The following is a 251,056-nucleotide window of genomic DNA, read 5'->3' on the forward strand; positions in this document are numbered from 1 at the left end:
TTATTCCTGGTTAGAAAATGTAGAATCAATTTCTTCTGTGATCTTTCCCACACATCGGCATGTCCATATTTGTGCCATGTAGTTTTGATTGCTAAGGCACAATGACCTTGTAGTTGTATTTATAAACAGTGCATTATTTCAGCAAAAAAACTGGATATGGGGCATGTTCTGGTTCGAGTCTTAGTGCTTCATAAAGTATACAGACTTCATAAAGTGTCCTGCACACCCCTTCAGAAGCCAACAGGACTTTGTGTGTCTGTGGCACCCTCCACCCAAAATTAAAGCATGCCATGTTTTCACCCGTTTACCTGCACAAGAATATTTCCTAGGTAACCACATCTGGGTTACAGGAACATGAGTGTTTTAAGTGGCCATTGCTGTGCTGGTGCACATCTCTGGGGAGGCTGTCCCAGCTTCTCCTGTCCCTGTGTTAGCTGGGTTTGTAAGGCACCTTCTCTATTCTTTCCCTCCCATGTTTAGTCTGCAGGAGGAACAGACAAATCCCTTAGAAACCTGCACATGCTTGAGCTTAGGAAGAGTTAAGTCAAGGTTAATATTTCCTCTGAAAAGCCTCCTTTGCTTTCTACAGGAGCAGGCTCACAAATAGTAAAAGCAAACCAAGCTTGTCTGGTTTAAACTCTACAAGTTCCAAATGTCATTTGGAGGTGGTTAGGATTTGGTTCCTATTTATACACTTATTTTCAGAAGAGAAAGACTGCATTTTACTGGGCCAAAACTAGCAGAGTCATTGTCACTTCAGTTTAGTAAGGCTTCTCTTTGAGCAGAGCCTAAGCCACTAGAGGTCAGGGGAGGGATGGACAGGGAGAGCTTCTGAAAAATGGAGGTGGGAATAGCATTTGCCAGGGAATGTATTATCATCCATGCCTGTATCACCTAGGTGAATTTTTATAGCATTCATTTTTAGATAGTCCCCTGAGGAAAACACAGGAGTGTCACTGGTATTTGACATCTTTATTCAGTCCTTGGCTGTGTTACAGACTTACAGTGACACCTTTAGGATGTCATCTAATTGCTCTGTGCCACAGCCCCCATCTGCCATGTGAGGATTCCCACTGCACCTTGTGTTTTCTCAGTTCACACAGGGCCACATGTGGCAGTGATAGTTTTTAGGTTTTTATTGTGTGTGTGTGAAGAATGGGACTCCACCATCCAGCAGGGCTGACTGAAATGCAGATAACTCGGCACCTCTTTTATCTCCAAGCATTTCCTTCACCTAGAAGGAATATTTGTAAACTAACCTGGCCTGGTTGAACTGCAGGGTGAGGGCTATCTGTTTTTGATGGAAGATTTACTATGCACTGTCTTCTAATTTTTTCCTGTTTTTGCTTTTTGTCTGGAGATTGTTGGTTATATGCAGAGAAGTCAGTCTGTGCTTGTCAGATGAACTCCCATGGGATTGGGAAATTTGGTCCTTATGGAATTGTATCCATAGGTGAGCTGGAGATGCAGGTAACCCTTCACCAGGAGAGGGGGCTGCCTGCCCTCAGAAGGAGCTGGCACCATGGCGTGCTTATACAGGAATGCAGGAGCTGCCTGTGCCCTGTCCCTGTCCCACCACTCCCTGCTGAAGGTCACTCTGTCACCTGAGCCTTCAGAGGCTGGAAGGAGGCAAAGAAGGGAAGCAGAGAATATGAACGGGTCTTGCATTGGCCTTTCTCAAGGCCAGATAGGTGTTTGTGCCCACAATGTTCCTTAGAGACAATGAGGCTGGAATGGAAGTGACTGATACTCTCTTTGCCTGCCTAGTTGGGATGGCCACACAAAATCAGTGGGTGCAGAAAACTGCAGGTATTAGCTTTGGGAACCCAGTAGGCATGGGAAAGGAATGCCAGCCTTCACCAAGACATGCATTTCAATTGCTGTGACTGAGCTGGTGTAATAGGGCTTCACTATACAAATACTTCCAAATTTCTTTGTGTATTTCCACCCTTGTGTTTTTTCTGACAGAAGAAACTTGGGCTGATCCAGGAAAACCTTATTTGTGTTGCAGGCTGAGCAGAGCCATGAGGGCAGTGCAGGGCTACACCCAGTGGAACATTCCCCATGCAGGTGTGCTCTGCACCTGCTGCTGCCCTCCCAGGCTGAGCACACCGCTCCTGGATCGTGCACAGGACACGTGCTCTCAGCCTCCGGAGCTGCCAAACAAAAGGTGAGGAAGCATCCAGGGGATGTGACATTTGTGGCTTCTCATGCATCTGCTTGCTCACACTGTTGTGCAAGAAACAGAGCATTTCCTTTGTCCTATGAGGTGGTTTGATTAAAACACTCAAAGCCTTCTCCCCTTCTTTCTCTTGCTTCATGCTGATAGACTGTGACCTGTCCCCTGGGGGTGCAGGAAAATACTTCACATATTTTTCCTCATCACTGCTCCTGTGTTGTAACTCTGAGCCCTGGTCTCTATGAGCTCATGTCAGCAAGGAGCCTCTTCCAAGTGACCAGGGAGCACTTGTGAGCAGTGCTTTCTGGATTGCTGAGCCTCTTGTAGTACTGATGGTAAGCACACTTTTCTGTGCTGAAAGTAGTGATTGCTACTCAGAGGAGTATTAGGCATGTGTGAATGATTGCACCCACAGCTCAGCATTAGTGCTGCTCATTCTCCATCTGCTCCGTGGAAGATCTAGGAAAGATGCCAGGAAAATAGAGTGGTAAATAATGTTTCTATTGCACCTGCTATCAGAAACATGCAAAGTGTTTTGCAAGCTATGCCAAAGTCCTGCTGCCACTAGGAAATGGGAGCACGTTCTTGTGCTTTCTTGTAATGTGCTTGAGGAGAGGTGTGAGGAGAAGATTTAACCCCGGGCAGCACAGACCTGGTGGAGTCTAGCTCTGTTTCCAGACTTGCAGTATGAACTCGGTTATGAGAAAAGCATAAAAAATTAGTTGGATGCCTCACGGCAGTTTGAAGGATCTGGAAGTGCTACCAGACTGCTCACTGAGGTAAAAATGCTGCAATGACAGAAATATTTGTGCTCCTGGGCTTGTTCTACCTCAAACACCCACGGGGCAGGACCTTGCCCCTTCCTCTGCATGCCAGGATGATGGCACTCCTCCTCTGGGAGCCTGGAGCAGCTCTCATGGACCATTTCCTGAGGGGATACTGCTTCATCCAAAACACTGTGTGATTCTCCTGCAATTTCTTTTATTAAGCATTCAAATATTTTAACTGACACTCCTGTCTACTTCTTTGCTCCTGCATATAAATCTGTAGCTATAAAATGTTTCATCCTTGCAACAAGTCCCATGGAAGTAGCTTGCTTTGATTCATTCCAGAGTTTTGCCTCCTCCCAGAGCAGACCATGCCCTTGGAGTTGTAGGTGTGTGTTTGAGGCCTGACACTTGATGAGTAGATACATTCCCATTGCAGAACACCTGAGCTGAAGCTCTTTCCCACTCTCAAGGACCAGAAGGACAAGTCAGGTTGCTGGTATGCCCTTTCTGAAGGGATCCCTTCTTTCTGCATCTACAAACCTAGATGATGATTCTGGAAGTAATTATCCCCTAGCCTTGGATTTCCTGTGTAAGGAATTAAAATCCCACTGGGATGCCTCCATAGACACCCTTCAGTATTTATGGCAACTCCTGTTGTGTCTGTTTGTGGGGGGAGCTTTCCTGGTCACTTGTTTTCCAGCTGCTCAGACTCCTTGGAGCCCAGCAGAGTAACCCACTGCCCACCTGGACTCACACTGGGACTGACTGGATGCTTGAGCATTTCTGCATCACTTTAAAGATGATTACAGACATTGAGTTCCCTTTGGAAATGCTCACAGATAAGCTGGAGATTGTCAGCAGAGAAAGTTGTACAGGTATAACCTGCAGATGTTTGTTGGAGCTGTAGATATTTGACTGGACCTTGAAAGGGACACTATTAATTTATTTTTTAAGTACCTGTGAACAAGAGAGCCTTCCAGTGAGTTTATCTGTGCAAAGCCTTGCCCTCATTTGGCCTCATTTTTTGACTTGTTTCCACCAAAATAGTAATTCTGATCTCTTCAAGGACACCTTGCCTACTGAATGCAGGAACAAAGGAAGTGAAGCAGCTCATCCAGGGTCAGGAATGGAATCTGTCAGAACTGCATTTATTTATCTGGTATAATTTTCCCCAATGCTGTGCCAAAACCACACCTCTCTGGGGAGCTGGTTAGATGGAGCAGAGCATTCTTACAGCCTGGAGTCAGCTCAGGTTTTCCCTCCTATAAAACTAGTTTTTCTCACCCTCTTGCTGATAACTGACAAAAGTAAATCAGCTCCTACCTGTGATACCCAACCAAACAAGCTGTAAATCAGCTCTACCATGTCTGTGTGGCAGGAGGATGTTTCCAGGTGATTGGGAGGAAAGCTGCTGTTTAAGTTGGTTATTAGTGATGTTGTTTTGTGGCACACTTCTACCTGGGCTGGATGCAGAGGGCAGAGCTGTTCCCATGGTGCTCAGAGATGTGAGAAAGTTTTCATTCCACCTCCTATTCCTCAGGAGGTGCAGTCCACCAAAAATCAGGGAAAACCAAATGCCAAAAATACTTGTATGCAAGAGAAAAGCCACAACACATTCATGTGGTATCAAGGGCCAGCTGCTCTGTGGTGATGAAAGTGCTGTGGCTTGTGTATTGTGAAGGACCTGACAGTTCTTCAGAGAGAAAGATGTGCATAATTTTTTAATACTAGTATTTCCAAGCCCTTGGTTTTGCTTTTATAAGCAAAAGATGGAGATTCGGATTCAAGAGTATCACTGAGACTATTTTTTCATAATGACAGAAAAATGTTTTGTGAATGAATAATAAAAACAGCTTTCCCAGCTATTCCCTTCTGGCTGAGGCACAATCTAACACTTGTGCAATCAGAACTAATGGCAGGTGCCCTGTTATTTGTTTGGTCTTAGCAGAAAAGGTTGACTCTGTGGTGAGGTTTCAAACTTCTCAATCTTTCTTGTAATCCAGATTTTGTCTAAATTACTTCTCTGAAATCCATCTGTATTATCCAGCAAATTCCAAACATGACAACTGGTCCTCTTTCTGGTAAAGACCATGAAGGACTGCATGGATAAAATGTTCTGCCTGTTGGTGCTAGAAAGCTTCTCTCTTTTGTCAGAATGATATCTGGGTAAAACCTTTGTGGTGTTATTAAAAAGCCATCTATTCCTGGGGACTATTGCACAAAGACAAACCTTCCAGATAATAGACTGGAGAGCAAATGCTCATCACTGTGAGGTCAGATAGCCCTGGATAACATCTAATAGATCTTCCTCATCAAAATATGCCTGAATCAACAAGGGATAATATGACTTCAAATATGATTCTTCCAAGTGTAAATGATATGATAAAGAGGTTGCTGAAAACCATCCTAGCTGGGGTGATTCATAGAGTGATTCTATTTAAATTAACTGTAAGGATAAACAAAAGTAGGTTTGCTATTCAGATTTTCTGTTTCAAAGGAAGAACTGATTAGGGAAACCAACATGAATATGGATCAAGGTTTAGAATTTCTTTGTCAGCTGTTGTACAATTACTACCAGGATCTTACCCAAGCATAGGGCTTTTCATTCCAGCATTCTGAAAGAATTGGAATCTAGCAGCAAAAAGGGTTTGAACAGACTTGTCCTCTGAGACTAGAACCATACAGGTGGAGGAGACAAACCAGGCAGCATGGAGAGGAGGTGAGGGTACAGAGTAATGATGTTCCTAACAATACATGGGACATTATTTAGTATTTGTACTGGTTTATTTCATGGAGAATTTTAAAATGTAATGGAGTTGAAGTGGATGCAGTTCAACAAGACAAAATGTGATTATGAGTCCACAGATCAAGAGAGATTTCTGCTGTACATGCAGGTGAGTGTGAGCAGATGGGGGAGAAGGATGGGAGTCTGGTCAAAGTCTGGACCTGGCCTGCCAGCTTGGAAAAACGCAATTGCAGCCCTGGAAATTGGGGAAGGATGAGGGGTTATGAATGCACTGTACAAAGCAGGAATAAAGTTGTAACTAGCTTTGCAGGTACTTAGCTCTGAAACAAGTGCAGAAAAACTAATTAATTAATTTCCCAGTAGCCCTAGAAACCCCCTTGATGAGAGAAGGAAAGAGTCTACCATCTATAAATACACTACAGGAATGAACAGGAAGTGAAACATATTTAAACCAAAGAATAGCATTAGTCAAAGAGCAAAAGGGGCCAGGCATATACTTGATCTTGAAACAAGATAAATACCTATAACCCTCAGAACAGGGAGACTTTTTTTAAAAGAGTCTCCAAACTGGTGCTGTGGAGAGAAGAAACTTATTCTAGTAAATGGAGGTCTGGAAGGTCTTTCCAGCCCCATGTTTAATGGAAAGGATAATGCAGAGACAGCTGAAAAAATTGACATTAAAAGCACCAGGTGCCATCAGGAGATAATAGTTTTGTTCTAGGTGGCAGGAAACGGAACTGTTTTTTAGGAGTGGCATTCAGATGGAGTCTGGGTACCTCCACCAATGTTTGCCAAAGGCCATTCACCTCTGTTTTTTGGGACAACAGGGCAAGTTTCAGGCCAATAAACATTTTCTACAACACTCAGACCTGCCTGGGAACCAATGTTGAACTTATGTATTTTTAAAGAACACGTGCCTACATCATCATGCCCTTGGAGTAGAGAATTCTTCCTGATTCTACAACCTGGCTCTGATGGCAGTTTGTGCAGTTTATGAGTGGAAGGAAAACATGAGCTACAGTTGCATTGAACCAGATCCTCCATTGCAAGACATGGACCTTGTTTTCAAAGGTTTTCTTTTTAAGGTTCTTTACAACTATCCTGAGGAATGTGTGGAATTTGTAAAATAAGCCATAGGATACATCTGTGTGAGTACTGCTGCTTGAGTCACTGTAGGAAATGATGCAGGTTGGAAACTTGACAATATTCTTCCTGCCCAAGTGGGTGTTTCCCAACACACAGCCCAGCCCTCTTTCCAGTGAAGCTGTGTGCCAGCCAATGCCCAGTAGTGACCTGCAGTGTGGCAAGAAGTGATCTGTCAGAGGCTGCATTAACTGTGTTTGGGATCTGGTGCTGTGAAGGGAAGGAGGGTTCTTGCAGCATTTCAGGCAGATGTCCTGTGCAGTGACAGTTTCCAGTGCTACATGTGCAGATATCATTTACCTTGATCCTTTCACCTGGCCTGCATGCTGGTGTGACTGGTCTTGCTGCAGGTTGCATTCCAGGATGAGGTTTGAGCTGCTCCAGCAGCTCAAATGAGCAGTAGCTACACTGATATACTCCTTACAAGAATTAGCTGCTAAAAAGAGCTAGTTAGAAACAGCAATCCTGAGAAGTTTGTTCTATTCTTGAGAATTAAGCACTTAAGCAATGCCCTCTAGCTTTGTTCTGACTTAGTAATTCTCTGTAATTTAGCAAAGCTTACAAACCTTGCCCTCTTGCCACACATCAATTGTGGTTCATTAGGCTTTGCAGAATGAGCATACAAACAGACAAGTGATAAGAAGAGTTGGCATTTATGCTCTTCAGTAGCACCACTTGCCACTGCAGTTAAAGCCATTTTTTCCATCTTTGCACTTGCTCAGAAAGAAAAAAGCAATTGAACAAACAGAAACACTTGCCCTAAGATTTATTCTTATTTTATACATATATGTGTGTGTATGGACATATACATATATATGCATATGTATTTATATATTTGAATTTGACTCTATTTAAAAACAGATTATCAGAGCAGATGAGACCATTTCTGCCTATTTAATCTAAAACCCTCTATGTTTTAGCTGTAGACTTCTGTAACTTTTGTTCCTGTTTGAGCTACATAGGTTTTCAGAAAAATATCTAATTTTGACTTGAATAATTTTTGGCAAAGTAGGATTGCTACAATTGCTGGTGAATTACTCCAGCTAATTATTCTCATTACTAATAAACATGTGCCTTGTTTGCTGTTTGTATCCAGCTGGTCAGGGCTTTTTTACAGTTTTGTCACATAGATAACTGTTGGAATTCAGAATACAAGAAATTCTCCAAACATTGGGCCTGTAAATTAAAGCCTAGAAAATAACACAGGATTTGAACTGAGGTCTTGGGAAAAGCTTCCAAGTTTAGGTGTTAGAAGTAAGAATATAGATTTAAAGCTTAAAGTAGAGATATGTTAAGTAGAAAAAAGTTTAACTATAAAGTTTAAGATATAGAAAGAATAAAGTAGGTAAAAGGTGACAGGATAGCTTTAGAATAAATCTACATGTTAGAACAGGATTGGCTGAGAAAGTTTACACTGTAATTAGATGAAAATTCTTAGTATTGGATTAGAAACATAAATATCTTTGCTGGCAGTGTTTTATTGGTTGATAAACCCTTAAAAGACGTTGTAACCATAAGTCTCATGACTTCTGAGCCATGCTGTGAACATCTGTAAGACGAACTTACCCTTTCTGCCTGTGTAGCAGATAAGAAAGATAAACTGCACTTTGTAAAAGGACTCAGAAGCCCCACCTCTGCTTCTCGGAAAGGGAAAGAATCCCCACAAGAAGATGCAACATGAGAACAATGAACTCCCAGATAACTGTAACAATTGAATTTGCTTCTTACACACATGCACAAAACCCTGTGTGAATCAGCCGTTGGGCTAAAAATTCAAACCCATGCTTGCTTCTTGAATCTGTTGTTATCAAACATCATTCCCAGCCCCTTCATCTTTCTTGCAGCTGTTTCCTGAGTGCTCTTCTGTTTATCAACAGCCTTCCTGAGTGGCAGTCAACAAAGCTGCACTTGCTGTGTCTGGGGTAGATGTGCCACTGCCATTGCACAGGGACAGCACTCGCTGCCTGCTCAGTGCTGAGCCCATTTCCCTACAGCTCTGGGCTGGCAGCTCCTCAACTTTGGGCTTCTTGCTGTCAGCCTCATCACCTTTCCAAAGGGACTGCTTTCCAAAGCAGGATCCTTTGGCTGTAAGACTCACATCTATGTTCTCAGACACTAAAACATTCCAACATGCCAGCAACCCACAGCATTCCAGCAGTGGGCTCTGCTGTCCTCATTTGCTAAAAGCAATAGCTTTAGGATGTGGTTGTTGATTGTGTCCTCCCTTGTTGCTAACTATATATTAAAGAAAACAGAGCTGAAATTCCTGAGGAACTCCCTCAGAATTATATTTAGTAAACCCCCCCACTTTTATTGTGTGACTTGTTGTATAGCCAGGTTTAATTAATTTAATGTGTCATGGTAAATCTCAGCTGCCATAGTTCTCTGATCAGCATAATATCAAGAGAGGTGTGGAAGAGTCCAGCCCAGTGACACTGATACCTGTCAGCAGGCAAGGAAACTTTTGATCCCTTTAAAATAAAAAATCAAATTCATTTGGCAAGTTCTACCTTCTGATAAACACTTGTTTGTTGGTACTAATTACATGAGTCCCCTGTTTTCCTATTAATCATGTCAACTGTTATGCTATTTTACTCAGGACTGATGCCTGAGAATTCTGTTTAAAACATAAGCACAACGTGAGCATCCTTCCAGGCTCCTGGAAGTTCTCTCTGTGAGCAGTTATCAGCAAGTCTTGTGTGAGCAGATCACAGCACACTCATCCAGCTTTTTTTACAACCTGTGAAGTTCTGTCTAGGCTCCATGGCTTCAGCCTGCAGCCTGGTCTGCTGCTGACAGCTCTACCCCATGAGCTAATGAGGAGGCAGGATGCTGTCAGCACTGCTCTTGGGTTAAAACAGACTGGAAAACAGAAATATTATTACAGAATAGCTGTGTCCTTTTGCTTTGTTATCAACTTGTTTTAAATTTTATATTCCAAGTTATCAAAATGTGTCCTTTCTATGGTAATGGTATGTTTTTTATAGCCTCTTTCTCAGTGACTTTCTAAACTGTTACTATTCACTAACCCTTCTCTTGACTGACTGGGCTCATAATTGTTCAGTTTTGTGAAACAGCCCCTGTTAAAACACCAAGCACTCAGTGGCTACATTCTGTTTGCATACAAGAAAGATGACCCAAGTAAAATTACACCTACACAAATCACAACCACCATTTAGGTATGTGGTCAGTTCCCTCTGGTGTCAAAAATGAAGCCTAATTTAAAGCTTCTCTTATTAGGATACAGGATTATTGCACTAAGAAATAGAAACTGCTAATAATGTCCAGACCAGGTAACTCTGTAATTGGCAGCACACATCCCTTTACTTACTATGTAGCTAATTATTTTTCTGTCCCTTATCTCTCCATTCTGTAAGATTTAAGTTCAAGTGTACCTGTCCCTTACCCCATACTACTTTACCTAGGCAGTGGATTGAGAGCCTCATTCTTTCTCTTTCCTTTTAAGGCACAAATGATCTGAGAATAATTTGGATGTTCTTTCTCAAATTGCTCTTAAATTCCCTGATCCTGACTACATTCAAACTGTAATCCCTTCAAAGCATCTCAGTAGTACCTGCAACCACTGCTACCTTGAGTAGAAACCTAGCTCGTCTTTCTAAATTTGGAGCAGCACTTTGGCTTTGAAGGACTGCCTTTGTTTCCCTTTCCTTTTTAATTTTAATGCTCATGGTATAGAATTTGCTATGATACACAAAGAGCTCTTTGACAGACGTTCTTGGTCTCTCTACATGCTGGGCAGGGCAACCCACCAGTGAAGTAAGCCCTGAGTGTTCTGTTCTGTTTGATCAAGATAATCAGTCACCAGTGTGGACTTCAGAGCTTGAAACTGTTAAACTAAGTGTTGGTTCTTCCATCCTATCTACCTGGTTGTCAAACCCTGTCCCACAGCACTGTAGGCAACCATTCATTCTCAGGATGTAATTGCTGGTAGTTTAGATGCTGCATTCCCAATATCCTATTGTAAACCAAATGGCTTCACTGTAAATGCTGAAAAGGCATGAAAATTACTAAGTGTGAAATCAAATAATCCCCTGTACAGAAATCCCAGACTGACCCTTTGGGTGATGAGGTTGTAGCTATATTTAGTTTAACTGAAAATGCTTCAGTCTGGTTAAAGCCTATAAATTCAAGTGATTGATGATGTACTAACATAAAGCACATGATGTTATGAACTGAACTTGCAATTTTCATGACAATGGCTGGGGCAATGAATGCTCAGTCCTAATTAGACCTGCTGGTATTAATCCAGAATTTTCAAAGTTGCTTGAGGAAATTTGGTCCTGAGATAACTCAACTCCATTGAGTAAACCACAGAGTTAGAGCTGAACAGTTCCAGCCTGTTCCACTCTGTGTCACTACATCTTTTACTGTCCTCGTGTGGGCAAAGCAAAGCAGTGGAACCATCTCTGTTGATGTTTTTGCAAGAATCCCTTCTCATGGCTTGAGCCCTTTTGTAAGATGCCAGGAAGCTGTTTAAGAATTATGTTTATGAATTGGTAACTACTGGGTCTGTCCTTATTGTTTTAGGATTCCTCTGCTCCCACATGGATCTGGCAGTCTCTTCCTAAAATGCTGGGGTAGTGCAAGAATGCTATTTCTGTAGCTATCCATTCCACACTGGGTTCTTAAATGCTAGTTAATCAGACCTCAAGTATTTGGCTGTTCTGAGAAGTGGGACTAAAGGCAAAGATGCATCTTATCATCTGCACAATCTGACTCCTCCAGAAGTTCAGAGTCTACATCCTTCATTCAAACGGAACAAAACTTGCCAAAAATGTGGCACACTAGTAATTGTAGTCCCTGCTGGGACTTGAGGTGACACCACAAACTCCATTTATTTGGAGCATTAAGATTCCTCTGAGTAAAATGAAGGCCAGGACTTCTAGAGATGGATCATGGCATTCAACAGACCTGAACATCAAAGGCCATTTGTTAAGAAAACATAAAGGACAGTGGCAGTGTTTGCCTCCTGTACCAACTGCCTCTGGGAGTGGAGAGAACAGGGTTGTTTGGAATGCTTGGGGTTTTTTTGGTGTGGGGCTTTTTTGGGTTTTTTCCCTTTAATTTGGTTTTGGTTGGCATGAGCTATTGTATGCAAGGCAGCCTGGAACACTACACAAATGTTGTAACTGAAAAATTCACAAACAAATATTCCAGCATTTATGTAGGATTGTAGTGGAGGGTGAGAGCAGCTGCTTCTATTGTTGCAAAAGCTAAATGTTTTCATGGAAATACAGCTTCTTCTGCATCCAATTTATCTTTTCAAGCACAACAGTGTGAGGATCAGAAAAGAACTGGGCCTGGGGATGCCAGCTTCTGTTCATAGATTTTTCTTTTTATTCACTGTGTTTGTCTCCATCATGTTTCTGTTGAATTCAACGAATTGCTACACTTTCAATATTAAGTCTGATTTGGCTTCTGAGAGGTTTTAAAACTTCTGTACATCTTGGGGCACTGTTTGTATCTTCTTTGCTTAATGAAATTGTTCTAGAGGTGCCATGGTCAGAGCTCTCCTGAGTGAGACGAGCCACATGTGAATATGGAGGGAAATGGATGATGACCAGAAAGTTATTCACATCAATGAGCATTGAATGCATTAAACAAGATCCAGAGGGTGATCTCCAGAGGTAGTTTAGAGTAGAGAGCCTGTCTGAGAGAGTGACTGCTGGAAAACAAGGACATCTGTGCTAATGTATCTCCCCCTTCCCTGCTTTGGGAGAGCTGTTTGATCCCTCCCTGGTACAGCATCTCTCACAAGACACCTCTGAGCTGGATCAGCTTGTAAATGCTACTGTGTAGCATCAAGTGTCAGTAACACAGGTTAATTCAGCTGAGAAATTTGTGAAGAAAAAATTAGTCATGAGATAACCATGAGAACAATGGGAATGTAGGTGTGTAATTGCAGGGTTGTGATTCTCGTTCTGCAGAACTGCAATGTTTGAAGCCCAAGAATGCACAGGGCTAGAGACAGTTGTGTCATTGTCCTGTGTTTTGCCCTCACAGCCTTGATGACCACCTGATGATAGGACTTTTCATGGAATTTGGACAGTTTAAGACTCAGATCTGCATAACCCAAAATTTGGGGTTTGAGATCCTGTAGTGTGGTATTCTGTGTAGCTCTGTTTTTGTTAAGTGAGAAGCTGTGTCTGTCTCTGTCTGTGTTTGAATCCTGATTTTGAACCAGATAAAGCAAAACACAGGAAAGGACAATAATAGCATTGAGTCACAATTATTTACAGGTGAACATGTTAGACTGTTATATGCAGTTACTGCTCCTGATAATGGTAGTGGCTACACTGGTGTACATTTTGGCAAAGCTTTACTTCAGGGAGACTCCAGCCCTTTGATAGTTCTCATTTACAGATTGTTGTGACTTTCTGAAGAAAAAATGTGGGGGTTTTTGTTTGTTTGTTTTGTTTTTTGTGTTTGTTTGGTTGGTTTGGTTTGGTTTTGGTTTTTTTGTTTTGTTTTTTGTGGTTGTTTTTTTTTTTTTTTGGTTGGTTTGGTTTTTTTCCTCCCAATAATCTAAAAAAGAAAACTGTATTTGAAACAAGATAGATTAATTTCCATTATTTCCAAAAGGGCAATGTCATGTTCTCTTGATGGTCCAGTTCCTCAGCCTTTAGTAACTGCTTAAACTAGGTAAGGTCCAGTCTGGTTATCAACAGAGATCACAACTGGGTTTTGCCTTCCACAGGTGATCTCCAAGTCCCCATTCTTCTCTGCAAACAGCCAGGAACAGCCCCTGGATCAGCTACTGGACTATGTCACTGAAGTTAATACTGCTGCACTGGCAAATGGGGGATTGTTTCCCCAAAGATAAGTTCTGTTGTCAAACAGAAGCACTTCTGCTCATACTGACCCCCTCTAGAACTCTGGAGATGAGGAAAAATCAGTAAGTGCTGACTAGGATAAAACAAACATTTTCAAGCTTTTAAGATACTAACAAAATACTGAAAGGAAGAAAATAACCCTAAAGGCATGCACTCTGTTGACTGCCCTGGGAGAGAGCAGGGCTACTAACAAGTGAGTCTGTTCTTTCCTCACTGAAGATGCAGCCTCAGCACAGGACTAGTGCCTGGTTTGCTCTGGTCTCAGCAATGTGTTTGTGGCCACTGGCACCAGCCAGTGATGGGGTATGTGCTGAGGGGCTTTCAGAGACCAGGAAGGTCTCTAATTCACTAATTCTCTCAGTCCTACTAATGCCTGTTGCCTAGATTCTGCAGGAACTGGCCAGGGCTCACTCTGGAGCAGGCATGATGTGCATCATGTGGAAGAAGCAGGAGGATGAGCTAGCCGAGTTCAGAGTTGCTTTTCAATGTATCCACATAACTCTTGGTAGTGATTGCAGTCTGAAGGAGGTTCCTAGCTTTTACACAAACATGGTATCCCCATACCTAGGAGGATGCTGTCCATCTTTATCACCTGGGCTTTGTGGACACTCCTGTTTTCAGTCACCATTTCAAGACTTGGTTGTTGTCATGTGCTTTCCTAGGGGCTACTCTCAGATCAATCTAATGCAGAAAATCTGTGCCTGGTAAGCAGAGTAAGAGCTGGTATCTTCTGGGCTAGGACTTGATGATACCTCCTGTATCATCAAATAACAGCCCATTCTCTCTGCAGGGAGTACAACAGCTCAGGTTGAATTCAAGGATGCTCTTTCTAGAAAGGCAATCAAACCTGGATTGGGGGACATAAAGTGATACAGAATACACTCCTTCTTTGGTATTTTATTCCAGAGGATAATCACTCTGTAACAAATGTGAAGCAGATGATTCATTAGAATTCTTCTAACTCCAGCTCTCAGCATTGTTCTGGTTCTTGCTATGCCTTTCCCCCCTTGATTAGAGCTTTTAAAACTGGCATTTTTCTCCCCATGTTAGAACTTGCACAGTGTAATCAACCTGCCTCTCAACACCCTGGAACAGCCAAGCCCAGCAATGTCTCTGAGCTGAGCTAGAATCTGTGCTGCTGCTCTTAAAAGCAGCTCGGTTATATGATTCATCCTGCCAGTAAAGACCATTTTATTACACTTTTTCCAGTTCCCTGTGCTTTCCCTTTGCATAAATCTCGTGACATGGATGCACTGGCATCTTCTGTGTTTGCCTTGAGTTTTCCATGCACAGTTGGAGGTGTTAGACCCTGTGTGTCCACATAACTCACTGCCCAACCAATGTCCTTGTGCTGTATCTGTGCTTGTCTCTGAGCTGAAACTTTTCTCTGGATCAGAAATAAAAGGATGCTCTTGCATGCTCCTTCAGCTTGGTCCTGCATTGCTCCATGTTCAATGGCCATCAGAAGTCTGCCTGAACTTTGGATCATATATGTTGACCTTTAATAGTAAATTGGTGTTTGGGATTATTTTTTCTTTTCTTGGGGATTTGCTGGATTGAGAAGATTTGGAGAAGTCACTCCCTAGTCTTTTTAGGCAGTTATTCTAATGTGCACTAAGCCACCATGGCTCCAGTGTTAGCTGTGTTTGTGTGCTTGATGCTGGTTAAATGAAAAGAAAAAATGAAATTAAACACCTGTTCCTTAAGAAAACTGTGCTTTCTTAGCTGAACCATCTGACTCAAATTACTAAAGTCTTTATTTTTACCCTACTTCTTAATCTCATTGACATCTTCTGAACAATATTTTCTGGGTTAGAGCCTGGGTTAGACCAAGCAGTGAGAAAGTAGACTGTGAGAGAGTGGAATAGACTGTGGAGCAGACCATTTGTATCTGAGGGCTTCTGGACACTTTGGCTGCTCTCTGTGGAACTTATTGAACCTGCAGTGCAGCTGTGTTTAGTTCTGGATAGGTTAAAAACCCATGAGTTTTGCCTCCACAGCTGGGCAAGCCAAATGGTCCTTGTGAAGCCATTTCACTTATTTTTTCTTTCTCTTATTTTCTTCCTTTCCTTTTTTCTTTCCTTTTCCTCTTTTCAGTTCTACCATTTTCTGTTGGGTTTGGTTGGTTAGTTTTTTTGTTTGGTTGGTTTGTTTTTTGTGTTTCCTTTTGGCTATATAACATATTAGCACTGTCACTTAACCAAATTAAGTACACCACTAGAATTCTGAAATGAGTGGGAACATGAATAAGCACTTTTGTCAATATAACTGTTGCCACATAGTCACACCTGAACTGCAGATGCTGCTATGGGGCAAAAAAATGATCTCTTAGACTTCAATAAGTCAGCCTGAACATTATCATTAAACCAGATATGTTGTTTCTGTCACTGAAATGAACTCAGGAACATCTGTGCAGACCCATTCCCAAAGTTAAAATGTCACCTGTCACGATGTGGGAGTGCCACCTATCACTGGAATGGTGTTTGCTCCTTTCCTCAGCGGTGTTGCACAAACAGCCCTGAATTGCAGCTGACTCACCTGAAAGTGCCCTTTTCTCTGGTAGCATCCTCAGGGTTCCCTTGGTGGTATCTCACAGATTTCTGGCATAGTCTGACACTGGTGTCACTGGTGGGCAGGGTGTGACACAGCCAGGTATGCTGAGCACACACACGTGGGCTGTGCTGCAAGCAGCTCTGCGTTCCTCAGAGAAAGGCAGTGGGGATTTGTTTAAATACCCGAGAGACAAAGGCTTTAATCACAACACATTTTCTTAGGTAAGAGCAACAAACTGAGAGAAATCTGAAATTGTAACATGCTGTTCTTGGACATGCGTTGGCTCTCCAGCAGTCTTTTAATTTCTCTGGTTTTAGTTAGCTTTTGTAGTTTTATGACAGGTATGACAGGCTGGAGCCACTCCGGTTGTGAACACTTTTATCTCTTTGAAGATTCTCTTTTTGAAATGAAATGTTTCTTGGCCGTTCTTAGCTCAAAGGTGGAACTTTATAGGGAGCGGGATGGAACTGTTTGCAGTGGGGGGAACTCCAGAGCAATTTTACTTCCTTTGAAGATGTGTGTTGTTCCTGAAGCAACTTCAGTGCAGTAGGAAAATCATCTGGGGCCAAGCAGGAAGTTGTGAGGTCAGTGGCGCATCCCAGCGAGCCCTCACCCTGCATCACACCGTCCCTTCCCTGCCAGCCTGTGTGACTGGAGACAGCTCTGGGTACTCGGGACAGGCAAGGAGAACTTTTGTATGGATTTATTCCTAAAAAACCCAACATCTGGGGGTGCACCTGCACAGCCACATGGCCTTCATTATTGGGTACAATGGTAGTGCTGGAACCATTGGTTTGTTAGGTGGGCTTTTTTCCAGCCACCTCCACACTTCCACCCACCCGTGTGTTTGAAGCTCGTTGTGCAGTGCTGAAGAATAATAAAGGTAGATAAAGAAAATTCATGACATGTCCCACTCCACTGGTGATGCTGGGACCCGGCCTCTCCCACACTGAGGGTGCAGCTGAGGGAGCTGAGGGGGAACCTTGTCATGGCAGGGCTGAGCTGAGGGCAAATCCCCTCACAGCCGGGCTGAGGAGACCCCCTGAGGGCCAAGCTGAGTCGGGCAGAGGGAAAAACTCCTCAGGCTGGGCTGGGTTATGGGGGATCCCCTCAGGGCCGAGCTGAGCTTTCTGAGGAGCCGCCTACCATGGCCGGGCTGAGGCGGCTGAGGGAGAACCCGCTCCTGAGGGAATCCTCAGGCACCTGGGGCTGCTGGAGGGACACCCTCAGGGCCACGCTGAAAACAGATGAGGTGCGGATCTGAAGCGGCTGACGGGATCTCGGGCCGGTCTGAGGAGGGATGAGGAGGCGCCCTGAGGGGACACCCTTACGGGCTGGTCCGTGGATGGCTGAAGGGCGGGTGCAGAGCACGGCTGAGGGGACACCGTAAGGGCTGGTTCAAGGGTGGCTGAGGGGACACCGTAAAGGCCGGTTCAAGGGCGGCTGAGGGGACACCGTAAGAGCCGGTGCAGCGCACGGCTGAGGGGACACCGTAAGAGCCGGTTCGAGGGCGGCTGAGGCGCAGACCCACTGCATCGCCCGGGCAGGGCTCACGGAGCCCTCGGGCTGCTGGGGCGGGGCGCGCAGGGCCGGCGGAGCGGGGCGGGGCGGGGCGCGGACAGGGGCGGAGCCTCTCCGAGCCCCGCCCCGCCGGCCCGGCCCCGCTCGGCTGTCACAGCCGGCCTGTCCCGGGCAGGCTCGGGGGCACCGCGGGATGCGGCGGTAGGAGCGCTCCGCTCGCTTTTCCGTCTGCCTGTTGTCCGTCCGTCGGCCTCCCCGCCCGGGCTCCCGCACGCCGAGATTCCCTCCCGCAGCCCATGATGTGCCTGGAAAGCGACGGCTCCTCCGGCAGCAGCCCGGGCTGCGGCGGGCGGCTCCGAGCCGGCGACGAAGAGGAGGAGGAGGACGGCGAGCGGGGCTGCTGCGGCCGGGGTGCCGAGGGCGAGGTGCAGACGCTGTCGGGCAGGATGAACCCCCCGGCGGCCGGCAAGCACCCCGACCGCCCCGCCGCGCTCCGCAAGGCGCCGACCCTCGGCCGGGCCCGGGTAGCGGCCGCGGGCATCCTCAGCGTGGGCAACGTGCTCAACTACCTGGACCGGTACACCGTGGCAGGTGAGCGCACCCCGCGGCCCTGAGGGCAGCCCCCGCTGCCGGGCACAGCCCCTCCCGGGCACGGTGCATCCGCCGCCGTCCCCAGGGCTGTCCCGGGCTGGGTGAGCGCGGCTCGCCCGCCGCGCCGGGGCTGGAGAGGAGGGATGGCGTGAAGGATGAGGCACGGCCGGTGCCCATTGTGCGGCCCCTCCGGTATTGTTCTCTAGTTTGTCTGAATTTTATGGGAAATAAGAGGAGCGCCCTTTGTTTGTGTGGATGGCGGAACGGGTGCTCGGCGGGGTTCGGGAGGGAGCGGTGGGTGCAGCGCGGCCGGAGCGGAGGGCGCTCGGCGGGGCTGGGTGATGGCAGACGCGTTATCGATCCCGCAAGGGGAAGCGCTGCGGGCGACAGGTGCAGCTGCGGCCGGGAGACAGAGCTGCCTACGGGGGGAGCAGGCAGCGAGCGCGGGCTGTCCTTGGGTGAAAATCGCAGCGAAGCAAATCCCCTTTGCTTTGTTTCTGCGGAGAGCGTCCAGCCTGCGACGCCCTGCTGCCCTTCAGCCCTGTGCCAAGGAGGGTCCCTTCCCTGCAGACCTCCCGAGCAGGTGACAGCAGAGCTGGCAGGAGCGGGCGCGGGAGCAGCAGCGAGGCAGCTGCAGTGCACTTTGCAAAGCTCGGTTTTCTTGAGGCAAACACTTAAAATCATGCACTGGTGGATGTGTGACCAGCCGTACTGTGTGAACCACTATGCTCCTCAGTGCCTACTACTATTGTGAAGCTCAGCTCCAAAGCAGATGTCTGTTTGGATGTTTACTGTGCCATCCCTAGAGAGAACTCCTTGTTTATTCTTGTCAGGCAATAACAGCAGGGAAGATCATCGCTGAACTTTTTCTAATTAGAAATGAAGTAGGCTTGTTGGTAATCAACTGTCTCATGTCATTAGAATATAATACATATTCCTGTTTGGCAATACTGATAATTTTATCTTCAGAGCTTACAAAGGGGTTTGTGCATGTATAAATCTTTTCTCTATGCATATATATGTTTTAATCACTAGGACTCAATGTGTTGTTAAGCAAATCCGATATTTGTTTATACTACATTAAAATAATATATGTTTGTAGGGCAGTGATAGAGAGCAAGGAACATGAATCTAAGTCACTGTTGTCAGAATAAGTTGGCCAGGCTGTATTTATGTTGTCTGGAGTAGGGAGATGGGGAGGATTAAAAGGAAAATTTAGCTGGCACCGTTGTGGTTTCTTTGCTTTTCTTTTTAGATGTGGCTTCTTCCTTCAGGAAGTGTAAAGGCCAGTATTGGGAGATATTGAGTACTCGGCTGGTAGTCAGTCTGTTACAGAAGGAAGCTTGAAGATACAAGGTTAACCTGTTCCTATTGAAGGAAATTGTAGTGTGCTCCCTTGGCCTCAAATAGGGACCTCTCTAAGTAGAGTTTTACTACAAACCACCTTTAATGCACGGAAAGTTTCCTTTTTAGGGAGCCCTCCCCTCCCTCATTGCATTCTTTGAAAAAAAAAATCACATCTAGTTCACTTATTTGCTCTAGCACTTCCACGGAGACCTTTGCCATCTGACTGCAAGAACTGAAAGCATCTTCTTTTCTGGAAAGGCTGGAAGGTGTCTGACCAAGCAGAAGACAAAAATGCCTGCCTATTGTAATGTGGCATTGCCAAAGCCAGTGCTGGGATTGCTGGCATTTCTAGGACAAGCTCTAGTATTACTGTGCTCAATAACTGCCCTGTGGAACTTATCTATTAACATTCAGCTTGATATCAAAGGTTTAAGATCTCAGACATCAGACTTGCCTTTGGGGGCAGAATCAAACTTTGCATGGGCTTTTTGTCTTCTGTCAATTGGTATTTACTTTTCAAACTGGTGTTATATAAAGTGCTAATCTAAAACATGAAATAATTTAAATCCAGTGTAATGGAAGAGTTGTGGTAATAAAAATTATATGTTTTGAGCTCAAAACCAACTTGATTATAAAGTCTTCTCTAAAAGTAATCTTTACTTTTGTATTTTGAGTCTTAGTGCATACCACAGGCTTATGTGATGTGCACTTGCAGATGAATCAAGCTAGCACTTTGAATATTCAGCTCATGTCTCAAGACAGGTAATAATTAGTAAATACAACTCTCCAGACCTTCAAAGTACATTTCAAATATGAATTGTTGCAGCAACATAATAAGGGATTTTAACATCAGCCACGTTTATGGCAGGGGAAGTAGCATCAGAAGTTATGATTTACCTAAGGCCAGTGGACTGTTGTGAGAACTGGAATTAATTTCTGGTTCCAGCTCTATTTGAAACAAGTGTTAGAAGAGCAGCAGTACCAATGAAAACTGGTTCCTGAGGATTTGTCTCTAGGGTGATCCCTGCTGTGGCTTCTCTGATGTCAAATAATAGTTGACCTTTGTCATTAGCCTTTCTCTTCATGTCTTATAAGACTCTTGCATCTACCCAACCATTTTTTTTTTTAAATGAGTGTTGGGAGCTTTGGGATTTCTTCCTGCTGTCAAATTTAGTCAAAGGCAGGTCAGTGGCCTCAAAAGCAATTAGCAGGCAGCAGACAGACAGACATCAGCAAACAGAGTATCCAGCTGTATGGGCACAATACTCTAAGTACATCTTCTGTCTTACTTGAGAACTTGGTCACAATCATTTTGGTCTTCCAAAAAGTGTAAGAAAAAACAAGTATACATTTAGTGTGTGTGTGTGTATATATATATATATATATATATATATGTGTATATATATGTATGTGTATATATATATATAAAAACATGTATATGCAAGTATGTACTATTTTTTTACTAGGGGAAAAATCACATACAGATTTATTTCCAGATATAAGTTCCACTATTTTCTGACATATCCTCACAGAAGCTGTAAGTTTGTATCCAGTCAGTGCAAGAACATCTTATGTAATAGAAAGAAGGAGGCTGACCTGTCCTATAGCACATCTCACCCTTAAAAGCAAAAGCTTTTGCATTGCTACAAAGCAAACAGCAAATGTGTTATTTGTTAGTGTTTACACTCTGGACACATAAACATTATGTATAATGAGTTGGTTTTGGGTAATCTTTTTTTCAAGTGCAGCACACAAGGAAGTAGCTGCCTGTTTTCCTGGTTTTGGTTTAATGATTTCCCAGTATGGACTAAATGAGTTTATGATGGGATTATGCCTTTTTGGTATCTGGGACAGAGCTTGAGAGCAGTTTCCAAGATACAGGGCATACACAGCTTCACACCTGACACTAAGTTTGCAGCTTTTTTGGGAATATATGATAAAAATGAGGACTGGCCCGTTTCTTGAGGTTTGAGTTTCTTCCAGTACTTAAAAATAAAGAGTCTGCACACTAGTGGTGGGTATTTCAAGAAGGACCTTATGTTTGCAAGGAATTGGAAATTTCCCATGTGTGGAGTTTGTTGGAATATACTGAAGTATGTTGGAATATACTGATATTTGGGAGAAGCTGTCCCAGACAAAAAGTGCAAGTGCCTCCACTGTGGCTCTTGTAAAGAAAAGATGGGAAACTCAATCAGTGCTGAGCATTTCCAACTTTAAAGGAAATGATCCTCTGCAATTTTCTTAATAGGTCTTTGATCATGCTGAAAACAGTTGCCTGTGGAAAAAGCATTCTTTCAAAAGCTGTGATATTTCACTGCTATTAAGGTAGCAAACAAGTAAAACAAAAGTAATGAAACCATTGTAGTTTTCCTGTGAAACTGCAGGATTTCAGCCATCCCATGATGCTGGGACATATCTTCTTCCTTTATGAAGTTTTGGGAAAAGTCATCTTGCCTTCAGAAGCTTGGAATGTGGTTTCACAATTATACCATGGGTGACCTTTTACTGTGCCTGCTGTTGACGATGAAAAGAGTCTTGCTTCATTTAGGGTGTCACCTCCACCTTCTAATTCAGATGCTACTTCCTGGCATTTCTGTAGTGCTTTAATTTAAAGGTAATGATTTAATTAAGCTGCAGAACTACCCAGCAAAGTAAATGAGCCTTGCTATCCCACTACAGAAGGGGAAACCAAGGTGCAGAATGTTGGTGATTTGCCTGTGGAAATGGAGTTAGTGGCAGAGCCTTGGTTGGTATCAGTTCATCCCTGAGGTTCTCCATCCATCCAGCATGTCACAGACTTTGGTCTGCTGGTTTTGTCCTTTAAATGTCTGCAACTTGCTAATAACTGTATTTGTGTTAATTAGCCTCTCATTATAACACATAGTTGCAAATCAAATGCCATTCTTTGAAGATACATACATGCAAATGATCACTGAAAGTTGAAAGTCAAGTTTACAACTATGTAGCACAGACTGCAGCTGAAGGGTTAGGAAAGGTTCAGCACTAACTCCCAAGTGCAAAGACATTCAAGAGGTTGTGAGCCACAACTGCTTCATTTTACTTGTGAGCTCACATTTCTGATAGTAACACAGTGCCCCATTGAGTGATTTTTAGTGACTGGAGTCAGAGAACTCACATGGAATGGGATAAAAGAGCTCCTTCTCCCCTTGTATGGACACTATGCTCAGTGCTTACAGCTTCAGGAGGGCAAGTATTGAGGCAGTTTAAGCACCCAGGACACAGCTCTGGAAGGACTGTAATGCTGGAAAATATTAGAAAATAACCCTGACAGAATGCACTTGAGCCAGCAGTGCTGCCAGCTCACACATGTGAGAGTTTGTGAAAGGATGACAGTGTTTTACTTGGGCAGCAGGGACCTGCTACTGACTCAAAATTCAACAAGTCCTGCTTTGGGAGCACAAGTTAGACTTGAACCTCATGCAGGGCAAAAACAGGAGACAGAAAATGCTGTGCAGCACAATGACAGTGCCATAGCATCTTGTTCTCTAGTGTTGTGTCTTCCCTGTGTGAAGGGCTTTATTGCAAAGGCTGCTGCTTCCTGTTTGCTGATTCTTATGCAGGTTGGCAGGATTTGTTCCAGAGTATTTTACATTTCAAGTGAAATCTTGTTATGTTTAATCATAGTGTTTTTTTCTTCCTTGTGCTGTAGGTTTGCCAGATACTAACTATCTTTGTTATTATGTGCAGATTTTCCTGTTTTACTCTAAGATCCTCTTTCATGCATGTTGATTAATTTTATCCCCAAAACATTCAAGTCATCACAGCCAGAGAATGTGGCCTTTATTACATGGAGTTAATACACTCATAAATATTGAGTGTGTTCTAAAGAACAATGTAATGATGTTATTAGTTCCCTGATCTCTGTGACTGTCAATATCAGAAGTTTTGTGATAAAGCTGCTCTGGTCAAAAGTGTAGGAAATCTGTAATCATTCCTTCAGACCTTTCAAATACCATACCAAGCTGCAGTAAGGTTAAATTCTATCACTCAACTTGTATAATAAATGGGAATAACTGAGAACATTTACTCTTCTTTTTTTTTTCTGTTACACTGTGCATGAGAAGCAAATAAGCTGCTGATGACGTAGCATGCTGGATTATAAATTTTAACAGATATAGTTAAAAATTGGTGACTTTTCCTGTAATACAAAATCCCATAGCTCTTGCTTGGTATTTCAATTGCTGAGGAACTTGTGGTTGAAAGGATTATAATGTATCACCTACATCAAATTAGGTTATAAAGGCCTTGAGGTTCCTTATAACTATCAGGAAAAGCTCCTGGTACCTCTTCAGCAGATTCAATGGGAAACTATGATTTTATTTGACAGATAAAAATTAGGAACTCCAGAGTTCAGAACTCTTCTGAGTTGCTTGTTTACATCATCATTGCTTGATGTTATTATAGACCAGGACATTGTTGTGCAGCTTCAATGGAATAGGGTGGTGCACCCAAAGTACTTAAAATCCACATCTCCTTATCTGCAAGATATATCAGAGAGCTGTAGGCCAAGGATGGAGAGTCAGAGGGACAGAGGAGACAGCACTGGTCACTGGGAGGGACCCAGGAAGATGAGCAGATGTGGCTTTTTGGTGGGGAGTGTAGCCAAGGGGTGAGGAGGGATTTGAAGGAAGAAAAGGGCAGCTTTCAACAAGAGTTTACAAACAACATCTTCCAGACATGATGAGCATCACAGAAAAAAAGATGAAGATGTCTGTTGGAAATGGATAAAGGAGGATGATGCCCTTCTGGCTGAGAGAGTTTTGTGGAAAATAGCACTGTGGATGTAGGGTGATGAGTTTTCTAGAAGAAATAATGTGTGTGCTAAATGAGTTCTGCAAAGAACCTGTGAGGTGCCTAAGGGGCCACGGAAGTTAATGGGATCTGAGGAAAATGGGCTTGGGCTCAGAGCCCAGAGAGGTGTAAGTGAGGTAACACCACCTCATGGTTTCCAGAGAAGTTGGAGTACAGATCTTGGCATGGACCTCTCCTGTAAATTGCATTTTTGGTGAACTGGTCTGAAATTCTTGTCTGAAAATCAAGAGGCAAATCAAGGAGCAAAATAAGAGAAACCCCCAAACAACCCAAACCAAACAACAATTCCCCCAGTCATTACTGCTGAGTTTTTAACTACTAGATGCCCCCTTTGATTTTGGTGCTGTAAAACTTCTCACCCTGCAATTCATTGACTGGTGAGTGCCCTACCTAGAACTGCTGAACTGCTGAGCACAGCAGGATCTCATACATGGCTTTTCTTTTCTTGAAACATCTGTTTTCATTGTTATTTTGTGTGTGTTTTTCTCTGATGTAACCCAGCTATTTCTGTAGGGTTGCAGGGAAAGGAAGTGAAAGGGATGAAGTACAAATATCCATGCTCATGGTTTTACAATAGTATATAAAAAAACAGAGAATGTAAGGGATCCTGGCTGACTGAAGGGATGTAGAATCCTTCCTACTTGTGTTCATGACTTTGGACCTATCACCAGTCAGGAGTGGATGAAGGTTTCTTCTGGAAGGCTCTTAAATGAGCTGTTCAGGGTGCCCTGGTGGCTCTTTCCACTCTTGATGGTGCTGTGTGTTTCATGGAAGCTCTGCACAAGGCATGGCTGCAACCACCACGTTATCTCTCACTGTAATAAAACGACAGAATTCTGTTGTCAGGCTGAACCTTGCAGACAGAATGGAGCATGTTGTGAGAGCAACAAAGCTGCTCCCACCTCTTCTGTACTTCAGGTTTTGAGCGGATAAGAATCAATCCTCCTTCTCCAGAACTGATCTCCTGCCACAACTGAAATCACAGAGCAATTTTAGCTTTCAAGAAGGGAGAGAAATACAGAAGAAAAACTAGGCTTTATGCCTTGCCTGTCCTAAGTTGAGGCTTGAGCAATATGAAATACAGAGTTATGCTGTTGGTAAGCAATATTATCTCCTGTAGAGATTTTTTGTCTTTTAAAAAATACATTTCTTATGCTTCTGCTGGTGGCCAGCAGCTGCAGTAGCTGAACAGAAGAGCAGGGAGAAAAGATCAGTGTTTATCTGGAGAATAGCTGCAGTAACAGCTTGGAGCTTGGCTGGCAGAGTGAGAGAACCCCATTCTGGAATGAAAATCCTTTCAGCCTTGGCATGTGATGATTTTTTTTGTTTAATTTCTTTATTTTTAAGGTTACATTGAACCAAAACTGCAGTAATCCATCTTACTCCTTGTTCAGGCTTCTGCCAATAATTATGTAAATAACAGATTACAGTTAATTATTTGTTTCATAGCTTCCTATTTTCTCTATTTGTATTAGTAACATGTCATTATTGTCTTAGAATACAGCTCTGTGTTCTTGGCAACATGTAAAACAACAAAAATGGATGAACTGACAGTGGCAACAGGACTCATGTCTGTGTGAAGTCTGCAGGGCCTGAATTCAACCTGCCTGAAGGTTGACTCTGATTCCCAAGGCTGTCCTGGGATTTGCTGATCTGTGCTCTCTGCATATTCTCATTTCAGAGAAGTGATCCTTCAGGCGGGTTTGCCAGCAAAGCAAAGTATGGATCAGAGAGGGGAGGGGGTGGGGGTCTTGCCCTGTTGTTGATTTGCAATTTTTGCTTCTCTCTGCCTGTCACGTTTGCATTTCATGATTTGTGCCAGTGTGGTGATGATGGCCTTGGAAGTTTTGCTTTTGATCCTGGCTTAGGCAGCTGCTTTAGTGCAGCTTTCCTACAGGTGGGCAGTTTGGGAAGTTCACAGATCACTGTGTGCTCTTGCTCTGTTCCTCTTCAGTGAGACTTTTCATTTGAAAATGAGACTCTATGACAGGATTTCCCTTCTAATAATTTTGTATAAGAGAGTGTATTCTCATTTTCATGTTGCCTTCAGTGTTGGGTGGTTTTTTCCAAGAGACTGGTGCTTGTAAACTTTGCCCTAGCCAGACCCAGTGGGGCTTGGCTGTCCCAAGCTGTAGGATGTAAATAATTTGATGTGACATCAGCTGACCAAGTGCCACTGCTGCCCAGTCCCTGAGCAGGTTGCTGGATGAAATGTTGCTTATGGGATGCTGAATCAGAGCTGCTTAAGCACTTTGGGCCAGGCACTAATTTTGTGCAGTTTCAGGCGTGTTCTCAGTGCTAAATAATAATTAATACAGAATTGCAACACTATTAATAAATACCAACTGTGCAAACTATGCAATAAGGAGAAATTATTTCTATTGCACCAGTGTGGCTCATAAAGAGGGGTCATTGCCTGTGCTGGTGTGCTGAGCCATTAGAACTCAAATTCTGCTGCAGTTATAGCAGTGTTAAAACATTTCTAATAGTCTTGTTATTTCCGTCTAGCAGCCAGAGATGCTGAGTAACTTTCAGGATAACAATCTTTTATATATTCAGGAAACAAAATACCCAAGGGCCACTGGTGACTGACAGCTAAGTGCTCTGATTAAAACTGACAGTTCCTGATCAGCTCCATCTTGGATGTGTTAGTTCCTTTTCTCATGGGGAAGAGAAGACAGAGAACAAAAAAATTATTTAATGTAATAGTATTAGGATATGAAACTTTTTTTTTTCCTTTGCAAGTTTTCAGGAATTTGTAACTCAGAAATACCAAACAAAGTACCTGAGTAATAGTGCTTGGAAGGGCAAACATTAATCTCTCCATGATGACTTTCCTATAACAAGGTACAGAAAATGCCAAGTGTTGGCTTCTAATCATTGATTTTTGACTGTAAAACAAAGTGCTGAGGTTCCTGAGCTTCTGATGATCAGTTAATATGTGGTGCTTGCCTGTTTTATTCCCAACTGGTATTAAGACAAGGAAGATTTTTTTCTCCTCTAATTGAGAGGAATCATGGTGCTTTTGCTCATCTGCACTTACATACAGACTGCACAAGAAATGACTCAATCCCTAATGAAAAACCTTGGCTCACTGGTCAGAGCATGAGGTTCTTGTGGTGCCCCACACCCGAGAGTATCTCCTGCTCTTCTCCTTGCCCTTCTCTCCAACAGCATTTCTTAATCATTGAGCAAATAACCAACCTCATTTCCTTTACTCCTGTGTTTATTTCATCTCTTCTTACACATGTAAGATTCTGGATGCTCAGGAGCTGTTAGCAGCACCTCCCCAGCACGTGTTGCTGTGTGCTTTTCTGCTCTGGGCTGTACCTTGAACTGTACAGAAGTGCTGCAAAAGGAGTAAAACTAATGAGTTTTCTTGCCTACTTCATTATAGCAGGGTCTTGGCAGATCTGCTAAAGTTTAGGGTCACTTGCTATTTCCTTCATGAAACATATATTTTTAAGTAGTCAAAATTTTCACCTCTTGCATCTTGGCAATTCCAGCTGGGCATAAATGAATGTTGCTCAGTTACTTTATAAGCTGGGACCAGTTTTGGAAGGTTGTGCACTGTTTTATATGTGCTTTAGCACCCCTGAAGGCAGACCTGCCATGACTTAAGTTTTGGGTCAGGCTCTTAAACTGCTGGAGTTGGGGGCATTGGAGAAGTGGCACTCCTAGAAGCTAAAACCCCTTTTCAAGTCAAGTTAAAATTATGTTTGTTCTTAAAGATATATTGAGATGCATGTGGTATTAAGGCACATTTTTGTCAGCTATTTAAGGTGAAGTGGGAGTACTTTATGTTACTACATACTTTATGCTACTACAAAGCTACCAACATTTTCAAGTTTTTGAGCTGAGTCAAGAGAGTTGCAAAAGTTGCTGGAGGAAATAGAGGTAAATCACTTTTGGTCTGCATTTCACAGTGCTTTTTAAACTTCTGTCTGGAAGTGGCCAAAATTAGTAATGCTTCTGTACTCATATTATGTTCAAAAATATGTAATGGTTTAAATGTCAAACTGCACCTTATATTTGCCTCTCAAGTGTGTATTTAAATCACTTGCATTGCTGAAAGCCACTTAACAAGAATAAATTGGAAGTGGAGCTGATGTTTGAATAAAACCAGAAGTTATGTGAGTGGCTGGAGAAAGGTCTCTGTCTGTAAGCACATGCAATAAAATCTGAATCAGGATTTAACATTTTTGATTTAAATATTTAGTCAAGCTCTATTATACCATCCCATCCCATTTTCTACGTGAATGGGAAATACATTCATCACCATTTAGAAATTACTGGGCTTTGTACCCTGATGATGTTTGGTTTGATTCACTCATTCTTGTGCAATTGAAGCACAAACCACTTCAGTCCTGAGTGGGAGAGGTTTCCTGGGCCACTGCTACCTGCAGCAGAGCTTTGTGTGCACAGCATGAGCCTAGCAGTGGGGGAGCTGGGATTGTCCAGGCACTCAGAGATGTTCTGCCTGTGGTCTCTGTCCAGAGACTGCCAGGAAACAGCAGGCAGGCTCAGCCACGGTGTGGACACCACTAGTTAGATTTGTATCACTGATCTGATAATTAAGATGTTTGTAAATTCTATTAATCACCCATTTGGCTGGCAAGACCTCTATTTTTCAATGTTCCAGTTCTCTTTGTAGATTAAAAACAAATGTGTAAAAGTTTTTGCTTTAATGAAGGAAGCAGCTAAGAAGAAAATTTATTATTATTATTTTATTTTATTTCTCCACGTTTTCAAGTGTTTCTTTTATTCTGCAGGGGCAAAGTTTTGGTGGTTTTTTTGATCAATGCCTTTGACATAATATTGAAAATCTCTGTTTGCAGCTTCTATTCAAACATGTGGACTCTAGTTGCCTCTGCTAGTATTGAGTCATCAAGACAGGAGAACTAAAATACAGATCTTACAGTTATGCAGGAAGTTTCTATTTAAAAAAAAAAAGGTTTTTAAGTATGGTGTTTCTAAAATATATTGGCTCCTTTGTAATTACACACTTTAGATATTAATACATGTAATTATGAAAGTATAATTAGACTCTGGTAGGTAGTGTCATGACAATTTTAAGGTAGATTTTAAAATATCTTGTATCTAAATATCCCAACAAGAGCAATTTTTCTTCTTTAGTGATATTCTTGGGCTTAGGCTACAGGACCTGATCCCAGACTCTGTTGGGGTTTTTTTGCTTTGTTTTTTTTCCCTTTTAGCCCAGAATTCAGTAGAGACTGAATTGTTCTGTCTTTTAAAGGAACAGTCCCAGAGTTCTTCTGTAAGATTTCAGGGCTAGAGGGAAGCAAGAGCACACTTTGCATAATTTTAGGTTAAGATTATCTTACAAAAGAGTCTCTTGGCAGTTCTTAAAAAGCCAGGTAGTGAAAGATTTGCTTGGTGGAAAGCTGGGAGAATGAAGCACATACAAGTGTTAGGGACCAAGTGTCAGTGTGAAGGATCTCACACAGTGACTCCAGACCCTCCTGCTCTGTGACCTGTTTCTTTTATCAGATTCATTTCCCTTTAAATCCAGAATAGCATCTTTCCAGTCCAAATTGCTATGCAGCATGTGGTTTGCTGAGGGGAAGGCAAGGCATTTTTTGTCTCCCAGAGGCTCGTGCCGTGTCAGCTGTCTGGTGCCCCTGTCATTTCTGGGGATCCTGCTCAGAGCCCTGTGCTCAGACCCCAGCTGTGGGTACCCAGTACCTTCCCCATGGCTGCCCACAGGGTCCTGGCTCCTGCCTGTGCTCCCCTTCCCTCCCTCCCTCCCCCTGGCTCTCACTTTGGGTAATCAAATGAGGCAGCAGCAGCAGCCACAGCAGAGAAGAGCAGCTCTGTTTAAAGCTGTCCCTCCAGAATGTGCACACAGATTTCATTGCTTGCACCTGCCATGTCTGGCTGCTGCTGTGACCTCCTGTGCCAGCAGCCTGTGCTGATGAGTGTTCCCTGTTCCTTCCATCCCAATTAATAGTTTTAACTTAATTCCTTCCAGCCTTCTAAAGCTTGTCTTTGTCCATGAACACTCTGCATTATTTTTGGAAGGGTGCAGTGGAAGAGTGCTTTCAGATCATGTAATGAAAGCCAGAGCAGGCAGTGTTAGGAGGTTTGTGTTAAACACATAAAGGCAGCACTTGCAGGGCACTGATAACTGTGTGAGGATGCTGTGTCATTTGAGCTGGAGCAGTCACTCATGCAACACTGCAGACTTCTCTTTGAAGCCCTTTGTAGGTCGGTAAAGCCTTTCTTGCTGTGTCTATTGAGATCCTTGGGCCTTGTGCCTTCCCTGGAGTACAAGACTGCTGCCCTTTCCCTGTGCAGGACCCTGTGCCAGCCACAGCAGCTGCTGTCTGGGCAGGGTGGAGATGCAGCAGCACAAGTGTGGAGCAGGCAGCAGGCTGTGAGACTTGCCAGGGCTGCACAAGTCCTTCCTCTGTGCTCCTCACTGCCTGATGAACTCCTTGGAGTCAAACCAGTCCAAAACCTCTGCCTCCATCACTACCTACAGGATATTTCCTTATGTCACAAAGCCATCTCATTGAAATATTTTATGTTTCAAAGTACTGGCTTGTTTCAATCCAGAATTCTTTGGTTCCATAGAGATGTGTATCCACTCCCTTTCCACCAGTGAAGACCAGTGAGACAGGATGGGCACAGGGGATGTTTATAAGAGCCCTGCTTAGACTAAGCACTAAATGGTGTGTTTGGCTTTCTTTGGAGTTTATTGCTGCAGCTCTCCTCTAAGGATAACTTTTCATGTGATGGATGATTTTCATTTGTGCAGCAGCTGATGCACATCCCTGTGAGTTACAGGTAACAGTACCCATGGAAGGGTGGCTCTCTGCTGGACTGGGAGAACATGAGTGGGACTGAACAGTGCAGCCTCCCTTGTCGATTCTGCTGTTGCATTGTTAAAAACATGATAATCTTTTTTAGCTGCTCAGTCTCTCCCATTGGTAGTTGCTAAATGTAGTTGCTTGTGTACAAGCAAGCTCAAACAATGGAAAATATATGAAATATGAACCCTTTCTTTGTGCTGGGGTGGGAACATTTATCTGCTGTAGTGAGGAATGTTCACCTCACATTTCCGAACATTGTGTTCAGCAGATGAGCTGTTTCCTCCTTCTCCTTCAGGTTTTGGTCTCTCCATTGGGGACAAGGCTGGGGCCATGCTTAGATGGGCTGTTAGAGTAATTATCCAAGTGAACAGGCATGGCTTTAAAGATGCTGTTGTGTGATTTTATTGTTATTGAGTGGAATGGGTGGAAATTGGCTTGGTTCTTGTTTTGTTGTTCCATAGTTCAGTCTATTGACATGCAGATGAGTGAGAGTCACATTGGGAAAGAGCTTTTGACTCTAGTTGTGTCCCCAGCTGGGAGAAGACTGAAGAATGCAAGGGAACATAAAAAATGAAAAAGTCCTAGAGCTGACAGCCTCCAGTCAAACAGCATGTTTGCAAAGACGATGGAAATTTTCATGTGGCTTCTGAATTTTATCTCTGCTGGGTGACTCTGTCACTGTTAAATGGCTGAGAGAAACCTCCTTGTGCAGGCATGGGCATAATTTTGCACATGCTAAGATAAAGAGAGTAAATGATGGAGAAACATTGTTCTTAAACAGTCTCAGCCCAATTTCATGGAAACTCTAACAACAAAATAAATACAAACCCTCTTTTTATTTAAAAAAAAAAAAAAGCTCTTAAAATAGAGATGAGGTTAAAAGGAGACTGTGTCTAATTTTGTTAGCCTTGTGGTCCTAATTTGTTGCTTCTGGTGACTTGAATTCCTCACAAATTGCTGGTTTGCCTGCAGATCTGTAATTCCCGCATGCTGCAATTTCGCCTTTAGAAATGTTGGCCATGGGCAGCTCTCTCTTTCTGAGCTGGAATTCTGAACACTTTAAACTCTTCAGCATGGATTTTCTGTGTTTGGTGGAGGTGGAGGCTCGTGCCTTGCAGGGAGGATGAGCAGCTCAGGGTTTGCTGGGACAGAAGCCCTGGGAAGGCAGAGAAGAGCAGGGGTGCAGGAGGTGCCTGCTGTGAGTGTGGAGGCAGCAGCTGGGTTGTGTGCTAGCTGTAAAGTTTGTACCCTTTGGAAAGCAGTGCAACCATCCAGCAGAAGGGTGGGCTGGAGAAACAGGCTGTCCTCTTCTGCAACACTTCAATATGTGAGATCAAGATACTTTGGGAACAATTCTGAGGCATTTGTTATGGTAAATCCAAAAATTTTCCAAATGATGTGCCTTGCTCTTTAATTCCTGTCAGCTGCTGTAAGGATCATCTATTGCTATGAGCCTTTGGCTGGTTTGAAATCATTAGCTACATGCTTTGAGGTTCAGCTAGCACCCAGTCTCTTCATTTTATGCCATATGTTTAACTGTTATGTCATAAACTGAAAGAATAAAATGAAAGAATCATTTTTTATCAAATCTCAGAACTTGAAATGCTGAGATGAAAGGAGAGATGGATGTGAGTTGCACTTTGATCTGGTTTTCATCGTTTCTGTTGGGTTTCATCTTGGTTTTGTTGGGGTTTTTTTGTTGGGTTTGGGGTTTTTTTTAGGAATCCAAAGAAATTTAACCTTACTCTTTGTTTGCTTTTTGCATCAGTTTTATCCTCTTGGCATCTCCTGTTGTTATGACTATTACTACTCTCATAGCCTTAGTATGGATCTCTCAGTAAGAGGACATGACAATTAAATGCAATTACCCAACTATTCAGATCTTCAGGGGCTTGTGAAGTAACTGAAGCTGTGGATGGAGCTCAGTCTCAAAATACAAAGATACTTCCAGCTCTTGGTATTTTTACTTTTCTGCTCAGCTGTAAAATTTACTGAAGTCTTGATGCTTACTGAAGTAATCATGGATGTGTCTTGAATCTGAAATGCCTGGGGAAGGCTTTGGTTATACAGTAATCATGTACTGTTTGCATCCACACTTAGGAACTGCAGTCAAGGGCTGGTTGTGTCAGGGGGCTGCAGCTCTGTCAGCACACAGATCACCTGTGCCATGGCTCTAGGCATGGATTCCTTCTCTGGCTTTTCCTTCCCTCAGTCTCTCTGCCCTTGGCAGCCCTCAGTGATAAGGCTGAACATCTTTATCTGCTCCTCCACAAATTAATGGGTTTTATGTTGATTTAAATGAAGCAGAATATGGGCCTGCAGTGTTCTCTTCTTCCAGGGATAGAGAGAAGGCAAAACCACAGGCTGGAATTTCATGAAAGAAGAGTGTGTAATTTAAGCAAAATGCTTTACTTGATAGGCTGAAAGCATCTATTTTTCAAATGTGCTGTGAAATGTTGGTGGTGGGTTTCTATAAAGACATTTAACTGTGAAAGAGGAATGGTTATTTTGGGTCAGAAAGTTTCAGAAAGGAAATGATATCTTGATCAAAGTTGAGTAATGTCCAGTTTGTAAAGAAAATAGCTGGGCTCGAGTCTCTTCACGTTAGTGTGAATACAGGGCAGTAGCACAGTGTTTATATTGTACAACTGAGATCTAGATTTTACTACTTTATTTGCTTGTATTAGGATGAATTGATGAAGGGACAGAGAGCTCAAGCTTGGTTTTGTGCACTGCCATCAGTGTTGCTGTTTGTATTCCCAGAGAGCCCACAGGGGAAAATCCCATTGCAGAAGTCTCTGCTCTTCAGCTGCTGCATCCTGGCAGTGGTGCTGGCAGCAGGACAGCAAGGATGAAAAGGAGAGAGGGGAGGCTCAGTCACATCAGGGTCCTTCAGCAGGCACACGTGGAACACACAGGGGGCCCTTCTTCCAGGGACACCCTTCTTCAGGCCTGCTCCATGCCCTGGGATAACAGGCACATCCTCTCTGCCTCTGCTTTCCCACCCAGCACAGCAAGGCACATAAAAACTCCTCCCAAATAATCAGTACTCACAGTAGTTAGTTAGTTAGTTAGTTGTTTATCATTAATACTGTAGTAATGGTAATTATGCCAGTGTCTCCTTGTGCTTGGAAACTAGGAACAGCAACCAGGAGGAGTTGATGCTGAAATGGCCTCTCAGAGAAATGGAGGGATCTGTCACCTACCTGCTCCAGTTGTTTCCAGGCTGCTAGAGAAGCACTGCTGCTCACCTCCTGTTATTTGGCAGGGCCTTCCAGTGCTCCTGCAAATATATAGGCACTTCATTTGTGAATGACTTGCATGACTAATTTCCTTTCACACCTCTTGTTTGCAACTGATGGAAGTGTGCATTAAAACAGGAAGCTTTCCCTGCTTAGTCTGAATGTGTGTGTGTGTGAGAGAGAGAGAGAGAGGGCTGTAAGTAAAACTATGCTGATGGAGGGCTTTTAAACACCTGTACTGTGGCAGAAATTGATGTATTTGAGAACATACCAGTTGGTGTAAAGGAGTTGAAGAGGAAATTGATACAACTCAGAGCACTCTAGGAGGCTCTGGAACCAGCCTGTATCAAGCTGGAGCAATGGAGGTGAGGATTAGGACTTGCTTCAGCTGGAATAATGTATTTGGTCATTTCTGAAGGCTTTCTGCACTGCAGTATGTAATATAAGGCAAATCAGTAATTGTTTTCTGCAGGGAGGGGAAAGTAATGCAATAACATCCACCCCCCTTTCTCTTCCCTTTCCCTGCCAGGTGATTTTGCTCCCTCTGCTCTGGGCATGGCCACACAAGTAGTTACTTTGGCAGGTGAATTGGGGAGCAGCAGTAAGAGGATCAGGGCAGGGCAGGTTTCTGGGAATAAGCAGCTGATAAACAAAGTACTGGGACATTGTGCTGATGGGATAAGAAAGATTAGGCAATTAAATTTCTGTAGGGGCAAATCCCCAGACAACATCCTTAAGGCATGGTAGTATTTTGTTAACAAAGCAAAAGGCAGAGGATTTTATTCACTTGCAGCTCTATGGATGCAGAGTTTGTTTTGCAGCAGTTATATTATAAAAAAGAGCCTTGAGTTGATCAGCATAGAATCATAATTCCTATAGTTTGGGAAAAATCTCCAACCATTCCCCCAGCACTGCCAAGGCCAGCCCTGACTCATGCCCCAAGTGCTTTATCCTCACATCTGTTAAACCCCTCCAGGGGTGGTGACTCCAGCACTGCCCTGGGCAGCTGTGCCAGGGCTGGACAACACTTTCAGTCAAGACATTTCCTGATATCCAACCTAAACCTCTGGATACTTGTCAGAAAGACAGAAATCATGCATTGCTTTCTTGCATTCCCCTTTCATTTCTGTCTCTATTAATCTGTTTTGTTTTATGTCTGAGCGAGATTTTTGTGTCAGGAATCATCATTTTTATGTTTGCAAAAAAAGAAAAGCTATGGTGCTGATGTCTGACAGAAATTTACACCCTAGAGATAATAATTGCCACAACTGTGGCCACTAAAATGGGTAGACCTTTCAATTTTGCTGTGAAACTTAGAGATAAATAGCTTTGGATGTGACAGAGTTGTATTCTGGATTTGGAACCTGGTTTTTTTTCTGTTTGGGGGATTTTTTGTACAACCATGTGGGTTTGTAGAGCTTAGTCTTAAGCATTCAGTAACAGCTGTTTTAAAGAGAATGCCAAATCTCACAGGAGATGGCATTTCTTAAATCCTACTTCTCTAAAAATTTGGGCTGATTCTGTAAGTGTTTCCTTGGAAAGCCATGGCATGAGGCAGAGCGTGTGCTGCTGTCAGATGGAAACTAAAACACAACAAATGTTTGTTGGTGACTCAGGAAAGATTTGCCTTAGGTGGAACTTCTGTAAAGCTTCTGCTTTCCTTGCTGAAGTGGGGAGATTTCTCAGGAAATCATAGAATTGTTTAGATTGGAAAAGACCTTTCAGATCTAACAGTATTCCCAGCACTGCCAAGGTCACCATGTCCCCAAGTCCCATATCTACACATTACTCCATCTACCTTTGTTAACCTCCTTCCTCCAGTTCTACTTTCAAACTCATCTTACATGAGTTAGCTCATTTTCCTAAAATTTGCTGTAAAAATAAGTACTTAAAAATTATATAAGCATGAAGTTTACTAGAAAATATGTAGCAGGGAATCAAGAAATCCTTTGCATATGTTTAAATAGTGCTTGCAGTGGGACTGCTATTAGGCTTAGACTATTTTGTTGATGCTGTTGCTCCACCACGGCAGAAATCTCATTCCAGCTGTGTATGTGAAGGGTGTAAATATCAGAACTAGCAATTTTCCTCAAGCATTTTCTTTGCATTTGAATGGAGTGTAGAAAAAAAGCATCCGATCTGACAAGCAAACCTGATGATAGCTCCAGGAAAGCAGTTTTTTGTTTTTGTTTTCAAAGCAATTTCTGTAGTTTTTCCTCCACTTCTCTATTGCACCATTTAGCTGAATGGTGATATATTCTGCCTCCAGCACACAGCAGGAACCTTATGTCTATAGATGTTTTATGCAGTCTTTTCTTTTTGCACTATCCTAGGGTGGTGTGCTTGAAGGGAATAGTTTTTCCTTCTCTCTCCCCAAAAATGGCATTAATAACAATATAAAAAGGAGGAAATTATACAAAACAGAAGGTAAGAGTAGGATGGAGTGTGTCTGCATTTGATAAATGTCTTTGTCATTTCTAACACTTGAATTTTTAATATCTAATGTCTATTGTCTCTCAATATCTGCAGTCCTCCTCTGGGCCCTTAGCATATCAGCAGAGAGGGAAGAGCAGTTTGTGACCCCACATGTGAGGAGATGAATTAATGGTGCTCTCTGAAATTATAGGCCATTTAAAATGCAGTAATTGCAAGAGATTTCTCAGTCTCTGCCATTGAAGATATCAAGCTGTATTTTCTTACCTGTAGCAGACACTGATAGGGACACAGCAAAGTCAAGAAAGAAACTGAAAGTCAGTTCCAGGCTGGAAAAGGTTGTGTGTGTGTTTTTAAATAATGCCCATATGAAAGTCAAACTGCTGATCATGGTTCTGAACACAGAAGGAAAACCTTGCTCTGTTTGGTTTCAGTTTCAGTGTGAAGGAGCAGCTCTGATTCCTCAGTGTCAGTTCCATCACAAAGTGGGAGCAAAATGAGCAGGAGACAAAACAAAAATGAAATCCATTCCATGGGAATTTGAGTTGACATGAAAATCAAGTTTCTTCATTTTGGGAGGAGCGGCCCAGATTCCTATAGCAGGGAAAGAAAAAAGTTAAACTGATTTAGGGTATACTTTTTCTGAATATATAATATATATCCTGCAGTCCTAGTAAATATAGGATTTTAGGATTTGCTTATACTTACATGTAGAAATTTCTCTTGGTCAAAACAGTGTCTGGAGGAAAGATGAATGGTGACTCTTTCTAGCCCAAATTCTGAACTGAATAAATGGGTGACAGTGATCCTTCTGGCTACTAGCAGTTCTGTATATTAGGGGGCTGATAATTTTCCATGTGTTTGCTACATCTAGGATTTCATGCAGTAAGTGCAGCACTGTGATATGTATTTAAAAGCAGTAGATGCATGTTGGCACTCCTCCAACCATTTTTGTTCTCTGTCCAACTTTTCCAGATCAACCAGCTATATGACAGGTCCTCCAAACTGCATCAGTTTCCTTGAGTCACCAGGTGCCCTCCAAGCATGCCATGGGTATTTCAAGTGAGGTGTTAATAAGAATAATTTCCTAGGCAGATTGCTGTTCCATGTTTATATATATGCATTAGCACAAATTATTTTCCCCTTGGTAACTTCTAGTTTTCTATACATATTTTTTGATCCTTATTAAATATAAGTCCGTGGCTGGGGATTGCAGGAGTCTGAAGAAGTATGAACAAGACTTTCAAGGTGATCTACTTGTGAGTTTGTGTTCCTTATTACCATTGCTGTAATGAAGGAACAGGTGCCTCATAGAATGAGAAATAGCACAAAGAGCAGTTTTTCATTTTTCTAAGATTGCATGGCAGATAAAGAAAGCTATTGGTTTGTTTCCTTTCCCAAACCACTTGCATTTGGTCCTTCCTCACTTCCACTTTCTCTTCCCTGCCAAACCAGGTGGAGCACAGGGAATGTGCAGCTTCTCAGTCATGCACAAAGCACTTCCAGGCTTGCCAGAGAGAGGAAGAAATTGGATGACATAGATGGAATTCTCTTTTGTTTGATTTCCTTCCTCTCATTGCTGCTGTCATGAACATGTGAAAATTACCTCTAGCAAAACACTTAAGCTGAGATATAATCTGCCAAGGGAATTTGGGCATACAGTATCTGCTTAAAATAACAATAAATTAGACAGTTGGATGCCTTATTCTCAGAGCAGCTTTGAAAGTCTTTGGCTTTAAGTATAATTACAAATAAGATTTAAACAATGTCATTATTTATACAAGCTCGCTATGAGTCATGAATTACATCTTTCTAAATTAATAAAAAGATTAATTTTCTCTTGTTTTCATTTCCATCATCCCCAATACCTTGGGGGGGAGAGCTTACAGAATAAACTGCTTCTGGGGCCCGGCTGCAAACCATTGCAGTGCGGAGGCTGCTGAGGAATGCTGCAGCTCCCTTGGTGGAGTGCATCCTTCCTGGGGGCACCTGCTGCCTGTTCAGACCTGCACACCTATCTGCTGGCTTGCCTTGGACTGACTTGAAAGCAGCCTCACTAGCTTGGCTTTGGCCTGTTTGAAAGCAGCTTTTTGTGCTGGGCCAGCTCACCTGTCTATCTTGTCAGGTCCTCGTGGATTTTCCTGCCGCCCATATATGCTCTAACATGTTCAGTGGGACCTGTAGCTGCACCATGCTGTGCTCTGCCCTCCTCTCCTCTCCACAGCAAGCTCCTCACTCACCACAGAGGGACTGATGTGAGCAGTGGTCAGCAGGTGCTCTACAGCCCAGCAAACTTGGAGCCAGGCCTGACCAGCCAGTGTCAGGAGCAGGATGAAGTCTGTGGGACATGGCACACTTAGGCAAGATCTGAAGCCTGCTCTCCACCTCCAACATGCATGCCCCACAGCAGAATGCTTGACACAGAGTTTCTTATATCCAACAATCACTTCATCTGATGGTGCCAATCTCAGTGATCAGAGTTTGCAGGACTTCCTGAATCCTCATTTACTGTAACTTTACTGACCACAAAGCCTTTTGCAATACTGTGCATTGCCTTCACTACCCAAACAGCACTGAGGCTGGTTTTCCCTTTCAGACTGGCACTGTTGTATTTCCTCCTCTCTATATGATGCAGCATTCTAATGGGCATACAACTCAGATGCTTTATTTTCTGCTTAATGTCTAACTCAAGAATTAATGAACAAAAGGATTGATGTGTTTCCTGGATGAAGTGCCTTTGATACCAGTGACTGACGTGCAGGACCCAGTGTGGATTACTGAGTGTCCAGATTTAGGACTGAGTTACCTTTTACTTTTGAAATGGATCTTTTATTTTTCTTGGTGAGAAAGAATGTTCACAGTACACCAACATGCTTCTTCATCATAGCTCTGCCTTTTGTGTTCTATGTGGTGGCTAAGCATATTCCGCCTGACCCCATCTCTTCAGCTGTTTAGGTGTTTCTGTGCAAAAGAAAGTTGTGTAGGCAGGGTAAGGGTTTTTTTGCTTTATTTCAGTGTTAGTCCCTTGTGTGCAGCACCTCTGACTGATCTTGATTATCTCAGAAGATTTAACAACTTTCTGCTTCTTACATAACACCCTGAGATAAGGAATGGGAGTTAGGGACTACCCCAAAAGCCAACCACCACCAAAGTTCTGTGGTGATTAACAGAAGAGAGAGTGGTAAGAGACAAGGGATAGTGCACACATTTCCAAGTTTATAGATGCAGTGGAATAATACTGCCTCTGTATGGAGAGGAGGAGCTGCTGTGGCTGACTCGGGACCTGTAATGCAGATGGCTGTTCTGAAACAGGAAAGTCACTATGGGAAAGAATGTGGAAGAGAAAATAAAAGAACTTCAGCAATTTCAATACATGGAGACATGGATTGCAATGGAAGCAGCTTCCTTAAAACAGAGAGTATTTTGTAAATTGGTCTTTCTCTGGATTACTCATTATTCTCCTCCTCCCTGTTTTAATCCATTGGCAATTTTGACCACACTTGAAGGAATACAATACTGCTGGAGGTTTCATGGACATTTGGAGCCAGGGAAAGGAGGGAATCCCTGTAACATGACCTTAATGTTTGAGATGTGAGAGAAACCACAAAGGCAAAAGATTTTGAATATCCACCACCTCTGAAAAAGCTTGGAGGTTGCTGTCTCAAACATAAAGCCAGAGAAAAACAGGGATCATTAGCTCCACTTTTAGGAAATAACCATTTGCTATAAACTTGCTGTGAACTGGCTTGTGGGATCTTGCCAAGGCTTTCTTTGAAAAAGATGTGGGCTTCTCTGAGCCCTGTGCTGTGGTTAACTCCTGATCTAGTGATTAGCTGTCCTGACTCCAAGGTGCACCTGTCATTAAGGAATTAATGCACATTTCATGAGCAGAAGCTGAACAAATTAGAGCCTTTTGCTGTTTATAGTTGAGGGGTGAATCTCCTTTAGCTGTATTGCAGTGTCTCCTGAAACAAGTAGAGGCTATGTCCTTTATTTCTTCTACTGCATTGTTAATTATCACAAATTAAGGTGTAGGTGACTTGCTGACAGCAATTTTCAAAAACTTGTCTCTTGAGAAATGAAGGGCTCAATACCACCCTATTTTTTTTAAAGCCTAAAAACTTTCTATGCAAGGTGAAAGCAAGGAGTTTGTGTGCCCTGGAAAGAACATGCAATTATTAATTTTTTCCTGTACTCACCTATTTTTTAAGCAATTCATTACTGAATACCCCAAGGGATATTTCATGAAATCTGATATCAAAATGAAGTTAGAGTTGGAGCTGTATCTGTCACTGGATCATGTTGAATTTAAGTTTGGCGTTCATTGAGGAGCTGCAGCATATCCAGAGAGGAGCAACAGAGCTGGGGAAGGGTCTGGAGGGTGAATCTTGTGAGGAATGGCTGAGAGAGCTGGGAAAGGGCTCAGCCTGGAGAAAAGGAGGTTCAGGGGGACCTTGTGGCTCTGCACAACTCCCTGACAGGAGGGGACAGCCGGGGGAGGGTGGGGCTCTGTTCCTGGGGAGCAGGGACAGGAGCAGAGGGAACGGCCTCAAGCACCAGGGGAGGTCTGGGCTGGACATCAGGAGGAATTTCCCCATGGAAAGGGTGGTCAGGTGTTGGAAGATGATTGAGTCCCCATCCCTGAAGTGTCCAAGCTGACTCAGTGCTCTGGGCTGGGTGACAAGGTGGGACTCAGGCACAGGTTGGATTCCATGATCTGGGACGCTGCAGGAGGAACAAGGTTTGATCTCTGGCAGAGCAGGAAGGCAGCTCCAGGGGGGAGCAGCCCAGGCTGAGGCTTGGGGAAATGCTTGGGTCTCTTTCTGGGCTGTGCTGCTCACTGTTCCTTTCCCTGTGTCCCTTCCCCCATGTTGGAACAGGCAGAGATACTAACCTAAATGAGAAATACTGGTACTTCTGAGACAAAATCAATGTAGAAAAGATGTTTCCATTTGCACATTTTTTTGTTAAATACCCAAGTACTTGTTAGTATAATTTTGATGTAATGTTTCCCACTATGACTGTGCTCACTATGGTGTATTTAGCCACAGGAAATGTTTCCTTTTCTTCAATCCTGGTAGTTCCTTCAGAGTGGCAGTAAACTTTTGGTTCCTTGTTTTGCTTCACAACAGTAAAAACACAGGCAGGCCTGTCATATCACAGACAGTGGTTACTGTGAAATCAGACCTTCAATCAAAGGCCTTTATGTCTGCAGTATCAGAAGCTCAGCAGCCTTTATCACCCACCCGCCATCTACAAATAAAATTTGAACGTTGAAAGAGGTTAAAGTGGGTCTGCTTTACCAACAGAGAAATAAAAGCTGGCCTAAATCAGACAGACTCTTCACTAATCACAACAACAACAATGTTCCTGTCTGGTTTTTATTTGGGATGCACATCTTATAATTAATCTTCCTTCTCCTAATTTCCCTTTCATCTGGGGCTCTTCCAAGCACTTCATGAGAACATCATAACCAAGCCCAACTGTATCTGTGACACACATGATTATTGTTATTATCTTCATTAGGCTAATGCAGACTCTGAAATTCTGCATGATCTAGTAGCATACCCAAGGTTAAATAGTGATGTAGTGTCAGGATTGAGAACAGAGCAGCCCTGTCTCCTAATTCAGGGTTGAATTCAGGTTTTGCTCTGTCATCTAGGAGTGTGCATCACTGTCCTGTTACCACAGCCCTTCTCATGGAGGTCCTGTGGCATTGCAGCTTGGCAAAATCAAAAACCCTGCTGTGAAGGGTGTTTTATCTCCAGAAATTGCTGCAGCTTGCACTGAATAAAGCACTCTATTAAAAAACCAGGACAAGCCCTGTTTGTGCTGTGTGGATTTCCTGGTCTCACTGTAGCCACACCACTGACTCCTTGCAGTTCTGGAGAAACTCTTGCTGTCATGCTTATTTTAGTGTCCCCATGTCTCATCTGAGTACACACTCTCATGCAGGTATAAGGTTTTATCCACAATTTTTTGCTAAATCAGCTGTGGACCTATTGTAGAATATAGTAAATTATTTTCTAGAGCATTTTTAGAAGCTAGACCAATGCATTTAAATATCTCCTGTGATAACTCCAAAGCTGGTTTCTTTTCTCTAATAGTGCTGTGGGTAAGCTGTGGGTTCCTTAACAAGCTTTTGTGCCCTACACAGATCTTTGAATGCCTGTGTGCTCTTACTAATTACCTGTACAAAGCCACTTGCTCTGCCAGTGAGATGGATTTAAAGACACTTTGCTTCAAATAACTAATGGACAGTTGGGCACCATACTTAGTGGTGACCTGGCACAGCTTGACCAGCACCCAGAATGAAATAAAAACACTCAATGTGTTTCACAGTGTGTGAAATACTCAGTGTTTCTGTGGAAGGTAAGTGCATGTGAGGAGTGTCACATTGCTTTGTGCTCAGGGAAAGGTGTTTTAATCTGTGGGAGATGTTGGAGTGGGCAGTGACAGGAGGGCATTTCCACTCATACATACATAATTTACACAAATTAAAAATGCTCATGGTTAGAGCTCTGAGTGGCTGCTTTAAACACTTGGGACAGAAAGCTTAAGGTGGTTCCAGGAACCAACATGAACAGTGTGTAGGACTGTACCTCCATTCAGCCTCAGCTGTGGGAAAAACATCTCCCTCAGAGCATGTGAGGATAAAAGAGGACCTTCAGATTTCTTTACAACGTGCAGATAGTAGGATTATTGCAGATCACTGCACTTGTGAAGGGAAAAGTTCCTCAGCTGAGTACCAGGATGGAGAGAAGGAGTAGGAGGAAAGGAATGTGTGTTGGTTAGAAGCTGCTGTAGGGATCACAGTGGGTGAGGGGACCCCAAAAGCCATAATGGTGGTGCTCTAGAGAGAAAAGAGGTGGATGAAACGAAGCATTATTGTAATGGTGGCCTTGGAGCAGCTTTGTCCTCCCTTCTCATCCTCCCTCTTATGAACACAGGCTGAGAGAGCTGGGCTTGTTCAGCCTGAAGAAGAGCAGGCTCAGGGGAGACCTCAGAGCCCAAGGGGGCTCCAGCAGAGCTGGAGAGGGACTGGGGACAAGGGATGGAGTGGTAGAACAAGGGGGAATGGCTTCCCACTGCCAGAGGGCAGGGCTAGATGGGATATTGGGAGGGAATTCCTGGCTGGGAGGGTGGGCAGGCCCTGGCACAGGGTGCCCAGAGCAGCTGTGACTGCCCCTGGATCCCTGTAAGTGCCCAAGGCCAGGCTGGACAGGGCTTGGAGCATCCTGGGCTAGTGGAAGGTGTCCCTGCCATGGCAGTGGTTTGGAACAAGATGAGCTTTAACATCCATTCCAACCTAAACCATTCCATTCTTTATGCAGGATGACAGATTCATGAACCTACCTGTCATGTTCAGCAGCAGAGTCTCAGAGATGTTTAAAGCATATGTCTAAGAGTAAAGGCTATTCTGGGATTACTAAAGTTAGGGTAAGTATTTTTAGCTGAGTCCAAAAGCTTCTTCATCTGGAATTTTAAACACAGTTTAGGTAACTACTTGAAACAGTGGGGTTTTGGGTTCTTTTACAGATTTCCTGTTGCCTTAAAAGTGAGTGGCAGCACCAAGTTTGTACCACAGTTTTATCCAGGTTTTAATCTGTGGAGGAGATGCTGTAGACAATTCCAGCTTTTCCTATTTGTGCACTTAAAGCTTCATGAGCCTGTCCAGATTTAGGTCACAGAGGGAGATTTGTGTAGTGGACTTCAACATTGCACAGCCACTTGTGAAAATCAGTGTACAGGAGCACTGAAGATGTGCTCTTACACCCCTGTACTGGCATGAAGTTGATGGCAGGAGCTCCTTGTTAGCCCAGGACCATGACAGTGGATGTTTTGTTTGACTGAGAAATCTGAGCCTGCAGTGCAGAACTGCCTGCAATGTGCCTGCCATTCCCTGATGGGAAATGCTGCTTTGCTCCTGGCTGCTGCCCTTCTGCACACTGCTCTGTACCAGGTACCCCTGCATCTGGCATCTCCCTTGCATTTTGTAAAACGTTCTTTGTGGTAAAAAAAGAATAGGAAGCTCCTTAAAATTACATATAATATACCAGTGTGCCCTGGACAGCTTGTGATGTTCCAAAATAGCTCTGAGGCATTGCCAAGCAGAAACAAAATGCAAATGAGAGATGAGATGCAGTCACTTGGAAGTATGTCCAATCTGAGTGCACATTTCTACAGATTTGATAGAAATCTTTTTAACTGGAGAAATTAGCTGTCATCTGGTGTAAATCATCAGTCACTAATTACCCCAGTTGTTCATTCAGTCTCTTGTGTCACAGAAGTGTGTACGGCTGTAGGAGAAAAGGCAGTGGGTAAAAAACCCCTCACTTGCTAGAGTGTGGAACTAGAAAACATTAACTAGAAAACATTTCACCTTTTTTGCTTTCTTTTGTGTCTCTGATTATTTTTTTAGTTTAACAGTTTGAATTTAATTTTATTATTATGAAATAATACCAATGAGCTCCAGAGACACAGCTGCTTGTACACAGAAGAGCACAGAACAGCCCAGGCTTTTTGGTGGGATTTGTGTTCCCAGCCTGCCAGAAAACCTCAAATCCTACAGGTGGTGTGTCAGAAGGTGTAACAGAGCAAGTTCTGTCTGAGTGAGGTGGCAGCAAAGTGCTTGTGCTTGCACTGACTTGGGTTTGGAACTGTTACCCTCATGCCATGCACACAATTAGTTCTCAGTTTAGTGCTGCTAAAATATTTGCATGTGCTTTGACTTTAAGTAATTAATACCCACCTATTTACTTGATAAGGTAGCCTCAAGCATTCAGTTGAATAGGGTAAAATGCTTAAAATATATTTGGTTAAAATATATACTTTTATGAAATAAAGGCATCAAACTGGTTGTGAGAACAAGAGCCCAGTCATTCTGTATTATCTCTAGAACTCAAAAATGCCTCTTTCCTTTCTTGATTTTATCTAGTCAGAAAACCAGGAGGTTAGAACTGTGAGGTCCACAACCACATCCATACAAAGCCAGCAAAAATCTCCAAAATCTCTCCAAAAAAGAGATTTTGTAGATACTTATTTTAATTTCCTTGCAATTTGTGGCTCATGCCAGTTCCCTGACTCATCATCACCCTGGCATGGTGATAAGCCAAGATTTCCAATAAGGAAAACAAGGGAGCAGTGAGTCACTGACTGAATTCATATGCACTTGATTTGCTCTATCATTATCCATACTGGTTTTATTTATTTTAATTAGTTCATATACAAAGTCTCTGAGATATGTTTCACTGCATGAATTAGCTCAACTTGTTAGTCTTGTCTAAAGATTAGAAAGGCAGAAGACAAGTAGAGCTTTTACTGGCAGGCCCAATTTTTTCTGCTACAGAGTCCATGAAGAGAATGTGAATTGGGGGAGTATCTGAATTTTCTGAGATTTGAATAATTGAAATAATAACATTATTTTTGAGGCTCTCCTCTTTGATGTGAAAATCTGGTCAGTCTGCTGCTTAGATCTAAAATGTCCCAAGAGTAGTTTTTTTCCTCTGGTAAAGACTGTGTTTCACTCTGTGTTTGCATGAGATAAAAAACCCAGAAATTGAGTCTAAACTGAGTCCTGAGCTAGAGATGCTGGGTGTGAGAGAAAGCTCTGGCCAGCATTGTCTGAAAGCTGTTAATGATTCCTGTCCTTTCAGGTGACTAAAATAAACCTCAGCTACTCCTTCAGTTTCTGTTGGTTTTTCAGAATTGTAAGAGTTTCTGATTTTTCACATTCCACATAAGGGAACTGCTCCAAATGTCAATGAATAAGTTTGGTTTTAAGTTCAGGTCTAGGTGCCAATTCATATTAGTCTGTCCTTTGAGCCAAATCCTGTCACTTATCTCTAATTGAAGTCTTCCCTGGGCTTGCAGGAGCTGCCAGGCTGATTGAGATAGGCTAAGCAGGAGTCTGCAAGTGAGATGAGGCAGGGGTGAATTCAGGGATCTCCTTGCAGGGAGCTGTGTCCCAGGTGGAGAGGAGAGTGCAGTGACACTCTGAGCTTCTCCTCAGATTTGGCCCATGTCATTTTAAAGTCTTACTGCTGAGAGCTGTTGTTGCAATGGGTCATGAATGGAAAATCATCCATGTTTTGGAATTGGTTTAAGCTCTTGGTTTCATGCTGGCCAAGCATCCCCTGCTCCCTATTTGACAAGGACATCCTTCCCAGCCACAGTCCTGGGAACAGACATACACTGTAATTAAGGAGATGAAGGATTTGATTAGGGTGTGGGTTTACCAATGAGGCACCCAGCATTTGGCAGCCATGGTTGCACTCAAACTCTTATTTATTTTGTTTTGGTTTGTTTTTTTTAATCCCAACAGGACTGGCTGTCCTGTGCTGCCTTCCCTAGACGCCCTGACCCTGTGTTAATGATGCCTTGTGCTAATCGATTCTACACCTGATGAACTTTTTTTATCTCCTCCCAGTCTTGCAGGCAATTCTGTGCTCAGACTTTGCATACCACATTACAGTGGAGTTTGAGCTGTGTGAGAGAAACCATCATTTATTACTGCCACAGTGAGAAGTTGCTTTTTTAATATACTTCTTCTCCATGTTCTTGATTAATCACATTCCTTTTTTTTTTTTTTTCCCCTGATGCTTAATTACTTGTTACATGCTATGCAAGTAAGCCAGTAGTAGCCTTTGGGAATGAATGAATAAATGAACAGCTCAGATACTTCCCTACTGATACTATAATAATGACAAAAACATTGAATGGAAAAAGTGGGTGTGGCAGGTGGTGTGAGTCTCTGAGGCTGACATTGGTTTTGATTCAGAATAGGAATGTCAGACAGGCATTTCTGTTTCATTTCCCAAACAGTAGTGTGTGCTTTGCAGAGCTCACAGCACCTGTCCTTCCAAAACCCCACTGCAAATGCTGCTTGGAGTGAACAGCAGTTCCTCTGCTGTGTCCTGGCAGCCCAACACCATCCTCTGAGACAAGCCTCCCCCTCATCACCTTCTCCAGGCACTGGGAGGCTCTCAGTGCCAGTGAAGGCTTTGGACTCTCACACTTCTCTGGGGCTTTGTTAGGAAATGGCTGGAGCTTTGTCAGGGGAGGTTTATACTGGATATCAAGAGAACCTTTTTCCCCCAGGGGGTGCTGGGCACTGCCCAGGGTCCCCAGGGAATGGTCATGGCCCCAAGGCTGCCAGAGCCCCAGGAGCATTTGGACAATGGGATTGTTGGGGGGTCTGTGCAGGGCCAGGAGCTGGACTCGATGACCCCTCTGGGTTCCTCCCAGCTCAGGATATTCTCTGATTCTATTCTCTGATTTTTAAGCGGCTGTTTCATGTCCTGTGAATGACATCAGGACCCTGGCTCACTCTGAGCAGCTCAAGCTGCTAGGATTGTCTCTTCCCAACACTATTACTCAGGGAAACCCCTTCCTAAGGACGCTGCTGTGGGTGTTGGCAGTTGCTTTTCAGTGCTTTCTAGGTCACAAGTTTCATACATTCCAGTGTGAGCAGATCTTAGGAAACCCTTGTTTTGATTTGTCTAATTGCTGGGTTTGTTTTGTTTGTTTCTTTTTAATCCTGCAGCATTATTTCAAAACCAAAGACTGTTTTGCCAGTGTGTATTGTCATGTCATGCAACAGTGGAAACTAGTTTTGCAGAAAGAAAGTCGGTGTTTATGTCCTAAGGAAGCTCCTGTCAATGTTTTCAAGCCAGATGTCACCAGGCATTTATCAGTACTTGAAGAGCAGGCAGGGAATGCTTTCATGGCAATCCAAAGAAGGTAGTACTGCATTTATATTCTAGACTTGCTAGTTCTGGCAGCAGTGGGAATTTATCTTGAGGTACAAATATCAGTAGGGCTACCATGGTGGTTTTCTGCAGCTGAATATTTAAATAGAGCTCGAATTGTGACGCTGGTGTTTAATAGCTGGTGGGTGGCTGAGCTGAAGCAGCTTGTTTGAAGCTCAGGGATCAGTGTGTGAACTGCTGCTACACCTTGGGGTTGCACTGAAGATATAATCACAGAGACTTCAGAATAAACTTCTCTCCACCTAATCTTTTCACATGTCTCTGAAGAGACAGGTGTGTTGCACCACTCCTCTGCCTCCTTAATGCTTTATTTGAAGAAGGTTGAATATGGCTGCAGGCACGAGGAAGAGCCTGATGGGAGGAAGGTGGTTTGTGTCTTTAATGGATAGAAGGCCAGGGCTTGGCTATCCCTCCTTAGCTACCTCCTCCTGAGCAAGCTGGTCCTGGAAGAACCAGGGACCACAGTCTGGGAAGAAAATGTCTTTATAAGGAACAAACACTGCTGTCAGTACAGAGTCTGTGCTGGCTCTCAGGGAGTTCAGAGTGTGAATCTGGGGTCCCTAAATAGAGATCCAGACCTGCAGTGGGGCAGGAGGGAGGGTGCTGGGGCACACATCCTGTATCCTGTGAAAAACCATGGTTCCTTTCAAGGACCATAATTTTTCCCCTTTAAAAAATACCTTTAAAAATGAACATGCTCTCTTAAGTAAGTAGTTATGTTGGCCAGTGGTGTTGCAGCACACACACAATATTTAAAGCTCTGAACCTGTGCCTTTACTTCTGTGGCTCTGCACTCTGTGCACAGGACAACTCTACATTTTGCACCTGCCTTGGAAGCAGTTTGGAAGCAAATCATGATGTTTTGTTTTGGTGACTGGAAAATGGGGCTGTTCCAGGGAAGCTCTAATGTTTGAAATTATCATTTCACTGTGGTTTAGCTTATGGACACTGTTTCTTATTGTGGTAATGTTTACAGGCAGCAGTATTTGATGAAGAGCCCATGTAGAATCCTGCAGCTTTTGTTTTGTTGTAGCTCAGATCAGGGACACTAAACTTTTCTAGGTAAACAGCTTGCCTCATGCCTCATCTGTACCACCTACCTCCCTGCTTGAAGTGTGAACTTCATGCTTCCAGGAAAATTTGGCTTTCCCAAAGGATTTCCCCTAAAACAAGAGATAACCTGGGCCATTAAATGTAGATTTGCATTCCAAAAGCCTCACAATCAGGTCATTTACAATCACTGTTTGTGAAATGGTCATTAAAGATATCAGCAGTACCCTAGAAGCCCTCTAACTGTGAGTGGATGAGGTCAGGCCTGGCCCTCTCTCTCTGCAGCACTCCATGACCTTTTGCCCTCCAGATTGCTCCTGAAAGTCTTCATGCCCAGTGCCCTCAAAAGCCTGATAACTGCCTTGGTGTCTGTCAGGTGCTCAGGCATTAACCTGGTCGAAGTCCCTGGAGATGGCTGCAGTAACCAGTCTCTGCTCTCCTGTCTGGGTTCCCCAGTGACCCAGTTTCCTGGGTGTCCCTGGGCCCATCTTGATAAGCACTCCTGCCTGGGTGCTGTCTGGGTTTCATCTCATCCAGTTCCAAATCTACATCAGCATTAACAGCATCTGGTTCAGCACTGAGCTGCTGTGGGAGATTGGCACTATGTTTTCTGTATGTTTGCTCAGTCCTGAAAATACAGAATGTGTTCAAAAAATACCAGCTGGGAGCACACAAGGTGCCATGTAATCACACAGACATCCCAAATGGCCAGCAGCCCTCCAGAGAGGTTCTAGGAAGACTGGTACTGCTGGCTGCTCTTGGCTATTTGGAGATCCTCCTGGGTCATAAGATGAGCTTTAATCCAAGAAACACCTTGCCAGCCACATGTGATGGCTTCACCTCTTGGATTGCATCAGGTGCTGTGAGACACAGCACTGCAAGCAATATGGCAGCCTGGCTCCAGCTCCCTCCCTTCCCAGCATCTAGCAGCAGAAGGCAAAAGTCAAGGGCTCTATCATTCTCCTGTATTCTCCCCTGGTCTATCATTGCTTAATTGTATCCCTAAATCTTATTAAATTCTGGGGTGAGTCACTGCCACAGTGAGGTGAAAACAGAGCTGAGTGAATTTAAGAGAGGAGGAGTGTCTTCCCAGGTGAGTGGCTGAGCAGGAAAACTCCCACAGCAGAGAACTACTATCACTCCATAGGTGTGTTGCATCATCTGCCTGCTGCTGCCTCTAATTTAATGCTCTAAACCCAAATCAAAACACCTGGAGTCCAAAGAGAATATAAAATAACTTAGAGTAGGAAATCCATGCCAATTAGACATGCAGATCTCTCTTAATCGTCTGAGACCTTCTTCCCAGGTCACACAGGACTTGTAATTGTGGTTCTACATTGTCCTGTTGCACTGACTCTCCACAGAACCCACTTTCTTCTCCACCAGCAGGATAAAATTGTAGGATTAATCCAAGTGTCTGCATGTCTGTGTCCAAAATGTATTTCATTTGTGGCTACAGGAGTTCAAGCTTGTAAATCTCATTATGGTCTGTAGGACTGCAAAACTGTCACTGGACAAATAACTTGTCACTCTCCTCTGCTTTTTTCTGTAGGCACAATTATATTCCCCTCAACTTTCTGTTCTAGTTTCTGATGCAAATCCATAAAAGTCTGTTTTCCATCACATCCCAGGCTCCTGCTTCTCATAATTTTTAGAAGTTTAATGTGCCTCTTTGGCATTCTGTCATGGCTGGGAATATGTTACTGAAGGCAGTAGAGCCACCTTTCAGGGTGCTGTATGGAGCTCTCCACATTTGTGTGTATTCCCTCATTCCATCTGGTCCAACCCCCTGCTCAGCTACAAGCACTGAGTGGGATATTTAAATTCTGTGCAGCATGATTGAGTGATGATAGGAGAACATGAGAAAATATTGTTATCTGTGTTTCCTCCCTTCTTCCACATTGTTCTTGAGGATGTTGATGAGTTTATTGTCCCTAAAATTGGGATTATAGTGCCCAGGAGTTGTTTTGGTTTGTTGAGCTTTGCCTGATGTGGGACCAAGCAGTACTGGAGCACAAAGTGCCCAGAGCTGGTTAAGCTCAGTGAGGTTTCTCAGTTGGGTTGCATGAGAAACATTTTTTTTTATGGAAAGGTGGAACACCAAGGGGAGCAGGTAAGTCAGCTGTGCCACAGAGGGGATTGCTAGGCAAATGCAAATTTAATTTTGTTTATCAGTTGCTGCCTGGATAATGGTATCTCAGTTGTTGATGGAGCAAACCAGGGAAGCACAGTCAAGAAATCCCAGGGCACTTTGTAAATGGAGTTAAATCTGCCATCCAAGAGGAAGCAAAGAAATTCCTCTTGAAATTGTAGTAAACAGCAATGTTCCAAAGGAAAAGAAAGGCCCAGGGAACATTGTGTAAGGATGGATGTAATCAGGCACTTAATACTTCAGAAAGTTATAGAATCACAGAATAATTGAGGTCAGTAGTGACCTCTGGAGATCATCTAATCCAAACCCCCTGCTAAAAGCAGGGCCAACTAGAGCAGGTTGCCCAGGCCTGTATTTTGGTGGGTTTTGAATATCTTCTGGGATGGGAATCCCACAACTTCTCTGAACAGCCATGCTTGAACTTCCTCACAGTAAAAATTCATTTTCTTATGTTTAAATGGAATTTCTCAGATTTCAGTTGTTGCCCTTTGCCTCTTTAACTGGGCACCAGTGTGAAGCTCTGCATCTACCCTCCTTTATCAGTAATGACAGACATTCATTAGGTTCACACCCTTCCCCAGCCTTCTTGTTTGGGGCTAAATAGTCTGATGGGACAGCAGGGAAGAAGGGGAGTTATTGCAGGAGGTTGAACTAATGTTTTTGGGCAGATGCTGAGGCCCAAAGCCCACCTGATTGCTGTCCTGAGGAAATGGTGATGTACCAGTAGTACAGAATAGCTCAAATGAACTTTCTTGCTTTTTTCCCCCTTCTCTCCATCCTCTTCTTTTCCTTTAGTATCTTTAATTTATGGCTGTTCCCTTGGCATTGTCCCACATGTCTTCTGGGAATAGTTATCTCTGGGTCTTTTATCTCTCTGTGTTTGTCACTTAGTGTGATCTTGGCAGTCCCAAGAGCTAGGACATTTATGGTGAGTGATTCAGGTTGGTGCTCAGGTGATTTCTCTAACCTGCAGAGATGTGAAAAATTATTTTGGATAAAGCCTTAGATCAGAATTTGAGCTTGAGGTGAATTTCTGTGAATACTCAGTATAGTTAGAGAATGGTTTTCTTGTTTTTAAAAAAGAAACTTGCATATCCTCAGGTTTGGGGAAGACAGTAATCTAAATAAGAAAGTCCCAGATCTAGAGAGAGCACCAGCCTCTATTCCAGACCCAGAAAGTCAAGTGCTGGTTATTTAGAACACTGACAAATATTCAGACCTATGGATCTGCATCTGAGACCACTGGACCATGTATAGCTTGGCAAACCTGTGTGCCCCCAAATGAGTTATTACAGCTCTGCTGTGGGTTTTCCTGTTGGTTACAAAATCATGGCTGTCTCATATACCTGATGTTACATGTGTCAAAATGTTTGGTACAAAAATGTTAAATCTAGTTAAATGTATAAATACTTCACAACCTGTTAATTTTACTTGTGCCAATTAATATATTGAGATTCAAGGAAGACATAAGATTTGGTTTGGTTCTGTTTGTAGTTGCTTTAAATCTGAGTGTCTGGTCACTTTACTAAGGTTTTTAAAATATGTTTGTTATATTTGCTTTGAAAGTAAAAACTCCCCAGAACTAGTTAAATATGAAACCTTTCATCATTGTTATCAATCTGTCACATCTCCTCCCAGCAGAGATTTGTTAAAACTTGTCTTGGATTCAATCTGTCTTGTCAAACCATTTGAAGCACCTTAGGTGCAGAATCAGTTTCTCTGTATTTCTGTGAAATTGCAGAAGTAAGAGGTCTGGATTATGAAAAAAATAAACAACACACACACAAAAAGAAAAGCCTGATCTTATTCAAGTAGAAAGGAAAAGTTTGCATTCATCAGGATTTAATTCCCATTCATGATGTTGTATCTGCCCACCTCTGCTTTTATTGCAGTAGCCCAAAATTACTGAGTGTGCATGTACAGGGAAAAAAAAATGCAACCTTTGGAAGTTATGTGTTTAAACTGGAATTTGAAGCTTTGCTGATGAGTCACAAAAGGTTTGAGTTGAATGCTTTTCAAAGGCTGAGCATATTCTGTGCTTTTTTTGTAGGTGTGTTACTGGACATCCAGCAGCACTTTGGAGTTAAAGACAGCGGGGCTGGCTTGTTGCAGACAGGTAAGAAAAGGTGTTTCTTCTCTCACTGGTCTTTTTAACATTCTCTTTGTCCCAATGGGTGCCTACAGATTTCTTCATTATGATGCATGGGAATTACTGGTTGTGAAATCTACTCTTAGAAAGGTGAATAAACACACTCTGACTGGGAAGCTAAATGAACATAAGGGTTTTTTCCCCTTGATTTGCTGTTGGGCAGGAGATTGGGTCTCAGAATGACTTGAGTATAGAATGGACCAAAAGCAAATGAACCTAATGATTTTATTTACAAGACCTAAATTCAGACAGGAGATGGTTACTTCCCCTAGATTAGAAAACTCACAATAAACCAACAGCAGGATGCTGTTCACTTCTTTAGGTTGGTAATAAGTGTGATGTATTTTGCCCTTCAAGTGCTTGAAGAATCTGCTGAATGGACAGTCCCTGGGAGCATGGTGTGGCATGAAAATGTAAAACTCACTGGGGCAAGAACCTGAGGATGAAAGCTGTAGACAAAGCTAACAACCACTGCACCCATGAGAAGTCATGGATTAACAATAGCCCTCGAATTTTGGTGCTGTGAGCTGCTCACATTTCTGTTCTTGTGTAAGGAAGGATTATTACAATTCTGATGTCCTTTTAATGCGACAGGAATTTTCCTGTCTCACACATCTGGGGGAACCCCAGCTTCTCTGGCTGTAGTCCCTGGGCTGCAGGGATGACAGTGAGTGCCAGTCTCATGTAGATATGACAGATGTTTGATCCTCATGGAGAGTTGAAAGTTTTTAAGAAATTCAACATTTTAAGAAAACAGTCCAGTTTGAAAACCTCCTACAGAACTATTAATTAGAGTCACAGATTTGTAGTGCTGTGGCTGTCTTGTCACTGTCATCTGTCTGAGGGACCCACACTGGAACAACTGCATCTGTGAAAAAGTGAGAATTTAGGTTTTGAAATAGTGTGCCAGCAAGACATGTTTTCCCATGCTATCACAGTGGATATCAAACACCTGTCAGGAGCTTGTCTGTGAAACTGTGCCCAACACTGAATTGTATAAAATCATTCATTCTGTATGATCACACTAAAGGTGTGACTATTCTGGAGCTCCATCAATTGATCTTTGATTTCAAACTTTGTGAACCACTGCAAAATCCCCTTCTTTTTTACTTCCTGAAGTCCATGGCACAGCAGGGTCCTCATCTGTGGTTGCAGCTTCTTGGTAATGTTGTAATGCAAACAATTTGTATTAAATGTTTTAAAAATGCTGCCCTTGTGGGACAGCAGAGCTCAGCTCAGCAGCATGTGTCCAGAACAGAAGGTTTCAGCTTTACAAGTGTCACTGATTATAAGTAGCATCAATCAATTATGCCCAAATTGGCACTGGTTGTCTGTCAGATTCTTTTCTACAGCAATTATTTGTATTTATTTATTGCACTCAGAGGAACAGGTCCTCAATGTATCATTAGACACAAAGTGCTTTTAAGAAAATATACTGGTGGAAAAGGACACTTGCCAAAGCGTGTATTTAATCTTCATTCCCCTCAGTGGATGGAATCCTTCTGAAGATTATTCACTGACAGCAAGTAAAAGCTAACTTCAACAGGATATTCATTTGCTAATTGCAAGATATGTTATTTATTTCTCTATCAAACACACAGAGCATCTGAAAACACATCAGTGAGATATTGCAGCATTGCTCTTGAGTGTGTTAGGTTTTCTAACAGGTAATTGTTGCTTTAGGAAAAGCAGTGTTTTCTCTTGGGGTTTTTTGCTGATCTGAAAACTGAGGGCTAGAGTTTGCTCCTGCAATATAGATAATAATGTACTAATCACAGTGCTATCAGAGGAAAAGAGTGCTCAGAAAATAAAACACCATCTCATGTAAATAAGGGTAGAGACACACAACTGAAAGCTGATTAAGTCTGTTACTCCAACTTACCAAGTTTCTGTGTTGGCAGGTGGCACATGGCCCAGATATCCCTAATCCTGGTTAAACATGAGATGATGCTCTAAACCACCTCAAACATTGCTTCTAATCTTTTGTCCTTTCTCTAAATCTGACCTCCTCGATGTTAAAACGAGGGGGAATGGTGCAGAGTGTAAAACCACTTGCCCAGGGATGCAGAAGGAGTCTGGAGCAAAGCTGGGGCCAGGCCGGGTGTGTCCCACTCTTCTGCCTTAACCCTGAGCAGTTCCTTTGCCAGCAGAGACACTAATATTGTTTGCTTCCCATGAGGTGGTCCTGCTAACTCTGAGTGATGTGAGACAAAAGACTGTTCCTGATTATGTCCTCTGAATAAAGAGTGAATAAACACACTCAGGTTGTTAATCCTACATCTAAATCAGTCCTAAATTTATTTACAACATTTAATGAGGGGGAGTGAAATGTAGTGTTTGCTGGCAGTTCATATCATCCATCAGAAAGGCAATAAAATAAAAACTACTTAAAAAAATTTTAAAAGCCTTGTAACTGAGAAACAAGGTTGCACAAATTTTTAGGAGGAAATGGTTCTGAAAATCAAAACGAAGTGGGGAAAAGAAATCCTCCAAAGGTAATGCTTGCCCCTGTCTTCATCCCACACCCCACTCTTTGCAGGCACAGCTGCTCTGGTACCTCTCTCCCTCTGATCACTGGCAAGCCAATCCATATTTTCAGCTTTTGATGTCGTCTGGAAAGCAAAGGTTACTTGTTCCTTAGGAGTTGCAGACACAAATAGAATTTTTGTCTTCTTTTATATTAATCCTGACAGACAAGCTGCTATTTAACCAGGAGATAATGTAAACTGGTTAGAGGGACATTGTAACTCCCTGTACAGAAAAATCACAGGACAGTCCAGCCTCATCCATAATGGAAAGAAGCAGACCATGGTAGTCTCTACAGCAAAGATCCTGTGACAGCAGAGGACACAGTGACAGATGGAGCACAACTGCTGCTTGCTCAGTAGCATTCTAGAGTAACACATAAAACTGTGGTGATTTGAGCCTCACTTACCTCCAGATGATGCTGTAATCGTGTGCTGATCTTCCTTTTTAAAGCACTGCATATGCAGTTGTGTAAATATTGGTTTAGGTCTGCATCCAAGTATTCATGTGCTTTTCAGTTCTCACTGGCTGCTTTTCCCAGCTAGAGAAAGGATAAACCTGGCTCAACTCAGAGGGTGTAGAGCATCTCTGTGCCTACTTGAGCTGTAGTCAGTCAATGCATTTATAAACCAAACCATAGAAAAAGTCTTAATTGTGTGTGCAGTTAGGTGGGAGCAGCTACAGAACTATAGGCCGCTGGGAACACAAAGACTAAGAAGGTGGCCAACTGCATTTGTAGAGCTCTTCAAAAGAGTGTTATCCTTCCATATACATTATACTATAGGAGTAATGCCCCACTGCTCTACTCTTCTTTGGACTAGATTATTTTCCCTTCTTTCTACAGTTTTTGTGCTTTATTGCTCTGTCTGCTCTCTGCAGCCTTGAATTTATTTTGCTTTTGTGTCTCTGTAGCACACAAGAGCTCTAATAATAGCAGTAACTGGCTCATGATACAGTTTGTTGTCCAAAGATCTCAGGATATTTTATACCAGGAGGGCTTATAAGGCTGGATGGGGAAACCAAGAAAGCCAGATGGGAAAAATTACCTGCCCAAAGTGACACAGCAGGTCTGAGGCAGAGCCAGGGTGAGAATTACAGTCCAGTTCCTGAACAGGCAGCATTAGTGTTATGAATTAATTAATTAACAAGGTTAGTGCTTAGACCCAGAGATTTGGTCTTTTTACTGGGCACCTGAATCCTCCAAACCAGAAAATTCCAGCTCAGGGACTTCTGCAGGTGGAAACTGAGAGGTATCAAATGGAGGTTATTGCAGGGATTCCGTGGAAATGCAGAGGGAGAAGTGTCTGTCTGCAGGAAGAGCTCAGAGATGTCACTAGAGGACAGCCCTGCTGGTGTAGAGTGTAAGGTCACCAGCCAGGAAATGTGAGGAGGTGAGAGATCTGCAAGACTCATTAGAGGTGAATAATCACAGATAACTGGGGCTCTGAAGGAACTTGTCTTTCCTCATGTGCAGGGAGATGGGCATTCCCCCAGATGCCTTGCAGCCCCAGCTTTCCCAGAAAGCCAAGCAATGCCAGGTACTTTTTCACAAGTCTTGTTATGAGCTCACTTTTCCTGTAAGGGTCAGTTCCAGCTACAATCTCTGATCATTTGAAAAGGGGAACTTTTATCTACCTGTGTTGCCCTACCTCTTGAGCTGAGGTAGTGTGACCTTGCAGGAGGTTACAACCTTGCAAATACACCATCAGCTCTGGTGTGCTGTGGTTCTTCCCACCAAGTTACAGACACATGCACTGAGAAGGGATCTCCATGAAGTGAGTGCAGCACAATGGTGGGATAAATCAGACTTGATGAATTCAGTTCCCTTTGACTCCCATCTTCTTGTCATTGGCTTATGGTGGCAGCTGTACCTCTCTAACATTTTTATTTATTCCATGCAGACACCACATTCTCCAGGTGCTACCCTGAGTATGTGCATATTACACGAGTTGAAGGTGCTGCTTATTTCTTTTCTACCATTTGCTTCTCCCCAGATAGATGCTTTCTCTTCAGCTGTGCTCTGCAGAACTGAGCTACATCTTTACCTTTTGCTTCCTACTGCACCTGCTTAACTGTTCTTGCTAGAACAGAGAAAATCACACTCTAAACACTTTCTGTTTTCTGTTTCAAGTCCATGGGCTTTCCTTTTGGGTGAATGGCTTCCTGCACCTGAGCACTTCCAAAGGAGGTGGTTCCTCAGGTGTCCAAGAGATAGAATGCTTATGGAATGCTTTGTGCTTGCTCTTCTTATGACTGCAAATGGTTTGGTCCATCATGTCCTACCCACTGCCTTCTCCTCTGCTTCCAACAACACTGAGCATTATTAAATCCAGCTTACTTCTCTGGCAATCTGGTGCTCAAAATAGCAGGACAAGGTGGAGTTCTCTTTCTGCCAGGAGATCTCTAAGTTCTTTCAACAATGAGCAAAACCTTTCTTCCCATTTCCCCCTCCATACCTGACTTTGTGTTCTTTTTTCTGACATTTTTCCACCTTCTGTAGGATGCTGCTGATGTAGGGATTAAGCAAGGTCAGTTTAAGCAATGAAGAGGAGAAAGCAGGGCTCTTTCAATATGCCTTGATTAATGTTGGGACAGGGGTTGGTCTTATTTTACTGGATTGAGTTGACATAGTCCAGGGCTTGATTATTTCCCATCTAAATCCTTTACAAGTTCAGACAGACCTTTTTCCTGTGTGCTAGAATGCTGTTTGACATCCTGAGAAGTCATGGCAGTCTGAGGGTCTGATTCATGAAAGCAGTTAAACCTATTTGGAAATGCCGCTGCAATCAAGAATGAAAGTATTGTCTTGAATCAGTGAGCAGGTCAGAGAAAAAATGTGTTTGTGCCCTGGCCCAGTCCCCACACACCAAGGACCAAACTATAAAAATGCCATTTACAGCCTGTGTTCTCACTGGACAGCTCTGCAAAGTAAATATTCTTTGGAGAGGGTAAAATGGTCAGGGAAGGGAAGGGAAGGTGTCCTTGCTTCCTGCTGAGAGGAGGGAAGTGCTTCAGCTGGTGCTGTATTTTGTCTTTCTGTTGCTCATGTCAGCAGATGAGTGCAGGCTACTAGAACAGGGAAACTCTCCAGACTGCCTTGTCTTCATTAATATCTCCACTTTATGGTAGTGCATGGCCAGTAGCACAAAGTAACAATTCATTTCCCCATCCTGTCTTTCTACTTTGCACAAGGAAAGTTTGTCCTGACTATTGGCCTTTCAGGTACTTGGGCTGGGTGTTGTGAGGGGAACTTGCACTTGTGCTGCTGTTGCACATCTCTTCTATCACTAGAAATTGGCCTATTTTCCCTCAGGCTGCAGTTCAGGCACCTCTTGCCAAGGTTGTCTTCACTTCTGTAATTTATTATAATAATGAGGGGAAAGATTTCCCACAGATTTTAGAGAAGTAGCTATTATTCCATCCAAAGTCCCCACATCTTTTAACACAGCCTGTCCATCCCCCACATATATTCCTCGGATCTCAGAATTGGATTCAAGCACTGTATAGTGGAAAACAGGATTTTTGTTGCTATTGTGTAATACTTGCAAACAACATTTTCCTCTTAGTACCAGCAGTGCAGTCTCATGTAACTGATGTCTGCACTGTTTTGTGCACAAATAGTTCAGAAGGGCTGGTCTGGCTCCCTTGACTTTTTTCATTCCCACTGTAGCTGTAATTATGAGAGAAGGAGATGAACATTTATATTATCAGTTATTATGTATTTAATGGCTACCAGTTGGTGGAAGGGAACTGTGGACTTATATTCAAAAACCTTAAAAATAGGTTACTTTCTTCCTCCCCTTCTTCAGTGGCACTAATAGCTTTTGGTAGTAAATCTTTAAATCTTGCTTTCACTGTGCCTATAAGTTTAATTTTCAAGTGTGGAGTGTTTGTGCATGATCTCAGTATGGTATCAGTTGCTGTTGGTACATCTTGGGCCCAATGTAAAGGTGTTAGCACAGAAGGGAAGAGGTTTTTTGCCTTACCTTAAGTGAAGGGGATCTTCTATGAGCTGGGAGTGAGAGAATAGACCTATTTTTTATAGCACATTTTATATATTTATAGTACATTTTATATATTTAACATGCTTCATCCCAGGGGAGCCTCAAGTGCTCTCTCTGAAAAGATTTATTTTAAGGTTGTTTTGGTTTTGTCTTGTCTCCCACACATGGAGAACTCTGGGTTTTTTTAGAGCACAGAGCTGCAGTTCTGCAGGGTGCAGTGGGAATGAGCAGGGTGAGATCAGGTGATGAAGAGGTCAGGCTTGGTCTGTGTGCCCTGGGAGATCCCCAGGGTGATACAGCACTGTTGGAAGCATTGCTGTGGGAGGTGGTGTTGATTTGAGGTATCACTTGGATAACCCAAACAGTGTTGACAGAGTGTGAGGACTGAGCACTGAAGGTGCTGTTTGGGAATGGAGAGCACAGGTTGGTGCTGTAACACAGCATCCAGAAGACTCTGGAAGTGCAGGGCTGTGTTTGCAGTAGTGGCAATGTTGGGGTCCTGGACCAGTCCATGCAGTTGTTTTGTTTCTCTGATGTCCTATCTGGAGTTGCTGGTGACTTTTCCTCCAAACCAGTGCTTCTTAAACCTTTTGGGCTGTGTACCAGAACACTCTGCATCCTTACAATCAAGTTTGTATAGTGATTTATTCCCACTCTAAAAGTAGCATTGCTGCATGTCTGGCTGGAAGAACTTGTTGTTATGTTGTGGGCCACAGTTTTGGGAACTGTAGCCATGGCAGAAGCAGGGACAGGTCAGCAGGGCTGCAGTGATTCCCATATAAAAACCCACATGCACCTGAGGAGGAATGACTCACTCACAGACACTTGTGGCTTTGAAAATGAATTCCAGGGCATCACTTACGTAAAAAGTGAACATTCTTCATGGTATTGGGTAGTGTTAGCAGCCTGCAGAACTGGATTCCAATTAACACAAGTAATCCTGACTTGCATGAATGGTGTATTGTTGTATCAATCTCCCAATGCTCTCCCCTTGCCCCCAGCACATGCACATATTTGGGGATGTTTCCTGTATGCTGATGTAGGATTATAGAGACACATTTTCTGCTTAAATTATATGGGGAGCCCAGTTTTGGAGAGAAAATATTATTGATCATAATCCATTACTTTCCCTAATTCACTGTACAGTCATGTAAATTCACTTTACAGTCATGTAAATGTATATAAACATGTTTTGCTAAAACTCTCTCCAGTTGTTTTCAAGGTAGTCAAATGACTGTGGAAGGCTTAGGTTTTTCAATCACGGGTGAAAAACCAACAGTGCTTTGATGGGATGACTTAGGAGGAGGAGGGGTTCACACACATTCTTGTGGTCATTGCTGCTGCAAACAGGGAAGTGCTTTGGTTTCAGTGGAAAGGATATTTCTAGGGAAAGTTCAGTTCTGATGCCTTTTATTCCCTCACTCAGTTATACATTAGGTTATTAATAATTAAACATTTGAACAATTTTAACCATTTGCTCCTTTCAAACTTTTCATTCACTAATGTTTACAGATGACTTACTTCACATATTCTCCTTCTGCATCATTCTCCTTGTTCTTTGTAGGTGAGCTGAACTGGAGATGAGGTACCTCTAATTTATTTCCTTGTGGGACAGTGGTGTTGAAGTGAGAACATTAATAGTAATACACCTTTCCTGCAAAGAGTTGCCCTAAAGACCTAAGGAGTTGCAATAGCTTGCTTATTTGGAGCTGCACAAACTTTAAATGGATGGTTACAATAAATTTCTGTTGGGCTGGACTTGGAAGTGAATTAGGGAGACAGTAAGGGTAAAACAGTTTGAGCTTTGAGTTCTCTGTTGTAAATTCTGAGTTCATAGAGTCATTGAGGGTTCTGAGTTGGCAGGGACCCACAAGGATCATGAAGTCCAACTCCTGGCCCTGCACAGGACTCCCCAGCAGTCAGTGGTGGCCAAGGTGCTCTCTTCTCTGTGTCCTTTCCTGTCTCCTTCTTTGTCTGGATCATCAGGAGGCAGGATGATCCCCTGTCAGCCTCTGATGAATGCCTGTTGAAACCAACCTTGCTAAGAGTTACACAGTGAAATTTTCAGCAGAGGATTTGTCTGTCTGGGATTGAATTGGATTTGTTTTGTTTTCCTTGAAAGGTGTTTGAAATACACTCTGAATTCTATGTTTTTAATTCTGCCTTATTCACTGTTACTGCATTTTTCCTTGGCTCTGCCTCACCCTGGGATGTGAGTGGTCCTGGTCACCTCAGCAGTTGATGGTATCAGTTGTCAGCACTGTCTTTGTGTCTTCAGCATCCTGTGGTTTTGTCCAGCCTTCCTGGCAGTCTAAGTAACAATAAAATTCTCTTAGTGTCCTTGGTCACACCTCTTGAGCACTAGAAATCATTGACAAAATTTGACAAAGAAAGGTACTGTTTCCTGAGAGCCTTTGTGATAGAATGAGTCATGTTAAGAAAGATGGGTGAGTTAAAGAATAACTTTGCCACCAATTAAAAAAACAGGAAAGAAGAAAATAAAAAGAAAATCTTTACTGAGTTCCATTCAATTTAAGCACTTGGGCTTGTTTTGAAAAGCAACTTTCCATCTTACAGGTGTAGTTTAGGACATATGAATGCTTAACTTATTAATTCTACCTGCAAATCAAAGTGAAGTGTCACTAATTCCACCAGAAAAATTGCTCCCAGGGTAAATTAAAAGCTCAAAATTAGTGATTGAGCTAAGAATCTTTTAAAAGCCTGACACTAAAAATAGGTATTAGTTCAGAAGGGCTGATGTAAACAGTTGTTATGGTGAGATCCATGCAATATTTCACTAGATAAATCCATCTCCTTTATCTTTCTTCTTGAACGTAAAATTACAGAACAGGAGGATGAAAATGTCTCATAATTTTTGCTGTTTAGTTCTCACCATCCAAGAGAATGTACTGAATTGATTTTCAAACTGGCATTTCCCACCATCACAGTGCTGCCCACGATTCACAGGGCAGGGGCTCACAGGAGCACCCCTGGGGTGCCACTGCTGTTACAGCTCTGGGAGCTCAGACTGCCTCTGTGCCTGAGTCCTGTGGCCTGGAAAGAGGGGCTGTCTCTAAGGGTTGCATTTCTCAGAAAATTCTTACATTCTTATAAAAGGATGGATTCATTCCTGCTTTACCCACCCAGAGCCTTCAGGTAGTTCCAGCTTTTGGCTGATGTAGCAGTCATGCTGCCTGCCAACTGCTTTGAAACCCATGGATGTGATGCTGGGGAAAATTATTAGTGAGTGTGACAGCAAATATGTCATATTGAGGGGGAGGGTGGAAAAACAAAGAGAAAATATTAAAAAAAAAAATCTCTAGGAAAAACAAGTGTGAAGAGAGCAAACATTTTCCTGAAAAGCAAATTGTCCAAAGTTGTCTTTGTTCTCATAGAGGAGGTTTTATGGCAGGAGAGGTTTAATAAAGGATATTATACAATGGATATTGAATTTTCACTAAAAGCTCCCCAGTGAGATATTCCTAGCAGCTGCTAATGTTACACCTCCCAGAGACTTGGACAGTATATGACACACTGAGCAGAGAAAATATTTGCATTGTATATAAAAGATGTGATAATTTTCCTTCTTTGTACTTACTAAACTTATTCTTTCTGGATTCATAGTTCAGAAACTGGTTTCTTGTCTAGTCACCAGGCAAATAAACTTCTGGCAGCAGCATGGCAAGCCCAAGGTTCAGTTCCAGCTGAATAGGACAGTGACAGCAGAGCTCAGCTGGCACCTCGGGCATTTCTGCTCTCCTGGGAGGGGACTGGAACAGGCACTGAGCACAAACCAACACCAGATGGGCCACTGGTCACTCATCAGCCTCACCTTCTCCATTTTTAGACCTAATTGAAATGGGCTTCTTTAATACCTTGACAATCCCTGGATTTAGCAAGTATTGCCTTTCCTTTTTTCCATTAATATAATTGATGATGCATGAAGGAATTGCATTTGCAAACCTTGCGCATTGCAGTATTTGTTTCAGGATGGGTTTTGTTCCAGTGGTGCTTGTTCTCCCAGAAACATACAGGTCCAAAGAAATCTAAACTGAGGGATTATTTAAAACAGGGTCCAGTCACACTCCCTGGATACTGAAACTGTGATTATCCCTGGAGTGTTCTACAGATGTCATGTTCTTTTATCCATAGGAGCAAGTTCAGTTGCAAAGCTCACTCCTGGAACTGCTCAGTCTGGCATTAGAGTATTTTTCCAAGTCAGGAATGACACATGGGTGATAATCTCAGAAATAACAACTGTAAAACAGAGATTCATTCTCCAGTGTAGCTGTAATCCCTTTCCAAACCATGGCAAGTTAAACACTGGGATATGCCAGTATTTCAACAATTTCCTTAAACTAATTTGTCCCTTTTTGAAGACCCCCCAGGCACTGTGAAACACTTGCTCTTTGTCTGAATTGCCATTTATAACAGCAAGGGGCAGGAGCTTCTCTAAATACTGCAAGCAACATTGAATTGGCAAATAATTCTGTCAAACACCACTTAGAATGGTGTGAGAGGCTTCTCCACATCCTGTGATATCTCTTCACAGTGGGATGAAGGCTGCTCATCACTGTTGGTGTTTATTTGTGGCCTGATGGTCATTCAGCTCCTGTCCTAGTCCTCCATATACAGTTCCAAATAGCAGTCAGTGATGATGTTTCTTTGCATTTACTTTGTGATGCAAAAGTTACTGGCATCTGGAAAAACAGATGGGTCAGCCCATGGCTCAGTCCCTTGGCAGGGAGTTATTCATGTGCTGATGGGCATGGTGTGGCATTGGATAGGAGGCAGAACATATTCATGGTCCCTGAGCTGTTCTCAGACCACTTGAATGATGGTGAGACTCTCTCTAAAGCTTGCTGGACATACAAAACTGTGGGAGATGAGGCTGTTCTGGATGTCCTAAAGTCATCTTCAAAATGCCTCTGGCTTGCTTGTGGATCTTGTTACGTGGGGTTTGGTGGTTGTCTGGGAAGCCTGTAGCATTTTAAAATAAATATCTGTCTTTATTTATACACCTAGATAGATAAATCAGCAGCTAGTTTTTTATATCTATATCTGTGTTGTAGTTTAGGTGCCAGACTCTCAGAGGAGAATAGATTGAGTTACCTGGTGTGCTTTCACAGGAGAAAGCAGCTTTACACCTGCTGAGGCCTGGAGTCTTGTTTAGCCAAAGGTAGATCTTGTCTGGTGCTCAGACTCCTCCCTGACCCTCACAGGGCTGTTAATCAGACTAGGAAGTGGTTCAGCATTTTATTCTTGCAGCTGTGGTGATTGTGTCCGAGCACTGTGTCCGTTGCTGTGTGTGTTTAATGATGGGTAATAAATGAGAATCAGCTCAAGGTTCTTGTAAATGAGAGCAAATGGTTCCTTCCTTGCCTTGTAGAGGGTTTGTGATTGATAATGAAACCAGACAGCAAGTGCATTTACACACAAACCACACTTTGTGCCAGCATGTCTGGTCCAGACCAGCTAGCCCCAGACCAGCTAGCCCCAGCCCCTTCTGCACTCACACCCTCTCATGCACACCCTCCACTTCCTTCTCACAGGAGAAGTTTCAAAAAGTATTAGTTTTAATTTGCTTCTCCTCAAAAATAAGAGGGGGGTAATGCAAAATCACTTAACATAATGAATGCCCTGAAAAGGATGTGGGGTGTTGTTTTTCTGATTTTTTTTTTCTTCACAATGCAGAAACAATCAGTAGGGGTCAGTTTGCTGGAAAGCATTCCAAAAACTTATCAGGGAAGAGAGGAAAGCTTGTGGAAATGAATGTCATGAGGAATATGGTCAGGACCTGAGCTGAAAAGATCAGATCTTTATGTGGATAACACATTATAATTGTTGGGAGGGCTGAAGCCAGCCTCTGAGTAATTCAACTGCCTGTGTAGGAATTCTGTGTACTTTCCTTGGAAAGAGCTGATTGCTGTCCCTGTCACAGACAGGATGCAAGGCTGCACGGTTTTCTGATCTGTTGTCATTGTTCTTGTGTTCTTATGAAGTGGTCTCCTGAGATTACATGAAAGATATTTTACTGGGGGACTTATTTATTCACTGGCAATGCCTTAGGCTGAAAGATGGACATGGCTGTTAGGGAGATTCCACAGAGAGATGATTTTTTTTTTTCTATTTCTGTGTTGGTGCTGAGAATTGAAACACAGCACTAGAGAAATTTCCCCTGTAAAGTTACTGGGATTTTGGGCCAGTGACTAATGGGTGGTAGCTTATATAGAGAGCTGTCATTGCACAAGACACTTTGTATTTTCCAGGCAACTCTAAAAAAAGCAGGTAATTGAGCAGGAGAAAATACAGAATTTCCCTCTGTGACCAGCAAACAGCTTTTCAGAAGTAAGGATTGGCTGGGCAGTGTTATGAAATGTGTGTGTTTCCTCTGCAAATAAAGGTGAAGCTATCAATAGCACTTAGGGCCCTGGGAGGAGGGAAATGTTTGAGGAAAATAAGACAATTCTGGGTTTTTGGATCAGCATCAAACCAAAGCAATTACCTGCAATGGCTTTTATATCTATATCTTCTGTGAATTTTAGCAAATTCCTATTCCACAGTGACTTCTATTCCTAAAAAAAGTAAATTAGCATAAGGCTCCAGATGGCAGGATTTTAAGAGCAGTACCCCTTGCTGACACTGTCTGCATCTTAGAGCAAATGAATAAAAATCAGATATTTTAGATGTCCTCTTGAAGTTTTCATGATGAGAAATAATATATTTTCATCCCTTAGAATTCAATTTGACAAACGTTTGCCTTCCTCCAGATATCTAGAGGCAGGCAGTGTGAGAGCAGGGTGGTCAATGTGTTTAGAAATTCAGAAAGATGCACACTGACCCCTGTGAAAAAGTCAGCTGTAGTACAGAGATGAATCTGTATTTTTTCCCTTCAGATTGATAATTTCCATATTAAGTTCTTGAGTTTTATTGATTTTAAAAGATGGCATTTTACTGATCTGCTAAAAGTGCTCTTGAAGATGTATGGCTTGAGTTGGAAAGGGAACAGTTTTGCAAAAAATGGTGTGGAAGGAGTTTGCTACCAAACTCTGACTTTTATCTGCACATGCACAAACACACACTGTGAATCACAATCACTGTGAATGTGATTCCTTGTCCTTCCCTGTCCAGACATCAGTGCTTTGCTCCTGTGCCTTGGTGATAACCTTCAGACAAGATCTAGGGTGCCCTGGCTGTCTCTCATTCACGCCAGCTCCTTTCCTGCCCATTTGCCTGTGCTTACATGCTTTCCTGAGCAATTTCTGGAGCTCATAATATGCAGAAATATCTTCAGGTTTATCTCTAAGTTGGAGAACTTTGGTGGGTGCCAATGATAGACATTAAAATTGAGAGCAAAGTCTCATTTCATCCCCGTGTCCTGCCAGGTTAGATGCTGTCCCAAGGCTGTTGGTGCTGTGGTGGTTGACAGCCAATTCCATCATTAAAATGAGATTTTGGCCATTTTCTCTTCCAAAGAGGGAGCATGTGTTTTGCCAAGCCCACTATAGATGGTACAACAGCCCCCTAAAGAACTGTAAAGAGAATTAAAATAAATCAATCAGTCCCAGTGCCAGCCTGGGGAGAATGTCAGCAAAGAGCTGGGTCCCCCTCTCCATTCCCCATTTCAAGGCTTTGATGTAGCTTCTCCTTCTCTCAGCATTCACTTGGCTCCCAGCAGTGCAGCCATCAGGATTGGTAGCTCCAAAATCCCCCTGGGTTTGTGGCCCTGGTGGGAGGCAATGGCTGAGGGTCTCTTTCTGGCCAAGACTGCTGGCAAAAGCAGCATCCCTGATTTACCAAAATATGAGTATTGGTCTAATACTGATACTCAACAGTGACGGACAAAAGACTCTCTAACAATTTAAAGTTACAAAGGGTGTGTTTATTCAGGGCTGGGCAGCAGCGTGGGGTAACCCCCTAATACCCACTGCAAAATTACAGGTGGTCACAGAGCCTATTTATTGACAAAAGGTTCAAACAAATACATATTCATAATACCATCCCTGCTTCCCATGGTAATTAGCTGTAATGGCTATTAAGCAGCGTGGTTGGCTTCTTGAATGAAGTCTGGGGTCGTTTTTGTGGGGAGGGGTCTTAGAAGGAGGAAGTACAGTAAATTCACGAATACAAGCCGCACTGAGTATAAGCCACATGGCCGGCTGTTGGCAAACATTTCGTTCTTTGTCCATAAATAAGCCGCACCCGAGTATAAGCCGCTCTGTTGTTTGCAGGGAGGACCCACGTGCAACAAAGTTGCCAAATAGTAACCGAATCGCGGCAGGGCGGGGTTTACTGGCTCGATTCGGGCCATGAGGGCTCTGGGCTGCCGACAGGGCTGGGTGGCCCAGCTCGGCGCTGCCGCTCGGCGGGGCTGCTCGGGGCCGGCCGCCGCCACCACTGGGCTCGGTCACCACGGCCCGGCGCTGCCCCACGGCGGCAGGGGGGGCACAGAGCCCGCCGGCACCCGCAGCGGCGATGGGAGCCGGGGATGGAGCCTGCCTGCTCCTGCGGCGGCGGCACGTGGGGATGGGAGCCCCCCGAGCCGCGGGGCCAGCAGGAGAGAGCTGCCCGCCTTCCCCCAAGCCGCGGGGCCAAGCGGAGAGAGCTGCCCCTGCCTCATCCGAGCCACGGGGCCAGCAGGAGGGAGCTGCCCCGCCTTCCCCACCCCCTGTGCTGCCCGCACAGAGCAGCTCCACCTGCCGCGCAACAGAGTAACCAATTTGTAACAACCGCGTAAATGCCGGGTTTTACTGGCAGGGGCTCGACTTTGCAGTTTGCACTGACTTGGTTTGCACTCCCAGGGTTGAAAATGTCAGAAAATTATTCACATATTGGCCGCACCTGAATATTAGCTGCATTCCCGGTATGGGAGCAAAATTTTGGTCAAAACAGTGCGACTTGTATTCGTGAAATTACTGTAAGGTGAGTCTTCCTCACCCTGACCTTTTCTATCAATGACAATACAAATGGCTTTTGGGGCAACTCCAGTTTTGCAAAGAATGAGTTTCTGGTTGCAATTGTTTGTGTTCTTTGGACCTAACTACCAGTTTCATCCTTTCCCATTGCAAGCACAGCTAAGCAAACATAAATTGACAGGAATCAATTATTTAAGTTTCAGGTAACTATCTCAAGCCCAGTTTCTTCTAACTTTTAACTAAAATCCTAATTTCTTTAAGATTAGTGTTTCATCCCTGCTCCAGCCTTCCCCAAATCCCTCTCTCTGGGATGGACCAGTGAGTGAGCTGTCCTGTGTCCCAGCTGCCTGTGGCACATCTGGGAAGTGAAGGTTTGGCTACTGCAGTTTCTAACTCTGTAAATGCAACCAGCAGATACTGAGAGCTGTGTCTAGAGGTCAGCAAGACATTCTCACTGTGGAATTATAATTTTTTTAGGATTTTAATTTTAAAAACAAACCCAAACAAACCTTAAGTCTGAAAGCTGTGGGATGAGAATATATCAGATGATCTCCCTCAGTTGTGACAAATACATGAGGAGCTCTTGATTCCGCTCTGAAGAGAAGGGGAAGCACTTCCTATTGCCTTGTTTTTCTTTTCTTTTTTCTTAGGAAACTGCTGTTGTTGATAAATAACATGTAGCAAGGAATTTATTAGTAACACCCAGTACAAGTGTCTCATCTCTATCCTGTTCTCTATTGCTGAAGGAAGTAGGTTTTGACATTGAGACAGAATAATTCCTACTGCATCCTAGTTAATTATTTGAAATTAAAATGTTAGTTCAGGAAGGATGCAGGATTAGTAGTGCTGTTGTTAAGAAGGATGTCAAAGCTCATTTTAGGATGAAAACAGTCTTCCCTCTCTATCTCAAATTGGGAACCAGGAACATTCTTTCTCTTTATACCGATACAAATGAAGCATCATTGTATTATGAGTGTAACAGATTTAAAGTATTTTATTGCTACTTAAATCTAATTCATGGTACTCAATGCAGATTTCAAGGATCAAGAGATTTAGATTATCCTGCATTACCAGCTTTAGGCTGTCATTTCTTGGTGTGTTCAAATATCTGCTGTGCTTGAAAAGGCTTTGAGGACAAAGGTGCACATCCCTATCCCTGCCCCAAGGGACTCGCTGTAGTTCTAGCCACCAGCTCATGCTGCCTCTCTTGGATCAGGGAACTTGCCAGAAAAGACACAAGATTAGTTTTCAGCCCTCAGCAGCCCCAGATTTTGCTCTCCAGATGGTCACACGAGCTTTGTACTGGCACAAGGGAAAGTCTGACCAGTTCCTTGAGGAGATCTCACCTTTGCTCCTGCAGATGTGGCTCTGAGTGTGTGCCTGGAGTCATAATTGCAGTGGGAAAAGAAAAAACTCTTCAAGTAGAGGAAGGGAACAGAACAAAATAAAGCTCCTTTGGGGTTTGTGGTTATTTAAATGCTTTTTAAAGGCACCTTTCTCTGGCTTTGAGCCCTGGGTATAGGTGTTTCGTCCTCCTGGCAAATAGGAGCAGCCTCTTCCAGCTGGAGGGTTATTTGTGACTGTGGCTCTCAGAGGGATGGCAAGTGGGCAGAATATCCTGGAAAAATGCATGGAAAGGGCAAAGCAAAACTGCTGTTTGTTCAGTTGCAGACTTTAAGAGTGCTAGGAGTGATTGCTCCTGTATCTGTCACAGCAGCCAGGACTGGTTTAGGTGTATTTTAGTCGTGTTGTTGCTGTGTCACTCACAATGCTGCAGTGCTGCACAGCTATTGACCAGTCTGCACCTCTGGGATCTCATGTCTAATTCAGGATTGACCAGAATGGATACAAATCCATCCTAATTGGCTAACTAAGTTAATGAACTTTCCCTGCAACGGATTGCACAAGAGCAGACCGACCCTGTCACGCACTGTGTGAGCAGCACAGCCAGGCAGGGCTGGCACGTCCTGCTGCTCTGTGCAACCAGAAAGTTCTCAAACTCTTAGAGCTGGGTGAGTCAAATGGAGGAGAAACTGCAAGAGGACAAAGCTCTGACTGGGAAGTTCATAACTGCACCTTGTGTATGTACAAGGTCAGAGTGAGTTGTGGTGTCAGAAATGTAACTGTGAACCACGTTCCAGCTTTTAGAAATAATTTAGGAGCAGGTCAGGGATATTTTAATAAATTATTACCTGATCAAGCTGGTGAAAATGATGCAGATGCAGTTTTGTCTTCCTAACTTTTTTTTTTTTTCAGAATACTGTGGGAATAGTTGTAATTTCCAGACCTGTGTCCTTTCGAGATGTGAGCCAGTCTTTGGCTGTGATCACCTGTATAGGGAAGAAAAAGAAGAACAGGACAAGATTATGGTTCTAGTTCCTGGGTATACCAGATCAACTGGCTAGCTGAGGACATCCTGAGCAAGAGGAGCTACCTTTAGCAGCCTTCCCATTAGTATTCCTACAGGATTTTGTCCAATCTTGTTTTGTAAAAACATAAACTCTTAGCTCCTAGGGCATCCTGTGATAAAATTCCAATGTTTAGTTTAGTTTTGTAATGGAAGATCTCCTTTGATTTGCACTTTTCAGCTGCCAGTCTTATTTGATGCTACCTGGCTGGTAATGACAGGAAATGATTCAGTTTTTCCCTCGCTACTCAGGGTGTTAGATCTCCTCCATATCCCACACTGGTTGTTCCTTTTCCAGATATTTAATGTTTTACTGTAAAAGGACTTGTTTTGTCCTTTTGGCAATTCTTTTTGATGCCCACTGTGCTTTTCCCAGTAATAACCTTTAATATTACAGGCATGCAGTAAACTTAGTAGTACAGAAGTGTTTTTATTGGCAAAGAGGTTCTGATCTCTGCTGCCCTTAGCAGTCATAAGCAGTTCTATCTCAACAAAATTCTCAGCTGTAATGTCCACTGAATCAAGGAGTCCTTCCATCAGCTTTGGTCAGGAGTCTAAATGAAACCACACTGAAAGCATTTTGCAGGAAAACAACTCAAAGTGGAAGTGGCTGTAAAACAGAATTGGCCTTGGCTTATTTAATCCATCACTTCTGAATGGTAAGAAATGCAAAAGCAGAGTTTAAACTCTGTCAGAAAAGGGAGTTTTCTGGGATCTGCTAGCAAATGCCAGACATTTATGCTGTTTTAGGCAATAATCTGTGTCGATTTGTGTGGTACTGCCATGGAAACCCAACTGTGCCACAGCCTCCTCTTCCCTCTTCATGGAATGAACCAGATTGTGGAACTGACCCTGATGTGAATATTAATTTTTTAGTTGATGAGGAGGGGTAGTGTCTGCTTCTCCTCAAGGGCTTTCATAGCCACAGAAGAGATTCTGCTACTGTTATTTCATTGGAAAAGCTGCTCCTCAGGGCTGGATGGCTGCAGCTCTCCCAGGGACAGGCACCAGCTCAGGAACAAGGAAAGTCATGGACTGGGAGCTGGACACTGGAACTGTTCCTTGGGGTTGCTGCTTTGTCTTACAGAGCACATCTCTAGGAACATGGCAATGGTTTTATTGATGTTCGAGTTGTCCAAATCCCTTTAATGTGCTAATGTGATCACTGTAATTCCCACAATGAAAAGCAGAAGTAGGCGATTTCCTCTTTTCTATTTAAATGTTGTCTGGTCAAAATTTAGTCTTGTAGCAAGTTAGCTCCTGCTCCAAGTAAATTTGCTGCACATTCAGAGAGATAAAACAGTACAGTAGAATTCTGGCTTTTCCACTGTACACTTAGGTGAAATAATTTGAAGTACAGCAGGATGGAATTGAACCTCAGATGTATAAAAGGGTTGTGAATTGATAACTGTGAGTTACTATCTCCTTGTGACTTCAGCAGTAAGGAAGATATGAGGGGCTGAATCCTTAAGTGCAGCTTCAATGGATGTAACATAGGAAATTAATAAAAACGCAGTTAAAAAATGGAGTGCTGGGTTTCTGTATATTCTTATCTAATTTTCTGTTTCCAAAGAGTGGATTTCCCAGCAATTCCCACTGAAGCAATTATTCTTGTTAGTTAAGGTGAACAAAGCAAGCTTCAGGATATCCTTTGCTGGGAATATAAGCACTAACCCTTGGAAGAACCTGGTTTCTGCAGGGAGGAAAAGGGGAGGGATTATCAGTACTGAACTCTTCCTAGAACTGCATCTTGTGTATTACTGTGTGAATTGTGAACTTGCCAGGCAAGCTGTGTTCAGGCCTTGTCTGGCTTCATTAGTGGTGATTTTGTAACCAGGTTCTGACCCTGTCTCAGCAAATGGAGCTGAGTGGTATTGTACAACAGCCTCCTTCTCTGTGTAAATGTGTGTGTCAGCTGTGTGTGCACATACTCATCCTAAACATGTTGTTTACATTTTGCATCAGTTTGTGCTAAGGAAAAAACTGGCACTCATGGTGCAATGTGCTCCCTATGGAGAAGACAAGATTGGAGCTTGAATACTGATGAGTGGTGTCTGCAGTGAGGGAAACACAATCTAGTGTCCCGTGAAACAAAAACACACACTGGAAAGCACAGACTGTGTCAGTAGTTAGGGCCACACCTTTAAAACATTTATGCTCCTCTCTTTCCAGCTTTTGACCCATTCCCACCTTGTCACCCAGCCCAGAGTACTGAGTGCCACATCCAGTTGATCCTTGAACATCTACAGGGATGGGGACTCCTCCACCTCCCTGAGAAGCCCCTTCCAATGTCTGACCACCCTTTCAGTGAAGAAATTCCTCCTGAAGTCCAGCCTGAGTCTTCCCTGGCACAGCTTGGGGCTGTTCTTGATGTCCTGTCCCTTGTTTCCCTGGGAGCAGAGTCTGACCTCCCTGGCTGCCCCCTCCTGTCAGGGAGTTGTGGAGAACCAGAAGGTCCCCCCTGAACCTCCTTTTCTCCAGGCTGAGCTCTCCCCCAGCTCCCTCAGCTGCTTCTTACCATCCTTGTGCCCCAGACCCTTCCCCAGCTCTGCTGCCCTTCTCTGGGCACATCCAGCCCCTCAGTGTTGTTCTGGAGTGAGTGGCCCAGAACTGGATGCAGCACTCAAGGTATGGCCTCACCCATGGCCAGTATGGGGGGACAGTGTCCCTGGTCCTGCTGGCCACACTGTGACAGGCTGCCACTGGCCTCTTGGCCACCTGAGCACACCTGGGCTCATGTTCAGCCCCTGTTGACCAGCACACCCAGATCCTTTCCCACTGGGCAGCTTTCTGACCACTCTGTCCCCAGCCTGTAGGCAGATCTTGGGCTGTGACTGAAGTGCAGGACTGTTCACTTTGCCTTATGGAACCTCAGCTTGCTGAGTGCACAAGCACAGGGACACAATGAGGCATTTATAAATTCTCCATTTTGTCCTGTGGTCTGTTCTGACCACATCCAACCCAAACCTTCATATACCTTACTCCAATTGATTTGCTGCATTCTCAAGCAATTTTTTTTTTATGCTCCCGTGTTTGACATTGTCAGCATGTGACAGCTTTGCATGACATATGGAACTGATGGTGTTTCAAAGCTCCTCACACTTGTCAGAAGCTTCTTGTCTGCATGAGAGTCTGGAACCTGGTGATCTCGTGTTTGCACCAGCAAAGAGCAGTAACAGGATCCATCTGCTGGCTGTTGAATTGGCAATGAAGTACAACAAAGCCCGTGTGCAGAGTGATGCAACAGAGACCTACAGCAAAATCTGTGACAGGGATGGTTTTCAGGGTGATATTTCCTAAAATCAATTGTATTGTATTAGTTCATCCTCCTTCAAAGGATGAATGCCTTAAATCATGTTGCTGTGTTCCTGGGGCCTTGGACTGCCCCAGCACTGGTATCAGTTTTACCTTGGTCATGTCATACAGTCACTAGGGTTGAAGACCTCTAAGATCATCAGGTCCATCCATTCATCCAGCACTGCCAACCCCACCACCAATCCATGCCCCTCAGTGCCACAACCTGACAGTTTTTGAACACATCCAGGGATGGTGATTCCACTGCTGCCCTGGGCAACCTGTTCCAAAGCTTGACCATCACCACATTGTGCCTGAACTGTGGCACAGTTCAGGTTCAATGGTTAAGTAGATTAAAGGATCTTTATTCTTTTTTGGCTTGAATGGTGCTGTAAGAAAAAAAAAATCACTTTAAATTGTGATTGTAGACCTTCAGAAATCCCTCAGCATAGAGATGATCCTATAAACAGGACACTGCTGAAGCTGGAAGAGCTGTGTGGGTTCCAGATGTCTGTAGTTCATCATTGCAGCTCACTTTCCTGTGTCTTAATTTCCTTAGCCCTAAAGTAGAAATAAATGTTTCACTTTCTTTCTAAATTGTCCCATGCCTCACTGTGATTAAATGTGCTGTGTTGTATGTGCTGAGTGGTATTATTATAGCATAAAACTACAGAGAAAATGAAAATTAGAAGAGGGAAGCATTGCAAAAACATGTCTTTGGAACAGAGGAGCTGGTTGGGCTGTTGGAGAGTCTTTATTTATTCACTATTGCTGGTAGATGATACCTGGTGTCACAGCAGCTTGAGAAACAAGTCCACTCATGACTGAAAGTCCCTGGGGTAGAAGTGGCTTGACCAAATCCCAGGGTTGTACTTAAACACACCCATAAAATATCCCATCCAGGGCAAGCTGCCTGTTTAGGTGTTCTCATTGTTTGGAAATTTGTTGTTGGGAAGATGTTATCAACCTCTCAGCACACAGTTCTCAGCAGTGTCTCAGTGGATGCCAGTCCCTTGAGGCAGAGGCTGTCTGGGTTTGCCTTCCACAGAGCCAAGCTCACTGTCAGCACTCAATTAGATGTGCACACACGATTTGTGCTGACTCAAAGCTCAAAGATACCCACTAGGGTTTTCTTTTTGTTGAGCATCTTTGTGTAGAGAAAGCTATTTTCACCTGACCCTGAACCTTTCTAGTGTTATTCCTGATAAGAAAAAATAAGCCCTGTGTGCTCTAAGTCAAAACCAAAAGAAGGGACCTTTTTTCAGAGGTGCCTGTGATCCACTCAACCCTGCAGGAACTGAGCAACAGCAGCCTCTGTGTCTGCCTCTGTCACTGCCTCTCTTCCTTCTTGATTCCACTCTGTGGATGACCTGGTGGCAGGAAAAGCCCCTCTCTGAGGTTATCTCTGGGTTGGTAAGTCCACTAAACAAAAGTCCACTAAAGAAAAGAGCAAATGAGGTGGAGTCTTTGGAACCACAGGGTGGAGACTTGTCAGGTCAGAACCTTTTCAGGGAGCAGCTGTAGAGTCAAGCTGGTAAATTTTTGTTTGGAGAGAAAGAGGAGAAAAATAAGAGTGATGGCATCTAGTTCCAGGAGGCAGGAGCTTTTTTGTGGCTGTTAAAGTCTACAATTCCTTTCTGTTCTCTCATCTCCCCCACTGTTGGGGGCTTTACTTTTCCCTGGGTACACAGGCAGCTCTTGAGAGGGGAAGCATGGTTTGAATAGCAGCTCCCTGGCCATATCCTGAAACAGGAGTATGCAGTACTGCAGCAGCAGTAGAGGCTTGGGAGGATGATATCTGTGTCTGGTGGGTGTTTGGGTGGGACGTGTAAGATTTTTTTATGCTGCACATTGTTGTAATTCCAACCATGCACAGGAAAAGCAGGGCAGTGCTGGCTGAGAAAGTGCTCATGCACCTGTACAGGGTGGGACAGGCATCCAGAGGCAGAAATAGCCACCAAGCCATCCAGTTTGGGCAATTACACTCTTCCTGCCTTCTCACCACAGCCAGCATTTCAGTGGCTAAGCCACAAAGGGAGGAATAAAGACAAATGGGTTCTCCTTTTGAAAATACCTGTACTTAAAAGAACCTCCCTCCTTGATGGCATTCACTATGTGTCTGTTTATTCATCCTTTGCTCACATGATAATTTACTCCTGCAGAAATGTACCTCAGCTCCACCCTGTGCTGGGACTGAGCCACTTTTGCTGGCACTGCTGGAGGTCATTTACCAGGAGAAATGAGCTGTACACATCTCTGATGGGACTGCCAGAGCTATACCTGCCCACAGCTGCTCCCAATGCCACCACTGCCTTCACAGCAGCTCATCTTAAATCCCAGTGGGTTTCTAACTCTGCCCTGACTTGCTCTCTTCAAGAGTTGGTAATATTCTGAGATGTCTCTAAGTGAAAATGGGAAGAGGAGCTGTTGATTAGGAAGAGGAAAGTGCAATGCCAACCTCTGTCCCACTGCTGCCCTAATAGAAAAGATTTGTGGCTGTGGTTGAGCTGAAGCAGCAGCTGCTGTGGTGTCACTTCAATTTTATTAATTTGGGAGTAGGTGAGTGCAAGGAACAGAAAATGCTGTGGAAGAAGGGAGAGAAGCCAGAGAGGAAGAGGCTGGCACAAGTTCAGCTCTCTTGCCTGCAAATCAAACCTGTTTCTGCTGCCCCTCTCTCCAACTAAACGTGCTGAAGTTAGGTGTCTTCTGCATGAGGTCTCTCCTTTGTGGTGTTTGGCTGTCACAGAACCTCAGTTCCTGTTCTAGAGCAACTCAGTTTCCATCCCACCTGGGAATGTGCCCTAGTTTTGTTCACCTCTGTTCTGCCAGCCCAGGCTGGGTTCAGGAGTCTCGGCTGTCACTGGCAGGAGTAATTGCAAAAATTGATTCATGGGAAATGCCTGTAACAGGCAAATCCTCTTGACAGACCACACAGCCATCATACTCTGCATTTATTTGAGTCAATCAATGCTCTGATGCATATTTGGGTCATAAATACGCTGATATAAATTGCATTTATTCTTGTGACAGCTGTGTTCCATTACCTGTTATTTATTTGGCTCTGTTGTCCTTTCGTTTTACACCTTGTGGAGCTGTCAAGTCAGCTGCTTACCACAGACAAAGCTCACAGCTCACAGTCTTCCAAAAATAAATCCTCCAAAGGGATTTGAGCAGCAGAAGGATGTATGTTATTGGAAAGTCATTGGACAATCTCTTTTTTGGTTTGTTTTATTTGAAAGAGGAGCTTTGTGCATTTTGCCCAAATTCCAGAATTAGACTTTTCCTTTATGATCCAGAGGTCATTGAAGCTAATAATCCCACTGATTAGTGTGAGTTTTGGATCACACCCTGCATGTCTCAAAGCCTGACATTTTATTAACCATGTTATTTGATATTTGAAGTGGTAGGATGCTAACTTGGATGTTTCTAATTTTCCCTTGGAAGCTTTTTCAGTTTTGTGTCTTTTTACATCATAAAAATGGCAGAATATGGGATTCTGAGATGAATGAATTGTAGTGTCCTTCCAAGAGAAAGATCAAATTGCAGTGGTCACACTGGTCTGGACGAGTCACAGTCATTTTTCTGCTCCTCATTCCCAATGAACAGCCACTATCCTTCGTGCCAGGTTGTTGCACCAGCTTTGCAAGGTGCCAAGCCTTTGGTGTTAATTCAGGAAAGCACTTAATCATGGAATTGATGACTCTGAAGTGCCTAATATAAGCATGTGCTTAAGTGCCTTGTTGGAGTGAGGCCAGTGCCAGATGTGCCCTTGCTGAGCAGAGATCTGTGAGCCACTTCTGGTCTAGTTTCTCTGTAAAATAGAAATGAAAACACTGCTTGTAGTTTTATTGGTAGGTTTTGTTTGCAGAAGGATTTTGGGATAGATGCAGGGACTCAGTTCTATCAGCAGGGTTTATGTGTGAGCTAAACAGCACAACTGTCCATAGCATTACTGTTGAAGTAGGTGTGATGTGTTGCATGTGCTGCATTTCAGGCCTTAACATTTCTCTATTAGCTTGATTTATTTTACTCTAAATGTAAAAAGAGTAATCCTGTAATTTAGTTCAAATACCACAGTGCAAAATACATACACACTCACATGGGTCACAAAACACAGATGCAAATGGGAATGTGTTATTTAGAAAACAGCTTTGACATCTTAATATACTAAAAAGAAAAGACATTTAGTCATTCTACACATTTTTGAACTATCACGTATTATTTTGGGTCTTAACCATTTGAATTTTATATGCACATTCCACCCAAAAGGGGTGTGTCCTCTTGTCTTTTTTTTTTTTTTTTAATTTTATTTTATTTTTTACCTATTCTATCCCCTCACCCCATTTTATATAGTGAAAAATAGACAGCTGAGGTTAGGCTATGCCAAAAACCCACAGTCACCTGCAAGACCTGCCTGGTACCAAATGAGTGTCAGGATTGTGTGAGAGACCTCTAGGTATTCTGGTGTCCATCTAAATCCTACTGGATTTGCTAAATCCAAGACAGCCACTTATAGTCAGAGTTCGTACTACACACCAATAAAATCCATGTAATTGCCCTTCTCCAGTTCTCTAATGTGGACAGACAAAAGCCAGGTACAAATCAGCTTAAAATCCAAATGAATCAGGAGCATGGTGTGAGTGCCCCATTTCAGGTGATCTCAGGGGGTTCACAGGCCAGATTTTGAGATGGGCACAGGAGTGAACTCTGAATTGAGGTGATTTTGCAGAAGTTACTCTGTCAAGAGCCTCATTCCTATATGACAGGAGGTGTTAGGTTAATGCTTTGGGGGTTTTGGAGGGTACAAAGGGTGACATCTTTCAGATGAGGACAATCCTGGCCTGCTTGGACTTTGTGGGTTAAAACTCTGTTCTAGTGAAGCTGTTGCTCAGTGATGGGTTCAAATCCAAGTTCAGTGATGGTGAAAGGACCTAGAGAGGAGACAGGGATGTCAGTGGGATGATGGTGGTGTTTACTGGTTATCCTCACTGTTTCATAATTCCTTTAAAACAGGAAGGATGAAAGAACCTTTGTGGCCCATTTCTCTCAGGTCTCTGCTGCAAGAGCCAACAAGGAGCCCTTGGCTTGTTTTCTGTTTGCTTGAGACTCCTTCCAACTTCCACCTTCTCAGTAACATTTAAGCAGAAGCTCTTAATTTATTCAGTCCTGGTTTTGCCCATCCCCAGATCTGAGCTCAGCTGACTGTGAGGGGCTGGTGCTTTCAAGTAAAATGAGTTCGCTGGGCTGAAGTTTCTCTGGGAATGAAAAATCTGTTTGATTAAGGAAACACTGACTTCAGAAAGCCTATTGGCCTGCACAGCTCTGCAAGGCAGCACTGCAGAATGTCTAATTATTTGGAACTGTTCTCCAGAGGATTTGGCTTGCAGAAAATTTGGTCTGATGTTTATGAAACGTTTCTTTCCTTTTTCTGTCCTTTGCAGTTTTTATCTGTAGTTTCATGGTCGCAGCGCCGATCTTTGGTTACCTTGGTGACCGGTTCAACAGAAAGATCATTCTCAGCTGTGGGATCTTCTTTTGGTCAGCTGTCACTTTTTCCAGCTCCTTCATCACTGAACAGGTAAGATCTTTGCAAAGACACTTTGCAGGGTGTCCTGAAAAGATAGACAATGTATTCCTAAATGACTCCCCATGGCAGTGTACTCAAAGGGAACATATCCCTCTGTGTGCAGTTAACATTTAGCATGTTGTGTTATGTGACCTTTTGTGGGAGAAGTGTGCTCTGTGGAGCTGTGTTTGCTTAACTGGGAAAGCTGTCACCCTTTGATCGTGCATATTCATAAAAAGCAGCACATGAAGCATATCTAAGCAAGAGTTTCTGTTGACATAAGGGCTTTGTTTTGAGGGAGATCCTAAAGAAGCTTTAAAAGGCTTTAGAAAAGCCTTGGGAAAATGAATCCATGGCTACACAGTGGTTCTCTTGTCTTCTGATATGTAACTGAAGCCATTGGATTTTGTTGGGAAGCCTGCCTGTGGTATCTGGAATAACAAATGCATCCAGCAGTGGTTTTACACTTTGGCTCTGTCCACCAAGGCAGAGGAACTGGAAAATAACATGGAAATCAGACACAGTTTCAGCTCCTTTAACACTTGTTGATGGATTTGTCTGGGGAAACTGGTGATGGAGTTGTCAGGCTCACTTAATTTTGTGAAGCTCTGCATCCCTCTCCTGCTCCCAGGACAGCTGCAGTGCCCCATTCTGAGGACTCCTCACTGCATTAATTTTCTGTCAGAGGCATTTGGAGGAAACAATCTGGCAGTTTCTGGGGGGAAATATTCTCTTGTTTAAATCACATTATAGCAGAGATTTAATTGCTGCAGGGGGCTACTTTCCTGAAGAGACAAATCCCGGCTCCTGGCATCATCAGACTGATTTCCCCAAGGGGGGCAGGGCCATTCCTCATCCTTTCTGTCCAGCTGCGTTCCAGAGATCGCAGCATTGTGGTCACACCTAAAAAATGACAACCAGGGACTAAACCTCTCCACCCTTCTCCATCCTGCCCACCCACATGCTCTTCAGTTTTTAAAAAAAGACAGTTTCCACTTAAAGCAGGCAGTGGCACTCAGGTTAGTCTGGCTTTCACCAGGATTGGTTGTTACTGCATTTCTAAAGCAAAATGCATATGGCCAAATGTGGAAGCCTTTAACTCAGTAAATTGTTCTGGGTTACCCTTGGCCAGGAAGCACCTTTTCCAGAAAAAGAATGTCTCTCATCTAAAATAAAGAAGGATTTTTTGGTTTGCTCTTTAATTTTTTTTTCCTTTCTAAAAGTTTCTCATAACATTCTGCAAAAGCAGCTTTGATCAGAGCCCAAAGAGAGAAGCATTTTAGAAAGAAACAGTGACCTTCTGATAAACACTTCTTGTGTTGCAGACATTATTTATGCTTAGGTTCTCACTGACCTCCCTGCAGTGAACTGGGTCCCACAGCTGGAAGCAGGGGAACACTGGAACTGGACTGGTGTTTTCAGAGCTGAATTTCAGTTTAAGGATTTGGGGCTTATTAGCTAAAGTAGTTCAGGGATTAATATATATGGTTATTTGTACACAGGGGCTCAGAGTGGTAGTAGCCTATGTTTGGAATCCAAACCCCAATGATTTGGAGGTCATAAAAGAGACAAGATCAGAACAGCCAGACCTGTGTTAGGGCATCCTGGATATGCATCAGTATTAACTCTGGGCCTCAAACACCATCTTGACAACAACCACCCTAAGACTTAGAAAAATCCCTTGTCCTGATTTTCTTGTGATCCTCAACTCCACCAGAAGACTTAACTATAAATGCAGCGTTCTCCTGCTCACCTCCTGTTACTGACCCTGGGAGGTAATGCAAAATGCTCCAGCTGCTGGAAGGATGTTCTCTACCCAGTGGCTGCAGCAGCTGAGCAATGTCCCAAGATTAATCCAAATTCCCATCTTCCCATGGTGGGGGCCTGATCTGTAATTGGGAAGACATGCCACACTGAACAAGGTGAATTCCTGACATGCTAAAAGGGTCAGATAACAGATAAAAGCTTTTTTTTCTTCTTCTTTTAATTTTTTCCTGATCTTTGTTGTCTAGGATTCATTTGAGAGGTAAAATGTTGCCCTTTCTCTCAACATTTTTTTTCCCTTTTAACACAGTGCATGTATTTGTTGGGAAGGAGGACAGGGGGCTGAAATATCAAAAACTCTTTGCTGGCACAAATAAAAGCAGTAGTAGAGCTACTGTGAGTAGAGAAGTTCTCACTTCCAAGCTGACATGAGCACCCAGGGCTGGAAGGAGTGAGTTGACACAGGCTGAGCGCATTGGAGAGCTCCTTTATGTGGCAGCACCAAAAATCCTGAATTAGGTGAGAAACAGGAGCCATTCAGCAGAATTAGCAGGGATTGCCTTTCTTTAAATTTTGACAGTGTCTAGTGCCTCATGCATCCTGTCACTGTGCAATTCAATAGAATACACAGCTGAAATTTGGAGTGCAAATGGAAAGAGGCAGCTGAACAAAGGCCAAAAGCAGCTACAGGTGAACTCTGAAGGCACCCAGTTTGTAAAGCTCTTTGGTAGTGTGTCAGCTCCTGGCTAAAATTTGAACATCTAAAGGAAGCCATGAAAAATGCTTCATGTTGTTTGAGTCAATGACCAGATTATTGTGCAAACAAATTTACAGCAAGAGACATGTTCATTTTTATCTGTCTTCCCACAAGTGCATGTGCTGAGCATGATGCCCTGTGCTCTGGGCTGTCCCTGGGCTTAGCTGTGTCCCCATTTCCCTGTGTCCCCCAGCCCTTCACTGGGGGGTGAGGACAGAAAAGACCTTGACTCTGTACAAGCACTTGCTGAGCAGTAATGAAAACATCCCTGTTAGCAGCTCTGTTCTCAGCACAAATCTAAAACATGGCCCCTACCAGCTACTGGAAAGAAAATTAACTGTGTCCCAGCCAAAACCAGCACAAAAGGATGGAGTACAGCAAACAGCTCATCTGAGATACTGTCTAAATGCTATTTTGTTCAGCTTGGGTTTAAATAGGTGACTGAAATTCGGCAGATAAATCAGGAATTGGATACATGTGCCATGCAGAGAGTTACTAGACAGCTCTGCCTTTTTAAAATATCATTGGTTATTTTTTATCAAGTATCTCTGGGTTCCTAACATGGAATAATGACTGTCATATAAATGAATAATTAATCTCTTATCTGCTGGTAGCTACTAAATAGGTAGATAATAATCACTCACAATGAAAATCAGGCCAAAATCTGGGGATAGTTCCAGTGCATATGGGCAGGGATAGAAAACAGCAATGCATGAATTCCACACATAGAAAATACAAACAGGACAACTCATGCTTAAAAGTTTGCTTACTGTTTGTGAGATCTTAAATTAATTTTGAAATAAATCATAGTAAGAAACCAAATAAATGCTGTATCACAGAGTGATTCCTAAATACACCTGTTTCCATGGATAAAAATAGCTAATGATAAATTTAACTAAAGAAAATCATCAGAAGTACTAAGACTGAGATAATATTGATAAGCTCACTTTTTAATCTGGTTTGATAATTTATGTTAGTACAGAATCTCTCTATAGAAAAATAAGGCATGAGGCTCCTCTGCTTTGGTACTTGCACATTTCTGCCCTATAACACTGTTTAGCACTTCCTACAATAAAAGTTCCATTAAGAAATCATTAACAAACTTGTTCAATAATCTAAAATTAGGTTAGGTGAGTATTTAGACATATCTCTAGATTAACTCCATTTATAGAAGTTTCAATAAATAATGTATATCTCTTAATTTTTATTTTCTAAGTACAAACCTGCTTGGAGATTTTTTCCCTTTAAGCCTGACTTTAGATCAGGTCTGCACCTACCAGCACACCTTTTGGCACCTTCACTTGCAAAACCCTTTCTTGTGTTGTTTTTGCCTTTGGGGAAAACACTTGCTGGTTATTGGTTCATGAACTGTAATAAATCAAGGAAAAAATCAGTAGGCTTCTGTGTGGTATAGTCATATCCCAAAGTAATGAACCAAGTGCACAATCTTCATGGAGTTTCTTTACCCAGCTGTGTTTCCAACCACACAAAAAGCTAAATACACATTTGTCTTCCTCTATATCAATATAAACTCTGATTTAATAAGTAGCCAGTTTATTTCCCTAGGTAGCATTTTCATGAGCACAGTGCCTGCTTGCATGTGGTGGCTGATCACCTTGAGGTGGTTTATATTCCAAGATGTCCTTGGAAAGGATCTGTATTCCCAATTGCACCATTTCTGTCTTTCTGAATTTGAACCAACCTGGTTATCAGGAGTGATCATGCCACGTGCTGAGAGTTTGTTTCTGATTTATTTGCTTAGATATCCACATCTATTAGTCAAGCTAAATGTTCTCAGCTGGGGTGTTTGAGCAGCAGGTTGTCTTAGATGAACCCTGGGGTTTGTTGCTTCCCTTCCTGCCCCTCTCAGCACAACCTTCTGGGGCATCAGGAACCCTCTCCCTCATGGGCAGACAAAGCAAGAAGGAGCTTTTAAATATCCATGTCAGTATCTTGAACAAAGCATATTTCTGTGTAAAAGGCTGGCTTACAAATGAGCAAAGGCTTCTGCTCCACCAGGCTGGGAGACCAAGAGTACCCAATAATACCAGAGGAGGCTGTGGTAATGTGGGTGGGCTGGGAGACACCAGAGCTGCACAGGCTAGAAAGTTGGGAAATGGAAAAGGAAATAATTGACAAGGAAACCCAGGTTCTTGGTAAATATTTCTGTTCAGATTTTGATATAGCAACCATGATAAAACCTTTTTGCTCCCACTGCAATTTACCTCTGGATAGGTATTCCTCTTAGTGTTGTTTTCTTTTCCTTTTATTTTGATTTATCTCTGGAAGAGGAAGAAAATTGTCCATGGTGTCGTTCCAGTTAGTCTACAGTGCTTGCTCAAGTCCTGCCAAATGTGTTTTTATTTCCAAAGCTTGTCTTTCAAGGAGTTTCTAAAAGAGAAGCAACAAATTGTGTGCAGCATGGAACAAATGGTTAGTTGGGTTAATTTAAAAAAACATAAACATAATCCAACCACCCCCCACACATGATGATTCATTATAGGGGGAAAAAAAAATACCACCTTTAGTCTTAAGTGCTCTGGCAGAAGTTGTAATATAAAACATACAGCTCCTGTGCCTGTGGTTCCACTGTGCAAAATAAATACACAGCTTGAAAAACATAAACAAACAAAACTAAAATCCCCAAGCCATCATTTTGCATGTAAGGAGGAGACTGAGTGTTGTCTTTGAAGTCACCATGAGTTACTGGAATGTTTATATCCTACTGTTCCGGCCTGTTATTTTTGAGCAGAACTCTCTGGTAGAAAAAAGGCAGAAGGGATTCTCCCAGCAGCTTTGGGAAGTCAGCTGCATGTGCATTCAGGCAATTCCCTGGGGCTGTCCCAGAGCTGGTGCTGGAGCTGACTGCAGGGGTTCATGGCCAGAGCTCTGGGCTGGCTCTGCTGTGTGTTCCAGCTCTGATGTGGCACAGGAGCCCTGCAGACGGGCACGTGCTGTTGACATTTGGATTTTGTACACTTGGCCTTTCCTAGACTGCTCAGGAAAAATATTACCTGCTGTGGACTCTTATCAGAAGGAGGTCAGGTGAGTGCTGGTGCTCTCTGTGTGTGTGATGTCAGATCCCAAATCACTCTGAGCTGCAGTTCTGGCCCTTTGTGCTGCCCCCTGCACCACAAGATACCTGCAGCCTCCTGCCCTGCCTCTGCTCTCCAAAGAGAGATGTGGCAATCTGTGCATCTCCTCTCCTTCCGGCTGTCAGAGCTCCCTCTGTGCTGCTGTGCCAGGGGCACTGGGATCGGTGGGTGCCAGGAGAAGGAGCTGCTGTGCTGGGCTGAGGTGGCTCAGAAGTTCCAGCAAGAGAGGGAAAAGATCAGGGCTCTCACCCTTTCCACTGCAGAGTGGAATTCTGTATGGACATCACTGTCCCTCTCTTGTATGTCTGAAAGGAGGTGATTTAAAGAGAGAGAGTTCCCACAGCCCCTTTTAGAGTTATGGATTTGTTAAGGCTGGAAAAGGCCTCTAAGATCATTGAGTCCAACCATTAACCCAGCATCACCACCGTGTGGAAATTGAAAGGCACCATTTGTCTGGCCATTCACCTGCAAGAAGGCACCTGCTGTTCCTTCCAAGTGCTGTTCTCAGTGCTCTTGGAAGTTTTACTATCTCACATCTTTTCATATTGATTATATGGGGTGTACTGTAGGAAAAAATTGCTTATTTCTTTAATAATGGAGAACTGACTGAGATGGTCTTAAGGCATTCTGGGTATCAGTCAAGTCTGCTATCATCTTCAGCACAGCTGATTCCAAATATTGTATGGAAAATGTTTTTCTGTAAAAACATCTTCTTTTGCACAGACAAGTGCAATGATTTGAACTCTTGAATCTTGGGTCCTCACCAAGGATGGAAGCATGGTGAAAAGATTTATATAAATGAAATAGTTGTAGAGTGCAGAATTACTGTCAAGGGTTTGTCTCCTGGTTGTTTTATGTTCCTACCTTGTTCCTTTGTACCTGTCACTCTTCCAAGGGAAACTATAAATGAAAACCAGATTAAAGTGTTCTCAGAGCATCAGACCCAAAAAAAGCCAATATATGAGAGGAGGCAGCTTTTCAAAGGTGTTATCAGAAATTGAAGTGTATTTTCTGCTCAATGTTGGTTTTTTTCCATCCAGTATCTGTGTCCATGTATCTGTGAAGTATTTGGGAAGAGTTATTGAAAACACAGCTGGTGATGGCTGCCAGGAGACAGACACAGCACAGTTCCAGAGCTTACTTGGAAAGCTTATTCTGTGATGAGAGAAATGAACTTCAATAACTATCATAAGGAATATCTCTACCACACATTGCGTTTCCCATCTGCATGGTGTCTGGAACAGGAATAGCTTTGCTCTCCCTCCTGGGACCTGGGAGCCATCAAGATTCACCCCCCACATCCCACCTTGCCCAGGTGGGGTCAGGCTGGCACCATGTCCTGTTCAAATTTCTCAAATCACCCCAGCTATGTGCAGCTGTGTGTCCATAAATGTGCCTCCTGCACCCTGCCACTTCCTTTTAGGTCATTAATTGGTCTGAAATCACACAGTATCTGAATCAGACACTGTGGACACTGAAAGAAGAGATGTTTCCATTGCTTGGCTTCAGAACTCAGCTGCATTCCTGTGTGCTGCTGCAGAGGCTGTGATTCCTGCTCAGTGCCATGAGGGCACTGAAATGTCAGAGCTGCCCCTCAGAGCTCAGGCATTTTCTAGAGCAGGGGTTGGTGCTGGGAGAGCATCCAGGCTCCCAGCTCAGTGCTCATTTGCACAGGCTCTCAGCAAGGGCCCCAGTAATTGCCTGCCCTGTTTCAGAGCACTGTTTGCTATCTGGGTTACTGGAAGGTGTTGAAACTGTTCTCACAGGGTCTGTGATTGTGGTTCTGATTCAGCTCCTTCTTTGGAAGTCTGTGGGAACCTTTTGTGTGTCTGTGGCAATTGAGTCAGACCTTACATCAACACACATTGGGTGCAGTTTCACTGGATCATGGAAATGCTTAGAGACAACAGCATGGTGCATGAAAGATTTTTGCAGGCCAAAGACTTTTATAGGTTTGTCCCATTTTTTTTTTTTTTCAGAAAGCTGAATTTATAGTCTGTAGGCTGAAGAGTAGGAAAGTGAATCTGCTGTGTCAGTTAATGGATGGTGTGGAAGCAGTGCCTGCCTGTAACATTCCACCTGTCCTGCTTTTGTTGTGCCTGAGCAGGAAATCTCACCTGGGCCAGTGATTTGCTGAGGAGGCAGAGGAAAGAAGGCATGGTTGTTTTATTTCCAGGCTGTGTGTGTCTTGGAAACATCCCTTCTTCTTGTGTTGTCTGATAAAATGTATATTCTGCTTGTCATGCTGCAGCACAGGCCTAACCCCAGGGCATGCTGATGGAACACAAATAATGTCTTATTTCTTAACTCTGTATAAGTGGAAGTCTCTATAATGCTTTAGCATTATGTTTTATAAATAATTATGACAGTATCTTAAGCTCAGCCTTGTTCAAAACATTGAAGGAATGGAAGAAAGGGAAAATATTCCTTAAATAGACTGGGGTTTAATCAGTTGGTGTGAAGAAAAATAAAGAAAAAAATAGTAGTGCTGCATGCAAGTTTCCAAGCAAATGTTAAAATAGAAAGGAATTGTAAAATTTCCTGTCAGCCTTAGAGGATCCTTGCAGGCCTGGGGGACACAAGTCATTCCTGATCTGGGGTCTCTGGGTGTGTGTGGGATGTGTGGCTTGGTCAAACGAGCTCAGAAGGCAAAGCAAGTCACTGCTGCAGTGCCTGGGTGGTCCTGTGATTTGAGGAGTTTACTTCCCAACTGGCTGTGTATTGAGGGTACAGAGAGGGTGCCAAGCTGGTGGTGTAGGATGTGTGCCTTCATGATCCACTGAGATGGTCAGTTATGGGTCTGGAGAAATGTTCCCATTTTTGCAGGCTGTAAACTGATGTGTGTTCAGCATGGATATAAGTGAGGCAGATCATGGATGGTGTTCTTGAAGCCTGGGAGGAAGCACAAAGCTTTAGCAGTTTGGTTAATGATCCTCACAAAGAAAACAATCCATTCATCCCAGGTTTAGGCTCATTAGGAGGCCTGGAAACAAATCTATTAGCAGAGTGGTTCTTGAAGGTTGTGCATATTGTCTGAAAAACAGGATGCAGGAGAGAGAGAATGTGTTATTCAGGCTCTGGCTTCTGTTCAGATGCAAAAGTATGGATTTGAGCCTTTTTTTTGGTTGAGCTCCTGGTTGCCTGCTGATCCAAATGCATCAGTCACTCCTTGGGAAGTGTAAGTGCTTCCTCAATGGCCACACAGCCCTTGGCCTCCTGGGTTGTGCATAAAGGCTGGGAAAAGGACCATTATGTTCTAAGTCATGTGCAAATAGTGGGAAGAAGGGAAAAGTGGTACAGTACCAGGTGCTAAATTAGTCTTTTGAAGTGTTGACATTTCTTTTAAATGTATAAAGTTCCCAGGCTACACAAAACACTGCATTTGCAATTCAGATAAGTCAAATTAGAGTACTAATCTCAACCCTATTTAATAGATTTTGAGCTGGAAATCCCTGGGAGTGGTGCTGATCATCAAGTCTGAAAATATGAGTGATGAAGCCTCATGAGAAGATAGTCACAAAACATCCCAAAGTGTTTAGTGTGGTTTAATAGATTGTCATTTTGTCAGACAGGCTGGATCTAAAGAATGAAATTTAGCTACAGCACGACAAAACCTTGTCAATTAATAACACTTCAAAAAGGAACATGACAAGTGTTCAAGGATGATCATGAATAAGAAGCAACTCCTAAGTAGAAGGAATTGGTAGCTGCACCACTTTCTCTCTGGAATTCTGATGCTAAAAGTGAGGCATCTCTCAGATATGGGCCAAATATTCTGCAAGATCAGCCTTCTGCACAGTTCTTGGAGGCCTCTGGGTCTTGATTGAGTCAGCAAGCCAGGGAAGCATGAAAACACAAAGCAGGAACAAAAATCAGAGTTTGGAATGATTTAAATGGCTCTTCAGCAAAGTTGCCTGCAAGAGCTGACCTGCTGGTGTACTTGATTTTTTAGCATACACAAAGCAAAATATTCCAAGAATCAGCAGAACCAACAGAATGGGAAAAGCTGCAGGGACTGTAACTTTGTGCTAATTTCATTTATACCTTGAAGGATTCCCTTAAAATGTGTCTTTTGTGCACTCTCAAAACTTGTTCTGCATCCTAGTGAGGGCAAAGTGTTCACACCTGGGTGTCTCAGTCAGTGGGCTCAAGCTTTTTTCAGAGGATGATGAGAAATCACAATTTCTGTAATGGTTTCAGGGATAGGGACATGGGGTTGTGCTCTCCAAGAATCTCCAATCCAACCTGTCTGATGGATTTGATCAAATTTTTGCTTAAGAGTTGGTGCAAACCAAAGAGTTTGAGCCAAGACAGCCCATCATGTTAAAGAGGTTGGATCTCACACAGTTCTGCAGACATCACTGCAGGTGGGGATGTTGTTAGTGCTAGGTATCAATGCCTGTAAATGTTTGTTCTGAAAAATCTGACATCTCTTTATTGCTTGCATTTAGGTTTTTCTTGGCTCCTTGTGGCTGGGACACAGCAGCCCATTATTACCTGGGAATATCATTTGGTTCAGGGAATGCCACCCCACATTCCAGCTGCATTTGGGAACCTGTGTGTGTCAAGAACCTTGCAGTGTTTCCACACTTGAAAAACACATTGTATTTCTTCCAATCCTATTTTAGTGATTATGGCTGCACATCTCAGGAAGGAAACTGTGATAGTGCCTAATGCCAGAGATATTTGAGGCAAGTGCTGGTAAGTGTGTCCCACCTGACAGATCTGGAACAAAAAGCAACAATTTGCTTCCGACCCAGAACTCTCAGTGTTCTTAGGGGAACAGTTTTGGAAGATACATTCTGGTGTAATGGCTTTGTAACAGGGATAAATAACCACTATTCCAGCCATGTGAAGGGCCATGGACTCCTCTGGGCCTTACACCAGAGCCAAGGATGAAAAGAAGTGTTTTAACTCTGTTTTCTACCAGGCACTGGGAACATGGGGCTCTTTATGATCCCTGTGATTTATTTGAACATCAGCCTTTTTCTTTAAGGTCTGTTTTACAGCAATGATGCATCTGCTGGATGGAGTTTGGTTAGTGAGCAACCTGGTACCTGCCTCCCAATTGCATCCCAGGTCCCTGTCATTAAACCAATATTAATGACCAAGAAACTAAACTGAGGAATATGTCAATCCCACCATTTACATGTCATAGTATTTTCTACCATGGGCAGGTCAATCAAATGAAAAGCCCTGCAATTAGGGAGCTGAAATGCTGCTTTAACTCAGTTTATTAGGACCTGGTGGTGCTGCTTCATCACCCAGTGTCTTGTAATTAGACTGCCTAATGGGATGGAGAATGGGAATTGGGCTGGCACTTTTTTTTTTTTGCTGCCCAAAAGTGACTGAAAAGCAGCAGAGGATTCCCTCTGGACTGCCACAGCTTTGAAGGGAGGAGAGTGATGGAAACCTGGATTTCAGACACTGCAATTTTAGTGCTGAAAGGGAATTTCACATTCAACATTTGCAAATAGCTCAGATAGCCTTGCCACGGATTTTTGTCCCTCTGAAGCACAAAGCAGCTCTGTGGAAGGAGTGCTGTGGGAGTCTTGCTACTTCCAGGGTGGTTTGGGTTTGTTTTTTATCTCCAGAGCACTTAATTAGGTGTTTCACTTTAGAGCCTCCCTGTAGGTATGCAGTTGTTAAACACTTTAGTTGCTGATTGAAGAGTGTGATGAGTGAAAAAGGAGTATCTTACAGTCTGTATTGGCTATTTTTATATACTAATTAATAATATAAATCTCATCAAATAAGGATGTTTTAATCAACCAGAATCTTAAGTGCATTCCCAAATAAAACTTTCACATTCAATTAAGTGTGCCTGAACAGGCTACCTGGGAGAACTGAAGCCATTAACAAATACTAGAGACAATCAAAGGAAAGGTGAGTGGACTTTGCTTCATCTCCCTTGCTCATTTTTATATTTAAATATGCATTTTGGTCTCTTTCTGCTTTCTGTAGTCTCTTTTCTCCTTGTAGGGCTCTGAGTAGCAGCTGAATTTTCCCGAAAGGGAATTGTTCAGAGGTGAGGTGTTTAGAGCTGAGAATCAGTGGGACACTTAATGCATCCAAATGAGCTGAAGTTTGGAAGTGTTTGACAAAGTGTAAATGGATGCTGCAGAGGAATCAGACCTGCTTTAGAAGCTGTTGTGTAAGTCCATCCTAAATGCAAAGGGTTTCAATTGATTAATAAAGTGCACTAAGGCCTCAGTAAGTCAGTAGCTTGCTGTTAAATCTTGGTGTGGTGTAGCAGACTCGTCTGTAACTCGGTTATAACCTCCAGCCAGCATATGTAGAACAAGTACATGTGAATAAAACCAAAATGAATGTGTGAATAAAACCTGTGAACACTTGAAGGAACAAGGCCTGGAGCATTTGCACTTGAATTTTAGTGACCTGCTTGTCAGAGTTGAGGGGAGGATCTTTGGCTAAGAGAAGCATCCTTTGCCAGACATAAATATTTAAACTAGTGTAATTTCTATGCCAAGCAGGCTTAAGGGAAAAGGAGTGAAGAAAAACCTGGTTAGCATGAATGTGGCAGAGACACAGCAAGTGTGAGGTGGTGTCTGCCATATGGATTTAACTGAATTTAAATACTTCACCTTTGCCAAAGTGGCATCCTCACTCTAGAACCGCTTCTGTCCCATAGAGCCCCTAGTGCTGCTTTGGTGTGTGTTGATACCTGATTGGGAGTGTAAAAATGGAGCCAGACTGTTCTCAAAGGTCCCCAGTGAAAAGATGAGGCAAGGGGCACAAACTGAAATACTGGAAATTTCACTACAACATAAGAAGAAACCATTTTACTTTGAGGATGGTCCAATACTGCATCAGGCTGTCCAGCATGGCTGTGGCTCAAAACTCAGTTGGACATTATCCTGGTCAGCCTGTTGTAGTTGATCCTGCAGAGACCAGGGGACATGGACCAGACTGTTTCCAAAACTCCTTCCAGTCTCAGGTATTCTCTTATTCTGTGAGTGCTTGCAAAGGAGAAGAGCAGCTTAAAAATGGTGATGGAAGACAGACTTAGCATCAAGAGTTCAATTTGAAGGGAGGGAAGTGTAGAACTTAAATAGAATCCAGTCTGATGGAAGTTCTGGGAAATGTTGTGTGCAGTAGTGACTTACAAGTAGTTGTGGTGGTAGAGATGGGGAGTGAGAAGTAGGCATGGGTGAGTGACAGCACACACAGTGAGGGAAGAAAAGAGGAATTCAAACCCAATCACTTCCCTGCAGTGGGACAAATGGCAGCAGCAGCAGCTGCACTGCATCTGCCCTGGGCTGCCCTGCCTGCAGGACTCAGGGCTGATGAGGGCAGAACTCTTGGTGGAGGTGAGAAGGGTGGTTCATAATTACATTTATCTGACAGGTAACTCTAGCATGAACTTCTAAGTGTGCTTGTATCTCTACAGCAAACAGATAAACACTGATAGCTCCCAGCATTGTCTCAGAGCTGATAACCCATCAGTCTGTCTCCAGCTAGTCTCCACCTGAGCATTTGCCCTGCTGGTCCCTTTGTGCCACCCAGAGAATGAGCATAACCCACTCTCTTTGGTTGTAGGAAATCCTGAAACCAGTGCTTAGCCAGCCTCCAAACAGGGGAGAAAAGTACTGATCAGCAAAACATCTCAGTGCACAGTTCTGCCCCCGTGCTGGTTTGTGTTTTGTTCTCTTGGCTGGCAATTCCCATGAGGGATTAAGTAAGATTACTTGTCAATAAAGATAAAGGTATTCATCTTCCATTGTTCCTGCTCAAAGATCTCCCAGATGGTAAGAAATCAAATGGCCAAAATGTGGAGTGAATATTCAGTTACTTAAAATTCTGGGCTGGACTTGACAGGAAGACATGCTCTTCAGGATTGCCATGGAACAATTCTCCAGTACTCTGTAGCCCCTCTCTGCTCTTTACAATATTTATTCTGCTTTTATTAGAGAAGAGTTAGAACCATTGATGTTTGAGAAGGTGAGGCATGTAACTTTGAGCTTCATATCTAGATTTGACATAGCATTCCCATCAAGTATTTGGGCCCAGGACTTGTATCCAGCAATGGAAGCCAGGTGCCTTGGTTATATATATACAAAATTCATAAAGCTTTAGGGGTGCACAGTTTTGGAAGATATATTTAGGCTTATCTGTTCTGCTGTTGCCTTTGTCATCCATCCAGACACAGAATGGAATCTGAAACATCAACCTCATTGTTTAATGTCACTTGTCTCTCGTGCTATGACAGTGTCCTTGTTTGACTTGGAAACTTTCAGATTCTTCAAGGTGAGCCCTCATTCCTGGGAGGGCTGAGAGAATTGGAGCATTTAGTGTTTAAACAAATATGTAATGTCATTGCAGTGCTCAGCTCTTCAGTGACTCCCAGCTAATGAGCTGGAATTTGAGCTGTGACTGTGCAGGAGTCAATGCTCTTCGTCACCACCCCGATACTCAGAGCAGGTTCCTGCTTTGCCTTACCTCATAGCTAATGGTGCATCTTTTGGCAAAAAGTGTGGTGTGTCATCATTAACCACTGAAATCCTGCAAAGTGCTGGGCAAACCTACTGGAGCAGAGGAGGAACTGGTTTTTGCCTGGCCAGAAAATACAAGGAGGGCAAATTCTTGCATGTGATGGCAGCTGTCAAAGGGAACCACGTTCTGCAGCCCTTGAATTGATATTTGAGCCTGTGGAGTTTACTTTGTTCACCTGGTTCCAACTGATCTCTTGTGACTGCTGTGCTACCCTGGCTGCCTAGTGCAAAGCTCAGCCAGCTGGAGAAATACAGGAGTGTAACCCAGGGAAATTAGGTCAATCTCAATGCTTTCTCCTTAGTGTATTGTCATTTCACCACATTTTAGGCTCTGTGTGGCAATCCCTGCTGCCCATGGTAGGAATGACTTAATGCACATCTTCTTTCAGAAGATGCAAACCCTGATTCTATATTCTTGATTTTTGCATAATGTTTATTTAATAGTAAGAGGAAAATATGGCAAAACTCAGCTCAAAGAGGAATTTAATGGTACTGAGTCCTCTTCTACATCAGCTAAATGCATTATCCTCAGGAATTTAAGCCAGCATCCTCACACAGGGAAGGGTACAGGTGCAGGTGCTGTAGCAGTATAAAAGATCCTTCTTTTAGACCAGCAACAGCAGTTTTTAAACTGGTTTTGAATGGTTTGCATTGGTGCTGTGCACACACAGGAATTCATGACTCTGGAGTGACTCTGTGGGATCTCCTCAGTCCATGTGTCCCTCATCTGAAAGCAGCATGTGTTCAGCTTCTTTTGAGACCCTTACAAGCTATTCCACATTCAAATGTAAATACTTAATAACCAAAGCTTAAGGATCATATGATTCTTTAGACAGTAAATCTTGTGGTTCAGAGTTGTACACATATTTGGCAGATAATAGGTTTACCACTGGCAGATAATCTTCTAAAGAACAGTGGCTTTACTCCTTTTGTTAACTAATTAAAAAAGGAGAAAGAAATTCAAGCTGTAATTAGACCTTTTAAAACACATATTACTCCCTAAATGGTCTGTACAACTAGGATAAATGTATAATTAGGAGGTTTCACCAAACATGATTAAAGCCTGTCATGTATCCTAGGACATCAGACATTTATGTGTGCAGGAGACTGAGAGTAAAGTCAGTATGAAGGTGTGGATAGAAACCACATCATGTATTTTATCTGTTGGACCTGATGTTCTTAGAGGTCTTTTCTAACCTAAACAATTCAATAGTTCTGTATTATAAATACTTAACTCCAACTATGAAAGTTTTTTTTTCAGATGTAAATTCTGGAAGGATTGTCACATCCATGGCTTCTAGTGTTTGGTGACACTGGTGACAGGAATGAGACTCAGTCCCTAGACCCCATGATCTGTCACACTTGTTGTCTATGGTTTGCTGATAGTTTAAGGAATGGAGAGTTGATAGGCAGAGTTTTCTATTCCTTATTGGCACATCCCCAAGGATCTGTATCCCTTCTGAAATGCACTTCTATTTGGAGGAATTGGGTTTCTTTTGCTTTATGGCTAGAGGGTGTTTTTCCTTCTATGTATTTATGAGATGGGAAGAAGAGAGCATGTCCATTGATCCTTGGCACCTCCCATTCATAGGTGTGAGTGCTTCCTCCATGCATTAATTTCTGGTGGTGTCATCTCTTGAAGGGAAATTCCCAGGAAGGCTGTGGCAGTTCTGGGTCTCTGCAGCCACCATTCTTTCCATCTTTTGGTGGTTTATTGTGTACTGGAATCTTCCCTGGCTTGTGTCCCACCAGCCATACAAGCTGGATAAAGGGGCTGGAAGCTCTTTTGCATCCTGAATTGCCCCTGGAACTTGTATCAGTCAGGTTGTGTGGCTCAGGTGTCCCTTCCCAGTGGCACATCCAGGCTGGTGCCTTGGCACAGAGCTGCTCCATGGCTGTGGAATCTTGGCTAGGAGGGGGATTGAGGCTGTGCACTCATTCCAAAAACCCCAGTGCATGTCTCCAAACCAGGAGATGTTGGCAGCTCTCATGGAGGTGCAGACAGCCTCTGATATGACTGCTTTCCAAAACTGAAGACAAATTAGTTTGTCCTAACAGTGCCTTGTTTCAAAAAATCTTCAGTTTCAAGCATTTCATTTTAGGAAAACACTGTTGATAAGTGTTGAAGTTGCTGGGTTTAACCTATGGGGAAGGAATTAGTTCAGGTCCTGAAAGCTGACTCAGATATTTTCAATTTTCCTGCCAGAAACCTACTTGCACAGATGAACAAATTACAGCAGAGTTACCAAGTCATATAGAAAGGAATGAGCTTCTTCAATATATATCAATTTCTGCTTGGGGAACAGTGAAATTCAGTTAGAGTCTGAGCTGCCTGTTCTGCTTTTGAGCACCAACAGAATTGAGCTGGTGTCAGCCCTTTTTCTCTCATTAAACTCCTGAGAACCTTGAGGCAGGACATAAATGGAAAAGCAGTGGGGGGAAAATCCAGTGCAGAGGAAATGGCAGAGGTGTCCTGCTACAGCTGTGGAGGAGAACAGAATTTTCCTCAGCATGTGGAATATCTGACTTTGCCATGTGTTTGTGCAGGTTGTCATGTCCACATGCACTTGGAGAGGAAATGGGATGTTCCTATGTGTGTAGAAATGTACACAAAAAATAGCAGTTGTCTGTATTGCATATGGAGTGGTTTTGGGACCAGTTTGTGAGTGGTTCATGGAATGCCTGTGGTCCAAATGAGCAGCAGCATAAGAATTTTGGAGTTGTGCTGTTGTTTGTATTTTTTTCTTATATGAAAAACAAAAAGACAAGGCCTGTCATGGATGGAACCACTTTTTGTCTTGGGGAGCTCCCCAGCTGTGCCTCTTCAGAGACAACTAAAACATAAGTTTTTGAGTGACTGATTAGGGATGGAAGATGGGGGGTCCCAGCTCATTTTAACAAATTAATTTTATCATATGAGTTCCAACAGGGTGTATGCTAGCCAAAGAGCCCAAAGAACTGGTAAGAACAGGAATTAGCTCTTTAATCCTAGATATAGAGCTCCAAAACCAGGCACAGTATAGAACCAACTAGAAATAATTCCCAGAATTGTTTTAGATTTTTGTATGTTTAATCTTGTTGTCACAACTTAATGGCTGCATGATCCATAGTCTTGAATATCTGATCTCAGGAGGGCAATACTATTCAGGTCTTTATGTGGATTATGCTTTTTAAGACTGCTTTTATTCCCAGATGAAGTCAAAATCTCCTTACTTAAGTTTGAATACCACTGCGTCAAAGAACATAGTTTAAATATTAAACAGATATTTGGAGTGTGTCAGCATGGGATAAGCCAGGGAGGAGGATTTGAGGAGGAACTGAGAGAGAAGAGTGAATGCTGCAGATAATTTCATTGTATTGGGAACCTGATTCTGTGGTATTGATGAAACTGAGTCACTCTACCACAAAAGGAATACTTGGTATCGTTTCCCTGCTTTGCTCAAGGGAAAAAAAGGAATCTTCCAGCAACATTGTTTGGAGGAAATTCCTACCCAGTGCATTCACTGGGAGTGATACCAGCTGGTGTGCACAAAATTGTGTCATTTTCTGGAGGTATTTCAAATTTAAGGAACATCCACTGCATTTACAAACTTGTCATTCTTCAGGTGCAAGTAACATTGTCCATGCTCATCCCAGGCAGGTGACTACTTTGCCTGTCACCCTCTCTGTGATCCACATCTAAACTTCATCAGAAACCACAGCCAGCCTCCAGCTCCCTGCTTTCTAATTCTGCATGACTCAGCCTTTCAGCACGTTATAAATACTGTTGCTCTTTCAAAATACATGGGTTACCTGTGCACCAGAGACTGCCAGCATATTTCTGCAGTGGAGTGGCTGAGCATTGGGAAATTGCCATCAATTAAATCACTTGAGTCACAGTGCTGCCCTTTCTGCTCACACCCACGTGTGTGAGTTATGTGCACGCAGCTTTTGGGAGATGTATGAATGTGAGCAGCACTGCACACACCCTGCCAGCAAACAAGGAACTTGTATTCCTGCAGAAAAGGGGTATTGCACCAGAATTCACACCAAAATATGAGGAAGTAAAGAGTACACAAAAGTATTCTGGTTTTGTGGCTATTGGAACCCTCAAAATACTCTTCAACCAGGGATTACAGTGAGGAGAACAATGCAAACACGTCAGTGGTAGATTTTTGTCTGCTGATGGATATATTTATGACTGAGGCACGTGGCTTGGAGTCTGCATGGCATTTTCCATGTTTGTGAATGAGACTTGTGCTTGGCTTTGCTGTAGGGCACAAAATCAGCCTTGACTTTTTCCTATCTGAAGAAGAAGAATTGGTAATCGCTCATTTTTCCCAGAGCACTTTCACAGTTAAAGACATATCATAAGTATAGAATCACAGAGTGGTTTGGGTGGGGAAGGAACTTAAGGCCCATCCCATTCCACCCCCTTCCATGGGCAGGGACACCTTCTACTACCCTAGGTTCCTCCAAGCCCTGTCCAGCCTGGCCTTGAACACTCCCAGGATGGGGCATCCACAGCTTCTCTGGGCACCCTGTGCCAGGGCTTCACCACCCTCACAGGAAAGAATTTCTTCCTAATATCTAATTTAAACCTGCCTTCCTTCAGTTTAAATCCCTGCTGTTTTTCTCACAAATGATCTATAGAATAATGACAGTAAATTGAGGATTTGTAGAGGTTGCACTTGTAGAAATAGATTTTTCTGTGCTTACAACTTTCTGCATTGACTGGTTCATTTCTGCCCCTGCAATTATTTCTGGGTGTAGCTCAAGCTGATTAGATGGCTGAGAGTTTGCTTGTGCTCATGTATCAGGTATTCAGGCATCAAAGCATTGTGTCTTAACCTGCACTCAGCAGCACCCAGAAAACTGCAGGGACAGTGAAAGAGCTCAGGTTGAAAATCAGGTCCTTGCAGTTCACAAAAGTGTTGCTTGAAATGGGTCATTGAGAAAATTCTGTTCGATAAACAATTCCTTTTTCCATTGTGTGGTGCTGCATGTGAAATATGCCCTCATTCTGTGGGATTGCCTTTGCCCAGAAAGGCAGGTATTTCCCTGGGCTGCTGGATGCCTCTCCATGCCCCTGCCCTGTATGGCTCCAAGTCATTCCCTGCAGGTCCTGTTCATAGAGCACACGGATGTTCCTGGGGCTCCCAGTAAAGCTCAGGTCTCCTCTGAGAGTTTTGGGGAGCTGTCTGCTGTGCTCAAGGCAAGCGGAGTGAGATAGGTGCTCAGCTCCTTTGAAAGATTCTCTTATTCCATAGCTTTTAATGAAGGAAGACATTTAGTTTGGGGGATTGCAGGTTCAACTCTTTCCCAGCTTTGAAGAGCCTTTAGGATTTCACAGTCAGAACCTGTCCTTGGCATGCTGGGGAGGATGGGTTGTGCTTGGCAGGAGTTGCTGCTTCTGGATCCCAGAGCAGGGTTTGTTACACTCACCCTCCTCCCCAGCCCTTCCCAGTTCAGCAAGAGTGAGCTGGGATCTGGAAACAACTGGGTGTCTTCTGCCTCTTCTAGAATATATTCTTGAATGTCACTGAATAAATGTTTTGTTATTACTTTTCTTTCGTAGCTATCAATCTTCACAAAAATGTAGTCCTTTTCTTCTGGGCAAAAGAGAAATGAAACAACTCTGAAATTCTAAAAATAAGTACAGGAGGATCATTTTGCAGTCACATGAATTTGTATTTCCCTGACTGTTGTCCATCTTGAATTTAAAAAGCCAAGGGGGCACCTGCTAATGTTTCTGTTTCTTTTCTCAGTATTTCTGGCTCCTTGTGCTCTCGCGGGGCTTGGTTGGCATTGGTGAGGCGAGTTATTCCACTATTGCACCAACCATCATTGGAGACCTGTTCACCAAGAACACCAGGACCCTCATGCTGTCTGTGTTCTACTTTGCAATTCCTCTGGGCAGGTGAGTGACACCAAGATTCTTCAATCTACTTTTGGCTTTTCTCTTATATAAACTCACACAGATCTGAAATTGCTAATGATGGTAGCTCTTGACTTTGGCTGGAATGGTTTAGACAGGAAAATATTGTGAGCAGTGACTAATTAGTTGCAGGAATTAGATTCTTTTTTTGGCCTGGTTCATATGTGACTTTTGGGAACTAATGGGAAGTTTACTGTTGGTTTATTTAGTTTTTTTCCTACTTTTTTACGGCAATGTGATGGAAATGGAATAAAAATATTTTAGCTGACTTTTTATTTCAGTAGAGTTTCTTTATCAGCCCAACATAGTATCTGATTGTTGGGACAGGAGGGAATCTGTCATTGTTTTTATTTTTATTTTTATTTTTTATAATAATGGCTGAGCCTCTATTGTGAGATTGTCAGCAAGCTGGCTTTGCATAGTTTGCATACCAGTTCCCAGAGCCAGACAAGATCCTGGGCAAAAGGGCATTATGGGCACATTTCCAGCAGGGAATACAGGGACAACATGTTCCAAACTCAGAGAAAAACTTCTGGTGGGGCATTTTACAAGTTGGAACACTTACCTGAGACATAAAACTCACAAACATCCTTTTGCTCTTGAGGAAAAAGAGAGAAACGAATCCTTAACAGGTAAAAAGAATATTTTACTAAGAGGACCAAGGATTCCAAGTATTCACATAGAAAATTCAGTGAACTAGAAAGAAATTACAAATATTCATCCTGTTGAGCCTGATTCTGGGACTTTGTTATCTCAATATCCAGCAGCAGCATGGATTGCAAGGCCATGGAGGATAGGACAAGGGCTATAAACTGAAAGAAGTTTTGATTGGATATTAGGAAGAAATTCTTCCCCATGAAGGGGGTGAGGCACAGATTCCCAGAGCAGCTGTGGCTGCCCCATCCCTGGAAGTGTCCCAGGCCAGCCTGGATGGGGCTGGGAGCAGCCTGGGGGAGTGGAAGGTGTCCAGGGGGTAGAACTGGATGGATTTTGAGGTCTCTTACAACCCAAACCAGTCTGTGATGATTCATGGTTTGATTTTGGGGCCTGGCTGGGTAAAATGTTCAGTTTTAGGGAGGTTGTAGCTGACAAGCTCCAAAGCTTAGCAGACTCTTCAATAAGGGGGGGGTGGGTCTGAGGAGGGGGGCTCACAGTTGCCCCACTGCAATCCTGGCAACTTTAGCCAAGGCAATCTGAGCAACAAATGCAGCAGTTTTGGAAGAGGATATTTACCCTCAGTTCATGCTGAGAGAAACAGGGCTACATTCACCTTTAGTCTCCTGTGACTTTATGTCTTACATGTGGCTGAAGGTCTCCCATCAAACTTCTTGCATGTACTTCTTGGTCTTTCTTCGAAGCTAATAGAAAATAGTTTCTTCCTGCATAATTAGAACCAAGTGCTATTTAGTGGCAAGGAAAAAAATCTAATGATGGAATATGGTGTGTCCTTGAAAGGCACTTTTTAACTGAAAGTTTGAACATAAAATTGTTTAATATTCCTATTAGCTCAGAGAAAGCCCTGATGTAGAAATGAAATAAATGATTTTTAAGTCTTTGTTTCTTAGATTGAAAGGTCAGCTATAAATTTCCTAATTTCCATCAGATCTGAATATTTTTAGATCAGCAGTGCTGGGCACAGTCACATACCAGCCACCATCTGCTTCAATCCCCATATTTCTTCCTGTAGGACAAGAGAGCTGAGGACACACAGTTGGTTGTGCCTCTCTTTGCCTTTGTCTAAGAACAGCTGTGACTGTGGCACTCTCAAAGCTCTGACCAGCTCTCACCTTGGCCTTTCTTGCAGTGGCTTGGGATACATCACTGGCTCCAGTGTGAAGCAGGTTGCTGGAGACTGGCACTGGGCACTGCGGGTAAGTCCCTCCTAATGACACATCCTGATGAGAGCTGGTGAGTTGATTAGAGTTCCATCACACAATGGCTCAACCTGTTATTATATCTGAGAGGTGAAGGATTGGAAATTACATCTGTGCATCTTAAATGCATGGCAGATGCACTCTCTAAGCAAAGATATGTGGGCTTGGCTTGTGGGACTTGGTGTTTTCCCTGCTTGGGGGCAAGAATTTTCCAATCACTTTGTTATCAATCAATCAATCCTGACTTCTTGATGGGGACAGGAAGACGAGGCATTGCCCTTAAATCAACTCCACAGTCTTTCAGTCTCCTGCTGTCAAGAAACTCTGAGAATGGCTTCCGGCTTTGAGGAAAAAACACTTTGTTCCAGTTTCCGCTTGTTTTTCTGCCCTGAGACAGTCAGTTTCCTTCTATTTTAACCTCTTGGGACCCTGATAAATGGGCTGAAAAGATAATCCACTCCAATCACATACTCACAAACAGCTTGTGCACACAAAGATGTCTTGAAAGAGCTGGGAGGAAGTGGCCCAGCAGAGCTGGTTTCTGACCTTTGGTACTGTGGGTGGCATGTGAGGTGCATTCCCTGGCTCTGGCACTTCAGGGAGACCATGAACCTCAGGAGCTCAGGCCAGCACTGTTTGTAACAGCAGGTGATGAAATACAGGGGTTCCCATCTGAAGCAAATATGCCCTCTGTGACACAGGCCATACCCAGGGTAAGTAAACCAGGAGCATCACCATGAACAGTTCATCTGGAGCTGGGAGAGTGAAGGAATTTCCAGCTGTGCGCCTGGAGTGGAAAGCAGAGAAGCCTAAATCTTCCAATCTCATTAGCAGAAATACTGAAGAGTAACATGAACTTTTGAGCAGAAACCAACACAAGGAGTAAAAACCTCAAAGACCATCCTCTGATCAGTGGGCTTTGACTGGAGCACTCTTGGAAAACCCAAATCTGTCTGTAAAACCCAAATGGTTTATCTGTGAAAAGAGATCATCACTAGGACTTTTCAGATGGTGTAGTCAGAGTTATCCTGAGAAATCCAGGCTGTCTGCAACACTGGACCCCTTACAGGTCATTATTTCCACTATAAATGACCCATTGGTGCAGGATTCCCCAAAATTTGGGGAATCTGGTGAGGTGCACACATCTGTGGTGGTTGCTTTGGACACCATTGCTCAGTCTTTGTAGTCACACAGCACTTACAGAAAGCATCCAGTGTAAAGCAGCTTCCATCCCTGTGGCAATTACTGCACTCTTGCAAGGTGGAAATGATTCCCCAAGATGATGCTTCCCTCTGTGATCTCCTGTGGGCTCCAAATACAGAAGAGGCTGGAAAAGACAGAAGGGCACATGGACAAGTGGCAGCTTTGTCTCTAACAATAAAGTGAGTGTTTCACTGCAGCATTACTGAGTGTTCATGGCTATTGTCCTGGTAGGTACTTAAGCTTTTAGATAAAAATAAGAGACTTACAAGCATCTGGCTGTAGAAAAAACAGAATTTCCAGTATTTTTTTACCAGTGCTGTGTCTTCTCTTCAGCTGTCATAAGGATACTTCATAAGGATTCAATGTATTCCTGGATGAGTGATTTTCCTGACTTTTAAACTCTGAAATACTTTTGTCTTTCCTTCTCTGGAAGGATTGTGAGTTTGTCATCTTTGGACATGAAACACTGCTCCATATTTTCTCAGGTTAATAATGGAAGCTTTTTTTTTTAAGCAGGAATTTATTTTTTGCCTAGATGAGATGATGCTTCAGTGAAATCCACATTCCTATTTTTCTCATGGAGCTATTTTCCATTCTGACAACAATGGAATTTCAGTGTCAAAACAAGAATAATTTTTATAGCTTGCAAAACACTGTGGGATCTTTGTATTTTTGCCTAGTGCTTAGGGAAAGGATTGGATACTGGGAAACCAAGCCCTTGAATGAGTTGTTTTCTTATCTTCCAGCCTGAATTTTCCATGTTTCTTGGTGTGTTGTACTGAGGTAACCTGAGGAAGATGCCTGAAAACAGGAAGCCATTGTGGGTTAGCTGGAAGAGGGATGTATGTCCAGCAGGGGTTTTCAAAGCCAGCCTACATCCAGAAACCTTTCAGCTGGTCTAATTGCCTTTGAAAGGCTTCTGCACTCACCCAGAAAGCAGCTGGTCTCTCAGCCCAGCTGGGAGTAGGTTTCCAGAGAGTTAAACATCACTGAAGAATCATGTTTAGATGAATCTTGGTACTTATTAACACAATGGACTGCCTTACTCGGAGTATTTTCAGAGCTGCATGTTTCCAGAGTGAGGTGAGAGAGTCCAGGGAATGACATGGAGGGAGGAAAGGAGCAGACACCCCCGTGCTCACAGGTTCTGACCGGCTGTGAGGAGCAGTCCCTGAAACCAAGGGATGGATTCTGCTTCTTCCTGACCAAAGCAAACCCTCCTGACTCCTGTGCTAATCCCCTGCTCCTTTCTTGCAGGTATCTCCACTCCTAGGAATGATAACAGGGACACTCATCTTGATATTTGTGCCTGCTGCTAAAAGAGGAAATGCTGAACAACTTGGGGGGCAGCTGAAGGCTCGGAGTTCATGGCTGAGAGACATGAAAGCACTGATTAGAAAGTAAGAGCACGAGTAAAAACCATCTTTTCCTCTAATGCTTAGTTAGAACATCCAGTGGCCTGGGTTTAACATGGTGAGACTGGAAAGTGATGACATGCAGGGAGTTGCAGGAAGTTTAGTCTGTGGACCTAGGAAAGAAAATCACAACTACATGAGGCATCGACTGCTGTGGCAATGCAGGATTCCAAGTTTTGCTCTAACCTTTCCAAGATTGTCATCTAAGAAAAAGTCTGCTTTGTTTGGCTCATACTTCACACAGATCAGGGCTTTTGAAGTGTAAAAATTGCTGTGTTCCTGTATTAATTGTTGTGCCACTGTTGTTCTCATACTTAGATCTTTTTTCTTCTTTAAAAGATCTATTCTGCTGAGGGGGAAAGAAGAGTTTTAGCAATTTAAGTTAAAAAAACACACAGAAGCTTGCACTGTGGCAACTTTAAATATGTGTGAACAACCATGAGACTGAATCCATGATAACTGAATGTGCTTGTGTGCATAAAGGTTCACATGCTCACCAGTCTTCAAGCAGCTGCACTTCCAAAAAGCTGGACTGTGAATGTGCAAATACTTTCACTTGTGATTTCAGGGTTACCTTGTCATTCTGATGGGAAACTTGTAATGTCCTTCATTTTTAGAACTACTGGCTAGAATATCTTCCTGGTATTGTTCTCCAGTGCCAAAGGACTATGAAAAGTGATGTTAGATGATTTATCATTATAGTGTCACTGCTTTTGGTAGTTTATGTAAGTAGTAAACATATGGTGGCATGGATGGGGAGGGAGAAGTGAAACTGCTCATCCACGTACACAGGTGACATTTAGGGTGAAAGCCCTGTAATTCACATATCATGTCCTAGTCACCAAGTACTGACTTCTCACACAATCCCATGGAGTCCTGTGAAGCATCTCTGATGAGTTCAGTGTATTATTAATCACATGTGAATATTCCATGCTTCCATTCCTTGTGTTCCCTCTTCCCCTCAGCAAAGGGAGGTGGTAAGTGAGGAGGAGCACTGGGCTTTGTCCCTGCAGCACTGGCTCCTGTGTGGGGTCCTGCTTCTTCCCTTTCCCCACTAAACCTTCTCTTGGTTTTGTCTCCACAGCCGCAGCTATGTGTTCTCATCCCTGGCCACCTCAGCTGTCTCCTTTGCCACAGGGGCCCTGGGGATGTGGATCCCTCTGTATCTTCACAGAGCACAGGTTGTGCAGAAGACAGCAGAGACCTGCAGCTCCCAGCCCTGTGGCACCAAAGATAGGTGAGAGGCAGAGTCAGCTGCTGTACAGAGGGGGAGAGGGGGTGGGGGCTTATTTACCAGAGGAAACAGGCAAGTCCCACAGAGACAAGGTACTAGAATGTCTGCAATTTCCTCTAGGCCCTTGCAACAATGATAGGAAATGCTGGGATTGTAAACTAGGCTTTAGTTCTCTTCTTCATTGCATGAAGTCAAACCAAGAGAGAAGCAATGACCTCAGCTCTGTCTCAGTTCCCAGGCTGCAGTGCAGAGGAGAACAGAGAAAAGAGAAATCCTCTAAGGAGGATGTTTGGAGAGCTGAGAATTTGGGCTCCTAAGACCCATCTGTGATAGCAGCAGAATGAGCTGGCAGGTTAGGAAGCCCCAGTGGTGCCTGTAATTCAGAGATTGGAATAGCCCCCCTAAAACTGCAGGGACTAATCCTGTAGGCTTTTGTTTCTGTGTGAGGCAGGACCTCCCTGTTTTATTGCTCTGTAAACTGCTGTGTGTGCTGAGTTTTGCTGAAGAATGTCCCAGAGATCTGGGACACTGTGGGCTGGAGTGTTTGATGTTATACAGTGGTTTGGGTTTTCAGTCCTGCTTATGGAATATCACTTGCAACACATAAGCTATGAAAAGTAATTTTTCTTTTTTGTGATTTACAATGGTGGCACAAACCAGAAAATGCTATAAAAGCATTCCTCCAGGTAAATAAAAGATACTAGAAAAGCCTTTGTCAGATCTTTTGCTTTTTAGCTCAGGAGGGGAAATAATATTAGGAAAACCTTCTTGCCAACAGACATAATCCCATTTTAATTAAAGAGTAATTTCACGATTACAAGCTGCACCATTTCAACTAAAATTTTGGTCCAAACCTGAAGTGCAGCTTATAATCAGGTGTGGCTTATATATGGACAAAGAAGGAAAAGTTGCTGTTTTAGTTTGGAGGACAGGTGTCTGCTGAGAAAGGCAGGAGCTTCACTTTGAAATGGAGAATGTAAACCCCCTCCCTCCAAATTATTATAATTTTGAAATCAAGGGGCTCTCAGGCAAAGATATGGGAATTAGGAATAACAGTTCTTTACTAGGAAATTAAAATAGAAATACAGTACTACAAAGAAACAAACTCCAAACCCTGACAAAGCCAGAGTACAACCTGACACCCCGTCAGGCAGGGTGTTGGCAGCAGTCCCATTCCATGGTGGCTGCATCCTCCTGCAGTGACAGATGTGGCTCAGTTGGAGCAGTGCTCCTGTACAAGGTGCAGTTTCCCTCCGGAGCTCCAGTGGGGATGTGGAGAAATCCGGTTTTCCTCTGGAGTCCAGTGGAGAAAGGGACTCCCTTAGTGTCCCAAAACCTCTGTTTTTATCTTGGTAAGAAATGTTGGGCTCTTCCCCCTGGCTGGAGCAACTCCCAATGGGATGCAGTAATTTTATCAGTCCCACAGTGGGACTCAATGGCCATGAGCAGAAAATGACTGGCTGGAGGAAGGATGGGTTGTGAAAAGATAAAGAACAATGCCCTGCCTGGTTTCAATGGATGGCCCATTAGCAGAATATCTCATGTGGAGATAAGGATCACTGCCCCCACCCTCAACAGATGGTGATAGAACAGATACCTTTTATCACACCCTGTATTGTAATGTGTGGCTCATAATCAGGTGTGGTTTATAATCGTGAAATTACTTAGCTAGTGGTGTGGAGTCCCATCAACCAGAGTGTCAGCAGGCAATCTCAGGCTGTTGCACAAAAATGCAGTGAGTGAAACACACAGCTCCAGCCTGCCTGCCCATCTGCTGTTCACAAAGAGAAGCTCCCCCTCCTTGATGACACCTCCATTTTGAACTGTCCTCAAGCTAGGTTTCCTTGCCCTCAAGCTTCCTGGTACCTGTCTATGATTTCCCCTTACATAACCAATGTACAGGTTATTAATTAGTTTTGTGTATACATAATTAGCTGTTCAGGGCACTTTGTAGGAATCCCAATTGAACCCATGGAAGCAGTGTGAGCCCTTTGCACCCCTTTGCCCATAGATCAAAGCCTGTGTACAATGATAAAATTCATATGCTGTGTTTTTCTTAACTGCAGGAGAAGAGGGCTGAAATCATGAGCATTTATTTTATTTAAAATTTGCAAAACCATTGCAACCTTTCTCTTATTTTCTCTTTCTTTCCTTTGTTGTTTTTTTTTTTTTTTTTTTAAATAGTTTGATCTTTGGAGCAATCACTTGCTTCACTGGATTCCTGGGTGTAATCACAGGGGCAGGAGCCACCAAATGGTGCCGGTCCAAGACACAGCGAGCGGATCCTCTCGTGTGTGCTGTGGGAATGCTGGGCTCTGCCATCTTCATCTGCCTGATCTTCGTGGCTGCCAAGAGCAGCATTGTGGGAGCCTATGTAAGTGCAATTCTTTCCCTGTGCCAGCCCCACCAAACTCCTGCTGACTCTGTGTGCACTGTGCCCTGCAGAAAGCCTGGGGTGTTTTCTTGCCTTTGCCCTGCTGAATGTCCTTCTTTTTGCCTCTTGGCATTCTGGCACTATCTAAGTGTGCCTGAAGTCTCAACTGTTTATCCCTGCTGCCATGAGAATTCAGAGCTCCATGGAAACCCACAGCCTTTGGGCTGTTCTATCTGCACCTCAATCTACACCTTTATTGCTCCTGCCTAATGTTTTGGTAGAGGAAACTTGAGCACTTCCCTTGCAGTGAGGGTATTGCAGTGGTACCAGATGACAATTACAGTGTAATTTGTCTGTGGGCAAGCTTTTGGCTCCCTTTCAGTACCATTCATTGCCATAACTAGGTGGATTGCACCAGGCCAGTATTAATTACCCAGCAATTTCAATTTGTTATCTGTATTACCATAGCCCAGGAACCTACAGTACTTAGTGCTGCACAAATGCAGATTAAAATACAGCCCCTCCCTGAGTGCTTAAAATTGGATTATATAAAAAGATATCAAATAGATCCAGATAAATAGAATGGTTTGGGTTGGAAGGGACTTTTGAAGGTCGTGTAATCCAACCCCCCTGCACTGTGCAGGAACACTTTCCACTCGACCTTGCTGCTGAGAGCCCCCTCCAATCCGGCCTTGAATGTTTCCAGGAATGAGGCATCCACCATCTCCTGGCCACCCTGTGCCAATGCTTTACCACCTTTGTAAAACACTCCTTCCTTACATCTCATCTAAACCAACTCTCTTTTAGTTAGACTGAAGGGAAAAGGAAAAGCTCAACTATAGTAATCCAGCCTCAGGCTAGAATCTTGCTTTCAGTAGGAGTAAAACTCCACTCTCTGAACAAGCCTCTGGTTCCCTTTTAATGTCAGAGTGAGAGAAGCCTGGGAGAAGTTTATGAGGGAAAGTATGAGATGCCTGGAGTAGTGGGATCCCTTCTGAAAGCCCACCCTTCATTTCCACACAGCAGCACATGCTCAGCCAGCAAGGAGAATTCCTTTACAAGTAACCAGCCAACTGCTGTTCCTCATTTCTCTGTATTTTGAGCTCTGGCCTGGCCATGTTTATTTGCTGAGTCTTTCAGCAGCTGCCACAGTTTTGGGGAAGCACAACCAGAAAGAGTGGAAGTTCAAAATCATCGACAGAGCCAAGAATAACTCCTCTGGCTATTTAAGATTCAGGACTCTGGTTTGTGACCATGAACTGACATTTGAACTGGCAGAAAAATTATCACCTCAGACAACCTGTGAGAGGGTGTTACTGGCTGGTGAATCATTCAATCCTTTCATTGATCTATCACACCCCTCACCTGCTCCTTCCACCTCTTTGTGCAGACAGAGCTGGGATTTTCTCCTTTCTCAGACCCAGTGACAGATGTGTTCATTTGTGGTGTTCAGTCTCCTTATAAAGAAACCTCTCCCTTTCTAGGCTGGAAATACTTTTTTCAAAAATTGTGCAGCAGGAGGTGGCTATTAGTCTCATTTTTATATTTTTTCTATTTTTTTTGATAGCCATATAACTATTCTGCATTGTTTAAGTATATAAATAGAGATGGTATAATTTAAACAATCCTAGAAACAATTTATTTTATTATGGATGAGCAGTAAATCTAATAAAGAGTCAATGATTTGTAAAGGAATTTAGAGCTGCACATGGAGGGGGTATCAGGAATGTGAGCCTGTTTGTGATGCTGTTAGGCTGCAGCAAGAAGCACTGCCTCTCCATAGCCCCAAATACTCTGCTGCTGGAAACCTGATGCCCACAAAGAGAGGGTAGGTCTGGCTTTGTGTAAAGGTGGTATCTGCACCATCTAATTAGTGGCTTGTCTTCATTTTCTTCTGTCTTCACTCAGAGTCAGATTAAAAACACAAAGGACATTAATTTTCTCATGTTCAGGCTTGGTTATTAAGTCTTATCTAAAGTACAGAAAGTTCTGTAACACTTCTAGGTACCAGCTAAAAGCCAGCAAAATGGAGATGAACCCAGCTAGTTACAAGGTTTTTTAAAGCTAAACAGTACAATAGAGAACTAGCACCTGTATTATTTATATTATTGACCCAATAACCAAACTGCTGTGACCTGCAGTGCAGCACTGACTGTCCAACCAAAAACTGTTGCCTGAAATCATGAAGAAGGAAGAAGACAGAAAGAGACAATGACCAAAAACCTTCATCTTGTCCCATAACTATTACTATATTCTAAAACCTTCAAATTCAAAACCCATCACCATGTGAAATCACACACTTCCATTTAACTACACAGCCATGATTTTAACTCCATCACTCAAATTTGGAGCCTTCTCCAAGGCCTCAGGTCACAAGCAGTGTTCTCCAGGGTATCAGTGTCAGAAAGCACAGAAAGCTCAAAAACCAAAGGTTTCCAACAGGTTTGAGCTATCATAGCTCAGGGTATTATTGTGGCAGTGCCATACTGAATTGACTTCCCAAGGCAAGTCTCTAACACAAACTCATGTTTTCCCATGCCATTCAAAGAGCTGTTGCAATCTTGCAGACTTCCAGGGTGTTTGATTCCCTTGTATTTCAAGGAGAACAGGAGTAGGAGACCAGGTTGCATGGTGCAGCAGTTTCTCATTGCTCTTTGTTTTAAATCTCATTGGTCCATAATGAAGGGGAGAGTGTTCTGTGGCTGCTGGACAGAATGATGGGCTAGGTCACCTTCCTGATCTCAAAATCCATGATTAAATCTCCTTCTGGAAACAATACAGTAACATTTATGGGGTGATTTTCTTGTCTCTGATAGCTTCCTTGACAGCTTGTCCTGGCTCACATCCTTGAGTTCTGTGTCTGTGAAAGGAAAGGCAATGTCTGTCCCACAGCATGGTGGCATTTGCCAACCTTCTGTACTGTGACTGTCCTTAGGCTCCTGTCATGGATCACACCATGCAAAAATTGACAATGAATATTTTTGGAACCCTCATTGGCTCAGAGCCTTAAAATTCTCACTTCCAAGCAATTAGGTGGGTCCCCAAGAGATATTCTCTGTAACTGTGAGAGAGCTGTGGCCACCAGACCACCATCTCCCTCGCTGCTGTAGTTAACACTCGAGAGCTTTGATGCTGACTGATCCAGGCATCAGCTTCAATGAAGTGTTCAGCACTCCAGCAAGAGCCTGCAGAGCCCTTGCTTTTTAATTTATTGGTTTTATAGGTTTTGGTTTTTTTTTTTAAAAGACCTGCGTTTCCATTAACACAATCACCCTGCCCCTTACATGTTTTGTAGTTTGCTCTCTCCCTCCCCTGAACACATGGACTGTTTTCTCTTCTGCTCAGTCCTTCCTTGCAGGTGATTTTGGTCTCTGGGGCAGTTGCTATTCCCATTCTGCAGCAGCCACTCCCATCTGAGGCAGGTAGACAGATTACTTTTTTCTAGCCAGTCTTTTCATACTGATCTAGTAAATTATTGCAGTGGTAAAGTGGCTGGCAAGGTGGACTAAAACAACAATTCTGTATCATTTAGCTACCCAGACACCTGTATTTCTCTCTTCTACTATCTTGCTTGGCTGTATAGTCCAATCACTTCTTACTCAGTTTTCCTTGCAGTGTGTGCATTTCTGCTGTAATCCAGCTCCTTAAAGCACCAATTTGCATATCTGTAGGTCCCACTTTTTCTGAAATATAAACTCTTTGAAACTTGGTTTTCAAACCAGTCTCTGGAAGCCCATTATATGTGTGGCATCATCATCTCACACTGCTCAGACATTTCAAGTGCAGATTTTACACTTGTTTAAATCTCCAAGTGACTGGAGAGAGATGCTCTGCTTTGCTTTCCTTTGACACTGTTCCAAATTCCTCAATTTCAACATCTATTTCAATTCCTCAAAGACATTTTATGATCTTGCAGAATCAGCAAATCTCAGGGTAAAACCTTGCCAGAGAGCTTTTAGAGCATTTTAGACTCAACCCCAGGGACTTTCTTGTTGGTGACCTGCCTACTTGTGAGGCATCAATATTGCCCAGAACTGAGCTGGAGTTAGAATTGCTCCAGGTTCAGGAGTACATGAGGGTGTGTTACCCACCATTTCAGAGAGAAATACAAATAATGAAGGTATTGACAGATACACCCTTTGCAAACTTAATTTATCATTTTAGGGAGCCAGAATTGACTAAACTGATCATTTAAACAGAAAAGCACAGATGAGCAATCAGACACCAAATGGCCATGGTGAGATGTTACACAGCACAGCTGGAGTCAGGAACAGATGTATATATAGAGGTGAAGTCTCAGTGTAAAATGAGGCTTCAAAAAGTGTGTGAGGAGTCACAACCGTGAGCATTTCAGGAGCAATTACCTATTATCTGCTCTGGGGCTGCCCTATTTGCTGTTAGCTTCCCCAGAGTCTCCCTTGTGCAGAAATGCCACATATCCTCACATGCCCTTTGCAGTGGGTGAACTCATTTTTATAAACCCCCAGCAGCAGGTGAAGGACAGACATTTTTTAATGTCAGTGTCTTTTATCCTACTTTTTGATCTTCCTCTTGTTCCTCTTTTCCTTTTGCCAGTACCCACCTATTAATCTCATGTTTCATGGATTGGTTGAAATGCACATTCATCAGCTTAGAACTGGTGTGCTCTGATATTTGTAGCATTTCAGTGATTTATTTAAAGGTCTTGTGCTAAATTCCTGCACAAGGAAGTTCTTGCTGCCTGTAGCAATTTAAAAGTGTGCAGTTCCTATCAGCTCAAGGCAAGCAGTTGCCTGTTTGCAGTGCTGGGGGCAGGCAGGGCCTGTTGATGCTGCATTCAGAAGTGTGATTCCGTCATTCCCAGGCTCAGTTTAGTCTCTCCAGCCACAGAACCCCAGCAACAGCAGCTGCAAAGGTGTAGCAGGACAGATTTCAAAGCAGGTCTGAGTGTGTATCCTGTACCCATGGGGCACATGGCTTCAACTCCTGACAGCACCTTGTTTTATTGAATGGGTTCTCTCCTTGGCAGTTGTCATTTCCAGTGAGAGCCAATCTCAAGGCAGACCAGTGGGCAGTGGGAAAATGGAAATAGAGATTTCCTAACTGACCAGCTGGGCTGAATGACTGGCTCTGACACCATCACAGAGGAAGCAGATCCAGTCACAGAAAAAGAGAAAAGGGAGAGAAAATATTTGAGAAACAAAGACAATTTTAGAAACAAATAGAGGAAGCTTCTGTAGATCAGTGCATAAGACTTGCTAAATAAAGAAAATTATTCCTGGCAGTGACAGGGTGGTCTGAGGGGTTTAAGCAACCTCAACTGGTGTGTGGGAAAGACAGTGGCAGTGGTCACATCATGTCACAGCTGCCACTCTTGCAGTTCTGTGGCTTTTAATGTCTCTTGCTGACCATCTCCATAGAATTAAGGATTGTATTTCACCACAAGACACTGCTGTTGCAAAGCCCATATTTAATTCCAGTCTTGACTGGACAGATATTACCCCTGTAATGCTGCTGGGGAGAGAAGGGATCCTCCACAGTTCTCTACACAGAGCTGAACACATAACTTGGTTCCCAGCAATGGAAGTGGCTGTGCTTTGGGGAGTTGTGGCTTCCTTCTCTTTTCTAACTGGCTTTTTGGAATAGAATAGTGCAAGTTTGACTTGGTGATCCTTAAAGGGCTTTTCCAACCTCAACAATTCTATGGTTCTAAGTATGCAAGCCTGGGGCTGTCTCTTCATGCTGGTTTTTCATGTTCTGCTAAAATCAAAAGTGTCAGCCTTTAATTTAGCTGCTCTGTAGATCATAAACTTAGTTTACCATAACAATATTTCAGGCCAGCCCTCTAGAGCTCTGATACAAGTCTATGGTTTGCTAATAGTCAGGATAAACCACAACAGCAACAAGGAGTGTGCTGTGTAGGTATGAGAAAAATAAGCAACAAAAGAAAGTTTGTGACAGCTTATTTTTCCTCTGAATGTCAAGTGAATAAATCTTCTCCTTTCTGTGTGTTTTGTTACAACAGATTTGCATTTTTATCGGAGAAACTCTTCTGTTTTCAAACTGGGCTATCACAGCAGACATACTAATGGTGAGTGCACTTTGGAACAGCATCTTCCTGTGTTCAGAGAAGTTTGTCAACTTGCAAGAGCAGCCTGAAGTTCACAATTTCTTCCAGCTCCTAGTCCTTACTTCAGCCTATTCTGGTTTTTATTATTATTATTTTTGCTTACTGAAAAGTGTCACAAGGAGAGAGGAAAAAAATCCTTTTTCTCCTTTGTTCTGAGCACCAGGGAGAGATGTCCAGAAAGCATGAGATTTCTGAATTCAAATAATTTCCCAAAATTTTAAGTGCTTGTGCAAAACCCCAAATGCACAGAATTCAGGCAGCATTTCCTAACAGGCAGCACATTTGTGGGCTTTGTTATCAATAACTCAGCTTTGTTCTGCTATAGGAAATCCTTCCCTCCATCCCCTCCCTCCCTCCTCTGACCACAAAGGCCGCCCATCTACCTACCATTCATCACATACACAATAGAAACCCACCTCTGGGAGAGCAGAGAGGAAAAGAAAGTATAAAGAATTTTTGGACTGTGTCCACCTTTTCCAAGAGGAAAGTGTCAAGGACTTTTCAACTCATGTCCTTCATTTTCCATTCTTTCTCCACCACAGAGCTTTTTAAGTCTTTCAAATCAGCAGGCTGACCTCAGCAGTCCCATTTTCACATGAAATAGTCTGGACTTTTGTTCAAGAGCTCTGCATATTTTGTAGAGGTTTCCATCAGAGTCCATCAAACACAATATTGCAGCCCTGTTGTGAAGGAGGTGTTGCTAATTGTATGAAAAGAAAGGCACTAAGGCACAGAACCATTGCAGGACTTTCCTGAGGTCTTTTGTCAGCTTGTTGACAGAACTAAAAATGTAATCAGTCTGGCATCAACAGAAAACTCCCTTGACTTGTGTTTGTTGGTTATGCAAACATCAGTGAGGAAACAATCAGGCTCAGTATTCTTAGATGTAAAGATAATGGTGTTGATATATTGATTCAGCAGAGAACTTCAAGCCTCTGCTTAAGTTCTGTTTATGTTGAAGTTCAAGGTTGTGTTTATATTTTAAAGTAGCTCTGCAGTTGCATTCCTGATGAACTTTCCATCTTTCACTCATCTGTGCAGGGAGGGCTTTGAGAGGTGGAGTGGTTAAATCCACTCCTCAGTGTGGGTGAAGCACAGAGGAACAAAGGCTGGCAGTGTACTCTGGTAGCATTGGATGGCTTCTGATTCCTCCTGCCAGGTCAGCTGTGTTGGGACAGAGCTCTGTGGGGCTTCCCTGGCACTTGCATGGCCTTTTGCAGCTTGTGCTGACTTCAAGGCTGCTGTGACCATTCATAGTGTGGTATCTCAACACTTGCACAGATGTGCAGCCTGGAGACAGCTGTGCTGAGGAAGAAATTCCAGTGCAGTGTGTGTAGCTGCTCATTCCTGCCAGAGCTCCCTGTCCCATCCTGCCTCTGGCTGTGGTGTTCCTAGGAGCAATCCCAGTTCTCTCCACTCAGAATTGGTGGAGAGGATTAAACAGCAGCTGTTTTATACCCTCCTGAACATTGGCTGGCACAGGTATGGGCTCAGCTGAGGTGGTCCCAGCTGTCAGACATGTTCAAGGTCCTCCAGAAAATAATACTTGACCTGTGTTGTCTCAAGGTAACCCCAAAAGATATTTTCAACCAACTGCTCTGTTATATCAAGGATATTAGGGCTGCCATCATTGTTCCATTTAATTACAGAGATTTTTTTGTGTTGATTTCAATGTGACTTCAATATCCTGTAGCTTTTGAACAGCTTTTATAGGATTTGCCATCTGTCTTACCAGCATCCTATAGGCAGTTGCATTTTGTAGGGATGCATTTACAGTGATTTATGTCGCTTTAGTGCAAAAGAGTTCCATAAGAAATGATTGGAAATAATAGTTCAATTTTCCAAAACTAGGAAAGAAACTAAAAACATGTTAAAAAATGGATTTTGGTAATTGCTGGCAACTTTTCAGCTCACTGTCCTCTGGTCTATTTAGGAAAATGAACTGAGTGTTGTCTATAATGCCCAGCTTGATGCATTAACAGCATGAGTGGACGTGTGAAAGTTTTAAAGAAATAAATGCAAACATCACTTTTGATGTTTACATTTGATGTGTCCTCAGCACAGGTGAGGACAGGGCTGGAAGCAGCCAGGCTGAAGTGCAGACAGATCACCCAGGGGATGAGAGGGGGCTCAGGCTGTCATAGGTGAGAGCCAAGGCTACAGCCACGTTTGACAGGCAGCTGGGTGGGAAGGCATTGCCAGAGAAAGATGTGGAAATGCTTTAGCTGATGCACTTTTTATGTTTAGCAAATTAATGTTAGTGATTACTATTTATTTGGTGTAATCAGAAGTGTGTCTGTTCTTGCCTGAGGCTGGGAAGGAGTTTAAAAGCATTATTAGCGTAAGCTTAACAACACTTTCATCCTATACATAAATATTACCCTGTTTTCATGGATAAAAGCTCTCAACACTGCCTGAACACTGTTCTTAATGATTTCATTATGCCAGGAGTGAGGCTTTTTGGAAATTGCATCCCAGGTGATTTCTCACAGCTTTCCCAAGATTTACAGATCCCGTGACTGCTGAAGAATCCTATCGGGCAAGTTAAGGACCTCCAGGGGTTTTTCAAATTTAATTTCTGTAGCAAAACATGGATGTGTGCTTATTATCTTCCAGTTTAATAGTTGGCTCTTCCTGCTCTGTGCTTGCATTGCATCCAGTGCTCCTCCTGCAGAAGGGTCAGAGCCCAGCTCCTCAGCCTTCCTGCAGTGCAAGGTGCCAAGTGCTGGCTCTGATAAACTGTCAGGGCTGCAGTTCTGCACTGCCTGACATTCTGAAAGGCTGAGATTTGTTCCAAATGCAAATTTGTACAAAACAGGTTTTATTCTCCTGAGCACAACTCTCCATATCTCCTCCCAGGCACATGCTCAGATGGTGCTTGGGGAAAGGAGGGATGCTTTGTATGGAGCTTGCTAATTATGAAACAGATTTCATCAGCCATCTTTGCAAATTGGCCTTAAAATTACCAGAAGCCCAAAGTAGCATTAAAACTGCCTCATAACAGCAGAATGAATGAGCTCCAGTGCAGCAGGCAAGTGGGTAACTCAGATATGTGCAGTGTGTGGGGCTTTGTGGGAGGCTGGTACTAATAGTGGGGGTTTCCTCCATACCACATCTCAAAAGCAGAAATGATGGACAGGGGCTTGGAATTTTTGTGTAAGAGCCACAAAGCAATCTCAAGTGCCTCTATTTCAATCACAGTCTCTTTAGGTCTTTGCTGAGAAAAGCCATCCTCCAGTTTATGCATAGTCCTGACATTCATGCAAAAAAATTGCTATGCATATTTCTGTTTTCTTTTAAAACATTAGTTCTTTCTAAATGGTCATGACCTGCCATGAAGGAGCTGCTTTGATGTTTTGTTGTAAAGTCAAAGTCTTCCTTTAGGCTTGAAACAGGCACAGACTGGTGCTCAGCTGTGCCATAGGCATGTAGGAATGTTGCTTTTATTCTGATTACCTTCCCTAAAAATAAAACCCAGTTATTTATTTAGTACAAAATGCTGCCCTATTTTTACAGCCAAAGATAAATTGCATTTTCAGAGGTTCTTGTTGCTTCTCTGAGTGCCTCCACACAATACTGCAAGTGCTGCAGGTTAGATTTGAAAGGCAAGGTGAGGAATGCCTGAGAATGAGGGAACAGAGCCCACTCCAAACCCTACAAGAGCATCCAAGGGCTGCAGGTGGAGGTGTTCTGCTCCATGATGTGCTGGGATCTGGGAATCACAGCAGCCTCCTCTCACTTCATTTAGGAGAACTTTTATAGGCAGTGTCTTTGTGGAGGGTCTCTCTGGATCCCAGCCTTGCCCTTTCCTGAGCAGCAGGGACAGCTGTGCTATTTCCAGTTCTGTCAGTGGCTGGAACAGTGTTAGTGCATGTTTTCTTTGTCTTTGGTGCTTCTGTCCTGACCCAGAAAAGGCAGCAGAAAGCTTGAGAGTGGAGTTTCTGCTAAAGCTTGGACATAAACATCAGAACTTACCTCTGGCACGTGGCCTTTTCCTGGGAGAAGGGGGATCTCTCCCCATTAACTTCTTCCAGACCAGCTCCTGCTGGTTCTATCACAGGAAGGAGATGTCAGCAGTAATCCCTGGCCTTTGTGAACCTCTCTTTAAAGAGCAGAGGTTTCCAGAGCTGCTTGGTCAGCCCCCTGCCATCCTCTGTGCTGCCTGCCTCTGAAGCTGGGATCAGGGATGAGCCAGGACAATCCCACAGGCTTCCTCCCTGGCTGCTGTGGCTCCTCCACCTCCAGTTTCTGTGGGATGACCAAACCAGGCCATGCATGGTTTGAATTTAGGTCTATTTTAGTATTGAAGTGCCCATTTAGAGTTGTAATTTACTTCTGTCTTCCAAGAACAGTGGATGTTTGCTTCCAGCTGCTTCCTGTCCATCAGAACAAAATGTTTTTAAAGTAGGGATGGAGTGGAGTTTTTTGTTGTTTTTTGGAGGTGCTGGTTTAAATTTTTTTTCCTTTCCAATATGTTTTTCAAGGAGGTCATGTTCATTTGCTTGCTACATGTTGGGTTTTTGCTTTGAGGGGGGTGTTTGTCTCTTGAATTCCAGACTAAATATACCAAGTTTTAGCCCTTCATGGTGTTTCAGCCATCAATAACTTCTTCAGTTAAACTGGAAATCTTGCTTGCAAAACTGTGTTTGCATAATATAGCTATACATGCAAAATTATGTCTAATATATGTGTGTATATTCATGTGTATAAATATTTATATATGCATGCACACATGATACAGGTATCATTAAGATTTCTTCCTCTAATTAGCATCAATTCACTGTCCCTCCCTGAAAGTGGTACATTTTAATAAATGTGCCATTTCTTTTGTCCTTTTGCTACAAAAATGAATAGAATACAGAACCAGGCAGGTTTTTTTCTCCAGATTGGTTAACATAAACTCTACAGAAAGAAAAAGCATTTTAGGTTTTAAATTTCGTGTTTCACAACTCTTGAATCAGGTAGAATTTCATTTTATCTACTCAGATGCCCTTTCCCAAAGAGATCTTGTAGAATGCCTCTCCACTGCCCCTCTGTGAACTGGGCCAGGTGGGAAGAGCAAAAATAACTCACTCTTCATTTTTCTTTTCTTCTGTCTGGTCTATCCAGGTTGCATCCATTCTCTGCCTCTTTGGGGAGTGGGAATGAATTGTGGGGCTCTGCTGCTGTTCACATCCTGACCTTCAGCACGTTTCAGTGTCTCTAATGAGGTTTAGAGCTAATTTTCCTCTTGGGATTTCTTTCTTCAAGTCGTGTTCTGAGCTCCTGGATGCAGCAGGAGGGCAGGGCCTGACATCCACAGCTGGGCAGCTGCTCTGGATCTGAACACATCTTGCTCTTCTGTTGTGCAACAGAAGTTGAACAGGGTGTCTGCTTAATACATGGCATGAAAGTGCATTAGCAGTGTGCATTTGCAGCTTTGTCAAAGCAGGGATGAAAGAACTGGCAGGTCATCTGAACACACATGGTAAACCCTGAGGAAAAGCATTTAATCTAATTTTACCCATAATTCAGAATTGTCTGTGCTTGGAATGAGATAATAATTTTAAATAGGCATCAGTTCTCTTTTAGTGTGGATTTTCTCAATGCTCTTTGTTTTGTTTCTGGCTTTTATGGTAATTATTTCCACTGCAGACAGGGCAACTCCCCTTCCCTGTGAGGAGCAGTTCAAGCACTGCAATGTACTTTAGTCCTGTGCCCTGAGAGAGTCCTCCCTACCAGTCAGTTCAGGTGAAGGATCTCTGCATCTCTGGCTGGGATGGGCCATCCTGAAATGTCACATTTAATTAATAAATTACTTTGGGAAAGGATTGCAAGGATGCTGGCAAGGCAGGACTTGTAAAGAAAGACTGAAGGCAGCCCATCAGAGAGAAAGTGGATAAATAAAACAGATCATGGTCTCCAAAGAGCTGAACAAGAGTCATTCCTGTCAGAGCCACAGGAAAGGCACAGTGAGGTTCAGTGCTTACAGGCAGAAACAATGCTCACTTGGATTTAGAGACCTATTGAACTCTTCATTACTTCCAGCCTTTAAATCAAGACAGGATCAATTCATAAACTGGGATATGTGGACTTGATGCAGATGTCCTTAGCCAGCATCTTTAACAATTTATGCAAGAGACAATTACTTCCTTCTGCCTCTAAAAAGTGTATTATAAAATTAAGGTCATTCCACAGGACAAGGGGTTGCTAGGTTTTTTTATTTTTTAATTTTTTATCCACTTTCATGGTTAAAGCTCTATTATCTCTGAGCTCTAGTCCCTTCATGGGGAAGTAATTTGTGTTTTCCACTGTTCCTGTGTAATCTGACTGATTCTGCATGACCTGGCTAAGGGTGTCATGTCCTATTAGAGGAGAGGAGACCAAAATACTGTATCTTGGCTATGGAAAATTTTCCTAACGTGACTTTGTCACTTTTCACAATTGGAATCACAAATTTTTGAGAAAAATGTAAAGTGGCTAGAGATGGACTGGGAAGGGAGGATGGGTGACTGTGACCTTTCATACAGATGTGGATTGCTGATGGTTTAGGAAACAAATGGAATAAACCAAATATCCCAGTTTCAGCACAATCCTAGATTGGAAGGCTGATGGTGTTGAGCAACTTTAAATTTCATTCTCCCCTCCAGCAAAACAAAATACAGTCTGAGGAGCAACAGCAAAGTATCTTGTGGGCAAAGCTGATAGTCCAAGCAGTGCTGAGAATGGAGCAGGTGGGCAGAGCTTCCTTCCCTCAGCACCTGCCAGCAGGAAAACTCCAGAGCAGGAAGGGTGTCTGAGTTTGCCTGAGCCAGCCATGGATGGCCAGTACCTCTGTTGGGGTGGCTGCTTTGTTTTGTGCTGCCCTGAGCATAAACTGAGCAGCACAAGAGAGATGGGCAGGTTCTTATTTCAGCTTCTTCACCTGTTTTTGTTTCTTTCCCCTTTGCAGTACGTGGTCATCCCAACTCGCCGTGCAACCGCAGTGGCCTTGCAGAGCTTCACTTCACACCTCCTGGGAGATGCTGGCAGTCCTTATCTCATTGGATTTGTAAGTGCTCACAGCAGGCTCTGGCAGGGTTTGCTTTTGTTTCTGAGCTGCTCATCTGAAATGCCAAGTTAGACCCTGCTGGGAAGGAAGGCCTGTGTTTGTCAGCAGAATGGGGAGTGCTGCAGAGCAGTGCAGCTTCTGTTGCCTGGTTGGGTTGAGTTGTGAGCTGCACTTCAAACCAGCAGTCCAGGGTCTGCTAAATAATCTTCCACATCTTTTTAACCTGAGGTGTTTATGAAGCCCACAGACAGCTCTGAAAAGAGGGAGTGTCCTTGCTGTGGTGTGGACATGGGGCCGATAGAAATGAGGTTGGAAGAGTCATTTGTGTGTTTAGCTGTTAACTGACCTCAGAAACCAAATACCTGTTTGTGGGCAGCAACACACAGCTGCACCTGGTTTGTGTGATAGTAAATCATAGAACCACAGGTTTTTCTGGGCTGGAGAGCATGGACAAGCATCATCCGGTCCAGCTCCTGGCCCTGCACAGTCACACCAACAGTCCCACCCTGTTCCTGAGAGCATTGTCCAAATGCTCCTGGAGCTCTGGCAGCCCTGGGGCCATGGCCATTCCCTGGGGAGCCTGGGCAGTTCCCTACCAGGGGTTTTTATTAGTATTTTTATTAGCTTTATTAAATTTTATTTTATTTGTATTAGTATTCCTTCCTGGGGTGTTCACTTTGGGTTCCTTTCTGTGACTGCTTCAGCAGCTGGCCTTGGTCAGACTGGGGATGTCCCTTCCTATGCCACCATTATCCTACTGCAGAACAGAACAAGGGACCCAGCTCCAAAATCTGGCAGTCAGAGAATATTCACAGTTGAAAATAAAAGGCCTGGGAAATGTAATGAGGAAAAGGAATCTGGATACACTGGGGAAATGTCTTTTTCCTTCAGTGGAGTTTGATGCATGGAGTTTCAGAGATCACAAATCATCATTTATAAAATATAGTAGCTTCCACAGAAATCCCTCAGTGACCCTGCTCCTGATGTGTTGAAAGTGCTGCTATCCAGGGGTGTAACTGGGATCTTCACTGGTCCCAGCAGCTGAGAGACAGGACTTTGATGTGCTCCTCCAGCTCAGACACAGCTGCTGGGTGCTGTGGGGCTTTTTTATTTTTTACAACCATCATTGCTCATCTATTCATCCTATAGACATCAGTGTGTGTAGCTACATATACTTATTTTTCTACACTTAATTTTGTGAGTATATCTGTTTAATTATACATAAATGTTTACTTTTGAGGGGCAATGCTATGGCTGCTCTGTAGCCCTCTGAAGCACACAGGAAAAGGCAGCTAGAGATAAGACTGAGAAGACCAAAGAAATGAGAAATCTCTCAAGAGAATATAACTGCATACTTTAGCTTAATTCCTTGTTTACTTCAATGTTCTGGGTACCTGGGAAAAATGATCTTATTTTAGAAGTTATTTGAAGGTGGCAGGAACAAAGGAATTGCAGGAGAGGCTGCTGCAGGCAGGGCAGGTGGGGAATGTGGGAGAGGAGAAGGGAATAGGCAGGACAGGGGCTGGAGATGAGGCAGGGCTGGGGCTGCCTCAGTGACTGCTGCATGTTCATCCTTTCCTTAGAGGAGAGGGATGTCCAGGAGGAATACCTAGGGCCCTGAATGATTGCAATTATTCTTGAAAGTTGCCTGGGGCTCTTCAATGTCATATATTAAAAATAGAAGGTCTTTGGTTGTAGAAATAATGTGCCTTGCCCTCCTGGTATTCAGAGATCAAGCAAGTTGTGAGTTACTTAAGGATTCTTGGCTGAAATATGTATAGTCCCAATTTAATAGCTGCATTAGGCTTTCTTTAGACTGAGAAAATATTTGTTATTATTTTGAATGATCCTTTTCTAATGCTGTAATTGTTGGGCAGTTGTGATTTGGGAGGAGGTGATGCAGTCCAAGGCTCTGTGCAGAGGAGGAGGAGTGAAGCACTCATGTCATGAAAGGAGCCAGCATCCCTCTGTGCAGCCTCTTCTCTGGCTGGGCTGATTCATCCTTCCTCTGCTACCAGGACTGAAAGGTCAACTACAGCTCCACATAACACAGGCAAACAAATGCTATTTCAAGTGAAAGGACAGCCAACTTCAGCACCAGAGCTAAGGCAAGCACTGAACCTGGGTATTAAAAGCCACAGGAATTGTCCAGCTGCAGAGCAGGATGGAGACCTTCATGCAGCATTGAAACCCCACCTGGGCAGGTTGCAGGAGGAGCTCAGATTCCAACCAGATTTTCCAGGCAGTCAGTGAGGGCTGAGTAACCTACTCCTGCTGGATTTAAAGGAAATTTGGGAACCTGATTCCCTGATTCCTTCTGGGAATCCCCACCCTGAGAACATCAACTCCCACTGCTGTGAGTCCAGACTCTGCACCAGGAGAGCAAGAGCAGGGGTAGGTTTTGAAGGAGAGCAGCAGGAGGCCCTGGAGGTGTCCAAGGAATGACTGGACATGGCACTCGGTGCTCTGATCTGATTTACAAGGTGATATTCAGTCACAGGTTGGACTTGATGCTCTCAGAGGTCTTTTCCAACCTTAATGATTCTGTGATTCTGTGAGCTGCAGTAACAGGCAGGCTCAGAAGGTGAAACAGCCTCCTGGTCACTTGGGTTCACCTGGGATCCTGGAGCTCTGCTGTGTCTTCCAACTGCTTACAGAATTCCCTGAAGTCCCCTCACTAAATGATCAGTGCTTTGATCAAACATGGCTGGAATCCTACATGGTTTTGGTGAGTTTATAGTGAGATTCCCTCTAGCAATGCTCTTAAAGAAGAACTGGTGACCTTGTCCTTGTAGCACCGAGCTGTGGCAGGCAGTTGTCTCTGCTGGATACCAGTAAATGTTGTATTGATCTTAAAATGCCTGTGTGGAACACAGAAGGTGCTGATCAGCCCCAGCCTCAGGTGTGCAATTGCTGCCCTGCTCTGTGGTGTGTCCTGAGAGCTCAAGGTCACACTCAGACTTTCTGTAACTTCTGCACTGCAGCTCCTTAAACCACCCAAAGGAGCAAATACACACTAGTGATTAAAAGCTAAGTGGCAGGGAGCACATATGTGTGGCTATTTTTCATGTCTCTTTAAATATTGGTAACTTTTATCATGGTAAAAAGCCTCAAGATTGACTTACAAAGGAGTTATGCAAATGCAGCTTTAGGGTGGCAGCTGTAATTTGCATAAAGCTTTGCTACATGGCAAGCTCTGAGATCAATTACTGTAAATCAGCACTGCCTGCTCATTTCCAAATGAGAATAGGCATTGCTGCAGTATTTAGTAGATGGAGCTTTTATTCCTAGAGAGCTGAAACTTTTTTCAAGATCTTTATGATAACCAACCTGTGGAGTTTAAATAACTCCTTTTTAACAACTCCAGTGTCACTCCATGCTTTATTCTTGAGGAAATTGGTGAGAAATCTCACCTGCTGAGTGCATTACACCCAAATATGTGCAGTACTTTTCTGTCTTTGACCACTCCCGCTATGCAGACACGATTGCTGCAGCACAGAAGTGTTAAGAGAAATGCCCCAAAACCCACCATTAATGTTGAGTATCAGATAAAGGTCTTCACCTGCTGCCCTAGACAGCATTTCAGACTCAGGAGAGCAAGGGGATGGAGGTGGCAACAACATGGGCAGCATGAAATAGTTAATTCTTCTCAGGCTGCATCACAATTCCAGCTCTTTGTATCACTAATTCTGGTTTGATCTTTAAAATAACTTCAAGTCCTGCTCCTGTGTCCATCTGTGCACAGGCATGAACCTGTTTTCCCTCTCAGGGTTTACAGCATCCTTCTTGTTGTGTCCCCCTCCACTTCCTGACTGCTCTTCTCATTCTGGAAGTCTGAATACAGGCAAAAGGGTTTTGTTTTTTTTTCAAGGCTGTGGCTTTGGACTTTTTCTTTCCTTCCTCCAAGTTTGTAATTTTCTTTCTACCTGAGCATTTTTCCATCCTGTCCTTGCCAGCAGGACCTTCTGCAGACCCTGCTGTCCCTCCAGGTGCTGCTGTAGGCACACACTGTCCTCACTGAGCTGTGCTGCCTGCTCTCCTGTCTGCTTAAACTCTCTCTCATCTTCTCTGTGCAGCTCTTCATGAGCTCTGAGGATGAAAACCAGTCTGTATCTCCTGGTCACACCTGTGAGGAGGATGTTCTAAACTGCCAGAGATGGCTCTCCTCCACGAGCACCTTTGGATGGGCTAAAACCTTCCCTGGACTCCTCTGGTGGTGGTTCCCCTCCTCCCTGCCCTCCTGGGCTGTTCCAGTTGTACTGGAGGGACACCACCTCCAGCCCCTCCATGCCAGCTGGGCTGTGGGAGCCTTGGCACCCTTCACTTTTCTCCCTTCCCCAGCTTTCCTGTCAGCAGGTTGATAAATCTAATGAGCTATTTAAGCAGCAAGAATACAAATTACCTTCCTTTAGCAAGTAGTTAGCAGAGCACTGTTAATTATCCCTGGTGCAGAATATCAGGGCAGGCAGATCAGCATTTCATTAGGGGCAAGGCAAGAAAAACTACTAAATGTAGCAATTAAGATACTTTTAATGAAAGGTATAACTGGAGGTGAAGATTTCACAGCATCTTGGCCCAGTTTGAAACAGCCTTTGTGTTGATTTGGTTGAAGGTGTTTACCTAACCAAGTATATCTGTATTGAAAGTAGCTCTATGTGTGAAGACTTGCCTGCCTGAGACAGCAGAATTCATGTATTATAGTTCAAAATTCATATTTTATGGTTTAAAATGTTATGGCTGCTTCAGAGTAGGACATGCTTACCCTGGAAGAACACTTTTTCCAGTTCAGTTTGCTAGACTAAAACTCCCATTGGGATTCAAATCCACTTCTGACTGACTTAAAAGCAGCTTATTGCAGTAAAGTGGATCATTGGGATGTGGTGCTGCAGTCTGGGTGTTCTGTCCCTGTCTGACCCAAGTAGCCATTCTTCAAATATGGCCCTTGCTGGTGGTGGCACTGTCCTGTCTCCTGCCAAAGCAGGGGGAGAGATGAACACCAGGTCAAAAAGGCAGTAATGTCCTGTAATAAAAATGTGCAAAATACTCTCCTGGCATCACTCTGTTTCATGGAGCATCAGGAGATATTCCACTGCTCTTGTGGGGTTGAGGAGGGAACAGAGGGCTCTGTCTTGTTGCCTTCTGCAGCATGTTCTAATACAGTGCACATGAGTTTGTGTAACAGCATCTCCCATCACCTGGTAGAGTTGGTAGATGAAATGTGATACACATTCATGGTTTTTATTGTTCTTTCTTCACCAAGTCCCAGCTGCTTGGCAGGTGTGGTGTAACTCTGATGGCATCACTCCCCCTTTGCCCACATTCATGCCTGTGTATGACCCACAGTGGGTAAAATGGAACGTGGCCTTGCCAGTCTGAGCATCGCTGTGCTCCTCTTATTACCTGTTTCTTCAAGCAGGAACTTTAAGTTGAGGATTTCTCTGGTCCTGAGTAATTAAAAGCTTTTTTCATAGTGCACTGAGAGGCCAAATCTTTAACATAACTGTCAGCTGCAAAATAAGAGGAGAATTAACCACCTGGAGACCAGTCCTGAAGGGATTGATCTCCTCATTGCAACGAGCTAACAAACTTCCCACTTCTGATGACTCAGGAACAGATAAGATTTAAGTCTGCCAATAAAATACCAAATGACTTCCCATCTCTAAAATGCTCTATGCAAGGAATTCACAGCCTGCTTTGGTGTTTTTTCAGAGTTCTGTGCATCTGTCATGTTCATGATTTTGTTAGATGTACAGGTTCTCAGTATTTTTGATAAATGTTTAATGTGGGTGAAAGTATCTCATTAGAGAAATCCCACAAATCCAAAGCAGGTCATTGTTGCACTGGAGTATTTCAAGCTTTGTCTCATTACTCTGTCACTCCTCTGTGCACCAAAAACCCCTTAAATAAATGTTTTCTTCCTCTGAGCTGCCAAGGATCCTGCACGCTCCCAGGATGGACAGTTTTCATGGTGCTGAGCACCTCTCAGAATGAGTCCAGATTCTCTTCATCACAAGGAATCACTTTGTTTTCATGGGATTTGCAGCCAGGGAAGGGGCCCATGCTGCCAGGAGAGGTGGGGACAGGGCTGCTGCTGCTGGCCCTGTGCCACAGCCCTGTCCTACATGGCAATGGGCACCCCCATCCCTGCCTGTTCATGTGCCTGGGCCCTGTCATGGCCCTTCTGCACATTCCCTTGGCATAAGGCATCTCTCTCTGGGAGCAGAGGAAGTCCAGTCTTACCTCAGAAAATCCCTGGGCAGACCAGAAAGGTAATTAATGACTTCAAGAAAAGAGACTTTCAACCCTTTCCAGGGGAAATGGGGCAGATACTGCTCTGATGTACCAAGTCCATGTCCTGGCATAGCAAGCAGCATCCCTATGGAGCATCTTAATTTACTGTAGCCCTTTTCAAGGCAGCAGCAAGTATTTAATGCAGCCTGGTCATCCTAGGAGGGGGATAATATCATTAAAAAAACATGTTTGCTTCCTCTTATTATACAGTGTTCCTCATGCCATTTAGCACAGTGTAAATTCTTCTGCTCCCCCCCAGGCCCAGCAAATTCTTTACTTTATAAAATCCCTCATTTTTGCTTTCTCATCTTCATTTGCATTCAGATGCCCTTTTTTTTTTTTTTTTTAGAAAATTTAAGAAATCTTTCACACTTATACTCACTTTAGAGTGGGTGGATCCCAAACCATTGTGGGGGTGCAGGGAATACTGTGTTAAGGAACTGTACTGAAGTGATCAGGGAGAACCTGGCTTGTATCAAGCTGGTAATCATACAAATAAGATCTTTGTGCCAGAAATACTCTTTTATGTAGCAGGATTTGTGCCCAAGTGGCAATGTCAGAAATTTAGAGAAGCCAATTGGAGAGGAATTGAGATACTGACTCAGCAACAAGAGAGAGGAAATGAAAGGGTGATTTTAGAGATGTTACCTGTTCAGGCACCATTTGTTGTATTGTCTTGGAGAGCTGTTAAGATGGTTGCACTGTGTAATTAATAAATCAGTTAATTTAGCTGCCCAGACTGTTCAGGAGAGACAGAACATGGAATCCAGATCCCTTCTTTGGGCTTCAGCCCACCTTGGCACCTACTGAATGCACAGCCTGTCCTGTTCCAAAACACACACCGTGTACTTCCCAAGAAAATAATGAAGTTTCCCTTTGTTCCTCTGCTGTCTCCTGCACTCAGATGGAGACTCAGCTGGGATTTGGGGTTGGGATGGTGCCCATTGCTGCTGCACTGTTGGTTGTGTGGAAAGCAGGAGCTGTCTCCAGCTGGACTCCATCCAAGCTGCTGCCAGCGGCTGAGCACACGCCGGCCGTGCTCTGCTCTAAAAACACCTCCAGCTGAGCTTTATTCAGCAAAGTCATTCCTCTTGGTCTGAGCTCTGTGCTCAGTGAGGGGGGAGATGTGAACTTTCACAGTCAGGTTGGTATCAAAGACTTGTGATTAGACTGCAGAGCAGCAACAGGACTTCCTTTGGATTTTCCACCCCCACATTCTGCATACACGTTCGGAAGATTTTGCCACTTGCCAGCTGGAGGAACAAAGGAAGGAATCCCACACACGACTCCATGCTGCAGAGCTGGCACCAGCCACACACAGCCCCCACAGTTTGTTACTCATGTCAGAGAGAAGACACCAAAATTATGCTTTATTGGCTCTTGCCAAATCTCAGTTGGCCAGCTCAGGATGCTGGCATTGCAAGGAGTCTGGAAAGCCCAAAATTGGCAATACAGAGAGACCATTTGGCAAATGGTGTGTCATTCTTGGAGCCTAGGTCTGTAATTATGTCCTGTGTCCTCTTGAGAGGAGATGCCAAAGTTCCAGCCTTAGCAGGTGGTTTGTAACCAAATGGAACAAAACAACAGAGAACTGTGACTGTTAACAGCAAAAACATATATGTGGACTCTGATAAAATTCTTGAGTTAAGAGATGAAGACACTGGGGAGAGAATTATATGGAACCTCATGAGGATGCCCAGCAGGCTTGGTGGAAAGAATTGCACCTTGAAAGAGAGGAAAGGCATTTTTTTCTAAACTGTACATTTACAGAATGTGTTTGGTTAAAAATGAAAAAATACAGCACATTTAATAATAACATGATTTGTTGCTATAAAAGGTCAACACAATGCATTAGAAAGGAAGGTGTGGGACAAGCTGCATTAGGAGATTTGTTTGCTGGAGATTTTTACACTTTCAAAGCTGGTTTTTAGCCTAGAATGTCATGTCATGCACGGAGAAAGCAATCAGGAGCACAAGCATGGCTTTTCATTCTCTGCTGCTGACTTACTGTGTCAATTTGTCAAGTGATTTATGGTCTGGTCCTTTTAGAGAATAATTGTATCCATTCCCAAAAATGAAAAGTGCTTTAGAATGTCTAGATTTCTGTTTTAGAATATCCTCAATTCTGGCTATTGCAGCCTGACACAGACATTGACTCGATGCCAAATTGTGGTTCATAATGAAGAGTAAGGGAAATGTTTGGAATTAAGGTGTCTGGATACAAAAGGGAATTAATGACCAACTGATGTCCCTGTGTCCTGGGTGCAGAGCACATTCTGCTGCAGTCCTGTGGGTGCATTCTTTCCACATTCAAGTTTTGTTTCTGTTTTTTAATAAATCTCTCAGACGAATGGTTACTTTATTTGCATTCAATCTCACATGAGAATTGTTTGCAACACTCTTGTTTTTCTTCATGTGTTTTACTTTGTGAATAAAGTTCTTTTTGAGAGGACTAGAACTCTTCTATATCCCAAGCGCTGAAATTTTCTCCTCATCCTTTCTAGGGCAGGGAACAAAACAGAAATCAGGTTAAACTCTTCCAGTGTTAATTCACTCCCCCTTATCTGAGAGGGCTCCATCCTGTAGGACAATCCAGCATGTGCAGTAGTGTCACCTCCAGCACTGGGCTGGCAGCTCCTCCTTCCCATCCCTCCACAAAGCAGGCTGAGCTGTGAGAGGGACATGAACACACTGAGACCCCAGAGTCCCTGCTCAAAATCAAGTTCTTTTGAGTCCCCATGAGCATCATCCTTCTGGGACCTTGTGTTGTGCTTGGCACCTCCTCACACACATTTACCTTCCAGGTCTCTGCAGAGAGTGAATTGACTTCTCCTGCATGTGACAGTTCTTTTCACTGTCAAGATTTAAGCCTTGAATGTCAGAAGTTGCTTGTAGGTTGTGTTTGACTCCAGCTTTTCCATTTCCAGTTCTGTGGCAGTTTAGAAGTTGCTGCACAAGCTTTGAGTATTTCTGGAGCTGATTTGTGTGTGTGCACAGCAGCAGGATTTTATGTTGCAAATTCCCTGCAGTCTTTTGGTATAAACTAGTGATTCTCCCCCAACAAAAGGTCATGGATGAAAACAGAGCTGGACATTTAAATACCCAATGCCTTGGGACCCACCCCAACTGCTGCTACTTCTCTGTTAGATTTATGGAGAGTGAAGTTGTTTGCTGGGCAGTAAATATTAAAATGTGGTAGTTTTAGCTACAGATGTGCATTACAGTTTACTGAGTTCTAGGAAAAGCTTTTCATAACAAACTAAATAGTACTGTTGCATGTTTCTGCTCCTTTGTGTAGGTGTAAATAATTTGTGTTTACTTTCATGTAATGATGTTTTTTGGTTGTCAGAAGGTGCAGATTGCCTTAATCCATAAATTTGGTGGTGTGCAGTGTGAGCACAGCCCTGTGTCTGAGCCTGGGACAGAGTCTTGCACACAAATACACTTCAAGCTTGGGGGGTTGGAAGAAGGAATGAGCCCCATACCTCAGACATGGGCATAAACCCCCCACATTCAAATTCTGTTCCCCCAAATCAGATGGGATCTCTGGTTTTTTGTTCTTTGGAAAACATTTCCCCCCTTCCCACTCAGTACACAGAAATGGAATTGAATGCCTCCCTTTGCTGAGGGGTAGCTCAGGTGTGGGAGTAAGCAGGACTTGATAGCTTGATAGCAATTGCAGAAGATTGATCACTCACTCACCAGCATGGCCCTGCTGGCTCCCCAGGGTGTTTGGGCAGCACAGCAAGGTCAGACACCCACAGATGCTGTCACTGACACAACCTGGGAGAACATGGAGATAATAAAATAATGGTATTAGATCAGGCCAGAAGAGTGAAGCGAGAGGAGAAGCCCTGCCAAGGCTCAGAGCATGCAGTGCCCAGGCTCCTGTGGGGAAGGCTCAAGGGTGTGAGGGACACTCAGCTTCTACTGAACATTCTGTTCCATTTTGAACCTCACACATGTTGGGTGGGTGGTTTCAGGAATCCTGTTCCCTTCACTGTTTTGGTGTCTGTTTTCCATCCAAGTGACGAATTTTTTGCCCCTCTCTCTTAGATCTCCGACCTGATCCGACAAAGCACAAAGGAGTCTCCAGTGTGGGAGTTCCTCAGCCTGGGCTATGCCCTCATGCTCTGCCCATTTGTCGTTGTCCTGGGAGGGATGTTCTTCCTGGCCACAGCCCTCTTCTTCCTCAGTGACCGAGCCAAAGCTGAGCAACAGTGAGTAGCCTGGCCGTGGGGAGCGGGGAGGCACAGCCTGTTTGCTCTCTTGAACGTTGTGCTTGTACTCTTGCCCTGGCTTTGGCCCTTCCAGGTAAAGGATGTTGGGTTGTGTGTTAAGAACCTGGGCTCAGCAGAGTGCATGAGGCTGCACGAAGCACAGGGGCTTGGGTCATGCTGGCTGGGCATCCTTTACACGCTTCTGCTCTGGTGGATCTCACCTGTTGGCCACACGGCTCAGAGGAGAGCACAGGCCCCTTACACCCTTGCCTGAGCATGTCACAGCCCAGGCTGTCCATGGTGAGGGGCTGCTGTGTGCTGGAATTGGAGGAGTGCAAGGTGAGGAGCAGGAGGTGCCTCCCAGAGCTTGGTGGTCAAGGCTGCACCCACCCACCTCCATCCCCGGAGCCCGCTGACACCTCTGGCAGTCAAGAACATGAGGCAAGGAGGAAGCAAGCTGTGTGTGGGAACATGTGCACTCAAGGGTTGCTATGATAAAGAGTCTTTCCCAGTCCCTTCTTGCAGCTTCATGAAAAAAAAGCTACTGTTTTTCAGTAAAGAAACCGATTCGGATCATCTCACGGTTGGCAACTACAGTAATTCAGAAGACGCTTCCACATGACATACAAACTTCTGGGGTTAGTCTCTTTCTCATAATTGTTGAAAAATAAGAGTTCCTATGTGTAATGTCATACTCCATATGTGGGTAGGTGACTAGTCTGGTGTTGACTGTAAGTTGCCTTTGCTTTTCCTCCTCTGGAGGATGGCAGCCTTGATTTACCCCAAGGAGAAGGGCCCTGGGATATCACCCTGGGTATAGTACATGTAGAAGGGAAATTGGGTGTTTAGAGTTGACATAGGTGTGTGAACTGTTTGGGTGATATTTTCTGGCTCACACTGTCTTACCACATGGATGAAAGAGATTTGGAAGCAGTGCCACAGATGGTGCTGTGGCCCTGTAAGTGCAGTTCCACCTTCCTTTTACTAGGATACATAAATATCAAGGAAAGGAGAAGTTCCTCTATAATGAGATGTTTAAACATTGTGGAAAAACAAGACCTCATGTCCTAAGGATGGGAAGTCTTACAGAGTGGAACTTCAGTGTGGCTTTGGGGATGTGACGTGTGTGCCTGGTTTGTTATCTGCGTAGAAGGGTCTGAAGTGGCAGGAAGGGAAGTTGGAGATTAGGAAGGACTTCCTAAGAGAAAAAAGAGGTAAATCTTACAGCAGATTATTTGGGGAAGACATGAAAGCTTGTTTCTGATGGCCTCCCTGGCATGGCATGAGGCAGGAAGGTGGGACCTGCTCTCCAGCTTGTGTTCTCTCTCCAGCCCATGGATCTGCTCTCCAGCCCTGTTTGGTGCTGTGTTTGTGCACATCAGCTGTGCATGCCAGCCCAGGCAGTGACCACCTGGAGACACAGCAAGATGAACATAAATTTCTGGGTGCTCAGGGTGGCTTTTTTACTGCAAGGAGCCAAAAGTCCTATTTGTTGTCAGTGCAGCAGATGAAACCCCTCTCTAGCATTTTCCTTTACTCACCTGATTGTGGGAAAGCTTCAGGGCTTGTCTTTCCTGTGTTCAAAGGATAGTGTGTTCAGGGGAGAGTGCTTGTTCCAGTTCTAACTGTGGTGATTTGTGTCCCTTTGCATCACAGTGTGGCATGGTAGCACCTCAGGTGGTGAAGAAGGGGCTCAGGATTCAGATAGTGATGAGTTCCAGGTCACTCCCATTTTTTCAGCATGTCAAACCCACCTGGACCTTTATGCTGAGCAGGGCACTGTGGTATCCAGCTGTTCTCAGCTCCAGTGGAGATCTCAGGGAAGATGGTTTTGGTTCACTCAGGAGACACCACAGGTCACAGCTGGGTGACTCTGCTTGGCTGTCAGCACTGGTGTGTCTTACTCAGTTGTTTTACCAAAGCCCCAGTTTTGCAGCAGTGTTAATGTGGGGGGAGATCACATCCACACCTCTAATTGTTCCTGCACAAAAGGGAATATTCCTCTGTTGCTGTTCTGGTTGCAGCTCTGGTTGTACTCTACCCACATCCAGAGCAACCAGCCTCCCAAACAGCCACTGCTCCATTCCTAGAAGAAAAACATTCAGGTGTCAAACCTGGTTTTGTTTCTCTTTGTCTTTTAGCATCATTCCCTTTGCTGACTCACATTTGTTGATGAATCTTGTATTAGTCAGTCATAGATATTTTGTGTTGAAAACTGTGGAGAACAATTGTCATAAGTAATGGTTAAGAAAATAATTTCTCTCAAGTGAGTCCTAGGAAGGGTTTGTTCTTTCTGGGGTGTGCCCACTCCTATGTTAAAAATACATTGGCATGCTGCAGTGAGATTCCTGGAGTGCAGCCTCACTCAAGTTGCTGAGGAGGGAGAGTGAAGTAAGAGAGAATTAAGGCTGGAGGCTGTGGAGGGACCCATGTGCAGCAGGGTCTGTGCTGCCCAGCAGGTCCTGTCTGCCCCCCTTGGCAGCTTCAATGGCTCCTCAGAATTTGTGGGGCAGGATTTATTTGTTAGTACCTCCATGCTTGCCTGTGAGAGGAAAGGTAACAGAGCATTTTGCTATTAGCAGATAAAAACTCCTTGCTGGACCCCAGCTCCATGTCCAGCTCCCACCTGCCAGGCCATCTGCACTTGGCATCACACACCTTTGGCAGAGGCTGTTTGCTGCCCAGCCAGTCCTCCCTTCCATCCTACCTATTGCTTGCTGGCTACAGAGGAATTTCTATTTCAGGATGCCTTGTTTTCCCTCTGCAGTCAGTCCTGCTGCTCAGACACCAGGAGTTGGAAAGAGGCTTTGCCAAAAGAAATCAATTAACCTGCGGGAATCACGAGCGCCGGTGTCACACGCCAGAGATTAAAGCCATCCATCAGTGCCAGGGTCAGGGCACAGGGCAGCTGTCAGCCACCCCTCCAGTGAGCTCATATGGGAGCAGAGAAGTGGAACACTGCTCCCACAGCCTGTGGAAGCTGAGCTGTCCCTGCTTTAGTTCCCACACTTCTCTGAAATGTAGTTCAGGGATTTATTGCTGGGATTTCTGTGTTTGTTTGGTTCTTTGTGTAACCGTCTCTGGGCATTTCCTTAGAAATAATTTCTTCTTGCAGGAGGGCAGATACCAGGATAGCAACTCTTTCCTGTAAAGCTTCCTCCAGTTTCCACCACACTTCCTTTCGAAAAAGAATTTCCAGGCTTTCACACTACTTTTATCATTGCCACAATTCCTGGCATATTTTGGAGTTTTTTAGCACAGGAATTCCAGTCAACAAGGCTGCTCACAAAACACTAATGAAAAAAATTCTTTCTATAGCAATTTTTTTTTAAACACAATTCTTTTATTACCATTTTCATGCTGCTTCAGAAGTCTGATAGCTTAAAGAGGCTTTTAGAAAATGCAGTACTAGCAGAGAACAGGATAGAGTACATCTCTCTGTGCTGATAATCCAATCATTTTGGGGACTAGTTCTATAAAACAAATTTAATCCCACAATTCCAAAGTGATAAGAGAGAGAAAACAGTTAAGAATGGGTACTGTAAGAGGTCTTAGACATTAGTAATGATAGATTCTGTAATTGCTCTTTAAACCACTCAATTACAATTCCTTCTGTGATATCACTTGACTAGGTTGCTGTTTCTTCCCTGCTCTGCACCTCTGCAGAGGAGGGTTAAAGCAGTTTTATTTCCAAACATCAGCACTCTGACCTGTAATTCTCTTACCTGCTTGAGGAATATTGGTGAAACCCAAGCTAGACTTTAGACTGTCTGGAAAACAATACAGTCTTGCCATGGCAGAGCCCTCTGAAGTGGATCAGAAATCTGATAATTGCATTTTATCCTCAAGCCCATCCCAGGTACCTGTGCAGCCCTGCCAAGGAGCTGTTTCCAAGGCTGGGAGCAGTCCAGGTTCTTCACTCCATGGAGGTAAAAGCTCAGCACTGCTGAGAGTTGTGTGTGTGGTTTGTGTTCCCCCCTCCTCACTCACAGTGCAGAGGACTGGGACAAGCAAAGCCTCACCCTGCAGGGCTGCAGAAGAAAAGCCTGCCTTTGGTACTTGCTAGAAGCTCCATCAATAATTAGGAAAAATGTGCTTTTTTTATTATGAAAAGGGATTCAAAAAAGTCCTTTTCCCAAGCTGTGACAACTTTTGAGTACCTGGGATGTAAATCACTGTAGTTGTGTGTATCAGGATCCTTTCCTGGGCAGTGAGTGCAGTGATCCTGCCCTGTCCCCAGCCATGGGCACTCCTAGCTGCTGCTGAGAATCCAAATTCACCTGGATTCTTCCTGAAAAACCACCCTGTGCAGGTGTGGGATACTCTGCTCCTCAAAGGTTTTTGTTGCTTTAACTCGGTGGTTTGGGGGTATTTTGTTTGCTTGTTTGTTTGGGGTTTTTTGGGTTGTTTTTTTGTTTGTTTGTTGTTGTTGTTGTTTTTTGTGGTTTTTTGTTGGTTTGGTTGGTTTTTGTTTTTGTTTTTGTTTTTTACTTAATCCCTGGTTTTACACCTGGAAACATTAAATTTTCTAGTTTTTCCCAGCAGCATGACAAGATGTTTAGGATGGATGTCCAGGTTTTGTAGTGGCTCAGTCCCTCTCTGCATGATAGAGGCTGGATATTTTCACCAAGGATACAGCAATGCAGATCAGGCAGCAGGGTGCAGCTGCAGTGTGGATCCCTGGTGCAGCCAGAGCAGGAACAAACAGCTGAGCTGCACTGATGCAGCTTTCAGAACAAAAGAATTTCAGTCTTTAACCAGTGACCACTCAGCACCTGAGAGCCTGCAAACCTCAATGGTTCACCCTTTGTTTGCATAGTAAGAATCAGGTTATTTAAACAACTCAAGCAGGTTTAATCTTATTAAATTAAACATTTAATAAGAAAAAAATTTACTCTTTACACTTTTGATCAGATGTGGAAGTTCTTGCTGAGTAGAAGTGCTGGTGGACATTTCATTTTAAAAGTGGTGTGTACAAACACTAGAAAAAAAAATACTCTTTACAGAGGAGATAGAAAAATCCACAAAAAGAACCATCCCTAGTCCAGACATTTCTGCTGTCTTAAACATGGCACATCTTCAAATTGCATTACAGGAAAAATGAGAATAATCCATTTTCAGGCTCTTTCTTCTGCCTTATATCAGGCTTATTTTTAGCCTTTTGCAGAACTGGATATAAAATTACCTCCCAGTTCTCCTATTGCAGCAATTTGAAAGTGTCTGACCTTATTTTTGCTTTGCAGATTCTATTATGTGGGGCAGGAGAAGGACTTAGAGAGTTGTCAGCCCTTCCTTTCTCTCATTTTCCTATGGCAGCAGTTGGGACAGAAAGGACCCAGCAGGTGACCTGATGTTGTTACCATCAAAGCCCAGAGTCCCCTCCATTAACCATTCCCAGGAATTGCAGCTGACTGATGCTGAGTGTGCTCCATTCTGGTAGTTTGCATTGCCAGAAAGAACATTCCTTCTCTGAAATAGCTGGAGCTGTGGGGTTTGAAGAGGCTGGACACTTATTTTAGAGCTCTGTGTCAGTGCTGCATTGAGGCAGAGTTTGGATTTGAGGATTTCAGGAGCTGCATGTGGATTTTAACAACTCCCAAAAAGGGATATTTGAGAACAGTTTGCTCACTGTTGATACTCAGCTGCTTATGGGCAGGAATATCATTGCTTCACTTGTTTTGACTTTACAAAAGAAAAATAATGTAAAATTTCCTACAGTAGTAGAAACTCACAATGCTTTTTTAGCCCAGATAAGATATCCTTGGTCTTTGAAGCCACATGGATTTACAGCAAAAAGCCCAGGTTAAGATACAGAGGAGCTGTGGTGATGGAAGGAGAGAGGCAAGGAGGGAGTTTTGGTATCTGAGAGTGGCATGATAAAAACTCACAGACTGCAGATGGAACAGGATTAGACTATTAGATGGTTTATATGGAATCTGTGTTAAGAATATGAAGGGGAGAGGTGGTGAAAATGTCAGCAGTTCTATTATTGGTTGAAAAAGCTCCTTGTGGAGCTGTTGGTTTTCTCACCTGTTTACTGGCCATGTTTGTAATTCCATGAAGAAAGCTTGCAAAACCAAGAATGTAACAACTTGGGACTTGAATTTTAAATGCTGGTTTGCTGCTGCAGTTGGGAGCTGCTGGTGTCATGCAGATGGAAAATAGTGTCATCCAGAACAATTGCTGATTTGTGGTGTCACTTTAGTCAGCCTGCAGATTTCCTGCAGGTCAGGTGGGGAGGTGTCCAAGGTCAGTGTGGCTGTTCACAGGCAGTTTGAGCTCAGCTGTGGTCCTTACACAGTGTCTGAAATGTGCTGTTGGCAGAGGAGCTTTCTTTAATCCAGGCAGAAGGATGGGGGCAGCTGGTGCTGGCACAGGGGGCTGCAGGCAGAGCTCTGGGTTCTCCAGAACCACCCATTCCCAAATTGATCCCCTGTGCCACAGAAAAAGGAAAGCAATATTCCTACTCTATTCCTAGCTACTCAGTGCTCTCCCACAGCAAGAATGGAACTTTCCCATGTGCCTTATGCTGTAGGAAAACCAAAGCTCACTTTTCCAAGAGCTCCTGAGCAAGAGCTACTTGGGAGTCATCCTGCTGTCCTGGCTGCTGACTGTCTGCTGTGAGCCCCAAGAAATCAGATGTTGTCCCTAAAATGCTGTAAAACAGGATTGAAGGCACTTTCCCACAAGGTACAAGGGGCACTGAAATCATCTGCTACCAATGGACTCAGTATGTCAATTGGTGTTGGCATTGCAAAGGAGAATTCTTGGCATAGAGGGACTGTGCCATGCAGGAGGAGATTTTAAATTCTTACTGAGACAGATTCTTTGCTAAGGCTGGCCTGGCACAGAGACAAAATCTGATCAGGTCCCACACAGGTGACTGGAGCACTGAGCAGAAGGCAGCAGCCTTCCAAGCAAGAAACAATCTCTGACACAAGGAAATAGAAGAATTCATGAAAAATTCAGCTCTGCTCTTTCCTGATGTCAGAGCATTTTGCAAAGGTATTGGCTTTTATGAGCAGCAGTGACCTCTCCTTGTGCAGCAATCTGCAAGGCAGATACTGTGACTGTGGCTGTGTTAGAGCAATTTACTTGTGGCTGGGTCCTAGACCTGGGCCAGGCTTTAACCCCAAGTCCCTCCCAGCCACTTGCTCCCTGCCCCACCAGCACACTGGGGAGAATTGGAAGGGTAAAAGCTGAAAAACTTGTGGGTTGAGTACAGTTCAATAGGGAAAGCACAAGCTGCACCACAAACAAAGCAAAACAAAGCAAAGAATTAATTCCCCACTTGCCATGGCAGGTGGGTGTTCAGCCATCCCCCAGGAGAGCAGGGCTCCTTTACACACAGGTCACATGCAAGGACAAACACCTTTACTCCAAACATGCTCCCTTCCTCATTCTTCCCTCACTTAATGTACTGAGCACAGCATCATAAGGTGTGGAATATTGCTTTGGGTCTCCTGTCCTGGCTGTATCTCCTCCCAGCTTCCATGCACACCCAATTCCTCACCAGCATGGCAGGAGCAGAAAATGCCTTGGCTCTGTGCAAGCCCTGTTCAGGAATAACAGAAACATCTCTGTATTATCACCCATGTTCAGCACAAACCCAAAACACATCCCTACTCCAGACAATGGCAGAAAATTCAATTAAATCTACTCCAGCCAAACCCAGCACAGCCTGAATAATATCTTTCAGAGAAACAGGGACAAACTGTTTGAGTATTTCCTCCAGTGCTCCTGTAAGGAGTGTCTTAAGTGCTCTGGTTTGGTCATTCCCAAAGTTTCTGCCAGACCTCTCCAAGCCAGATGGGGATTGCCAGGATTGTAACAGTGCAGTGAAATGGATGGATGGGTGGGTGGATGGATGGATGGATGGATGGATGGATGGATGGATGGATGGATGATGGATGGATGGATGGATGGATGGATGATGGATGGATGGATGGATGGATGATGGATGGATGGATGGATGGATGATGGATGGATGCATGCATGCATGTGTGGATGTTTCCTTGAGGCTCCAGGCCAGGCTGGACAGGGCTTGGAGCAGCTACTGGAATGTGTCTCTGCCATGGCAAGGGGTTAGAGTGAGATGGTCTTCAAGGTCCCTTCCAACCCAACGCCTTCCATGGTTCTATTATTATCCACACCTGGTAACTCAGAGGTTGGTGAAAGCATGAGGCAGTTATTTTGGAGGATAAGAAGTATGTTTTTAATCAAGTGCCATCAGGAAGTTCTACAGGATTTTCTATTTTAAGATTTAATTCGTTCTTATCTGCTTTTTATGTCATGTTTTCTCCCCCTTGCCATCCAGTCATTCAATCAAAAGTGAGGCAGTCTGCTGCCTCTTTTCTCCATTATTTCAGTGGATGTAAGTGCATGTTGTTACACACATACACATTCTGTGGCACTAAAAATCCCTCCACATCAATACTGAGCCCATCAATATCTGGCAGAATTATACTTACAGAGACAGACCGAGGCACAAAGTTTAGAGATCTGCATCATCACAGAGTTCAGTGGTCCATGTCAGACTACCCCACAGATTGGTGAGCTCTGGAGCTCATTTCCATCCAGGTCCTTGGGACCCTGACTGGTGCTGTTAACTGCTCATCTTCACATCTGTTCTGCTGCAGCTGCCTGGGAAAATAGCAAGAAAGCTTATTGATTTTTCCTTTATGCCAGTTTTCTCCTCAGTAAAGATGTGTGAAAGAGAAAAAAGTGAAGCTGACCTATGTTTCTGCCTCTGGAGACAAATCAGCACCTGGATTAAATGAACAGATGGAAAATACTCACAATCTGTGCAGCTTTAAGGGGCTGAACCAAATAGAGAGGAAAATATATTTGCTGTGCATGATTATCATATTTTGTTTGCTAAACCCACTGACATGCAGGAAGAAAAGGGGATTTGAGCCAATTCATTTCTCCAGTGCAGCTGGAGGAGCCTGTCCCCACCAGAGAGCTTCAGTGCACACTGACAGAGCAATGCAGAGGGAAGGGAGCTCTGGGGAAGGGCTGTGCACACCCAGCTCCTGTGTGAGCCTGGGGAAGGGCTGTGCACACCTAGCTCCTGTGTGAGCCTGGGGAAGGGCTGTGCACACCCAGCTCATGTGTGAGCTCTGGGGAAGGGCTGTGCACACCCAGCTCCTGTGTGAGCTCTGTGGAAGGGCTGTGCACACCCAGCTCATGTGTGAGCTCTGGGGAAGGGCTGTGCACACCCAGCTCATGTGTGAGCTCTGTGGAAGGGCTGTGCACACCCAGCTCATGTGTGAGCCTGGGGAAGGGAGCTCTGGGGAAGGGCTGTGCACACCCAGCTCCTGTGTGAGCTGTGTGGAAGGGCTGTGCACACCCAGCTCATGTGTGAGCCTGGGGAAGGGCTGTGCACACCCAGCTCCTGTGTGAGCTCTGGGGAAGGGCTGTGCACACCCAGCTCCTGTGTGAGCCTGGGGAAGGGAGCTCTGGGGAAGGGCTGTGCACACCCAGCTCCTCTGTGAGCCTGGGGAAGGGCTGTGCACACCCAGCTCCTGTGTGAGCCTGGGGAAGGGCTGTGCACACCCAGCTCCTGTGTGAGCCTGGGGAAGGGCTGTGCACACCCAGCTCATGTGTGAGCTGTGTGGAAGGGCTGTGCACACCCAGCTCCTGTGTGAGCCTGGGGATGGAGAGCTGCAGGTGCACAAAGTCCCTGGCTAGGAATGAGAGCACAGGCAGGCAGCAGCCACATGAGCACAATTCCTCCCCCAAAGCAAACTCCTCCTGTGCCAGATTATTGGTTGAATTTGGTTAGAGTTCTCTTAGCATCCTTTTCCTTCAGCAAACTGACCTCAGCTCCATCAACAGCCCGTTCCTGCAGGCTGCATAACCTGTCAGATGCATCAGGAGGCTCAGTGCTTGGACTATTTTTAACTGTGCCATCCTTGTGCCACTCACTTGGAGCTCTCTAGGCTGATGTATCACTGTTGCTCTCCTTGCCTTTCAGTCACTGTTTCCAGCTGCAGCCTGCTTGGAGTCTGAAGTTCTGCAGGAATTCATGTTATCAGTCACGACTTGTCCCAGAATTACTGACTTCACCATCAAAACAGCTTGAGGTCAGTCAGAGCAGGAGCTGCTCTCTGGGATCAATCCTTGATTCCACTGTTCTTACTGCAGGTAACAGGTTGTAGTGAGGGTTAAGGTTCTGCAGCCTTTTTTTGGGGAGGACTTGGAGGCTGTGGCAGCTTGTTCAGCATCCCAGGAGAACTGCTGTGGAGCAGGGAACCAAAGGCATCTCCTTGCAGCTGCAGGTGAAAATGGGAACTATGCTTAGCTAGTGCAGGGCAGGGATGGCTAACCCAGTTACCTGCTGCACTGTTGATCAAAAACTGTATAATGAAGGTACACGCGTGAACTGGAGAGTCCAGCCTGCTGGGTTTGCTCCTCCTGAGGTGTCTGGTGAAAGGTGGTGCAGGACTGGGAGCAGAGTTTGCACTCAGGGTGTGGCAGAGTCCAGCTGAGAGGTCTCTGGTTTGTTTGGGCTTCTGCAGTGAGCAAAACAGTGAAAGAACAGCTATGGCTTTGATTTGTTACAGGGGCTGCTCCAGCTCTCTACTCCATAACTCTGTGTTCATGGATCAGTTGATAAAATTCACTCTTACAGCTGAAGTCATGCAGGTGTGGAGCTGCAAATGACCATCCTTAGCCTCTGTTTTCCTTGTCCAATCTCAGGCAGCAATATCAGCTTTGAATGCTGCTGTTTCAGCTGGAATTTCAGACTGCTGCATCTGGCTGGGCTGCTCATCATCCCTGAGACACAGGTGGAGGAGAATGTTGTTGCTCTGATGCCAAAAGAACACCTTTTAACTGGCTGTATTTGAAAAGAGATTTGTTTCTCATAGATTAAGGCCATAAAGTTTCATTACCTTTCAAGGATGTCTGGCCATGAACTTTTCACACCTAAAATTTCAGGTTTCAGTGTGTTTACAAGGCCTTTTGGAGATGTTTTTAACCTCCCAATGTCTGAGGAAGTTCAGACAGGAGGAATCTGCTGGGGGGTGCCATTAGTGACTGGTCCCTTGTCCCTTCCTAAAGCACTCCTTCAAACAGGCATTTGATGGCACATTGCATTAGAAACACAGAATTCTCTCCTATGAAATTAAGGAGAAGGATCTTTAATGACTGGCAGGAATTCCTGCTAAGTCCAGTGGTCCAGCTGCCCCTGCAGCCCCAGTACTTCTGCCTGCTGACACAAAAACTCAATACTAAAACACTCCTGCTCAATAACTCAAAAAATGAGTTCTTTTCAGGCTAGAAGGACCCTACTGAAGCATTCAGTACAACATTCAGTTGTAAAAATTAAATTATGTTAAGTACAGCAGGCTGTAAAAACCAGGACATAATTTCCTAATGTGCTTCTCAGTTACAAAAGCCAGAGTCTGGCTTGTTTAGATAGCAAGAAAACTGGGCTTTGGGAAAGCTGCAGGATGCTGAAATACAGGTGGTGTTTAACTTAGGCATGAAACTTGGCATAAACTGAGCTGGCAGCATTCCCAAATGAGCACAGCCTCTCTTGGAGCCTGGGGCACAGCAGTGCTCACACCCTGAGGTGTGTCCTCCCTGCTGCCATCCTGCTCCTGGCTGGAGCTCAGGGACAGAGGGGACACATCCCTGGAGCCCAGCAGGACACACATCCCACCAGTGCTCCTCAGAGCTGGAGCAGACAGAGCTCCAGCTGAGAAGGGGATCTGGGTTCTCCCCTTGCTGGCCCAGGGTGGAGCAGAAGGTTTTTGCACTGGATGTGGGCAGCAGGAATTCTTTCAAATCCCTGGGACTGCCCAGCAGTGCTGGCTGCACTACAACCTGTAATCTCCATTAGCTGCTGGCAAGGCTGGAAGGGACAGAGCATTTGGGGAATAATCCTGCCCAGTTCCTGAAATAGAGCATAGCTGACCTGTAAAAGATCCTGGCCAGTCATCTGTTATCTTAAATTGGCTGTCTTGTCCTCATGCAGGTCTCTAACCGGCCGAGGTGCAGTGGAATTAGATCCATTTCACATAGCATAAATATTTAACAGCTCTAGAGCATGTAGTTTAATATTAAACAGACAGTCTTATAAATACTTCAGAATTATAGATGCTGTCACAGTACATGGAAATGACTTGATAGGATCTTGGAGAAATATTTAGGTTTGACAGGAGAGGAAGTGATGGAGCTAGAAAGCATCAGCCACATTTTTAACTGCTAGAGGAGTCCCTAAAAAAACCAAAAAGTTGTATAGCTTCTGTTCTTAAAAGGCAATTTGGGTGAGTTTCCTCCTCCTCCAGAAATAACAGACTGGTTCCCACCCTACTCTCTTCAAGGAATAAAAACATTCACAATCTTAAAAAAACACTGCAAAGAAAACAGAGCAGTTTAGGAGCCAATGTTCAGTGATCCATTCAGTGTGGGATTATCGTTTTTAGAAAGGCAAGTGGTGCTTAATGAGGGATTTAGATGCTCTTGAGCCTTGTTATTGTAAGCCCTACATTTTGCCACCTAACAGAGTTCAAAATTTATTATTTGTAGGTTTGCTTTAAAAAAAGTAAACAAAATCCCACCTGACCCATAATTTGAGCCCCACTGCCGTTGGTGGCAGTGAGCACTGTCTGCACAGGGCTTCAGAGGGTCTGGGGAGGCACTGTCCCAAATTTGGGCACTATTTCAGCTCTCTCTCGTGCCCACCAGCTTCCTGTGTGATCCCTGAAAGTCATTTCTCTCCCCAGCAGGCTCACAAGTCATGTGCAGTCTAATTTCCCAGCAAATCTTCTGCAAGCTTGTCAGGATTAGCCCCTCCAGGCTTCTGTTCCCATCTGTGAAACAGATACAGCAGGACTTGAGAGAAATGTGTTAAAGTGAAAGGGTGGTGCATTTTATCCCATAGGAGGCTGAGCTGTTACACAAGCAGGAAAGTTGTGTCTATTTGCAGTTGTGTCAGCAATGCAGGTGGGTTCTCTATGCTAAAGTCATGGCAAAAGTAACTTTTTCTGTATAGATTCTGTATCCTCTAGGAATGTGGAATGATGTGGTAAGGGATAGGACTTTCAAACATTATGGCTCACTCAGACCTCTGGAGTTTTAGTGTTCTGTGATAGTTTTGTGGCATTCCATAGCTTCCTTCCTACTTTTTGAAGTTGGCTGTAGCATTCCCAGGTAATTTTCTCTGTTGTATCCTGCACAATTCCAATACTCAATACAATGTGATTTCCAGTGCAGTGGGGTTACCAAGAATGGGACTTGTACAAAGAAACTTGGGTCAGTTCTTCCATCAGAAAGATTTCAGTTTATAGCCTGGAAAGGCAGAAAAAGCACAGAGGCTTCAATGCCCCTTGGAGTCCTGTGGGGTTGGTGTGAAGAGCTGTGGGCTGGACTGGACCAATTCCTGATGCAGAGATTTCCTGGAAGGTATCCCCTGAGTACTGCTTTATCCTGGAACATGTAGTGAAGAGCTACAACTAAGTTTTAATGTGTCCAAAGAAGAGTGAAGTTTCTTGTGAATTTGTCACCTGACATGGCCTCAGGCAGTGGCAGTTCTGTGATGTTCCCTGGGCACCTGTCTGAGGATTTCGCTGATGCAGAGAGAACCTGCCTTTGACAGCAGAGGTGCAAACCCCTGCTGGGCAGTTCGGTTCTTGGTTGAAGCTGTCTTGCTTTGAGAGAAATGTGTCTGCTAAGGAAGGGAATGGAAAACATGACACCCTTCCCTCTGAATTATTATAGCTGTGAAATTAAGGAGCTTTCAGGCATATGGGAAAAGGAATAGCAGTTCCTTCCTAGGGTGTGTAAGAAGGCAAACAAGGAGCAGCAGCAGCAGCGAGGCAGCGCAGCCCTGTCCCGGCTGCACAGAGCAGGGCGCTGTCCCCGGTGCAGTTCCGGGCACGGCCGGCAGGGGCGCTGCCGGCTCCTGGCGGGCAGGGCTGCCATGGCTCCCGCGCCGCCAGGGGGCGCTGTGGCGCGGCTCGGGCCCCACACGGCCATGGCGGCTCGGCCGCAGAGGGGAGGGAAAAGGGGCAGCGCCTCACAGACCCCCGGGGCAGCCAGGCCCGGTTCCCCAGCAGGAGCAGCCAAAGGAGATGTAGCAGGAACCTCGCAGTAGCGAGCTGGAGAGGCAGGGAGGAGCAATATCCTGGGCTAGATGAGATGTGACAGAAATTGTGCAGCTGTAGGTAGAACCATGGGGTGTCCCGGCAGGCAGGGACTGCTGCAATGAGAGGCACGGCCGGGGCTGAGCAGCAGCAGCCCGGCTCTGGAACAGGGCCAGGAGAGGCTCCCTGGGAGCAGAAAGGAGCTCAGGGATGCCGGGGTTTCCCCTGAGGCACCCCAGCAGATGTGGAAATCCCTTTTTTAGTGAGACAGGGTGTTAATAAGGTCCCAGTTCAGGCCGCTCTCCCAAGCAGCAGCTCTGGGCTGGGCTCTGGTGGTGCCAGTGAATTCCTTCACCCAAGCAGCTCCTCCACCGTCCTTCTCCAAAGCTGAGAACAGCAGAGCTGCCCCAGCCCCTTTTTATTTTTCCCTCAGCCCAATTCTCACATATCTCTGTCCTTCCCAGAGAATCCCCCAAGGCAGAAAGAGGGAGCAGCCAGCTGGAGCCTTCCCCTGAGCTGTTGGTGCTCCTTTTGACTCCCTTAAGTACCTGGTCATTATTGTCTCCTACCAACACATGCAGGAGAAACTTCTTTTAGAGCAAGAAACAAGAACTCTAAACCCCAACCCCAGCACAGCCGACCTGCACTGGCAGGTGGAGACTCTCCCTTTGTGACTCAGATTTATTTTTGCTGCTACTGCCCCAGTTCAGCCAGACAGCCCTTGGGTAAAGCACTCAGCCAGGGCTGGAGGCGTGGTGGGGCTTTCCCAGTGTTGTAAGAATCCAGGTGTTCCCACTGAGGTCAGCGAGCTAGAGAGCAAGTTCCAAAGGTCTGCAGTGCGAGGATGACAGCTCTGACAGCTGTGTGTGTCACTACCAGAGGCACTCACTCCTGTCCCCAAGTAACAAGAACAGCGTGGGAGGGGACAAGGGGAGCTGCTGCTGAGGAAGGTTGAATTCCCCAGGGCATGCAGTGCAAGGACAAGCAGCAGGTGCAAGGGATGGACTTGGTAGGTCGTGGTGCTGTCCCTGGGTCCCACAGAGCAGCCAGGAGCTGTCCTTGTTGCCCTCATCCCAGGAGCTGCAGGACAGCTCCTGCCTGGTGGCACAGCAGGCCCTGCCAGACGCTGTCCGTCACCAGGGAGCAGGTGCCTGCAACAACAGCAGGTCTTCAGGGGCTCTGAGCTGAAAGACATTCACTTCTTCTTAATTTAATTTTTATTTGTGATGACTGTTTACATTTGTGCTGTCAGGCTGAAGGACACCAACAGCCACTGTCCAATCTTGTACTGGCTTAGGGAAATAGTAGCTGTCTGGATGCCTTTGGGACCTTCCCAAATCCTTGTCAATTAGTGCCAGCAATGTTATTTGGCATGTTCCAGCCATTGTCAGCACTGCTGTCAGGCACCCCTGTGTGACAAGAGGTGCTTTATACCATTGTGCAGGACAGTTATTAATGTCCCACTTCTTTAGACACTGTTAAGCAACCAAAACCTGGATTTGCCAGGCTGGTATGTTATTAGGAATCCATTTCTTTGCTGATTGCAGCTCTCACACAACACTTTTGTTTTCTCTTCACCAGGGTGAATCAGCTTGTGATGCCACCAGCCTCTGTGAAGGTCTGAGACGGTGAGTGTCCCAAACCAGCAGTAGGTTTCAAGCTCCAGCTCTGCTCCAAACCTGTCAGCCCATTTCTTTCCTTATGAATTGCAGAGAAGTTTCCTTAGCCAGCTCTGGTTTGCACCTTTGCCACCCTCAGCCCAAAGCAGAGCAAATCAAGAACAGGGAAAGCAGGGATCAACAAAGTGTCCTTTGTGGTATCAAGTTGTTTCCAGAACCTGTGCTCCCTTCTTTGAGCAGAAGAGCCCATGTTACCTGTATTCCTTTGACCACCAGCACTGTGACTGTCCCAGGCCAGAACTTAAAACCTTTTGGTGTTCACAAAACCTCCTACTGCCCTGCTCTGGGTCAAACATGGGCTGCCACCAAACCACCGTTTCTGGCATAGTCCAAACTTCCTGCAGAAAGTGTTTCCTGGCAGCAGCTGACCCTGCATGTTATTGCTGGACTGTCCCTCTGCAGCCCTCGATGCAGGGCAGCACCTCTGAGCCACAGGGACCATCCCCTTCCTGCTGCCCACCCTGTCCCTTGTGTTCATGCTGTCCTTATCACTCCCCCACAGCCACCAGTGATAAACACTTCCCAGCATTTTACTGAAGCCAAAATTAATTAGAGCAAGTTTTTGAAGAGGAGATTTCTTTCCTATAAATTAAATGCATTGAAAGACTAATCAGAAAATCAGAACTCAATAAGACACTTCAGAATGGCCTTTTGAAGGAAAAGATTTACTACAATCTCTAGCACAGCAGATGTGTTATTTCCACAGAGGGGAGTGGATTTGGGCATAGGACTGCCTGGAGTTTGCAGGCTCTGGGCTGGATGTGTGTTCACACAGTATTATTTAACAGTAGCTTTTGGATAAAGCTGGAGGGGTTTTTTTTTTAAAGTGCCATCAACAAATCTGGGAGGAAATACTTGGTGCTGTTGGTGAAACTTGTAAACCAGTTTTGTACAGGTTGAAAGTAACCAGGACACCATCACAGGGGAGTTTTTCTGTAGTGCAGCAGCCACTAGTTTTTAAGGTCAGAAGCAATTTCCTGCATAAGATGGAGCACAGACCCTCTCACAGGAAATCCTGCAGTGAGAGAACGGATTATCCTTGCCCCATTATCTAGGAGAGCAGTTGGCTGGTAGATGTGGTAGCTAGGCCACCACAGTGGGACCTGAGCTGTGAGGAGAGGTGCTGACATGATCCCCAAAGCAGCAGGGACCAGCAGCAGTGCCTGCTCTGCCTTGGCAGCAGCACTCTGAGCTGGGCTGGGCTCTCTTCAGTAAACTGAGGGGGTCAAAAGCAGTCTACAAAAATGGAACCTGCAATGTGAGAGCTGCTTCAGCCCACAGCAGGAGCAGTTGTGCCTACACAGCTGGCCTTAAACACTTCACAGGATCTACACCTGCCTGTCACCCCCTGGAGCAGTCTGGGCCAGGATCTCAGTGCATTTCTTTCCATTCCAAATGGTTCTGCCCATTCCAAAGTGCTGCCTCCACCGTGGGCAGGCTCTGCCAAGCCCCTGCTTGCACAGACACCAGGGCTGTCTTAGCTGGCCCCCAGCTAAGGAGAGGAGCTGGGTGCCCATCCCCAGTCCATGGCTGGAACATGCCCAGTAACACCTTCTGTTCCCTGTTTGCAGCTGCCAGTGAGGGCAATGACCCAGGACTCCTGCTCCCACCACGCTAGTCTCAGTCTTGAAGCCCTTCTGTTCTGGATATCAGTGGATCCTCCAGCTCCACATCACAGAGGGGCTCTCTGGCACCAAATCCATGGCTCCAGCCTGCGGGGTCAGGCACCAGGAGATGAGCAGGGAACGTGGCAACTTCTGGAATGCAAGGATGTTCAGCGGGGTCCCCGAGCATGGAAACCAACTGGACCCAGGAAAAGCTGCCCATGTGAGCAACTGTAGATTGTGTAAATGGTTTTAGTTGTAGCCAATGAAGTCCACGTTGTTTGTAGGGCAGCTGGTGTCCTATGGAATGCTGCTGCTCTGCCAGCACTCCCACTCCCACAGACTGCACTAGTTGAGGACCTGTTCTGTACATCACCTTTTCTTTGACACTGAAGGCTTGATTCAGATTATTATTTTTTATTTAAATATGTTATAAGATGCTTTATCTCTGCTGAAGACATTAGATGAGATATATATAGATATAAATATATATACTTAGATAAACAGTTTTTATTTAAACATTTGAAATCTGGAGCTGCCTGTGCAACCATAGCAGACATGAAAAACGTCCACAGCTCTCCTCTTCTCAGTGCCCTGGTGCCAGAGCCTGCAAGGGCACCACAGGAAAACTTCCAGTGTGTGACCTACCTGTCACTGGGACTGAGCAATGGGACAGAGGAGAGCGTTTCACTGCACTGGGTGTGCTGGTGGTTGTCACAGAAAGGCCCAGAAGAACGTTGGACAGAAATCCCTACAGGCTCTAGAGTTTTCCATATGCTCGATTGAGCTTTCCTAGGAGGCTCACAAGCTTTTACACTACCAAAATGCACCTGGCTGAACGGCTGTCCCCTGGGCCTGGGAGTGCAATATTGCTGTGCAGTGACCTCGTGCTTTGTTTACATGATTCCATATCACTCGGACTGTCAATGCTAATTCTCCCTGTCAATATTCCAAAGCAGGTGGACTCTCTGCCTTCAGAGTGCTTGGGTTCCTGCACACCCCACCCTGACCTGTCCCAGAGCACTGTCACTGGGGTGTCACTTGTACCATACAAAGGTGCATTTGAGAGCTTTCACACAAGGCCAGTGCCTGACCTGGGTCAGACTCAAATGCAGAAGCATGTCATGGTGCCATTCCACTGGAGTCTTGTTTCCTGTACCTGGCCTCCACAGCAAATGTGTGCTGTGTCAGCTGGATGGGGGAGGAGGGGTAGCCCAGGTCCTGAAGAGAGCCAGGCTGCCACAGGGAGGGCACTGCCACAGGGAGGGCACTGCCACAGGGAGGGCACTGCCACAGCAGCCCCCATTCCCTCTGTCCTGAGCCCTCTCTCACAGTTCAGATCCCCCCTCCAGTCCAGCACAGCTTGAGCATTTGGAAGCACCTCATTCTTGTGCTCATGGCTCATAAGTGACTGAACTTGGGGTCCAAGGAGGACTAAATCAGCTCAGGAAATGTCAGACCAGGGCTAGATGTGAGTTCAGGCTGGGAGCTGCTGTCCTGGTTGTGCCAGCACAGGAAGGTACAGTGAGTAAATCTGGGTTTATCTCCCATTCACTGCCAGGATGTGCAGGGACCGAGAGCACAGCATTGCAGCAGAGATGGTTCCAATTCCAGCTGCTCACCCCACAGCAGGTCCCTGCCCAGGCTGGGGATTTCCATAATCCCCTGAGCCTTTCCTCCTCCCCAGACCTCACAGGACTCCTCTGCAGGGGTTCTGTCACCTGAAATTCCTTAACAATAGCTCTAAGACTTGGCTAAAGAACCAGAGCCAGAAGTGTTCCTCTAGTGCCTGAGCAAGCAGGTGCTAGAAATAACAAAGCAAAGCAAATCCCAACAATGCTTCACTTCCTACCTCGTGCCACTATTTACACTCTGAGGGGAAACACAGCCTCTGTAGTCTGGGAGCCAAACACTTGGCTTTAAAGGCACATGAATTGCTGATTCCCATTAAGAAATTCCTTTTTAAGCTGTTTAAAAAGAAACAAAAAGCAACCCAACAATCAGTCATTTCATCTCAGAGACCAAAGAAGATTAACCACATTTCCTAAATTGCTTTTCTGATAGGCTCTGTGTTGTAGCATTTACTGTCAACAAAATGGAACATTTCTGCTGAGGTTCAGAGATTAGGAATTCTCCTTAAACTTAATTCTCAGGAGTCAACAATGAAAAGGGAACTGTTCTGTAATGTCACTGGCAGTCCTTGCTTGTGACAGGCTCCAGTCCCTGTCAGAGCTCTGTGCTGGTTTTATCCTCTGTGCACACAAAGGAAATGTGTGGATTCTGTTTAAACAAGGACAGAGGGAAGAGAGCAAACAAGGGAGTGAGAAATGAGTCCTACCTTCACCAAGAGATCCCTGAATCCCTGCTCCACATGTTCCAGGCTAAGAGAGGGAGGCTCAGGCTTCTTCCAGATCCTTGCTGCTTTCAGCAGGGTCTGTGCAAGTGTCCAGAGGCACCAGGGAGGCTCCAGCTGCCCCTCACTTATCAGCAGGGTTTTCTTCTACTCCACTTCATAAAGGGGATTTTTTAAAGCATTAACTACCCCCAGCTGGTCCTGGCAATGAGGTGATTTGTACAGAGTGGGAAGCTGAGGCAAGGGGACCTGCCCAAAGATGCAGGAGAGTGGCCCAAAGGGCAGCAAGCTGCCAGCCCAAGTGGCTCCTGCTGCCAGCGCTCCCAGAGCTCTGGGTGCCCCCAGGAGCTTCTCCCCCTACAGTCAGGGTGACTAAACCCCATAAACATCTGGCTGTGCTCTGGGAAGCAGAGATCTTCCAAGCTCCACCCCAAATGCTTGTTTTCTTCTCCATTTGCTTTATTGTCTGGTAAACCAGCACTTGCAATCACTTTTACTACGTGATGTACGGGAGCATTAGTGTATTTTCTTGTTATACAAGGGAGGAGTATAAAATAGTTTTCTGATTTCTTTCAGAAGCAAATGACTATTTTATTTTTTAAGAGCAACTGATTGTGAATCTCAGAGTATAAAAAAATAAAAGATAAGCCAAATATATACCTTTATGTAAATTAAGAAATAAAAGTATTTAAAATGTACCTCCTGGCTCCTTTTCTCCTGTCACCTCTTGGCTGTGCACTCCTGTGGTTGCTGCCCGCAGGAATGGTCCCTGGGATAAGGATGCTCCAAGCCTCAGCAGCCACAGAGCTGCCAAGAACTTACCTGGACACCAGCCTGCCTGGAGTTTGTTGAGAAATAACAGCAGGAGCAGGGAAGGGGGTGGATCACAGCCTCCTTCTCCCTGAGCTGGCTCCAGGCAGGATCAGAGCTGGGGGAAGGATCAGTGTGGGCACAGAGGTGAGGTCCTGCTGCAGCCCCATCTGGGCCCCTCACAGCACAGCTAAAGGAGCTGGCTGATGGACTGATGGAAATGGAGGTGTGGGAGCCGTGGGCAGGTGCTCAGGAAGATGGACAGGAAGCCAGGAAATGAATTCCCAAGTGGTCCCACAGTGGGCATCAGGGCTGCCCTTCTCCAGTGATCCTGCAGCAGCCATGGCCACCAACCTCACAGGATGGTGGCTTGTGGAAAAAGGGAGTGAAGGGGCTGGTCCTGCACATCAGCCCTGGGCTGCCATGACACAGACAAGGGAGTCTGAGGCTCCCTGACCAGCTGGGAGAGACCCCGCAGTGCCTCCCTCCAGGGTCCTTCTCCTTCAGCACAGGCCAAGTGTCCCAGCCAGGAAAGTGCAAAAGCAAAGCTCTGTCACTTCAGACAATCATCCCTGCTGGCCTTTTGTCAGTGCTTCTCAGGGCTTTCAGCCTAATCTTTCTTGTAAATTACTTGACTAAGAATAATTTTCCAAATTCTGATGTTCCAGCAGATAGATAAGCTTTGAAGCTCAGCAGCTTTAGCTTCCATCCATCAGCTACTGCTACCAAGTGTGCTGTCCACACTGGCTTTGGATCACAGCCTTACCTGTATGTGAGTGTTGTGTGTGTGAGTGTGTGAGTGTATGTGTGGGATATCTCTGTGTGTGTGTGTGTGATGTGTTATGTGTGTGTGTGTGTGTATGTATTATGTGTGCACTCCCACACTTGCTCACTCCCCATCCCTGCTCCACAAACCCTCCCCTCACTGCCTGTAGAGCTCTCACAGGCTGCCCCTGCTCTGACACACCACAGCCTCATGGGCTGGCACAGGGTGACTGCCCTGTCCCTCTCCTGGTCTGTAGGAGCTGCTGTTCTTTGTGCTGCAGTGCCCTGCTGTCACTGTGCATTTACATTCATCACATTGTACAGAGGTGCTGATTGCATGGCAACCTCTCCTGAACAAATCTGACACTGCACCCATTGCCCAGAGTCCTTGGCAAAATCTCTGTATGACATACAGGATACTATATCAGAAATCATAGAATCATGGAATGGTTCAGGCTGCAAGGACCATGAAGACCAATTAATTCCACCCCCTGCCATGGCAGGGACACCTTCCACTGTCCCAGGTTGCTCCAAGAGTTGTCCAGCCTGGCCTTGGACACTGCCAGGGATGGGGCAGTCACAGCTGCTCTGGGCACCCTGTGCCAGGGCCTGCCACCCTCACAGGACTCCATGTGCCTGAATTTGTCCCACAGCTTTGGCCAGTCTCCAGCATTGCATCCTGCCCTGAGCTCAGTGCCCAGGGCCTGTGGCTGTTCCCTTGCATCCAGAAGAACCACTGAGCTCCTACCAAAGAGCTCTGAGCCCAGGACAGCTGAGAAGAAAAGGCTTCATTTAAATCAAAGCATGCTCAGTCTAAAGCCCTAACGGTCAAGCAACAGACAGGACTGAAATCAAGTAAAATGAAACCTTTGTGATTATTAGAAGGTCCAAATAGGTGCTGGTGAAACACAATTTGACTTGTTGGACTAGTGACTGCATTCTATAAGCAAAGCCAGCCTACAGTCAGGTAATTTAACTGGCCAGAGTTGTTAGGGTAGCATGACCCACGCTGTGCCCTGCAGCTCTCCTGTCCCTTTTCCCCTTGACCACTCTGGCAGTCCTGGAGATCAAACACAGCGATGGACACGGACAGCAGAGGTCAGTCAGCCTCTCCAGCCTGACAGCTGGCACTACCCAGTGCCATCCTTCTGTCAGAACAGCTGGCACAGCTTTGGCCTCGTGCTTTGCCCTTCCCAAAAGGACAGTGACAAGCTGATCCACATGAACTCTTCACTGCTGTGACCCTGGCAGGTATCCCAGAGTGGCTCAGCCAGGCTCTGTGGCCTCAAGTGAGCAAGGACTTGCCCAGCATGGTGGCCCTGGGTGCCACAGCTGCTCTCTCTGCAGGCAGGTGAAGATTCCCTCCCCGAACTGCCTGGAGACAAGCCCCTCACCCAGCTCACTCTTGCCTCCCTCCCACCACACCTGCCTGCTGCTCCTGCTCTGGTTCCACACAGCAGAGACACAAAATCCCAGGCTGTCCTACTTACATGCACAAAAAGAAAGAAATCATTAGTGAGACACTTCTGATCTGAAGCCCCTTGTCCCCCTTGGAGCCCCTTGGGATCATGAAACCAGGACAGCCCTGACCTGCTGGCCTCCTGTGTGCTGCATTTGCATAATACATGAAAAGTCATCCCTTGGGACAGCTGGAGGGGCTTAGCTGGGATTGATAACGAGGAATGAACCAGCTTTCAGCAGGAAATGGCAAAGACAGGGCAGCATCCCCAGTGTCAACAGGACCATTTGGAGCAGAGGCCCCTTTTTCCTGGAGACAGGATTGGCAATAATTGCCAACACCTTCTGCCTGAGATTTGCAGAGATCTGCAGAGATTCGCAGGTCTTCTTCAGGCTGCAACAGCAGCTATTCCAGTCACCAGCCTACAGCCACCTCCAGATGACTAAGTGCTTTGGGAGAAAAGGTCCAGCAGGGTGAGTCCAGCCCTGAATTGCTCAGACAAGAATGGGAGCACCACAGAGAGCATGAACCAGCCTTGTCCTGAAGGTCTGACACACCTGCACCCCAAATCTCCATCCTGTCTGGGAACCTCTGCACACCCTCCAGAAGAAGCCAGCAGTCATCAAGGGTGGGCACAAGGAGAACTGGCCTTCACCTCCTGCCCAATCTGTGCTAATACTTGAAAGACTCTTGACTTGGAGAATCCAGAGCCTGCCAACCCCTCCTCATCCAGCATGCACAGGGGCTGTGTCCTCCAAGGCAACACCACAGAGCCCCTCAGTCCCAGCTGCCTGAGTGCCTGAGGAGCTGTGGAGGCAGGAAGGGAAAGGCAGGCACAGGAGGATTCTCTGTGGGCACACAAAGCCCAGCTGTCACCTGCTGCTCACAGGAGCCAGTGCACACCTTGGATGTGCAGCTCAGCTTGTGGGATCACGGCTGGGACAGGGAAAGTGGAAGCTGTGGGTCTGCAATGGGATGTGTCTGTGCTGCTGCCAGCTGCTGTCTCCCAGGAGTTCTGTGCCATTTGAGCAGAGAATCATTGCAAAGGCAGATTAAATAGCCACAGGCAAACACAGCCCTTTGCAGCCCTTCTCTCACCCCTCCAAAAGCAGTATGACATTTCCAGTGCCCTTATCTCTGCTTGGTGGTACAGACCCACCTGCAGGATGAGAGCTGAAGGCACAACAGGCACAGCCCTGCTCCCAGCCCTTCCCTCTGCCTGCAACAACTTCTGCCAGGAGCCAGCACCAAACTCTTCTGCAGTAGGGAAGGGAGCAGTGAGGCCTTCAGAGCATCACTAAGGTTGGAAAAGACCTTCAGGATCATCAGGTCCAAGCGTTAACCCAGCACTGCTCCCTCAGATGCTGGAGAAGAGTCAGGGCCAGGCATCAACACCCATGTTCCAGCAGCCAGGAGCAGGGTGCTCAGCAGGTGGGGAGGAGCAGGGGAGGCTGTATGGCAACTACAGCATGAGCAGCATTTCAAGCACTTTGGGCCTCAACTCTCAGCAAGAACCAAGTACTAATGCATGGCAGAACTTGATCCTGGCACTCTCCAAAGGGATGATGGCATTCCAGCACTCAGGAGCCTGGGGATAAATAAGCAGATGCAATTCCAGACAGTCACCTTCCCAGACTGTTTGCTGCTGTTGCAGGTGCCTTGCATGGCTGCACACAGGCTGCTGGCCTGCCAGAGAGGCCAATCAATCAACCACTTCAATTGTTTCACTGATTTATTGATGTCCCTGCACTACCACAGGGGCCACGACCCCTCCTGCACCCAGCAGCAAAAAGGCAAGAAAAACCAACCATGGTAGTCAGGGACAGTACCAGAGTGGTCAATCTGGAACAGCTGACCCCAGAGTTTGCCTGTGCAAACCCATTTAACCCCAGGCATTTCAGAAGCTGCATCTCCCACACTGGAAAAGCTGTGAGCACTGCTGGGCCTGGGCAGGACAGGGACGAGCCTTTAGGAATTACCCCTGAATCTCCCACACAGGCTTGACCTCTAACTGGCAGTGCCAGCACACCCACCCCAACTCCCCAAGGAATCCAAACCAGACTCTTGCTTCTGCCTTGGGAAATCATGGAGACAGGATTCTCTGGCACTGCCAGAGAAGAGTGGGCATCTCCCAGAGCCTGGAGGGTATGTAACCTCCTGAAGCTCTCTGTGCTCTAGATGAGCCCTCCACACAAGCCACACCCACAGCTTTAGAGCTCAGCATCATGGATGGTTTATTTAAAAGTCATGGAGAGCATAAAAACTATAGATATTAAAGATATTTAAACAGTCTGCTGAGCCATGCTAGCCATGGAGTCCATGGAGTTTACTCCTGCAGCACTGGAGCTTGTTTCTCTTTTCTTTTCTTCTTGGCTTTGTCTTGCTTCTGCTGGGTCTCCTGGACAACACTCTCCTTGGTTTTCTTTGCAGCTGGAGCCTGCTCAGCTTCATTATCTGCAGCACCTTTTCTTTTTCTGTTTTTCCTCTTCTTTTTCTTCTTCTTCTTGTCAGCCACAGCATCTTCATTGGCAGTGGGGAGGTCCTCACCTCCTGCCTTTGCCACTCCATTCTCCTTGCCCCCCTTGTTTGGATGCTTTTTGTTGCCACCAGGCACGAGGCCTTTCTTGTGCTTGGGGGTTTCTGCTCCCAGGGGCTGTTCCTCTGGGGCTGCTGGTTCTCCATCTTCCCCTGGTCCCACCCCATTCTCCTGGGAGCCTTTCTTGCGCTTCTTGCGTTTCTTGGTCTCTGGCAGGAAACCTTTTTTCTTCTTCTTAAGCAGCTCTGCTCCCTGTGGTGTTACTGTGGGTTTACTGGCTGTCTTCTCTTTCTTGGGCCTCCTGCAGAGAGAATGCCAACAACCAAGAGCAGCTTAATTTACAGCCAGGGAACAGCATGATCCATGTGACAGGCAGCCCATGACCAGGCAGCAGCACCAGACAGGTGCAGAAGCACAGGGTGAGGATGAGTGCTGTGAGGATGAGGGTTACCCATGGAGGTGGGTAATGCCTGCCTCTGGCCCTGGCTTTCTTATCTTCTGGCAACCTGATCAGGCATTAGACATTCAGTTCTGTGTTACAACCCTTCTCCATCAGGGACAAATCCCAAGATGTAAGCACACAGAACAGTGAGCCCAGAATCATTCCAAACAACCATTAATGAGCGTCTCCACCCCACCAACCAAGGAGCTCCATTAAACTCCACCCTGAACTTGCTGCCTTGACTTCCCTTCTCTTTGCACCTCCCCAGGTCCCCCCAATGAGCAGGGCAGGCAGGCAGGCCCCAGGCCAGGCACAGAGCCAGGATGCCCAGCACACGTACGTGTGGTTCAGCCAGCGCATGACGTTCCAGTAGAGAGAGTCGAGCCGTGCTGATTTCCCAATGTCTTCCAGCTCCTTCAGGGGGAGCAGCAGCTTCTCCACCTCTGTCAGCTTCACATTCAGCTTCTGCAAGAGGCAAAAGAGGAGATCTGCAGAGTGAACCATGGAGGGGCGCTCCCAGCAGCAGGGACAGGCCATTCTCAGGGGAAGGCCATGGCAGCAATTACCAATCCTGCCTGGCTGCTCCAAGGCACTGCCTGCTCTGTTTGCACCACTTCAGTTTGGGGCAAGAACTGGGGAGTCACACCATGCCATCAGGTACTGGGTTTGCTTGAAAACTTGAGTTTCTACCATGAGAGGCATGAGTCTAACAGAACTGCAGTGGCATCAAAAGAACTGGAGGGTCCTTCAGTCCCCTTGCCTTTCCTGTCCATGGCTGGGAGCAGGGAAAAGAAGACACATGACTGGAGCCAGCCAGGAGAAAAGCAAAGCATGTGCAGTCTGGTTTCTAAAGATCTGGCACCCTCTTCTGTAACCCACTGCATAATCCAGGCAGAAGGGGGTGTCTCAAAGGCTATTCAGCTCCTCCAAGAGTCTTGGAAATAATCTCTCTTCTCCACCCACTTTCCTATTAGGTCTTCACAAAGAAACAGGCTGTGACCTGAGCTCTGGGCTTATCAGAAGGAAACTGGGCTTCAGCAATTCTGCTGCTTGTGGTGTTTTCCTCCAGTAAATACAACCAAATTAGGGAGGTATTTTGTCACCTATAGAAAATCTTGGCATGCTCAAGAAGTAATTTTTTAGTAGGGCAAACAAAGCTTCACTTCTGCTCTTAAAGCTGTTAAGTCTGGTTTTGGGAATCATAATCTCTGGAGTTCAGTGCAGAGGAAAGAGCCATCACCTGGGATAAAACCCACCCTCACTGTACCTCAGGTTGTATTTCTGCTGCTAAGAAAGCAGATGCCACAAGTGTTTGCTGAACATTGCACAGATTTTCCTCTGGAGATCAGCTCATAAAGACTATGGATCACTCCTTCAGACAGGAGGGCTCTTCTGCCCTCAGATCCAACCACACATTCCCTCTAGAGGTACTTTTGGTAGGAAATGAGGTGGGATGTAGCAATCACAAAATCCAAATGTGACATTTAAAATATGCCATTTGTCACATACTGGGTCACACACTCACCTGCTCTGTCACAGTTTTAAAGAGAAAGTTCAACAGCTCCAAGCTCTTGATAAATTTCTCTTTGTCAGCCTTCATGATGGGTTTTCCAAGTGTTTTCAAACACTGCAAATTAAAAGATGGAGAAGAAACACACATTAGATGGGGAAACAAATCACACTTCACAGGAGAAAGCAGAAAAGAGGTAATGAAGGCAGGATTCACCTGTTCTGGAACACAATCCCCACCAAACCCTGGAAAAGCTCAGGAAGGCACTTGGTGAAAGCTTCTGATACCCAGTTTAATTAAGAAACAACCGGACAAAGTAAGATCAAGCAATGTTACAGAAGCATAACCTTGCTGCTGTCCATAGTTTCTAAGCTAAAGCACAACTGGAGATGCTTTCCTGGAGAAAAACAGGCACAATAATCCCTGACCACACCCTGGAAAGGCCAAGAAGCTGCCAGACCACAGACACACCTGATGGACCACAGCTACTGAGCTTCAGGAGCTGGGATTTACACATAAAGCATTACTGCAAAAATCCACTGATACTTATGCCCAGGAAATCCCAGGTGCCAGCCTGTAACAGGGCTTGTCAGGCTTAAGTTCACTGAAGTAACTGAGGGAAAAGTCTCCCCTGTGTTCTCTCTGTGTGCTGCAGGGTTTCCCAGACACTGAAAGGTCTGGCTTAGAGGAAAATCACGACTAAGACAGGTTAAATAAAAGGCAGTGATTTACAAAAAGGGCACAAAATAGCCATAAAAAGGCAACTGGATCAAAGAGGCAGCCCAGTGGCTCAGGAGCACTGATGCTCTGCCTGCAGCTGGTCCTTCATGGTCCTTTTCCTCCCCATTCTGCTTCTGTGTGGACACAGCACAGCAAACCCCACACAGATCACACTGATATGAAAGAGGATTTGCAGGGACAAGTGTGCTCTGGACAGTGGCATGTCCCATCAAAGCCTGCTTCCCTAGAGAAGGCTGCACTTGTGGCCAAGCCCTCCTTTCCTTGGAATTTGGACCTTTCAAGACAGCCAAGGGGCAAAGCCCATCCCACACTCAGCATCCTCAGTTCCTCAGGCTGAGAAGTGCCTGCCCCAAACCTGTACCCAGCTGTGGTATGTGGTTCTCTCACAGATCCTGTATTCCAATCAGACTGGAAACAATTTAAGGATTCAGCAAACTATTCTCCATCTACATCAGCATAAAGCTGGCAAATAAAATAAAAAATCCTTACAGACACCGAGAGACATAAGAAATCTGTTCCCCAAAGCAAATTCTTTCAGTAATGACACTCACAACAGAAAAATAATAATAATGCCCAGCAAGAGCGTAAGGAACACTGTCAGCATAAAAAGTGGGGAGACAAGATAACATGTCTGCAAAAACATCCTTCAAGTAGAATTCTCCACTATCTGTACAGGCTCCACACCCTGGGAGTATCTTTTTTAAATAATAAAGATACAGCTATTTCCTGTTCAGGATGGTCCTCTCCAGCCCTGTGTTAGAAAGCCATTCTGCTGGCTGGAATTCAAGCTGCAACTTCATCTGACTATCAATAACTTGCTAATTACTCTATTCTGATATAGACAGATGCACTGCAACTCTATTCCAGAGCTGTCATTAACCTACAAGGTCACACAGTTCCACAGCTCTGAAGTCTCCCAGGTAAAAAGAGAGACAAATATAGGGGGTGTGATTGGAAAAAAAATAAATCTTCACATGTAGGATGCAACACCCCACAGGTCAGGCACATTCAGTTTATTAGGCTTACCACTAATAATAGAAAAGGTTGATTTACATAAACATTTTCTTTGTGATTTGAAGAACAAAATATTGCCAGGCTAATGGTCTTCCTTGTGGTTAAATCACCATTCAGAGAGGCTGTTAAATTGAGATCCTTATTTTGCTGAGTTGTGCACAAGTTCACAGTAAGAGAAAATCAGCATGGATTGTCAGCTCCTTGGGACAAGAAGAATCAGGGCAGTGCTGTGAGATGGAGCCAAAGTGAAGTCAACTGTCATTTTATCTTTTCAATATACAAACACTTTAGAATTAAAAAGGTGTTAAAAATAAATTGCATTTTCTCTTCACTGTACATGAGTGATGTAGACAACTGCATTTAAATCATGCTGGCTTGGCTCTGCCTGTTCTTGCTGCCCTGATGCTTTGAAGAGTTTGAAATAAATCCTACTGAAGTCAACAGAAAAGTCCTGTAGCTCTGAAACAACACCTGAGGGGCTGATTTTCAGCAGTACACAAGCTTTCAGGTGCTGGGGAAACTGGGACAAACATCTAGTGGGGGGTACCCAACCAAATTCATGCAAACCTGTGGAAAGAAAGGAGTGGTTGGCCCAGTTGGAGATGGAAAACATCAGTAGTCTAGAGACTAAACATCTATATTAAAAGCAGTGTTTTGCATGAATCTGGAAACACAGCCACACTTCTACCAGTATAGATAGCCAGAAGCAAACTGGTACAATTTAGATGCTCTGCAAACAAAGAGCTCCCTACTGAAATGGATCAGTTTAAAATAGCTCTCAAAGTCCAGGAAGGAACAAGGAGGGTGAGTGGAGAAGCCAAAAAAGCTGCAGAGAAGCAGCAGATAATTCACTACTACAGACTGTACAATTTTCTCTAGCCCAGAAGCAGGATTGGCTTTAAGGAAGCTGGATTCAGGTAAAGTTTTGCTATTTCTCAACATATGCCTCCTCCCTTTCCCTTCTGCTCCAAAGGCTGTAAAACAAATTTGCTAATAAAGCACAAAACCACCACCTCTCCATGTGGTAGGTTGAGACAGCCAAGCCTCCCTAAAGACTTGAGCCCAATTCCTGCTCAGCCCAGAGTCAGTTATTACCTTGATCTCACCACTCAGAGCACTTCCCATTAGCATTCCATGAGAAGGTATCTCTGATCAGGCATTGCTTCATTCTCCTCCTCCCAAGAGCAGGGAGTACACAGAACTGAGCATTTGCTTCCATGGGATTTGTGTTCTTTGCTAGATTTGTGTTATTTGTGTTAGCATGAGACACCAACACAAACACTCTGGCTATGTAAAAGAAGCTGACTTTGGGCTGGGACTACTGGCAAACCTGAGGAAATGGCTCCTATGGAATGAAATCCAAAGCCTCTTCAATGGGAACTGGGTGCAGAAGTCAAAAGCCATTTTCCCAAGAATTTATATAACTTAATCTCAAGTAATTATAAAACTTCCTGCTACACAGGGTACCAACCATTGTCTGCATGCTGTGTTCTGCTCCCTCTCAGGTTCCTGAGAGATGAAATCAGCTCTGCCACCCAATTGCAAAGGTCAATCATTTTACAGGCCTAGTCTGATTTTATTTGTGGAATGTATACAATCCAATCATAAAATCAAAGCAAAAGCTATTATGTAATAGATGGCAAACTGCAACACATGGCAAACATGCCTTAAAAAGAGAAGCAGTGTTTCAGTCCTCTGCAGCACTCTTGAGAGAGCCTTGAACACTGATCACATCACAAACACTTGCACAAGGCTGGTAAAGATGTGTTTTACATAGCAGGACTGAGGCACAAAGCAAGGGTTTGCTTCCAGCTATGCTGCAGGTCATTGGTGGAGAGTCAAAGGAAAACCCAGAAGAACTTGTCTAACCACCTGTAGTGTGATTCTCTGCCATCCACAGGTACCCAACTCCCTCTCCCTGGCCTCTGAAAGCATTACCAAGCCAAGGGTCACACAACCCAATTACACAACACTAAAAACAGAGAGACCACATGATTTATACACAACAGCTACACTGGCATCCCCTGCTAATTTATGTTGTTTTTCTCCCTTTTTCTGCTTTTCTTACTCTGCTGCTTCAGGAACAGCCAGTCCCATTTCACAGGACCTCAGTTACAGCTCCAGCTCAGCAATACCTGTGATGGTTAATCATGTCTGTACATCTGAGCTGCCAGCAGATCTGGGCAGGTCATTTTCCAAAAGGATAACCTATGGAGGCAATTTTCACAGCTGGGACTCCCATCTCACCTCAAGCCAACACAGCAATCCAGCTCCTGCCTCACCCTATGTGGATTCAGCTGGCAGAGATGGTTTTGTCTTGTTATGTCAGACATGCTGCTTCCAAAAGCCTCTGGCTGTTTCTGGAGGAGGGAACTCCTAGACCCAAAGTTCTCTGCTTCTCAGATTTCTACAAGGAGAACTGCACACTGCCAGCATCTTAACAATTACTGGGGTTTTATTATATCACTCATTCCTGTATCACACATGAATATATCCCAACTATTGCAGGATCCAGCCTCTGTTCCATGTCTCATTGCACTTCACAGCACTCTCCCATCTTCACAAAGTGTAAAACAAGTCAGTCAGAGTACAGGAGGTGAAAAGCTGCAGCAGTTCAGTCACACAGGTAGGACAGAGAGCTGGCAGGGAGTTATAACCACACAGCTCAGTTCTAAAGTGCAAAACTCCCCTGAAACCCATCACAGCAAAAGTGCTGCATGTGCACCTAGAGCCAAAGTCAGCATCCCAGCCAGTGCCCAACCCCCCTGCAGGGGAGATGGCAAATGCTGTTACATGGAGCCATGCAATGTTTCTGGAACTTTCCACACCCACACCTGCCTGCACCTCTGCCCCCTTCACTGGGGGACTCAGCCCAGACTCACAAGACACAGCAGCAGCTCAAGCACCACAGAGTGCCCTGCCACCAGAGACAAGCTCAGCTCCCAGCTGGAAGTCTGAAAACCATTTCATATTTATGCACTCCCAGCATGTCCTTCAGCCTAGTCCACTGTTTGAAACAAAGAGCCCTTCCCCTCCATGGGATCAGCCTGACAGATCCATCACTTGGAGCTGAAGAAGCCCAGCCAACTTGCATTCTTCCTGCATTCTGTGCTACCTCCATCCCTCCCCCTCTCCCACACAGCAGACCAGAAGCTGATGGATGAATGTGTGGATGCATGGCTGGACACAGAGCCAAGTCCTTCCACAGACACAGCCCTGCATGACCTTACACCACTGGACAGCCCAGGGCTCCTCAGGTAAAGCCTCTTCTCCAGCAGCAGAGCTCAGCAGAGCTTGCACCCCACAGAATGTCCCCAGCCACAAGGAGGAAGTGCCAGAGGTCTGAGCTCTGAATGCTGAGATCCCAGCTGTGCCCCAGCTCCATGCTGCATGCAGCATCCCAGAGCAGTGGCACAGCCTGGGATGTTGCTGGTGCTGTGGCTCAGGTCCCTGTGGTGGAATCACACCCAGAGGGACCCAGCAAGTGCATTTGGGGTCCTACAAGCCATGTCCAGTACCTGAGCCAAAGCACAGGATTTCCCATGTCACCACACAGGTGAGGCTCAGGAAGGGCAGAGCCTTCCTTTGTTATTGAGGGGTTAAGAAGAAACTGGAAGGCTGCAGTGTTCTGTGTGCTCACAGCTCCTGTTACTATCCCATGTGAGCACACAGAATGTTCTGTATGCTCAGTATCCCCTTGCCTCTCCTGTTATTCTGCTTGTGCTTCTCCTGAGAGGGAAGAGTCAAGCCAGCATCATTCCCCCTATCTCACAAGTAACGTGATGCCACACAAACTGACAGAGCTTCCCAAACCCAGACAAGCTAGCCTCAAATATTTCCTTTCATGATAATATTCACTATACAATAGATCCCAAACCAGAACTCAGGGTAAACCATGGAAGACAAAGAGAGGAGAGAAGAGCAGTAAGGCTCTTCACTCCAGATTTCACCTATCCACAGAGCCACATCCATTTCCAACTCCATGTACAGTAATTTCACCATTATAAGACGCACCTGATTATAAGCTGCACCGTGACAATACAGAGTGTGATAAAAGGTATCTGTTCTATCACCATCTGTTGAGGGTGGGGGCAGTGATCCTTATCTCCATGGCAGATACTCTGCTAATGGGCCATCCATTGAGACCAGGCAGGGCATTGTTCTTTATCTTTTCACAACCCATCCTTCCTCCAGCCAGTCATTTTCTGCTCATGGCCATTGAGTCCCACTGTGGGACTGATAAAATTACTGCATCCCATTGGGAGTTGCTCCAGCCAGGGGGAAGAGCCCAACATTTCTTACCAAGATAAAAACAGAGGTTTGGGGACACTAAGGGAGCCCCTTTCTCCACTGGACTCCAGAGGAAAACCGGATTTCTCCACATCACCACTGGAGCTCCGGAGGGAAACTGCACCTTGTACAGGAGCACTGCTCCAACTGAGCCATGTCTGTCACTGCAGGAGGATGCAGCCACCATGGAATGGGACTGCTGCCAACACCCTGCCTGATGGGGTGTCAGGTTGTACTCTGACTTTGTCAGGGTTTGGAGTTTGTTTCTTTGTAGTGCTGTATTTCTATTTTAATTTCCCTAGTAAAGAACTGTTATTCCTAATTCCCATATCTTTGCCTGAGAGCCCCTTGATTTCAAAATTATAATAATTTGGAGGGAGGGGGTTTACATTCTCCATTTCAAAGAGAAGCCCCTGCCTTTCTCAGCAGACACCTGTCCTCCAAACTAAAACAGCAACTTTTCATTCTTTGTCCATATATCAGCCACACCTGATTATAAGCCGCACTTCAGGTTCGGACCAAAATTTTAGTCGAAATGGTGCAGCTTATAATGGTGAAATTACTGTACACAGGTACACAAGGAGAGGTTGCCACACCACTCACTGAGCAGCACCTCAAGGCAGAAAAGAAGCCCTGACAGACCCTCCTCCAACCATTTTCTTTCACAAAATTTCTGAAGACCAAAAGTCTAAATGTTCAAAACTTACTTCCTTGCATCTCTAACACAAACAAGTCATCAAGAAATGCTCCCAAAGCGTGAGAACCACCAAGTTTCTGCTTGCCCCTGACTGAGAAGAAGGGAAGGCAGGGGACTAAGCAGACTCACATGCTAAAGGGTGTAAATAAAGACATTTTTGGTGATGCTTATTTTGGCAGTTATTAGAGGAAGGAGACAAAAATTCCAGAAGTCATCCTCACAGAAAATGTCAACACTTTCCCAAGTTTAATGATCTTGATTTTTTTTCCCGAAGTCCATATGAAAATGCAGCGGGGAAAAAACACACAGGACAGCTGAGGGAACAGAGGAAAAGAAAGTCTCCACAGAGACATCCAGTATTCTGAAAGCACGTCAAAGATATCAGTTAAATCACTACCGGCCTCATTTTACAAGCAAAGAGGCTGAGAAAGGGCAATGAATTAAGAATTTATAAAGATGGACAGATAAAGGTTCAGGCAATCTTCAAGGAAAAATATTGAAGGATGGCTATGTAGAGATTTGATGAAGTCACTTTAATAATTTATCTCACTACAAATTAAGACACCGATAATCAAATGCGATGCCCTTCAGAAATTAAGGGCATGTCTGCACTGCAAGGGCAGTCACTATATCCCTGTCTCCCCTGCATATTCTCAGGAGCTCCAGGGAGTTCTTTTAAATCCCTCACTGAACAACAGCACATTAACAAAAGCCTGGAATGCTGTACAACAATGGTTTTCAGGGAGCACACAGTAACTTCTATGTGAAATGGAAAAGGGCCTTGGGTTATCTGTGCCATCCACCCCTTCCCAGGTATGCAATTCCCTATCTGTCCACATTCATGCCTGGCCAGTCCAAGCCTAAGCAGTCAACCAAGTGCATGGAGGCATCAAATGCATGTCACTGGGATTCTGTGTTACTGCCTGAAAGCCTCCAGCACTGGTGACTGGGAGTGCTTTGGTCTTGCACTGAACCTAGGAATGAGATTCTGTCAGGGATTTTACAGTGCAGCATGCCTTGATCCCATTGGGGTTTCCAACAGCCAACTGGAACACTGTCTGCTCTGCCTATTCCTTAAGACACTGACAAAACAAGCCAAGGGAAAATCAGTAGTAAAGTTTCTCTATTCTTATGATGTACTTACTGCAGAACAAAGACAAAAGAAAGCCTGAGGTAACCACTGTGTTCGAGCCAGAAAAAGCACTTTTAACAACAGTTTTCTCAGGGCTGTTTGGTTTTGAAGTTCACAGCCATCAAAATAAGTATTTTCTGGACTATTCCCACTCCCTTTGACTTTCACATCATAACTGGGAGTTTCAGCATAAGTTGGGAGTTACACTGAACACCTCAGTTCAGGAGGGCAAGCTGGTCCCTAGGAAAGGGATGACAAGAAAAGGTAATGAAATTATGCATTCAGAACCTGGGACTTCCTGCCCTCAATCTGTCAGTGAGTTACTGAAAAATTGGTACAGGTTCAAGATCTCTCCAAAGCCAAGACAGCAATTTTGTAACATATAAAAAGAAAACATAAATATATCAAACAAGGGAAGCAAACACCAAAATGTACAGACAGTGACAACTGAGAGAGCTGAAATATAAAATGAGGTATTTGACTGAGAGATCAAATTGAGACATGCTGGATAGAGTGCAAAAGAGTGTGTGGGCCCTAGTGGATTCAGGGATCCCTCACCAAAACTGGATGAGAGCTCCCTCTTTGGAATGTGGAACTGGACCTGTCAGGCTCTGCAGTGACTTCACTGGGCTGTTTGGGGCAGCCTCACAACAATCAGCAGAGGTGACCATGGGACAGAGATCACTGTCCAACACACAGGGATGTTCTGGAGCCAAGTCAAGAGACTGTCAGATTGGTCATGCCCAAAAAGGGTCTCTGAGATGTCTCAGGAGACCCAGGTTTGATTCTTGGCCCAGCTCCCAGCCAAGGAGTGTCACCTGTAAAACAGGATGAACGGCTTTAGCAAACCAAATCCATTATGTCTTGGGTTTCTGCAAAATACTTTCTCCATTACATCAACAACTCATTGCTTTGAAGTTCCTTTGTAAAGCACTTTGAGACCAACTGATAAAGAACAAAGCTCTCCAAGAGAAGATGTTTCTGTCAAATGTTCCAGTATCCCAGGTGAGCTCTGCCACTTACAACATGAAAAAACTCTATTTCCTTATACCATGAACACAACTGAGCCATCCAGATCCCCAGTCAGAACACACCTGAACAACTGCAGCAAGACTCTGCTTTGTGTAAAGTAACTGTGTAAGATTTGGGAGGCCAAAACTGTGCCAGAAGTGTTTTTCTGTTTCCTCACCTTTGCAGTGCAGGGCTGTGGATGACACTTTGTGCCCAGGTGACCCAGAAGCACAAGCCAAGAGCATCACTAGCAAGCAGGGACACCTGATGGGACACCAGGACCTGCCTCACTGACAGTAAGGAGAGGCAAACATGGATCCCTCATGGCCATGATGTATGTTTTGTAATCATGCTTAAACAATGTGGGAACAAATAAGGTCAAGTTAGCTTATGTAAGCACAAGAGCCATTGCCTTGCAGCAGCTAGAGCTGCTATTTCAGGAATCTGTCTCTTCACTTAATGTTCCTGGCTGTTGATTCTCCCTCATCTGCCTCTTAGCTTTGCCTGCATAATTCAGTGATATCCAAGACTGCACTTGTCTCACATTGTTGCTTCCCCAGTTCCAGCTCATATCACTGCCTAACCCATCCCAGATTTCCCTGGTGAGGATGCTCCTCACCAAGGGATCTCAGCTGGTATGCAGTGCAATGCCTGAGGCAAGACAGGAAAAGCAGGTGGACACCAGCAGGTAATATCTTGTCCTCTCTGACAGCCTTAAACCTGCCAGGGCAATCCTGCACCTGGGGAGCTACAGCCTCCTAGCTGCAAATGTGACCCAGGACACAGAGTGTGACAAAGCCTTCAGTCTCCTTGGGAGCAACAGCACTGCTGGAATCACAAGAGCACATCAGTTAAACAGCTGCAAACCTCTCCCTGGGTCAAAGAAAGGTACAAAATTCTCAAATATTACCTTTTCTTCCTCTCAAAACAGCTATTTGTGAGGGACAGTAGCAGTAACAGCCAATGACTAATACAGTCATTTCAGGCAGAGGCAGGGCAATAAATAACATCATTTTCCACAGCATCCCACAGCTTTCAGTCCAGGTTCTCACAGGTAAGCACCCACACCTGCCAGCATCTACTCACATACTCACCTCTAAAATCACAGACCTAGAATGGCCCATGGAAACAAGTCTCAGAAGAAAAGGGATGAGACTGAGCTGCAGGAGAAACTCAGAGTTCTGCAAACATCCTCCCAGACTCCAGCTAAGCAGGAGCTTGTGAGGACAGCAGCAACCAAAGGGTTGTTGTTTAGTCCAAGCCCTTCCCAGACAAACTCACCCCAAAACTTCAACATCAGGCCTGGAACTTCTGCCCAACCTGTCAGAAGCTGACAGCTTTTCTGTCAGCCAAGCACACGACTTCCACCTGGAGCTTCAGGGCTAATAAACTGCTCAGCAAGTTACTTTAGAGGTGGAATAGTCTCTGACAAATACATACTTCCTACAGATTCTAAATTTCCTTAGTTCTCAGCCTCTGACTTCTACTACAAGAGGTTTTTTACTGTCTTTAAAAGAGATCAGTGACACTGTGAATGTTGTTTTACTACACCATCGAGCTACTACACATATTTACAGCTCTTACTCAGAGAAGTGAGCGTTTCTGCACCACCAAAAAGACACAGAATTCCTTCTGCAGCTTTAGAAAGTCTTTCAGCACAAGTGCCAGCCTTTGGCTATGAATCAAACCATTGGGTGGAACATAAAGCCCTTGACCCCTTCTCACTAGAGCAATATTCAATGTGCAGCTGCCCCAGCCCCACAGGGCCACACCAGCTGGGTGAGGTACCTGGGGGAAGCAGGAGGAAGGGAGATAAAACTCCCACATGTATGAACACCAACAGCAGTCTGCAAAAATGTTATCTCAGGACTTTTTCAGGCCAAAAAGAGAACCAGCAGCTCTATGCTACTGCCACTGAACAGTATGGGAGGCCTCCTGCCCACAGGGTAAACCTTGGACGACCCAAACAAACTGACAGTATTTCTCAGGAATTTTTCTTTAAACACACATGACCACAGAAATGAGAGGCACTGAGGAAACTTTAATAGCAAAGCTTATTATAATCTTGGATGGGTTGCAAGTTGTTAAACTCTCCCTGACAAGAACAACATAAAGGCATTGTAAATGTTTGTGGTTTCCCAGTGAATCACTGAGCTCTGCATGCATTCAGCTGCTAGAGAGAAACATGGAAATGACCAGGTTGGGAGGAGTGGCATGTTTTATGTAGCTGAGAAACAAAATCATACCTGACTCCACCCATTGGATTCCTGATGTAATCTTTAAATAAAAAGTATTTAATGAAACTGCGGATCCAGAATTATAAACAAATTCCCTGGTTTGAACTTGCTTAGATTGTGTTCCTCCTTGACAGAAAGAAACAGATTCATTGTTCTATTTCAATATAGCAAATTATAGAATAGCCTAAATTAGCATGTAGCCAGCATCTGAGTAAGTGAGTAATGAAAGCTACCCTTAGAAAGAGGTCATTATTACAGTTACGTAGAAACTCCAAGACTGGAATCTCCCATGTCATCAAGTTTAGTCACCACATCACAACATTAATTTGGCTGCTTGGTTTCCCCCACACCAATCCACAAGAATAAAAGTGAGTGGCATTTGTTTCTTCAACCTCCTGTCCCACAGATCATCTCCCACGTACAGCTGCACCCAAACACTCTCCTCAGGTACAATTTGCACTTACCACGGACTCAGGAGCCCTGCAATTCCTGCCACTGTTTCTTCTTAACAAATGATTTTCTAATGTATTTTAAGGTTTCCCTGATGAACAATACTAGCAGGACAGCCTGGTCCAGAAGGCCTGCAATGCACCAGGAGTCAAAAGTCCAGTTCACCTCAGCTCTACTTTTGTGGCCCTGAAGTTCATTCCAATACAGAACTTGCATGACATGTCCTGGAATTATTGTTCACAATACCATTCCATTCTTTTTGGTTTTTCTTTTATTTTTTTTACCTTAAATTGATCTGTGTATTGATGAGTGTATTCCCTAAAATTCAAGCTCTGTTTCTTAGATCAGCCTCACTGAGCTGCACCAAGGACATCACAGTGGTGTTACAAGAATTCTGCCAGCCTGGCAGGCACTACTCAGAGCTGGTGCCACCAGGACAAGGTCTGTAAGACCACTCAAGCTGAGCACAGTCCCAGACTGCAGTTCTGAGACCAAGCACAAGACAAATGAAAGCAGCACCCATTAGGTGTCATCTGTACTTCAAACATGTTGGAGTTTGTTACCTCTGTCACTTGGCTGAGGCTTCTGGCGATCAATTCCTCCCATTCCTTCTCTGTCATGAAGAGCTTCAGTTCACGAAGTGTCAGAACTCTGTGGAGAAGCAAACAGGCCATGGCCTGAAAGAGAAAGGGGAGAGAAGAACATGAAACTCTCCAGGGAATATGATAAATACCCTGCTGAAGTAAACAGCTCCACACACCAGGGGAAGCCAGCTTACAAAGGCTGCATATCCTCACCAAACAAGAATATCACAGATTGACTTGGGTAGGAAGGGATCCTAAAGATCATCTCATTCCAACCCCCTGTCAGAGACCAGAACAGGGACAGGGACACCTTCCCCTATCCCAGGCTGCTCCAAGCCCCATCCAAACTGGCCTTGGACACTTCCAGGGATGGGGCAGCCACAGCTTTCCTGGGCAACCTGTGCCAGGGCCTCACCACCCTCAGAGAGAAGAATTTCTTCCTAATATCCAACCTAAACCTGCCTTCCCTCAGCAAAAGGCTCTGCTTGAAAACATTCTCTAGGTGTCACAGAGTCACCCCCCAGGAGATAGGGTGGTGGGTTTTGGTTGAGTGCACATATATAAAAGAGAAGGTCAGAGGGGAGTGGAGGGATCATTACAGTCCTAGATTTAGGCACAAATATCCAAAACAGGTTTTAGCAGCTGCTCCAAGGGAATCACTGCCTGAAATCCCCAAGTTTTCATGCATCACCTTTGAATGACTGCACCCTTTACTGTGTCCTGACCAATGCAATAGGCACAACTAATTAAAAAAAAAAAAAAAAAAAAAAAAAAAAAAAGCTGGCAGGATAGCAAATGCTTCCTTTCCAAGGAATACTAGATGGGAACTGCTGTTCAGAGCAGCACTCAGCCTAGCCCTGGAGTCAAACTTGCTCATTAAGCCTTTACATTAACAATGAAAATGCTCTACAGCAATGAAAAGAATGGCCACTAGAAAACCAACAGTAATCTGCAATCTTCTTACATATCCTTTTCTATTCCAGAATTCTTATGTTAAGGCTTTCTTAGGTAGGAGAGAAAAATGCAGCATTAGTCAAAGCAAAATAGAGAAATGCACAAAATACAGTAATGAGGATTAGTACAAATAGCTTAGAGGATTTAAGGGGGAATTTTTTGTAGCAGCATGGAGTCAGTGGGCAAATTCTACTCATATAAAGAAAAAAATGTTGCCTCTAGCTGCCATCACACAGACCAAAATTGAATGCAGCTACAAATATCAAAAATCAGAAGGATTTACAAGAGCTAATCTCATCCAAAGAAGGCAATGGCTGCTGTTTTTTAACCACATATCACAGAAAACAAATGAGCAAAGTTTGTAAAGCTCCTTATGAAAGACATCATTGAGATTAAAAGTCTGAGACCTCAAGGATAAAAACAACCTGGTGACACCCAAGCTGGCTTCCAGGGACCCCTTGGGTCAAACAGAAGCCACCTGAAAAACATGAAGCAGGAGGCTAAAAACTTCTCTTGAGTAATTTATAGGGAGCTTTACTGAATAATTCAAAATGAGCAAAGAGAAGAAATCCCTGGCACTCCTGAGAGCAGAGTTGTAGGTAGTCAAACAGAACAGGTGACAAGCTCAGGGAGGTCTGTGTTTGCTACACAACACATTCCAGGCTCCTGGGACAGACAGGATCCTGGAACACAGGCTGCTCCCTGGAGAGTATCAGCACTTGTATCTGTTTCACAACAGACAATGTCACACATCCTTGCAAACTTACCACCAGTTTGCACCAGTATGGCCAGTGAAGAGAATTATCCAAACAGAAAGAGCTTTCATTACACACAGAAATTCTGTTCTTGACTGGAACCAATGAGACTATGTCAGAAGATTTCTGCTCATTCAATGACAGAGAACACCCAAACCCCATCTTCAAGGCAGGTTTACATATTCCTTGTAATTATGGGGAGGTTGTGTCTTACAGAACAAATTATGGCATGTCTGCATGGTTCTACCAAATGTAGTGGAAAGTCACTTCAGTGCAATTACAAGGGAACCCACAAGGACTGTAATTGTTTCTGAAAGGCCCAGGCAGGGTCACAGACCTCCAGGCACAGCTCTTCTCTGACAAACACATTTACACTGCAAGGGGATGTGGAGCACAGGAGGGTCTGTGAAGGCAAACTGGGATATCTCAGGTTAACTCCAGAGGCACCAGTGACAAGGTCCTGCTCAGGAGCTGCTCCAGTCAGCAGTGATAGGAGCACTGCAAGTTAATGAGGAAGAGAACTGGGAGGAAATCAAAGCTGTTCAATGGAATGGGAGCTCTGGAGACCTGAGACTCCTGCAGTGCACTGGGAACAGTCCCTGAATGGGACCTGCTCCTCAGTAGGCACTAAGCTTGAAAAGTATTTTAAAAGAAAGGAGGGAAAAAGAAACCTAAACCACTGAGCATTCCCTTCTGTGTGACATAAATGAGGAAGTCAGAACACCCAATCATCTGAGGATCCTGGCTGCTGCTAGCACTCTGCAGTAATTCTGTCACACTTAGAGCTTTCACACCTCCAGCCTGTGCATCAGATTCCAGTCAAGTGAAAATATGTTTTCAGTTTCACGTAATTAAACCACTGCTATTGCTCTACTCAACATTATTTTTCCTGATTGTTTTTTAAACCAATGATAATTTAGCGCTAAGCACAAACAACTTTTCTCATTCAAAACAATAAAAATAAAAGATTTACTTGTTGGTTGAAATAAAATTTGGCTTAAGAACATCTCAGTCAGAGAGTAAACATGATACTAATAACTACAGGGTGATGAGTATCATGCTGTGCTGTATTTTAAGGGTATCATATTCATCCCAGAGTCAATGACTCTCTGTTCCTAGAGCTGTTATTAACATACAGCCCTTGTATGCCTATTCTTTCACAGCAAACTGAACAGCTCAACAGCAAAAGTTAAACCACAGGGAGAGGGACTGACATCAGTGAACTCAGCCAAAAACATCAGGAGCAGAACCAAACCTAAAATCAAGTTCTTCACTCCTGCTCCAAGGGTAAACCAAACAAGAAACACTTCTCAATCCTCCTGCTGATGAATCCCACCTCAGCAAATTCAAACCAAACCAGGAGAGGCACCAAGGTTTCTTTAGAAGGTGCAACCATCACACATCACAAACATCCATAAGCACATGAAGAAGGATCCTGAATGTCATCAGAAGATTGCTTAACAGGCAAATGTACCCAGAGAAAACAATCTAGCAAGCAGAAGCACAAAGCTGCCACATCCCCTTGGAAAGCAACAATCCTCAGCAATGGTTTTTTAAGCCACAATTCATCTGCCAGGGCTGAGAAACATCAAACCACTGGCTGGGAGGGCATGGAATAGCTCCCTGTAGAATAGTCCTTGACAAGATTTGCAAAAAGGATTTTGAACACTCAAAGAGCAATCATTTCCATGATCTTCAGGAGCTTCACCAGGCAAAAAAAGTTCTGCTTTATCACCTAATATAAGGGGAGCTAAGAGTATGAGCTCTTTGCTAAGAGAGACCAAAGTCAGTCAGAACCTCAGCAGCCATTTCCTTGAGGTGGCAGAGAAGCAGCTCTGCTGTTGCATTTCATTTTCCTTGTTTTATCTTCTCAAATCCAAGGACACAATGCAGCTGAAAGCAGACACTGCTGAGGTGTGACATCCATGAACATGGGAGGGAACATTCATCATCCCACACCTGCTTTACAGGGCTAGTCAGAGATACCACAAGCCACTTTCTTGTCCATCTCAACACATCCCACTTTTTGGGACTGCAAACACTCAATGTTTTTAATAAAAATAGCCCAAAAAAGAAAATGAGACTGCTCAGAGGATTTTTTGAAGCCATCTCCTGGAATGAGGATCTTCCCATCCCCAGCCACTTCTGGAAACACTGGAGCACCACCAAACGGTAGCAGCAGTACCAGTAATCCAAAAAGATCTTCTCAGAAATGAAGAACAGTCACACAATTTACCTGTGTTCAGATCTCTGATGCAGAGGTTTCATCGAGACTTGAAACACAAAACCACACACAGAGCACCTCAGGAGGAGCCAAGCCACCCCAGCTAGTTCAAATCTTTTCCATCAATACTTTCAACCCTTGCCATTTCTCACAGCTCATCATTTACCCTTAATATATTCATGATGTGGCTTTTATATATGACCAGCTGCATGTTTTACCATCAAATCCCAGATCAGCTCAATTTGAAGTTTGGAGAGTACTTCCACAAAACCCAGCACAGACCTGAGCTCAATCACTTGACAACCCAGCTGTCTCTCTCCCTCCTGCCCTCCCAGCATCACTGGTATTTTGGAATGTCTTGCAAGCATTTGGCAATTCTGGAGGCTGGCAGAACAACACTGTCCCCAAGAATATCATAGAAGACTCTCTGCATTTTCTCAGTGCCAAGCCAAGCCTGCTGTGTTCCTGACAGCCCTATGAGAGAGCCAAGTATTATCAACACTTCACAAATGGACAAAAAATAGCAGAAAACTCAGAGTCCCAGCTACCAAACTCCAGTCCAGTTCAGAAAAGAGGGCTGTCATCCCCCCCATATGCACAGTCTCTGAAATGAGAATGTGTGAGAATAGTCACAAGCAGTTGACAGCCAGATTAGAGCTTTTTCTAAAGGAAAAAGTGGATTCTATGCACTAGAAGCCACTCAGTTGCCTAATCAAAACATTTTCTCCTTAATGTCACTTTTTAAAAAGATCATAAAATAGTAAAAGCAATAAAATAATAAAAAAAATACAAGGGAAGTCTATTCAAGCAGGCACAGTGGATACACATACAGACTCCCACATACATCTATCAAGCATAAAACTAAATAAGGCAGAAAGGCTCATTATCATTATGTGGGAGCAGAGAACAAACAATAACTGAGGGCACTGCTGACCCTAAGATTTTCTGTGGCTTTGTTCATATCTCTCTCTTATCTACAACAATTACACAAAATACCATTCTGTGCAAATGGTTGTGATTTCTTTCTGAAACAGGCAATGTGCTCACTGCAGTAACCAGGATGTGCTGGTAATTCCCAGGTGTGCTCACCCACCTTAGTCAGACACTAAAAAGGAGTGTGAGTGGAGTTTGTAGAACAACCCAACTTTATCCTGCACATGAAGGACAAGATATCTGGCCTAACCATTAAATGTGTAATGGATTAAAGCCCTACCAATCCAGCCTCTGTTTTCCTATTGAAAGCAGGTATCTAACACAAATAGGTCAGAAGTTGCTTTCCCCAGTCACCAGCCAGGTGAGCTGGATGGAAGGGAACAGATCAAGATGTTCTCAATCACTGCAGTTGTGAAACAGAAAAAGAACAAAACAAATAAGCCTTTGCAATACTGTAGAGATTCTGTTTGCAATCCTAAAGAGATGAAGGCATGACCTAAATTCAGTTATTTTTCCAAAGAAGAGCACTCTGTTAATAGAAGGACACTTGTTTCTGATGCAAAAATAAACACTTTTCAGTCCCAGCTGGTTTAGAGTACTGGCTGGAAGTAGCTTTGCAAACAAGTGAAAAAAAAAACTGCTACCCAGCCACCACTGCCACCATCAGAGGAGCAGGAACCTTAAGATGTGCCTGCACTGTGACACACCAAACACCAACTCTGAGTTTTCTCACAGCTCTTCGCTGGGTGATCCCAAAGCAGTTTGCAGGCTACAGCTGAGTAACCCTTCCAAATTCCCTGGCAGCCACTTCCAGCCTTCAGGAAAGAGGCAGCAAGTTTGCCTGGCTTGCCTCAAGCACATGGCAGGACAGAAAGTCTCATTAAATCTGACCCAGGACAGTGTTTGAGCTTATCACACCTCCTCACACTCTGTGAGAGAAGCAGTGGGGAGTTTAAATGCTAACCAAAGACATGAAAAGGGATTTTCCTCATCTTTCTGCCCCTTGTTTTTACAGTATGAATAAAGTTTATCACCATGAAACATGCTACCAGTGTGGCAAGAACACCTTATTCCCTTTATGTTATATAAATATGTAAAGAAAACATTTTACCTGAAAAAATTACAGGTTTGTGCAACTCAAATACATTTTTAGAAGTGAAGAAGCATCAGGAGGTTTAGTAGTATCAACATTCCACTGCTCTTGGAAGTCCAGGAGACAAAAACATACAGCTGGTATCACACCACAGAGACCACTGGTACTTCAGAGCACTGATCTCTCCTTTCTGGCACAGAGCCTGCCCTGCCAGCACATCTGACTCAGTGCCAGCACACAGCATAAAGCAGCAGCTCTCAGGGTGTAATCCTCAGCATTAAGACTATTCTACAGCAACAGGGATATGGCAAAAAATAATTGCACTTGTAGAAATTCTTTCCTCCCAAGTCCTTTGAGACTGCAATCTCATGAATCACATGCTGCATTTGTGACAAATGCTACCAGGAAAGCTGGGTAAAAGAATAGAGGCCAAGAATATGGGAAATTCTAAATAAGTTTGGTTTTTTTCATTTTAATAAATAACTAAACTATGAAATAAACTCCTCAGCTATCTATTATTTATTACATGTTTAAAATAAACCAACCAACCCACTCCAAAATCCAAAAGCTCCACCTTAGAGCAGTATTGGTTACAGGAGAACAACCTATTATTGCTACAGAGCAGGAGATCCAGAGCACCACAGCAAAAGCCTCTTCCAATTACTCCTAAAGCTTTTTTAAAAAGAAAACAAAGAGCATCCAAAGCCATGAAGCAAGTGCCAATGTACCCCCATTTCTGCTCATACAGCCAAACTATTTTAATTTTACATTCACACTGGATGTGGGATGGAGACAAAGGCTCCAATGGAGCAGTCTTGAGCTTATTTCAAACCAGGTTTGGTTCATCCATTTGAGTATTCCTGAGCCCATGAGCTACAAGTCTGTTTGATACTGGTTTGGCAGCTGAGTCCAAGTTAAAAACTCAGACTTTAAGGTTATTTCAAAGGACAAATTATGAGAGGGATGGGACAATAAGACCCACCACAATGAATCTGTTCCACACAACAAATTCCCAGCAGGCTGTTCAGAGGCAATGGCTGTGTGTACCATGTAAGCTGTGTATACCATACAAGCATGGAATGGTTTGACCTGAATGGGACACCTCAAATTCCATCCTGTTCCACCCTGCCAAGGACTTCCATTATCCCAGGTTGCTCCAAGCCCCATCCAACCTCACCTTGAGCACTTGCCAGTTTCTCTGGACATCCTGTGCCAGTGCCTCAGCACCCTCACAGGGAAGAATTCCTTCCCAGTATCCCATCTAATCCTGCCCTCTGGCAGGGAAGCCAATCCCCTTGTCCTGTCACTCCATCTCTTGTTTCCAGTCCCTCTCCATCTCTCCTGGAGCCACTTTACTGAAGGGGTTCTGAGGAGTTTCTCTTCTCACCTGGTTCCAGAGCAGAGGGGCTCCAGCTCTTGGAGCATCTCCATTGGGGGAAGATAAGAAGAGGGACACAACAGGATTCTTTCCAAATTTAAGGACAAACAAGAAATCATGCTTCAAGATCCTTAACATGTCAGTATGTTGCTCACTGAACAAGCATCAAACACCAATTATTTACTTAAAACATACAAATTTTTTTTAAATGCTTTAGATATAAAAAGTGAAAGCCAGAGGTGCTTAAGAAACATTTGCCAAATCACTTTTCCTCAATCCCCAAGATGTAACACACAGCATGTGCCCACAGACATGATTCACACATATTTCAAATCCAACAGGAGGATAAGACAAAGCCCAGGCTGTGGCTTAAGAAAAGTATTTTTGGTAACAAAAGCTAATTTTCCCTCCTCACCACCACTGAAACAAGGCATACACAAATAGTAGAGCCAAGATGTCATTTAGTAGCTGTCTAAAAGGTTTCAGTGTGGAAAGTGCTCACACCTTCTGGTGGATTGATAGGAGAATGTGGCTGGCATGTTCAGCTGTGCAGAACTGCCCATGCAAGGACATGAGAGCAACAACACAATCATTTATTGGTTTAAAAATTAGACATCAGTTTTACCCCAAATTTACAGTAATTTCACGACTATAAGGCGCACCCTTTTGACTAAAATCTCCCCCCAAAACCGGAAGTGCGCCTTATAGTCCGGTGCGCCTTATCTGATCTACAAAGTTGCGACATTTGCCACCCCGGAAGTGAGAGCCCGTCGGCATCGGGGCCGCCCCCGCGCGGGGCGGGTCCGCCGACATTGGGACGGCTCCCTTGCGGGGGGTGTTAAAGCCGCAGGGATCGGATCGGCTGCTGCGCGGGGGGGGCAAAAGCCGCAGGGATCGGATCGGCTGCTGCGCGGGGGGGGGCGAAAGCCTCCGGAATCACGGCGGTCGCCGCGCAGGCGGGGCGAAAACCCCCAGAAGCACGGCGGCCGCCGCGCGGGGTGGGCAAAAACCGCCGGAAGCACGGTGGCCGCCATGCGGAGAGGGGGAAAACCGCCAGAATCGGAGCGGCTGCCACGCGGGGAGGGGGCAAGCAGCTGGAATCGGGGCAGCGGCGGCACGGGGCAAGCCTGCCGGCATTGGGTCACCCGGAGCGCCAGGGAACTCCCGGAACAGCGGGGCCCTGGGGATGCTTCACGGAGCGGCGGTGGGCATAGCCCGGCCCTGCCGGGTACAGGCAGGCCCGGGAGCCAATGGCTGCCGGATTGAAGCGGGGCCTCGGCCAGCAAGCGTGCGGGAGGAGCTGGGGGCGGAGCCTCGCTGCAAAAAAAAACCCGGTGCGCCTTATAGACCGGTGCGCCTTATCTGATCTACAAAGTTGCAAAATGTGCCGGCTCCCGGGGGGTGCGCCTTATGGTCGTGAAATTACTGTACCCTGTTATCCCTCTGATTAAGGGACCCAAGAAGAGCCTTCCCTGCACCCTGTTCTGGCTGGCTTCTCTGTCCTGCCTGGCACAAGGACAATGTCACTAGACAATGGTGACTGAAAGCACAGAGAGAGCTCTCACTCCCCACAAGGACCACAAAACATCCCCAGTATGATCACCTGGCTTTGGAGCAAATTCAGTCATTCCTGCTACAAGCCAGTGTCCTCAGACTAACAAAATGGCTTTTTCAATGCATCCCCACAGTGACAAGGTGTGATACTGCTCTCTAAGGTCAGCAGAACACAAGCAGGACACAGCTTGGCCAGCACAAAAGCTGTCAGACTGTCAGATGGCAGTTTCCAGGTCTGTCCTTCTGCCTCCAGAAACAGAGATCACATAATAATGCAGAAGTAAAAACTCATCAGAAACCCCAGCCATCATCCACCATCCCCTGCTCCCACACCTTCACAGTGCTCCAAACCTCATGCTCTGGGCCAGAAAGCAGGCTCCTCCCTGAGTCTGGCCTTGCCAAAAAAAAAAAAATAAAAAAGGAGATTTATGAGCTCAGGAATAAAATTCTCTGTGCTAAAAAGTGATGAAAACAAATGATGTTTTACAGCTTAAATTAAGTTCCTGCCACAAATGGATGAGAAAAATTTTGCAAGGCTGGTTAATTACAACATGTAAAGCATTTAAGTGACACCTAAATCACATTTTACAACCTTGGACAAGAAAGGCAGTATCAGTGTACTCCCACCAAACATCCTATGTCATCCAGCTCTTGCCAACCTGCATTGCAGCCCAGTTTCAGGCACCTTTACCTGCTCTTCCTTCCCAGTAAAAATGCAGATTTCCACAGATCTGGCAGGAACCTCCAAGCCACTCAGCTTACAAATAATTAGCACATTGATAATAATTGCCATACAAGACATGTTTTGCTCATTTGACCATCACCATCATGTAGATGATCTGTTTAGGCTTTCTTGAGCACAATGAATTCTGTGGGTTTAACTTTTATTCCTAAACCTCTCCCTCTCTCTGGCTGGTTTAAACATGCAGAACAGCAATTTGCAAACAAAAGGGGTTGAGTATCTTCCTAAGATTGTTTGAATTTACATCCATACAGTAATTCCCAGTCACTATCTGAACAATGGAAAAAATGGAAAAGCAATCACCTGCTCATCATCAGCTAAAGCAGCAGGTGAACTGGATCCCTCATGTCCAAGAGAAAGGCTCAAGACCAAGACTCAGGCATGACAAAAGTGCCTCCAAGTAGAGCAGAACCACAGGATGTGGAGTGAGATCAGACCTTGGTTCTACTTTGGATACTCTACTTTTGGATTTCAGGTTTTGCTCTCTGGAAGCAGAGACAAAACTGGCTGCAAAGGAATCTCCATCCTCCTACTCCTCGTGCTAACTCCCCTCTCCTCTCTATTTTTATTATTCTCCATAAACCTCTTCACCTATGGCTCACATCTCCTGCTCTAGGCAGGAGCAGGGAGAACTTAAGCAACCACTCACACAAGTTATGATTCCACTCCTATTCCCAGGGCTCTGAAGAGCAGCACTGACTGATCAGATGAGCTGCTCACCTCATTCTGCTGTGACTGAGGACTTGCCAGACAACACAAAGTTTATCCCATTAGTTACACTAGCACATCCTCCTCCACAACCTGAAGCATGACAAGCACTTTAACCACTGCTGCTCAGTCTGGCTGAAAATGTGGATTGAGCTAAACCTCACACAAACCACCTTTATATAATGCAGCTGCACCTGCAAGAGGTGTGTCAGTCTAGACCCTACAGGTAAAGATATTCATTGATTTCACTGACACAGTCCCAACAGATAAGTGTGAAATGTACTTGAGAGAGCAGAAATCCCAGGACTAGCTGCCCTGACAGATTATATATACAGCCTGCAGACCATATCTACAGCATTCACTCGCTCACAGGTTTCTTCATGCCCTAAACCACCATTACTTTGTTTAACCAGGGACTCTGCAAATCACATTCTCTTCACTGCTGCCAAGAAATGGATTTTTTCAATTCTTGGTTCTCCTACAAACAGTGCTCTGGAGGCTGTTCTTGCCAGAGGAAAAGCCTCAATTTGCACTTGACAAACCAGAGGGGGACAGTCTGCTCACTGCAGGACATCTGTGCCCAGTACCAGTGTGCACAGGTACAGCTGCTTCCTTCAGCACTGTTCTGTTGGCAGCTGGGAAAGGCAAAAAAATAATTAAAGACAAATTATAGCTTCCTCCTATGGTCACCACAGTCCAACAAGACAGTGACACAAATAAGAAGCTGTTGTATTGTAAAGAGAGAAAAGAGCAGTAAATACATTCAGAGAGATCTGACAGTGCAGTTTTTCAGAGGATATCTCCATGTTAAATGCTAGGGTGCATTGGCAAGTTTTCTGCCTCAGATAAAGGGTCTGCAGGACATTTGTCCAGTCTAAGCAATGAACATATAGAATAATACACAGGACCCCTGGGCCAGGCCTGCCTGATGGCACTAGATACCAGCTCTGAATATTTCACTGGCATACAACAAATGGTGAGCATGCAGGGCTGGGGAAAACCTTGTGTTTTCTTTCACAGAGGCCAACAGGCAGACCCTTGGGACACAGCAATCCATACTGACTGCTGCATCCACAGTGACTGCTGCTTTGGTCAACACAGAGATTCATTTCTCCCTGGGGTAACCACTTACCATATCAGGAAGGCCAATCAGTCTTAACATTTTGCTCCAAAAAAAAAAAAACCAATAAAAAAGTCAATACATTATTAGCCTAAATTCTTGGACAATGAAAAGATGCCATAATTAAGTGAGCCATGAGGACACAAGATAAATCAGCAACAGAACAAAGATTAGCACCCATGAGCTCTGATTTTTTTTGCTCTTCCTGTAATGCCCAGTTACAGAAGTGAAATAAATACTGGTGGGGAACACTGGTACCATGGGACATATTGAGACCAGAGGAGAAAAGAACAGGAATGGACTCTGTGCAATGCAACCAAGCCTCCCTTTCCCACATTAAAAATAATAATCAGAAATTAAGCCCATTTTCCTTCTTCTCTCCCCATGATACAGTCACAATTTTTTAAAATAATCTAAAACAATTTGGCTTCTTAATATGACCCTGTTTATTTTGGAGCATTTCTACTTTGCTTTTACAAGTTTCTCACTCTAAACATCAGGGCAAGAAATGTTCTTTTGCCAAGAAATCAAAGCAAAGACACTTGCAGGACATCCCAGTATCTAAGGCTCAAAGAAACCTCTCAGGAAATCATCTGGGACACTCTCCTTTCTCTCAACTCTGGCTTTACTCTTGAAAAAAACCCCAAACCAACCCATCCCCAAAGCATTAATTCTGAACTTTATTTATTATTTATATATTGCAATATTGAACACCAAGAGGCTCCACTGACACCTCAAGTTACTCACTGGTAAGACCAAGACCAAAACTGTCCTCCCAGCTGCCTCCTCACCCTCAGTGCTCCTCCCAACACTTTCCAAGCCAGTTGTCTCCTTTGCACAACAAAACCCTCAATTCAGAAGAGACCTGCAATAGGATTTTCTTGAGGCAATTCAGAAGGCAGCTACAGCATAATGCAGCCTATTTAAGGAGACTTTGCTGAAGTCTAATTTAATAATTTAGGAGATTTAAGAGCAGCACATGTTTTAAAAAAGCCCATGTTGCCTAGGCACTGTGTGCTTTTAGCTGCTGGGCTGCTGGCCCTGATATCAGGTTTGATGTTGCAAAAACAAAGGTTTTCATCTTTTGAGAACATTTATCAGCAAATAATGAGAAATTAGAATTCCAGTACATCACCCAGTGAAGTTTAGCTTTCATGCATTATAAAAAAAAAGGAAAAAGATACTTGCATGTCAGTAAAATTGTTAGCTTGGAATATTGAAATAAAATGCATTGCTAAGCGAAAAAAAAAAAAAAAAAAAAAACACCAACAGCTGGACATTGTACTGGGTTGAACTTTGAAGATTCATTGTTTTGGATGCTCACCAGCAGATCTCTTCTGATTTTGCAGAATCCACTGAGAGAGACATGATGACAGGACAGAGGGCACAGTGCCCTTGGGAAGAGGGAAGGGTTGGAAACCCTGCTCTGTGTGGAGGCTGCTGAGAAATCCTGCACTCCACCTGAACTCCTTTCTTGTGCTTTAGCTTCTGCAGAGTGGCATTTTAATATGTGCCAAGGGAAAGCAGAAAGAGAAGCAGCCAAACCCCACTCCTCCCACCACTCCCACACCCCCATACTACAATAAAAATGGAGCTGCCACTTTGTACACAAACACTTGGGGACATCCTGAGCAGAGCCCAGATTGGCATTTCATTTTGTGCTGTAGAAACCCTCATCTTTTTTTGCTTGCCAACAAAACACCCTTCCAACACACCTCCTAATACTCCCACACCAAGATCCCATAGCTCACTGTGAAGAGAACATAAATCATTCCCCAGGACTTCAACAGGATTCTATCCTGATATTTTTTCTATTTTGCAGCATTAATATATCTTGAGTCCATATGACTGAGTCACTAATTTTATCACACCACAGCCACTTCTTCCCCTCCTGTGTTTGTTATACCATTATTAAACACATGGCAATGACCTTGTCTCTGAGCAAACTTTTCCCACTTGCTCTACACAAACACCTACTCCTCAAACTGTTGGAGGGGCTGTGCTTGGGAGGCTGAGCACAACACACTTGGGTGGTTCAATCTCTTTTTAAAAACTATCAACTCTCCATGTGTCAGATGGCAAGTTTAATTTAGTAGGCTAGGAAATTACTCAGAGTTGGAAAATCACTGCAATATGGTTTAAATCTAACTCAGCAAGTCCATCCTACACACAGGGCTGTTACTGCTCTGGAGCACTTCCCTCCTTGGACAGCTCTTACCAGCAGCTGTGTCTATAACAAGAATTAAAAGTTCATATGACCTTTTAATTTTCTTACTTTTTCCCAGCAACAGGCTAGAATGCTTCCTCCATTACTGAGGATTTGCTACATGATCATCAACACAATCAGTTGAACAGCAGTGAGCAGAATAAATACAGACTAGATCTCCAGAATCACAATAAAGAGGCAAACAGAAGCTTTTTCATGATCTGTTTGTGCTACACTGAGTATGGTGGAATATAAAGATAACAGGGCAGTGTTTGTGCCAGTCAATTAATGCCTGGTATCACTCTGGATTTGTTTGGGGGCAATGCAGGCAACTGTCTGCTATAGACACTTCTGGCAAAAGACAGAGAGGCTATTAGAAGGCACAAAGAAGTACAACAACAACAAAAAAACTCTGTATCAAGGAAAAATAAACGACATAAACAGCTCACAACATGCATGATGCTGCCAAGAGACCCTGCAGGTTCAGTGACAGGGTCCCAAATTAAACTGGAATACACCATGAGCACAATAAGTTCTCAGTGCAAATACAAGTGAAAATTCATGCCATGGGATTTCAGGCACTCAGCTTTAAATGCAGTCTTGAAGGAGGACCTGAAAAATTTAAACAGACCTTTTTAAATTTGCAACCATCTTACACAAGTAAGAGAGAAACATGGCTTAGAAAGCAGTTCCTCAGGGAGACACATATTGCTGTGGCATCAGACACCTTTCCAAAGAACATCAGAGACTGTTTATAGGAGTTGGCAATGTCCTCCTGCTCACCAAAGGAAAATGTTTTTTCTGTGCAATCCCAGTGCAAGAAACACTCAAAAACGAACGGTTGGGATGCAATAATCCACAGGCACAGCCATCCTAAAGGTTTGGGAACTAAAAATCTCCACATAAAAATGTAGGGCATTCTGGCTCTGACCCAGCAAAGGATTTAAGCATTCAGCTGCTTCCCCTACCCCTTCAGTGGACAGTTTACATATCTAGAGCCAGTTCATGTCACAGGGCTTTGCTGGCTTGTGATGAAATAGATCAAAAATGCCCAAGAGCCCACCCATAGCTCAGCAAAACACAAACTCTCCTTGACCATCACCTCACAGAAAACAAAAACAGGAACAGGACACAGACTGGAGCCAAAGCATGTCAGTTTGATGTAGATTTTCCAGCTGCAAACGATTTCTTTTTATTGAGGAGAGGGCACATACTGAACCAAGGAAGATGAAAAGGATGGATTCCACAGCCTCTGCAGCACTGCAGCCCTTGGATCTCTCTGCCTTCTGAAGGTCTGTCCACCAGTGACACCTCCAGAGAGGCACAGGGGTCTGAGCTGTGCCAAGGGACAGAGGATGCTCTGAAGGAAGGGAACCTTTCACTCAGGGCCTATTGCTCAGCTCCCACCAGCTGCCTGCCCAGTGCTCATTGCTGATGCAACGGAGGTAGAGCTGCACTGATGCTGCTTCTTATCTGGGGAGGTTTATTTTGCTTCATTTTTAGTAACAGCTTATGCAAAATGTTCCCTAACAAGCTCTTCCTCTATTACCTGCTGGAAGCTATCAGTGAGCACACAGGCAGGGTATGGTGCATTAGTGTGGGGATCCATTCATCTCCCCCAGCATGAAGTGAAATACTCCCAAACACTCACACAGAGGGGTGCTGGCTTCTGAGGCTGTGCAGCACTTTTACTGCTCTTGCTGTATTAAAGTTTAATTAATTTTTAACTTAGATATTTACATAGAACATTAACTGTTCAGAAGGACAACTGTCAACCAGTCAATATCCCTTTGGCAGGACTTTGGGATCATATTTTACTCTTCTGGTGATGGCAGCTCTGGCACAGACCTGCTTCAGTTCTGTAAAATTATGTCTGTATATGTTTGATCCCTTTGGGGAGACTGCCAAAGCATCAAGATTAATTAGCAACTTACCTAAAATACACTCTCTGTTAGATAGATCTTAAAGGGTTCCTTGCCACAGACAGCTTTATAAAAACACATTTTGAAATACTAATGAATCTGTATGACATAAGATGACATTTTGAACTTTGTCTCAGTGCCCATTCTCATTTCCACACTAAGTAAAATTACTTTCATTAGTTTCATGACAGCTCTGCACTTACATCAGCTCTGCAGAGTCCCAGCCAAATCACAGAAAATAAACTCACTTGATGGACAAATACAGCCTCATTATGCTTCCAGCTACTGCAACATCCTCAATCAATATAGCTTTGAATGTAAATAAGAAAGCAGGAATGTATCCAAACTGATGTGTGACCACAGTGCAAAAGTAATTGCAGAGGATCTTAGCAATGGTGTTGGTGGGTACAGCCCCAGTGCCTTTCCCAGAGGAAGAGAACAAGGGATGGATATGTGTCTTGGTTTGAAAGGCAGGTGGCTGCTAGGGAAGGCAGGAACCTCCCTTGGATAAGAGAATGTAAACCCCCTCCCTCTGAATTAGTATAGTTTTGAAATTAAGGGGTTTCTCAGGTGAAGATATGAGGATAGGAATAGCAGTTCTTTACTAGTAAAGGACAAACAAACAACAACAACAACAATGGAATTGATAACAAACAGCCCCAGGGACCCCTTGCCAGCCCAGATGGGACAGGAGGGAGGAGAGGCTTTGCCTCACCCAGCCCTGGGGCAGCCGGTCCCGCTGCCCTGCAGGACTCAGGAGCACCCAGCTGGAAGGGCAGGAATGAGCAGAAATCCTGGGCTGGGGCAGGAGATGGATCAGAAACTCGGGGCAGTGCCTGAACTGCGGCTCCCGGCAGGGCAGGGGCTGCAGCACAGAGAGACCCAGGGCACAGAGAAACCCAGGGCAGAGAGACCCCAGGGCAGAGAGAGACCCCAGAGCTGAGAGAGAGCCCAGGGCAGAGAGAGAGCCCAGGGCAGAGAGAGAGCCCAGGGCAGAGAGAGAACCCAGGGCAGAGAGACGCCAGAGAAGGGCAGAGGAGTGGCAGGGCCTGAGCAGGGCAGGGATGGGGGCTCAGGGCAGGGATGGGGGGATCAGGATTCTCAGGAACATGAGCACATGGGGACAGGGTCCTCTTTTAGTGAGGTAGGGGTTAATAAGGTCCCGAGTCAGTGGCTGTTTTCAGGAGGAGAGGCTCACCCCACAGAAGATGAAGAAGACAATGAAGATGCCCCTGAAGCTGCAGAGTGAGAGCCAGCAGCTGCCCCAGCCCTCCCTTTCCTGCCCAAAATCCCAAGGTATCTCTGTCCCTTGGAGAGAAACGCCCTAGATGAGAGAAAATGCAACCAGATGCCCTCCTTCTCCCTGAGTTTGGCCACTTCTTTGTTTTCTTAGGTACTCATTAATGCCCAGTTTCTTAGCAACTTATGGGGAAAATTCTATAGGTAAGAAGAACACAGGAAAAGAAACCTAACCCCTAACAATATGAAACCATTTCTGTAAATCCATGAAAAAGTTTCAGACTAGAAGAGGTTTTAAGTGTCTGCCATGAGCAAGATGGAGACAACACCTTACTCCTGGCAGTAGTAATGTTTCATTTATTAGTGCTCATTTCCAAACTGGTTCCAATCCTGCTGGCCAACAGGCTGGACTTCTCAGGGAAAAGCCCAGCTGTTCCAGCCAGGCTTGCAGAGAGGCTGTGCTTCAGCCTGTTTCCAGCTGGGAGCTGGCAGGTGCCCGTGCCTGCAGGAGCCTGCATCAGCAGCACATCTGGGTACTGCAATGCAACGAGCCACACGTTTTCCCTCTTCTGATCCTCATGTCCACAGAGAGCTTTTAGGGTAGAAACATTAGTTCATGGACTCATCCTCACATATGGGAATGGGGGGTTACTGCAGTCTCAGCACAATTACCAGTGAAGCACTGAGGGGTCTGTGCTACAACAGCATCAGCCAGAACTGCACAATTACAGAATTAGATGTTACTGTAGCTCTGCTCATCAGACCAGTGCAGCTAAAAATAAACCAGGAAGACATTCCTCACCTAAGGCTCAGGAGGGTTCTGGTATGTAGCTGAGTCATGGAATAATCATTAAATTAAACACATCTTGATCCCTGGTTTATGCTCCATCAGCACAAACTAAAAACTAAGCTTTTGTGCATATTGAAAAAGCAACGCTACACCCACTGGAACAGACACAAGGAAGTTATTTGAAGGTCAAGGTCTCCTGGAAAGCAACTGCAGCAGGAAGAATGAATTGTCCTAAGAAAGGAGGAATGAGGACTAGCTCACACTCGTTTTTCTCCAAACAGAATTTGAGAGAATATGTTTAGTGCTTGTGGAAGACATCAGGCTGACAGGAACGTCCTTCGTCCATGAAACAGCACGAGCCTCCCCCATCCTGTCAGCACCACACACATTCTGCTGGCTAACTGCACTGCCATGAGATCATCTGTGCCACTTCTCACAATTCACTAGCACCAGGACAACTCAAAGGGATAATACAAGCTCCACCTGTGATGGTTTGTCATGTTCCCACAGCAGCTCTCACTGGGGTTCTTTCCCCAGCTGCCAGGTGTGGCTGAGCTGCTCAGAGCCCTGGAGTGTGACAGGTGTGTGCTGGTTACTGCACTCCACGAGTGGTAGCTGCACTCTACTGTGCTGTAAGCAGCTTGTCTGCAAGGAAAATTTCTCAGATCTGCCTGGATCTACTAAAAGATTGTGATGTGGGCACTGGCCCCATTCTCCTACCACTGAAGACACTTCTGCAAGGACAAGGACAGGTGACTGATTCTTAGGACCTCAGTCTGCAGAACTGCATTCAACAACTTTTATTAGAATGCACTACAAAGTAATTCTTTACCTTTTTCTTCGTTTTTTACTTTAACTTGTAGCACTTCTCCCACACTAAAGATTTTCTTGAAAAGCTTCACAGTTGCTGCTTACAATCAAGTGGTTTTGTATCTAGTAATTTCTTTCTACAACAGAGAACATGGCAAGCACACATGGCAGGGATGAGGCAGGCTATATACTCTGAGAAGACAGTACAGCCTGAAGTTATATGTTGGTGTAACATACATACAGGATGGCAAGGATGAACAAAAGTTTGTGAAAGGGATCCCAACTGCTATTGTAGAAAAAAAAAAACCAAAAAAGCTCACAAACAAAACAAAACCCTACCCAAACCATCACAAACCCCACCAGATTTCTCAGTTCAACAAATGAGTGACAACCAAACACTCATATGTTGATTATTTTTTAAAGCCTAAAGCATTTTAACTTTCACACAGGCATGTTTGGGACTTCAACTTCCCACTTGAAGAAAGGCAGAGTTTGGAAACAGGCCAGCCAACATCACTGAGCATTCAGAGCACCAGCTGCCACAGGCACAATGCATTTGAACCAGCAGAGCACAAGTCACAGGGTGCTGCAGCCACTGTGGTCTCACAATGGGTGACAAGCATGAACAGTCTGGAACAAGATGGTTTTGTAGATCCACTGTCACACACGTTGTATCTTTCTGATGTACAGGTTTAAACAGGTACTAAATGAATTCAGGGTGGGACAGCAACCCCCCTTCCCTGGTAAAACATCCCTTGCCTTTGTTCTCCCACTCCCAAATAACACCAATCTCTCCATCTCTTTCCTTTTCCAGGGAAACTGCTCCATTACTGTCTCCTGCAGGCATCTGTGACCCAGCAGTAACATCAGAGGAGCAGAACTTGGCCACAGGTACTTGAGACTTCAGTCTCAAGTCCAGTCTGAGTAAGGCCACTGCAAATTCACCTTTCCAGTTTAAAATTTGTTAACATTACTGCTAAGAAAACCTACCAACCCAATCACTGTGAGTCACACTTAAAACTGCCTTGAGAGCTCTCACCCCCCCAAAGTGTTGTTTTATCTCACAAATTACTTCAACATGGAGCTGAACAACCTCACTGCTCCTTTAGACCTGTAGGAACAGGGCTGACAGAGGAAAAGGGCTGACAATGTCAGTCACACCATCTAAAGTTTTAAAGCTTCCTTTTCTTTTGGTAAATTCTGCATCAAAATGCAACCTTTTAATACCTCCAAAACACCTTACTCTACAGCAAGCACTCAGGCCAAAGAAAAGTACCTCCCAGAGAGACATGTAACAGCCACCCAATAACTACAAACACCTCTGTGTGTAGAGACACAGCACTGCAGCTGAGGATTTGCTGTTCTCCAGGTTTTAGAGGTGACCAGCTGAGGGAGACAGGATGCACAGAGACAGCAGCAGTGCAAGACCCAGTTGTCTGGGTCATCAGCTACAGCCAACAGTCCACATACAATCTCTCCTTCACAGTATTCTTGTACTGACTTCACAGAAGCCATAATTTCATGTTAATGAGCACTGTCACTGATGAAGTAAATCACATATTTCATTCACACTCCTGCCCCTGAACAGACTGCCCTTGTGCTCTGAATAAGTGAATTGACTGAAATTAACTTCAACATGGCAAAAGGAGGAAAAAAAGTTTTGTGCAAGGGCAAGATAAGTTTTCAGCCAAATCATCCTCATGTCCCATTTTATGACACAAAATGCACGAACACCTGGGCAGCAGGCAGACAAAAAGGGCCCCAGGACAAATGGCTGGGGCTGGAGAGGCCACACTGCTCCTCTCCAAGCTAGTGCCAGCTGAGCAGCATCGGAATGGCTCCTGCATTTCCTACAGGATCTTCTCTGTTACCAATGCCCAGAAATGGAGTTTGACTGACCTGCAGCAGCCCACAGCAGCAGGCACAGGAACAACAGCACACACACAGGTCAGGTTTGCTGTTTCTTGACCAGGCCTTGCTGTACACTGTGTTCTGCAAACCGCCTCAGCCAGGCTGGGCCAGGGCAGTCACTTAATCATCTAAACTTGATCTAAACTTGAAAGTTTAACTTTACACTAGAGGCCCCAGCAAGAGCAGAGCTTCTTGAAGAGCTGGGAATGTAGGCCAGTGGCCACAAAATCTTGCTTAGAGACCCTAAAGACATAAGGACCAGTCTAGTTGAGAGATGTGGAACAGAGCCCCTGCCTCCACTCACAAACTTCCCAGGTAATAGGGTGAGGAGGAAAGAACAGCCCCCTCACATCCTCTTCATTAATCACTTTTCTTTTTGTTCACAATTACCTTAAAGCTCACCCTGAAGGTGCATCTCCTTCTCCCCCAGGCTGGCTGGGACAGTGGCCAGCAGCCCTGCTGGGCCAGAGCCCCAGGGTTCATTATCAGGCCAGCACAAGACACCTCTCCAGAGCTGGCTCTTCCCACCTGGTGTGGCCCTGGGGACACCCTGCTAAAGCTATCTGCAGAGCCAAGTCAGAATCCCAGTGGGATTAGCTGTCCATACAGACGCAGCAGCCATATCCAGAACAATCACCACTAACAAGAGGAGTGTTAGAACAGAAGTCTCCAGTCCCTGGGACTAAGCTAGTTTAATGATTAGAAGCCAGTATTCAGGGCTAAAAGTGGAAGATCACCTCATTTGCTTCTCAGTCATCAGGGCTGGCCAAATTCAGAGTATCATAAGACCTTTGGTGTTCTCAGGACTCTTGAGTTAGTGCAGCCCTCTTGGAAGCTGAGTCCTTCCACCTCATTTTCCCAGAGGCTGCCAGGGAGAAGTTACTCCCCTGCTTCACCCACATCACTTTGCACATACACCCACCTGGCTTGACTGCTATGCTACCCACTAGGATACCAAAACACATTTGCATTGAGAATCATTTAGAAAATTTAATTGAAGACCTGACAAATTAGACATTGAGGCTGGGAGGTCAGAATTCCTGAAAAGGAAGCACTGTGAAAAAAATGTAAAGCTGCAACTCCAAGCTCCACAGGCTTTCCAGGGCTCACTCTCCATGTGGCTTTGTTTGAACAGCAGTATATCCATGTTCTGTACCCAGCTCCCACACACTCCACATGTCCTCCCCTACTCCTCCCCCCCACAGGCAAACAAGCTCTGCAAACAAAGCTCCAGCAGCTTTGTGGAAGCCCTGGTAGAAGGAGAATGCTATTCCCTGTGGAGAAGTACAGATACCCACATAATGGAGCTGTCTGCTTGGGATGCTGCTCTGGTCTCCTGAGGATGGGATCAAGTACGTGCCTTACAATTAATTTGTTATTTGTGTAACACATCCTTATTACCATCTATTACCATCCACTGAAATTATTAAGAGCTCAATTCCTGTTCTTTTTTTTTTCCTTTTTTTTTTTTTGTCTTCTTTAAATCAAAGCCATTCCTGTTGGGTGAAACAGTCTGAACTGCAATTTACACTGACAATGTAAAGCAGCCCTACTGCAAACACATACCTACCCCTTCCCATTCCCTGCAATGATCAGAAACAATAAAACTGCTGTTTATGAAAGAGCAAGATCAATCTAGGATGCACTTCTGCAGGGGACAGACACAGGGTACAGCTGGGGGGTGGGAAAGTTTGAGACAGTGCTACTGGCCTAGAGGGATTTTGGTTATTAACTGTGAAAGGCCCCCCCACTGCAGTGAAAACCCAGACAGGCCTCATTCCCTGCTCCAGCACCACTGAGCTGTGCACTCACCCTGCAATGGTTTATTGATAAGGCTCCACTAATTTTGTGTTAGTCAGGCACAGGCAACCAGCCATCAAAAATCAGATCTGTGATACAGGTGGTTTTAAACTAAATACAGCAGCACACAGACTATAAAATGCAGGACAGCTAGCAAGGCACAGAACAGACTCAAGAACCTGACCTCAAGGAAGCATGAGGAGGCAGGGACTACAACATATCCATTAATACTGAGGAACATCTTACTGAGAAAGAAGTAATCAAGGAATAGACAACTGGAGTCAACCCCTATTACAATCAGGCCTCAAGCTGCAGGCAGTTTTTGAAGGAGATGCTACCAAAGAACCCCCATGACTGTGGATATATTGTGTGGCACTTCCACAGCTTCACACACCTGAAGCAGCAAGGCAGCATTTGCAAAAGCTCTGCCCCCCCAGAAGCCACTTCCAAAACTGAGCAGCCCTAAAAGCATATTATAAACATATTAAAAATCATCTGAACTGCCATGTTTAAGTGACTTCTCTGATGCTATACAGCTTTGTCTGTTTACTTTCATTCTTACCTGCTGATGTTGCCTGGCTGCTGCTGTGACAAACCCAGCAATAGTATCTACTAATGGCTTACACATGATCTGGAACAAAGAAAGACACAGTCTCTTATTAGTGATGTGCTGACAGACAGGTTTGTTTTTCAAGCAAAACAGTCTCTATTTTACACAGCCTTCTGAGTAAGAAGAAAATTACAAAAGAAAGAGAAATGCTCAGAAATCAGCAACAGTTTATTTGAAAATTAACAGCTTTGTTCACACCACCTCTGAGTGCAATCTTGATCACAACAAAAAGCAGCAGCAAAACTCTTCACCTGGAAAAATCAGGCAAGCACTTTTCACCCCCTATGTTCTGGCAAGTGAAAACTAAAGTCTGCATCTGGCCAACATTTTCTTGTAGTGTCAATTCACTTTGTGCAGAACCCCAGTCCCAGGCAAAGAAGAACATATTGAGTTGTAGCCAGGTATGGATTGGTCTCTCCTCCCAGGGAACAAATGACAGGACAAAAGGAAAGGGCTTAAAATTGCACCAGGGAGGAGGTTTACATTAGGTATAAGGAAAAAACATCTTCACTGAAAGGAGTGTCAGGCACTGGCACAGGCTTCTCAGGGAAGTGGTTGAGTCACTACCCCTGGAGGTATTTTGAAAGACATGTAGATGTGGTGATTTTAAAAGACAACTTTACAAGGAACAGTCATATGGAATCCAAAGGCTTTAGAAACCTGCAGATAGGATCCTAAGTTTGCTGTCCATGTGGGCAATATACAACCCTGTTCTCCCTCCATCTCTCAAACTCACATACGAGGCCTTGTGGCCTGGCAAGCAGAGGAACTCTCTCCTGGATGGAGTCCTCAGAGTCTGAAAGCATCTCCTCCCACCCTCATGTCAGACATCAATTCTAAAAGGTTTAGAGAAAGGGCTTCTGGCAGCTGTCTCTAGCTTGCTCTGACCCAAAAACCCCTGAAGAATTGTATGACATTCAGGCCCATGGGCTGTTCCTTAAAAAATGGCTGTCCTCATAGAGGAGACCAGCCCCAGGCATAGGTCAAGCTTGCAGTAAACATCTCAGACATTTCAGACACTTGCACTCCCTGAATATCAGGCTTGGAGATTAGATTCCAATTAGACTTTACACTCCTCAGCCTTCTTGGAAGAAAACTGAGAAACTGAGCACAGAGTCAGAGCAGAGATGGACAGAGCTACATTGGTTGTTCAAACAAGGTGACCTGTTTTGCCTTTGTGCAAGCCTTGCTCACCCATATTGTCTTGAATACTGGTAAAAAATTAGAGTTTCTTTGGCTGTGTTTTAAAGAGTAGCCTGCTGTTCACCTGCTTTCTGCATGCAGTATCCCAGTCCAAACCATAAATGAGATCCCGGCCTCCTGCAGTGCTGCTATAAAAACTGAGTCTGTTTTAGAGTCTGAGCAGGTGAAAATCCAAAGAAACCTCACAGCAATTTCAGAAGTCTGCAATAAAGCAGAGAAGTTTCTCTCCCTGCTTTGCCCAGAATTATAATCATACTTTGGAGCCAGCAGAAGACAGCACACATTCAGCAGCACTTACTGGGAAGCGTTTGAAGAGATCATGGAACATGGAGAAGGTAAGGGGACTGTTCCTCTTACTGAGGAACTGGGTCAGTGCCTCTTGATAGATAACAACCACCTTCTCCACATTCAAACAACCTGGGTTCAAAAGCTGCAGGGAAGAAAACAGAACAAAAGCATTTCCAGTGAAACACAAGAATGAAGCACTAACATGAATACATTAATTTTCATCAGTTCTAAGAGGCTTTCCCAACAACTAGGCATGCTTGAGATATGACACAGAACTATGAAGAAACAGTCCCAAATAACTCTCCCAGGCACTGACAGCCATATGACTTTGTCACTGAAGGGCAGTACAGCTTCCTTGTAGGACTACACACAGTCCATGTAGTGTGGGGGCTGTGCTCTAGGTTTGTGGCTGGCAGGAGCAGTGCACAAGGCTCACAGAGCACTGCATGCTCATCAAGCAGTAGCTGGGCTGTGCACAAGGAGTTCTCAGCTGAAGAGCTACTTGTATCTGTAGATTTTAGTGTATATACATATCTGTATCTACATACACTTAGCACCTATGTCCAGGACTCCGAGGTACTCAACAGACATGTCCTAGCACAGATCAGGGATCCAGCAATCCCAAAACTGTGTTCATGCTCCAACATCCCCCTCTGGTGGGGAACAAGAAACCCATACACACAGCAACCAGCTGAGACCTGCTGAGGCTACATGGATGCAAGCAAACAGGACTCATTGAAGAGCCAAGTGTGGAGCACTGCATCCCAGCATGAGGCTTCTTTGGACATAACCTGGATCCACTGAATCAGCAGCCCCTGTGCCTCCAGGCAAACAGGCACTGAAAGGCAGGAGGGTGAGGGCCAGAAAGGGATGGGGAATTTTCAGTGTTATGGAGATCATGTTGACAGGTACCTGCAAGCAGCAGGCCCAGTGACAGTGAACAAGGAAGGCCCACTCAGCAGAACCAGCTACTGCAGTTTTACTGGCAAAATACACATTCTCAGGAGCAGCCTGGTGTCTTACCTGACATGCCTGCTTTGCTTTGCTGTCACTCTCTTTCTCAGGTTCAGGGGGAGGAAGAGTTGATGACATGTTTCCTTTCAATACTTTGAGCAGGTATAATGAGGCACTATAAAAGAAAAGGGGAGAACACAGAGGTTACAACAGTGAAGCTACCCAAGGGCAGAGGTCAAGCAGCACAGGCAGCTTATTCTGTAGCAAAGATGGTTACAGAATTTGAGAGGGTCCCTTCTCTAGTCTAAGCCACTCTGGCCAGACCTAAAGACAAAGAAATCTTAGGAAGCTGAATCATTTCATTATGTGTCATCAGATATCCCCAATACCAGCCTGGTTTCCTCAAGCTCATGCTTTTGACTGGCACTGCTGGAGTAGTTCTGCACCTTGCCCAGGATTTCTGAGCCTGCACAGCTCAGCCAGTGTTGCAGCATGGCCTCTCAGCCTCAGCAGCCATGTGCTGGAGAACTCAGGCATATCCATTGGGAGAGCATGCACATCTCTGTGCTTTTGGAAAATGCAGTATTTCCTGGGCACTGCTCCACTGAGGACTGCCACTGCTGGGAAGCTGTCAGGGAGCCATGCAGCACACACAGCCAGCCCCATGCTGCCAAAGTACCACAGTCCCTGCACAGCCATGGGGGAGATGTGCTGCAGAGCCAACCATGTCCAATGGCACTGGGCTGGCCATGCAACATGGTACCCACTGTACATACAGTTAAGCTGAAAAATCCCAGACTGAGTATGAAAGTCCTCATGAAACTGTCTGCATGTCACAAGGGAGCCTGCTGGTAAATGGCACTCCTACTTACACCAGGGAACAGCAAGATCACTCATCTTTCTAACAAATATGTATCTGGCTTATCCTCATTTTCCTGTATTCTACAGCAAAGGAGAAAATATTGGTATGTACAGGACTCAATTGCTATTGCCCTCATTGTGCTATCATGGAGACAGTAAACACCATCTTTAAAGAACAATCATCACAGGTTGACTGGGAATTACACTCATCCCCCACTGAATCATACACTCTGCATTACTCCCAGAAGAAGCCTCAGGAAAGCACTTCCCACCAGCAGCAGCAGCAACGTTATAACAGACCATTTCTGTATCACAGAAGCTATAAAAGACAATCACAAAAAATAGCCATGTTTGAAAATGCTTCAGATTGCCAGGACTGACTAGTCCTTATGTAAGACACAGATGCTGGTATCAAGCCTTCTGCAAGGCTCTTGCTTCCCAGACCTCTTAACACACAACATCACACTTGCTCAGATCTCACAGCATCAGCAGAGATGCTCTTTGTGAACACTCACCTGAAGTAATAGAGAGCCACTGCAGAGTCTGTGTGCTTGCAGGCTTTCTGGACAAGTCTCTGCACTAAAGCATGCACTTCTTCTTGCAGGGGGGCCACTCTCTTGCAGTACTGCTTGTTGCGGCACAGCGAGTTCCTGCACAGCATCAGAACAAAGCCAAAGCCATTACCTGCAGAGAGAGCTCTGGGGAGCAGATGGCCTGCAACACCTACCACTTTATCAGGGTGAACAAGAACAAAACCAGAACACAGTGAGTGGTAACAGACAATTCTAGCTGTGGGCAGCACATGGCTGTGGCAAGAAGGGTGAGGACACTGAACACTCTTCACCTTCAAGCACAAATTTAGACATCAGAGCCGACTTTCCTTCAGAGCTCCCACAAAGGGGACTGACTACCTCAAACCTTGTTACTTCTCAACTGGGGTAGCACTGAAAATGCTTTAGAGAGTGCTGAGGATGTCAAGAAGTGGTGCACAGAGGACACATGTGACACATCATGTCTGTCTAGCTGGTATCATGCCTCATTTCTGGCCCTCAACGGAGAATCTGCACTCTGCCTGTCTCAGAAATAACTTGTTGAGAGTTTGTTCCAGCCACAGCAGCAACTCTGTAAGCCTTGGGCGTTGTTGCATGGTCTGACTCACAGGTCAGAGGTCCGTGGAGGCATTCAGTGACATGGCTCCATAGCTACAACACCTGTATTTGTTCTTGAGGCTTCCACCTGCAAACAGGTTTGACATTTCAAGTCCTTTAGTCTAGAAAATCCAGATCCTAATTCCTTTCCTGCAGGTTATGACTAAGCACTGTGTATGTGTGTGGTGCTGGTAATCTAACCTACACAATCTCTAAGCATAACAATTACCTTCAGCCTTAGAAAGACCAGCTCCTAGTATTCAACCAATACCACAGTTTATCAAAAACCATTGTCTATTATCTGAAGGTCTAAGGACACTTACTTGAAGATACTGGCTGTTTTCTGGAGGATGTCAACTTCCTGCTTGTCAGAGCCTGAGTTCATGCACTGTTCAATAAACTGAAGCAGGGGCTCAATGATATCAAACACCAAGGGGTTCTCTGCTTGCTTAACCAGGAATGCATCAATCAGATCCAACACCTGCAAACACAGTTATCAATGTGAGGAGTACAGCAGGCAGGGAAACAAGATGGACTTACTCACAGCACCTACCAGTAGGCTGTGGAGCAGCTGGAAGGGGCTGAAGAAAATTATTTACAGCTGAGATCTGTACACATTCTGCTATCATTTTTACTGTTACGGCATGGGAAACTAAAAATTAAAATTTGACACTGAAGATTAAGAGATGTCCTTTGGTTCCAGCTGTATTTTGTGCATTCAGAAAGAACAGTTCCAAGAATCAGTGTTACCTGGCCAGACCTGCAGTCACTCTAACCTGGCACAGGTCCCTGTCAGCACCACTGACTGACAGCTCTTGCCCCTGCAAGCCCCTCTTGAGGCTTTACAACATTACAGACAGTGCATTAGCATGAAATCAGCCTTTCTGTAGAACAGCATCAGAAGGGAAATGCAGAGTCCCTGTCTCACTTCACCATTCAGCCCTGGCTAACCCGAGTCCTGATGCATTTCTGTCTGGGAGCAGCTGGAGCTGTCCCTGGATGCTGGAACGTCCCAGAAGGACCACAGTGACACCAGGCGGCCTGAACTCAGCATTACAGGGGGTTTATCAAAATCCCCTCTGATTTTACCGGCATAACAAGCCAAAAAAAGCTTATGCTGCAAAACGAACCGAGGCATTTCATGCATGTCTCTTCAAGGAACACCACGTTTTTCCAGTTAAAAAAAAACCTGACAGGCATCTTTGGGTAGCTGTGAGAAAGGATCTTATCAATTTAAGCATTTTAGATCAGCAAACGAAAACCACAGAGCACTTTTTGACAGCACAATCCTGGTTTTCAAACAGGCCTGTGAAACCCCAGTCACCAATCCCAACAGTGCTGTGCCAGGTGCTGTACAAAGCCAGAACAATCCAGTCCCAGCTTCCAGGAGCTCATGACATGTGAATGTCCAAGCTGTTTAGTGTTAGGAAGCTCATAGGCTTCAACTGACATTACCAAGCCAGAGGTCTTCACATCAAACACCTCTCTCCCACCTTAGCCTTGAAACTCCTCCGTAGGACCTTCTCTTTCCGCATTTTGTCTTTCTCATCTTTCTTCGCCTGGATCCGTTTCTGCTGCTCAGCAAAAAGGGCTGAGATGTTCTTGTCAAGAGCCATCATAGCATCATCATCCAGCTCTTCATCACTCTTATCTCCTTCCTTTTGTTTTTAGAAGAGAAAACCCAACACATCAACACATATACTTCAAAAAGACAGTGAGGAGGGAAGCAGAGCCAAGACCAGACTCAAGCAGGGATGTAGCTAACCTAAAATAATACTGTAGGGAGGGAAAACATGCTCAGATCCATGAGAAATCTCACTTATACTTCTCATCAGATAATCTGACTGCACAGCACTAACATGTAGAGAGGGCCAGGAGAGGAAAGAAACTGAGGTTTTGACCTCTATGCTGTTCCTCCTTCAGTAAAGAGGTTCATAAGTTGCTATGTCTGCAATCTTTATTGGAATCATTAAACCAAACTCTATCACTGCTATAGTAAGTCTCCAGAGTGGCCTTCAGGGAACACTCCTCCACACAGGGCAGCCAACACACTTAACAGGATCTCAGTGCTTTAGTTCACATCAATCTCATTTATTACAGGCAGGAGCACAAGCTGTGACAGCCTAGACTGAACAAGTTAAAGTGCTCAAGACATATGAACAATAAATAAAAGGACAAGTGACTTATTCCCACAGCTCACCTAAGACCCTGAGCTGTTTCAAGTGCCATACAAAGATGGCTGCAAGGGCCAAGACTGCAGGAGTTCAGGCAGGATGAGGGGTACTAGATCATCTCTCACCATCCCAACCTCCTGGTATCTGTGGCAAGGCAGGCAGTGAAAACATACCACAGCATTCCCTGCTTGGAGAACTTTCATCAGCTGATTGCGAAAATTATCATCAACTTCTTCATCCTCCTCATCTCCACTGTCACTGCTGTCTTCATCTGAGGAGTCCTCACTTCCTTCTTCATCCTAAGGAAGGAAAGTTCATCTCCTGAGTCCACCATACCAGCCCAACTCAATTCTGAGATGTGTCACTGTTCAGAAAGAAAACTTCAACCCACCCCTCCTGCCTTCCTTCTAGCCCTCAGTTCCAAGTACAGACACCTCACATAATGGGGTACCAGGTCTCCACAAGAGTTGAAGGTAGAATATAATGCAGGCTTCTCTGTCATATTAAATAAGTATCAAAGAGAAGTTTCCTAGGAACAGCTCCCATCTGACCCTCCTCTCTGCTGATGCCTGTAATGCTTCGTGACTTGAATCTCTACAGTCCTTAAAAACATTTGCTCTGGAATCCAGCTAGCTGTGCATCACAGCCATGATTCCATCTGTGGCTGCAGAAAGGAGAGGTCTGTGCTCATTTCAGGATGCAGCAATTTCTTCTCAGAAAGGCATCTGTTCAACTAGCCACACCTACAACAGCAGGCCAAGAGACTAGCATGCATTTCCAACAAGTCATTTGTGTGTTGAACTTTTAAAATAAACCTTTAAATAGAGTGACAGTCGTTTTTCTCCAACAGAGAAATGATGTTAATCTATTGACACAGATCAGGAGAAACATTAAACATTGAGGACATGGAGAGTGTTTGTCCCTGGCAATGGCACAGTTACCGTGTCCTCTGAAGATTTGGTCTTTTTGTTCGATTCTTCCATCACAACAACTGCACTTTCTTCATCTTCCTCTTGGTTAGGGTCAAAAACCTACAAAAAAAAAAAAGGATTGCATTTTTTCAGTATTTTCTTTTTAAGCATTTATTGTGTACAACAGACAGAAATTTCAGCACAGTAAACCAGTAGAATAACAGAATTTTAAATAAGGGCATTAACATTCTGTTTGTTAACATGCCAAGTTCTTTCTGTAAGTAACAAAAAAGGTGGAGAAACCTGAAGAGGCTGGTGGCATTGCACATCTTGTTTGCTACAAATGAAGTATTAGGTTCCTCACAAAGTACCTGACAGCCCATCTTTGCAATCCACATATCATTTTCTCAGTAGGTATCACTTTTCTTAGTGGTATGACCAATTCAGATTTTTAGTGTCACTTATTTTTAGCACCTCTATGAAAAAAGCACCTTTCTAGAAAAAGGAAATGTTACCATTTATAGTCACATATAAAATCTACCAGTTATATAAACTGACCCAGGAATTTCCTCAGCCTAAAACTACCAAATAATACAGCTTAAATTTAGCAGATCTCAGGCTCCTGTAAAAAAACAACCAAACAAAAATAACTCTCTCTAAACTACACTTCAAATTCAGTAGCACACACCATTGGGCATTTCCTAAATCAAGTAGACTGTAAATTAAACCCAAATTTGAGACATGCTTGTATAGATCTGTGAGGGACAAAACAGGCAAACAGTACAAGGCCCTGCTAGTGCCTCACTTACATCCAGGATCAGCTGCAAGCCCCTCTTGGTCAGGTTAGGGCATATCGATACAAACACACTCTTGGAAATGCGACGTAAGAGGAGGCTGGGCTGGGCCAGGAGGGAGAGAAGGATTTCCACCATCACCTCAACCCATCCTGGCTCTGAGTTGTCTGCACAGGAACAAAAAAACAATGACAGCAAGAGACATTGGCATATCAGTAAGAAACTACAGAAAAATTCACCAAGGAATAAAAAATAAAATTGTCCTTCTACCCGACTCTTAAAAGTAGCCACTCAGCAACCCAGAGCAGAAGGCTGGGAGGGAGAAACCACAGGGAGAAACATGCTTGAAATGGTCTTTTGACCACTCCAAAAGCTTCCTAGGTAACAAGAGCTACTATTTATTAAATCATTACTTAGATTAGCAGTTCTGCAAGTTGTGTGACACCTACTTGGCCACATTAAAGCAATTAGCAGCTGGTCAGCTGAAGTATATATAACACTATATGTTATAGTGTTTCAGTGAAATCAGAAGTCACAGCAGCCCATGAAAAGTGATGGCATTTGAAATTCGTCCTTTAGTCCAAAGTTTGGGAATCCTGCTTTACAAACAATCAAACCACCAACGAATTACAGCTTTTATTTTCACAGTGCCCTCAAATTGATTTACACAGATTTCAGGAGAACAAGACCACAGTTGGAGAGGAAATCAAAAGACCAAGCCAAGTTCTTTCCTGGTCAAGTCCCAACCTAGAGGGTCCAGAGGCCCTAAACAAGGATCAGCCTCCATCTCCAAATATGCTGTGCATACACAGAGGACAAATTTAGTTTGCTCAAAACTCAGGCTAAGAAAAAAACATGTTTCATGCCTGCTGGATGCTCGAGGCCACAGCTCTGCCAGGCACACACCACCAGTCCACCACCAGCCACTGGCCCACAGAACAATGACTCAAGGAAAAGGAACCCCCTTGGAGTGCTCACAAGGGCAGCAATGGAGCCCAGCTCTCCTTTCCAAGGCACACAGGAACACAACCCACTGACACTGCAGACAGAAAACTGGAGCAGAAGACTTAGAAACAGAATGAAGAAGGGATTCTCCTGAGGGTAAGGGCATCAAGCCAGAACCAGAGTGCTTCACTAATGCAGAACTGTCTGTCTTTGACAGACTACTAACAATCCCAGTCTCTTTCTTTGTGTAGGAAGGACTCACCAGTCTTCTTCTTCTTGGTTTCTTTGCTGAAGGCCCTCTCTGTGCAGTTCAGAAGGTCACTCAGAACATCCACTGTTTCAGACTGATCCTGTTTGATCACAAGCAGGCAGTAAACAGGATCAGAACTCCCCACCACCACCAACAGAAGGAATATGCTCCAAATCTAAGGACCACTCTAAACAGGTACATATATTACAATCAAATACTACAACTCTTTTGCAGGAAAAAAAAACCTCATGAAATTAAGTAAAAATTGCTCCAGTCAGCAGCAAATCAAGGGCAGAACTAATGCTCAGGCCAAGCTGTGCCCACTACATGTCTATAGGCAGTGTAAGAATCACAGTTTATTAGCTGCCAGTTGCCCATTTTCAGAAGCCAGAGGTTCTGAAAGGTTGGATTTCTGAACATAGAGGAACTCCCTCCCCATCTTGGTGTTCAGAGCCCAGATAGTAACCTATTCTATACTACAGAAATATTCATCAGAGATCTTACTTTGAAAAGATGAATGGCCAATGAAAGCAGAAGTTGCTGGAAAGCACCAACTTTGGCACTGTCTGCTTTGTTTCCCTTCTTCTGCAGATTCTTCACAGACTGAAGTGTTCTGAAGAAAGAAACCTCTCTGAGTTTTTCACAATTACAACAGCAAATCATTTCCTATGACCAGACTAAAAACGTGACCAAAACTATAGTACTGTTTTATGTACTTAGCATTTCATTTCTTTGCATTGGGTACTCTTCTAGCACACATCTCAATCCAATAATAGTATCTCACTGAATGTGGGTTATAAAAAAACTGCACTTGTGCACAGACTACATCCCTAATACTACAGCCAAGGCTGGACATTTATGGGAAATCAAACTCAGAAAAGAGTCATTGAGAACTTTGTACAGGCATTAATTAAGAGAAAAGATGAGCAGACTGTTACAATCATGCTGGGGAGAAGGACTATGAGCAAAAATAGAAAAGACATGGCTATCATAGTTAACATATAGAAGAAAGAGGAAGAAAGGAATGAGGTGAAAAAAAGAACAAAAAGACACTCTGAAACCCAGCCATGGGTGCAGGATATTCAAAGGGAAGAAAAAGAACTACCACTGCCTGTGAAATGGCTGTGTTACAGCAACCAGAACAGCAGGAGGCAAAGAGAATACAACATCTCTTTTACTGTTCTAAAGAGAAACCAAGACCAGGCCTTTCCCACCTTTCTCACTTCACCAACCCAGCACCCAGTTTCCCAAAAGCCTCACCTCTCCCAGATTTCCTTCTGTTCCTTGGTAAAAGGTTTCACAGCTTTGACATGCTCACAGGAGAGCAGCTTGCTGGCATACTCAACAATGAGAAAGATCCACAGCTTCCCATCTGCAGTCACACCACGGATGTGCTTCTCTCTCAAGGCTGCAGCCTCTGGTGTATCCCCCAGAACAGGCAGGGTGTTTAATGTCTGGAGTAACCTGCAAAGAAAGACAGCCATGTTACTGTCAGAGGAACCAAATGGCCTGCTCCCACTTTCCAAAATCATACCCACCAGCAAAGCACTCTTATCCCAGAGTTCTAGTCACTCACTGCAGCCCAGACTGACAGTGCTCAACTTTCAACCCACACATGCAGATAGTGTAGAGCTCATTGTCTTGGTGGCCCCAAGCCAGCTGGTGCTCTCAAGGACACTATTAATCTCAGTTGTTTCTCACTCTGTGTCCCACCATGTCCTCTGCTTTCCTTCTATGGAGGTTTGGCAATCATCTAAAAACATCCATTACCATCTCTATCTTCCTTAGTACAGGGAGGGCCATGGAGTCACCAGCACCTCACACACAGTGGACAGAAACCCCCAGCACAACCCCAGCACCTCCCTTTGGCTCCTTCCCCTTTCAGCTTGCAACAGAGGCAAAGGAAATATTATGGGGAAAAGCAGCATGAGCTCATCTCCACACCTTCCATATAATCTCACAGATAGTCATCAGTTTTGCCATGGACAAAACATGGGTATTTGAAAAGTCTATCTCCTTTAAAAAAGCCATGTCCTGGGGCTGGAGTCAAAGAAATGCTCCAATAGCAGCTTGAAGCTTCCAAATAGAAGCTTCCAAACTTCTTGCCCCGTTGTTTCCTCAGGAAAAAGGAGAAATTTCCAAGGTTAAAGCATGCAATCAAATCCTTACCCAAAGAAGTAGCTTTCTGTCTCTGTATGATCCTGTTCGTTTAGAGGCTCTGATGGAAGGACACTAGCCTCAGCTATCTGGGAATTCTTCTTCTTAGCAACAAAGAAAGCATGGAAGAAGCAAAACCTAGAATAGACAGGAACAGGAACATAATGAAAACCCAGACTGGCCATAACAAAGCAAAATCAGTCCACTGTGTGCAAACTAAACAGCTCCACATTCAAGGAAGTCCAAGCACTGAAAAAAGCCAGTGTTCACAATGAGACTGTTTTCTTGAGACACAAGGGGTAAAGAAGAGAAAAAGACGCTCAGGACTTCACAAAAGTGAAGCACCAACACTTAAGGCCACAAAACACAATACTAAGGCAATCAGATGTGGGCCATACTCTCCAAGACACTTTAAGTGACAGATAAACACTTCTTAAGACCTGATGTTAAAAATAATGTCTTCAAGCAGTTTAGGTGAGCAGGAATGGAAAATTTATTGAAAATTAATGGACCAATGTGATTTTAAGTGCCAACTACTTATGACACAGGTTAGTCCAATTATGCAGAAGGTATTTTGAAAACAAATACATGATTTATTATGGAGCTTGTCCACTACTGGATTTGCCTATTGTCATGGGGACAGCTTATCTGGAATACTGCTGTTGAGCTACACAGAATTATCCCAAGCACACGTCTTGACATCTGTCTCACCTGGCAATGTCCATCACAAGGCTCTCTTCTGCTCTTGATGCATTTTCAGTGATGCTAACCAGTCTGTTCATGATCCATCTTCTCAATCTAGCAGTCCTGTATTGTGTTCTTTGAGTAAGAGGTGAGTACAATCAGCAGTTTGAACATGAACCCAGCATGAATACACACTGCACAACCCACTGCATCAAGAGGTGACTTTCAGATATTTAGAGGCTTCACACTAAGTGGCAAAGTTATGTAGTAACAAAGCAACAGGTACAAAAGAAGAGATATAATCTTCTCAAGTTTGCTTTTTACTATGCAAAAGGCAATCTATTTACAGCACAGAGTCTGCAGATGAGCAAAAAGCACTTCAATAACTGCAGCAGTCAGTAGAGTGAGGTTTATAGGTGCCAGGTAACACATAACCTGGCCTGAATTTCAGTGTGTCTAATACACAGATAAAAGAGAGGCACAATTCCTACTAAGACCTGAGAAGCTGCAGTGAAAGAGGAAACCACCAGACATATTCTCCAAAGCAACTGTCAGGGCTAGATTTAAAAAAAAGGCTCTTTTGGTGATCCAGTCTGCTTTGGGCAGGCAGGCTGGCTCTCAATGCATGCAGAACTTGCAGCAAAAGAGTCAGATGCTGGGGCTAAACTTTCTGACACTGAGGAAATAAACAATTATCAACTCATGGCAAGGGAACCAGCAAATGCTGAGAGGAAGGTGCAATACCCATGTACTCACATGTCTGTATTTTCCCAGTTCTTTTTTTGCCGGTTACTTGCGAAGTCCAAACAAGAATCCAAGTCTGGCCTGAGGAACATGTCTTTGAGCCAGCAGACGTATTTTTTAAAGGCCACTGTCTGCAGGTGTTTGACAACCTTGGAAGCACTCAACAATACTGGCTTCCCTAGATTAGTAAGGGTAGAGAAGCCCATCATCACAGCCAGCTGCCTCTCTGGGTCATCGCAGCCACTCAGAAATGTCTCTATATATCCCTCCATTTCTGTAGCAAACTTAAATCCCTGTGGAAACTGAAAAACATGGTCAAAGAAGCAGGTCAGGAACTTCACACTCAATCTGAATGGTTCTGCAAATGTAAGTCATAGAATCATAGAATGGCCTGGGTTGGAAGGGACCTCAAAGCTCATCCCATTCCCAACCCGCTGCCATGGGCCTGAAGGGACAATTTCCACCAGATCAGATTGCTCCAAGCCCATCCAACCTGGCCTTGAACACTTGCAGTGTAAACCACATGAAAGAATTTAGAATTTAGTAAGTAAATTAAAGTCATGTGCCTGAATATTTGTCCTAAGGCTTACAGTCAGTCATTGATTTCACCTCATGGTCTTCCTCCCACAGCAGCAGCCACTGTAAGCAGCCACAGAATCCTGCCATGTGCCAACATCAGCCCTGGAATCTGCACCTTCCAGAACAGTGAGGCTTCAGCAGGATGAACCACATGCTGGCCAGTGCAACTGAGCTCCCAGGCTGATCAACGCCTTATTTTGGGGGAAAGTTCAAGAATGTTTCTCACATCATCTGCCTTAGAGTTTCCCTAGATTTGGAAATTCCCCACCATCAATTCCAGTCTCATCTAAAAACCCCGGAGCCTGCTGACCTAAGGAGCTTAAAATAAATGCCACCTCCTCTCCCTGGTGTCTCAGTAGCACTGAGGGATTCTGAAAGGAGGGGGATTTGATTTGTTTAAGCTAAAGCTCATATCCTGAGGTGTGGTTGTTTTGTGCTGTTTTATCTTTGGTCCTGCCACTGCCCCACAAGGCATACAGCTGGCAGGCTGCTAGCCTTGAACACTGTCCAGCAGTACAGAGACCACCAGGACATGTCCCCATTCCACCAGGCATCCCACTGCCTTAGGGTTTTTAACAGCCCACAGTGTTCAATCCCACTCAACTTGTTCTAGAAAAAAAATAAAAGCTTCACTGGAGAAATCCTGAAGAGTTGGTCTCATTCCAAAAGTTCAACATATCTTTATTTTTAATTAATAAAACAATTTGTTTGGTCTACTGTCACATTCAGTACAGTGACCTGGGAGGAGCAGAAACAGAAGCAAAAGTCTAGGGAACACTGGTGTTTTAAATAAAGGGGCCATAAACTTGCAATTAACTACGAATCCATCCAATTATAACAAAAATACCCCTGAAAGAAATCTCATATAAAACACAACTTAGCCAGCTCCTGCTTCCACTGTTGGAGAACTCAATATTTGTGCACCAATATGAGAACTGGGAGAAAAACTCCAGGAAAGACGCTGTAAACAGGCTAACAGCACACAACAGGGAGCTCATCAAGCATCTCTCAAGAAAAGCAAATCAGGTATATTTGCTCCCTTGTTGATAAAAAAGCAGAATCAGGAGGATAACTGCCAGTAAATATCAGACACCAGCTTTGTCCAGTTCCATCTCCAATGATCACCACAATCCCATCAGGAAGTGCAAGGTAACAGCATTTACTTCTCAATATAAACAACCGATGTCAATAAACAAAACAAAACCCCAAAACCAGACTCAAGTTCAAATTAAGAGCTTTTCCAGTCTCTCATCATCAACAATATTAGGAGCTTCTTCCATTTAGTCTCATTGTCTTCAGGGGATTTGTACATTTCAGCCAGGAACCAAATTAAAGAAAAATTGATGCACATGGAAGAACACAGCCTAATTTACTGTGCAACAAGGACTAAAAGAAAGAAATAGAAAAACTACTAAGGCAGTGGATAAATCCTGGAGAAAGCTGGTCCATTTAGGGAGGCACCATGGTATGCACTATTTGCAGAGCAAACCCACACACCTATGGCTGCTGATAACAGAACAAAAAGATGACACAGACCTTTCTCCCCCAATAACTAATTCTGGGCACATGTGAGAAGACTGGGGATTGTGTTACCACAAAAAGCCAAGTAAAAGTAATTTTTATCAGTATTCCCCTTTTACTTTTCCTCTGTTTATTGCAGAATTGTGTTGTTTGCTGGCTTCCCAGTAGGGAAAGAGGAAGAGGAGCTCCAATTCCAAATAAATTTTATGCTTAAACCTCAGATGTGCTTATTGAAACAAGCAATAACAAACAAAAGCACGAGTTGTCCCTTTTTGTCTTTGCCTTCCAATGTTCATGCAACACCCAGCACAATAATAAACAAAAAGGAGCTTCTGGACACACAAAAGCAAAGGGACTGTTAAAGGACAACACATGACACTGTCAATTTGCTGAGGGCTGCCCTTCTTCTGCTTCCCCCATCATTAGAGCTTTCCTGGCAGCAGCAATGAAAGCAGGTGGGACAGTTTCCATACCCTTAAAATAGGCAATGACAATCAAACACAGGCTATACCCACTGCAACCAGGGGTCATACAATAACCTTGCTTTTACTAAGAGTTCAAGGTCTAAAATTACAGTATTTTTATACAAGATGATTTGAAATTAGAAGTAGGGCAGAGACAAGACATGGCCTTTAGCTTGTTCAAAGACCTACCTGAGTGGCTACCACGTGTTCTCCATAGTGCAGCATCACCTTCCCTTTGAGAACCAGCTGCAGCTGCTCCATGGACAGCAAGGGGAGAGCATTGCCCAGCAGTCGGTAGCACATGTAACTGAGTGGGAACAAAGAACATTCCCTCAGGCTAAAGCACAGCAGTAAATCCACACACAGGGGTAAGACAGAGGAAGTGCTGGGGCAGGGTGGAGGAGCATGCAGGGAGATGGAAGTCAAAACCTCTGGGTCAAGAAACAGAAGGATAACATGGGAAACAACAAACAGTGTATGTTGAAACAAACCTCACAGGTCCTGATTTCTCCTTCAATAGCCCATTCTCCACAACTTCATTCCAGAACAGTTCAAAGGCACCTTCCTTCAGTGCAACTTGTAGCAGATCAGACACTACACTGGGCAATTTCTTGTCTTCCTTCTCAGACTTGGCAGCATTTTTCAGCAGCTCTACAAGCCTGGAAGAAGAAATAAAATAATGTGAGAGATCTGACCTGAAAGGGAATTGCTGAAGGCCAAATCCACCCTGCTGAAAGACACAGAACATTTCCCAAGAACTGCAGGCTGTGCCTCCTGGCAGAAATGCAACAGCTACAACTCGGGAAGCTGCATAACAATTAACACCTAACCTTTAGCAGCACCTGCAATGGCAAATACAAGCAGGAATCAGAACCACAACCACATTTCTCTCACTGCTAGCCAAGAGGAAAATAATGTTCATTTAAACCTCCTCAGTTAAGAACTTACCTGGAAGTATTTTCTTTATTTATAACAGTAGGTGAGCCAAACAGCTTCTTCAGCTTTTTAGGTTTCAGAACACTAGGGAATTTCTGCATACCCACAAGCAAAAGGTGCAGGTTCTCTGGAGAGGTGAAGGCTGAAGACAGGTCACCTTGCAAGATGTCAAACAGAACCTCCTCAAACACAGTTTCAGGGACCTACACAGGTGAGAGCATGTAAGAAATATCTGAGAGCATTTTACAAACTTGCAGTGAAGAAAGCACATGTAAAGTACCTGCATGGGAGGACATTTTGCTAAAAGCTTGCAGTGTTCTGGAAACTCTAGAAATAGTCTTCATGGTGACACAAGGAAAAATAAATAATGGATGTGTCCATGACTGCCAGACAGTCCCAGGTGCTTAACCATGGGGAGCAGGATAATATGCTGTCATCAGACAGTAGTTCTGGTCAACTGACTGCAGTTGCAATTGTTCTCTTGCTTTCTGGCTACTTTGCCTGTACAGCCAGGCGATCCAGGGACAAGGAAACTCTCTTTTTATTTAACACTGCTAGTCTTGATGTCTACAAATAATATCCACTTTAGCTACCCACTCAGAGCTCTTTACTCCTTGTGCCTACATAATTTCATTCCTAACAGCCCAAAATTCAACCTTAGGCCCAGGCTTGGTGAATAAAAAAAGGTGGTTTGCTGGTCAGAGTTTTCAGCATACATCTATTCAAGAGAGCAGATGCTCTAACACATAATCCAAGCAAGTGAAATGGGAAACAACAGGCTGTGGGATTGTCCACAATGAAGTCAAACTCAGTTAAACCAGAGCACCCTGCCCAGAACACAAGCATCTGCCCCCAGGCAATACAGGGACAGCTCACACTCCTCCACACCCCCTACAACTTCCAGCTATGAACAAACTAAAGGAAAATCTGACCCCAAAGCCAAGCCCTCTCTTCCTCCTGCCCCACAGCTGTGTCTGTACCTCAGAGGTGATGTCAACCAGAGTTTTGCGTGGGAGATCCCTGAGGTGTGTCTGGTACTTTGTCAGCTGCTGCAGAAGCTGGATGCTCTCCAGCAGAGCTTTCCGGTCCTAGAAAGGAAAGATAAGCCAAAACCAAAGGACATATATCAGATATCAAGCTGAAGGCTCAAACAATAATCCACTCTTTAGATGTTTATGCCTACTTGTAATAAAAAACACACAACTGTTTCTTGATAGGCCACTCAGCTTTTTCCAAAATTGTGTTTTCCAGCTAAGTGTGACAACAGATCCCTTCCTTCCAGGAGAGGTAGGAACCTACTGTACTATTTGACACAGTTCCTACATTCTACTCAGGAACAGACATTAAAAATTCACAAAGAGTCCATGAATGGCAGAAATGAACTGAACTTGATGCTTCAAGTGCTGCTGCATCAATTTCCCAGTGACCCAGCCTTTCTCTCAATCCTCCTTCCACATCAGAATCCCCAGAACTGTCACACCTGACAGCAGCATTACCTTCACAAGCCGCCCAGACTGGAACAGAGCCATAACTCCAAAGAAGTTCCCAAAAGCAGCATTTCTCACACGTTTCTGAAAGGGAAAAAAAAGAAAAAAAAGAAAAGAAAATAGGTAAAAATCTGTTTTTTCCAGAAAGGTTAGATTTCACATGCAGCTACAAGATCAGTGGAGCAAGATGGCATAAAGATCCAGCCTTCAACACCCTACCATGGGAAGAGAACATACTGAAAAGCAACCCCCTGCACAATGTTTGAGAACTGTTCTAGAGCACCTCTTCATCACACTGCAAATCTCACCTAAAACAGGGCCAGATGACAATGTCATCAACTTCCAATTTTTAGAAATATTTGTTATTTCATTATAGTCACTTGCTTTAACAAGAACCCCAAAATTACACTATACACCAAGACTTCAAAGAATAGAGAACAATTGATTTAAAGTAGCAGTTGACAAATGTTGCCATGAGCCGACTTACTTTTTTCACTTTTACCAGATTGTGTTTTTTTTTAATCTGTTCCAAAATGTTGCAGAGCGGAATTTCCTCAAAAGCCTGCAAAACCTGAGGAGAGAGATGGAAAAGCTGTTTGCAGTTCTTCCATTTCATGACATTGTATTGGGTTAAGCTAAAACAGAGCTGAACAGTTCACAGCAGCAGATGTGCTGCTTTATCAGACCAGAATAAAGACACCAGATCAGTAAAGAGGTACAGAATAGGAATTAGGCTGTGAGAGTTGGGATTGTGCAGCTTGGAGAAGGCTCGAGGAAGATTACTTAGAGCTTCTTCCAGTGCCTAAAGAGGCTCCAAGAGAGCTGCAGAAGGACTCTGGAGTCCCAGAGTTACCAGACAAGGAGGAATGACTTCATATGAACAGAAGATCAATTTAAGTTAAATATTAGGAAGAAATCAGTCCCTGTGAGGGTGGAGAGGCCCTGGCACAGGTTGCCCAGAGAAGCTGTGGCTGCCTCATCCCTGAAAATGTTCAAAGCCAGGCTGGACAGGGCTTGGAGCAACCTGGTCTAGAGGAAGGTGTCCCTGCAGGGGGACCTGGCAGGGGGTGGAACAAGATGATTTTTAAGGTCCCATCTAATCCAAACCATTACAGGATTCAATGCAAACACAAATATACCTGCTGATATTCTAGGGTTTTTCCCTGTACATGACAGAATAACAATGAGAACATTTTGCTGAAACTGCCTGACCCCATAACAGAGGTAATCAAACTTTTCATCATGGGCAATGCCCTGATCAAAGCAGGAAACACACAGGCTTTTCTGCTTTCTCAAATTTTCAGGTGACACGAGGTCACACACCATTGGTGATACCAACTGCTGGGAGTCTACTATGTTACATACTCAATCACTGGGGAGGAAAAAAACTCTGAAGTGATTGTTAAAGTGTTTGTTACCTTTTCAGATATCCCACATCAACCAACAAAGACCGAAAGCAAGACAGTTTTAAGAAGTAATAATAGCACTAAACACAGAATAATTGAAAACTTGCTCAAAGTTTGTAAATCGACAGCCCTTGAAGTAGGACTGAATTCTGTAGGATGAATGTGATATTGGTATCGTTCATAACTTTATAAGAGTTTCTAAAGCAGAGTAGCGTCATTTAAAACCACTAGGGTTAACTGTGAGAGCCTTCCCTCCCACGTGCACACAGGAGCGCCAGGAGGGAGCCCCACAGCCTTGCACAGACAGCAAAAGAGATCCCAAGCATGGACACAGGCTGCCGACGGCTCTGATCCGCGCTGGGAAACACTGACCTGCGCCAAGGCCAAGCTGAAGCCAGGGCGGGCGGCCTCGCGGGTGGCTCCCAGTCCTTCCACCAGCCGCTTCAGGGTGTACTTGAGCTCATCGTCCTGCAAGAGAGACCGAGCTGGGCGCTGCCCGGGCTGCTCCGAGCGCGGCCCGGCCGCCAGAGCCAGGCGCGGAGCGGAGGGATGCTCCGTGTGACCCGCCGCCCCTCTGGCCCCCGCCTCACCTTCTTGCCCTCCCGTAGGTGCCGCAGGAGGTTCTCAGTGGCCGCCAGCCGCACCTCCTGCTCCGGCTTAGCGATATCCCAGAAGAAGTCGAGGAAAGCGCGGCCCTGCCGCAGCACCCCGCGGGGGTCGGTCACCGCCGCGCCGCCGCCCCGCTGCTCCGTCTCCTCCACCTCCTCCGTCTCCTCCACCTCCTCCATCTCCCCCATCTCCTCCACCTCCTCCATCTCCTCCTTCACCGCCATGCTGCCAGCACTGCCGCACGTGGGGCCGGCGCCTGCTCCGCCTCTTCCGGGGCAGCGCGGCCGCCGCGGGACGGGCTCGGCCTCCGTGTGAGCCGCTGCCCTCAGTCCCGCGGTACCTCAGTGCAGCTCTCCTCATGGTCGGGCCTCAGCGTCTGCCGGCCCTCCAGCCCCGCTCCCCTCAGCGCTTCCTACTGCTCTCGCCCCGCTCCCCTCAGCGTCTGCCGGCCCTTCAGCCCCGCTCTCCTCAGTGCCTGCCGGCCCTTCAGCCCCGCTCCCCTCAGGGTCACCCGCTCCCCCCTCAGCGTCCTTCAGCCCCGCTCCCCTCGGCTCCGCTCCCCTCAGCGCCCCTCGGCCCTTCAGCCTCGCTCCTGTCCCCTCAGCCCCCGCTCCCCTCATGGCCGCCCTTCACGCCCCGCTCCCTCAAGCCCCCATCCCACACAATCGGATTGCTTGCCCGGTGTGCCACAAGCCAATCGTGACACACTCAGTGGAAACATCCATTGATTATTTCAGAGTTGCGTGAGTCGCGGTGCTCGGTGGTGCTCAGTCCCGCACACCCCGCCGGGCTTTTCACACCATTATTTATACTCAGAAGTTCAGTCAGTAACTTTCCAAGCACTGCCCATCTATCGGAATTGATTAGTAATTCACAAGTTGCCTCAGTAATTCACAAATTGCCTCAGTAATTTACAAGTTGTGTAACCTCAGCTACCTTCTACACATGCTGAGAGTCTTCACAGGGTCTTTAGGTTTATAATGAACATAGATCAGCTATAGGATACATGGACCTTGAGTCTTTTGCTAAGTTAGCAAAGTATAGACAGGTATACAGCAACATCCGAATTCACTACATCCTTGATGTTCATTAATTCAGGATGTCCTTGAGTAAGGGATGCTGAAAACACGCAAAGATCTTACATTAAAGACCATTGCAACTCAAGATAATCTCGACATGTTCCACATTTTGCAGCAGCCCCGCTGCCCTCAGCGCCACGTTCCTCTCCTGTCCCCCAGCCCTGCTCCTCCCCAGGGCTCCTCTGTCCCTGCTCTGCCCCCAGGGCTCCTCTGTCCCTGCTCCTCCCCAGGGCTCCTGGGCTTCCCTCGGCCCGTCCGCATCTCTGCAGGGAGGGTTGGTCCGGGCTGGACCCTGGCCCGACGGGGACAGAGGGACAAAGCCTGCGGGGTGAGCCGGGATCGGCGGGGCAGGGGCCGTGTGGGCATAGCTGGTTATCGTATGAGAATCTGTCATTGCTTTTATTAGAAAACATTAAATTATAGCCTGGGGAAAAGAGAGACAAACCAGTTGGTACAAATGGTATTTTTTAAGGACACTGTGAAACTGTCGGGTCCAGCCCGTTGTCCTGCAATAAAATCCAGCACTATGCTCCAGCAGCCCTGTGAACTCTGCGTGTTGCTCCTATCCTGCCAGACACCGGTGCCACCCGCGTGAGTGCAAGGAATGACCCTGCAGCAGGATCCATCTCTGTGATCACTGTGATGACTGTGACACCTGGAGCAGAATCCACTTCATGTCTGTGATCCCTGCCCGAAGCGACAGCGGGATGCTTGGGGAATCGGAGCCGCGGGCTGGGCTTGTGTCAGCACCGGAGGGTCCAACGCTCACCGGAGGCGTTACCGCAGCCCAGCCCGGGCAGATCCCCGGGGGGACCCCCGACACCTCCCGGGCACATCCGCGGGCAGATCCCAGGCAGAGCCTCCGGCAGATCCGGAGCAGATCCCCGGGCAGAGCCGCGGGCAAATCCCGCGCAGATCTCAGAGCAGACATCAGCCAGACCCCCGGGTACCTCCCGTCCCACAGCCGACGCACGCGAGCCACGCGCGGCACCTCCCGGCAGGCAGCAGCGCAGACAGCCCCATTGGGGCGGGGAGCTGGAGGCAGGCACTGCGCGGGGCAGCCCCGGCCCGCGCGCCGCCGTATATAAGCGTTGCGGGGTCCTCGGGCGCGGTCCTGTCACGCTCGCACGGGGACGAGGCCGCGGCGGCGATGGCGGATTTCGATCCCTACGACGACCGGGCCTACAGCAGCTTCGGCGGCGGCCGTGGGTAAGCGGGGCCGGGAGCAGCACTCGGGGCTCCCCCCGTAGCTGGGGCGGGAGCGGGGAGCAGTAGCCCCGGCCGGGAGAGGTGGGGGCGCGGCCGCAGGGCCCGGCCTGCCCCGCTCCGCAGGGATGGCGGGCGGGGGTTGCGGGAGGGGGGCGCTGCCTCTGGGAACTGTTTGTGCTCGTTCTGCCCCCCGCCCGCCCCCCTCCCGGGCGGGGAAGTGCCTCACCGCCGGCCGTGGCGGACCCGCTTTGTGCGGCGGAGTGGGGGCTGCGCTCCTGGGGGGTCCCGGCCGTCCCCGCGCTGCCCCGGCCAGCGCCGCAGGATTCAGGGCCGGGCGGCTCGGGAGCGCCGGGAAGCGGCGGGAGGAAGAGGGTGTCGCTGTTCCCGCCGTCCCGGAGGCGAGTGCAGGGGGGATTTAGGGAGGTGCTGGGCCAGCGCCAAGGAAGGCCGTGAGGAGCTTGTGCTGGACCGGGATGGGCGGAGGGAGCGTCCCTGAAGGGCTGGGGCAGAGCAGGAGGCCGCGGTGCTGGCGGGACCAGAGCCCCCGGGAGCGGGCAGCGTTGTGGTGCCTGCGGCGGGAGGAAATGGGAGGGCTTTGTGGTGTCTCCGCTCGGGGAGCGCTGGGAGCCGCCGTCCTGCGTTATCCGGGGCTCCGGGTGCTGACTGCAAATCCCTGATCCTTCGGAATCGGGCTTGTCTCTCTCTCCTCGCTGAAGAGTGTTTTTAGGGGAGGAGCTGCAGAGACAATAACCAGTAGTTTTAAGTTTGTCTTGAATAAGGTTAGGAAGGTAAAACCAAGCATTGATTTTTTTTTTTTTTGGAGGTTGCTGCTGTTCCTAGTTTCTATGTGTACTGATATAAAACAATAAGCATAAATCTGTGGAATAAACTTCCTTGTGAGCAAGTTTTCACCAGCTTATTACTGTATAATCTATTCTTCCAGGGTGTATTTCCTGATCAACAGTGTTTGTGTCCTTTTCTGCTCTTAGATTAATAATTTGATTTTGTTTCAGACTCTTTAGGCAGCAGGGAGGAGCTGCTGGAGTTAGGACAGCAGTAAGTTTTTCTTGTTTTTGGAAGTACTCTGACACTTTCAGCTTTTCAAGCTCATTTTCATGCACTGATACCCTTTGTGTCTGATCCAGAGATGTCTCAGAGCAAACAAATGATGTAGCCACTTGCATTTCTGTTATTTTTTTTTAATTCTGTAACAAAATAACTGCCAGCAGTCTACAGTGGTACTTAACTGTTATAAACTCAGATATTGCTGCACAGTGTATCTAGTAGGTGTAGGCTTATTCTGAGAATCAGTAAAATACCAGATAAAACGTTATTTAGTTTTCAAATTCCTGCAATAGAAATTTGCTGTCAGGGAAGATGGGAATCCTTGCTTGGTAAACTAAAAGCATCTTGGAAATTAGTAGATGTCCTTACAGATAAGAAAATGTACATATTCTGATTTACCTGCACTTCTAAACATCAGATACTACTTCTATTAGAGTTCAATGTACACTTCTATCTGATTTATGATTATCACTGTTAAGTTCCTGATAGCTAATTCACAGTTCAACAGGTCCCTGTGTCTATGGTATGAAGTCCTGTAATATATGAAGTGTAATGAAAATGGCTGTTCTTGAAGGCCTTGATTAAAGAATCCCATGTTAATTTAGAGTGACTCCTGCTCATTTTTAGGTGCTCTAGGATTGTAGGAATAGTGTAAACTGAGTTGAGATGTAGGAGTTTTTGTGGAAGTTGCATTTTGCACAACCTTAGGTGTACATTGTGAATGAGCACAGGATTTCAGTGTGACAGATGGGAAATCAGTGCCCAACAGGTTCTAACATGTGTAACTTATCTGCCTCTTCCTCATCATCAAAATAAAGGTGGAAGAGCATCAAGATAGGGCTGGTGTGATGAGATGGGATTTTGCTACACCTGAGACATTCAGTGATGCACTGACTAAAAGCTGAATCATAATATTAGGGGATGCAGGAGTCACTTTATTCCTGGTGAAGAATGTGATGCTGACATAAATGACAAAAGGCTTACTATAAGCTTTTTAGAAAACACTCTGGAGCCCAGCATTTGACAGAAAAACCTGTAATTAAGCATACTGAGGCCTAGTTGAAACTGAAACTGTAGAGCTTCTCAGAGCTGAAAGCAAGGGAGTGTTTACCACTCCTAACTCACTGCTAGGCTGTTGATTTAGGTGTGGCTTGAGGTGCTGGGCACTTTACTAAAGGTTAAGATTCACCTGCTGAAGTGCTGCACAGCTCAGTGAAAATGAGCAGTTAGTCCTTGTGCTGCTGGCAGCTTGGATCTCATCTTCCCCATCTAGCACTGAAAGATAACTCCTGATTTTTAGGCTTGGATAAGCATTTTGCTGAAGACATCTGATAGTCCAGGCATGTCCTGGGTTGCTTGAATGAATTGGGTTTGAATTTAGTGTTGTGGCCTTGGAGGGCTGAGCTCATCCTGCTAATCCTTGTGCTGCCCCAGAAAAGCTGTAATGTCAGAACCCAGGTAAGCTATTGTCTCTGTGCTGTGCAAAAGGTAAAGCTTGAGCTTTGATCTCTAGTGAAAGGCTATTTAACTCAAATATTCAGTTTCAGAATATCCTTCATTTTGAACTTCTGACACATCTTCTGTTCTGGAGACATAACTAAACTTTGCAAGAAAGTAGCTTTAAAATGGGAGTTGAATTGTTTTCTACCCAATATGGTCAAATTCATTAACTCAGTCCACCAAAGTTTAATTATTGGGGTGTTGCTAGACAAACTTTCCTTTTTCCTTTTTTCTTCAGCTTTCTGCCTTGGCCTTCTGAGAAGGAAATCAAGTAATATCTTTCAGATTCTAACAGTAAGATGACATAACTATTACCTGATTGTGTCTAAGTAAAAGTGTAGAGTGGGAAATGCAGATATTCATTCACAACTCTGGTTTGCCTAGTTCAAATGTGTTTTCAATTATTTTTTTACTTTTGTCCTACTTTGTTGCAAATGAGAGAATCTTCTTCCAATCTCATTGTTTGGTTACTGAAGTCAGCTCTTTTATTTCACTGTTTCAGTGTTGGAAAAAATGTAGGGAAGTACAGAAACAATTTCTTTTGGTGTTGCTATACCTGAGTTCTGTGAGAACTCAGATTTGTTTGAAACTTAAAATTATTGCCCATTCCTGTTTTTCAAATGGAAACTAAAATACCAAAAGTATAGTTATATATTGGATAATCAAAGCCTTAATATCAAATTGGAGAAGAATATTTAGTTTTCTGACTTTAAGATCAGTCTGGATTGCACAATAGGGCATGGATTTCCACATGTGCAGTCCATGAAGTTCTGGGGCACTGTGGTAGGAAGGTGGTTTGTCTCTAGCACCAAAAAATCCTTTTGGGGACTGAGAGTGTGGTTTTAGAAGTGGCTCAAATGGAGTTGAGGGAAGGTTGCTGATGAAAGTTGTAGTTCCAGCCCTTGTTTTCCTTCTCATTCCTATCTTGACTGAGGACTGAACTCCAGGGTGGGTTTTTGGGTGAGCCAGCTCCCTGTGAGGTGACTGGCAGCTCAGGGAATGTCCTGAGAATATGTGCAAGGAGAGAATCTCCTTTGAAACTCAGTTCTGATGTTCCTGTAGGACACAAACATGAAGGGTTTCTTTTTTGGATGCAAGTTAAATGTATGGTATGTGAACAGCTGTTCCTAATGCTGTAGATAATAAATAAGGACAAAGGCATGGAACTGATTCTATGTTTTATGAGATATTTAGAGCAACTCAGCTTTCCTGGAGTTCCTCCTTAAAACTCAGTCTGTGGCTAAAGTAATTCACAACTATTACAGCTTTAGTTCTCCAGTATTTTTCTGACTTGTTAAGGAGACAAAGGCAGATGAGAAATATTGTCAAAAATGCTAAAATGCAAACCTGGGTGGACACTAATTAAAGATATGTAGATTGTGATTCAAATAGATTTAGCAGCATGTTGATAGCGTTGGTGACAAATGATTCTTGCATGGAGCTGCTAAATAAGGCACAAATGACAGGTTCACCTAGGAAAAGTTAAGGAATCTTATTCAAACTTAATTAATTATCTGATTCATTAGTAGTAAAATACTTATTCATGAATGAAAAAAAATACTGTCAAGTACCTTGCTTGCCCAATGTTTTTTTTGACTGCATGCAACCAGCCAGAATAAAAGGAAATGATAAAATTATTTGACCTTCTGGATTTTAGGAAGGACTCTGCAGCAATTTAATTGGTCCATGTCACATTGGCAAATCCTGTTTTGTACAGCTTGTGTTCCACCGTGGTTTTAATGCACAGGGAGCCTCAGGAAAAGGGATCAGACACAAGCAAAGCCCAGTAGAAGGAAGGTGATGAAGGGAAGATGGACAGAGTAGTAAGTAGATATTTCAGGTAAAGGTCAGAGTTGCTTTTGTGGGACAAATGATGTTGGAGCCAGTGGCACTTTACAAGTCTAGGAGCTTTAACTTCAGGTTGCCTTGTACATACCTTGCTCTCTGTACAGAAATTCCAGTCTTTTGAAGATTGAGCTCTTCAGGAAGTTCACACAGATGTGTTACATTAGTACAGTGAAGAATTTAACAGGTACAGTTTAGTTCCTCAGCAGTCAGTGCCAAGAGTTTGACTGGTACTGAGGGACAAGACAGGCAAAGACCACCCAGTTTACCTCTGTAATGCACAAGACAAAAGAAGAAAGCACCCAGACAGCACATGATCTGCCTCAGAACCCCTTGTTCAACCAAATTTATTTTGTGCTCAGTTCAAAGCATTCCAGTCCAGATATCCAACAATTATGACCACAGCTTTGGACTTAGGGGAAGGTATTTCTGTTAAGCTAAATGTTGCTGAGGTAATTTGGATGATTGTGGAGTGGGTGTTGGTAGTATACTTTTTAGTTAAAAGCATTGAATCCAGCTTAATTTCCAAGTAAGCTGGCAAACCTGTGCCATACAAGTATTTCTTCATTGCCATAAATTATTCTTAAAATCTGTTCTAAGATGGTTTTTTAGAGGTAATGTTTTTGAGCAGGGGACATCAGAGGTAACTTTATGTAGCTTTCTTTAGTGAATTATGGGTTGAGAAGTTTGTTCATCACCTCATTGAGGTCACCTCTGTATTCGTTTCCCATTGAAGTCCTGCATCAGTTAATACTGGAAAGGAGTTGACCAACAGCTCAAGTGGCAGGTACAGGCAAAAGGACAGGATAGCTAACCAGAGCTGTGGGAGAGCTGACCTGCAGCTGGAGCTGAGCAGTGCTGGAGTGCCCTGGGGCTGTGCTGGAGGCAGTTCCAGAGGCACTGTGCTTTTCCCTACAGGTCTCGTGGTGGCGGCCTTGGTTCCCGCAGAAATAAAGAGCTGCCAACAGAACCCCCTTTCACAGCCTATGTGGGAAACCTGCCCTTCAACACTGTCCAAGGAGACATAGATGCCATTTTCAAGGATCTCAGCATAAGGAGCGTACGACTAGTCAGAGACAAGGAAACAGACAAATTTAAAGGTGAGTGTTCAGAGTCCTTTGGTGGCAGATGAAAAATCTGTAGGAGGAAAAAGTCACTTTAGAAGAGAATTTCAGTCTGAAGCACAGTTCTCTGCTTTTATGTTGACTTCTGCAAATTTTCTTGTTCACTAATATGCAAGTGTATCATTTAAGTGAGAGTCATTGTTTCATCATTGTGAGATACAGAGTAACCTGAGTGAGGAGTCAGAATTTGCCCTGACATGAAAGAATTTTCCCAAACCTTGTCTGGTGTGAATTCTACTGGAGCTGACCCACTTAAGTCCTGTGACCTTAAGTATTGAATAATTCCTTTCCTTCAGAAGACTCCCACTGCTTCAGCTCTGTCTTTTTTTAGTAGCCAGGCAGAAAACAGGCAGTTGTTTTAGAGGATACAGATTAAATTGCTATGGAAATTGTCAAGAGGAAATGGACTATATTTGTGAGTTACTTTAAGGGGTGGGAAAGGCTTACCTTGGATAACAGAGGGCCTTTGAAAAGGAGCAAATCCACTAAATGGTGTGATGACACAAAATCACGCTGCTGACCACATAAGTATTTGAATTTCTTGTTTAAAAACACGAGAAGTGAAGTGTCAATATTGAGCTGAATAACTGTCTGAAGACATAGATCAGCTCTAATCTATAATGAGAACTCTGTGAAAAGGGAATTGGGCTCTTGGCATTCAGAGTGCCTAGAGTTCTGTTCCAGGGTTTGCCCTGTCATTAACAGGTGCAGGTAAATGTGTTCATTGTTGGTGATGATTGGTTTCTGAGCCATGTGCACATCACAGCTCATGTTTAAAAGATAAAGGAAGCTACTAGCAGGCATGCAGGAGGAGCAGCCTCTTACAAAGATGTTTTCAAGTGCTTTTAACTTGACTTTTGTTTCTTACAGGGTTTTGTTACGTAGAGTTCGATGAGGTGGAGTCACTCAAGGAAGCTCTTACATACGATGGTGCAGTAAGTACACTTGCAATTAATTTGTGAAATCAAAGACAAACATAGTCTCAAACTCTTTGGCAGCCCTTTTGATACATCCTGAACAAATTCTCTTGATTTCCCAGCTTTTGGGTGACCGGTCACTCCGAGTGGACATAGCAGAAGGCAGGAAACAGGACAAAGGTGGCTTTGGCTTCAGAAAAGGCGGCGGGCCTGATGACAGAGGTGATCCCATTTTTCTGAGTAGCTTCTTAAATGTAGAGGTCATAGTTATGGCTTCTGGTGCTGACTAATGCTAAGAAAAGGCATGCAAGTGAACATGAAGATGATTTGAAAGGTGAAATTTCGTGTGTATAGATGTATGTGTTTCTCACCAGCTGCTGCTGCTGCTCCTGAGGTGTCTGGAATTTAGCTGTGCTTTGTGTCCAAAGGCTGGATGTGTTGTCACTTCTAACCCAGGAAGTGAGACCAATACCCCTAATAATGTGTTGTGTCTTGCAGAGGACAATCATAAGCCCAGCAGTCTGATCTGCTACTATTTAATGATGATGTATGGAAAGTGAGTAAGCACATGTAGATAAGTGCTTATTTTGGCGTGTGTCTCTTGTTCTAGTGTAAAAATATTCTTGCTTGTAGCTGAAGGTTGGTTGAACTGGACTCAGCAGAGGTTTCCATTGAATGTGTATTAAAGAAACTTTTCTGGACACTTTTCTTGGTTAACTTAAACTGATTGTTTGTTCCTGTGTGATGGAACTTGGTGGTACCAAAAGAAAAGGATTTTCCAGCAGCATGATTTGAGTATTGAAGGACTGAAACATTGGTTTGGTATTCCCTTGCTCAGTCTTTCCCACGGCTTCAGACTTGAACACAATTGTGGCTTTTTTCCTAGGAATGGGAGGAGGTTCCAGAGAATCCAGAGGAGGTGGATGGGATTCCAGAGATGACTTCAATTCTGGTATCAGTATTAACACTTATACAGATAGGAAGCCTAAAAGGCACTGAAATGTTCTCATTTTCATTTGTCGCCATTACTGGTCTGGTTGAATCTGCTGTGTGTGCCAACTTTAGACATCCTGCAGCCCTGGTGGGATTCCTCATGGGGAATCTTCTGTTGCCCTGAGAGGAAAGTGTCTCAATAGAAAATTCTGTGAAACTACTATAAATGGCAGAATTCTTGTCCAGATGTAGCCTCTATAGGTGATTGTTGTAAGCATTTCTCAAACGTACAATGAAGTAAATTTCTGAATAGTGGCAGAAACAGATAGATGATGTAGGGAGGCTGAAACTCTGTCAGAGCAGAGGCTTTCATCTTAAGGAGATGTGATGTCATGTGTGTGTCCCTGAAGTAACTGACTTGTCTAAAGTCAGATTAGTGTTCCAAAGCACTTGTAAATGCAAGATGGTCCTGAGCTTTTAGACCTGTTTTGGAAATGCAGCTGCAGCAAGTGAGTGAGCTTGCTGAGTGGAAGGTAGTGACAGAGCCACTGGGTTTGCTCTTAACTTCCAGTCAGTTCTAGCTATTAGAATGCAGTGTGGCATTAACACAATTGCTTTTGTCCTCTGAACTCATGGGTTTGGTCCATTTTCTGATGGGGAGATGTTGGCAAGTAGAACTTTGCAATGTCTGATCTCTGCGTGAGTGGAATGAGCGATGCAGGAGAAGCAAAGTGTGCCCTTGCCCCCAGCATGGATTGGAGCATGGTGCTGGAGAGAGGAGCTTGCTGCAGTCCTGTGCTTAACCTGCCTTTGGAGCTAAACCTTCTGTGTCACAGCTTCATCCCTTCTTTGGCAGCTTCTCCAAATGTGGATGCATTTCAGCCTGTTAAATGCTGGATGAGTGATTTGTGAGCCAAAAGTTTAGCATTTCAGTCTCAGCTGCTACAGGAGCTTTTCTTCTCAGGTTGTACAGCCTCGCTCCAGATCGAGTCTTTAAAGATGGCTTGTTTGGCACTGAAGTAAGGGACAGCTCTGCAACTCTGCCAGATACTGAAAAGGAAAATCTCAGCTGGGAACCAAACAACTTTCTCTTCCAGGCAGCTTCTGAAAATGAGTGTATTCTCTTCCCATATGCTGAGAGCCTGAAGTGTCCTCCTCCTACTGAATACAGGCAGTGGGGGCTTGGAGAGATACTCAGGGGTAGTCACTGGTACAGACTGGAACTCTGGTCAGTGACAGATAGTTCTTTTGTTCTGGTGGTACATAAACTGAAGAAATGCAGTCAGTTTAAAGTCTGATTTGGTTTTTCCTTCCAGCCCTTTAATTAATTAGTAAATGCCTGGTACAGCTAAACAGCCCTGGGGTATTACTCTGCTTTGTAAGTGTATTTCACTACCCCCAGCTGTTTTCCCATTTGCTCTGCTCCTGCAGATTTCATGCTAAGGTTGTAGCCAGTGTGATGATCTGGCTGTGGAAGTACTCCGAGTACTTGTAATGCTGTCTCAAGTCAGCTACTGCTGTTAACAAACTGAAGTTGCAGCCAAGGTTCATATTTTAAACTCACTTGACCCACTCTCCAACACTCCATTAAGCCTCTTAAGTGGATAAAACACTTTCTAAACTTGGCACAGTATACTTTGTTTCAAATGGAACCCAACAGCTCCTCCAGAAGGTGCTAGAGCTCTGTGAAACAATCTGTCTGCAGACAAAGGCTCTCAGTGCATCACCTTGGACTGACAGCGGTGCCTAGCAAGGTTTTCCAGTCATCCAGATAAGTTTAGATTAAAAACACTGCCAAAGATGCTCTTTAAATTCACTGTCTTCCATCTTCAGGATTCAAAGATGATGACTTCTTGGGAGGTCGGGGTAGAGGAACCCGCCCTGGAGACCGGCGGCCACCAGGAGCCTCCATGGGGAGCGGTGGCACTGGTCGCTTCAGAGACGGGCCTCCCCTCCGTGGCTCTTCGATGGACTTCAGAGAGCCAACAGAAGGTAAACTCCTCCTGTGTGTGTGGGTTGGTCTGCTCCACAGAGGAGAGCCCTGGTTTGTTGTCAGGTTAAAGCTCCTGCCCTGCACAGGCAGATCTCACAGGTGGGATGTTTCTCCTTTCAGAGGAAAGAGCCCAGCGGCCCCGACTCCAGCTCAAACCTCGAACAGTCGATACTCCCCTCAATCAAGTAGCCAATCCAAACTCTGCCATCTTTGGAGGAGCCAAGCCCCGGGAGGAAGTAGTAAAAGAACACGACTGAGTTTGGGGTTGAGAGGGAATGGGGAGGCGGGAGAAAAAGCAAGACAGTACAGAGTGACTAGCTCTGCTGGAATGTCAACCCTGCAGTTTACCATTCCTGCCATCTGGTATTTGTCCTCTTTGAAACCGAAAACACAGAGCTTGTGAATGCATGTCAGCTGTTAACAAGTGGTTTTTAGTACGTTCTTGGCTTTGCTGTATCTAGTGCCTGCTTTGTGCTGAGTTTCCCTCTTCTGTTTCCTTCCAAGCAGCACAGTTGCCAGTAGATAAGGCAGTGTGGCTGCTTCCACAAGTGTGGAGGTCTCTGGACAAAGGTGCTGCTTCACTTCTTCCTTTCTGGGTTTGTTTTACTTTAGAAGCACAGGTTAGACTTAGTTATTTCCCTGTATTGTTTCCTTTTACTTCCTCAGTGTTCCTCTTCTGACTTGCATGTCTCGTTCTGTATTGCTGTGGCTCTGAAGAGGAAAACTGAAGAGTCCAGATGAGTTGAACAGAAATTTACAGTTCTAACCAAGTAGTGAAATACCATTTATGACAATTGGTGATAGTCACTGTTCACAGCAGAGCCCCTTATTAAACTAAGGGGGCAGCTGCCCTTTCACATGGGTTGCCAGGAAGGATCAATTTAGTGGATGCCTTGCCTGACAAGTCTGGTGAATAGCTGGTGGAATCAGTATGGATAAAGCCTCTGCCAGCAGCCTCTTCCTGCTGGCTCTTGACTTCCAAATGGTATGATGCCACTACAACTCTGAGCTCAAGGTTAGTGCTGCAAAGCCATGCCTGTTTGAGCACAACTGCTCACTGGCTCTTTCTGCTTACTTTTTTGGGTTTTACATGTTTGGTAAATTTTTAAATGAAGTTTCTACAAATAAAATTGACTTTTTTATTTTTGTTGAAGGAGTGTATACTTTGCCATGCAGTATTTGATCGTCACTATCCCCTGTATTTCTTTGCCCTGTGGGGTACAGTTTTAGGACCTCAACTTTCAGAATACCTTGAAAATGGGCAGATTAGAAATCTTTCTGCTATAGATTCTCATGTAGAAGTTTGGGTAAAAAGCATCTTTTGTTACTACACCTCTCTTCACTTGAAATGTTTCTTGTCAGTGTTGTGTGGGAGGAGGGAGGGGAGGCTGAAGAAAAAGGAGAAATCATTAATATTTAAAACTAAAACTTGGTTCTACCACACTGAAGTTTGGACTTTTCCAGTGTATGGGAAAAGCTTGGGCCCATATTGCCAGTGCTGAGAGCCTTCAGATAAACCAGCCAGCACCCCAGAGTACTTGCAAGAGGAGGTTGGAAGCACGGCTGCCCCACTACCAGCACCACTGCTAGTGATGAATTTCTTCCCTAAGGTTCCCATTGTAAGTCAGAGTCCCAGCAATTTACAGAACTACTCTTTCCTTCTTTCTGCCTTTCACTTAATCTGCTTCTGAGATAAGAACCATTTGTCTAACACTAATACTTAATTTAAGACAGACATGCATTTGTGTGGTTGTATTCCAAACCAATAATTGATCTATTTACATCTTCAATGTGGAAAAGATTTTAAGAACAAATTCCCATATAAAAACTCACTTCTAGTCAAGACAGTTGACTTTTAAATGTAAAAACAAAGGAGGAAAAAAAAAAAGAATTCCAAACACTTAGCACATTCTGCTTCATAACAAAATAAATTTATGGATATGGTATTTTGTGAATGATCTTTTAAATAAAAGAAAACATTAAGTAATATTTAACATTGGTCTTTATTTGAGTCTACTCTACAATGTTTTTCCCCCCCCTCAGTTTTCAAATATTGTTAACTTGTCCTAGAGCCATTGTGATACAAAATAAGGGGGGGAAGAGGAAAAGATAAAGGGGAGGAATCAAATATAAAGAGTGCTGAAACAGTGAAGTAAAAATTGTGGGTGGACATGAGCCCAACATCTTTGTCCTGTGACTTCAGTGTCACTTGAGTGCATTGCTGAGGCTGCCAGGTGGGGTTTGGAGTTCCTGCAGCTGTGCTCCTCCAGCTGTGCTGCTGCCCTGTGGCTGGCACAGGGCAGGATGTGTCCTTCCAGTGAGTGCTGGGCAGTGTCATGTGGGCTTTGTGCTGGGACAGCAAATGGATCAACCACTGCTGTTTGTCAGCTTCCTCTAAACTTTCCCAACTAGGCATAATGGTTAAGGAGGCTGCTGCCCTGTGGCTTTGAAGTTTGTGCTTTAATGTACTGCAGGGTAAGTTGAAAGAGGTAGAGCCATGTTTTTATTGAGGAAATGAGCTCTGACTTCCCTGCTGGTTTTACTGCTTTCCATAGCCTGAAAGGATGGGAAGTGTTCCTGCTTCCAGCTACTCAGTCCAGTCTCTCTTTAAACCTGCTCTTACCATGGCTTGAGCAGAGTCCCAGTCCTGCACTGGAGCTGTGTGTGCCAGCACCTGCCTCTCCTGCCTGGCAGCCTGGGCAGTGTGGAAGAGTAGGGCTGGTTGAGAGCTGGTCCCCTGCAGCTCTTACCACACTTAACCTAGCTGCTGTGTCAAACTGGTGCTGCTGGAAGCAGGGATTTCATCACTGCATGGAGAAGAGGAACCCTGAGGAGTGAGACAGGTGCCAAATGGGTCATCTTAGTTCTAGATGTCTTTTGCTGTATCTGCTAATACTGGTTTGGTTAAGGGCTCCCACTAGTGAAAGCAGCCTGATCACAAAATCGTTGTGTCATTGCTTTTTTTTATTATTTTCTAGGGTTTTAAAAAGTAATTTTTCAAATGCAAGCATCCATGCCATTAGCTGGTTTCTTTGCATTCCAGACTGTGCTTCCCATCTGGCTCAGGGTCAGACTCCTTCAGTCCTTTTTCTTCCCCTCCTTCAAAAATTTAGTGGATGAGCATTTTCATATAGAAGCTTATCAAACCAGCTTTTGTCAACACTTAAATATATTTAATATATGTATGTGGCAATTAAGTTTTGTAGGAGGAAGCAAGATTATTTTCTTCCCATCCTATTGGGAAAAGCAGTTGAGATTTAACCTGTGATGCTTAACTCTGTCTTAAAGCTTAAAGCTAAGCCTGGCATGGCAAAGCCCAGACTGAGAAGGTACAGCAGTGTAGCAAATGGATCATTCACTTTGTGACTATTCATGTTCTCACTGAGTTATTTCTGGTAGCTGTACAGTGCTTTCTTCCAGCTTAAACTTAGACAAATAAACCAAAATGAAGGCACCAGGCAGGTTTTGGAACTGAAACAAAGTTTGTTTTGCTGCTGTAGGAAGTGCTTTGCCATGTTTCTGCAGTTTGGTTCCAAGTGGGGAATTCCAGTGGGGAAGGTGGGAGTCTGGAAGAGCTGTTGGACACTGCAGCAGTGGACAGTAGCATTTACTGTGGTGCAAAACTCTGCTGAAACAATCCCCACTGAGCTCCTGAGTCCAGGAATGTCCTTGGGAGAGCTCATCCCATCCTCAGGGCAGCACCCAGTGCTGGCATGGGTGTGTTGCTGACTTGCTGGGCTGTGCAAGCCTGGAGCAACTTCTGGGAGGGCTCTTTGTGTTTGTGGCCATCAAGGTTGTTCTGATGGCTGAAGAAAGAGGTGGAGGAGTGTTCACACACTCAATGGGCTGGTGATGGTTGAGTCACTTTAAATTCATGCCCTTGAGTGTGGCTTACTGGCCTTCCTAAAGCAGCAGCAGCTTCATCACCTGCTGAGATGTGCTACCACTACCCAGATCTCCAGTGCTGACTGAATTTCTGAAGTTCTACAGCTGTCCCAGGGCTGATGATGATTGTGGCCAGTTTTGGATTATACTGATATTTTTAACTTATGAATACTGTTATAGTTTCAATCCTGACTTTAGCACATGGCCTAGTAGAAGCATTTGCTACCTGTAGCACTGGCTGCTGACTTGCCTTCAGGAAAAATGATAAAATTGTGAGAATTTTAGAGCAAATCCCGTAATACTGCAACCCTTAGTCTTTGTAGGAAGATTTAAGATTTTAGATTTAACACTAAAGCCAGCAAAGTTTGGAATGTATGTGCAACCTCTTCAACCAGAGTTTGGCGTGTTTGCAGCTTGCAGAGCAGCCCTTGTCCTGCTGCCTGCTTTGGACAAATCTGCTTGGAGTGACTTTGCTGTTCCCCTGGGGGTGTTTTGGACACGGGCTCTGTGTGTCAGTTTGGCTCCAAGGTGTAGTCCCAGGATTTCTGTACCAGCCCCATCCCCTCTCTGTGCACAGAAGCTGTCTGGGGGTTATTTCACTCCCAGCAAGAGCAGGGGTGAGGAGCTGTTAACACTGAGCAGCTTGAAATCTGTTGTTTGTGTTTTACATTCTGATGGTTTCTGTGTTTCACTGCCAGTGGAGTGCAAAGGCTCTGAAGGAAAGGGACTGCTTGCCTATTCCAGCACATTCTAGTGTAGGATCAGTTACCTTTGTACTTCTCAAGGGCTTCCCTGGGATGGATTCTCAGGATCCAATTTAGTTGGTGTTGCTTGTCTTAGATTTTTAGAAAGGAGAGTTTCTATGACTGAAAAAGAATTTGATTTCCAGCTGAGAGTGGAATTTTCTCATCTGGTAGTTGATTCCCTCCTCTTAAAGCCACTTACCCACTGCAGGAACAAAGTGTATTAGAAGTGGCAGAGACATCTTTTCTTTGGTGCATACATTTTGTTTATATAATCTGTAATTTATTCTGTTGTTTGTGATAGCACTTGCTGTAGCAGTATTAAACCAAACTGAATAGAAGCATTTAGGATGGTGTAATCATATTTTTGACCCTGCTTGCTGAAAGGCTTTAACCCTTCAGTGCCAGACACTTGACTCTCAAGCCTGATGCACATTAGTAACAGCAATACCTTGATGACAGTGTATGTTCAGCCCCTCTCCTGTGCACTGGGGCCTGCAGGGAAGCTCTGCTGTTCTCCTGTGTGCTCACAGGAACCTGAGATGGACACAAGCCGAGCCATGAGGTTCTGGTGGCACATGTGGTGTCTTGGTGGGCACACGACAGCGTTGTTAGGTCTGAAATCGTGTTCCTCATCTCCCTGTACCTGTTTGAGTGACTCAATCTAAAGCATTTTCTGTTTCCTTTTCCATCGTGGCAGTGACTCTGTTGGTGACATCACCTGCTCCAGAGCAGGTTCAGTGTGACATCAGCCTCCCTCCTTTCTGTCCCCTCTGCAGCAGAGTACATCCAAGGGCTTCGAGGACTTCCAGCGCTGTCACAGGAGCAGCCCTCTCACCTGTGTGCTCCCAATTCCTGTGTAAAGCTCTAGAGTATCCCAGGGTTGATGTTTTTGGGATGTTATTGCTGGGAATGCTACCACCACCTTTCTGCCCAGTAGGTTTCAGCCAGGTTAGTGTTTCCTGTGGTCAGGATTTGCTTCCTACCACAAGATTGTTTTGTTCATGTCACCGTGCTCCCGAGATCTGCCTCTTTCTTTTAAATAAACCAAAAACTCACAAAGTACCTCTATAAACCCCTGCAAAATCTGTACTGTAACAAATCTGTATAATTTGTATTGCTGTATAAAAATTCAAATAAAAGCATTCAAACCTTCTAGGTTTTTGTCTTCAAATTTAAGGATTATTGTGTCCACAAGGATGAAGTCAGCAGGACAAGAACAGGAAGCTTTGTACCACAGGGATGTTTGGGATTAGTATTTGCAAAGTTTACTTGGCCAAAGTTTTGTGAAGCACCCAGGGATCCTGGCTGTGAGAGGACTTTCCACTGGGTGGTAGCAGCATTTATTTTCCTTCAGCAGGAACGGAGCCACTTTCAGTTTCACCTCAGAGAGAGCCAATGTGCAGCTGGGCCAGGGGAGGAGGCAGCACTTCCCCTTGCCTGGGGAAAGGCTCATTCCACCACAACAGAGAGAAACGATTCTGGGTGTACACAAAATAATCCAGCACATCAGAAAATTCCCTCCAGGATGTGGCCTGAGTTAGAGCTGCCATGAAAATGTTGCTAAACAAATGGAATGCATTGTAATCCCAGTTAGTGGCTGGGATGAGACACGTGCTCATTCTGTCCCAAAGCAAGAGGGGCTTGATGCAATGCACAGCAATGCTTGACTTGCAAAGCTGGAGCCTGGAAAACATGTTGGATCTCTCTCAAACCTTCCAGCATTGGGTGTGTTTGTGCAGAAGGGGTTTAGATGATGCCCTGTTTTCCAGTCCTTGTTTCACTGCTGATTTTTAATCAGTGTTACTCACAACACCTGATTCAAGCAGTCAGCTGGTCTTTGAGCAGCCCCCACCTTTATTGGAAAGAATGTCAATCAACCCTCAGGCATTTGGCTTCCCTGGGTCCAGGTAAGCTGAGCAGGGTAGAGGATGGGTTCTAATGAGTTTTCTGGACCCTAGAGATCTCTCTGTCGTTTGTCAGCTTGGTAAGTAAAGGTGATAAAGTGGGTTAGGTTAACTGGTGAACCTGTCTGAAGGAGTAGGAGCTGTGTTATGGGGGGGAAATGAGCCCATGTTGAAATGGGTGAGCTTTGAAAAGAACACAAATGGTGAAATTACAATGTGCTGTTTCTGTAACTTATTGCAGTAGATGAAAACGTGCTGCTCCTGTGTTTTTGACCTTTTGTCAAATCAGAAATTGTTTCCAGCAGCAGGTCTCAATGAGGCAGAGAGGTTTCAGGAGGGTAGAGCCCCATTTCCCAAGCTGGGTTTGGGGCCTGAGGGGTCATTTGTGTGTGTTGGAGGGGAGCTGGTCTGGCCTCAGGAAGGGCAGAACCTGTGGCTGTGCTGGAAAGTGCTCAGGGTGAGGACTCGTCCCAAACCTTCACATCCAGCCCTTCTCAGGAGCAGTGTGAGGAAGGGAGACAGGATCCACACAGAGGTGAGTGCTGCTGCAGTAATCAATCTCTAATCAAGGTGGTGGCTCTGCAGAGCACTGATGCCTTTGAAGGGCACTGCTGTGCCCAGGAGCTGTTCTGGCACACTGGGGTCACTCCTTGGGCACAGGAGCACCTCCTGCTGCTCTCAGAGGCTGACTGCTCCACCAGGCACAGTCTGGGGACTAACACGAGGTGCAGCCAAGCCAAGCAGGGTAATATCCACACCACAGCTCTGAGTCATACTCGTGCACACAAATACACAGCACCTTTCTAACAGTGGCTGCTCCTGATGGAATTGATTTGGGGTACAAAGGATGAACTGTAAATGTCTCCACCATATTTTGAGTATCAGTTCTGCTATAAAGAATTATTTTGCAAAATTTCTGTTGTCAACTTATGTTTGAACACGTAAAATCCCTGCTAGAAAACTGTTAATAAACTATTGAATCTGCTTGAAATGCCATTTTGTAATAACTCTTTTGGCAGTGAAAAAAAATTCACATTTTGCAATGTCCTTTACACAGAGACCACCCAGGAACCTTGTGAGCAATTAAAAGCTGAGTCTGCCTCTTTTTATCTTTGGTTCAGATTATACTGATCTCAAAACAGGATTCAGCACCCAGATTTTGTCTGGGAATGGCTCTGCAAGGTGCATTATTTTTGCATCTCAGGTTAGAATTGGAGGAGAGAAAGTCTATTAGCATGTACAGTGGATAATTATTTTATTGAAGTAACATTTCCTCTGAAAACTCAATAGCCAGATTTCATCCCAGAGTTACAAAAATTGTAACCTATTGGCTCTTTAATAATTTTTATGATGAAGTCACCTTCTTGCACAGAGAGCTGGGTGTAGGTGGCTTGTGGCAGCTTCAGAGTGCCCTAATTTAAATATAACGAAATTTCCCTTTACTGAACAATTTACATGTAAGAGAGGCTTTGTAGAGCTGAGTGAGAGCAGCATGAAACGTTTTGTTTCTGGTTGTGACTCGTGCACCCCGTGGCTCTTGCACACATTTATGTGTGAGTGCAGACTTCCCTGCTGCTGGGGCAGGATCCTTCTTTCATGGACTGTGACAGGGCTTTAAGCCAACACATAAACTCCCAACAGGGAATTCATGAACCCTCCTTACTCCATTCAAGCACCAAAAAATTTGAGGAATTACTTTTTTTAAGAGTGCAGTGAAATTGTGCCTGCTGCAAACCACCGATGCTGAAGCACTGGAACTGGTTTTATTCTTACAGCACTGGAACTGGTTTTATTCTTGCAGCACTGGACAGGAGCTCCAGGTTTGGCCACTAGCAAGAGTGACCTCGGGCTATTTGCTGGCTTTGAAACTTGTTGCCATCTTTTCCATGAAGACTGAGAGAGTTCCTGCAGTTTGCTGTGCCTGCTTTGAGATTTTCCTGCCGCTTCCAGTGCACGGGGTTATTCCTGCGAAGGCTTTTTGCTAAAAGACAAGCTGAACTTTTTTGGGGCACCAACCCCAGCTGAAGCTCAAGGGAGGTGACTCGGTGCTGTGTGTGGTTCCACGCTGACCAAAGCCCTTCCTCTGCCCCAGGAGCCCAAGTGACCCGGCTGGGCTGAGCAGCCTCAGCCGTGAGAGCTGGGCAGCGGATGTTGGGGTTAGTGATTCACAGGGACAGGAAACCAGCAGCTGCTCACGAGCCCTGGAGGAACCAGCTCCAGCCCAGCAGCTGGGGGCTGGAGGAGCTGGGACACAGCAGGCTGAGGGTAAGGTGGGTGCTGGAGGGAGGGATGGGGAGAGGGGAGTGCTCGGGGTCCCATGGGGGCAGTGGGTGTCCCACTGAGCTCCCAGATCCTACTTTAGACCTTGGCCACCCTTTAAAGAAGTTCAATCCCTGTAAAACCTCTGAAAAGGAACGTGGTCGATGTTCCCTCCTCGCTGCTGTTCCTGGCCATCACCAGCTCCAAGGTAGGAATTACCAACTCTGCCTTCTCAGCAGCATTTAGACCCCTCTGGACCTGGGATGAGTCCATCCCACCCAACCTGGACTGTCTGCTTTACACTTCTGTTCTTTACATCTCCTCGTCCATCTGCTGATGGAAGCGTGGGTTTAATTACATTATTTCAGTATTCACATCTTCTAAAATATTCTGGAAGATTCAGTCTGTGCTGAGCTTCCCTCATCCCTGCATGGTCCTTCTGGCTCCTGCCTGGAGCTTCTGGGACTGCTGCAGCCCACGCTGCTCCCCCTCCACAGCCCAGTCCTTAAAAATAGCTGATTGAAACGACACTTCCTGGGTTTTCCATTGATTTCAGAGCTGACTGGCATCAGGGATATGAATACATTTATCTTACTGTATGTAAGTGCTTGAAATAGCTAATTCTAGATAGAAAGAGGTTTGGTGTTGGAACCGTTTTCTCTTGCGAGAAAACCGTTTTCTCTTTCTCTCAGTGTAATATGGGCCATGAGGCAGATAATTTAGCAGAAGAGGATAATTTTGGGATAATCTTGCATGAGATGGGCTCATTTTCGTGGTTCTGGAGTCTGTAGTCACACAGGGGGTGCCTGTATTGCTAACAGGCTCCCAGTGGAAGTGAGTGATGCTGTGAGGCTTCAGTGCTGCCTGGAACAGGGAAGTTACAAATAGAAGAGAAGTCTGAGTTACCCCCTTGTGCTGCCATGCCTGCTGTGGCTGGGGGTTTACACTGTATTTTCCACCCAAGACTTTTAAAAAGCATTTTCCAAAGTTATAATCTACGTGAAAGTTGATTTATCAATTCTAATTTCCCCCTTTTATCATACGTTCTACTGAAATGCATCTGTCGGCATAAAAGCCTGATCTGCCTGAATAGCTGTAAAAACCCCCAGATTTTATGGCAGCAGCTTTCCTAAGGAGGCTGACACTGGCATAAATCTGGTAGGAAATGAGATGTGCAGACCTCTGGAGAGATTTTCAGAAGGCTCAGTGCTGGTCATTGAAGGCGTTCCAGCCACAGGAGCTTCCTTGGTCTGGGACTTTAATTTCTGAATTGTTGGGACTCTCTCTGGCAGTCTGTGCCACACAGGCAAACAGAAAGTGGAGCTGCTTTTCTTAAACATGTTAGAGACATTGACTCAAGCTGAATATTGCATCTGTTCAACAAGTCAGTGTGCTGAGTTTCATATGGTGAATCTTTAAATACACTCTCCACTTCATATTTCATTCCAGTGACTCATCCTACCAACCTGAATTAGAATTAATTTACTGCAAACTGGTGCAGACCACAAAATTTCTGAAGGGAAGAGAAAGCAACTGGTTTATATTTGCCTTTTGGGCGTTTTTTGATTGATAGATAGAATGCATAATATAAATACATGATTTCAGTCTTTATCTTGCAGTGTGAACTCAGGGGTGGGCTTGACATCTGCAAAGGGCTAAAATGAAATTATCAGAAATTATCTCATGGAAAACCAGGCGTGGCTGAGGCCACATCGACACATTCCTCACTCTCCTGGTTTCTCAGCAAAAAGATAAAGTTCACTTTAAGTGCTCTTGCAGGTTTTTTTAGTGAGTTTTGTGCCTTTTCTGCTGCTTTTGGGAAGTTCTTCCAGATTTTCCATCCATTAGGAATTTTATTTCTAGCCTGTGCAAATCCAACTTATATCCACTCATTTTATAAGCCAGAATTGCTTTATTTCAATTTAAAAGTTTTTCTTATTGGTTGTGCTGCTCTTGGACAGATGGACAGTGAGTGTCCATGTCCTCTAGCTCTCCATTTCAGTGGAATTAAAAGCAGAAGACCTTTAGTCTTCCTGGACAAAACCACCTCTCCTTCCTTTGGATCTTCATAGTGAGCCTTGTTACTGGGATGAATCAAATCAGGACAAGACCTGGTACAGAGAGCTTTTGCAAGTTCTTTAATTTTTCCATATTTTTTTTAGCAAGAAAAAGCCTGTCTCCTTCATTGCCAAAAATATCTGAGGCCAGAGAAGGAGCAGCCCCCTCTGGAGCAGACCCCAGGGTGCTGCTCTCCCAGGAGCTGCTCCTGCTGCTCCTGAGGAATTTGTGGGGTCGTGGGGCTCAGGGTGTGCTTGGTCCCTCAGCACAAAAAGGGGAAAAAGGGCAAAAGGAGAAGAGAGAAGTGTGTGAACAGAACAGGGCGTTGCGACACCATCCCAGTGTCACCCCTAAACTGGGAACCAGGGCTCTCCCCGAGTTTGGGGTGAGCATCCTGACAGCAGGGCTGGAAATTCATGAGCTGCACAGCTCCTGTGTGCAGAATTCCCCATAGCTGGGCAATCCATGAGCTGCACAGCTCCTGTGTGTGTGCAGAACTCCCCAGGGCTGGCAATCCATGATCTGCACAGCTCCCGTGTGTGTGCACAGCTCCCCAAGGCTGGAGTGAGTCTGTTCTCCTCTCCAGCTCCCCAAGGCAGAGCTCAGGGAAGCACACTCAGCCTTCCAAATATTTTATTTATATCCTGCTAGCCGTGAGTAAGTGCTTCCAGCCTTCTGCTTGTCATAAATCTGTTCATCACCTCCTTCTGTCAGCTCCTCACCAGAGCAGGGCTTGTGCCAAAGGAAAGGATTTTCCGTGGGCTTGGGTATTTGGGGAGCACAAATGAACTCTGGGCTGGCGGTGTGTGTGTGTGACTTGGGGGTTTTCCTGAGGCACAAAGCTGTGATGGGGTGGGACTCACCATATCCTGTTCTTCAGCCCCACAAATAACCACATTCTGTGTCCCTGCTGAGTGGGGGCTCAGGAGCAGACAGGTTTTGCTGCCTCACTGCCCAAAATAAAACTGGCTTGGAAGGGAGAAGGCCTGCCATGGAATAGGACAAACTAGGTCAGTGTTGTCAGGTGCCTTCAGCTCTGTCTCACCTTCACTTGCAAGGAAAATAAAGAAGAAAAAAAGAAAGAAAAACAAAAAGAGCCAGGAAACCCACAAAAATAGTAGCATTTTAGTCACCAGCACTGAGACACCAACTCCCCTCAGCTGCCTCTTGGAGATGCTTTAGAGGTGATCCACAGCTCATGATCTCCATGGGGGATGCTGAGCAAAGGAAAAATGATGGGACAAACCACATGGTTTTTTCTGGGCTCTTTTGGGTTTTGGTCCTGCATGTCTGGGGTGAGTGTGTGACACTCTGGTGCTTGTATCCCGTTGTCTGTTCTGTTGGTGTTGGATGTTGAGTTATGCAGCTTTCAGACTGGTTCCAAAGTGAAGGGGAGAGAAGAGGTGCAGAGTTTGTTATTAGAGACTGCTCCCCACATCCTTCACACAGACTGTGCTGTCTGCAGTGGACAGTGGGAGACAGGTTTGGGGGTTTTGTTTTTTTGGTTTTTTGTTAGTTTTTCTGGCTAGCTGAGGCAGAGAAGTCCCTAGACTGTGTTTTTTTTCTTTTTCTTGGAATTGTTTGAACCTGCTCTGGACTGAAAACCCAGAGGAGCACCAGGAGCTCACACCCGTGGCTCAGCTGGGCTGTGACATTTCCCAGCACCAGAGGGACTGAGAACAGACTGAATAAACTGGGCTGCAACACACAAAAGAAACTTTTCTAAATTTGTCATCTCTTCGGAGAAGCAAAAAGTTTTATTACTCATTATTGTTCATTTTTGTGCTTAAAAAGTGCTTTGCCTGTCAAATAAACATGTTTTTTCCCACTTCTCTCCAAAAAAAATATTTCCCCAAACCAGTTTAAAAAAAAAACCTGCTTAAATCTGTTTCCTAGAAAAACGCCATTCAGGAATTTTCTCCCAAATTCTCCAAATTTAAAAGCTCTCTGAGGGATGTTCCCACCCCCCGTGTGCCCCAGGGCTGATGGGCTGCCCTTGCTGTGTGTTCCAGGCTGCTCTGGGGCCATGGCACAGCTGGAGCTCTGGGCAGCAGCGGCGCTGATGCTGCTGGGGGCGGCCGTCAGCCTCTGCATCAGGTGCCAGCTCTCCCCAGGTGAGCCTTTCCCTTTCCCCTTCCCTTTCCCCTTCCCTTTCCCTTCCCTTTCCCTTCCCTTTCCCTTCCCTTTCCCTTCCCTTTCCCTTCCCTTTCCCTTTCCCTTCCCCTCGAAATGTCCCCCGTGGGGATCTGGTTCTGTTCAGCTCTGTGCCAGCCTTGCCCTTGTGGGACTCTCTGCCAGAGAGCCAGGAGGGAAGGAACCCCCAAAAGTACAGCATCCCTTCCCTCCCTGGGACAGGTGTGACATCCCTTCCCCCCTGGGGCAGGTGTGACATCCCTTCCTTTGCTAGGACAGGTGTGACATCCCTTCCCTCCCTAGCACAGGTGGGACATCCCTCCCCTCCCTGGGGCAGTGGCCCTGGGGGCTGCAGGTCCCTGTCCCTGCCCATCCTGGTGGGTGGCTTTGGGACTCCCCTGGGAGGACTCGCTGCAGTCCCACAAACCCTGCCAGGCTCTGGAGCAGGAGGGCAGGCAGGGAAGGGGAGCTGGAGGAGGAATCCATGCAGAGAGCAGGATGAGCACCAGTGGGGTTTGAGCCCCTCCCCAGCACTGGTGGGTTTTAATGGAGAGGCTGCAGTTTGTGGTTTGGGGCAGGATTGGCTGCTTTGCTTTGTGGGGTTTGAGACAAGAAACGCAATTTAAACATAGTCTAAAAAAAAATGTCATCAAAACCCTACTGCAACTGCTGCTCACTGCCTCCACTGTCCTAATGTGCTGAAGAGGTTTTGTGAATGTATTTTGTAATTTTTTGGCCTTTTTGGTCTCTAACTCCCAAGTCATCCTTTCTCAGAGCTTTTTGTTCCCTTGTCTTCCAGCTACCAAACGGGAGACACAGCTGAACGAGCACGGGAACCAGTAAGTTGCTTTTCCAATCATGTTTCTCCCCCACACAACTCACCCAGGCTGAAATCTGGGTTTATACAAAGTAAAACAATGCCATGATGGGATGCAAACCAGTGTGGCCCAGCCCAAGGTGCTGCTGAAGGGGCAATGCCTTTACAGAGAATAATCCGAAATGAAACTCAAGCTCTGACTGTGACGAATCATTAACTAGTTGGAAAAGGTCTGGGAGAGAAGGGCAAGTTCTTATTCTGTTCTGTGGTGCCCTGAGATGAGATAGAAATGTTATTTAGTTCATAGAGAAGCCCCTGCCCTTGGTTGGTGCCGGTTGGACCAGAGCAACCACTGACCTGCAGCACAAGAAATGAAGGAAATGCAGTGTACTCCCCCTTATTTCCTTCAGCAACAGACAAACCACAGTAAATGATGTTAAAAAAAGAAAAGTTGGGTTGTAAGCTCTGTTGCAGGAGCAAACGAGGTGCAGTGGGGCTCTCCAAGGGGTTTTTGTTTCTCCAGAGTGATCCATTGTGGACTGAGGGCTCCATCCCCCATGGGCTCCATCCCTCACTTGCTGAATTGTCCCAACTTCTTGACATTTAGACCTGGCTTGGGTTCAACTCTGTGGTGCTGTGTGCTCTGTTAGAGGTGTGGTTTGGGTGTCTTGCAAGCAAAGTGGTTTGACTCTATGTTTGGGTTTTTTGACAGCTCTCCCACGGGTCCATGAATCCCAGCTGGGTATGGGGCAACCCCAATGGGAAAGGGGGAAAGGGTTCCCAAAACTGGAATTAATAAGGACCTGTGTAGAAACACCTGCAGTAGAAAAGGGACTGAATTCTCTCATGCTCTGAAAAGCAGCTCTCCTATTAACTAACAAGTCAAGAGGTTTCTGGGCATAGATTATCACTGATAATGTTATTTTATTCACATTGATGTTAAGGGATGGTGGGAGGGGCAGAGGCAGCAGTGGAGGTGAAGCAGTGGGGTTTGAAGCCATTTCATGCATGAACATCCATTTTTTTTGTGGGTGAAAATGTTCTTCTGGCCTTTGGTGGCTGAAGCATCAGAATGGGAATCATCCTAAATGATGTTTTCTCAATCCTGAATCCTTCCCTTGCTGATGTTGGCTGCTCCACCAGTGGTCCAAACCCACATCCTTTCTTTAAAGGCTCAGAGAAGAGTCCAGGGAGATGCTCCCAGGTGACACAGCCCTGCAGGACATGCTGAGTGACACAGCTTGGCATCTCAGAGCCCAGCCTGCTGCTCTCTGCCCTCACCACTCAGGGCTCCTGTGTCTGTTCTCCTTGTCAGAAACCCCAGCACCCAGCTGAGGTTGTGCTGCTGTTTTTTCCAGGCTCGAAGGGCAGCCGAGATTTGAGGTGATTCGATCCCACACCAGTGAGTACAAACATTGCACGTGGCTCCTGCCTGGTGGGGTGATACAACAGGGGGAAGGAATGCTCCAAGGGTCAGCTTGAAGCCAGGCCATCAAAGGATGAGACCTGGATTGTCCAAGGTGTCTTTAGATGTTTCTAGATACGTGAATTCTGAGCTGGAGGGGAAAAATGCCCTTTGCATTGCCAATAATTCACTGAAGTGCTGTCGTTGAAAAGTGACACCTCAGCTCCTGGGGCTCTTGGAGCCATGCTTGCACTGTGAAAATGAAGGTGTGGGTGATAGGAGTGACTCATTCACCATCCCCTCACTGCTTCCTGCAGCAGGTTGGGTTCAGCACTGAACTTTTGAGTTTTGTGTCGCGAGGAGCAGCTGCCAGGCCCAAGTGAAATGTTCCCATCTGCAGAGGGCTCTGCCCTGCCCCAGGACTCTGCTGGGTCCAACCCCTCTCCAAACCTTTCATCCCAGCCTGACCAAAGCTCTCAGCTGCACCTTGCAGTGTGAGGGAGGGGAATGGTCCCCAAATCAAGTGACTTTGGGGGACATTAGGTGACAAGGCAGTAGTTGGGATTTCTGCTTCCTCCAGCAAGTGTTGGCAAGCTCTGTGATCTGCAACAGCTTTTTCTCTAGCTGCTTCTTGTTTTGACCACTCTTGAACATTCAAGGAACAATTTGGAAGCTATTTTAGGATGCATTAGGAAAATGCTTGCCAGTCCCAGGGATTCCTCTCTGGGGGATGTTCTGTGCTCTTTGAAACATCTGCTGCTGCCATAATAACTAACAAGGTAATTTTGTTGTTTCCAGTTGCAACACGAAGGCCGGAAAGCGTTAAGGAAACTGAGGACTTACCAATAGCAAGGTAGGAAAAAGCCCAAACCTAGCTCTAGAGCCAAGGCTGGATGAAGTTCACCCAACATAAATGAACACTTGGGATTGCATTCTGGGCCCTAGAGATGTGGCTTGGGCTGTATCTAGAACCAAAGAATAGTTTGGGTTGCAAGGGACCTTTCAAGGTCATACAGTCCAACCCCCCTGGTGAGGATCAGGGACATCTTCAATTTGATCAGGTTGATTCACTTAAACTATTGATGGTCAATAGTTTAGACTTTTTCTGAGTTTTCTTCAGTCTGATTGCATTCTTCAGGTGGCTAATTAAATCAAACCAGAAAAGTGAGCTGTGGCTGTACATAATAGATGCATCATGGAAAAGATACATAATAAATACATAATGGAAAAGCAGTTGGTGTGATAAATCCCCTTCTCCCCATCACCAAAAATCCCCAGTAACTACACAGCCATGATAACACTGCTGCAATATTCAAGCACAGTTATTTCCATCTTGGGGTTTTACCCCAAATTCTTAATCTCCCCTTGCTCTGTGTGTGCTCGATAACCTCACAGGGAGGTTTCATGGGTGGCCCCTCTGGTGGTGTGTGACTGCTGCTGAGGTTTGCTCAGAGCCAGGATTTTAGTTCTCTCTTCTCTCTTTCAGGAAAGCCACTGAAGAGCTCACTGCTTCCCATCACCCTGGATATGGTGAGCAGTTCCTGGGACAGATACAGTGAATTACAGAGTGATTGGAGCTGGAAGGGACCCTAAAGATCATCTCCTTCCAACCCCCTGCCATGGGCAGGATACCTTCCACTATCCCAGGTTGCTCCAAGCCCTGTCCAACCTGGTTTTGGACACTTTCAGGGATGGGGCAGCCACAGCTGTGCCAGGACCTCACCAACCTCACAGGGAAAAATCTCTTCCCACCTAACCCTGTCCTCTGTCAGTGAGAAGCTAATCCCTTTTGTCCTGCCACTCCCAGCTCTTTTCCAAAGTCCCTCTCCCCTTTAGCAGGGACTCTAAGGTCTCCCCAAACCCTTCTCTTTTCCAGGATGGCCACCCCTGTCTTTCCCAGGCTGTCTCCAGAGCAGAGGGGCTCCAGCCCTTGGAGCATCTTTGTTCACTCCTCTGGACTTGCTCACACAGGTCCACGTCCATCTTAATCTGGATCTATGCTGGGTCTGAGTTTAAAGCCCAGTGCTCATCCTGCTGTGGCTGACAGTCCTGGTGAGAGCCACAGGCACAGATTGTTTAAAATATCACCCCTGGCTGTCCCAATTCCTGTAGCTTGGACTGTCCAACCTTGCAGCCATGTCCCCTGACCTCAGAGCTGAGTGGGGGCAGAGCTGCTGCTGCTGAAATGCTTGGTGCCTCCATTGCCAAACTGCTCCCACCACTCAGCTGAAGTTCATGTGTAATGTGTCTCTCTCTTGTCCCCAGGGAGCAGGGATGAGTCCAGGTACCAGAATTTCCTGACAGGTAAATGCTGCAGCTCTGAGTCTGGGGGTTTGGAAGGAAGGCTGCTGAGGGGATGGGAGGTCCCAGGGGATGGCAGCTGGCAGGGAGCACACAGGCAGCTGGCACTGCAGCTGGCAGAGCTCTGGCTGGGTCAATTTAGAGATTGCTTTGTAAGACACACTGATCTGATTAATGGGCAGAGGGGAGGGGGACGGATGCTCCCGAGCCCCTGCTCCTCCCTAAGAGGATTATTGGGGTGTGGGGCTGTGCTCTCCTTCCCCAAGGCAGGGAGCATATTCCCATCTCCCTGGCAGCTGGCAGGATGTGTCCATGGGAAGTGGTGAGCTGGGGCTTTCTCAGGCCCTGGGGTGGATCAGGGCACTCCCTTGCTGCAGCCACCTGGCTCTGCAGTGGACAGGCTGTGGGGCTGTGCCAGGGCTGTGCCAGGGCTGTGGGGCTGTGCCAGGGCTGTGGGGCTGAGCCAGGGCTGTGTGGCTGTGAGGATGTGGGCTCTGGTGGTGCTGGGATGTGCCCAGGGGTGGCTACTCAGGCTGATGCCATGGTGGGTGCTGACAGCAAACCCTTGTTCTTGCAGAGAGCTGCCTGCAAGAAGAGAATCCCTATGTGTAAGTACCCTGTGCTGCCACCAGCACGGTTGAGTGGAGCCATGCTGGTCCCAGTGCTGTGCTGGTGCTCCCACAGCTCAGCCTGGGGAGCCTGTCTGGGCAGGAGGAGATGACAGTGCTGCTCTTCTCACAGGGAGCCCATCTCTCTGGATCACTACTCCAATTGCCCCAGGCTCTTCCATCCACCCCGTGTTAGCTCTCCACACAAGCAAGGTGAGTTCCTTCATCCAGCCTGGCTGTGCCATGGCTCAGGGAGCTCCTGACACTGTTCCTGCTGCTCTGTGCATCCCTGTGTATGGCCTGAGGCAAGAGTGGGTCCAGGAGACACATTCATTAAAAGGGTGTAGCAGAGCTGTGGGGTTTGAGGGATGTCCAAGCCCCCATCAGTCCATCTGTTGCCTATAAACAGGACAGCCCAAAACCATTGGTGTTTGTGCTCCTGTGGGAGTGACCACCTGATTCCACTGTGACCCCTTGGTCACCACAGAATAAATTTTTAGCTAAACTACTGTGGGAAGCAGCTCCCTCCTGCAGGTGCTGAGGGATCTTCCCAGGTCACTTGCACTTCCATAGGTCCTTTGTCACTCCTCTTTCTTCTCTCCACCAGAGAAAGATGAGGACTCCTATTCCTATGAGAATGTCACCATTGGAGCATCTCAGGGCTCTGATCCAGGTAAGTGTGTTGCTGTCACAGTTCATGTGTCACACAAAGTGCAGAGAAGGATGGAGACCTGCTCAGCCAAGAGAAACCTGCTCAGCTCTTCCTACCAGCTCTGTGCCGTGGAGCTGCTGTGCAGGGGCTGCTGCATGCACAGAGCAGGCCTGGAACATTTCCCCTTTCTACAGGAAAATGCACATGGTGATACGTCCACCCTAATGCCATTGACTTGGTGGTTTCTGCAGAAATTCAGCAGCTTTGGGGACTGCATCTCTAGGTTTTTAATGTTTCAGCCAGGAAACCCCTAGCTCAGGTTTCTCACCAAATCCAGCCCAAGAAGGCTGCAGCCAGGAAGCTTCTGGAGGGTGACACTGACCACAGTGTCCCTTCAGGGCTTTCAGCATCACTCCTGGGACGTTGCAATCAAAATAGGAAGTCAGTTTGGTTTTCTTCTGTGAGTTAGCACATGCTTTCTGCACTGCTAAAGCCTGCCCTGCTCCTGCCTGGCTTTGTGCAGAGTGATTAGAGGAGGCAGGAGCAGCAGGGACCTGTCTGATCCCCATCCATGCCTGCAGAGATCCAGGCACGTGGCCAGGGCTGGAAAAACGATGAGGCAGCATCAGCAGATCTGTGCTGGCTGGAAACTCAGCCACGTGCAGTGCTAGGAGGGGGTTTCACAAAGGCCCCTTTTTAGCCCGTTTGCTGTTCAGGATCATCCTGCCCAAACTCTTCTCTGTCACAGATGACGCTGTAGACTACGAGAACAGCACGGCAATACAAACATGGAAACTCCAGCAAGGACAAGGTATGTTCCCTGTTATTTGCTGTTTGGGGATGGAGCTCATGAGGAGAGTGCACTAGGCCAGTATAGACCATGCAAGGACAACACAGCCATCACCCTTATCTTAATTTTTTCCCCAGTTGTCCATGATAAATATTCAAGGCAAATTATGACACATTCCTGTAACTGAATGCTGCTCTGTTGGGACATGGTGTTTGTTGTACTCAAAGGCCACCATTGGGGTGGCTGTGCCTAAACCTGACCAGGGGGTGCTACAGAAAAATGGTGCTCCTCAGGTCTTACACCCTCTTACATTTGAGGCTGCTCCAGTGTAATCCCCTCAGACACAGAGCTTTGTGCACACATCCGTGGGTCAGCCCTTGCCTCCCTTGCTCTAGTCAGGGGCCCTATTTCTCAAGCTGACCCTTTTAACCACAGTTTAATTTAATGTGTGACTTCCTGTGAGACATGAGGGTAGTTCTGGCCTGGGGGATAGTGGGGAGTGTACACATATACACTTAAGAGCTTCGTGTCTCCGATGTGCAAGTTGTCTTCCCATCCTCACCTACAGCCTCGCTGACAGAAAGCCTGGATGATGAGCCAGACTACATCAACACATGTCCTGGGTCCAGCCCTGCCCTGCTGTCAGAGCAAAGGTAGAAACAAGAGTAAATGGTTGGTATGTTAATGTAGGGTGGAAGGATTTGGTTTATGGTGTTTATTTAGGGGTGGGAGGATTTGGTTTATGGTGTTTATTTAGGGGTGGGAGGATTTGGTTTATGCCAAAGGGAGTTCAGCTGGAGGATGCCCTTGCTGGCAGCACCAGCACAGCAGCCACATGGGCAGTGGAGGAGTGTGAGGAGCCACCCTGTCAGTGCCTCACCTCTGGCTGATGCCAAGCTGACTCACACAGACCACGGAGTCACATTTGCCCAAGTCCATGTCCCAGCTCCAGCACTGCCCTCCTCCAATAGGCACAGGAGTTCTGAACTGCTCCAGAGCAGCTTGAGCAGCAGTGGACAGGGACAGCCAGCAGCCCCTGCTCTGAGCAGGGAGTCCCTCAGCTGAGCCTTGCCTAAGGGCTAAGACCACATATCCTGCCCCATTATCAGTCTGATGCTGCTGATAAAGTATTACTCAAGGCAGATGAAGTAAAAAACCACAGAGAGCTGCAGGAAGGTTGCATGACACCGAGGGACAGTGAATGATGTGCTGGTTAGTGCTGGTCACCCTGCTCCAGACTGGACTAGGACTCCAGCTGGGAGATGGACTGGGACCAGTCCATCACTCTCCTTTTTGGATTTTCACTCTCTTGAGCACCTGCAGAGACCCAGTGGGGTTGTCCTTATGCCCCGTGCCAGCTGCTCTAGTTTCATAGGGGTTTATATTCCCCAGACTGTAGGCACCAGCAGTGGGCAGACCCACAAAATCAGATCTTTCTGAAATCATGCAGAATATTTAGGATTTGTCCCCACCCTGCAAAGCACAGTCACCCTATTCAGCACACAAGGGCATTTACTTCTGCCAGATATAGCTGGACATGGAAAAACCCAGCCTGAGAAACCTGACCCTGCCATACCTTGCTGCCAGGCATCTTTTTGCCATTATAACGATGCCTCTGTTGTAGCCTTTGCTAGCAGAGTAATATTCTGAAATCTCAGTCCAATCAACAAATGCCAGCAGAAGTTCTCCATCAAGGGAGGCTGAATTGAGAGATGGGCTTTGATGGCTCTGTGCCTCTGCTCTGATCTGGGATCATCCCCCAGGAGCACAACTGCTTAGACATGGACATTTTGTAGTGTATGTCACTATTTGTCCCTAGAAAGAAAATGTAGCAGGTAGCGGAGTTAAGTTGAAAGCAGGGATTAAAAGTCAGTGGACTCACTGTTTTTTCTCCTCTTATTTCAAGTATTCTGCATAAAGTCTGAAGAAATCTTTTGCTGAGTGCACCCAACGAACATGCACACAGGGAGAGGGAAGATTCCCACCCCTCGGTGAAATCTCTTCTCCAAACTGTGCCTGCAGCAACCTAGAAGGGGTTTTACTGAAAGGAAGAAATGCACTGCTTGAAGCCCCACAGAAGTCCAACTGCAAACCAGCAACTGGAGAAAGCACTCTGCCCCAGTGACCATGGGGCCACCCCAGTCTCATTTCCCTGCATGTCCACTCCAGGATGGCCAGGCTGGGCAATGTTTTCTCCTGACAGCCATGAAATGAATCCTTAACTTGCTGAGCAGTAATGCAGACAGCTATTTAATTTGTCAGGGTGACTCATGCCTGATGGTATTAAGCCATAGGGATGACGTTTGGTTTGGTTCCTGTGCTCTCCTATAGAAGCAGTTTCCTACATGAGAGGAACTGGCAAGGCAGAGGTTGTGTTTATAACAGCAGTGGTTGTCTGGAGCTGAATGACATTCCAACCTGCTCACAAAAGCTAAAGAGGATTAAATGCCTGCCTTATCCATGGCTTGTAATTCACAGTGTTGGTCTCTGGCAGTTTTCCTCATGTTTCAGGATCTGTTTTATAGTGATACAAAGAACCAGCAGCAACTGTGAGAGTCAGATCCACAGACACCAGCCTCAGAAACTGTACCAGTCCCTCAATATGGCTGTTGGAAACATCATCCCAGAAACAGAATCCCTGTATCCTGAGCCCTGATGCACAGATCTGGCACTTCTGGAACACTTATTTATTAAAACTGAAAAGCTTCCAAAGAAAATTGGGTGTTTTGCTATGGTTTGCAATATAGATGTCTGCATGGTCAGGTGATACAGAAATGGGAGGATGTGAGGTTACATGGAGTGATGTGCAGGATCTTATGGAGACAAAATGCATTAAAAGCCTTCTTCCTCAAAATCAGATCAGAAAACTGTGTTTCAGGAAAGAACACAGCCTGCACTCATGGTGAGTGAGCAGGGAAGGGGAGCTAAGGGTCAGAGAGCAGTGGAGTGGGAGAAGGGATGTCAGGTGCTTCCTGCTGCAAATGCCTTGGCTCTAATTTTAGCAGAATCACCAAGACAGACCACAGGTGCCCACTCTTGGTGTAGCTGAAACAGTGGGTGGGTTGGAGTCTGGCTCAGAAGGTTGCTAGTGGTTCCTACAAATGCTACAAGTTTCCACAGGACTTTTACCACAGAGAAAATCTAGTGCACTTCAGGGATGCACACACAGACAGGGAGCTACAGCCTGGTTTTCTGCTCACCCCAGCCCAGCTTCTCCTCACACCCTTAGGTTCCCTCATGGTCTAAAGCTCTGCAGACTCTGCACAGGGGCATGGCAGCAGGGTCCCTGTGAGCCAGAAGCACAGGCACTGCTGTCTCTGCACAGGCTCCCAGGCAGGCAAGGGCTGCTTTTGTCACTGGAATTGTGCCTGTACCTGAGCCTGGTGGGATTCATCCTCAGCACCTGAAGCAGCTCCCACTCCCCATGAAGTGCTGCAGCCTGTGGATTGTTCACTGCAAGGGTGAGCTTGTTCTGAGTGCTGTCTGGTGACGTTAGCCACTGGTGATTCATCTCCCAGCCAAGGGAGCCATTCATGAACAGGAGATTAGCAGCAGTGACAGATCCTTGGCACACAGCAACACATCCAGCTGGAGACCTCCCAGAAAGTTCCAGGCATTAGGTCAGTGCATGGTCAGAACATGAAAATACAAGATTTACTGCTCTCCTCACTAAGCAGGGAGGCAGATTACACCAGTTGGATATTTTTGGTACAAGGTTCCTCCATTGCCAAAGTCTGAGTTTGAAAGTTGTGAAGCCAAAGCAGGCAGGGCAGAACTGGATGTGGAGAATCTTCCCTTCCCTTCTTGGGGTCTGAGCAAATCCCTCTTTGCAGCTCTCCAGAGTAATCAGCTGTAGTGAGGGGTAAATCCATAGCTTTGTAAAACTCCTGGAGCACTTCTCAGTCATCTCATTACACTGGAAGGGATCCAGGGCCTGTTCCAGAACTCTCATCAATGTTTTCTCTTAGTCTTGCTCTGAACAACCTCACAGCTTTTCTTTGCAATGAGAGTATGGATGTGTGTGTTCACAGACACTCTGTCCTTTCAGGACTGGCTTTAGGTGTGCAAGGATTTCTGGTATTCAACCAGAATTGCTAGACACTGTTTGTTTTAACCTAATGCAAGGAGACTTACATCTCCCCTGGTCCACCTCTCTCTTTCACATCAGGTAGGCAGTCAAGTGAAAAATTCACTTCCTGTTTTCAATTTAAGATGCTTTAGAAAAGCAGTTCTGGCTGGTGCAGCTCTGAAAATGGAGCTGGGGAGTTTGTGCTAAGTGCTGGAAGGCAGCAGCTCCACACTCAGAGGGGCAACAAATGTCTTTGGAGAGCAGGAGGTGCTGGTGGCCTCTGGGATCAATACTAGTGCTCTCAGGAAAAGTGAGTGTGATTGTGTCTCTGCAGAGCTGGAAAGGATCAGCCCAGAGGGGAGTCTGCTCCTAACTGGAGCTGTGAAATGCTACTGAACATAGCTGGAAATCAGGTGGGAACAGGAACATGACCCTCCATGTTCCTCACCCTTCCACTGCCACCATCACTGTGGGCAGGCACATCCCACAGGGTAAGGACTGGCCTGGAGCCATCCAAATATGGGTTGGCTGGTTTATGAAACATCCATAGCTGCTCTTCCTTCCCCTTTCAGCAATGAACACACTTAATGAGAAAGCAAAGACAGAGTAGGCTGGCTGTGATGTGCAGTCAAAGGAAAATTAACCTTATTTAAATTTTCAGGGACAAAAGCTGTGATGCTGTGTCCGTAGAGAACTCAGCAGCTCAAGCCCCAGTATTAAACTATTAGTTGTGTATTTAACAGTTTGTGCTGATAGTAACTCACAGGATGGGAACCAAAGCCTAAGTTCAATACACATCTAGTGTACTTGAG

General features: G+C 45.0%; 4 protein-coding genes across 8 annotated transcripts; 3 read left to right on the forward strand and 1 right to left on the reverse strand.

The window, feature by feature from the left end:
* The first annotated feature begins 17,903 nt into the window (after positions 1–17,903).
* On the forward strand, positions 17,904–153,108 carry LOC117006030 (protein spinster homolog 2-like). Of its 4 annotated transcripts, none has more exons than XR_004419939.2 (14): positions 17,904–18,357; positions 54,072–54,137; positions 80,758–80,894; positions 100,759–100,910; positions 102,733–102,799; positions 105,263–105,405; positions 106,505–106,657; positions 108,839–109,028; positions 115,033–115,098; positions 122,069–122,167; positions 132,515–132,678; positions 133,234–133,316; positions 148,356–148,402; positions 150,025–153,108. XR_004419939.2 is itself a non-coding variant. In XM_033078251.2 (14 exons), the coding sequence occupies exons 1-14, from the start codon at positions 18,063–18,065 to the stop codon at positions 150,032–150,034; spliced, it is 1,698 nt and encodes a 565-aa protein (XP_032934142.1). In that variant the 5' UTR covers positions 17,904–18,062; the 3' UTR covers positions 150,035–153,108. The 4 variants fall into 4 exon arrangements, 3 of the variants coding, with proteins under 3 accessions (XP_032934142.1, XP_032934144.1, XP_032934143.1); XM_033078251.2 differs by lacking the exon at positions 133,234–133,316 and adding an exon at positions 142,658–142,766; XM_033078253.2 differs by lacking the exon at positions 133,234–133,316.
* A 4,553-nt stretch (positions 153,109–157,661) lies between these two features.
* On the reverse strand, positions 157,662–215,134 carry MYBBP1A (MYB binding protein 1a). The gene is made up of 27 exons (XM_033078428.2): positions 214,934–215,134; positions 214,716–214,811; positions 213,425–213,508; positions 212,947–213,021; positions 212,431–212,538; positions 211,463–211,653; positions 211,006–211,173; positions 210,704–210,821; positions 207,963–208,252; positions 207,234–207,341; positions 206,535–206,660; positions 205,626–205,829; positions 204,870–204,978; positions 204,378–204,465; positions 203,186–203,337; positions 202,407–202,496; positions 201,639–201,764; positions 200,785–200,949; positions 199,615–199,772; positions 198,659–198,793; positions 197,352–197,457; positions 196,339–196,470; positions 194,790–194,858; positions 172,068–172,181; positions 159,948–160,049; positions 158,763–158,887; positions 157,662–158,281 (listed from the first exon to the last, which is right to left on the reverse strand). Exons 1-27 carry the CDS (start codon positions 215,129–215,131, stop codon positions 157,771–157,773), a joined length of 3,948 nt encoding a protein of 1,315 aa, XP_032934319.1. The 5' UTR covers positions 215,132–215,134; the 3' UTR covers positions 157,662–157,770.
* Positions 215,135–217,127: 1,993 nt separating this feature from the next.
* EIF4H (eukaryotic translation initiation factor 4H) lies at positions 217,128–232,401 on the forward strand. Of its 2 annotated transcripts, XM_033078011.2 has the most exons (7): positions 217,128–217,240; positions 222,569–222,750; positions 223,645–223,709; positions 223,814–223,913; positions 224,578–224,643; positions 226,458–226,616; positions 226,738–232,401. In XM_033078011.2, exons 1-7 carry the CDS (start codon positions 217,182–217,184, stop codon positions 226,872–226,874), a joined length of 768 nt encoding a protein of 255 aa, XP_032933902.1. In that variant the 5' UTR covers positions 217,128–217,181; the 3' UTR covers positions 226,875–232,401. The 2 variants fall into 2 exon arrangements, with proteins under 2 accessions (XP_032933902.1, XP_032933903.1); XM_033078012.2 differs by lacking the exon at positions 224,578–224,643 and having other exon boundaries at positions 217,129–217,240.
* Positions 232,402–239,495: 7,094 nt separating this feature from the next.
* Positions 239,496–248,879, forward strand: LAT2 (linker for activation of T cells family member 2). Its single transcript, XM_033078412.1, has 12 exons — positions 239,496–239,583; positions 240,402–240,441; positions 241,778–241,821; positions 242,623–242,677; positions 243,311–243,354; positions 244,090–244,128; positions 244,703–244,733; positions 244,867–244,946; positions 245,341–245,406; positions 246,134–246,196; positions 246,744–246,828; positions 248,082–248,879. The coding sequence occupies exons 1-12, from the start codon at positions 239,496–239,498 to the stop codon at positions 248,098–248,100; spliced, it is 654 nt and encodes a 217-aa protein (XP_032934303.1). The 3' UTR covers positions 248,101–248,879.
* The last annotated feature ends 2,177 nt before the right edge of the window (positions 248,880–251,056 follow it).

Source organism: Catharus ustulatus, chromosome 22 (genome assembly GCF_009819885.2).
Source record: "Catharus ustulatus isolate bCatUst1 chromosome 22, bCatUst1.pri.v2, whole genome shotgun sequence".
In the NCBI taxonomy this organism is placed as follows: Eukaryota; Metazoa; Chordata; class Aves; order Passeriformes; family Turdidae; genus Catharus; species Catharus ustulatus.

What these genes read in the sequence shown, in the direction of transcription:
- LOC117006030 (XM_033078251.2), top strand. Translation starts at nt 18,063, where the DNA reads ATGATGTGCCTGGAAAGCGACGGCTCCTCCGGCAGCAGCCCGGGCTGC. An exon ending in GCTCCTTCATCACTGAACAG is followed by an intron (nt 80,895 to 100,758) that starts GTAAGATCTTTG and finishes TTCTTTTCTCAG; the next exon opens with TATTTCTGGCTCCTTGTGCT. An exon ending in CGAGCCAAAGCTGAGCAACA is followed by an intron (nt 132,679 to 142,657) that starts GTGAGTAGCCTG and finishes CTTGCCTTTCAG; the next exon opens with TCACTGTTTCCAGCTGCAGC.
- EIF4H (XM_033078011.2), top strand. Translation starts at nt 217,182, where the DNA reads ATGGCGGATTTCGATCCCTACGACGACCGGGCCTACAGCAGCTTCGGC. An exon ending in GGAAACAGACAAATTTAAAG is followed by an intron (nt 222,751 to 223,644) that starts GTGAGTGTTCAG and finishes TGTTTCTTACAG; the next exon opens with GGTTTTGTTACGTAGAGTTC. An exon ending in CAGAGATGACTTCAATTCTG is followed by an intron (nt 224,644 to 226,457) that starts GTATCAGTATTA and finishes TTCCATCTTCAG; the next exon opens with GATTCAAAGATGATGACTTC.
- LAT2 (XM_033078412.1), top strand. Translation starts at nt 239,496, where the DNA reads ATGGCACAGCTGGAGCTCTGGGCAGCAGCGGCGCTGATGCTGCTGGGG. An exon ending in GAGGACTTACCAATAGCAAG is followed by an intron (nt 242,678 to 243,310) that starts GTAGGAAAAAGC and finishes TCTCTCTTTCAG; the next exon opens with GAAAGCCACTGAAGAGCTCA. An exon ending in TTCCCATCACCCTGGATATG is followed by an intron (nt 243,355 to 244,089) that starts GTGAGCAGTTCC and finishes TCTTGTCCCCAG; the next exon opens with GGAGCAGGGATGAGTCCAGG.
- MYBBP1A (XM_033078428.2), bottom strand. Translation starts at nt 215,131, where the DNA reads ATGGAGGAGGTGGAGGAGACGGAGGAGGTGGAGGAGACGGAGCAGCGG. An exon ending in AACACGTGGTAGCCACTCAG is followed by an intron (nt 208,253 to 210,703) that starts GTAGGTCTTTGA and finishes CATGTTTTTCAG; the next exon opens with TTTCCACAGGGATTTAAGTT. An exon ending in ATGCGCTGGCTGAACCACAC is followed by an intron (nt 158,282 to 158,762) that starts GTACGTGTGCTG and finishes TTCTCTCTGCAG; the next exon opens with GAGGCCCAAGAAAGAGAAGA.